Source organism: Poromitra crassiceps (assembly GCF_964638095.1).
Source record: "Poromitra crassiceps genome assembly, chromosome: 1".
NCBI classification, from domain to species: domain Eukaryota; kingdom Metazoa; phylum Chordata; class Actinopteri; order Beryciformes; family Melamphaidae; genus Poromitra; species Poromitra crassiceps.
In genome coordinates, this window is record NC_139623.1 from 49,919,955 (window position 1) to 50,144,344 (window position 224,390).

The 224,390-nt window shown below is 45.3% G+C and overlaps 3 protein-coding genes across 4 annotated transcripts; all 3 read right to left on the bottom strand.

Annotated features, from left to right (window-relative positions):
• Nucleotides 1-3,538: 3,538 nt before the first annotated feature.
• On the bottom strand, nucleotides 3,539-61,587 carry LOC310774082 (hexokinase-2-like). 2 transcript variants are annotated; one of them, XM_083634141.1, is made up of 11 exons: nucleotides 61,454-61,587; nucleotides 55,366-55,477; nucleotides 39,791-39,953; nucleotides 34,752-34,900; nucleotides 34,050-34,169; nucleotides 30,127-30,222; nucleotides 29,820-29,919; nucleotides 26,561-26,744; nucleotides 23,075-23,230; nucleotides 20,460-20,693; nucleotides 3,539-4,244 (listed from the first exon to the last, which is right to left on the bottom strand). In XM_083634141.1, the coding sequence occupies exons 2-11, from the start codon at nucleotides 55,405-55,407 to the stop codon at nucleotides 4,046-4,048; spliced, it is 1,443 nt and encodes a 480-aa protein (XP_083490267.1). In that variant the 5' UTR covers nucleotides 55,408-55,477; nucleotides 61,454-61,587; the 3' UTR covers nucleotides 3,539-4,045. The 2 variants fall into 2 exon arrangements, with proteins under 2 accessions (XP_083490267.1, XP_083490266.1); XM_083634140.1 differs by having other exon boundaries at nucleotides 55,361-55,477.
• A 17,194-nt stretch (nucleotides 61,588-78,781) lies between these two features.
• LOC310776484 (uncharacterized protein) lies at nucleotides 78,782-185,155 on the bottom strand. The gene is made up of 20 exons (XM_083636671.1): nucleotides 185,007-185,155; nucleotides 179,317-179,371; nucleotides 176,746-176,852; nucleotides 151,636-151,757; nucleotides 142,995-143,244; nucleotides 120,693-120,797; nucleotides 118,365-118,420; nucleotides 117,194-117,372; nucleotides 115,455-115,513; nucleotides 96,814-96,928; nucleotides 95,940-96,033; nucleotides 95,732-95,843; nucleotides 91,326-91,445; nucleotides 90,658-90,772; nucleotides 89,072-89,770; nucleotides 87,672-87,765; nucleotides 87,464-87,575; nucleotides 84,454-84,502; nucleotides 81,744-81,783; nucleotides 78,782-81,578 (listed from the first exon to the last, which is right to left on the bottom strand). The coding sequence occupies exons 1-20, from the start codon at nucleotides 185,085-185,087 to the stop codon at nucleotides 81,401-81,403; spliced, it is 2,742 nt and encodes a 913-aa protein (XP_083492797.1). The 5' UTR covers nucleotides 185,088-185,155; the 3' UTR covers nucleotides 78,782-81,400.
• Nucleotides 185,098-213,842, bottom strand: uimc1 (ubiquitin interaction motif containing 1; the record flags this gene model as incomplete). The annotated part of the gene is made up of 8 exons (XM_083647262.1): nucleotides 213,819-213,842; nucleotides 207,973-208,108; nucleotides 197,271-197,352; nucleotides 196,095-196,213; nucleotides 187,493-187,670; nucleotides 186,882-187,042; nucleotides 185,249-185,696; nucleotides 185,098-185,207 (listed from the first exon to the last, which is right to left on the bottom strand). Exons 2-8 carry the CDS (start codon nucleotides 208,084-208,086, stop codon nucleotides 185,098-185,100), a joined length of 1,212 nt encoding a protein of 403 aa, XP_083503388.1. The 5' UTR covers nucleotides 208,087-208,108; nucleotides 213,819-213,842.
• Between the last annotated feature and the right edge of the window lie 10,548 nt (nucleotides 213,843-224,390).

A 224,390-nucleotide genomic window follows, 5' to 3' on the forward strand; every position in this document is an offset into this window, starting at 1 on the left:
GCAATAGAGAATATTAAAATAGATAGAGGGATCGATGTTTGTTGCAATAGCCTACTCATTTCAGGAGCTAGGAAAGCCATAACTAGAAAATGGTCTCTGAGGAGCATGTGGAGGACATCGTGCAGGAAATATGGGCAATGGAAAGGTTGACTTCTATACTAGGTTTGAGGGAAGATGTATTAGTGAAGAGATGGCAGAAGTGGATACTGTACCTAGAGAAACTCAAAGTAGCCTACACTGCCTACACCTTGTGTGTGTATCCAGAGCCAAAGTCAACGTCACTTCCTCCTTCAGCAAGGGATTGACGTCACAGTGCCCCCAAAGACTATGGGATTTCAAGATAATTACTCCCCTACCCCCCCTGTACCCTTTCGGCTCCTCAGAACTCCAAGCCTATTCTTATTGAAGTTTGCTCTTAAAATACTGAACCAAACGTCGTCAAAGTTGGCACATGTCTTAATTATAGTTAGTTTCCCGCTGAATGTGTCACTATCTTACCTGGATAAGCTCGAATGATGATGTTTATATTATCAGTCCGAGTGGGAAGCACTGTCTCCAGCGCAGGCAGGCGGGAGCGGGCGGGAGAGAGTCGGTACTGTAAACCTCATGCACTAGCGCCAAGCTCCGGCGGCGCGCGCAGCAGAAGCTGGGCTCTCTCGGTGTGTCTGTGTTTTGCTGTGCGGATTGGGTTTGACCGTTTGATCAAGCAAGTAGCTCCTGTGCTCTTAAAATACTGAACACCACGTTGTCATATTTGACATATGTCTTCATTGTAGACAGTTTATCGCTGAATGTGTCATTACATTATAAATATCTTACCTGGATAAGCTCTAATTATGTTGTTTATATTATCAGTCCGACTTGGAAGCACTTTCTCTCGGCCAGTCAAACGGCAGAGTCTGCACTCTCATGCACCCGCGGGAGCGCGCACAGCAGACAGACTGTGAATGAATGGGCGGAGGAGGAGGAGGAGAGATCCGACAGGCTACTCAGCTACTGTGCCCGTCTGTGAAAAGCATCCTGTCCAGTCGCACCTTCGCAAAAAGATGCGGGATTCCCTCAATCGCACAAAGAAAAATCGCACACCAGCTATTTCTGTCTGTGTTTGTTTGTTGCTCCGTGAGGTTACAGAGCGCCCCATGCATGGAGGAGCCAGGCTGTTTCGCCAGCCAGGGCGCAGCCTGCAACTGCGCTGAGAGGAAAACTTTTGCACAACTTTTAACAAGAATCACGAAAAGCCCCAAAACGCAAATTAAAAACGGATTTCATTGCGCGGTTTATCTCTAGTTAGACGAGGGAATTACGTGGAGAAATCTCGCATTGTGTTACCCCAAAGCGAGAGGTTTGTCCTATTGTGGGTGTGCTGCTGTTAACGAGCCCATGTCACTTTGCTCTCGTAACGTAATTTGACACCCTGCCATAGAGATACATGCAGAAAAATAATTAAATTTCTAGTTCGCCACTGAATTACCAAATTGATATAACTTTCAACCATTTTCAGATTTTCTGTTTCCATACAGACCAACAGCGTTGGCTAGTTGTTGATATTTATAAAGATATTGCCCCTCTCAAATAAATTATTTTTGAGGCAGTAGGCAAACTGTAATGGCGTCGATTTCCGAAAAAGAATCTCGATTTGAACACAGCCAAAGAGTCCAGTATAGACAAGAGCATATGTCATTTCTTGGTTTTTTCCATAGGTATTTTCAAATCACTGTTCTAATACATATCTAGGGGGTAAGTCCTCCTTTAAGCTATCGTCTGCCTCCACCATACAGTTTTGCGCTGGAATCTAAGTGCAGACACAGGTGTAGGTGTGGCCCAGGCGTGTCCGTGCGCCTCTTAGCCTATCATCTGCCTCCTGCAAGTGTTATTTTGCGCTCTGGCGAAGATCCCATCACCATGTTCCGAGCGAAAACACAGGTTTGGGCGTTGCCTGTGCCAAAATAGGTGTTCCAGCGCAATGTGTTAGAAAAAAGGGCCTTGGGTGCTCTCAATTTTAACGCCACCGAATAGCAGGTCTTAACGCAAAAAACCCCACTAAGCCTGAGCGCTATGGGGCGCACACAGTATTCTCCGCGCAGTGCAGGAAATCCTCACTAGGATACATTACGCACGGCATGGATGTCACTCTCTCTTCAACACCTCGCGCACACACACACTCTTCCCTCCTCAGAATGCCATGTTGATTTTCAACTATAGCCTACATTGCAGAAAAAACACACCTTGATTTAAAAATGAGAATTCGTTTGTCATGGTTTTATTAGGCTACATAATTCCCGACAATACAGGTCTGTGGTGTTAGTAGGTGTATAACAGTAGATTACTTTAGGTAGGAGAAAAGGTGGGAGAAAATAAAAAGCAAACGCTGATCTTTTCCAACCATTAGGCTACGTTTAATAGCGTCCCTCTCGTCATCAAGCAGACAGTGACGGAAGCATGTGTCTTTATGTGCGCCAAGGGGAAAATGGCTATAATTGGTCGGATTCAATGTATATACATTAATAGAAACAAATAAAAAATAGCTGATAAAGAAACTGTGTGCTGGTGGAACGAAATTCAACTTCAAATAGAGCGGCATCACTCAGCGTGGCTCTCAGTACGCTGCGTAATTACGCACATTGATTTTCTATGCATGACAGCCTCACATCTCTCTCTCCCTCTCCCCATCTCTCTCTCTTTCTCTCTCTTAGACCCCCTTCTCACCAAACATGTACTCGCACTCGCCCTGTCAAGCCCTGCCCCGCTGCTGCAGCTTGGTTGGCTGCCTTGCTGTATTTCCATCTTCAATTGGTCTATTTCGGTTTTGGCCCCTCCTCTCATCTTGTCGTTTGTGATGTCCTGATACCAGGTATCCCAGCATGCTTGGCAAGGTGGTGAGCGACAGACAGCAGCGAGGGAACGAGGGGCCATTTCGAAATTGACCAATTGAAGACGGAAATACAGCAAGGCAGCCAACCACGCTGTAGCAGCGGGGCAGGGCTGACTGGGCGATAGCGAGTACATCGCTCACCGCCCATGTTGGTGAGCAGGGGCCATCACTCTGTCGCGCTGCTTGTGCACGCGAGAAGGGAGCTGCTGTGACAGACGCAAAACGGGCGCTAACGCAAAATTACCGCCTTTGTGACGATAGAGCCCTATGTGTTTTCTTCTTCTTTTTGTGTCCTCCCATAAGCTTTTTCATTTGATTTGTTCAATTATTTTTTCTTTCCAGTTGATATTTGTGCCTTGATTTGTAAATGTGTATATTTTTGTTATACCTTGAAAATCCAATAAAGGTTAAAGTCACAGACATAAAAACAAACTCATGACTCCTCATCCGAAGGCTAAACCTCCCATCCCATCATGTCTGCACCGCCTCAAAGCATTACTGTATGTAAACTATAGAAACATGGCTGCACTCAGGTCGTCTGTATATCACACAAACTGAGGGACATTATATAATATATATATATATTATATATATATATATATATATATATATATATATATATATATATACAGTATATATATATATATATATATATATATAGAGAGAGAGAGAGAGAGAGAGAGAGAGAGTTTAGAGTTGAGCACACCTACTCTCTCTTTTTCAGAGCTTTATGTACCACATCCTCTTTATTATTACCTCCACGATGGAGGTTATGCCGTTTGCCTGTCTCTTAGCAGGATTATGGAAAAACCACTGGGCTGATTTTCATGAAACTTGGTGGGAGGGTGTAGCAGGGGCCACGGAAGAACCCATTACATTTAAGAGTGGACCTGATCCAATTTGGGTCAAGGGGGCGGGGCTAGGGAAAAAGGACTGTAGATAGGGATGGAAGGTCGTAGACTCAGTCGGGGTTCCAGGGGTGCATATAGGGAGAGTGGCTAGATGTATGTGTGGTGGTGTGAGGGTGCGTGGTGAGGGAAGGGGGCGGGGCTAGGGATAAGGGGTTCTGATCCGACTCAGAAAATGTGCCTATCATAGCAGACTGGAGTATCGACCTTGGTGGAGGTCTGCGCTCTCTGAGTGCACTTTTTGTTATGTTACTGTTATTATTAATTAATCCTCCTCTTCATGGTCCTCCTCCTCCTCTTCCTCTCCATCGCTCTCCTCGAGCAGGCGGGACTGCAGCGCGAGCCGCTGAGCCACCGCCGTCACCATGGCAGCACCCTTCCCACTGCCATCCTCTGACACCAGGAAGGTGATGTCACACCCCGGGGCGAGCAAGCCCACCGTCGCCTGGAGCTCCTCACTGAAACTACAGAGAGAGAGAAAGAGAGAGAGAGCGGGAGGGAGGGAGAGACAGAGAGGCACAGAGAGAGAAAATATGTAAATATTCATTAAAATAATTAAATTTGATCTGGTTTGTAAGAGAGAGAATACTACTAATTACCTATGTGGCTTTATTCTTTGCAAATGAATGACTGAATGAATGAATGAATGAATGAATGAATGAATGAATGAATGAAATCTTTATTTCGAACATGTGAGAAATAAACAATAAATAACAATAAAAACAATGAAAAACAAAAACAAAAATGCAAATGCTTTGGAAACATAATATCCTTTCTCTGTCCGGCCAATATAGCAAATTTGAATTGTAATTTGAATTGCAAGAAGAAAGTGAGGGGAGAGAAAGAGAGAGAGGGAGAGAGAGGGGAGAGACATAAGCCCCTTCTAAACATGCAGTGAAATCCGGATTATAACCAGCTGCTAGCCGGTCAGCCTGCATGTTTAGAAACAATTAGCCGCCTTATGTGCACTCCCGCGAGTGCGGATCATGACCATCTGAGCCCCTAGTAGAGGATCCGCATTATTGGAAAAACGGCTGTTGTTTAACACCGGCAGCTCATGTTCCGGATCATGTATGTCTGAGTGGGCGGGTGGTTAAATGGCACTTTACAAACCATTAATGTATCAGTGATCATTATTTTCATGAATGGACGTAGCGTTAGTTACGTGGCTGGATTATTTGGAAGAGAGCCAAATTAGGTGAGTAAACAAGTAAAAGTTGAATTGTTTCTTTCTCCCCCATCTGCCATTTTAAAAATGCAACAAGGAGATGATAGTAGGCCTGTGCCGATTCACTTATCTCCCGATTCGATACTATAACGATACTTGGGTGCCGATTCGATATATATTACGATTCTTAAGTATTGCGATTCTACGATTATTGCGATTCGATATTACGATTTATTGCGATTTTTGTTTCTTTTTTTCTTTTCTTTTTTCAGTTTGTTTGCTTTTTTACACTAGGACATTGGAAAAGTTGAATCATACACTTCTAGAGACTGTATATTATATCATGAGTAGGGCTGGGCGATATAGTTAAAAAGTATATTGATATAACATCTTTCATATCAGTCGATATCGATAATTATTGATAATTTTAATTACCCGTTTTTATTAATAAAAAACATGAGAAGAAAAAGGTTGCATTTAGCCACTTTATTTTGAACCACCTTATTTTCAAGGCACACAGGTAGGTCTAATTTGTCACACACACACATACATGCTCTGAGTGCAACTGCAAGCAGTAATTTACAGACATGGTGACGTTTTACTTTGATGACAGCCTAGCATTGCCAGCCTTCTAAAAAAAACGTTTGGTAACGTGTATTTCAGGGTTGTAGGGTTAACGTGAATCAGAGGTGTGGAAAAGGTGTGGAAAAGCCTGGGTTTTGCTTTGACTTGCTTAACTACATATGCTCTCCCAGAGCGGATCGACTCCATTAACGAATTCACAAATAAATTTAACTCAATCCTGCTCGCCTCGCTTGATTCTATCGCACCTCTACGTACTAAAATCCGCCGCCCTAAAAAACCCTCGCCTTGGTATACTGACAATACATGCGCACAAAAACTAATATGCAGAAAACTAGAACGTAAATGGCGCTCATCCAAGCTTGAAGTCTATCGACTAGCTTGGAGTGATAGCCTATTAAAATAGAAACGTATGATCTCCACTGCTAGAGCCTCCTACCTATCAGATCTTATTAACACATTAAGTGCCAGAGACGACCTAACTCGTCTTACATAATCCAGCGCTTAAGTGCCAAGGGCGACCTAACTCGTCTTACATGTTTTTTTGACGGTGGGACATCAATCAACCCCTTTTACATCTTCGAGATAACTATAGGAGCAAGAGCATGTGTGTAATCTATTTTACCGACCACTAAGTGGCGACAGATACAGAGAGAAGCCACAGCCACGGGACCCGTACACCAAAAGCAGCCGCCTCCCGCGGAAATGGCTTGGCGATTTTACAGTCAGAAGCCGGAGACACACACACAGAACGGACAGAGATCCCCTCCCCCCCAGAGCCGCGGAGCAACGCGCGAACACACACACACACACACACACACACACACACACACACACACACACACACACACACACACCGCGGGAGCAAGCCATTCAAGGAAATGGCTTGGCGATTTTACAGTAATCCATTTCAGACTCGTCCCCGCACGCAGGCAAGCAGGCAGGCAGGCACGCAGACAGACAGGCAGGCAGCACAACGCGCTTCTGACACGCCCGCTGCCAGGAGGAAGGAGGAGAAGACACACGGAGGGAGGAGTTTGAATGAGAGGGGTGTTTCCTGTTGTTATGGAGGACATTACTGTTCAAAACTATTGTTTAGAATGTCTGACGGTCTTACTGATGCCAAAAATGAATGGTTAAAGTGACTGTTTCACAAAAAGCCATTTATCTCTGAATAAATTTCCAGACGCTGAAACCATGCTGTACTCAACGGCTAATATCTACATAACTACTAACTCTGCAAACTAACTCTTTTAGACAGAGAAAGCACACATTCTATTAGTTATTTTTAGATGATTGGTGTTCATGAATTCTTAACAGAAAAGAATCCTCGGCTGTTCTAAAATGAGCCAGAATCGTCAAAAACACCCCTGGCACAACTTACCTACAGGAATGAAAACATGGCTGGCATTCAATGTGTTAAGACTAATAAAAATAATAAAAAAAATATATTTGACACAGTCGCAAATCTTACCCTCCCCCAATACAAACTCATTTACAGCTAATGACTTCCTTGACTTCTTTAACCACAAAATGATCTGTATTAGAGATAAAATTAGCAACTCTCTAGTACTCACAAAGGGTGTTAACCCCTCTCCTAGCACTGTTCTTAGAACCTTAGAAGAGAGTACCATACTCTCGCATTTTGAGACTATCTCTCTAGATGCGGTTTCAAAAATAGTACTTTCATCTAAATCTACAACCTGTTTATTCGACCCTCTCCCTGCAAAGTTGATTAAGGAACTTGTTCCAATACTAGGCCCCCCTTACGTAACATTATCAATAGCTCTCTCCTCTGGCATTGTCCCTGCCTCCTTCAAATCTGCTGTAATCAAACCTCTACTTAAAAAGCCAAATCTTGATTCTGAGGTTCTTAACAATTTCAGACCAATCTAAAATCTCCCCTTCCTCTCTAAAGTTCTTGAAAAAGTAGTCTCGACCCAATTAACTGACTACCTCTTGCGTAATAAACTTCTCAATCCCTTTCAATCTGGTTTTAGATCACTCCATAGTACTGAAACTGCTCTTACAAAAGTAACCAATGACCTTCTCCTCGCGTCAGACTAAAATTTTTCCTCTCTTCTCATTCTATTAGACTTAAAGGAGAATTTCGTTTTTTTTAAACCTGGACCCATCTCCTGGCAATAATTATGATTTGGCCACTCACTCAGCGATGTCCGCGGCGTTTCTGGCCGTCCTAGCGTTGTTTTGAGATCAATAGCGTCCAAGTCAGTTGTAAAATGGAGCTGATTTGGGGCCAAGTGTGAGCCTGTCTTTCCTGCATCTAAATAGCTATTTTTATTCCCGTTTTCGCCACATATGGTCGTAATGTGATCCCTCAACATCCACCAGAGTGATATTTCGCCCCAGGCCATTTCCTGGAGTCTCCCAGGGATCAAATTGCCTCAAACGTGATCTCGGGCACCAAGTCTCGTAAAGTCCCGCGATACTTTCCTGCCGACTGGCCAACTAACAGGTAGGACACTTTGCGGTGGTGGTTTTAGCGTAACCTATGTGGGGTTTGGCATAACCTTCGTTATTTCGAATCCCACATAGGTTACGCCAAACCCCACATAGGTTACGCTAAAACCACCACCGCAAAGCGTCCTACCTGTAGTTGGCCAGTCGGCAGGAAAGTATCGCGGGACACACGTCTCCTCCCGGGGGAAGGGGGGGGGGCTATGAGCCCACCGTCGTTGGAGCTCAGCGCTCAACTTCGGGCCGGGACTCAGCAAGGGCCTACCCAAACTGTCACTCACCGGTGCCTTACACCCGGCGGGGACGGCAGCTCGCCAGGGCTTGGCTTCAGGGCCAGCCTTCGGTTTGCAGCTATAGGGACAAGCCCACCGTCCTCGGTGCCCACGGCCCGAGTTCGGTCGGGAGCTCTCCCAGGGTCTCATACCCACCGTCAAGAGGCCCCCAGGACAGGCCCACCAGCACTGGCGCCAGGCGCACATTGTTGGTTGGCAACAAGTCCGCCCGCGGCGGTCGAAAGAGAGCTTTGCCTCCTTGGTCCCCCCAGCCTGCGAAAGCCGCACGGAGGGGGGGTTTCGCCGGTTCAACACGCTCACAGGGCACGTCAGTAGGCGGAGCCCGCGTAAAGAACCGGCAGGGGGGCATAGCCTTTTCTGTCCGGCCCCCCCCCATTTTCTTCCCCAACCAAGATACCGGGCCAGAACCCGGTACCCAACAATTTACTCATGGCCAAGGGGGCGGGCTCCGCCCCCTTTGGCCTCAAGAGACCATCTCTGTCCAGCAGGCTCGATGCCTGGGAACATCTGTGTTCCCCGTCCCCTTGGTTGCGGCGTACCCTCCAGAAGGGATACGCCCTACAATTTGCCAGGCCCCCGCCCAGGTTCGACGGGACCCACGATACGGTCGTGGAAGGGGAGTCCATGGACATACTCCACAAGGAGGTTATTTCGCTCTTCGCCAAAGGGGCGATCTGCTCGGTTCCTGAGGGGGAGGTGCGCTCGGGTTTCTACCACAGGTACTTTGTCGTGCCCAAAAAGGACGGCTCCATGCGTCCAATCCTGGACCTTCGGCGTCTCAACAAGACGCTGAGGAAGCTCCCGTTCCGAATGCTCTCCTTTTCCCACCTGTTCAATGCGTTGAGACAGGGGGACTTCTTTACTTCCGTGGACCTGAAAGATGCATTCTTCCATGTCCACGTGGTCAAGAGGCACAGGAAATACCTGAGGTTCTCCTTCCTAGGGAAGGCTTACGAGTTCTGTGTCTTGCCTTTCGGCATGTCTTTGAGCCCGCGAACCTTCACGGCATGCATGGAGACGGCCTTGGCCCCCCTCCGCGCGAGGGGGATTCGCATCTTCCTCTATCTCGACGACGCTCTTATTGTAGCAGACTCGAGGGCTGGTGCCACGAAACATACCAGGGTGGTGACCAATCACCTACAAACCTTGGGGTTCTTGGTGAACTGGAAAAAGAGCTGCCTCGCCCCAGAGCAGACGGCTACCTTCCTGGGGCTCGAGTTGAACTCCAGGGCCATGCAAGCCCGCCTGTCACTGGAGCGACAGGCTCGCACGGTGCGGACAGCGAGGACATTAAGTCTTTGCTCCTCGGTGTCAGTAAATCAGTGCACAGTCATGTTGGGCCTGATGGCCTCGGCACTCCATGTGCTCCCTCTGGGGAGGCTACACATGCGTCCGTTCCAGATCTGGTTCCTCAGGCTACGCATGGATCCGCCAGGGACCGTCATCGCAGGGTTCCTATGACAGGCCAGGCCCGCCAGGCGTTGGTCATATGGGCAGACCCCCGTTACCTCTCGAGGGGCACTCGATTGGGTCCGGTCCCGCTCAGGTTAGTGATTCGCACCGACGCCTCCCTCTGGGGTTGGGGTGCGGTGTGCGGGCATTTGTCGGCAAATGGCCGGTGGGAGGCTCAGGAGCTTCGCCACATAAATGTGCTGGAGCTGGAGGCGATTCGCCTGGCTCTGCTTCACTTCCAGCGGATCATACATGGACGCCATGTGCTGATTCACTCGGACAACATGGCGGCGATCGCCCACCTGAACAAACAGGGCGGTGTGCGGTCGAGGGCGCTGAACCAGTTAGCGGCGGGGATTAACCTGTGGGCGTATCCCCGTCTCCTGTCAGTGTCGGCGGTCTATCTGCCGGGACGGCTGAATTATGGCGCCGACCTGCTGTCTCGAGGCTACCCCCGTCATACGGAGTGGTGCCTCCACCCTCAGGTGGTGGAACAGATTTGGGCCAGGTTCGGTCGTGCCCGCGTCGATCTCTTCGCATCGCGGCGCGCGACGCACTGCCCATTGTGGTTTTCGATCCAGGAGGACAACCCCCCGTTGGGACACGACGGGTTAGCGAACGTGTGGCCACGGGAGGGGCTCTATGCGTTTCCACCGATCCCCCTGATCCGTCAGGTGTTGGACAGGGTGAAGGAACAGCGCCTCCGGCTCGTTCTAGTGGCTCCGTTCTGGCCCAGGCAGACATGGTTTGCGGACCTGGTCTTCCTGGCGCAGGGTCTGCCTTGGGCGTTGCCGGTGAGGACCGACCTCCTATCCCAGGCGGAGGGGGAGGTGTTCCACCCCTCCCCAGGCAGGTGGAAGCTAGCAGTCTGGCTCCTGAATGGGACCAGTTGCTAGCCCAGGGCTTGCCCGATAATGTGGTACGCACTATTCAGAGTCCTCCCCCTCCCCCGGTCCCGGCAGAGTAGTTCCGGAGCAGCGGATTGAGTGGCCCTGACCGCGTGACCACCTTCGACCCTCCCTATAGGGCTGACCGTGGGTAGCTACTGGGATGTAAGTTGGGGCTTGGCCAGCCCCGGCTGGGTCACCTGGGCGAGGGTGTATGATGTTGCGAGACCCGAAACATCCTATGACCCCAGGGTACATCACTGAGGATACGTCCCAGTTATGCATCCATGCAATGTTTTTTCTTTATTAGTTAGCCTGAACTAGCCAGTGACTCATAGGAATAGACTACGTGACAACCAGGAAAGACTAGTGACTACTGGAGAGTCAGTTGACAGCCGGAACAGGGACGGCATCCGGGTAGCAGTATGGGTTAGCTCCCCAGCCTGCGTCTTCCGTGAGGAAGAAGCCCAACAACCCACGAGAGGCCTTTTAGGAGGGCCATTCAAGCCGCAAGTGGAGACTGCAGTGCCACCAAGTACTGGTACTGCATGGTGTCCACTAAGATACCATCACCTTGGAATGAGATGTTTGGAGCGGGGGAGTCTGGTGCAGCGCACAGGTCGTAGACCTGGTGAGACGAGGGAGGAACCCAGCCAGGTGGCAACCCACAGAGCCCGGTCCCTCTACGTACCAGAGCCCTCCCCCTCCCCCGGTCCCGGCAGAGTAGTTCCGGAGCAGCGGATTGAGTGGCCCTGACCGCGTGACCACCTTCGACCCTCCCTATAGGGCTGACCGTGGGTAGCTACTGGGACGTAAGTTGGGGCTTGGCCAGCCCCGGCTGGGTCACCTGGGCGAGGGTGTATGATGTTGCGAGACCCGAAACATCCTATGACCCCTGGGTACATCACTGAGGATACGTCCCAGTTATGCATCCATGCGATGTTTTTTCTTTATTAGTTAGCCTGGCCTAGCCAGTGACTCATAGGAATAGACTACATGACAACCAGGAAAGACTAGTGACTACTGGAGAGTCAGTTGACAGCCGGAACAGGGACGGCACCCGGGTAGCAGTATGGGTTAGCTCCCCAGCCTGCGTCTTCCATGAGGAAGAAGCCCAACAACCCACAAGAGGCCTTTTAGGAGGGCCATTCAAGCCGCAAGTGGAGACTGCAGTGCCACCAAGTACTGGTACTGCATGGCGTCCACTAAGATACCATCACCTTGGAATGAGATGTTTGGAGCGGGGGAGTCTGGTGCAGCGCACAGGTCGTAGACCTGGTGAGACGAGGGAGGAACCCGGCCGGGTGGCAACCCACAGAGCCCGGTCCCTCTACGTACCAGAGCCCTCCCCCTCCCCCGGTCCCGGCAGAGTAGTTCCGGAGCAGCGGATTGAGTGGCCCTGACCGCGTGACCACCTTCGACCCTCCCTATAGGGCTGACCGTGGGTAGCTACTGGGACGTAAGTTGGGGCTTGGCCAGCCCCGGCTGGGTCACCTGGGCGAGGGTGTATGATGTTGCGAGACCCGAAACATCCTATGACCCCTGGGTACATCACTGAGGATACGTCCCAGTTATGCATCCATGCGATGTTTTTTCTTTATTAGTTAGCCTGGCCTAGCCAGTGACTCATAGGAATAGACTACGTGACAACCAGGAAAGACTAGTGACTACTGGAGAGTCAGTTGACAGCCGGAACAGGGACGGCACCCGGGTAGCAGTATGGGTTAGCTCCCCAGCCTGCGTCTTCCGTGAGGAAGAAGCCCAACAACCCACGAGAGGCCTTTTAGGAGGGCCATTCAAGCCGCAAGTGGAGACTGCAGTGCCACCAAGTACTGGTACTGCATGGCGTCCACTAAGATACCATCACCTTGGAATGAGATGTTTGGAGCGGGGGAGTCTGGTGCAGCGCACAGGTCGTAGACCTGGTGAGACGAGGGAGGAACCCGGCCGGGTGGCAACCCACAGAGCCCGGTCCCTCTACGTACCAGAGCCCTCCCCCTCCCCCGGTCCCAGCAGAGTAGTTCCGGAGCAGCGGATTGAGTGGCCCTGACCACGTGACCACCTTCGACCCTCCCTATAGGGCTGACCGTGGGTAGCTACTGGGACGTAAGTTGGGGCTTGGCCAGCCCCGGCTGGGTCACCTGGGCGAGGGTGTATGATGTTGCGAGACCCGAAACATCCTATGAGCCCAGGGTACATCACTGAGGATACGTCCCAGTTATGCATCCATGCGATGTTTTTTCTTTGTAAGAGTGCCAGGGCTGCTTCGACCCGCACTCAGTACGCGTACAAGTGGCGGGTCTTTTCGTGTTGGTGCACAAGGTGTGAAGGTGTACGTAGCCGCGATCTCGGCTTGCCACATGGGAATTGAAGGGAGCCCCGTTGGGACTTGCCCTTTGGTATCACGCTTCATGAAGGGGGCGCGTAAACTGCGCCCGCCGTCACGGCGCGTTATTCCCAAATGGGACCTGGTTACGGTGCTGGACGGGCTAACGGGTCATCCGTTTGAGCCCTTGGACTCTGCCGATTTAAAGGTTCTGTCCTTGAAGACCGCGCTGCTGCTGGCCTTATCGTCAGGTAAGAGAGTCGGTGACCTGATCGCCCTCTCGGTGCAGCAGGCCTGTATGGTTTTTGGGGATGATGGGCGCAGGGTTACGTTGCGACCTAACCCGGCTTACCAACCCAAGAATATTAATGCCAGCTATAGGTCTATGGTCATAGACTTATCAGCATTCTGTCCCCTGCCGTTCAGTTAGGGTGAGGAGAGACGCTTGCACATGCTGTGCCCCGTAAGGGCGCTCTCGGCCTATGTGGCCAGGACGCGTTCATTACGCGTTACAGACCAGTTGTTGGTCTGCTTTGGGCAAAAAGCCCAGGGCGGGGCCCTTTCCAAGGATCGCTTATCACACTGGATAGTGGAGGCGATCGCGTTGGCTTACTCTGCCGTGGGCAAGGTTCCCCCGGAGGGTATCAGGGCGCATTCTACGCGAGGTGTTGCGGCATCCTCTGCGTTGTTGCGTGGTGTTTCGGTGGAGGACATGTGTGCCGCGGCCTCATGGTCCTCTCATCACACTTTTGTTAGGTACTACAGTCTCGACGTGTCCGGTTCGCAATTCGCGCACGCGGTGCTGTTGGTGGCAAGAAAGTAGTATCGTTGCCACTCTAATATGTCAGACGGTCAGGCATGAACGTTGCCATATGGCCGTGGTTCACCGGTTCCTTTCAGGTCGCCCTGTGGGGTGCTCCCGGCAGCAAGGTCGGTTGAATTAAGGCACTAGTGAGAGCTTGAGTTCGAAACGAAGTAAAACATTAGGGTTGTGCTACAACCCAGGTTTTACGAGTGAGAACGAGAGCTCTCACTACCCAGCCTTGCTGCGTCGATGCGTCACGGGGTGCGTCGGATCTCAGCTGGCTGGAAGAAATGAGTGGCGGACCCTGGGGCTGACAGGACGTGACTTAGTCACGTGGGTGAGGTGGGTGGCCATGTCAGCCCCAGGGGGGCACCACGCCACCTAAAGGTGGGTGGTCAGGTTTTAATGAAAAATAATTTTGGAGCAAAATTACAGTCTTCCATAGTGCTGCTACGCAGCGTTGTAGGCACTAGTGAGAGCTCTCGTTCTCACTCGTAAAACCTGGGTTGTAGCACAACCCTAATGTTTGTCTGCCATGTCCCGTTGCAATAAAAAAAAGAAAGAAAAAAAAGATGCGCGCATGCGCTCTACAGCGGCAGCGTTGTCTTCCTGGAAACCAGGAAGTAATTCGATTCGGATTTGCTACGAAAATGATAAATTATTAGCTGCCAAACTTAGTTCCACCTCTGCGCAGATTCCTCCGTACTGGCCCCCCCCCTTCTAAATGGCCTGCATTTATATAGCGCTTTTATCCAAAGCGCTTTACAATCAGTAGATAGTCTACATTCACCCATTCATACACCGATGGCGGCAGGCTGCCACGCAGGGTGCCTACACACCATCGGGAGCAAGGAGGGTTAAGTGTCTTGCCCAAGGACACAGCGACAGCAGCTGGGAGGGAGCGGGGATCGAACCGCCAACCCTTGCATCATTGGCCGACCCGCTCTACCTCCTGAGCTAAAGCCGCCCCTCTCTCCTCCTCAGGTGTCCTTCATTGGCCTGACGTACACCCCCGCCTCTGCAGCCCTAGATCCAGTCGTCATCGTCCCAGCCACCTGTCGTCACTCTGGGCCATCTTCCCACTACTCCTTCGCCTGCCTGATGCCTTCCCCCCTCCCCGACCTCATCATCACCACCGACCCCTATCCTTCTCTCCTCTCCTCTTGGTCGATGTCACCAATGCGGACTCATGGATCCCTCAGATCACCCTCGTGGAACTCCCAATCTTTTTACCCCTTTTTCACCTAGCTAATTAGCTAGTATTCCCTGAACTTACGAACACTTAAAGACTATATTTTCTATTTATTTTTGGACTCTACCTTTTACATTTTCAACTCTCTTCCCTGATCTTAGGATCATTTAACGAGTACACTTTCGTATTCCTTTTGTTGGACTCCTATTTACATTTTAAATGTTCTGTTCTTTTGTAAATTTTATTTCTATAATCTGAAACTCTGTAAATGGTTTAGCCCGGCATCTTCTCGGCCTGTCCCGGAGGGGGGTCCCCAGATGGGGTCCATAGCTGGGCCCCTACAGTACATCGGCCCTCACAAGGTTCCTCCTCAGCCAACACTGAGGCAATCCATGTGGTGGAAAGGTTTCCTTGCGCGCACTGGGGGTGAGGGGGTGGGGCCGCTGTGTCCCGGCCTGACCTTCTCTCCCACGCCTTATGTGTGTGGGGGCGGGGGCCGGGGTGGGGGGCATCGGTGCTCTCCATCACTGGTCGAGGGTTGCCGGTAGGTTAGAATAGCTTAGGTTAGGCGATAGATTAGCTACAGCCTAACTGTAGGCTGTAGACCTGTTATAGTGTTCAGGCTAAAATCAGACTAGAGCAGAATAGGACAGGCCAGACTAGGCTGTAGATTAGCTAGATTCCCTGTGTTCTAGTTAGTTCCGGTTAATGTCTAGAGTAGTCAGATTGTCTGATTTTCTCCCCACTTTTCGTGCTCTCTCCTCTCTCACACTCTAAAGCATGCCACTCATTCTACTCTAAAGCATGGCATCCCCTCCTTTCCCTGTTCTCTCCACATACTCTCTCTCATACTCCCCCTGCTCTCCCTCCCCACCTCCTCCCCTTCCTGAACTCTCCCCCCCACTGTTCTAAAGCATGGCATCCATTCTATTCTAAAGCATGGCACCCATTCTCTGTCTCTTTCCCCCTTCCCCTGCTCCATCCCCACCTTCCCTGTTCTCTCCTCCCCCACATTTCCCATTCCCTCCCCACCTCCTCCCTTTCCATGCTCTCTCCTCCCCTATATCCCCCCGCTCTCCCCTCCCTCCTCCTGCTCTCTCCTCTTTCCCCCTTCCTCTGTTCCTTCCCCACCTCCTCTCCTCCCCAACATTCCCCATTCCCTCCCCACCTCATCACTTTCCTGCTCTCTCCTCTCTCACATTCCCCCTGCTCTCCCTCCCCTGCACCCTCCCCACCTCTTCCCTTTCCTGTTCTCTCCTCCCCCACTATTCTAAAGCATGGCACCCATTCTACCCCAAAGCATGGCACCCATTCTATCCTCTCCCACTATTCTGCCACTATTCTAAAGCATGGCACCCATTTTACCCTAAAGCATGGCACCCATTCTATCCTATATCTCCATATTTTCTATATTTCTCTATCATATGATTGTTCAATGTGTTATTATTACTACTGTAATTTGCTACTGTTGTGTCAGCTAGCCCTCCTTTCCCTGTTCTCTCCACATACTCTCTCATACTCCCTGTGCTCTCCCTCCCCACCTCCTCCCCTTCCTGAACTCTCCCCCCCCCCACTATTCTAAAGCATGGCATCCATTCTATTTTAAAGCATGGCACCCATTCTCTGTCTCTTTCCCCCTTCCCCTGCTCCTTCCCCACCTCTCCCTCTCTGTTCTCTCCTCCCCCACATTTCCCATTCCCTCCCCACCTCCTCCCTCTCCCTGCTCTCTCCTCCCCCACACCCCCCCACTCCCCCCTCCTGCTCTCTCCTCTTTCCCCCTTCCCCTGCTCCTTCCCCACCTCCTCTACTCCCCAACATTTGCCATTCCCTCCCCACCTCATCACTTTCCTGCTCTCTCCTCTCTCATATTCCCCCTGCTCTCCTTCCCCTGCACCCTCCCCACCTCCTCCCTTTCCTGATCTCTCCTCCCCACTATTCCCCCACTATTCTAAAGCATCACACTCATTCTACCCTAAAGCATGGCACCCATTTTATCCTATATTTCTATATTTTCTATATTTCTCTATCATATGACTGTTCAATGTGCTATTATTACTATTGTAATTTGCTACTGTTGTGTCAGCTAGCCCTCCTCTCCCTGTTCTCTCCACATCCTCTTTCTCATACTCCCCCTGCGCTCCCTCCCCACCTCCTCCCCTTCCTGAACTCTCCCCCACACTATTCTAAAGCATGGCACCCATTATCTTTCTCTTTCCCCTTTCCCCTGCTGCTTCCCCACCTCCTCCCTCTCCCTGCTCTCTCCTCCCCCACATCCCCCCGCTCTCCCTCCCCCTCCTTTCTCCTGCTCTCTCCTCTGCTCTATCCTATATTTCTATATTTTCTATATTTCTCTATCAATTGTTCAATGTGTTATCATTACTACTGTAATTTGCTACTGTTGTGTCAGTTAGAATTAGCATATTTATTATAACCATATTATATATATATATACAGTATAACATATTTTCTGTGAAGCCCTCTGGGACATGACTGGGAATTAGTGAATTAGGGCTATACAAATAAACTTGACTTGACTTGACTTGACTTGACTCTCCTTCAATAAACAGCAGATTTAATCTTGGAGCTGGCTGAAGTGAAAGGAAATTGCCTTTAGCTGTAATAAACGAACACACAATAGTTTATTGTGTAAGCTTGTGGAGCATGTATATATTTATATGGCACACATGAGTCATATTGGATGTGGTGAGTCAGCGAGTGACTCTATGCTGACTGTCTACAGATGTGACGTCTGAACTTTCTCATGGATCTTCTGCACAAATATCTAGGAATGGGCATTGTTTGCTATTTTTCCGATATCAGTGCTAAAACAATATTCTAAAAACTGTACTGGTCCCTAAATGGTGCCTGAACCAATGAAATATGTTTTACACTTATCACATGTTGCATTTAAACCTCTTGGGTTGGGTTTTCTTTCACTAGTGATTGTGAGCGCACATTGTATCTTGTCCCTGACCAAACACAAATACACTAAAATTACTCTCAAATGTCTTTATTGTTGTGCATTTAAAGCCCCAATCAGTAAGATTTTTGACATTTTTTACTGTAATATAACAGCTTTTTAGTCACAGGACATGATAGATTGACTTGTAATAGGGAGACCCTCGTCTTTATTTATCCCACACCGCCCTCCATTGGCCAGCACTGGGACTAAGCAGTTTGTCTGCCACGTCCCGTAGCAAGAAAAAAGAAAAAAGAAAAGCATGCGCGCATGTGCTGTACAGCGGAAGCGCTGTGTTCATGAAAACAAGGAAGTAACTCGATTCGGATTTGCTACGAAAATGATGTTTCACGGAACTATGGATTATTATTTCATCACGTGGTGAGTACCCGATGTCACAACATGTACATAGAGCTTTCTGGCGCTGTGTTTTGTTGACTTTGAACGGTGATATCGTTATCGATACTATTGGACCCAGAGGGCGCAGTTTCTCCAACAGTAAAACTTGGAAAACTTACTGAATGGGACTTTAAATTACTTTACTTCTTAAAATTCACTTTTATAGACTTGCTTTTATGCTTTTTATGTTTTTTATCTTTTTTCCATAGATCATATAAAAATATGGACGTAGCCACCGTGACGTCACCCATTGGTTTGTGTGGACTCTCGTTTTGAAGCCTTGAGTTTGACATTTTAACCGTCGGCATCAGCTAGCGTGAGACCAGGGGTTTCCCACAGAGCTGCAGCGCCACCTGCTGTCGCCATCAGCTTCCCACAGAGCTGCAGCGCCACCTGCTATTGGTCTGCTATTGAGCTGCGTGATCACTGGACAGTAGGGATGGGGATCATACATTTATATTGACATTTTTGAGACTGCTTAACAATCCGAGTCTTTATCGATACCACATATCGATACTTTTCTATTATTTGGTGGAAAGACGACGCAACAATAAATGAACAGAACTGGTAGTGCTTGTATAAAAATTTGTTATACTGCTTTGCACGTTTACTGTAGCCATCCTAGCATGTAACCAATTGACCAAATGAGAAATGAAGTGAACATGGGTGTGAGGCAATTCAATTCATTTAGTTTAATGGTGGTTTGTAGGCAATTCAATTGAATTCAAAAACGTTCGAGACAATCGATTAATGTTTGTGCACCAGTGATTTGAAAAGACATAACTCTCGTCTCTCTCGAGACCAGTGTTGGGGCTAACTCTTTAAAGTAACATATTTCATGTAATATATTACTTTTAGCAGTAACTCAGTTATTACCAATAGGCTTTCAGTAATATTATACCACTTACTTTGTCAAGTAACACCAAATTGAGTTCATTTCTGTTCATGAAAGTACATATTTAAATAAAGATACAATCATTTCCTAATCAAATTGTGTGTTTTTATGCAAATAACCACTGGTTACACTGACTTCAAGACAGTTGAAATTATTTTTCGGGATGGTTCCCGGGGGGGCGATGTCATTCTGCTACTGCTGTTATTTTGGTGAAAGAAAGTCATGCAAAAGTAATGTAATAATAAGTAAGGAGTTACTCTACACAGACAGTAATATTGTAAAGTAACATTACTTTCAAATGAAAGTACGGTAACTAGTAATATGTAGTATATTATATTTTGCAAGTAACTTGCCCAACACTGCTCGAGACATAGCCTAATGTCACATAATAGCCAGGACTCGCTAGTCTCGATAGTAGTATCAATAAGCTTGGATCTTTTTGATCTTCAGGTGTTGAGAAATTTGTAACCGGGTCCGGGTCCTTCCCGGGTCCCGATCCCCATCCCTACTGGACAGGACCTGTCAATCACGCCCCAAAACATAGTCTGCTTTATCGTCTATTTGACTCTAAATGGGACCATAATTTACTAAATGAACATCATGCTGTATTGAAGAAGACTTGAAACTAGCGACTGAGACCATAAACTCATTAGTGTTTACTGAGGTCATAAATCTAGTGAGAAGTAGGGTCATTTTCCCATTGACTTCTATACAATCAGACATCTTTTTGCAGCCAGTGGAGTCGCCCCCTGCTGGCCATTAGAAAGAATGCAGGTTTAAGCCACTTTGGAGTGGGGTGTCTCCATCTATATTAAAGGTCTCTGCTATCACTGCTTATGCTAACTAACTACCCAGTTCTTCTGTTGATTCCAAACAAAGCAGAAATGTAAAAACGCATAATTTCCTGTGCAGCAGAGGATTTATTTTTCCAGGAAAGAGCATCAGACACCGGCAAAACACAGATTTACTGTGGCCTATTTTCTCTTTATTGTGTTTCCTATTTTAACACACACACGCACGCGTGCGCACACGCACACACACACACACACACACACACACACACACACGGGCAACTGCATATGCATGCATGCATCCGGGTGCATTTTGTTCTGTGTGTATGAGAGCGTACAAAGACACATGCGGGCGAGCATGCACACACACACACACACACACACACACACACACACACACACACACACACACACACACAAACAAACCCCACCCTATGTGTCCTTGTTCTTACTTGGGGTGTTTCTTGTAGACCGTCCCGTCAACCCCCACGGTGGTCTTGAGGTGGTCTAGTCCACGGTTCACGCGGATGCGCTTGGCGATGGTGGCCAGGGCGGCGGCGCAGAGCCGGGCGGAGCGCGAGGACACGGTGTCACAAACTAAACGCACCACACGAGCGTCCACCGCATCACCACTCACCCCCAAGGCTGTCAGGATGTCCTGAGCATTCTGCAGACCAGAGACCTCCCTGAGAGAGAGAGAGAGAGTGGATGGGGAGAGATGGCAGGGAGAAAGACAGAGAGGGAGGGAGAGAGACAGAGAGGGAGAGAGAAGGAAAGAGAGACAAGAAAATGGACAAAAAAGATACAGCTTATATACACACATACTGTCTACATGTACTGTATTAAAAACATCAACATGTACCAGAACGCTGAAATGTGATAAAAAATAAGAATAAAAAATACAAAAATTACAAATCTTCCTCTAGTTTTGTACCTAACTCTGTATGATCAAATATGTTTATTGAAAACATTGTTGAAATTAGATTTTGTTTGTCAACACCACCCTCCTGATGTGTTTTCCCCGATAAAAGTAACACATTCTATGACGCCCATGTCTATAATGCATTATAATGCGTTAATCTGTATAATTATCGTGCTTGCTGAAAGCAAGGCACAATCTATAAAGTCTGACATACTTATTATATCTGCCACAAAGGTTTGGCGCGTAAGAACTCCGATATCTTACGCACCACATAGACAGGCCAGACCTCAAAATGAGCGGCTCATTGAGGACATGTATGCTATGACTTTGCTAAGGGTTTTGTCATGCGGTTTGGGCGCTATTCACGATTAAGCGGGTTTCGAAATATCTTGCATTAAATTAGCTGTATCTCAGAAACCATATGCCCGAAAACTACCAAACTTGGTAGGGACGTGCACAGAGGGGCCTTTTACTATCCACGAAAAAATTACACCAATTGACCAGATGGTGGCGCTATAACAGCCCTCTTTACCTTGGTCCATAACTTTTGAACACTAGCGTCCACAATCAAACTTATTTTTCCCTGGATTCCTTGGGTCGAACTTCCGCATCTACTCATATAGGCCACGCCCATTTCCGTCTGACTAGATTTTCCGCCATTTAGAATTTTGTCCAAAACAGTTTTTTTTGCCATTCCTCCTTGAAATGTTGTCCAATCTTCACCAAACCAAAGCACACATCGTGTGTGGACTGCCCTGATTTTGCGGTAAAAAAGAAAACGCACCGTTGCGATATAATCAACTTCCAAACTTCTGAGGGTGGGGCCTATTTCACAAAAATCGCCATAACTCCAGAACACAACATCCGATGCTAACCAACCTTTGTACAGGTGTGGACGGATGTACTCTGAGCTGATAGGAAAAAGATTGTGTCATTTTGCCTATAGGGGGTGCTGTAGCAACATCAAGTACCTATAGCTCACAAGCCATAAGAGTGACTGTTCCCAAATTGGGGCTATATGTTCATAGACTAGTCTTCTACTCTGGCCTAAAAAATTACACCGATTGACCTGATGGTGGCGCTATAACAGCCATCGTTACGTTTTGGTCCATAACTTTAGAACCGTAGCTTCTACAATCAAAATTATTTTTTCACAGGTTTCCTTGGCTCGCCCCACATTTACTCATTGCTCTGATCAACAACAAAAAAAGTCCTATTGACCTAAAGGTGGCGCTATAACAGCCCTCTTCACGTTTTGGTCCATAAACTTTAAACTGTAGCGCCTACAATCGAAATTCTTCCGCCCCTGGATTCCTTGGCTCCTCCTGCTTCTACTCACATAGGCCCGCCCATAACTACTTAGTCCCCCTAGCTGCATGGGCAGGGACCTTGCAAGGCAGGTGGTGCATGGCGAGGACAGCAAGCACAATTAGATTTTCGGTAGGAAATTTAGATCTTCTAGTTATACTTACAAACACTTATAAGTATGCATAATGCTTTAGAACAGGGGTTCCCAAACAGGGGTACGCATACCCCTAGGGGTACATGGAGGTACTACAAGGGGTACTTGAGAGAAAGGGGAAAATGGATAAATACACGAATAAATCATGCAAATAAATGACACATTAAAATAAATCTTCTCAGGAAGCACTAATTGCAACTCTTGCACTTGTTATTTTTTTATGCTATATTCTTCAAAAGGTGGGTTATTATTCATTCATTGCATCATATGCTATAGTTTTCTCTTGCAGTTTTCTAAGCAAAATGTTGTACTCGGGTAAAGGGGGTACTTATATTCAGAAATCAGGGAGAGGGTACTGAAGCCAAAACAAGTTTGAGACCCACTGCTTTAGAAGAAGAGAATTATAATACTGTACGGCGTAAGCTATGATCCTTGAAACATAATGCCTATGAGTGACCAGAAATTGTGAAGTAATTATAAAATGCTTTATAATGTGTTATGATTATTGTTATAACAACAACAAAAAAGAAAAAAGTACTGAATTGGATTCGCACTTGTGTTGGACACTAAAGTCTCCCAGTGAAAATCTCCATCCGCAGTCAAACAGCGGTGTCAGCGCTTCAAAACAACAACAACAACAAAACCAAAGAGGGGACATGCAGGCCAGGCGAGGTCACACTCACTCCTCGATTTTGGAGATGAAGCGCGTCTCAAAGCTGCCTGGGGTCAGCAGAGCGTCCGACGCCTGGCCTTCAAACAGCAGCTTCTCTTCTGTCAGCTTGACCAGGACCAGCCGCACCACCTCACCCAGATACATCCCACTGATCATCTTCTCAAACCTGACGGAGACATGGACCACATAACAGGTGTTAGATGTGTACAGAGACATCTGTGTCTGTGTCTGTATCTGTATCATCGACATATATAAATGGACAGAGGATCTGGTCCCGTTCAGTGAAGCCGCTGCATGTTAGATCGCCGCTCTGGCGGCAGGTGCCAGTATAGGTCACAAGGCCCGCCTCCCCTAGTGGATGGGGAATCCTCAATTTCAATGGATTTCTTATGTTTAAATGGCCCTGTAATCTATGGATTGAGGCAGTAAATGCGGCTATGTCAACCACGCTCCTATCACTTGTAGATCAAAGGCCAGAACTGAAATGCAAGTGTCGGGTCTTACAGTCTATGCCCGCTGGATTACCATAAATAAAAGTGCCACAGCAAGCTGAGAGAGAAGGTGTAGCCTACCCGATCGGGCTGTTGTCACCCATAGATTCAGTTCATCATCAGCTGAACAACTAGGCTATATCTAGTTGCTTGACTGGTTTTGACACATGAGGACAGAGAAATTTGCGCATTCTGGGTTAATTGGCACGGGTCAACACTCTGTTAAAATGCTTTTTATGGTCAAATATATGTACTAGCCTACTCCCCTCTCCCCATGACAACTTCAGTGCATTTTCTAATTTTCTTACATAATGCGTCACTTATTACATTTTCAACCAGAAAAAAGTGCAACCCCCACATTATGTAATAATTTGCGCAATATGTAATAAATGTATTACAAAATGCGTCAAACGTTATTACATATTGCGTTCAGGTGATGTATTACATATTGCGCATATTATTACATAATGCATCATTATTACATATTGACTGAATTTAATTTATATTGACTTGACTGCTGTATTCATCTGTGGTGTTGGATAAATTGTAATCAGGGATCCTTGCTTTATCAGTGTCATGTGTCATATTGTCCTTGTTTCTTGTTTTGTCTTTGGATGTGTACAAAGTACAGCTTGTTTGCAGTATTCATGCCTTAAATTGCCCCTTGCGGGACTAATAAAGTTTTTTGATTTGAATTGAATTGATGCACTGCAGTCTGGAGATGTCCTTGCGGGCAGCAGCAGCATACCAGAAGGTGATGGAGGAGGTGAGGATGGACTCTGTTGTGCCTTCTTGGTGAGAGATTTGGTGTTCGACTCCCATTTCAGGTCCTGGCTGATTGTTGAGCCCAGGAAGCGAAAGGACTCCACAGTGTTGACTGGGGAGTCACCCAGAGTGATGGGGGAAGGTGTGGCTGGGTCCAGAACCATCTCCACTGTCTCTCCACATACCCTGAGGACGGCTGTTTGTGCCGCTACACATGGGTTATGTCCCAGCTCTATTTTACTATGCACCAGCTATGTTTTTAAACATTTCATAATGAAATAGCCATCTAAATAAAGGCTTTTTACTTTTTGCCAAAAGAGTGCCTTGGACCTTTCTTTTTTGAACTTGTGTTATCCTCATCAAAGAGCACCTTCTTCACACCTGTGTTGGACTTCCGAGCTCTCTTGACCTTTTCTCTCTTCATCTCCACTGTCTTTTGGCATTGCGTTCCAAGTTGTTTTGACTGCTCCAGGTCATCAGGTGGTCAATCTCCTGCCTGGGCGCAGGCAGGTGGTGTATGCTGATGTTATTTAATCTCTGGTCCTGGATTTGTTTGAAACAGTGACTGGAAAACTAAAACTAGGAAATGAAAATAAATAAACGGACAGTGCACGATGGTGCACGTTGGTGCACTGGCTGCACGTGCAACCCCTAGTGGCCAGATGATTTTTTTTTTTTACTTTTTTTTTTTAAACCTTTTATTTATACAGGGGGAGTCTCACTGAGAGCAATGCTCTCTTTTTCAGGAGTGCCCTGTTCACATTCACACACACATTCATACCTGGAAGCTGACCAGTACAACACCTGACTGCAGCTTGGGAAAAGTTGCATCTACTGTAGGTGTCATTCAGCATATTGTGATATGTTGTTGGAGAATGTGTTATCCTACTATAGCATTCATTGTCTCCTATACAGTTATCTATTTGTGGAGGTACACCACAATAGATTTTGAGCACCACAAATAGATTTTGACTGCCACATATTAATTTCAAGTAGTTGACTGCAAACACCTGCTTTAGGAGCCCACTAGATGGTGCTCTGAGGCCCACCAGTGGGCCACGGTTCAGTGGTTGGGAAACACTATCATGCAGATAGAATAGGCTATATAAGGAGACAATTATTTTTTCATCACTGTAAAGCCACAGCATAGTGAAGAGGATATTCATGTGATGTGTGTAGTTCTTCATATCTACTAGCCTCTTCATTTTGCTCTCAGAGTGCCCCAGATTAATGCATTTTATTTTAAAATTAAAATTTCTTTATCCAGGGGGGGCACAAGCCCCCCTACCGGAGTAATATTGACTTCTGGGTGGTGCAACCCCTGTTTGGAAGGTCTATAATCGCCTATGTTGAGAAGTGATTAGTGACTTCCTGGACATTTGTATGTCATAAAACCAATAAAAACATCATGGCTGAAACATGGCTTATTATATTATATATTTTTTCGGAATAATAATGAGCAACGAGTTTCCATCGCATAATCTGTGCTTTCCCGAATAATGTATTTGGATTCGGGTTCTATGTAGGAAAAAAACAGGCACCTACATAACGAAAGATGGTCCATCAACACCTCCTACCTAGTGAAGAAGACTCAGGAGATTCTTCTTAAGGAAACTGAGAAAGGCCAAACTCCCCCCTCAGCTCCTAATAAACTTTTATAGGAGCACAATAGAGAGCATACTCTGCTACTGTGCCACAGTGTGGTACTCCAGCGCGTGCAAAAACAAACAAACAAACAAACAAAAAACCCTGAAAAAACAATTTTCTTGACCAACTACTCCCACTAGCTGCTGCTTTAGCTGCTGCTAGCAGGTGTAGTTCGGTCAAAAGAAAATAGTTCCTGCATGAAACTGCTCATAACAAGGTCTGTGGATTATCTTGGGTAACCGGGTCATTTTTTCTGTTAAGAGACATTGCTGTTGAGTTTTTCAAATTATTTTTTTGGTGCCGAGTGCCAACCAGTTCCATTGTAGGCCTATTGGAGAGAAAGCAGCCATCTCTACGGCCGATATCTCCAAAATGCAGACAACTAACACAAAACGATCTAGATGGATAAATAGCACTACAGGTGAGAGGCAAAATATGCATTTTGGATTTTAGACTGAGCGGTCCGTTTACAGGTTACTTAATTAATGCTGCATGTTAATGTTAATGATTTACCTAACACCTGTTGACAAGTGAGTCTTCCAAAACCATGCTGTAGCCTGTATTCCTTTATCGTGTGCTACAGAGAGACGTACGTGTGAACCCCGGGGTTGAGTGAGTTCTTGTCCACCGTCAGGTCAAACTCCGTCTGGATGTCTCTGAGTGAGCCGTCGTCCCCGAAGCCGCCCCACTCCGTGTTGATACACATCCGCCCGTCGTCGCCCTCCACCCGCTTCACATTGCGTATCTCCTCCATGTAGCAGGCGTTTGTTCCCGTACCTGAAAAGCAGATGGACAGAAACTCAAACCCAAATTGCTCCCGATGGCTGCGCCCAGAGCCATATATATAGACGAGTCAAGACATCTTCATTCACTCCAATGGACCAGTTTTTTTACTCTCAAGAGTTCCAGGAAGTAAGGTTCTGGATTAAGCAGCACTGTCGAGTTGCAGCGAAATGGACAGTTTGTGTTGTACTTTGAAAGTTTAAAAAAAAAATCTAATTGTGCATTATCAGCTTTATTTTAGCATTCAAAAGTAGTGCGAGACCCCTTCCTGGCTGTTCATTGGCTAATGAGTCACGCATTTTGGTCCGCTGCTGACGCCACTCTCTCTCTAAATTGCTCTGGCTGCGCCAACACCCGTTTGGTAGCTTGCCTTCATCGTTGTGTGAATGGGTGAATGTACTGATATTGAAAAGCTTTGAGTGGTCCCCAGATCGTAAAACTTGGCCATTTCCACCACTGCTTATGGATGAGCATCATCTGCTGCATGCCATCGAGAACCGTTGGTCGGATCGACTTCAAACTTTGGGAGTGTGCCCTATTGTGCAGTGCAGTGCCCTGTTTTTGTGCAATTCGGCATAGCGCCACCTACTGGCAACATAATTTTTTTTGGTTTATCTCAAGAACCGTTCGTCCAATCGACTTCTGCGCAGATTCGACCAGCGCCTTGCTTGCCCCGTTGCATGATGGTTAGAAAAGTTGGCCGACTTGCTCCGTCTGCCCGACTGCGTGAGCCACGGGACTCTAGTGAGAGCGAGGCGCAGATTTGGAGCAAGGCGCCGCAGTTGCTCCCCACCAACTGCGCCCGACTGCGGATGACGAGAAACGCATCAAGCTGAGCGCCCATTGGTTCAACACAGGTGCATCACAAACCCACAGTGATTGGTGAAGTGTAGAAACTTCAATTTTATATCTATTCCAAGCTGTCACTCTATATTTTACATAAATACCACCTGTAATGCCTACATTAAAATAAAATAAAAGGAATCTGAAGGGCTGCGTCATTTGAGCAGTGAGTGTGGGTGGCGCTAATGCATGTTTTAATTTGTTTACAAACCGCTGTTAAACAAAACTGTAGAAGAAGAAAAGCAGCAGTGAGTGTGCTGTCGGGGGTGTTCGACTTGTTGACGCCTCGCCTGACGGCGCTCGGCTGCTCTCGTCTGCTTTCCAGGCGAGGCGGCAGTCAACTCAAACAAGCCTATTGTCTTGGACCCCAGGAAGACTAGCTGTCGTCTAGGTGTCAGCTAATGGGGATCCTTTTAAATAAACAAATAAACCACAGCAATCACAGTCAAGAACACTTGTGAACATGTGCATCCTGGTGGCTCACCTGGTAGCACACATACCACGGAGGCTCGGTCCTTCTTGCGGCCGACGCGGGTTCGAATCTGACCCGTGGTCCTTTGCCACGTCATCCCCTTTCTCTCCCTACCTTCCCTGTCTGCCTACTGTCCTATCTAATAAAGGCAAAATGCCCCCCCCCCCCCCCAAAAAAAAGAACACTCTGAGTACTATGAGTTTTGTACAATGGTTACCAACGCATCTCTGAACCGCTATACAGTGTACTGACAGAGAAACAAACATTGGTAAACTAACACCTTGGCTACCACCGGAGTTACAGTAAACTATAAAGCTGGGGCGTCCAGGTAGTGTAGCGGTAGATTCCCCGCCTACCAACACAAGGGTTACAGGCTTGCACCCCCGTGTTACCTCCGGCTTGGTCGGGCGTCCATACAGGCACGATTGGCTGTGTCTGTGGGTGGGAAGCCGGATTAGGGGTATGTGTCCTGGTCGCTGCTGCGCTAGCACCTCCTCTGGTCGGTAGGGGCGCCTGTTCGGGGCAGAAGGGAACTGGTGGGAATAGCGTGATCCTCCCACGTGCTATGTCCTGCCGGTGACGCTCCCCGCTGTCAGGTGAAAAGAAGTGGCTGGCAATTGCGCATGTGTCGGAGGGAGCATGGTGCTAGTCTTGGCTCTCCCCAGATCGGCAGAGGGTGGAGCAGCAACCAGGGCAGCAAGGGGGGGAAATTGGCCAAGTACAATTGGGGAGAAAATGGGGGGAAATCAGAGAGAGAGAGAGAGAAAGCAGTTTGGCTGGAACAACTATAGGGTGTAAAATGTCCTACTCAAACAAAGAGAAGCATTGATTTATTTACTTACGTATGAGTAGAAGTACTGCTCCAAAAATCTATTGAAGTCAAAGTAAAAAGTACTAGCTAATTTAATGTCGTCAAAGTTACTGAATTCATTTGTATTTTATTTTTTAGAAAAGAGAACGTCCATATTTTTTATACAGTCTATGGGCTTGCTTACTGTTGTTTCATATCACATTGATAGTCACATTGTTTCATGTTAGTGATCAAATGACTTTTGAACAAAGATCGGTGTCATATTTTCTAATAAAGTGTGATTGTATCGTATTGTATCCTATATTTTGTTTTGTTCTGTATCGTATCGTATCCTCCACTTCATCCCCGATGGTATCATACCGTATCGTATCGTATCGTATCACAACATATCACAGCATGTCACATCGCATTGCATATCATATCATATTGTATACTGTATTGTATCAAATGCTATGCTATCATATAGTATTACCATCGCACTGCATTGAGCTGTGTGTGTGTGTGTGTGTGTGTGTGTGTGTGTGTGGTCAGAAAAAACGGTTCAAGGACCACATTAAAACCCTCCTGAAGAAGTGTGACATCAAACCACCAGCACTAGAGTCCCTGGCTGCTGATCGCCATACCTGGAGCTCAACCTGTCACCAGGGGATCACTCGTCTTCAGGAGAAGTTCACAGAGAGGAGAGTACAGCGGCGTGCACAGCGGCACCAACGTGCCATAGCACCACCGACCACTACTGCTGCCTTCCCCTGCCCCTCCTGTGACAAAATCTGCGGATCACGCATCGGTCTGAGCAGCCACCTGGCTATGCACAGGCGAAAGACATTACAATAACCAACCTCACAAATTCCATTTGGAGCAACGTCATCGTCGACATCGACGGACTGCCATAAGCAAGCAAGTAAGTGTGTGTGTGTGTGTGTGTGTGTTTGTGTTTGTTTACCAATGATCATGCCGATCTCACAGCTCTGGTCCCTGTAGCCACAGCTCATCATCGTCCCCACTGTGTCGTTCACCATGGCAACCGAGCCGATATCATAATCCTGGGATGGAGAGAGAGAGAGAGAGAGAGAGAGAGAGAGAGAAGTGTTCATGGCATGACCTACTAATCATCTTTAGACCAAATAATTTCATACAGTACAAAAACATTTTGAAAATTTGAATAAACATAAATAGCACCGATGTTAAAACTAAGTGGAATATCGCTTTATAAATCTTCTAAATGTCACTTGCTTGACCACTAAACTCACCCCTCTCCTGTGGATGGCCTCTTTGAGTAGCCGCACCACGTCTTCCCCCTCCACTCCTGAGCAGTTGAAGCCTTTGGTCCAGCGAATCAAGATGCTCTGTAGAAGGTGTGTGTGTGTGTGTGTGTGTGTGTGTGTGTGTGTGTGTGTGTGTGTGTGTGTGTGTGTGTGTGTGTGTGTGTGTGTGTGTGTGTGTGTGTGTTTGAGTGTGTGTGGGGGGGGAGCAGAGGAAACCTTCATGTGAAAACGGTGTGATGGTTAGATGGTTCTTCTGTCTGTGTGGTGGTGGCTCTCATCCACCTCAGTGGATTGAGATACGTATCATGAAAATGTGACATCCTGGATTCAAATCGCAAATAGGATTCAAATGGAGAGAGTCTCTCTGTCTCCAGTCTATCTTTACTGTTGAGTAAAGACAATAGTGCCCAAAAACTTTATTACACATTTGGATTTGGGCCACGATTTGGTCCCCATTTGATACCATTTTTGTCTCTTGAACACAAATCTGAAAATATTGTTATTGTAAAGTATGATCTTGTGCAGAACTCCATGACTGTCTGTATTGTAGGTAGAGACATAACAGTGAAAGTAGTCATTCAGTCATTCTGCTACATTCACTAATCGTGTTCACTTCTTGTCAATTAAATAATGGTGAAGTTTAACAATCCATCGATTTGCCGGGGACCGCATGGAACGCCCTCAAGGACCCCTGGCGGTCCCCGGACCCCACATTGAGAACCAGTGACCTGCTGTTTCGTGGATGCTTTCTTAAAGCACCAAACCCTTGACTCAGCAGTGTAAGTGACACGCTCTACCCAGTGAACTATAGATCACAAGATACCCGCTGAATAAGTGTCCAAATGTTCATGGAATTCTGGCAAATACTCCACTTCCGTTATAACATTTTAGTCTGGAATATGGAATAGGCTATCTTTCAATAATCTGTTTGACTAAAAGGCTAAAGGTAATCTCATGTGTAAGAAATGACTGTTCTACTGTTCTACTGTTCTGGGGCCTGGCCGGGGCAAAATGCGGCCCTGTCGCAATTCATAGGATCCATATTTCAAGAAGAATAGGATGATTTGTTAGAGTCGTAGGCTTTCTTAACCCTTGTACCCTGTTATTTACTTAATTATATGCTAGCATCCAAGACTTGGAAGGCAAAGTTGAGAAGGGTGAATTTCCTAGTATTTTTTCTTATTCATTGGTAACTTCTTCCCTCATTGTACCAACATTTCATTCTTACTCAGAATTTTAACCCCTCAAATGCCAGTTTGTTTACATCCTGGCCAATGTTTTTTTTTACAGTGTAAAAAAACACAAATACAGTCAATGATTCCATCCCACAAATGCTCAAAACTCCCCCCCCCCCCCACAGAGTTTGGATATGTCAGATTGGCTGGAACAGTTTTTGCAGTGTTAGATTGAAGAATTCCCCATTGAAAAGCATGTAAAAAAGCCTTTTTACACACAAAACCGCAAAAAGGTGCCTTTCTTGGACTCCCAGGCATTTCACATTAGAAACAAGGCCAGGTCGAAACCTGGCATAGGGCCGGTGTCTTCCACCAAATAAAATAGTCCGTCCCACCTCCACCACCCTGCGTTTTAGGCCATGTCCACACGGAGACGAGTTTAGGTGTATCCGCTAAAGTTTTTTGTCATATAGACGTTTTGTCCAGATGGAACCGCGTTCTGGGACTATACGTTCTGGGAGTATACGCTAATTTTTCAAACCGGGTCCCAGAGTGATTAAATCTGAAGACGCCACCCTTGCATTTCCGTGTTTACAACCCATACGCATCTTTCCTGAAACGATGACGCCATAGCCCAACCTCTCTCCACCAGCAACAATAACAATCATGGCAGTAGCTACTGAGCCTGTTGGGGATCTTGCAGCAAAATATAATGCTCCTCTATTACCACCGTCAGCAACAAGTGGACACGGAGAACAGCGTGTACAACATCCTCAGGGCTCCACACAGCTGACTCTTCCCATCCACCCCTCCCCTCCCTTCATCGGATATTTCCCAGAAGGCTTAGCGGCGGCTACATTTTTACAATAACACAAACAAAATCAGGCTTAACGTGTTAGATAGAAATTATATTTATTTTTAATATAACATGCAATTCTGGAATATTTTAATATTGGACAAAATGAAATGAAATGAAATGTATACCCTGAGTGTAACCGACATACTTTCTTGCCCTATATATAGCCCTCGTAAAAACAACGTGAATAGGGAAGTGAGAGGTTTGAGGAACACACGGTTGCACTGTGATGTCTGTGATATCAGCTCGTGTCCACTCCAACAAGACTTTAGCTTACTTGACGCGACTTTTTCAATAAAAACACATTTATGCCATGAGTTTATATAATGTATATTTATGTTGCATCATTTAGCCTGTGCTGTGATGTGCAGGAGCGGCCAATACGCTGGGATGTGTTTGCAACATGTCTAAAGATCATGGAAGTGGATGATATCAGGAACGTCACTGATAGTTCTATATTGTAGGCTACAGGGAGACCATCAGCCCTGCTGAACAGCTCTGCATTTGCCTGAATAGGTTTAATCATTTTATTCATCGACATGGCAAACCTCCCCGCAAAGCCAAGGGTTGATACACAAGTGAGATACACATTATAGACTGTGCGCCCCTAGAGGTTGTATGCCATTATTGACGAGATTGTCTTATTCTCTGTTATTCTACAGCGGTTTCAGTGGTATTCAGTGGTTTCATGTGGATACACACATTTCTTGAAACGATTCCATGTTTATGGAAAACTTTTCTGAAAAAAAAAAAAAAAGATCGCTTCCGTCTCCGTGTGGACATGGCCTTAAAGGCGACTCAAACGTTAACTCCACCACCCTCCGTTTTAAAGCCGACTCAAACGTTAACTTTATCACAGGAATGCGGGTTTAACGATGTTTGGCGTTCTACATTAATTAAATGAAGACATTACCGTTTGGCAGCTTGCTTTGTTTGTATGATAGATACGTATTGGCCAAGTATATAAACATTTAAGAGCGAAGACTTTCAGGAAGTGACACAGAGCTCTCTCTCTCTCTGTGTCAAAGGCCGGGAATCGCCTCTTTCTTGCTGAGAAGAGCCTGGTGACGCGAGAAAAGTAGTGTGGAGCAGCGTCCTCCGTGTCCGTGCAGTACTACACAAATGAAAAGCTCAGCTGATGTAGATGCAGCCAATTGTGCTCAGGAACTTTTTGCCATTTTTCGCCATAAATGTTCGTAAAGTGGCACTTATTGAAACCTACTACCCTGCTTGTAGGCATCAAAAGTCATCAGAAATTAATTTAGTGATGAAATCAAACTTTAAATTGTGAAAAACTTTCCGGAGCTTATGGCGTCTTCTCTGCTGCGTTCTGCCTCTGCTTATGCCGAAATGCATGCTGAGAGTGTGGAAAGACAGAATGGGTGCGCAAATCTGGGCGACAGAGTCGAATGTAGGGGCCCTGCTGTGCATGCACACCGGCCCAAAAAAAAACATTAATTACCTGGGAGGGGGGGGGGGGGGGGGGGGGAGGGGGGTGCATGCCAAAACATGGAAATAGTCGAAGACAGTAAAAACTATTAATTTGAAGCCTTACCTCTAAGATGGATGCCTAACATCAGGGAATTCACCATTTTTTGAAGAATGGCTGGGAGTCTAAAATCTGCACTCTTTTGATATTCACTGCACTATTTGAGCCAAAAAGTGACATGTTTACCTGATGTTAGGCATCCATCCTGGAGTCAAAGCTCCAAATTTGTAGTTTGTACTGTAAAATTAACTTTTCCCCATTTCCCCACAAGCACAACCTTTTCTGAATTAGTCCATTGCCTGTGTGTGTGTGTGTGTGTGTGTGTGTGTGTGTGTGTGTGTGTGTGTGTGTGTGTGTGTGTGTGTGTGTGTGTGTGTGTGTGTTTGACCTTGTCGATGTCTTTCTGCTCGCAGGGGAAGGAGAAGGTGAAGCCGAGAGGAAGCGTTTTGCCCTTCAGATTCTGAGAGTCCAGGAACTCAGACAGACAGGCTGCTATATGATCAAACAACTGGAGAGGGAGAGAGTGAGAGAGAGACACACACACACACACACACACACACACGCATGCACAGACACACGCACACACACACATGCACGCACGCACGCACGGACGCACGCACGCACACGCACACACACACACACACACACACACACACACACACACACACACACACACACACACACACACACACACAGATAACAGAACATTTTAAATTAGGCACTTTTTTTTTTACTTTTACTTCAGTAAGGTTTCACAATGGAACTTTTACTTTTAGGTAGTGTGCTTAATTACAATATCAGAAAAGTGACAACACTTGAGTAGGATGATTTATTCGTTCCACTCCTATATAATCTGTCTTTTATTACTTGCATTGTCCGTAGCTATTTAAAGCCCTCCCTGAAACCCCCCCCCCCCCCCACACACACACACACCCCCTGCGCATGCACACACACACACACACACACACACACACACACACACACACACACACACACACACACACACACACACACACACACACACACACACACACACACACACACACACACACACACACACACACACACACACACACACACACACACACACCTGCTCCCCTGGGCCCAGCATCATGTCCTGGGGGATGGCACAGATCTGGCTGTCCATCTTCAGCACCCTCTGCTGCTCCTCCAGCACCCGCACGTGCAGCACACGGAAGTTAGTCCCGCCCAGGTCCAGAGCCAGGAAGTCTCCTTTCTCTGAGAGACAGCACAACCACAACGCACACTAACTCAGACAGGAAGTCTCCTTTCTCTGAGAGACAGCACAACTACAACGCACACTAACTCAGACAGGAAGTCTCCTTTCTCTGAGAGACAGCACAACCACAACGCACACTAACTCAGACAGGAAGTCTCCTTTCTCTGAGAGACAGCACAACCACAACGCACACTAACTCAGACAGGAAGTCTCCTTCCACTGAGAGACAGCACAACCACAAAGCACACTAACTCAGACAGGAAGTCTCCTTTCTCTGAGAGACAGCACAACCACAACGCACACTAACTCAGACAGGAAGTCTCCTTTCTCTGAGAGACAGCACAACCACAACGCACACTAACTCAGACAGGAAGTCTCCTTTCTCTGAGAGACAGCACAACCACAACACACACTAACTCAGACAGGAAGTCTCCTTCCACTGAGAGACAGCACAACCACAACGCACACTAACTCAGACAGGAAGTCTCCTTCCACTGAGAGACAGCACAACCACAACGCACACTAAGTCAGACAGGAAGTCTCCTTCCACTGAGAGACAGCACAACCACAACACACACACACACTCAGACTAGAGGCTGACATCTTTTTTGACCGACCCTCCCGCTTCCAAAGTGCATGCGCTAACCATTATGCCAAGAGAGCGGGGCTGGTTAACAGGCCTTTGTACTGGGGAGTGAGTTGAACCAGTAGTAAAAATAGGGGAGGCACGCACATCCAAAGCAGTTATGTGGGTGCTGGATCAAATAGCTACTTACAAGAAAAAAGAATGGATCCACACACCACTGGAGCTCCCGTGTAGTATTTTTATTCTCTTTTTATCATGCGTGACGTTTCGAGCCAGTCGACTCATCTTGAGACGCTTTCTGACACAGCAGAGATGCGCCATCTTTAAATACCCATACATTTGCATAATTACATGACGTGATAGTGCACCAGGTGTAGAGCATTCAGAATCATAGATTATCAATATACAGAAAAATTACAATGCTAAATACACATATCAATATACAGATACAATCTACAGTACCAGTTAAATTCTTCCTGGACCAAAGACAGGAACCCAACCCCAGTACTAAATTCTTCCTGGACCAAAGACAGGAACCCAACCCCAGTACTAAATTCTTCCTGGACCAAAGACAGGAACCCAACCCCAGTACTAAATTCTTCCTGGACCAAAGACAGGAACCCAACCCCAGTACTAAATTCTTCCTGGACCAAAGACAGGAACCCAACCCCAGTACTACAGTTCTATTGGACCTCATTCAGGAAGTTCTCACCTCTAATTATTTTTTATATGACAATGCTTTTTTTCTTCAGATTTCTGGTGTGGCCATGGGCTCAAAATGTCACAGAGTTTCGCCTCGCTGTATGTGGGCTTCTTCGAACAGGAAGTGGTCTTCAACGAACAGATGAACCCCTACATTCAGCACATCTCCCAATGGAAGAGGTACCTGGACGATGTGTTCTTTATATGGACAGGACCGGAGGCTTTACTACAGGAGTTTCACCTCTCCAGTTTACTCTATCCTCTGACTGTTAACATGAATTTCTTGGATGTTTTGGTTGTGAAAGAAAACAACAGTTTAAAGACTGATCTGTACCGTAAGCCTACAGATAGAAACTCTCTCCTCCATGGTGATTCTTACCATCCTACGCCTCGCAAAAAAAGTCTTCCTATTTCACAGTTCAACCGAATCAGAAGGATCTGTAGCTCGGATGATGATTTTAACATCCAGACCAAAGAACCTGGATCCAGAATGCCAGCTCACGCTTCTCCCAGGTGTCACAGACTCAGTGTTTGGCCACTACACGCCCTAAAGACACACACAATAATGTCATCTGTGAAATTGAATACTCCCCTATCTCTAGAGACATCCAGTCGGCCATTATACTGGCATATTATCGACATGGACACAGCTCTCAAGAAATTGAAGAAATTAAAAACCCCCCTCGGGTGGTCTACAAACGCCCCCCTAATCTACGTAACATGTTGGTGAGAGCAGATCTCCCTCCCGCTGCACCATCAAATTTTTTAAGCTCAATCCCAACTGGTAACTACCCGTGTGGCCGTTGTCAACAGTGCCATTTTACACAAAAGGTCAACTTTTTTCACCATCCCCATACAGGGAAGAAATACAGGATTCAAGGTGTTATCTCATGCTCCACCACAAATGTAATTTATATGCTTAAATGCCCATGCGGACTGGCATACATTGGCAAAACCACCAGGGCCCTCAAAATCCGAATTGCAGAGCAAGCCTTTATACTGGGGAGTGAGTTTAACCAACCTACCGTAAATTCCGGACTATAAGCCGCGGCTTTTTTCCCGTTTTTTGGCCCCTGCGGCTTATATAACGGTGCGTCTTATCTATGGATTTTTTCAGAAAAAAAAAAAAAAAAAAAAAAAAATCTCTCTTTTTTAGCACTCTTTCTAACTATAAATCCACTTCTGTTTTAATTTCCTCTCTTGCCCTCTTTTCACCACACCGCGGACACTGTGTGCACTGTAAAAATAAACAACGGTGGTGTTGTGTTATGTTGTTTTGTTGAAATGTTACGGTAATACGGTAAATGGGAGCTTCCTCAAACAGCCATCTCTTTCCCGACAATCCCCTCTGTGCGTGACCACTTACATATGGTAATTACGGTAAGCAAACGGCCACAAGCCCATCAACTCCCTCCCCCGACTACCAGGAGAAAATCACAAACTTCGGCGAATTCACACAAAGGAAGATCAAGGAATATTCCATCGAACCGGAGCAGATCATAAATATGGATGAAGTGCCTTTGACGTTCGACCTGCCACTCACTCGGACTGTTAACAAGAAGCGCCCTGGAGGATTCTTTCACCAAAAAAAAGCTTTGCTCGTTCTCGACAGCATGAGAACGAGCAGTAGATGATCATGAGGTGGTTTTTCAGACGTGTCGATATAGCAGTTTATCGCAAAAGTGTAATGGAAACACATTTTTCGCATTTGCACGTCATGTGACCCATATTATCCCTTGGAAAAGGAGCGGAAAATAAGTTTGGTAAGTAAGGTTCGATAGCCGTGTCAAAACCTCCGCAGCAAGTGGAAAACTTTGAAGCAACGCTACCTAGCAGAAAGACGAGTGTTGTGCAAAAGCGTAGCCGGGCAAATTAGATAATGTTTAATGGCAGAAATCGGTCCATGGTGACAGCAGGCTGCCTGTGTGCGCGCATTTGGCACAGCGGCGAGATGAGAGGATGAAAAGCACACACTGGTGCGGTGGTGCTGTCTGAAGTGAATACAGTGACTGTGAGTAGGCTAATACATTGCACACGTTTCAGGTGCAATTATAGAACCAAATCAGCCTTTTCCCCCCTCCATCTCTAAATCGGACCAGTTGTAGGCTATTAGGCTACCTTTTTTCCTCTGCCTGTCGCGCTGACTGCATTCACGCAGCCAGCAACATTTTGCGACTCATTTTCTTTTGAATTGATAATCAGGCTCGTTTATATGCATTGTAACTTCATGTTGGGATTTCCATTGACCATTGGTTGGATTTGAGCATGCAGGGGACGGGATATGGGGCAGATCCCCGTGCGTAATCACTGTGGCAGCTGCTGCAACGGGGAATCACTCAAACGCAACTTCAATGGAAACGCCTACAAGTCGCAATTGTACATTGTCGAAGTTGTAGAAATATCGCAATTCTTTTGCGAAAAACTGTAATGGAAACACAGCTATAGATGAAGAGGAGTTCGTTGGTTTTGAGTGACAATGAAGGAGAGAGGAGAGTGGTTGACGAAGCCACCCTGAACCTGTTCGTTTCCGACACTGAAGATGAGGACTTTGGTGGTTTCAGTACGCAGGAAGAAGAGAAAGACGAGGATTAGTGACTTGACTTCTCTGGTTACAGGTTTGCTGCACATATAGCCTATTGTTGTGTGATTTTGTCTGGGGATTAGTGACCTGACTTTTGTTTTGTTTTGTTGAAATGTTAATAAATGGGAGCTTCCCCAAACAGCCATCGCTTTCCCGACATTCCTCTCTGTGCACGAACCCTTTCATATGGTAATTAAACATCAAAACACCCGCGGCTTATAGACCGGTGCGGCTTATAGAAGAAAAAAATAGTCAATTTTGGTCCCGCGGCTTATACACCGGTGCGTCTTATAGTCCGGAATTTACGGTACTCACTACCAATCTGCCTCTCTTGGCAGAGCTGGTTAACAGGCCTTTATACCGGGGAGTGAGTTTAACCAACCTACTCACTACCACTCTGCCTCTCTTGGCGGAGCTGGTTAACAGGCCTTTATACTGGGGAGTGAGTTTAAACAACCTACTCACTACCACTCTGCCTCTCTTGGCGGAGCTGGTTAACAGGCCTTTATACTGGGGAGTGAGTTTAACCAACCTACTCACTACCACTCTGCCTCTCTTGGCAGAGCTGGTTAACAGGCCTTTATACTGTTGGAGTGAGTTTAACCAACCTACTCACTACCACTCTGCCTCTCTTGGTGGAGCTGGTTAACAGGCCTTTATACTGGGGAGTGAGTTTAAACAACCTACTCACTACCACTCTGCCTCTCTTGGTGGAGCTGGTTAACAGGCCTTTATACTGGGGAGTGAGTTTAACCAACCTACTCACTACCACTCTGCCTCTCTTGGCGGAGCTGGTTAACAGGCCTTTATACTGGGGAGTGAGTTTAACCAACCTACTCACTACCACTCTGCCTCTCTTGGCAGAGCTAATTAACAAGCCTTTATACTGGGGAGTGAGTTTAAACAACCTACTCACTACCACTCGGTTACATTATCAAACTCTAAAAACTGACTGAAACTTGAGAGATAGCACACACAAACAAACACCGGGAGGCTGCCGACCAAACGGTGAAACGGTACCTGTCCCGTCCGGCGTGGCCCGCACAAAAGTGGGCAGCATCTTGACGGGGGCACGGCGGTGAGTGTGCTTCCCCAAACCTCGGATGAAGTCCTTCTTCAACCTGGAAGAAACACTCTTCAACTGCTCCACTGACAGACGGAACGGCTGCAAGCACTCCTCTACCTGGAGAGAGAGAGATAGGGAGGGGAGAGAGAGGGAGGGAGAAGGAGAAAGAAGAGAGAAAGAGAGAGAGAGAGAGAGAGAGAGAGGGGCCTTTAGATGTGGGTTCTGGTGACTTGGTCTTGACTCTGATGACTTGAAAACGTCTCTAAAGTCTTGACTTGAGATCTTGTGTTTGTGTAAATGACTCAGATTGAAAGTGTTGATTTGTTCCAGCAGACGACTGAATTTAGATTCTGTTTTCTGAATTTGTTTGGAATGATGAAATGTATTGATGTTGAAACTGATTATTGAAATGAAACTGATGATGGTCTTATCAAGTTTTTACCCTATTAAAACCATATTGCATTGAAAAGTCCTGATATTTCATTTTCTTTTAGATATTAAATTGATACTGGACTATTTGTTGTGACTTGACTTGCTGTTCTACATTGAGACTTGGGACTTGACTTGAGACTTGTGCCTCAAGACTGACGGACTCGAGTGAACTTGACTCGGTCACACCTCTGCTGCCCATATGAAGTAAAGTGATCCGTGATCACTGATCAGGATGTTAGAACAGTTGTAACATCAGTTATCCACAAGATGGCAGTGCTGTCAGCATTTCCTACAAACCTCCATGATGTCAAACCTACTGGAAATGGTATCAAAGACTGACTTCTACAGTACTTCTACTTACAGCTGAGAAGCTTCTTAACTAAACATAAAGATTTGAGTCAAATAAAAAATCTCACTGAAATAGACAGATTCTGGATAAAGGTGCAGACAGAGAATATGTTGTGCAAAATTACTTCTAGACTGTATGAGGTGTTTTTATCCATGGACCAAAATAACTATAAAAGAAAGATGGGAGACTAAATTAGAACAGGAAATACCGGTAGATATCTGGAAGAATGTAGGTTCGGAGGCACACCTAGTCACATGCTCAAATTCCTGTTGATAATTCAGGTTCTTTAGAACACCACATATAACAGCTAAGACAAATCCTTCCATATCTAGTAACTGCTGGAGAAACTGTGGGGCACAGGTGGGCAACTATATACACATATTTTGGTCATGCTCAAACAGTGCTCAAACTTGGAAAATTACTGGAATTACATATTTCGATCTGTCAGAGAAATACTGCATATTGACATCCACAAGCCCCAAGACTCGCTCTGTTGGGAATGACACCGGACGGGATAGAAGGAAGGAATTCAAATTATCTTCTTCAAATCTTACTCACAGTAGCAGTGAAATGTATCACTTTGAACTGGTTAAAGCCCAACCCCCCCACTTATAATGTGTGCTTACAAAAATGATGGGACGTGTATGAAATGGAGCAAATAACATAAAATAACTCACTGAGACTTCAAAACCATACATTTGCTAAAAGGTGGAGCCCTGTGATGACGCTGTTAAGGCAATAAGATAAGCTCTTACCTCACTTCGGACAGGGTTTTGTTTGTTTTTGCTTTTTAGTTCTCTTATTTTCTTAATTTTCGCTTTCGTTGTATAAGATGTGCATTATTGTTTAATCCATGTATGTACTATGAATGGGAATGGGTGATTGTGTGTGTGTGTGCGTATGTGTGTGTCCTATGAATGGGAATGGGTGATTGTGTGTGTGTGTGCGTATGTGTGTGTGTACTATGAATGGGAATAGGTGATTGTGTGTGTGTGTGTGCATGTATGAGTGTTTGGATGTAGAACAACGTAGATTGCCATCCAGGGGTGTTTGAATAGAGCGCTTGTGTGTGCATAGGTGAGAGTATATGGATGTAATATATCGTCCATATCCGTATGAAACTAAAGTGGACGATCATTGTTTTCATTACTGTTTAATTTGTTTATTGTTCATGTTACTGTGTTTGAATTGCTGGAATGAAAAAAAGTTAAAAAAAATACAGCATGTAGTACATGTGTTGTTGTCGGGGGAGGGGGGGGGGACCTTGTATCTCTATAACTCTTCAGGCACTAAGAGAATCAACTTTGTTTTTAGCTTGATGCTGATGCATTTTGACATGGTTTTCGCACTAATGCAATGCACTCGAGAGTTGGGTTGGACCACGGTTAATTTCAATGTGAATGGTAGTGGTATTAGTGTCCCTAGGTACAAGCAAGGCTAAAAAGAAGTAGTATACAGCAGAAGAACTGACATCAAGCAAGGCCTCCTGGATTCTGTTTGTTTAAGGCTAAAAAGATGTACTGTTTTGAGCAAGCACTTACAGATTTTAATGTGTGAATATTGTCGCTAAATAGAGTACATTTTAGAATGGGGATTTCAGTTAAAATTGAACTCCAATTTAACTTAAAGGAACAGCACACCCTAAGATCCAAAATAAATAGATTCCCTCTCACCTGTAGTGCTATTCATCCATCGATATCGTTTTGTGTTAGTTGCCTGAGTTTTGGAGATATTGGGCCCTATCGTTGCAATCGGCGTAGAAACTGCGTTTAAGGCCTAGCGCTAGGCCGCCTAGCGCAGTAAGTGGGTGTGGACCAGCGCACTCGCTATCTTGGTATCAGCGCTACACTCAGCCTCAACCATTATAACCACGCCTTTTAAGCGTAAAATTATGCATAGTCCGCTCATTGGAGAATTCCAGTAAAGAGTCACACGCTTGCCTTTTAAGCTCCAATTCCTGGACAAATCCGGTAAAACCAGACAAAGCCAAGTGCTCTGCCCCCCCCCCCTCCCTTCATCCAGTCTGTCTGTCTCCATATATAGGCTATTATTCCATATTATTATGCTTCTCAAACCAATCTAACTGCAGTTTAAATACTGCAAGCATGTAAATACCCTACACTATAGCAAGATCAAAGTGAAAAGAATGTTCTAAATGCATCAGCTAGAAAAATATAGCCTATTAGATTGGTGAAAGTTTGTCCAGAAAGATATCATTTTCTCTCGCCTGCTGCAGGAAGGATGATGCACATAAATATACTCTACATTATGTAAAGTCATTGCATAAATGTGTTTTTATTGTAAAACTAAATGTGAAGTAGGGCAAAGTTATTGGAGCGGACATCACAGTATAGCAGATGACAGTAGAAGCGCGTTCCGCTGTCACTTATCTAAATCACGTTAAATCGACAAGGGGTATATACAATATAGGCCCAGGAGGACATATATGTTTCACATAGGGTGGTGTTTTCATTTCGATGTTTTATTTGGTCCAATATTGAAATGTTCTACAATTGCAGGTTGTGTTACCATTACACATTATTTTGGGAGCATGTAACCATATATTTTGGCTCATTTGGTTGCTATTTAGTAGCGAAATGGAGTACCACAATGCATGCTGGGACATGCCAGGCAGTGAACTTACAACTTATTTTTCCTATGGGAAGTGTGTTGTGTCTGTCTGAGCGAGGGAGTCAGAGAGAGAGAGTCGTATTGTGCCTGTCAGACTGAGGAGAGAGGGAGAGAGTGACACAGAGAAGGGTGACAGAGGGGAGCCAGAGGGGAGCGCTCCACGCAACCAGCGCACTGAATAGGCCTGGTTTTCAAAAGCGCAAAGCGCTAAATTTACGCCAGGTGGGAAGATAACATTAGGCCGATATTTAACGCCGAAATGCCCATTCTCACCCATTCAGGGAGTGCGCCACGCCCATTCGGCCTAAAGCGCATTTGGCAGCGTAAAGCCATATTGATATCTTCCCGAGGCAGGCGCAAGGCACGTTTTTTAGCGCCGAAGGCCTGTGGGAGAATAGGGGCCATCGTCCGCAGATTTTCTGCCTTCTCTCCAATACAATGTAACTGGATGGCACTCGGCTTGTGGTGCTCAAAGTGCCAAAGAAATACATTTTAAAAACTCAACAGCAATGTCTCTTTCCAGAAATCATGACCCCGTTACTCAAGATAATCCACAGACCTTGTTGAGTGATTTCTGGAAAATTCCTGGAAAGAGACAATGCTGTTGAGTTTTTCAAATGTATTTTTTTTGGTGCTCCGAGCACTGCAAGCCGAGTATCGGCCGATATCTCCAAATCTTAGGCAACTATCCCAAAACGATAAAGATGGATAAATAACACTACAGGTGAGAGGAAACATATTTATTTTGGATTTTAGGGTGAGCTGTCAATTTAAATGCATGAAATAAGGTGTGTGGTTAACACAAGCTTATGGGAGTGGACATTTGTGTTCAGCAGGATCATCTTCACAAACGAGAACCACTTTTATTACTTTTGAAGCGTTTTCTGCAAATCGCGTTTAAAAAGAAAAATGCATTTACGCTTCAAAAGTCATAAAAGTGGTCCTCGTTTGTAAAGATTATCCTGCTGAACACAAATGTCCCATTAAGCTTGTTTTAACCACAGACCTTATTCCATGCATTTAACGGAAATCCCCATGCTAAAATCCCATAGCCTTTTCCCCTTACGAACCAGCATGGTGGCAATTTGCTACTTCTGACTCCTTCCTGCGGTACTCTATGGAGACTGTTGATTCTTCTCCTCCTCTTAAACCAGATGAACGCTGAAAAGCTGGTATTTTCCTGCCGTTGTGTGTTAGGATCCTCTGGAGATCACAGCCACAATGAATACACCACACCACCTTTCTCTTCCTCTTCCCTTCAGGCCGGAAGAACACCGTAAACTCTGTCCAACCTCTCCAGTGCAGCAGACACAGGGTCTGTGTAGTGTAGTGTGAGGCTCTGACTACACTTTCAATGGTCCCAAACCAAGGGGAACCTTTCTTTTGTAGCATTTCTGCATTTGGTGTGTTTTGGTTCACTCTCACAAGTGAACCAGGGCATCTAAACAAAAGTCATTAAGTAGCTTCTTTATTGGTAGCGTGAGCAGATCCCAGCAAACCAAATGTGGGACAAAGAATATGTTTGTGTGGAATATGTTACCAATGCTGAGTAAGGCTGCAACTGCAACTACCAATTATTGTCATTCTCCATTAATCTGTTGATTATTTTTAGACTAATATAAAGAATAAATCATGAAAAGAAATGAAAAGTTATAATAAATCTGCCCAGGAGGCACTCTTCACTCCATTTCTTATTTTGTAATGTTATATTCTTCAAAAGGTGGGTTATCATTCATTCATTGCATCATTATGCTGTAGTTTTCTCTTGCAGTTTTCTAAGCAAAATGTTGTAGTCAGGTAAAGGGGGTACTTGGATTTAGAAATCAGGGAAAGGGGTACTGAAGCCAAAGCAGTTTGAGAATCACTGATCTATCGGGGCTCCGCCTACGTTATTTCAGCAGCACGCACATTAAGCGGCCACTATTGGTGGTTTTGTGAATGCATAGTGGCAACTGTGAAGTTTGGAGGAGGGGCTTTAGTGAAGTGAGGTGTGAAATCTACAGTGCACAATGACTTTCTAGACCATGGTTGAAGTCCAGCTTTGTGGCAGCAGTTTGAAGGAAAGCCCTTTCCTGTTTGGGCATTACGATGACCCTGAACCACAAGTCACAAGAGACGCTGGGCGGCACATTTTGTTCTAACTCACAAACAGAACAAAGCATTTGTTTGGAGCACACAGACTTGTATTTAAAGTCGAGCTGAACCCAAAAATGACTTTTATTTTCTTTTAGTTCAAATACCTGGGTATGCAGTGCACCTATTTAACTCATTGAGTGCCAGCCACTTTTGAAAGACGGATGCTCCCAGTGCCAGCCCTTTCAGAGCGTTTTCAGTGATTTCTCGAGGCCCACAGAATATTGTGTGATATTACTATGTAAACACCGAACACGCCCAAAGAACGATGAGACTCTATTGTATCATCAGCAAAAAAAAGTTTATTGATATCATTTTCCGTTCTTTAGTTATCAGCCAGAGAAGATAGGTTGTTTTCAGCAAAAACAGACGTTTCAAACTAGAAGCTGAGATAATCAGCCTTTTGTGAAATGAAGCATTTCAAGCACATCACTGACTCTGAAGCTAATATTTTCTGATGTAGTGACACCTCAAAAATAATTTCCTCAAATAAAACAGCGAAAACAAAGGAATTTTGTTTGGCAAAATAATATTTTTTAGCTGCAACCAGCAGCGCTGGCCCCTGCGTGCGCAGACCCTACACCGGCGATCCTCAAAGTCCGGACTCCGGTCCGCATCCGGACCGAGACGGCCTCCTATCCGGACCGAGCCCTATAACCTACAAATCATTGATAACTTATATTTTCACGGAGCATTTCTATTTTAACCGTCACATGCTTTTATAGTATTTACGGTACTACTGGTTTATCTGCCAGGAAGCTCACAGACCAATGCATGCGCTGTAAATCATCACACGTGATGCTACTCGGCCAATCAAATAAGCGAATCGTTTCTCTCTTTTGCTTCGAGTGGTGCTGCGAGACACACGGACGGAGGGGAGGCGACGCGAGGCGAGAGATACTGAGATAGTAATTTCACATGGTGTGCTCAAAAGAAACCACTCTTACACGTCCATTCATTGTTCTTATGGGCAGATCAAAACCAGTATGTCTCGTGTGAAGTGCGGTGCGATCCTGACCGGTCTATGGAAGCGCCACACACAAGCAAACATGCATACACACACCAGGGCACACTCACTGCCCAACGCAACAGCATGCGAGGTTGATCGACAGACAGACAGACAGACAGACAGACAGACAGATAGATAGATAGGGAGCTCACTTCTCTCAAGAGAAAAGGTTGTTTGTTGGCTGAGAGTGTTAAATGTGAAATGGAGTGAAGAAAAGGGGAAACTTATTTATCTTTAATTAAAGCACTTCATTTTAAGATGCACATTTTTCCAAAGCACTCTTGTTTGTTATTTTTAAATGCATTATTTTACTTGAAATGAGAAAATATACTTTATTTATTATAGTAGGCTAGTTATGTATAATTAATCCAGTTAAATATGAAAACTGTAAATAACCATTGTTGATGTTTATTTTGATTTAACAGTCAGTTGTTGACTACATACAGACATTGTACCATTAGGCTACTTCAATCATTGAGTTCAATGGCACTGAATCATAGCACAAGCTACGTTAGAATGTTCCGGACCTTTGCTTGAGGACATTTTCTCTAACTGGACCTCTTTGAATTTTAATTGAGTGCCCCTGCCCTACACTTTCTTGCTGGTCTTGATTTACTGCTGGTGGGCATCAGATATTCTAGCTTCCCAATCTGTCCATCAAGCCTGCTGTCTGGGTCTGTCTGGGTCGGTGTTGTATGCTGCCCTGCGTGCCCATTGTGCTCATTGGCACTCTACGTTACACTATTTGAATTGACGACTATAGTCGTCATTGGCACTCAATGAGATAATAATGTATGCAAAACAAATCACAACAATCTAATTTCTTTAGTTTTTCACACTTTTTCACATTTTTCAAGATTTTATTGATAACAGTAATGTACAGTTTGCTGACGTCACCTAGTACTATCAAATTTCTACCCCATTTCAACCAATCATATCACGACGTGCAGCTGTCAATTAAATCTTCATTTCAGGATAATCTTCTCTTCCAAATGAAGTAGAGAATGGCGCCTAGTGCGTGTCATCTGGCAGAATTCCTATGCCATAAACTAACTACTAACTTGGCCAATTGTTAGAAACATGAACAAAAAGCAAAAACTATAATCTCTAAGAATGCAAAGAAATGTAACTGGCTCGTTAAAACGCGCATTCCAGGGATATCGTATTTACAGCAGCGATAATGGCGCGCGCATCCAAGAGCTTGGTTGTCAGGGGTCGCACCTCAGAGATTCCAGGCCGGCGGGCTGCACTCTCCGCTCGGCAACACGAAGGCAGCTGGCTGCCTGCGGCTCACTGAGCTCCACTCAGCCACTAACCTCGCGTCACCAAGCTCTTCCCGAGGGGAGTGCCACAACACACTGAATCCCACTCGATTTGGAGGCGGAACACGCCAGGATTGGCCAAAGCCTGATCCAGTCCCCAGAATTATCAAATAAAATCATCGACATGATACTATGACCCGCCTCTCAACCTGTCATCTTAGACAAACTATGTTTTCAGTCTGAAACGGACTCATATGCACGTGACGAACGGGTTCGGTTCGACTTTAAGGCTGCTATCATCCCAATATATTGAATACCAACATTCGGGATCGGTGCATATTTCCTGCTCATCTCCGCAGCTCAAGGCATTTTTCATTTGGTTTATGAACACTATAAACTCTCTCTCCTCTGTTTTGTGGGATGCATTATGAGATGAGATGAGATGAGATAAACTTTATTGTCCCAGGAGGGAAATTTGTCTTGGGCAAAAAGTGCTTGTACCAACATCGGTGTAACAGACACAGTTTCCAGAGGCATGTCTTATTTCCATTGGCATGTCTGCTCATGCCTCGTCTCTCGTTCTCTCTCTCTCTCTCTCTTGCATTAAACTCATTCTTTCACTCTCTTTTTCAATCAAATTCTTGTTACACCGCCCTCTTTTGTTTTTCTCATTCTCATTGTCTGTCTTTCTTTCATTATTGTGCTTGCTGATAGGCAAGCACAATCTTGGAATCTCTCATACTTCTTTATTATTGTGCTTGCTGATAGGCAAGCACAATCTTAGAATCTCTCATACTTCTCCTTATTATTTATTTATTTATATTTTCTTGTTCCCAAAGGTTTGCTTCGCCATTTCTCCTACCGTTTTCACCCTACATAGACATGTAAGACGTCAAAACGTGCGGAAAAGCGTTTTCCCCCCGCTATTTCTCCTTCAAATTTTGCCCGATCTTCACCAAACCACATCACACAGCGTGTGTGGACTGTCCTGCACAAAACTTATCACACGTTTTTTTTTAAATGTCGCACCGTTGCGATATAATCGACTTCCGAAGTTGTGTGGGTGGGGCCTATTTCACAAAACCGCCATAACTCCGGACCACATTGTTCGATGGGAACCAAACTTGGTCCAGGTGTGCACGTATGTACTCTGAGCTGATATTTTTTTTTTTTACCATTTCGCCTATAGGGGGCACTATAGCAACATTAGGGACCTGTATCTCACAAACCGTAAGAGCAAACTGTTCCCAAATTGGGTACATAGGTTCACTCTTCTACTCTGGCCTAAAACATTACACCGATTGACCTCATTGTGGTGCTATAGCTGCCCTCTTTACCTTTTGGTTCGTAAGTTTGGAACCGCAGCTTCTACGATCAAAATTCTTTCTGCCCTATCAACCAGTTAATACACCCTTGTAACCGCCTAAACACGTCCTAGCTACACATTGCCGATTGGGGCTGTATTTATACTGGATGGGAGGGCGGGGTCTAAGGCAGGGGCTTTGCAAGGGGGGCGGAGCGTCGCGCCACAGCAAGCACAATTCAATTTGCAATTCAAATTTAGCCCGTTCTAGTTCTTTTTCCATCTCCTTCCCTCCCCCCTCTCTCCTGGGTCTCTCTCGTCCCTGCATGCTGGTTCCTGCCTCTTCATTGTGTGTCATGGCCGACTTCATTCCTGCATTATGACTGTGATGCATTGCATCACCGTGTGTGTATCAAGTGACATGTTGTGCAATTTACATTATTCTGCAGAGGAGTCGTAAAGGGATATTTCACATTATTTTAAAGTGGACTAAAGGCTTATATCACCTATTTTACACTATTTTATGATGGATTATTATAAACGGTTTAGTCTATGTCTCACATTTTACATTATTCTACAGTGGACTATTAACAGTTTATGTCACACATTTTACAAATTGGCAGCTATTTTATAGTGGTTCAACAACACTTACATTATCTGCCTTGCGCTGTTGCACTTTAATTGAAAACATAGAATTTATTATTATTATTATTATTATTATTATTATTATTATTATTATTATTATTATTATTATTATTATTATGTGATATACATGGCTATTTCTCCTTTTCTTTGACTGGAAAGTAGTTCTAATATATTTTGATCACATACAGGTTTGGGAAGTAACTGATTACATCTAATGTGGTTACTGTAATCAGGATACAAAAATGTAATGTTTTGACTCTGAGGAAGACACTTGTGTTGAAATGTTAGTCTGTTTGCACCTATATAATTGCTTAACTTTGACCGTGTGCTCCAGATTGCTTCATTCATACAAGGTAACTGTAATCCCTTACAGTTACAGAAAAAAGTATGTAATCAAGATTACAGTTACCTTTAGTGAAACATTTGGATTACTAGCAGGATTACAATTTAAAATAAATGTATTGTATATTCAATTTATTGTATAATGTATATTTATCCAAGTGGCTGTGCGCTGTAAATATTGATTCTTCTTATTTTCTACTTTATGTTTGATAGTGCAAATAAATAAGACCTAAAAAACCTAAAACCCTGGAGAGAGAAAAACACACTTGAAAAAACACACAGCTCTTAACACATTGACTGCCAGCCGTTTTTTTCTTGCTGTAGATAGCTTCTGCCAGGGTTTTTTTTGAGGATTCTAGGCTCATTTTACAAGAGCCGAGGTTTCTCTTCTGTTACGACTTCGTGAACACCAATCATCTAAAAAGAACTAATAGAATGTGTGCTTTCTCTGTCTAAAAGAGTTAGTTTGTAGAGTTAGTAGTTATGTAAGCATTAGCAGTTGAATACAGCATGGTTTCAGCATCAGAAAAAATATTTAGAGATAAACGGCTTTTTGTGAAATTCGATAGAACAGTCACTTTAACCATTCATTTTTGGCATCAGTAAGACCTAAACAATAGTTTTGAACAGTAATTTCCTCCATAACAGCAGCAAACTTCCCTCTGCTCAACTCCTCCCTCCTGTGGGCGTTCTTTTTGGCTGCAGCGCCATGTCACAAGCACTTTCCTACCTTTGCAAATGCACTTTCTCATACTCTCGACCTCTCAAATAAATTTCTGAATAGAAATTAAATTACTCTAAATTATAGCGAAAAAGAAACAAAAAAGAATGGGTTGAAAATCCCATTCTAAAAGCCTTTTAGAATGGGATTTGTTTCCAATTTGGTGTCGGACTAGGGGGCAGTCCCCGCTTGTCACCAGTTTGCTTTGCTGCTGCTGTGCGGGTGTGAGCCTGTCTGTGCGGCCGCTCTTTGAGGAAGTCTGGTTAGACTCGCTCGCTTCTTGGAGTTTTGGTTGAGGGCTTTGATGAAGCTTTTGCGATTCTGGTCATATTTATGCTGCGTGTTTCAAAGTGTGTCCCACCCGCAATCCACTATGCAAATCTGCAATCCCGCACCGCCAGCAATCAGCGCGAAATGAAAGCGCCTTCGCCAATCCACCTTCATGAGAATGGCTTCAGTCACACTGCTTTTTGCTTGCCTTCCTCTAGTCAGGAAAGCACTGTCACCACTTAGTGGGTCGGTGGAATGGGTTGTACACGTTGTACACGTCCAATACCTATATAAGAGATGTAAAAGGGTTCGATGCACATCCCACCGTCAAAAACTACTACGACTACACTCGTCGCTGGCAATCAAGGTGTTAAAAAGGACCAGTGCACCCAAAAAATAAATGACTAGAAACCAGATCATATCAGTGCACTGTATCTGAAGATGGAAACATTGTTAGTTATTATTAATGAGAAACAGACACCACTAGATAGTTTGGCTGAACGCCTGCTGTAACCAACACATAAGGTCTGAAATGAGGAATACAGAGCTGTTTTTTGGAAAAAATGTCCTCCTGGCGAGCATGCCCCCGGACTCCAGTAGTGCAGGAAATTTGTTCAAAAGTAATCAAAAATTAACGGAAAGTAATCCGTTACATTGCTTTTATATTGTGATACTTAGATTATGTTACTGATTATAATGTTTAACAGGTAATTAGTAATTGTATCGGATTACATTTTTAAAGTAACCCTGATCACATAACAACAGTTTTCTCTTGGATTATGCTAATTAAAAAGCCTGTCTTGTCTTTGAGAGGATTATTAATTTTGAGTGATTATTGTTGGTACAGGGAAGCTAACTGTTAGCTCTTGGAAAACAGAGCAAAGCACAGAGACGTCATGAGATTCAGACACACCTGTTCTGTCTGTGTGACTTAAACTCTGAACGGCTGACGTGTCGCATTAAGGTAGTTGGCTTTGTACCACCTGACCTCCAGGTAAACTTAAAGCCTCCAGCTAAACACTTGTTACTTCAGCCTAAAGCCGACCTTACAGACACTGGAAACATAGCATCTGCAGATTTGGACTGACTGACTGACTGACTGGATGAATGAGACTAAATGAAACATGGTGTAGAAAATAACACAGGTTTCCACTTTGAAAATACATGCAATGTGTAGGCCCCTACTACGCCAAAGTCAAATTTTGCGTTCTCTGAGACTGGTGCATCTTATGCATGATATGAACACGCTCCCGCATAACCGGTAACCCAGTGGTTCCCAACCTTGGGGTCCCAAGTGGGCTTGCCTGAAAAGTTACACACCACACTCAATGTAAAACTCCTGAAGAGGATTAGGGCCATGTGAAAAATGTATTTGCGTTCTGAGTGTGTCAGGATTCTGAGAATACAGTCAGAATTCTGAAAATAAAGTTCAAATTCTGAGTTTAATGTCAGAATTCTGAGAAAAAAGTCAGAATTCTGAGTTTAATGTCAGTATTCTGAGATTAACAGTAACTACTGTACTTTACTGTGTCTGGAGGGCCTGTGTAATAATAATAAATAATAATAATTCATGAGACTTATAAAGCGCTTTTCAAGTACCCAAAGACGCTGACAATACGAGTCGACAAAAAGCAGATAAGAGAAACAGGAGAAATGCGGGAGAGGGAACAGTTAGAGAATAAAAGGGAGGTAGGCAGGGAGACATAGAAGGAGGGGGGAGGTGCCGGGTAGAAGAGGGGGGGAGAGGAGAGAAGGAGCAGGGAGGGGCGGGAGGGGTGATTATGGGTAGGGGAGGTTGTATGCCTGGGAGAACAGGTAGGTTTTTAGGTGGGATTTGAAGATGGTGACTGAGTGAAGGTGAGTCTCGGACGGGCAGGGGTAGAGAGTTCCAGAGACGGGGGGTTGCTCTGGAGAAGGCTCGATTGCCGAAGCTGCGAAGTTTGGATGGAGGAACGGTGAGTGGATGAGGAGCGGAGTGTTCGGGAGGGTCGATGGAGGACCGACAGGTATTGGGGCGCCAGTTTATGGAGAGCTTTGAAGGTGAGGAGGGTGAGTTTGAAGTCGATGTGTTGTTTGATGGGGAGCCAGTGGAGAGAGTGGAGGACGGGTGTGATGTGGTCCCATGACCGGGTTCTTGTGAGTAGACGGGCGGCTGAGTTCTGAACCATCTGGAGTCTATGGAGGGAGCGGGAGCTGATGCCGGTGAGGAGGGAGTTGCAGTAGTCTAGCCGGGAGGAGATGAAGGCGTGGATGAGGGCTTCAGCAGGAGGGGGGGAGAGGCAGTGTCTGATTTTGGTGATGTTGCGAAGATGGAAAAACGAGGTCTTGACAATGGTGCTGACGTGGGGATCGAATGTGAGGGTGGGGTCGAGGGTGAAACCGAGATTGCGGGCCAGGGGGAGGGGGTGATAGTTGTGTTACCAATGTTGACTGAGAGGGTCCGGTTTTGCTGAGTGTTGATTTGGTGAGAAGAAGTTCTGTTTTATTGCTGTTGAGTTGGAGAAAGTGTAGCTTACTGAGCATGTCTGGAGGGCCTGTTTACCTTACTGAGGGTGTCTGGAGGACCTGTGTAGCTTACTGAGGGTGTCTGAAGGACCTGTGTACCTTACTGAGTGTGTCTGGAGGACCTGTGTAGCTTACTGAGGGTGTCTGAAGGACCTGTGTACCTTACTGAGTGTGTCTGGAGGACCTGTGTACCTTACTGAGCATGTCTGGAGGGCCTGTGTAGCTTACTGAGCATGTCTGGAGGGCCTGTGTACCTTACTGAGTGTGTTTGGAGGACCTGTGTATCTTACTGAGTGTGTCTGGAGGGCCTGTTTACCTTACTGAGTGTGTCTGGAGGGCCTGTGTAGCTTACTGAGGGTGTCTGGAGGGCCTGTGTACCTTACTGAGTGTGTCTGGGGGCCTGTGTAGCTTACTGAGGGTGTCTGGAGGGCCTGTGTATCTTACTGAGTGTGTCTGGAGGGCCTGTGTAGCTTACTGAGGGTGTCTGGAGGGCCTGTTTACCTTACTGAGTGTGTCTGGAGGGCCGGTTTGCCTTACTGAGGGTGTCTGGAGGGCCTGTGTAGCTTACTGAGTGTGTCTGGAGGGCCTGTGTAGCTTACTGAGGGTGTCTGGAGGGCCTGTTTACCTTACTGAGGGTGTCTGGAGGGCCTGTGTACCTTACTGAGCATGTCTGGAGGACCTGTGTACCTTACTGAGCATGTCTGGAGGACCTGTGTATCTTACTGAGGGTGTCTGGAGGGCCTGTGTACCTTACTGAGCATGTCTGGAGGGCCTGTGTACCTTACTCAGAGCCGTATAATAGAAGAGTTCCGACATCTCCATTCACTCCAATGGACCAGTTTTTTTCCAGGAAGTAGAAAGTGGAACTCTTCAGTAAAAAAAGCAGCACTGTCGAGTTGCATCAAAATAGACAGTGTTGTACTTTGAAAGGGTTTTTCATCCCTTGAAATTAATCAAATTGTACATTATCGGCTTTATTTTAGCATACAAAAGTAGCGCGAGACCCATTCCTGACTGTTCATTGGCTAATGATTCTTGCATTTTGGTCCTCCGCTGACGCCACTCTCTTACTAGAGGACACTAACCTTACTGAGCATGTCTGGAGGACCTGTGTATCTTACTGAGGGTGTCTGGAGGGCCTGTGTACCTTACTGAGCATGTCTGGAGGACCTGTGTATCTTACTGAGCATGTCTGGAGGACCTGTGTAGCTTACTGAGCATGTCTGGAGGACCTGTGTACCTTACTGAGTGTGTCTGGAGGACCTGTGTACCTTACTGAGCATGTCTGGAGGGCCTGTGTACCTTACTGAGCATGTCTGGAGGACCTGTGTACCTTACTGAGGGTGTCTGGAGGACCTGTGTACCTTACTGAGCATGTCTGGAGGGCCTGTGTACCTTACTGAGCATGTCTGGAGGACCTGTGTACCTTACTGAGTGTGTCTGGAGGACCTGTGTACCTTACTGAGCAGGTCTGGAGGACCTGTGTACCTTACTGAGCATGTCTGGAGGACCTGTGTATCTTACTGAGCATGTCTGGAGGGCCTGTGTAGCTTACTGAGCATGTCTGGAGGACCTGTGTACCTTACTGAGTGTGTCTGGAGGACCTGTGTACCTTACTGAGCAGGTCTGGAGGACCTGTGTACCTTACTGAGCATGTCTGGAGGACCTGTGTATCTTACTGAGCATGTCTGGAGGGCCTGTGTACCTTACTGAGTGTGTCTGGAGGACCTGTGTAGCTTACTGAGCATGTCTGGAGGACCTGTGTACCTTACTGAGCATGTCTGGAGGACCTGTGTATCTTACTGAGCATGTCTGGAGGACCTGTGTATCTTACTGAGTGTGTCTGGAGGACCTGTGTAGCTTACTGAGCGTGTCTGGAGGACCTGTGTATCTTACTGAGGGTGTCTGAAGGGCCTGTGTACCTTACTGAGCGTGTCTGGAGGGACAATGTCCTGGTCCTCCACAGCATCTCCGCTCAGTCTAGCAAGCTTGGCTCTTGGAGGGCTATTTTCAGCCTGGGCCTCATCCATGCTGCTCATCTGGGAATTGAAAAGGTAAGTTATTGGGTTGTGATTGACTTCTATCAGCCACATGGAGGGAAAGTAAACATTGTTAATTTCCATATCGACATTGTAATGATACAAAGCTGGTTAAAAATCATTCAAATAAATGATCCTTTAAAGCAGGGGTTCCCAAACTTTTCCGACCAAGTAGCCTACCACTAGGCTATGTACAAAACCAAATTTCCCAGAGACCACTTCCACTGCGTATACCAAACCCCCCTCTCCTGCATGAAACAGAATTAGCTGATTGAACCATGCAATGGCTTTAGAAAGGCTAAATGACAACATACTGGTTCAACACGGACACACACACACGGACACACACACACACACACACACACACACACGGACACACACACGCCCCTGCCAACATTAGGCTGTGAAAACGAGGACCCATTTGAAAAAAAAATTTCACTCGTTTAGCCACCAACAAGCTAGCATGACATGGTGCCACTCGATGCCTTAGGTCAGTGGTACTCAACCTTGCCCCCAACTCAGGAGCCACACTGACAAAAACAAACGCTTTGAAAGAGCCACAATCCAAAAAAGTCCCTTTCCTCCCATTATTTTATTAGATTTTTATTTATTTATGTATTTATTTATGTATTTATGTATTTATTTATTTATTTATTTATTTATGTATTTATTTTAAGTAGGACTTAAGGAGCCGCATGTGGCTCTCGAGCCTCGGGTTGAGTATCACTGCCTTATACAGCCTCTGAAAGTTTTTTTTTTATATTTCCCGAATATCGTGATATTTCTGAAAATCGGCCCAAGCCGGCTACTCCTCAGGGTTAATGTGTCTGTAAAGACTCTTGTCTGTTAAAAAAAAATCTGCAGACCACTGCCACAGTTTGGGAACTAATGCTTTAAAGAACAGAGCAGGTCAGAAGACAGACTGGTCACTGGTGATGTCATTTTTTGGGGGCCAAATACATGGACTCTGGATCCTACCTTTTAATATAATGTCCATGTGGTTCCTCCAATATATTTCTCTATTTGTTAAGATGGACTCTGGTGGGTTTTGAAACTGTTGCAATCTGCACTTATTGGTGAAAGTATAATGTCAGCACACTCTGGACCTTCTTGAACTGGGCCAGATTAACGAGAATATCGCATCGGGGCGGGTGAGTGCCTGGGGGCACCACCCAATTTGCCTTGTTGGAGGGGGGGGCCCAGACATTCACACTTGTCTTTATAGGCATACTCTGGGGGGAATGCATACGTGGCCAAAATTAACTTTTCACAACTGTGTTCACCGCAGTCAGGCTTTTCTTAATCCTCCCTGCCTGTTATCTGCAAGGGTGAGAAATATTTTTCACAACTTCAAAGTTTGAAGAAGGAACTGACTTAACCACAGTTTTATTCACGTTTCGACGCATATCGTCATAAACTGTTCCCTAAGGAATGATCAGACTGCAATTCTCCCCCGGGCTCTTTTCACCGGTAGTTACAGGCATCTTGATGCTCTACTACTAATGACCGAATGAATGAAATAATGAAAAAAATAAAAAAGACTGGGCAATTGCCCCCTCAGGTTCAATGGGCATGACGCCTCTGCTGGGCCGCTCACCTGACTGCTTGCTGATTGTGAAGTCATTGCCTTATTTGGTTGTCTGTGGTGCTAAAGTGACATTATGCAGGCAGGGGTGTAGTGGAGGGTAAACCCACCGCTTTGAAATGAGGAAGAGAGTTTAATCACCTATTTTCAGATCAACTGTATCAATCAGGGAAAACAAGGTGGGTAAATGACTCACCTTGGATAGTTTACCCACCTCTGTATTTACCACTACACCCCCGCAGATTATATGTCTATATAATGATGTATTTACTAGTTTGTATTAGGGTTATGATTATGTTAGTCATGTTAGTAATGATTTGTATGGTGGAAACTACTATTAGCATGACGTCATGTTTTTGATATGAGTTGCATTCAGATATAATACTGTATAGCTCTGTGTGTAAAGCCTAAAATGGCATTCGTATGCTCAAGTCAATCTATGGTATGAAATAATGTGTTTGTTCCCTTACATTTGTCTGAAGTATGTGAGTTGTATTGTTTAAGTTAATGTAGATTTATAGCCTGGTTAAAACCATCCTGATAATCATCTCACATTCTGTTTCGTTGAGTTCACGTGAGGATGTTTCCGGCTTGTAAATTGGTGGCCTTTATTTGCATAGTAAATTTGACAGTTTTGCATGTCAAGTGGACAGATGGGGGAACTGCACGTGGCGTCACCCTCGGGCACCACATCCGGGCGGGCCTGTGAATACACATGCTCTGTTTGGGCCACGCCCGGTCAGCCTCGCATTACATTCACACACCTGACTGGGACTGAAACAGATGGAACGCAACATGTTTGACTCTGGGTTATTGGCAGTGGGCAAGACCACCCCCTTCCCTCTGATGATGCGGAAGTGAATTGAAAAGCTGTAGTTACTCGAATGGCCACTAGGCGTCGGGAGCAGTAGGCATTCCCCCCCATGTTAAAATGCCTGACTTTGTAACAGGATTAAACATCTTTCCAGTCAGGGGGAAAACACGGTTTTGGTCTATATAGCTAATTTCACCTTTTCATAACTGTAGGGGGGTATTTTTTTATATAACTCGCCCATTTGGAGTAAAATACATGATAGAAAAGGGGGTGATTGACAGATCGCCTATCCAGTGATCACGCAGAAATGAAGTGTAACAGGTTTATTATAATCTCTGAATGGAAGACGCATTTCAAACAACTGAAGTAAAACACCACATCTTTAGAAATAGTCGTGAGAAGGTGATGTCCCAACATGTCAGGGCATTCACAACACTGGCCAGAATGGGGTTTTAATGATCCAGCTCTAAGGAGGATCAGTAGTTCTAAAGTTTTTCCCAAAGCAACCAAACCCAAACCAGAGGCTAGGTAGAGTTAAACACACCACAGCAGCAATCAGGTCAACCAAACACAAAGCAGAGGCTAGATAGAGTTAAACGCACCACAGCAACAGTCAGGTAAACCAAACACAAAGCAGAGGCTAGATAGAGTTAAACACACCACAGCAACAGTCAGGTCAACCAAACACAAAACAGAGGCTAGATAGAGTTAAACACACCACAGCAACAGTCAGGCCAACCAAACACAAAACAGAGGCTAGAGTTATAAACACACCACAGCAACAGTCAGGTCAACCAAACACAAAGCAGAGGCTAGATAGAGTTAAACACACCACAGCAACAGTCAGGTAAACCAAACACAAAACAGAGGCTAGAGTTAAACACACCACAGCAACAGTCAGGTAAACCAAACACAAAGCAGAGGCTAGATAGAGTTAAACACACCACAGCAACAGTCAGGTAAACCAAACACAAAGCAGAGGCTAGATAGAGTTAAACGCACCACAGCAACAGTCAGGTAAACCAAACACAAAGCAGAGGCTAGATAGAGTTAAACACACCACAGCAACAGTCAGGTCAACCAAACACAAAACAGAGGCTAGATAGAGTTAAACACACCACAGCAACAGTCAGGTCAACCAAACACAAAACAGAGGCTAGAGTTAAACACACCACAGCAACAGTCAGGTAAACCAAACACAAAGCAGAGGCTAGATAGAGTTAAACACACCACAGCAACAGTCAGGTCAACCAAACACAAAACAGAGGCTAGAGTTAAACACACCACAGCAACAGTCAGGTCAACCAAACACAAAGCAGAGGCTAGATAGAGTTAAACACACCACAGCAACAGTCAGGTAAACCAAACACAAAACAGAGGCTAGAGTTAAACACACCACAGCAACAGTCAGGTAAACCAAACACAAAACAGAGGCTAGAGTTAAACACACCACAGCAACAGTCAGGTAAACCAAACACAAAGCAGAGGCTAGATAGAGTTAAACACACCACAGCAACAGTCAGGTAAACCAAACACAAAGCAGAGGCTAGATAGAGTTAAACGCACCACAGCAACAGTCAGGTAAACCAAACACAAAGCAGAGGCTAGATAGAGTTAAACACACCACAGCAACAGTCAGGTCAACCAAACACAAAACAGAGGCTAGATAGAGTTAAACACACCACAGCAACAGTCAGGTCAACCAAACACAAAACAGAGGCTAGAGTTAAACACACCACAGCAACAGTCAGGTAAACCAAACACAAAGCAGAGGCTAGATAGAGTTAAACACACCACAGCAACAGTCAGGTCAACCAAACACAAAACAGAGGCTAGAGTTAAACACACCACAGCAACAGTCAGGTCAACCAAACACAAAGCAGAGGCTAGATAGAGTTAAACACACCACAGCAACAGTCAGGTAAACCAAACACAAAACAGAGGCTAGAGTTAAACACACCACAGCAACAGTCAGGTAAACCAAACACAAAACAGAGGCTAGATAGAGTTAAACACACCACAGCAACAGTCAGGTAAACCAAACACAAAACAGAGGCTAGAGTTAAACACACCACAGCAACAGTCACGTAAACCAAACACAAAGCAGAGGCTAGATAGAGTTAAACACACCACAGCAACAGTCAGGTCATCTGATCTGACAGAAGAGAGGAGGCATTTCAAACACCAACGAGTTCACAGACTTTCTGTCTCTCAAAAGAATCATAATGGGCCTACAGATGAATCATAATGGGCCTACAGATGAATCATAATGGGCCTACAGATGAATCATAATGGGCCTACAGATTAATTATAATGGACCTACAGATGAATCATAATGGGCCTACAGATTAATTATAATGGGCCTACAGATGAATCATAATGGGCCTACAGATTAATTATAATGGGCCTACAGATTAATTATAATGGGCCTACAGATGAATCATAATGGGCCTACAGATTAATTATAATGGATCTACAGATTAATTATAATGGGCCTACAGATGAATCATAATGGGCCTACAGATTAATTATATTGGGCCTACAGATTAATCATAATGGGCCTACAGATTAATTATAATGGGCCTACAGATTAATTATAATGGGCCTACAGATTAATTATAATGGGTTTACAGATGAATCATAATGGGCCTACAGATTAATCATAATGGGCCTACAGATGAATCATAATGGGCCTATAGATGAATCATAATGGGCCTACACAGGGCCGCCGCACCCTATACGCAGAGTACGCAGACTGCGTAGGGCATCATGTACTCTTAAGGGCCTGCAAAAAAAAATAAAAAAAAAAAAAAAAATTGGTGCCCGCAGTCAGGCCACTCGCTGAACAGCAGGCCAGGCGCCGCCTACTGGTTTACTAGTGGTTTTATTACTTTATTCAGGGTTAAAGTGGGTGCATCTCATTGTAAAATTGGACTCGGCCCAAATTGGGCTTCAAACGGCCCAAATCTGGCTTCAACCGGCCCAAATCTGGCTTCAACTGGCCCAAATCTGGCTTCAAACGACCCCAAATCGGGCTTCAAACAGCCCAAATCTGGCTTCAAACGGGCCAAATTGGGCTTCAAACGGCCCAAATTTTTCGCCGCCATCCTTCGCCGGCGCCGGCACGCGCGTCCATGGTCTAAATGCAGGCAGTGGTTCTCAAGTGGGGTCGGGGGACCACCAGGGGTCCTTGAGGGAGTTTCAGGAGTCCCCATCAAAGTGATAAATACAAGAAGTAAACATAAGAAGATACATATATTAACATACACAATCATATCTAACAATAGCAATATTCTCAGATTTGAGTCCAAGAGATCAAATCCGAGCATGTAGCCTATGGGGGGTTCTAAATTGACTTTTAATCCTTCAGGGAGTGAAAAGGTTTGGGAGGAGCCCCCGCCCCTATCTGCCTGTAGCCTACAGTGCCATGAACAAACTTCTAAATGATATATTACTCTCAAACAGCGCTATATATTTATATATAGCGAGATCTTGAATTATCTTGAATGATCTTGAGATCTTGAATCTTGAATCTATAGTCGGCAGGAGGACAGAGTTTAAAAAACCAACAACTCACCTTGTTGCTGCTCTGCTTGCGTCCTGCGCTGCGACAGTGGAGTGATCAGCTTCCTTAATGAAAGGACAGTGCTGCTGACTGAAACACCCACTTGTGGAGGAGGGAGGTGTGATGATGTGGTGCAGTGTGTTTGCTCTCGGTCCCGGCAACAGGATGCATTTCGCGGTGACCCAACCCGTCATATTTAACCATATTTAACAACACACACAAAACAACACTCACACGCATGGAAAGCTGACACACACACAGCAAACAGACAGCGTGTTGTGACGTGTGTGTGTGTGAGAGAGCATAGGTTTAGTTGAAAAGGAGCCAGGGCGCGTGCTCTAGCTGCTCAGGTTTGCGGCAGGCAGCACGTGTCTGAGCGCAACGACCGAGAGAAGAGCTGCGCGCGTCACTTGCCACCCAGAAATGCGGAACTCCGCGGCAGTTAATATAGTAGGCTATGAGTTGTGCCAAACAAAGTTAATATCTCAAAAACTATACGCACATATATTTTGACATTCTGAGTGAGAGCAGTAGCTGAAGAGTTTGATGTAGGCTATAATATGTCGTGTTAAAGTTGTGTGAACTGTTGCAGTTTTTAAAATGTAAACAGAGTTAGATGGCTAGAGTCAGACACACAAGCCTCACGCCACTTGGGCTCCATCCATAGGGTTCCATTGCCGTTGCCACCCAGTGACGCGGTTTGTTTACCAAAATGCTGCTCGGCTGATCCCCTCGTATTGATCACGACTCGAGGGGAAATTGAGTCATGCTACAGTTGCTCACACTCCGATAGAGAAGAATATAAACATAGAAACGGTAACACTTTACAATAGGCCTACTGTAACACAAAAATTGGGTAGTTACTAAGGAACGAGTCAGGAACGAACCATTTGATTAGTTCATAAATAGTTAATAGGTAGTTCCTTAATGGTAGTTACTTAAGAACTGACCATTAGTTACCATGTTAACGAACCAGTAAGTAATGATTACTTCCTTAAAAAAATATGTTTTTTCTTTTTTTCTTTCGCTAGTTCATGAGTAGTTAATGGGTAGTTCCTTAATGACCCTTAATGGTAGTTCCTTAAAGATCCTTAATGGTAGTTACTTAAGAACTGACCATTATACCATGTTAATGAACGAGTAGCCTAAGTAATGATTACTTCCTTAATTTTTTCCCGCTAGTTCATGAGTAGTTAATGGGTAGTTAGCCTACTTAAGAACAGACTATTAGTTACCATAGTTGTTACTAGGGAATTAATCATTAGTTCATGATTACTTTACCATTAGTTACCATGTCTGTGCCCCCTCAAGTAAAGCAGGCTATCATACTTAGTTGTTACTAGGGAGTTCATCATTACTTCATGATTACTTTACCATTAGTTACCATGTTTGTGCCCCCTCAAGTAAAGCAGGCCATCATACTTAGTTGTTACTAGGAATTAATCATTAGTTCATGATTAGTTACCATGTTTGTGCCCCCTCAAGTAAAGCAGGCTATCATACTTAGTTGTTACTAGGGAGTTCATCATTACTTCATGATTACTTTACCATTAGTTACCATGTTTGTGAATTGTGCCCCCTCAAGTAAAGCAGGCCATCATACTTAGTTGTTACTAGGGAGTTCATCATTACTTCATGATTACTTTACCATTAGTTACCATGTTTGTGCCCCCTCAAGTAAAGCAGGCCATCATACTTAGTTGTTACTAGGGAATTAATCATTAGTTCATGATTAGTTACCATGTTTGTGCCCCCTCAAGTAAAGCAGGGCTTCATACTTAGTTGTTACTAGGGAATGCATCATTACTTCATGATTATCTTACCATTAGTTACCATCACCCTACCCTATAACAAATAAATACAAGCGTTGTTCCAGGTGAGGTTTGAACCCTTGGCCCCAAGAACGCAAGATTATTAGTCTCTACCAAATGAGCTATCTATTTGTTATAGGGTAGGGTGATTGTAACTAATGGTAAGATAATCATGAAGTAATGATGCATTTCCTAGTAACAACTAAGTATGTAGCCCTGCTTTACTTGAGGGGGCACAAACATGGTAACTAATGGTAAAGTAATCATGAACTAATGATTAATTCCCTAGTAACAACTATGGTAACTAATAGTCTGTTCTTAAGTAACTACCCAATAACTACTCATGAACTAGCAGAAAAAAATTAAGGAAGTAATCATTACTTACTGGTTTGTTAACATGCTAACTAATGGTCAGTTCTTAAGTAACTACCATTAATGATCTTTAAGGAACTACCATTAAGGGTCATTAAGGAACTACCCATTAACTACTCATGAACTAGCGAAATAAAAAATAAAAAATAAATGTTTTTTTAAGGAAGTAATCATTACTTACTGGTTCGTTAACATGGTAGCTAATGGTCAGTTACTAAGTAACTACCATTAAGGAACTACCTATTAACTATTCAGGAACTAATCATTAACTATTCATGAACTAATGGTTAGTTCCTGACTAGTTCCTCAATAACTACCCATTTTTTGTGTTACAGTATTGTAAAGTGTTACCATAGAAACATTAGGCTATACGAAGCATAGCAATATAGACCATAAAAAAACAATAGCTTATACACGAAAATTGACACAAATATGTACCTTCTCCCATAGGCGCCGATTTATGTTTCTGCCAGTGGGTGCCCGCCGTGAAAAAAAATTGGCCAATTGAAGCCAGATTAGAAGAATATTAACATTAAGATTAGACTGTTGTGATGTAATTATTCACTCGCCTTTTCTCACTCATCTCCATCTCCATGTCACCTCTCCCTGCCCTGAGTTAGGCCCTCTGATTACACAATTATGTTGTGCCCAGACAGACCAAACCAGTTTAGCCTTTAGTTTAGACAGGTTATCCAACTTGTTCCCACTCTGATATATCTAATAATAGCCTATATATCGTCATCCTGTCCTCTTTTCCCCTTCCTCTTTGAGCACTGCAATCTGGGCTTGCTAAACCCTGACGTCATCTGCTATTAATTGATGCGTTTACTTTTGCTAGGACATCCAAGCAAGTTCTGACAGAGAGCAATGCCATTGGAGCATTGGAGAAACACATTTGCATATTTCCCTCAGCATGCCTTGTTCCTTACAAACTTTTGACATGGAAGTAACCAAATTAAATAAGTGGTGGGTGGAAATAATCATTAGCCTATTCTTAGTTAAGCATGCAGTTTTGGAACATTCAATAAAGACAAATAAAGACACCCTAAGAAGTGATACGGTATGAGAGTGGTATATATACCCATCACATCAATATCTGTTTCAGTGTAGAATGGTTAGTTCCTTGTGCTGCTCTCCCCTATAGGAGCACCGGGATTTGTCCTTCTCAATGTATATTGCCATTAGGGACAGACACGTGGCTGCCTATAGTGCCTGTTCTAGTGACTGTTCGGCAGTTTTCCAGGCCGACGGGCTGCCCTCTCCGCTCCGGCAGCTGGCTGCCTGCAGCTCGCTGAGCTCCACTCAGCCACTAAACCTCGTGTCACCAGGCTCTTCCCGAGGAGAGCGCCACAACACGCTGAATCCCACTCGATTTGGGGGTGGAACACGCCAGGATTGGCAAAAGCCCAATCCAGTCCCCAGAATTGTCAAATCAAATCATCGACATGCTACTATGACCCGCCTCTCAACCTGTCATCTCAGACAAGTTATGTTTTCAGTCTGAAACGGACTCCGACCCACGCGCCACTACGGGTTCAGTTCGACTTTAAAGTTAGTCGAGAGCTTGGAGCATAACTGAGATCCATCATATCAAATAAACAAAATGAGATTTGTTTAAGCAGAAAAAAAATGAAACGTGGAATAATTTTGAACAAAAATCCAAAGCCTTATACAGTGGTGTGCACAGACTCTGAAAGGGGCACGGGGGCGTGATTCTCTCTGAGAGCGGAACCTCTGCACCCAAAGATGACTTTCTTCTTCTTTCTTCACACTATCAGAACGTGAGACAATATTGCGTCACACTTTTCGAAACTCTTTTGTGCATTTTGTCCACACATTTCCAGCCTTTTCGGACCAGTGTATCTACATGCACACACTGATCCCAAAATGGCATGTGGGATAGAAACACCAGATCCTAAGAGTAGCTTTGTTTAGGAAGAGAGAGGTTCAGCGAAATAGTCAAAGGGGCATGGTCAGAAATCAAAATGTTATGGTATTTTGTATTGATAACATGAGAAATTAACTGGGAGTCTATTAAAAAATAATCTATTCTAGGATTTATGGGCATGTGAGTAAAATTAATCTCACGATGAATCTTAAATCTCCAATTTGAATTAGCAAAGGACCGTCTCACTTATCTTGGCCTCACCGTACCCAGAGATCCTAAATTAATTTTTAAGTTGAACTTTGGTGACTTCGTTTCAAGACTTAAACAATGTATAGAAAACTTGAAAATTCTCCCTGTGTCTGATTGGCCGCATAAATTCCGTTAAGATGGTTTCACTCCCAGGTTCCTCTATTTGTGTCAAAATCTTCCCATTTCCCTCACTTCCACGTTTTTCAAAGAGCTGGACTCTATAATTCTATCTTACATCTGGAATGATAAGAATCATAGAATCTCAAAAACCTATTTGCAAAAACCCAGGCTTGAAGGCGGACTGGCCTTACCAGTATTCAGGCACTACTACTGGGCTGCCAATGCTAGAGCCTTAATGTTTTGGTGACAGGGGACTCCTGACAGCTTCATTCCTGGGACCCCCCCTTTGGCTAAAGATGGAAGCCAGCTCTATTACAGACTCCTCCCTGTCATCAATGTTATTCTCTAAGCTAGAAACGCCAGGGGCTCTCAAGAATTTAAGCGTCCTCTCATGGACTCCCAGTGCGAGATTTTAGGTACAGTGTCCAAACTGTCCATTTGAAACAGACTTTTTTGTACATTTTAGTAGACTGGTAGCACCATGTTGTAATCTTTTTTGTTTGTTTGTTTTATGTCTCTCTTTAAAAAAAAAAATCTTTCTTCTTCTCCTTTTCCTTCTTTCCGTTTGAATCTGTTTGTTTACATGTTTTGTCTTGTTTTTTTTGTTTGTTTTTAACCATTTAAAATCAAACCTCTATAACTGACTGGATGTGGGACTAAGTTTACGGGGTGGGAGAAAAACTCCTTTGGTAGCAAAGCCTTCCACTCTGCTGCTGCATCTGCTTGGAATGGGCTCAACAAATCACTTCAGCTGGACCAGTTTGTTGACCTGGCTGCCTTTGGCAGTATGTTGAAGTCATTTGCCAATTGTCCTGACTCCCCTGCCCCGTCTCCTAACCCTGCACTACCTGTATGTTTTGTCTGCCCTGTCTGTTAAGTCTAAGACTTGCTGTGTGACTTTTTTGTGCTAAAAACCCTCCCTTGACCCCACTGCCATCCAGAACTACTGTCCTGTCTCTCTTCTCTCATTCATTTCCAAAACCCTTGAACGCGCTGCTTCCTAACAACTTTCTCTCTATCTCTCCCAGAATGACCTACTGGATCCTCTACAATCTGGCTTCAAGGCTTCTCACTCTACTGAGACAGCTCTCCTTTCAGTCACTGAGGCCCTACACACTGCTAAGGCCTCATCCCTCTCCTCTGTCCTTGTCCTCCTTGACTTGTCTACAGCTTTTGATACAGTGAATCACCAGATTCTTCTCTCTACTCTCTCTGATCTAGGCATCTCAGGATCTGCAATCTCCTGGTTTGCCTCCTATCTCTCTAACCGGTCATACCAGGTTCTATGGCAGGGGTGGGCAATTATTTTTCATGGGGGGCCACATGAGAAACCCAGATTGTTGCCGGGGGCCGAACAAATATTGTCATGCCGTAACCCATGGATGGGTAACTTTGATGAAAGAGAGGGCCACAAAAAATGTCCTCGCTACCAGGTTTTGCTGAGGGCCGAACGGCGCGCGTGAAAAATTTGGTGCATTTGAAGCCACGTTTAGAGGAATAACTCATTTTAAATTAACAGTTGTGATGTCATTATTCAGTCTTAACCACCAATATTTCATCCTTTTCTCACTCACTCCTATGTCACCACCTGCTCTCAGGGCTTGAAATTAACTTTTTTGACCACCTGCCAATATGGCTGCTAGATTTTAAAGTTACCAGCCAATTAGAATTTCCACTAGCCAAAATGTTTTTCTTGAAATAAATCAGAATATGAGTGGGTTAATTTAAGCATAAGTATCAGTAAGTGGCCCGGGATGATCAAAGCCTGTGTTGAGGGTCACACGAACAAAAATGCAGTCTTGAAGCTAAATAAATCCAAAACCAATGAGTTAATTATTTAAATTTCTAATTCAATGTAGCCTTTTAGTCATAAAGATTATTGAAAGATATTCCATATTCCAGACTGAAATGCTATAACAGAAGTGGAGTATTGGCCAGAATGACATGAACATTTGGACACTTATTCAGCGGGTATCTTGCATGTTGCGTTCAGGTGCACTGTGTAAAAAAAAAAAAAAAAAAAAAAAAATGCAATTCCATCACGGGCCACACAGGTGGCGCCCGCGGGCCGCATCCGGCCCGGGGGCCGTAGTTTGCCCATGTATGTTCTATGGCAAGGATCCCTATCCAGATCCTGTACTCTTAGCACAGGTGTGCCCCAGGGCTCAGTCCTGGGCCCCTTGCTATTCCTTCACTATGTCAGATCTCTTGGCCATGTGTGATCTCATCTCATGGCTTCTCTTATCACTGCTATGCTGACGACACTCAGCTCTACCTCTCTTTCCCCCCCTCAGACACCCAAATCGAGGCACGTATCGCTGCATGCCTCAAAGACATTGGTGCTTGGATGTCTGCCCACCATCTCAAGCTGAATCTTGGTAAGACAGAACTACTCTTCCTCCCCGGGAAAGACTGTCCCCTTTCCATCTCTATCGGCAACACTACTGTGTTTCCCTCTCAAACAGCTAAGAACCTTGGAGTGATCCTTGACTATCAGCTGTCCAACTCAGCCTACATCGCAGCAACTGCCCGCTCCTGTAGGTTCTCCCTGTACAACATCCGCAAAATCCGTCCGTTTCTCACAAGGGAAGCAACACAACTCCTGGTCCAGGCACTTGTCATCTCTCGCTTGGACTACTGCAATGTTCTTCTGGCTGGGCTTCCTGCTGCAGCCATCCGACCGCTTCAGCTCAACCAGAACGCTGCAGCCCGTTTGGTGTTCAACCAACCAAAATTCTCTCATGTCACTCCCCTCTTCCGTGACCTTCACTGGCTTCCCATCTCGGCTCGCATCAAATTCAAGACACTGGTACTGGCCTACAGGGCATTCCACATGTCAGCCCCTTCCTACCTGCAGTCCATGGTCAAGTTCCAAACTTCTCATCGCTCCCTCCGCTCCTCCACCGCTACGTGGGCTCAAAAGTCGCTCGTCCCGATCGCGACTCTTCTCGTCCCTGGCCCCTCAATGGTGGAATGAGCTCCCCCCTTCGGTCAGAACGGCCAAATCACTGCCAATCTTTCGGCGGAGACTAAAAACTCACCTTTTCAGGCTACACCTGGGCCCTTCTTGAATCTATAAAAAAAAAAAAACTACTAATGCTATATGTTAGTTATTCCTTCTCAAACTACTTCCTACATGGTGCTAGTCTATCAAAGTATCTTAGCTGTCATTGATTGTGTTGCATAGTGGTTTTCTGTACTGTTGACAAATTGTGATATTGTAAGTCGCTTTGGACAAAAGCGTCTGCTAAATGACGTAATGTAATGTAATGTAATATATAAAAAAAAAAGAAACACCAGATCCTGTGCATTTGTAAATAACTAGGCATCTCGTGCGCTACGCGCGCTCGATTTCTAGGCTTGCCCGCTGCGCAGCTTGCATTCGCAGCTCAGGTGCTGCATGGTCTTGCCCGCAGCTCGGCTGCTGTGTGGCCTTGCCTGCAATATTGGCGCGCGCACAATGTCTCCCTCAGTCTCTCCCCCTCTTCTCTCCCTCTCCCTCAGTCTCTGTCCCCCTCTCTCCTTCAGTCTCTCTTGTGAGCCTCAGACTGATGACATCACTAATGACATCATCACTGATAACATCATCAGTGATGTCATCAGTGTGTGTATGTCTCTTGTGTGTTTCTGTGTGCGCCTGTCTGTCTCTTGTGTGTGTGTGTGTGTGCGCGCACGTGTGTGTATCTCTTGTGTGTGTGTATGTGTGCATAACTGATGATGTCACAATGCCTCTGACCACTGATGATGTCACAATTTATGGCATCACTGATCAGTGGGACAGAGACAGAGAGCCCCAGCTCCCATTTATATACTGATGAGACTGATCACATTCTAAATAGAAAGTGCCTATTAGTCAGGGATCCACAGGCCCAAAAGCTCAAGAAAATGGGTTGAACCTGACATGGCATGCTATACTTTTTTTTGGTGTTTTATCTATTCATTTGGACATTAAGGTCCACTGAATGAGAGGTCTGCTCTGCCGGAAACCTCGCGAAAAAAAGTTGTGGCCATTTTTGGATATGAAGCCTTTATTTTTTGACCGAAAAATGTGAAAGAGTTTTTTTTCCTCAAAGTCCTCAGTGGGTTGCGTAGGCTGTCAATAAATTCATCCCAGGTACACAGAACATGTGTGTTGACAACACCAAGTTAAGAAATACACTTACAAAACCTTTCCAAATGATTTATAGCCATTTTCTATTACAAAAAAGCACTCGTTTTCTGAATTTTCTCCATTATTTTCATCTTTACTTTGTTAATAAGCAATTATATCCTGAAATATGACATCAGCCAATGTGTCATTCTTTTCAGCAGATATTATAGTCATTCCACACTAAAGATGATTAAAATCAACCCAAAATCAATGGATCTGTGGTGATTTTATTACCTTTATGCTCGAAATTCCTCGAGACATGTTTTTAGTTTTAACAAAACCCTGTACCCCAAAGACAATACTTGTAACACAAGAAATTCAAAACAACAAAATGATTTTAATCACAAAATGTACACTGCATGACAAGCCAAGAAAACAATTATTGTTATACAGCTTTGGATAGATTGTGACCAGTATCTAGAAAACATTAAATTAAACATTAGCTGAACAAAATTATTGAAGACAACACATTAACAAAAGAAAGAAAAAAGACTGGCAACAAGGTCTATAATATAACAAAATTAACTTTGCAATGAACAAAATAACTCAATCACTGTCACTGTCTTCAAGTGTGAGAAATAACTCAATCACTGTCACTGTCTTCAAGTGTGAGTTCAATCGTTGAACATTTGTTGGGGTCCCCAGTGCAGAGACATGCGATGACACACTTGACATTGGCTCTCACACAAGAGCATCCTTGGGCACACATGCTTTTCTTGCAGTGACAGTATTTGGTGTGTTTGAATTCTGCAGGTTTTGCCTCCTTCAGCATCATGGTTGCCATCAGCTTACCACTGACAAGCTCTCTGCCGAAGTCAATGGCAACAGGGTAGGTTGGTTGAGACGTGTGCTCACTTGCATACAGCCAACTGATGCAGGGCTCGGCGAAGGTGTAACTGGAACGAAGGCATCTTCGGTAGGTGGAAGGCAACGCATGTCTCCTTTGATATTGCCTAAGAGATGGGCTCGCAGTGCATCCAAATTACCACTGAAGTCACTCCTCTCATACAGTGACCATGTACCGCCTAGCCGCTGTCACAACATCTTCTTTAACATCCAGGCTTTCCTCAGGGTTACCGTATCTGCACAGGGCCAGAAGGTCTTCCAGGTGATCAACGTCAGTTTTGTAGCCGTGCTTTTTTCCTCTTCTGTAGAGATAGCTCACTGTGTCACATCCAGTCAGTAGGTGCTGAGGAGCATGGAGGAAAGATCTGCAGCTTGAACATCATTGTTCACTGCCAGGGCGTTTGCGATTGCATGAGCAGGTAGATATCCATCTTCTTTACCCACAGCTCCTGCAGGCCATCCATGTGTGCAATGTAGTATATGCACATCATGATCACGTCTGTGTCAGTAGCCACCACTACAGCCCGTTTGTGGTGCAGATGTTGTAATGAGTATGCAATGTGGGCAAACATCCTGGTATCTGCCTCCTCATGCTTCTCACAGGATAGTTCTGGAAGCTCAACCTGACAATCTGCTTTTAACAGAACAGTGCGACCAGGATCACGGAGAATTACATGGATGGCCTGCAGGAGCTGTGGGTAAAGAAGATGCAATCGCAGACGCCCTGGCAGTGAACTATGATGTTCAAGCTGCAGATCTTTCCTCCATGCTCCTCAGCACCTACATACTGACTGGATTCAAGATTCAAGATTCAAGATTTTTATTGTCACTCCGTAGTACAAGTATCACGTGTGAAATTCTTGTGCTGTAGGCTCCGTTACAACATAGTGCAGTATAACAGTGCAAAAACAGGGCATATAGATGCAAGCAATAACAGTAAACTTTTCCTTTTCTTTTCTAGCGTAGACACCTTAAAACATAAATAAACATTCTGTTTGCACAGGTGCAAATAACATAGGCATAATTATCATATGTAATGGTAGCAGCTGCTACATGATTGTTTATTTGTGTGTGTTAAGGAGTCTCGTGGCCTGCGGGAAGAAACTGTCCCTCAGGCGATTTGTTCGTGCTTTTGGGACCCTGTATCTCCTCCCTGAGGGTAACAGGGAGAACAGGCTGTTGTGGGGGTGGTATGTGTCCTTGATGATCTTCAGGGACCTCCTGAGGCACCGCTGATTGTACAGCTCCTGCAGTTCTGGTAGCTCACATCCTGTTACGTGCTGGGCCGCGCGCCTCACTCTTCTCAGTGCCCTGCGGTCCATGGTGGTACAGTTCCCGTACCAGGTGGTGAAGCAGCCAGTCAGCAGGCTTTCAATGATGCCTCTGTAGAAGTCCCTGAGGATTTTGGCCTTAGCCCAAATTTCTTCAGGCGTCTGAGTCTGTGTAGTCGCTGTTGGGCCTTTTTGACAACAGTGAAGATGGGGATAATATAGTGGACAGTGAAGCTGTCCACCTTTTCCACCACTGTGCCATTGATGGTGATTGGGGGGTGTGCGCCCCCCCCCCCCCCCCTCCTGTAGTCTACAATGATCTCCTTGGTCTTGGATACATTTAGAGAGAGGTGGTTGTCCTGGCACCATTGTTCCCTCCACCTCCTTTCTGTAGGCCGTCTCGTCGCTCCTGGAGATCAGCCCCACGACTGCTGTGTCGTCTGCAAACTTCACGATGGTGTTCGAGGTTTGAGTCGCCACGCAGTCGTGGGTGTAGAGGTCGTACCAGAAGGGGCTGGAGACGCATCCCTGGGGCACTCCTATGCTGATGGTCAGTGGGGAGGAGGTGAGGTTGCCCACTCTCACCACCTGGCGGCGGTCTGTCAGAAAGTCCAGGATCCAGTCACACATTGCTGTGTTTAGTCCCAGGACCTTGAGCTTGTGCTGTGACACAGTGAGCTATCTCTACAGCTAGCTCTACAGAAGAGGAAAAAAGCACGCCTACAAAACTGCCGTTGATCACCTGGAAGACCTTCTGCCCCTGTGCAGATACGGTAACCCTGGGGAAAGCCTGGATGTTAAAGAAGATGTTGTGACAGCGGCTAGGCGGTACATGGTGTCACTGTATGAGAGGAGTGACTTCAGTGGTAATTTGGATGCACTGCGAGCCCATCTCTTTGGCAATATCAAAGGAGACATGCGTTGCCTTCCACCTACCGAAGATGCCTTCATTCCAGTTACACCTTCGCCGAGCCCTGCATCAGTTGGCTGTATGCAAGCGAGCACACGTCTCAACCAACCTACCCTGTTGCCATTGACTTTGGCAGAGAGCTTGTCAGTGGTAAGCTGATGGCAACCGTGATGCTGAAGGAGGCAAAACCTGCAGAATTCAAACACACCAAATACTGTCACTGCAAGAAAAGCATGTGTGCCCGAGGATGCTCTTGTGTGAGAGCCAATGTCAAGTGTGTCATCGCATGTCTCTGCACTGGGGACCCCAACAAATGTTCAACGATTGAACTCACACTTGAAGACAGTGACAGATTGAGTTATTTCTCACACTTGAAGACAGTGACAGTGATTGAGTTATTTTGTTCATTGCAAAGTTAATTTTGTTATATTATAGACCTTGTTGCCAGTCTTTTTTCTTTCTTTTTTTAATGTGTTGTGTTCAATAATTTTGTTCAGCTAATGTTTAATTTAATGTTTTCTAGATACTGGTCACAATCTATCCAAATTAAGCTGTATAATAATTGTTTTGTTGGCTTGTCATCCAGTGTACATTTTGTGATTAAAATCATTTTGTTGTTTTCTATTGTCTTTGGGGTACAGGGTTTTGTTAAAACTAAAAACATGTCTCAAGGAATTTCGAGCATAAAGGTAATGAAATCACCACAGATCCATTGATTTTGGGTTGATTTTAATAATCTTTAGTGTGGAACGACTATAATATCTGCTGAACAGAATGACACATTGGCTGATGTCATATTTCAGGATATAATTGTTTACTAACAAAGTAAAGATGAAAATAATGGAGAAAATTAAAAAAACGAGTGCTTTTTTGTAATAGAAAATGGCTATAAATCATTTGGAAAGGTTTTGTAAGTGTATTTCTTAACTTGGTGTTGTCAACACACATGTTCTGTGTACCTGGGATGAATTTATTGACAGCCTACGCAACCCACAGAGGACTTTGAGGAAAAAAACCTCTTTCACATTTTTCGGTCAAAAAATAAAGGCTTCATATCCAAAAATGGCCACAACTTTTTTTCGCAAGGTTTCCGGCAGAGCAGACCTCTCATTCAGTGGACCTTAATGTCCAAATGAATAGATAAAACACAAACAAAAAGTATAGCATGCCATGTCAGGTCCTCTAAAATTTTGGGTGACTGGATCCCTGACTACTATGTGCTACGTGTCTCCCTCAGCTGCTGATCATCTGTTATGACCCTGGGTCATTTGTACTGTATAGTTTGTCATGTGTTAACATCATCCCTTTCCTCCTCAGTGTGTTGCAGTCTGCTCGAGTGTGTGATTGAGGAATGCGGTGCAGGTGGTGTTCACCCTGATTGGCCTGGTCAGGTGATGGGGCTGCTGATGGCTGATGGAGATCATCAGTGATGACATAAATCCCAATGATGTTATAAATCCCACTGTGACATCAGTGATGTCATAAATCCCACTGTGACATCATCAGTGATCAGTGATGTCACAAAAAAGAAGTCGGAGTCTGCCTTCAGATCCCCGTCTTCAGCCATGGACAGCTGAATGTTGCCAGCTCCAGGACATGTGATCCAGCATCCCTGAAGTATGCCATCACGGAGGAGCCAGGGCGAGCCCGCCAGGGGGCGAGCTGCGTATGTGAGCTGCAGGGCGGGCAAATTCTGAGTGCGGCAGGCAGGAAAACAATTACTAGAAGGTGGCTAAAACCAGACATACCAACAGTGGATGATTGGATTGACATAATTTATGAAATATATAAAATGGAGAGAATCACTTTTTCAATTAGACTGCAACAGGACAAGTTCCTGAAAAGATGGGAAAGCTGGATAATGTACATCATAACTATTAGACCATCATTTGTGTAAACTGTAATAGTGTTTCCCCCCCCCCCCCCGCTTTTCTTCCCCCCCGTACGAAAAGGGGTTTGAGTAGTATGAAGGCACACTTCATTACTCGGGTTCGAGTACTATTCAAATGGTTTATTGCTGTATGTTACTCACACAGGCTATTGTATTGTGGATTAATGGTCCGTAACAGCTTATATATATGTTACAATAAGGCAACATCATTACCTGATATTACATCTGTATGATTGTGTATGATGAGTGACTGATACAATGAGTACATTTCTGATATGTATGGACCTGAATATTTTACAATAAAAAGATAATTTCAAAAAAGAAAAAAAAGAGAAGCTGGAATCAGAGAATTAGGAATTTTTTCCTTAAAGAAATGGCTCAAAATTATTAATAGATCATCAAAATACGCAATTAATGTAATATTTGGCAATAATCGATGAATTGACTAATTGTTGCAGCTCTTTATCAGTTTTTATAAAATGTATTTTTATGTATTTTCAAAATACGTATTTGTATTTCAAATAAATTTTTCAGACCAGTATTTTGTATTTGTATTGTGATACTTTTTATGAGCAAGTATTTGTAATTTGTGTCAAAATACTTTTTGATGTATTTTCGCCCATCTCTCCCTACGGGGAGATTTTCTATCCTATTCATCGCTGACGCCCTCCTCTCATCATCTCAGGAGGAGCGTCATAATATCATGGAGTCATACGCCATTTTTTTTTAAATCATTAAAGCTTATCAAACTTTCTACTGGTCTCTCATTTATTGAAGTGACTTCTAGAGCTGCTGGTCACTCAGCTAAACATGATTGCTAGCATAACCGTTGATAGAGAATGGAATTTCACCATTCCTCATCCGCATTATAATGATTCAAACAGCTTATAGTCATCACCCCTCCTCTCTGCCTTTCCTCTTCCTTTACAGTATAAAGCTTATGTCAAATTGTGACATCGCGGCTGAATATTTGACTCTGTATAACGTATCAGAATGTGTACATTGAGATTCAGCCCTCTGACAATACATATTGCAGAGAATGTTATGGTAAATAAATACACTTTCATTAAGACATCTTCCTGGACTCCTGGCTTCAAATTCATTTTGGTTTAGGCTATCAGCTGTTATATATACATTTAGCGGATGTAGAATGGTTAAGGAATTCCATTCTCTATCAACCGTGAAGCACATCAGATTAGCAGTCATCTTGACAAGTCTGATGACGAAATACTCGTGTTTTTGAAACAGACAGATGAATATCCACTGGTGCAAGTGGAGGTTGTGTCACACTCTTACAAAATAACTGATGGCTGGTCGATTGCAAGTCTCACCGGAAAGGGAAACGTCAGTGTTGAAGCCTCGGGGAGCCGTTTGTTTAAGAGGCATTAAAGGTTTTCTTTCAGACAGTTCCACATACAGTATCTATCTACATATATCTATATACATATCTACTGTATATATATATACATATCTATCGTATCGATATACATATAGACTGGGCTAAACTAGACTGGGCTAAACTCACAGATGAGGATGTCCTGTTTTATTATGGGAGAACTGATGCTCTTTTAAATAATGTGTCTCTACCACATGATGCAATTCTGTGCACTGATATTAACTGTTGTGATTTAATTCACAGAAAAGCCCTCTGTGCTATGTATGACGGCATAGTTAAAACCCTGTGTGAGGCCAGCAGCCCTTATGTTACACACTCTAACAGGAAATCCAGTGGAAAGCCAGGCTGGAACAAACATGTTCTTGCGCATTACATTTCAGCTAAGGAGGCTTTCAGCGATTGGGTTCTGGCAGGCAGACCTAGACATGGGTCAGTACTTGACCGTAAGAAGCTCTCACATGCTAGGTACAAATCTGCTATTCGATTTATCACTCGGCATGAGCAAACTATGAGAGCTGACTCATTGGCTGGGAAACTCCTTGGCTGCAATGTAACTGGCTTGTGGAAAGAGGTGAAAGCACTGAACCGAGGCAGTACGCTGCTGCCATGTACAATTGAGGGTGTAGCTGGAGCTGATAACATAGCTGAGATATGGAGGCATCACTACTCTGCACTTTTTAATTGTGTCAAAAGTGACCCTTTTGATATAGGCAGCATCCCCAATAGTGAGGCTGTTGGAGTCACTGCGAGTGAGGTGCATCAGGCAATATCTCAGCTGGCTGAAGCCAGTGGCCTTGATCATATCACTGCGGAGCATCTAAAACATGCCAGCCCCAGGGTTGCGGTCCTGCTTGCCATCTGTTTTACAAGCCTGATGTCACATGGGCTGCTGCCTGACTCCATGCTGTCCGTCACACTGGTGCCGGTCATCAAGGACAAGGCAGGTAAGGTGGGAAGCATGGACAACTATAGGCCCATTGCACTTGCTAGTATAATTTCTAAGGTTTTAGAGAGAATTTTATTAGATCGTTTAAGCTCTTTTCTTATCACTACTGACAATCAGTTTGGCTTTAAAGCTAAGCATGGTACTGACCTTTGTATCTATGCATTGAAAGAAGTGATTGGTATGTATAAAGGTAAGAATTCATCAGTTTTAGTTGGACTTATTGATGCGTCAAAAGCATTTGATAGAGTCAACCATCAGAAACTGTTTTCAAAGTTGAAAGAGAGGGGCGTGCCTGGTAATATTATTAGAATTTTGTCTTACTGGTATACTAACCAGAGCATGCAGATTCGATGGGGCGATAAAGTCTCTGCACCTTTTAAGGTTGGGAATGGGGTCCGACAGGGGGGGATTCTCTCCCCGGCCCTCTTCAATCTCTACATGAATGACCTCTCTGTACAGCTCAGCAACTGTAGAACGGGATGTGTGCTTGGTAACACTCTGATAAATCATTTTATGTATGCAGATGATTTGGCCATCCTGTCTCCTAGCAGTGCTGGGTTTCAACAGCTGCTGAATATATGTTCTGATTATGGTGTAAAATGTGATGTGAAATATAATGCTAAAAAGAGTGTCATCATGATCTGTAGAACAAGAGAGGACAAGGACCTTTCTTTTCCTTCTTTCTATCTGTCAGGTCAGGTTCTGACAGTGTGTGATAAAACAAAGTATTTGGGTCACATCATTACTGACCAACTGAGTGATGATGATGACCTATACAGGCAGAGGCGTATGCTGTATGCTCAAGCCAACATGTTGAGGAAGAAGTTCTACTTTTGTTCTAATGATGTCAAGATAAACTTGTTCAGAGCTTACTGCACTCCTCTGTATACTGCCCCCTTGTGGGTAAAATATAAGCAGACAAGCATTAAAAAACTGCAGGTTGCTTATAATGATTGTATGAGAGTTCTACTTAGAAAACCCAGATGGTCGAGTGCCAGTCAATTGTTTTGTGAAGTAGGAGTGTGCACTTTTCATGCTCTTCTGAGAAATCTGACGTTTAAGTTTATTTGTCGTTTGAATGTATCTCATAATTTGATTATCATGCTGCTGACTCAACCCAGTTTCAGTAGTGTGAAATACCAATCGTACATTTGGAAACACTGGTATAGTGCCTTACTGTAGTGTTCTGATTGTTTTATTTTTTGTGTTTTAAATGTAGTGTTTTGTTTTTTTCTTGCTTGTGTGTCTTCTTATTGGACCTATGTGTCTGTCAATAAAGAGTTGATGATATACAAGAAATCACTGAGGTTTTGTAGTTCTCCCGGCACAGTCTTATTTTCTCAAGGACAAAACCAGCTACGACTGAAATCCATTTGTCCCCATTGTTGCGGCAACATAATACACTCTCTCTACAATGTAATCATACACTGGAATGTTTAATGTACAAATAAAGTTATACAATGCAGATCTCCCCCAAAGTTCCGCCCCCTCCAACAATGACAACATTTCAGTGCATGTTTTTACTTCTGTTTTGTGACATCGTGTCAAAACACTATCACTTAAATCTAAAGTGCCTCTACAATTTTTTTTTTTTTATCTCTACCAACAGTTGGGTAACAGTTTGGAAATACATGCTCAGCGCGATTCCAACGCGCACAGAGCGTTTTTTTGTTTTGTTTCATTTGAAAGAGGAGCGCTCCTAGCACGTCCTCCTTACCAGACTCTATTCATTCTCTATGGCATAGAGAAACACACATTGATTCTCTATGGCATAGAGAATGAATTGCAGAAAGGCGCTGGCTTCTCAAATACACGTGTCCTGTCAACACAGCCCCTTACAGTGTTTTTTCCATAAGGTTTGCTTGGTCAGAGTGTCATAAAACAAAAGTAAATGTTAGCTGTGTAGAGAACAAGATATGGCAAAATCAGTTTAGAAAATAATTTTGTTTCAATTCCCATTAACATTTAACCTGACGCTGCCAGATGGATGTAAGTTCGTTCACAGCATTGCTAACAAATGTTAGCATTTTGCAGGTGCCAAAAAGAAACCACAGCATAAAAAAAAAGAATCTTTTAGAACGTATTAATTGGGGGCTTCATTTGTCTCCAACATTGACATTTTTGCATTAGGCTTTTCCTCTCATCCAGAGCGACTGACAGCGAGTTCAGGACAGGCTTCTAAAAATATTTTCTACCACCGTCACCAGCTATTATTTTCATTTTTTACTATCCTCTCACAGGAATGCCGTCAGGGCACTGCGGCTCTCTTCCCCCCTCCTGAGCTGTCAGGGCTGCGGCTCTCACTCCCCCCGCCTCCTGACTGCTGGTTGCCCGTAATGATGTTGATATGGGAGTTGAAGCTTATTTGACTGTTTCACTCCCTGTTAAGACGCTCCGGATGAGATCATCATGCTGCATGCTGAAAAAAAATAAAAAAGCTTTCCCTTTAAACGCAAAAACTGACCTCAGGTCGGCATTTAAAACTTTGAGACACTTGACAAGACAAGTGACCTAATGACAGCTGCCTAGAGTGACATCTGCTGGTAAAAGATGGTTTAACACTTTACTGAGGGCATGCAGCACAGCTCCAACAGATTCTACTGTTTGAGTGATCAGAAGCTCTTCTGGTTTATTGCATGTGATGTCTTCCCATAAGCAAAATTAGAAATCATTATGGTTGAGGTGTAACACCGAGCTACATGAACTCAAAGGTCAGACTCTGTTTGCCAATACTGCAGCAGAAGCCGTCTGTCAGATCTACATTCAACCAAACCAACAGCAACTGAAGGTAATCTTATTTCTGCACGTGAAGAGGTAGTCCAAAACAACAACAAAAAAGACATAAAAACAGCAAAGAAAAATACAATTGGGGCACCCGAAGTCTATCAGTGACACCTAATAAGTCTCTGGGACAGACGGACAATATTTTGGGGTTTCTGGTGTAGAGGGGACATCAGTGCAAAAACCTCCACTTCCGTTATATTTTACAGTCTGACGATGTCCCATATGCAGGTATCTGCTCATAGAGGTGACCCGAAATGTCATCTGGACCTAAAACACCTACAAAAAGTATCGATTGATCAACTCCAACTCCATTCTCGCCTCAATCGGATTGCAATCTGGGAACCCAGAGTCTATTTTCATTTGAAAAATAGACTGGGACAGCCCTACCGTTTTTCCCAGCTTCCTGTACAGAGCGCCTCTCCTGCCACCGTCACTTCCTTTTCCGCGTCCGTTTCTAATAACGTTAACGTAAAAACACTGCATAGAAGACGTCAACTCATCTCACAACAACAGTGGAAAATGACTGGAGGTGTAGTTGTTGTGACTAGTAGTATCGCCAAAGTCACGGCGCAAATTGCTGTTCAGACTGTAAACAGTGGAGCATGGACACGGAAAAGGAAGTGACGTGCTCCACTTTGCAATTTGTGCCGCGACTTTGGCGATTCTACGAGTCACAACAACTACACTGCCAGTCATTTCCCACTGTTGTTGTGAGACGAGCTGACGTCTTCTATGCATGCGTGTTTTTGCGTTAACGTTATTAGAAACGGAAGTGACGGTGGCAGGAGAGACGCTCTGTACAGGAAGCTGGGAAAAACGGTAGGGCTGTCCCAGAGTCTATTTTTCGAGTAAAAATAGACTGGGTTCCCAGATTGATCGGATTGTAAACAATGACGGTTGAATGATGAAGGAAGCGCAAGTCTTGGCGCAGAGGTCCGCTCTACAGTGGAAACCCTAAAACATCAGAGTTTTAAGAGTTGTCAGACTGATAGAATAACGCTGCAGATTGAGAAAAATACAACTTAGTGGTAGAGAAAAAGGAGTTTTGACGCTGTTGAGCTTGGATCACAAGGTTTCTTCTGCATTCTGAGTGGTTTGGACACAAAGCAAAACTAGCTGAACCTTTTCAGTTTTCATTGCTTTACTTGCACGAATATTTTCAAAAAAATACATCTGCAACGTGTAGAATAACAAAGATCTGTGTGTAAAGCTACAGTATATGAACAAGTTGTTTCTGACCAAAACGTTAGGTGGAAGTTAATATTTCCAAAGTCATAAGTTAAGGCTTCCGTTTCCAGTATGATCAGTAAATACTGTAACAGTCTTCACTGCCTCCTCATCCTGCGTCTTTGGCTGGGCTTCTTGCCTCGGTGCTGGTTCTTAAAGTCCACCAGGCAGTCTGTGGCTTCAGAGATGGGAGTGAAGGCTCTGATAGGTGAGTCGCTGATCTTGAACTCTTCTGACTCCTCCTCTTCCTCCTGGTCCCGCAGGTCGATCACGTCTCTGAAAACAAACGGCGTGATCAATCCACAGAGCGCTCCTCGTCTCAGACGTAGCTAGAAACTCTCCCTTCTGTCTGACATTAGCTTTCCGCATGCATTCGCCTAATTTTGGCCCTTCATAGGAAAGAATACGGACACTTCTACTGTTAACCATCTTGTGTCTTACCCCAGTCTGCTGCTGAAGGCGGAGCCAGACGGGCCGGCCTCTGGAAACACACACACACACACACACACACACACACACACACAGACAGGAGGGGGAGTGTGTGACTCAGTAACTCAACTCAGGTTCAATCCATGTTGATTTTTGAAAGCCGCCCGGTAATATACAGCATCTTACATTTGATAGATCTGGTAAATGCAGGAATGCTGAATTTAGATTCAATACATTTTAACACATTGAGTGCCAGCCATTTTTTCAATGCTGTAGGTAAGTTGTGCCAGGTTTTTTTTTGAGGATTCTGGCTCATTTTACAAGAGCCGAGGATTCTTTTCTGTTAAGACTTCGTGAACACCAATCATCTAAAAAGAACTAATAGAATGTGTGCTTTCTCTGTCTAAAAGAGTTAGTTTGTAGAGTTAGTAGTTATGTAGATATTAGCTGTTGAGTACAGCATGGTTTCAGAGATTTTCAGATAGTTTTGAGATAAATGGATTTTTAGAACCACCTCACGTGCCTGTGATTATGGGTGCCCTTGGGCAAGTCTGTATACTGTTTTGTGTGTGTGTGTGTGTGTCTGTGTGTGTGTGTGTGTGTGTGTGTGTGTGTGTGTGTGTGTCTATAAACTCCTCCCTCCGTAGGTGTGGCTTTGCAGTGTTTTGTCACAGGCGAGTTTCTGTTGCCTCACAGATCCCAAAAAAATAGAAGGGAATCGCAGGAGCGGGGAAGAGGAGAGGAGAGGAGAGGCGAGGGGGGGGGGGTTAGACACGGGAGATAAATTCCTTCGCGATCCCCTTCTTCCAATCTTGAGGCAGCCTACTCCGCTCTGCTGCTGCTCCTCTGGGCTGCTGCTGCTGGCGGCTCTCGGGCGAGTCTGGAAACGGGCTCGTTCGTTTCTTGAGGTGTCGGCTGAGAGCTTTGAAGAAGCTTTTGCGATTCTGGTCTTATTTATGCGCAAAGGTACTCGAGTGTGTGTGTGTGTGTGTGAAATCGAAAGAGTTTTCGCCCAGCTATTTCCTTGAAAATTAGAATGGCTTTCTCCCGCGGACTGGCTTTCTCTCTGTCTGGAGAGAACTGTCGCCACTTAGTGGTCGGTAAAATAGATTATACACATTCTCTTCCTCCAATATTGATATAGAAGACGTAAAAGGGGTTGATTGATGTCCCACCGTCAAAAAAAATAAATGTTTATGTAAGACGAGATATCTCGTCTTTGGCACTCAACGGTTGGATTATGTAAGACGAGATATCTCGTCCATGGCACTCAACGTGTTAAGACCTTTTTTAACACATTGAGTGCCACAGCGCTTCAGTAAAATTGTCTGGAGCCTGTGCCAGATTCACTTCCATTCAGTTGAAAACAGCTATAGAATTTTTTCTATTAGGGCTATATGGACAGGGCTGGACTCTAATGAAACATTGGACACTCCTGCTTCTTTCAAAGAAGAAATTTTGTTTCTAGACAGTTCCATTATGAAATGACAGCCTCTGAAAGAAGAGCACTTTCAAGGGTTTTCTGCTGTCTTTTTTTACTTTTCAAGATAAAGTCACTTTTATGAATACTTTTTGCACTCTAATTTCAAGCACATTCACTGACTCTAGCTAATATTTTCTGATGTAGTGACATGGTGTAGTTCTGTGCAGCCTGCGTGCCCCACCCCCCTCTCCCCCCCTCTCCACCCCTGAGCTGCAAACTCCTCCCCACACGCACACAGTCTATTTTCGCAGCCTCCGTTTTTGCCCCGGGCGGATCCCAGCGCGACAAGGAAATGGCAAACGGGACTGCAGGAAAAGGTTTGGCCATTCGGCTTCGGGTGCTGCCTTTCTGGCAGGTAATCGTGTGGAGAAACTATATGCAGACAGATAGACAGAGGCAGAAGAGCTCAGTTGTGGGCGCGGATCGCAGCCAACTGTCAGCTGCAGACAGAGCAATCTATATGGCTCTGGCTGCAGCATGCATCGGTGTCTCTTTGATCACGGCTTTCTCCGCTTTCTCCTGCACAAAGTAAAGGATCTGAGGTGGGTGGCGCAGCTCCCGTGTAGATTTTTAAGGTGGCGCCGTGTGATCCCTTGAAGGGATTCATGCTCACTGGCTGGGTACGACCTTAAACAGCAGAATTATGGAATAATATGAATTATGATTTTAGGACGTCCACAGACGTCCTTGGCACTTCTCGTTACTTTTTTTTAGGACGTCCACAGACGTCCTTGGCACTCAATGTGTTAAGACCTTTTCAACGCCACTTTCGTGATAATTGCTAGGGGTGTAAGTCACAAGTTTAACCACGATATTCTTTGGACGATGGTGCGATAACTGCTGATATCACATTCTGGCATGATACAATTTTGATTGATTTCAGGAGTCTGTGATCGATATGAGATGATATATGCAAATTTAACACAATCAGCTACAAAATCTAATACCTCATCAAATGGCGATTAAGACTTTTTAAAACCTTTTAAGGGCGTTAATTTTCCCTAAATTGTTTGATCAACTTTTAATACTTTTCAAGACACCGCGGATACCCTGTAGATACATAGAGATTGAAACAGAAACCTTGGTGATAGGAATCCAAAGATAAAAAATACTGCAGTAAATAAAAACTTAGTTTAGCTGCACAGTGATAAAATAAAGAAGCATAAAAAAATAAAAATAAAATAATAAGACAAAAAAGGAGCTCATAAGAAAATCAAACACAAACAAATCAAGACTCACCTGAATCCCCGTGCTCCGTTTGCTCCAGTGCCGACAGTAGGTTTCCCTTCTGGAAGGTTAGATATAGAAAATAGCATGCATATATATATATATTTATAAAACGGCTCTCTCAAATCAAGCAATCTGATTGGTTCCAAGCCATGGTATAAATACCGTATACCACTCTCATAACCCATGGCCATGGGTTATGAGACGCAACTCTCTTACTAAAAGGCTTTGGTTACCTCAAATGACAATGTAGAAAAAACAAAAATGGCGGAGAAAGCTGTCAGATCCTTGTGAATCGATCTTCGCTTATAACTTTACTAATACTTCGCAGAAAATTATGTTTTGTACAAGAATAGACGCGGGCTAATGTCTTCTTTGCAAAAAAAAGGCTGTTAACCCCGCATTTCTAAATAAGACGTAACGTTAGTTGGTGTCGGGCTTTGCAGAAAGCTCTCAGCTTCTCAGCAAGCGCCAGGATTGGCCAATGTCAACTTCAGTCTCCAGAACGATCCAATCAAATCACCCGCACGTCTATCTTCTTGCTAGAGGTCCCGCCTTACAGTAGTGTTTCAACTGACTCTATCAGAATGCCATGCCAGTCGGACTTATAGTATTATTATTATTATTATTATATTATCATACTTGGAAACCGTTTTATAAAAGCAATATAGCACTCGAGCTGCGTGTGTTGTGGCATATATCCCGCTGCTCAGCAGTTATCCCACTCGGCCTGCGGCCTCGTGGGATAACAGCTGATCAGCGGGATATATTTGCCACAACACACTGGCTCTCATGCTATATTGCTTAAAAAAAAATATATATATATATATATATATATATATATATATATATAGCATAGCATGTGTGTGTGTATATATTTAGCATATATATACAGCATATATATAGCGCATATATATATATATCAGGGCTTAAAATTCACTTTGCAAACAGGGGGGGTGAAATTCCCCCTTTATGTTATTCAGATAGGGGGGATTTATAGACTTTGGGGGGTATTTTTTCATATAACGACAAATATCTGCTTCTAAGCGATAATAATTTCACATTTTTGTAATTAAAAGGAAGTTCTTAACCTGTAGTTTATGCACACCCGAGTCTAAATTACTATGACTTTTTTCATTGTGTTTTATCTGCAGACTACGCAGTCCTAGGCTTTCGGTTCTATCAAAGCCTTTATATTTTTGTATTGAGTCATACTACACTTTAATAAAACACGTATTATATATTATTAAGTGTTCTTTGTTTTGTGTTCACAATAGTGATGTCAGTTAGATTTGGTTACATCTGCCTTTCTTACTGTCATGTTACTGGCAAAGCTGTTTGAATTTTGCATTGGGGAGAGTTCTATTGAAGTGAATGGGAAGTCTGTCCCACTATAAACGATTATCTGTGTCATTCCACTTTATTGAAAATGTTTCCACCTGTTTAAAGAAAAGACATTATGTGATGTTGACTGATGTTTTTATGTATTACATAAAATATTACACACGTTTTCTTTAATCAGGTGGAAGCATTTTTCAATCAAAAGTGAAAGGACACAGATATTGGACCCTATCTTCGTACAGGCGATATCCCCTATTTATGCTTGCGCACCTGTTTGCGCGTGCCTTAACGTAGGCAAGATAACAGTCCGCCTTGCGTATTTGTCCAGGTGTTATGCCGAGTTTTGCACCCCCGACCCGGCAGCAAAAAAAAGCATCCCCACCTCACGGGAGCATAATTGTAATGATTTATACAGAAACATAACTGTTTAAAAATGATATAATTGTTTGGGTAGATGTGACCTCCCTGTTTTTAAGTTAAAACAGACCCAAAATCTCATGAGGATGCAATACTCGTGGGGGAGCATAATTGATCACAACAACGGGCACAAGCGCAGATGAGAGGCGTGCCAAATTTTATGCGCGGCGCAAACAGGATTTGGGCGGTGTTAACCACCAGAATTATTCACAGGTGTGGTCTGGCAATGCCTGGGCGTTACTTAAATCAGATTCCCGTCTTGCAGTCTGCTGCATAATCTGCTGGTTACCCAATTTTAGCAGCCGAATTTTATGTCCTGGGGTGGCACATCCGTGCGTAATGACGTTTCTGCGCTGCGCGGAGATTATGGTGCGCTCGAGCGCAGCGAGGTATTTAGCGCGTAAGAGGTCCTTTTCAAAGCTCTTAGCGCAAAGTAATTGTGCGCTGCTGACGATAGGATAATGCCATCTATCCCCACATTTTAGCGCTGAAACGCCTGCTTTGGCATGTGGCACGCCTATGCCCAGTACAATTATAACAGGCGTGCGCTTGTGCCCGCCCCCAATTTGCATTGCGCAAAAATTCCCGCTTTTGGGAAGATAGGGCCCAGAATGGTTTATAGAGGGACTGACTTACCCTGCAATTTAACATTAGCTCCGGTTAGCCACCGGTTAGCCGGCTGTTTATGGAGCCACCGACCAACACAAAACCTGGACGTTTCATTTCGGGTAAAACATGAGTTTTTTTTTTAACGGCAGCTCTGGGAGTATGACATTCTTTGAATGCGGGGATATTTGGTGCTTGCCGAGTGGGGAGGCTACCGGCTACGCCTGAGGCAACGTTCTGGTTCAGCAAAACAGTCCGTCGCCAAATGTGTCCGACCAGTCATCCGTATTCACCAACATTGGTTCCGCACCATCGGCTTAACATAATAGACATCGGCGACTTCTCCCGCATTATAAATTACAAATCTGTGGGAATTGACAAAAATATGTGCGATTCTCGCAATCCCGCGCTGAATTTTAAGCCCTGTATATATATATATATATTAGGGGTGGGAATCTCTAGGCACCTCACGATTCGATTCAATTTTGATTAGATTATAAAACGATTATCGATGCATCTTTTTTAGCATTGAGTTCTATATCAACAACTAACACAATGTTTCACATAAAATTGATCAGAAATTGCCCACAAATTGAACAGTGGGCATGGAGTAAAACAGCAGTGATGCACATTATTATGGGTGTATTGGGAGGCGTACCAGTGCGGTGCTGGAGGCCTGGCGTTGGAGGCATTCCTCTGTGTGTCTGCAGTATTCACTCACAGGAACAGGTATCTGGCAGACGTAACATTTCTCTCGTTTCTGATTGGCCCTGCGGCAGACGAGACCGATTGAAATGAGTCTGGCAAAAAATACACAGCGATCTTTAGGGAGCTGGGTGTCATCAGTGACGGTCAAACCTACTTACTTGCCAAGGTTTGAGGGACCAGTGGGTTCTTCAGCAGTTAGTACTTCTTCCTTTCTGGTTCTCTTCCTCAGAGGCCTGTGCAGTGTTATATATTCTGTGATATGGGAGGGAGGGAAATCACACCGAGGTGTTGAAGTAAGTGGTGCAGGTCAATGACAACGGTCTCTGTCTAAAATGGCAAACTGTCGTCGCGTTCTGGGCTTTGCTTCTGCGTTTATACACAATGTTTGTGAGAACTATTTGCGTGCAGACTGGAGTCGCAAAATGTCATCACCAACTCCAAGCAGCGTCAAGTCAGCCAGAATAAAACGGAAACTTCTGGTTTGAACCTTCACAGTAATGGCAGTTAAATAAAATAATAGCCTTATTGATGCATGTTGCAATGTTTTTTGTGTGATCCGACATACACAGAACACAGACAAAGCAGAGGAATATCTGCTGCCTTCGAAAAGTCAATTTGAACCCGTAGTGAGTCGACTGTTCTGTTTTTAATTTACCCAGTAATAAATTAGAGCTTTTATTATGAAAGTAAAAGTGCCTAGCTTCCGGTATTCTGTATATTTCTAGTGGGATTGATGAAGCTTCATAAGACTAAACTTAAAAATGAATTATCCACATCATAGAGTGACACAGAAGTCGGTGATAAACTGCTGCAGATTGGTTGCATTACAGAATAAAAACCCAGTAAAGCCCTGTTTTCACAGCCCCTGAGAGAGGAAATCGATGTATCTGACCGTGAGTTAGGGTTGGCACGATGGACGATGGCATCGACCATCGTGATTGGCCGACCCCCCATCGACCTCTGAGCCGTCTACATCGGATCATCGTGATTAATTATCTGTTCGAAATAAATTTGTGACGTTTTAATAATAAAAAAGACCAAGTCCACTCACCGTGACGCGTGGGGGACGCGCCGTCGGCATTAAACGAGCGCCCCCAGTTCAGACTCAGAGAAGCCTCCCCTCCCCCTCCTCTTTAGTGCTTCTCTGCACTGGGAGCGCTTGTTTAATGTCTGCTTGTTTAATGGGCGTCCCCCGCGCATGAGAAGTCAATTCTTTTGTTGCGAAAACTTTTAAGACAAAGAAGAAACTTCACGTTCTTTCCTGTTTTCAACCCAAAGTGAGTACAAGTCTTCAACTGTGAATTTAAAGGCCGGCTTTACCGTGGGGAATATGAATATATATTAATTCTTAAAAAATCTTAAATTTCGAATCCGTTGAAATTTTTGAAATTGCTTGTTCACAGCCAGAGAAAAAAATAAATGAAAAAAAAAAAAAAAAAAAAATTGGGCCAGGTGACGCGTTTCGCGTCGAAACGCGTCACCTGGCCCATTTTTATTTATTTTTTTTGGCCCCAAAAATCCAGTATGACTCGGGCTCTAGTGTAGGATAAGAAAATACCTGGAAAGCCATCGTCCTCGGGCCTCGGGTCCTCCACCACCTCCACATCTCCGTTGCAGTAGGCTGCGTGCATCTCGATCTCCGCCAGGGGGAAGGAGCCCTGACAGATGGGACAGTCCACACGGGGTTTGGGGCTCTGAGGTGGAAAGTCCACGCTGAGTTTGGGGCTCGGAGGTGGAAAGTCCACGGTGAGTCTGGGGCTCTGAGGTGGAAAGTCCACGCTGAGTTTGGGGCTCTGAGGTGGAAAGTCCACGGTGAGTCTGGAGCTCTGAGGTGCAAAGTGCACGCTGGGTTTGGGGCTCTGGGGTGTACAGTCCACGCGGGGTTTGGGGCTCTGAGGTGGACAGTCCACGGCAAGTTTGGGGCTCTGAGGTGGACCGTCCACGTTGAGTTTGGGGCTCTGAGGTGGAAAGTCCACGCTGAGTTTGGGGCTCTGAGGTGGAAAGTCCACGTTCAGTTTGGGACTCTGGGGTGTGACAACTGCTTCTAGTCCCGGAGCCCTGTGCACCTGCACCACCGCTCGGTGCAGGCGTGCCTTTATCTGCTCCACCTTTGGATTCCTCTGTATCTCCTCCACCTCTGAATCCTTCTCCTCCTCCAACTCTGTACCCCTCTGCTCCTCCTCCATCATCAGGTCTTGCCCTCTGTTAGTGTTGCTATCTGGGATGTTCCTCTCCATCTCCCAGGTGTCCGCTGGGCCTGCAGACAGTGACAAACCATCACTTTGATGTTTTGTTTCCTAGCTGAATACTGGGAAAGTGTAGCCTGGTCAAAAACAACAACATCCTGATCAAGTGACCTCACATTCTGTTTTGCGTCTGGACTTCCAGCTGCACGCATTGATTTCAGTGGGCTGGAGTACTTGCTTTGACAGACAACTCCTTCAACCAATCAGCGTTGGATCCAGTCAAATCCAAATCCAATCCGAAGAACGGAAAAAAAAAAAAAATCTGCTGAGAAACTCCGCTGTTGCATACTCTTGTTCTTGTTTAATTGTTCTTATTGAGTCTATTTCTGTAAGAACTGCACTTATGTCTGTGTTTACTCTACCAACGTTAACGTTACCGCTCGGTGCTTCGGGAGACGCCATTACCGTTTTGCCAGCAGAGGCCCAATTTGACCCGGTTACATCATCAACTACAACGCAGTCCTTGATTGGCCCGGTTACATTGTCATTTTTAGGAAATCGATGTGGGCGGCTGGAAGTCCACACTGACAGGTAGGCAGAATGTGAGCTTGTGTGGATCAGGATGGTTTTTATACTAGGCTAGTGAAAGTGATACTGTGATACAAACGTGGACATTTCTTTTTCTGCAAGTTACTTTTCAGCACCTGGGGGGCTATGTTTAAGTCTTGCTTGGTTTTCAATTGAACCAAAGAGTTACTCTGAGACACAACCTGATTTGTAAGGAGAAACATTTAAAAAATGTGCTTTAGGAAGCTGTTTAAACACACATTTGATTCTATTTTCAGCATCATTTTACTGCGACACCAGGTAAAAGCGTAAAGGTGAAAAATTGGCAAAATTCAGTAGTCAATATTGCGATTTAGATTTTGCGTTATTATTTCTAAGTATGCAGCCGTACCGTCCACCTCCATCCCCTCCTCGTGCTGCTGCACCTTCTCATGCTGCTTATGGTCTGGAGGCCTGTCTGGGAGGAGGCTCTGGCTCTCAAGCAGGGTCAGGCTGTTCACTTCAGGCTGTGGATGAACATAAGGTGAGGTCACATTTTACGAAATCATTTGATTTGAATAAGAGGTCCTTTTCAAAGCTCTTAGCGCAAAGTAATTGTGCGCTGCTGACGATAGGATAATGCCATCTATCCCCACATTTTAGCGCTGAAACGCCTGCTTTGGCATGTGGCATGCCTATGTCCAGTACAATTATAACAGGCGTGCGCTTGTGCCCACCCCTAATTTGCATTGTGCAAACACTAAATTCCCGCTTTTGTGAAAATAGGGCCCAGAATGGTTTATAGAGGGACTGACTTACCCTGCAATTTAACATTAGCTCCGGTTAGCCACCGGTTAGCCGGCTGTTTATGGAGCCACCGACCAACACAAAACCTGGACGTTTCATTTCGGGTAAAACATGAGTTTTTTTTTTAACGCCAGCTCTGGGAGTATGACATTGCCTCAGGCTACGCCTGAGGCAACGTTCTGGTTCAGCAAAACAGTCCGTCGCTAAATGTGTCCGACCAGTCATCCGTATTCACCAACGTTGGTTCCGCAACATAATAGTTGGGAGGCGTACCAGTGCGGTGCTGGAGGCCTGGCGTTGGAGGCATTCCTCTGTGTGTCTGCAGTATTCACTCACAGGAACAGGTATCTGGCAGACGTAACATTTCTCTCGTTTCTGATTTTCTATCACTTTCTTTACGATGAGAAAGAGAAGAGGAAATGGCTGGGTTACAATTCGGAGAAAGTACCTAGAAAAACAAAGTTTGGCGCTAAGTCTAAACAGATTATCTATAAAAAGTTATGTTAAATTCAAAAATTATTTATAAAAAGATATCTAAAAAGATTCACGGGATCCGCCATCGTTGTTTTGAATGAGGCGAATGAGGAGCGGTGGTGCTTGGCCCCGGAGGTGACGTGGGGTGAACGTCTGTCGTCAGTCTTAACAACCGAATTGCGTTTTGCCACATGGAGACGTGAAGGGGAGCATTATCACAGAATTCCACTCTGGACCCACATTACAGTTTTTTGCGTTTTCAGGGCCGAATAACGCCGTGGTCATGGAAACAGAAGGCCCAAACGCAAGAAAAGTTAGCTATTTCAGCGTTGTCATGTAAACTTGGCCTTAGGAGCTGTGCAGGTTGGCCCCTTCTCCACCGCCCGCCCTCTCCATATGCATAGGATACCACTCCTGATTGGTCTATCCTCTCATGCTACAAACGAACATTGTGCTACAAACGGACACACACGTCGCGTATAGAAGTGGCTGCACCGCATAAAAAACACCACAGACAAGCAGAAACAGATCAAGCGGATGTATATATATATATATATATATACAGTATATATATATATATATATATATATATAGATGTGTATACCATAAATATATATATACATACATACATACATACATATATATATATATATATATATTACATTACATTACGTCATTTGGCAGACGCTTTTTTTTTTTTTTTTTTTTTTTAACTCATTGAGTGCCAATGACGACAATCGTCGTCAATTCAAATAGTAATGTTGAGTGCCAATGACGACGATTGTCGTCAATTGCGTTTTTTGACGGTGGGACGTGGATCAAAGCCTGATCCATCTCCTGTGAAAGTATGGTGGATGTTGAATGTGTAAAAGCTATTTTACGGACACATTAGGTGGCGACAGTGCTCTCCAGATTAGAGAAAGGCGAGGAAAAAACAGAGAAGAAGTCATGGGGAAACGGAAATCGCATCGGTATGCATGAAGCATAACGTTAGCTGTGCCAGTGAACAGCAGCCAATCTGCTGCCACAATTGAGCCCCTCCGTCTCCGCTGCGATAGCCCATCCGCATGATTAGTTGTGGAGTTGTTATTATTCTCAACTGGAAGCGATGGGAGCCGGTGACAAATTCACGCGGAACGCTGTAAAAAAGCTGGATGTAGCGCACTTTTCAGTGCAGAGCAAACGCAGCAGAGAGCCACCAGAGACACTCCCACGGAGGTGGGGTTTGCAGTTGAGCGGGGTGGGGCACGCAGGGCAGCATACAACACCGACCCAGACAGACCCAGACAGCAGGACAGGATTGGCAAACACAAGCTAGAATATCTGATGCCCACCAGCAGTAAATCAAGACCAGCAAGAAGCTGCAACCAGCAGCGCACACAGGGGCCAGCGCTGCTGGTTGCAGCTAAAAAATATTATTTTGCCAAACAAAATTCATTTGTTTTCACTGTTTTATTGAAGGAAATTATTTTTGAGGTGTCACTACATCAGAAAATATTAGCTTCAGAGTCAGTCATGTGCTTGAAATGCTTCATTTCACAAAAGGCTGATTATCTCAGCTTCTAATTTGAAACGTCTGTTTTTGGTGAAATCAACCTATCTTCTCCGGCTCATAACTAAAGAACGGAAAATGATATCAATAAACTTTTTTTTGCTGATGATAGAAGAGAGTCTCATCGTTCTTTGGGCGTGTTCGGTGTTTACATAGTAATATCACACAATATTCTGTGGGCCTCGAGAAATCACTGAAAACGCTCTGAAACTCTGGCACTGGGAGCATCCGTTTTCCAAAAGTGGCTGGCACTCAATGAGTTAATAGAAAGAGAGAGAAAGAAGTTCGATCAAGAAGGGCCCAGATGGAGCCTGAAAAGATGAGTCTTTAGTCTTTTCCGAAAGATCGGCAGTGATTCAGCAGTCCTGACCGAAGGTGGCAGCTCGTTCCACCATTGGGGTGCCAGGGATGAGAAGAGTCGAGATCGGGATGAGCGACTTTTGAGCGCCCGTAGCGAAGGAGGGGCGAGGCGCCCTGCACTGGTGGAGGAGCGAAGGGAGCGGTGAGAGGTTTGGAACCTGACCATAGATTGCAGGTACAGGGGAGCTGACTGGTGTACTGCCCTGTAGGCCAGTACCAGTGTCTTGAATTTGATGCGAGCTGAGATGGGAAGCCAGTGGAGGTCCCGGAAGAGGGGAGTGACATGAGAGAATTTGGGTTGGTTGAATACCAGACGGGCTGCAGCGTTCTGAATGAGCTGAAGCGGTCGGATGTCGGTGGCAGGTAGGCCAGCCAGGAGCACGTTGCAGTAGTCCAGGCGAGGGATGATAAGTGACTGGACCAGGAGTTGAGTCGCTTCTCTTGTGAGGAAGGGACGGATTTTGCGGATGTTGTAGAGGGAGAACCTACAGGAGCGTGATGTCGCAGCTATGTTGGCTGAGCAAGACAGCTGGTTGTCGAGGATCACCCCAAGGTTCTTAGCTGTTTGGGAGGGAAGTACAGTGGTGTTGTCGATGGAGATGGAGAGATCTGCGAGAGGACAGTCTTTCCCTGGGAGGAAGAGTAGCTCTGTCTTACCAAGGTTGAGCTTGAGGTGGTGGGCAGACATCCAGTCGCCAATGTCCTTGAGACATGCAGAGATGCGAGCCTCGATTTGAGTGTCGGAGGGGGGGAAGGAAAGGAAACGTTGGGTGTCATCAGCATAGCAGTGATAAGAGAAGCCATGAGAAGAGATCACATAGGCAAGAGATCTGATATAGAGAAGGAAAAGTAAGGGGCCCAGGACTGAGCCCTGGGGGACACCAGTGGTAAGAGGGCAGGATCTGGAGACGGACCCTCTCCATAAGACCTGGTATGAGCGGTTCGAGAGATAGGAAGCAAACCAGGAGAGTGCAGAACCTGAAATGCCGAGGTCAGACAGAGTGGAAAGAAGGATTTGGTGATTGACTGTATCGAAGGCAGCAGACAGGTCAAGGAGGACAAGGACAGAGGAGAGGGATGAGGCCTTAGCAGTGTGAAGGGCCTCTGTGACAGCAAGAAAAGCTGTCTCAGTGGAGTGAGAAGCCTTGAAACCGGACTGCAGAGGGTCCAAGAGGTCATTCTGGGAGAGAGAGAGAGAAAGTTGTTTGGGGTTTTGGAAAGGAATGAGAGAAGAGAGACAGGTCTGTAGTTCTGAATAGCAGTAGGGTCAAGGGAGGGTTTCTTAAGCAGAGGCTTGACTCTTGCAGTCTTTAGAGCAGGCGGAACAAGACCAGAGGACAGAGAGGAGTTTATGAAGGTAGTGAGGAAGGGAGATATGTCAGGTGAGATGGTTTGGAGGAGAGAGGAAGGGATGGGATCGAGGGGGCAGTAAGTGGCTCGGTTCGAGCTGATGAGTTTAAGCACCTCATCGGGAGAGAGGGGGGAGAAGGAAGGAAATCCAGGGACCAAGGGCCGAGGAGCAGAATTGGAGTCGGGAGTGTTAGTGAGGGTGGCTGGAGGATGGAAGGAGGAGCTGATGTCATCCACCTTTTTAGTAAAGAAGGTTACAAAATCATCAGCAGAGAGGGAGGAGGGGGGGGAGGGTTGAGGAGCGTCGAGAAGGTGGAGAACAGTTTACTGGGGTTGGATGCAGAGGACAGGATTTCAGAGATGAAGAAGGAGGTTTTTGCTTTGGAGACAGCAGAGGTGAAGTTGGAGTATGACATTCTTTGAATGCGGGGATATTTGGTGCTTGCCGAGTGGGGAGGCTACCGGCTACGCCTGAGGCAACGTTCAGGTTCAGCAAAACAGTCCGTCGCCAAATGTGTCCGACCAGTCATCCGTATTCACCAACATTGGTTCCGCACCATCGGCTTAACATAATAGACATCGGCGACTTCTCCCGCATTATAAATTACAAATCTGTGGGAATTGACAAAAATATGTGCGATTCTCGCAATCCCGCGCTGAATTTTAAGCCCTGTATATATATATATATATATATATATATATTAGGGGTGGGAATCTCTAGGCACCTCACGATTCGATTCAATTATAAAACGATTATCGATGCATCTTTTTTTTTCATTATAATATATATATACTGTATATGATAAAATAGCATTGATTTCTATATCAACAACTAACACAATGTTTCACATAAAATTGATCAGAAATTGCCCACAAATTGAACAGTGGGCATGGAGTAAAACAGCAGTGATGCACATTATTATGGGTGTATTGGGAGGCGTACCAGTGCGGTGCTGGAGGCCTGGCGTTGGAGGCATTCCTCTGTGTGTCTGCAGTATTCACTCACAGGAACAGGTATCTGGCAGACGTAACATTTCTCTCGTTTCTGATTGGCCCTGCGGCAGACGAGACCGATTGAAATGAGTCTGGCAAAAAATACACAGCGATCTTTAGGGAGCTGGGTGTCATCAGTGACGGTCAAACCTACTTACTTGCCAAGGTTTGAGGGACCAGTGGGTTCTTCAGCAGTTAGTACTTCTTCCTTTCTGGTTCTCTTCCTCAGAGGCCTGTGCAGTGTTATATATTCTGTGATATGGGAGGGAGGGAAATCACACCGAGGTGTTGAAGTAAGTGGTGCAGGTCAATGACAACGGTCTCTGTCTAAAATGGCAAACTGTCGTCGCGTTCTGGGCTTTGCTTCTGCGTTTATACACAATGTTTGTGAGAACTATTTGCGTGCAGACTGGAGTCGCAAAATGTCATCACCAACTCCAAGCAGCGTCAAGTCAGCCAGAATAAAACGGAAACTTCTGGTTTGAACCTTCACAGTAATGGCAGTTAAATAAAATAATAGCCTTATTGATGCATGTTGCAATGTTTTTTGTGTGATCCGACATACACAGAACACAGACAAAGCAGAGGAATATCTGCTGCCTTTGAAAAGTCAATTTGAACCCGTAGTGAGTCGACTGTTCTGTTTTTTATTTACCCACTAATAAATTAGAGCTTTTATTATGAAAGTAAAAGTGCCTAGCTTCAGGTATTCTGTATATTTCTAGTGGGATTGATGAAGCTTCATAAGACTAAACTTAAAAATGAATTATCCACATCATAGAGTGACACAGAAGTCGGTGATAAACTGCCAACATTAACGTTACCGCTCGGTGCTTCGGGAGACGCCATTACCGTTTTGCCAGCAGAGGCCCAATTTGACCCGGTTACATCATCAACTACAACGCAGATTCCATTTTCAGCATCATTTTACTGTGACACCAGGTAAAAGCGTAAAGGTGAAAAATTGCTAAATTCATTAGTCAATATTGCGATTTAGATTTTGCGTTATTATTTCTAAGTATGCAGCCGTACCGTCCACCTTCATCTCCTCCTCGTGCTGCTGCTCCTTCTCATGCTGCTCATGGTCTGGAGGCCTGTCTGGGAGGAGGCTCTGGCTCTCAAGCAGCGTCAGGCTGTTCACTTCAGGCTGTGGATGAACATAAGGTGAGGACACATTTGACGAAATCATTTGACTAAAACATGATAGTAGATAGATAGTAGGTCTTTTTCATTGTGTTTTTTGACCCAAGGTCCCCTCAGGTACAAAAATCAAATCTTAAAATGCATGTGAGAAAAAAGAGCAAGGTGGAGCTAAGCAGGAAAAACAGGCTAGCAAGATACACATTTGTCTCCTGCTTCTAGATTCCCTTCTGAACTATGGATTTTTTCTACGGCCCTTTTCGCTGTCGCACTCGAGCCCCTTGCCTTAAAAATACGCGCTCATTCAAGTATTGAAGGCCTGAAGGTCGGAGGTATCGAGACACGCATTAGTCTATACGCTGACGATGTAATATTATATCTACATGACTCAGAGAAATCGATTCCCCCTCTTCCAGAACTACTCGCCTCCTTTCGGTAAGCTGTCCGGATATACAATCAACTGGACAAAGAGTGACTTTATGCCTCTCTCTTTATGTCTCTATAGAGCAGTGGTCCCCAACCACCAGGCCGCGGACCGGTACCGGGCCGCAACGCATTTGGTACCGGGCCGCGAGCCGGTCAAATTTTTTTTTTTTTTATAAACATAGGCTATAATATTATAGGCTGTGTGTGGTAGTTGAAACAGTTTCAAGTTGACGTTTATTTATGTTTGTAGTTAAAACAAAAACATAAATACTGTATAGGCTACATACAGTACAACACAAAAGGCTGTTATTTACCCTTTGTCGCCACCTGGTGAGTAAATATATATGTAACTAAAACCATTAAAATTGACAACCGGTCCGTGACTTCTTTTTTCATGTATGTACCGGTCCTTGGCACAAAAAAGGTTTGGAACGCTTGCTATAGAGTAACTCTTAAGCCAGATGCAGAACTTGCCATTTTTGGCTGCTCGGAATCCTCCCTACTTCTCCCCATGGCTGTGCAGCAGTCCCTGACACAGGGGATGATTGTCGCTAAAAGACTTATTTTGAAAGACTGGAAATCCCCCTCTCCACCCTCTTTTCAGCTGTGGCTGACAGACATGGTCTCTGTAGCGTGTATGGAAAGACTCAGGTCTCTGAGGACTAACTCAATCAGGAAGTTCTCAATTATGTGGGACCCATTTCTGGACTACCTTGGTGAGGTCAGAAATTAGTAACTTGCACGTCCTCTCATGGACTCCCGGTGCAAGATTTTAGGTACAGCGTCCCTTGGAAACAGACTTTTTTGTACATTTTAGTAGACTGGTAGCACCATGTTGTAATGTTTTTTTGTTTGTTTGATTGTTTGCTTTTTGACGCTCTTTTTTCGTTTGAATCTGTTTGTTTACTTGTTTTGTCTCGCTTTTTGTTTGTTTTTAATCATTTAAAATCAAACCTGTATAACTGACTGGATGTGGGACTAAGTTTACGGGGTGGGAGAAAACATTTCTTTTCAGATCAAGCATTCACACTGCCAATGTCGCCGTTACACCATATTTGTACATGCATTATTTGAAGACTATTTGTTATGGGTTCTGTCCCATCTGTTCGCTGTTGTTGTTTTGTTCTGTTTTTTTGCTCGGGTGTGTACACCCAATTATTAACGGCACTGAACTAATGTCTGAAAATGAAACAATAAAAAACTATATACGGTATATATGAACTACGCATTTTTAGATTATCAACTGAAGAAGAAAATCAAAACATCTCACTTTGTGTTTTTTGTGTTTCTGTTTGCCGTGTCAACTTCTAACTAGAACGACCGCACCCCGTTCGCTCTCTCAGCACGTCGAGCTTCGAAGACGAGGACCTCGAGGTGCAGTACCAATTCGAGGTTGGGACATCCAGCGCCGACGAGGAGATGCACAACGAAACATCCCAGCCCGGGTACGGGACGCAGCAGGCTTCCCAGCCGCCAGCCCCGTGCGCTCATCAGACGGGGGGCAGACGGCAGCAGGCAGCAGGCTCCGGCGGCACCGAGTGCATCTCGGACGGCGCAAGCAGGGCCCGCGCGAGGACGGCAATAACTTGCAGTCTCACGAGGGGCGAAGTGGGGAGTGCTCCGGGGCCGGAGCTGGCCGCAGCCATGCAATCCTCATTTTCAAGCCTCATCCATCCGCAGCCCTGTTCTGTTCGGGCCATCAAGCCATTCAGTCCAAAAGCGTCCGCTGTTCTGATCCTGCTAATCAAGCCATCGTAAGCGCAGGTCCTGCTCGATCATCGTTCTCAGCACGTCCACGTTCGAGGCAGGCGCAGTTCCACGACGTGGTCGGGGATTTCGGCTCCCACGATTAAATGCTATTCCAGCCGGGACGGCTTGCAGCATCGTCAGCCCCGAGCGCAGGGAATGCTCGTGGAGCGCGTCCCGTCCCGGACAGCAGTCGAGCGCAGTACGGTAACGTAATCACCTCTTAACTCATTGAGTGCCAGCCACTTTTGGAGAACGGACGCTCCCAGTGCCAGAGTTTCAGAGCGTTTTCAGTGATTTCTCGAGGCCCACAGAATATTGTGTGATATTACTATGTAAACACCGAACACGCACAAAGAACGATGAGACTCTCTTCTATCATCTGCAAAAAAAAGTTTATTGATACCATTTTCCGTTCTTTAGTTATGAGCCGGAGAAGATAGGCTGTTTTGAGCAAGAAGACAGGTTTCAAATTATAAGTTGAGATATTCAGCCTTTTGTGAAATGAAGCATTTCAAGCACATTCACTGACTCTAGCTAATATTTTCTGATGTAGTGACGTGGTGTAGTTGTGTGGTGCCTGCGTGCCCCACCCCCCTCTCCCCCCCTCAGCTGCAAACTCCTCCCCACACTAACACACAGCCAACACGCACCCAGTCTATTTTCGGAGCGCTCCGTTTTTGAGCGCCGGGCAGCTCCCAGCGCGACACGGAAATGCCAAACCGGACTGCAGGGAAAGGTTTGGCCCTTCGGCGTCGGGTGCTGCCTTTCTGGCGGGTAATCGTGTGGAGAAACTATATGCAGACAGACAGACAGAGGCAGAGGAGCTCAGTTGTGGGCGCGGATTGACTGATGTTCGCAGCCAACGTCAGCTGCAGACAGAGCAATCTATATGGCTCTGGCTGCAGCATGCATCGGTTTCTCTTTGATCACGGCTTTTTCCTGCTGTTTCCCGGACCTTTCTGTAATCTGGAGAGCACTGTCGCCACCTAATGAGTCCGTAAAATAGGTTATACACCTTCAATAGCTCCCATATTTGTACAGGAGATGCCTGAGGCTTTGATCCACGTCCCACCGTCAAAAAACGCAATTGACGAACATACTCGTCCTTGGCACTCTACGTTACTAAACGAAATGACGAACATACTCGTCCATGGCACTCAATGAGTTAAATACATAACAGTGTCATATAATTTTAGCAACCAAATCTTAATTTTAAATCATTTCGGCGTGCTTCAAAAACAATCATCTAACCATTCCCTGCGGTCCGCACGTCGGGCGCAAAGGAAACGAGCTGGGCATAAGTAGCAATGCATTTATCATAGTGAATGAATGATCACTTGACAATCTTCGTGAACTGGTCGTTATATCCTCGCCTATAGCTAAAGAAAGACGGCGGAGCTACATTAAATGTCTCTTCATCCAATAACGGAAATTAAATAACCTGGTGCATTCGAGAGCAAAATGAAGAGGCTCAATCTATGAAGAACTACACACATCTCTAATGTGTTAAATAATTAGGCCTAAACAATTAATATTAAATGTATTCACACATCGTGCTCGAATTGCATTCATTGCGACAATTTACAATAGTTAATAGCCAGCCAGAATCATTGCAAATGGATGTTCAAAGCATCAGTTAGCAATAGCATTCAGTTAATCAATGCCTAATGACAGCCAGATTCCGTGTTAAACTTAAAAAACAAACAAAAACAAAACGTTTCCCTTTCTCCGAGTCGATGCTCCAGTCATCCAGTCAAATTAACAGAAGCCGTGCTGCTCATTGAATATACTCCTCATTAAATGGCAAACCAAGTGAGGTCACAGTAGCCCACGATTTGGATATTTAACCGTGCGGCGGGGCGATGCCCATCATCGGTATACGGCTCCACATATAGGCCTACTCTCATTCCACGGTAACAATGCTGCAAGTTAAAAATATCCGTTCAGCGACTATTTGTGTCCAGGCTTCTCCAGGCATCGCCGGGCCGTCAACACCGTGCGTCACCGCATCCTTGCATCATTCATAATAATAATGCTTCTTGGTATCATGCCGCTTGCGGATTGTCAGCCATATCAATCAGGCTGAGAGACCTCCTGCGTCCCTCTATCTCCGTATCAATCACGTGTCAAGGCCATAGCTTCAGCACCGGGTTGCCTCGGAAAAGACATTAATCGCATACCGGCATTAATCCCATTCATTTAGCGAATCGAGCATCTAGCGTCCATAATGCTAGGTATGCCGGAAGGGGCGTTAGTTCATGCATGCCTACAACTGCTAATATTTGAACGTGCTATCCTGCTGGCCAAGATTTCCAGAGTTCAAGTGTTAAATAGCCTAAGCGTCATTGATTCATTCCGTCGCGTAGCAGGACCGGTCACAAGTGGCACTTTAGAAGGCCTACATGGGATCATCCCCACAAATTATTGGCCCGTAATATCCAGCTCAGGGCAGACCTAGTCACATGGTGCATTCGCATTTAGCTCTGCCCACTCATTCAGTTCTGGTCCTTGCAACACAATACGGCTGAGGGGGCTAGAAATTAAATTCATTGTCTCTGACTAAGCTGAATGCTTAGTCTCGCTGTCGACGAAACTGGAAATCAAATCCATTGCCACTGTCTAGGCCGAAATCAAGTCATGTCTCTGATTAAGCTGAATGCAGAGTCATGGCCGGTGACGAAGCCGGAACCAAATCCATCGTCTTCAAACGGACGTTCCAAAAACGCAGCCGCCTTAAGCAGCATGGCAAAGGCAAACCCGCGCAGTAGCACCCTTTCATCGCATTTCATTGGTGGCGGTTTCCCCGAAATTATAGCGCCAGCAGTAAGCCGCCGTAAGTCGCTCGTTGTGCAGGGGCGAGTCTAAAGTCATAGCGCAGCAGTAGCAATGCTCCAAAGTAAGTCGGTGGAACAAGTGTGGTCTCCCCGAAATTATAGTGCCAGCAGTAAGCCGCCGCAAGTCGCTCGTTGCGCAGGGGCTAGTCTAAAGTCACAGTCCAGCAATAGCAATGGTCCGGAGTAAGTCGGTGGAGCGCGGAACAAGTGTTCCCTTCCAGTGCTCTCCCCGAAGTTATAGCGCAAGGGGGTGCTAAACGTTAGGGTTGTGCTACAACCCAGGTTTTACGAGTGAGAACGAGAGCTCTCACTAGTGCCTTAAACGCTGCAACGCAGCCCTATGGAAGACTGTTATTTTGCTCCAAAATTACTTTTCATTAAAACCTGACCACCCACCCGTAGGTGGCGTGGTACCCCCTGGGACTGACACGGATCCACGTGACTACGTCACGTCCTGCCAGCCCAGGGATAATCACTCTAATTTCTTCCAGCCCGCTGAGATCCGACGCACCCCGCGACGCATCGACACAGCAAGGCTGGGTAGTGAGAGCTCTCGTTCTCACTCGTAAAACCTGGGTTGTAGCACAACCGTAACGTTTTACTTCGTTTCGAACTCAAGCTCTCACTAGTGCCTCCATTCAACCGACCTTGCTGCCGGGAGCACCCCACAGGGCGACCCGAAAGGCACCGGTGAACCACGGCCATATGGCAACGTTTATGCCTAACCGAATGACATATTAGAGTGGCAACGATACTACTTTCTTGCCACCGACAGCACCGCGTGCGCGAACTGCGAACCGGACACGTCGAGACCGTAGTACCTGACAAAAGTGTGATGAGAGGACCATGAGGCCACGGCACACATGTCCTCCACCGACACACCACGCAACAACGCAGAGGATGTCGCAACACCTCGCGTAGAATGCGCCTTGATACCCTCTGGGGGAACCTTGCCCACGGCAGAGTATGCCAACGCGATCGCCTCCACTATCCAGTGTGATAAGCGATCCTTGGAAAGGGGTCCGCCCTGGGCCCTTTTGCCCAAAGCAAACCAACAGCTGATCTGTAATGCGTAAAGAACGCGTCCTGGCCACATAGGCCGAGAGCGCCCTTACGGGGCACAGCATGAGCAAACGTCTCTCCTCACCCGTCTCTAACTGAACGGCGGGGGACAGAATGCTGATAAGTCTATGACCATAGACCTTGTAGGAGCCATATAGGCATTTAATGGCTAAAGCCATGTAAGACCATAAGTAAGTAGGTCTTTGCATATTCATGGTCTTGGGTTTGTGGGCACACTGCATTGGCACTGGGGTGGTGGGAGTGTCACTGTGGGTGTGTGTTCTGAATCTACAAGTAATTGCACTCACCTGGTACACGGGAGTTTTGTTTGGTAACTGGGGTAGGGTGAGTCACGGGAGGATACTTTCTGTTGACCGCTTCGCTTATGGATTATACGTCTGAGTTTACTGCCTATTAATCCTCTCTCTCTATTTTTGCAAGGCGATTGGAAGCAGCTGTCTATTGGATTCAGTTGTGCAGCTTTTGATATAAATAAAGAGTGTTAAAACGGAGCCTTGGAAGTGGACGTGAATCATTTGTGCGCGTCACAGACTTTCTCCTGTGCTTAGCCTGCCGTGGCTTAATGACTCTTTTTGTGATCACCATTAGCCGCAATAGACCTAAAGCTGACATTAATAATCTTAGGTTGGTAAGCCGGGTTAGGTCGCAACGTAACCCTGCGCCCATCATTCCCAAAACCACACAGGCCTGCTGCACCGAGAGGGCAATCAGGTCACCAACTCTCTTTCCTGACGACAAGGCCAGCAGCAGCGCGGTCTTTAAAGACAGAACCCTTAAATCGGCGGAGTCCAAGGGCTCAAACGGATGACCCGTTAGCCCGTCCAGCACCGTAACCAGGTCCGATTTGGGGAAAAAACGCACCGCGACGGCGGTGCAGTTTACGCGCCCCCTTCATGAAGCGCAAGACCAAAGGGTACGCCCCCACGGGGCTCCCTTCAATTCCCATATGGCAAGCAGAATCGCGGCTACGTACACCTTAAACGACTGCGGGGACTGACCCGCGTCAAGCAGGCTCTGAAGGAACAGAGAACTGGTCGCACACTGCAGTTCACTGGATCCACGCCCTTACTTGCTGCATAGTGCATCCCACATTATCAGGCAAGCCCTGGGCTAGCAACTGGTCCGGTCCAGGAGCCAGACCGCTAGCTTCCACCTGCCTGGGGAGGGGTGGAACACCTCCCCCTCCGCCTGGGATAGGCGATCGGCCCGTACCGGCAACGCCCATGGCGGATCTTGCGCCAGGCAGACCAGGTCCGCAAACCATGTCTGCCTGGGCCAAAACAGACTAAAACGAGCCGGAGGCGCTGTTCCCTCACCCTGTCCAACACCTGACGGATCAGGGGGGTCGGGGGAAACGCATAGCGCCCCTCCCTCGGCCACGCGTGCGCTTTTAGCGCGTCATGACCTAACGGGGGCTGTCCTCCTGGATCGAGAACCACAGTGGGCAGTGTGTCGCGCGTCGCGATGCGAGAGATCGACGCAGGCGCGACCAAACCTGGCCCAACCTGTTCCATCACCCGAGGGTGGAGGCACCACTCCGTATAACGGGGATTGCCTCGAGACAGCAGGCCGGTCGTAACTCCGCCGTCCCGGCAGATAGACCGCTGACACTGAAAGGAGACGGGGATACACCCACAGGTGAATCCCCGCTATGGTTCAGCACCCCCGACCGCACACCGCCCCTGTTTGTTCAGGTGGGCGATCGCTGCCCTATTGTCCGAGCGAATCAGCACATGGTGCCCATGTGTGAGCCGCTGGAAGTGTTACCTCCGCAGGCCGGGGGGACTGCGGAGGCAACGTTCTCTTTCGAGTCTGGTCGCACGCGGACTTGTCCGGCAGTGCGGTCCCCAAGAGAGCTCCCAACCAACAATGGGCCCACGGCGCCATTGATGGTGGGCTTGTCCTGAAGCAGAGCCCGGCGAAACGCCTTCAGCTCTAGCACGTTTATGTGGCGAAGCTCCTGAGCCTCCCACCGGCCGTTCGCCGAAAAATGCCCGCAAATCGCACCCCCTCTCCAGAGGGAGGCGTCTGTGCGAATCACCATCCTGAGCGGGACAGGGCCCCCCCCGAGTACCCCCCTGCGATGACGGTCCCCGGCCGAGTCCAGGCGAAGCCTGAGAACCATATTTGGACCACGAGAGCATGTGTAGCCTCCCTAGCGGGAGCACATGCAGTGCTGAGGCCTTCAGGCCCAACATCACCGTGCACTGATGCACTGACACCGAGGGCACAGACCTAACGTCCTTGGCTTGCTGTCCGAACAGTGCGAGCCTGTCGCTCTGGCGAAAGGCTCACAGGAAGTCTAGCTCGAGCCCCAGGAAGGCCGCCGCCTGCGCTGGGACGAGGCAACTCTTCTGCCAGTTCACCAAAAACCCTAAGGTTTGCCGGTGATCGGTCACCACCTTGGTATGTTCCGTGGCACGGACCCTCGAGTCGGCCGCTAAGAGAACGTCGTCGAGATATAGGAAGACGCGGATCCCCCTCGCGCGGAGGGGAGCCAAGGCTGTCTCCACGCACACCGTGAGGGTTCGCGGGCTCAAAGACATGCCGAATGGCAAGACACAGAACTCGTAAGCCTTCCCCAGGAAGGAGACCCTCAGGTATTTCCTGTGTCTCCTGACCATGTGGACATGGAGGAACGCACCTTCCAGATCCCCGGAAGTAAGAAATCCCCCTGTCTCAACTCGTTGAACAGGCGGGGAAGAGAGCATTCGGAACGGGACTTCCTCGGCGTCTTGTTGAGACGCCGAAGGTCCAATTCTGGACGCATGGAGCCGTCCTTGTTGGGCACGATAAAGTACCTGTGGTAGAAAACCCAAGCGCACATCTGCCTTGGGAACCGAGCGAATCGCCCCTTTGGCGAGGAACGAATAACCTCCTTGTGGAGTATGTCCATGGCCTCCCCCTCCACGGCCAGATCGGGGGTCCCGTCGAACGTGGGTGTGGGCCTGGCAAACTGTAGAGCGTATCCCCTCTGGAGGGTGCGCCGTAATGGGGACGGGGAACATAGATGCTCCCAGGCATCGAGCCTGTTGGACAAGATGGTCTCTTGTGGCCAAAGGAGCGGAACCCGTCGTGAGCATATTGCTGGGCACCGGGACCTTTTGATCCGGTGCCCTGATGGGGGGGCGGGACGTGAGGCTACGCCCCCCCGCCGCATGGACAGTTCCGTAGAAGCTGTGCATGCTGGGGGAGAACTTCTTACGCAAGCTCCGCCTACTGACGCGCTGTTGTATCGAAGTAACCCCCCCCCCCCCCCCTGCCGTGCGCCTTTCGCAGGCTGGGGGGACTGCGGCGGTAACATTCTTTCTCGAGACGCACGTGGACTTGTCCGACAGTGCGGCCCCCAGGCGAGCTCCCGACCAGCAATGAGCCGTTGGTGCCATTGATGGTGGGCTGTCCTAGGAGCCTCTAGCCGAGGCCAGGCCGTAGCCATGGACCAAGGCGAGCCTTGATGCTGGGTATGAGACCCTGGGCGAGCTCCCGACCGAACTCGGGCCTTGGGCACCGAGGACGGTGGGTCTAAAGCTACAAGCCGCAGGCTGGAACTAAGCCCAGCCTTGGTGAGCCAACCGGTGGGCTTGACCCGGGCGCTGCCAACCGAGGCCAGGCCGTGGCCATGGACCAAGGTGCGCTGTGCCCCCAGCCAGGCTCCCTGCACTTGCAGGGGGCGCCCCAACAAGGGAGTGCGACCCATGGAGAGCTCCCAACCACCCCGGGCCTTGGGCACCAAGGGCGGTGGGCTTGTCCTTAGAGCTACAAGCCAAAGGCTGGCACTGAGCCCAGACCTTGGCGAGCTGTAAGCCCTGCTGGACGCGTAGCGCCAGCAAGGAGCAGTATGTCTATTGTAGCAGAGGTAGCTCGCGCCCAATGTACTTAGCACACAGATACTAACTGCACGGGTGCACGCCAGCTATCTGCAAAATACTATCGTTCTGTGCTAAACAGTACTAAATATTGCTATCTGCACCTATGCAAGGCAAGCTAGCTTTCACACTTCTTTGAGAGCGGACCTCAAGAGCTTAGCTGCGGACAAGACCGAGGGTTCAAGGCGCCTGTGCAGCGTGCTCGTGCCCAAGGCAGAACACGCACTTAACCTGCCGATTCATACTCGGCCAAAGTAGTTTTACACACGGCCCATCCCCTCCCTGACCTTCCCTGCTCAGTAGCAAGAGGAACCAGGAAGCTAACCACTAATAGCAAGCTCCTGCAGGGCGCACCCTATTATCGGGAGTACTGCTTAAGCAAGCTAGCAGGCTAGCAAGAAGCACAGGCTAGACAGTAAGCAACCCGGAGGCTAGCGAACGTGCGCGTGCAATGGTAACGTAAGCGGCAATAGCCCATCCCGAAGGGGGGGCACCAATACCCACAACCTGTTAACCCGAGAGAACAGACGTGGAAGCCACTAGCTAAGCTAGCATAAGCACTGAGAGACAAGCGTGCGTACAAGCCGGTGCAGCGAGTCTCTACCCTGAGTAACACGGGGAAGCAAGCGTGACCGCAAGCAAAGGCCAGCGGCCCGCGAAGCTAGTCAATCTCAGAAGAAACTCCTCAGAGGGAGTTACAATCTAGTAGATGCTATTTGCACGAGGCAAGCAACACTTAGCAGACAAGCAAGCTGGCTAAGATGGCGTAAGTACTGAGAGAAGTGGCCCACACAACGTGCGGGGCGAGCTCACCTAGCTAGCGAATCGCCCAGCTAAAATCTCAGAGTGCCCCCTTCGGGGCCAACGCCAGTAAAAGCTACACTACATTTATGTAGGTCCCAGCAACGCCTGAGCGGCGTGCTCCTGCCCTTAGGCATGCACACATCAAATTAATTGTGCCGGTCGTAACCGGCCAGCGTAGCCTCACAGCTAATACAGCACCTAGCTGTTCCCCCCTCTCTCTGCTAACAGGAATAACGGGGTTAATGTGCAAGCTAAGCCTGCAACGGTAAGAGCTGGAGTGCTACACCTCACTAGATACTGGCTGCACGGGAGCAAGCTAGCTATCTAGCTAACTGAAGAGCATGGCTTCTAGCTACTACTCTCGCTTAAGGCGCGCCCTACACAGAGGTAGCTGGCGCGAAGTACTTAGCACACAGACACTAACTGCACGTGTGCACGTTAGCTATCTGCCACAATAACCGGGTGCGTTACCCTGTCTGGGGACGCAGCCAGATAGCTGGAGTGCTACAAGGTAGTCCAAGCTAGCTGCACTGAGCAAACTAGCTAACTATCTAACGCGCGCGCTCTAAAGCCGGCGTTCCTAAAGTACCTAGCAAACAGAAGCAACCGCACGGATGCAAGCTAGCTATCTGTGACAACTGTGCTATTTAGCCTGTTGTTCTAGTGCTAACGGTACAAGCTATTCTGCACGTATGCAACCTAGCTAGAGTTATGAGTGCAGACCTGAGTCAGCGCTCAAGCCTAACAACGTTACCCCAGCCGGGGAAAACGTTCACATGAGCTGCACGGCGGCAGCTAAACAACAGTTAACTAAGGAAGATACTCTTAGCTTTTAGATGACTTGTTCCGACGCCGCAGGGTGAAGGGTACAGGGTCGGGTCCCCGAAGCCTGCTTTATCCCGTCCACGCGACCCTCTTGAGGTGGGCAAATCAGACGGAACGAGCCTAGTATCTAAAGCTATGTAAGAGAACTAACTCATAGTTAACCGTGGAGCTTTTAGAAACACGTCTTCTCAGCGGCTGGAAGAAAGCGGAAGTGATTATCCCTGGGCTGGCAGGACGTGACGTAGTCACGTGGATCCGTGTCAGTCCCAGGGGGTACCACGCCACCTACGGGTGGGTGGTCAGGTTTTAATGAAAAGTAATTTTGGAGCAAAATAACAGTCTTCCATAGGGCTGCGTTGCAGCGTTTAAGGCACTAGTGAGAGCTTGAGTTCGAAACGAAGTAAAACTTTATTCCAGACTCAGGTCCATATAAAATACGTACACAAACACAGACAGTACAATAAGAAAGAATTAAAATAAAATAAAACCACACAACAAATAGGTTTAAAACACACACAAGCAGCTATTGCAGTGCTTCCAGAAGTGCAACATAAATTTTGCGTCACTTCGTGCAGGCACCCGCTAGGGCCATAATAACGCCATTCTCCGACTGGCTAAGTCGACGCATAAAACTGTAAATAAACTGTCTCAGAACAGCACGGAAAGCGAGCACATTACTGCTCACAAACATGGCTAGCACTTGTCCATCTCGGATGCCTGAGTAAAATCCTAAATGCACCATTATATTATATACTATCCTGAGCAAAATCCTAAATGCATCGTTATATTATATATAGCGCCAGGGGGTGCTAAAGATATAGCGCCAGCAATAGTTATGCTCCGAAGTAAGTCAGGTGCAACAGTAGTAAGGCTGCGCAATAAGCCGGTCGAACATGCGTTCCTCTTCCAGAGTCACGCAGCAGTAGTAATGCTCAGAATTAAGCCAGGTGCAGCAGTAGTAATGCTCCGCAGTAAGCCGGTCGAACAAGCGTTCCCCTTCCAGTGCCGCATGCGCGTAAGTCACTGGAGCCTGTCTAGGTCGTAGCGAGTCCAAAAATGTTAATACAGCGCGCCGCAGTAAACCGGCTCCATCCAGCGCCCGCTGTATCGCTGAGGCCAAGCCGGTCAGCGTTTTCGTAAGTCGCTGTAGAGACTGAGCGCGCCGACGTCAGCTGCTTGGCGAACAAGTGCTTGTTCTATCCAGCGCCGCCGTATCGCTGAGGCCAAGCCGGTCGGTGGTTTTCGTAAGTCGCTAAAAGCCCGGAGTTGTCTCATAAAATCTTAAGTCACTGAAGTAATTAGGGGCGAAAAAAGTGCCAGCGGTAGTAATGATTCCAATAGGCCAATGCCGGGTTCTTAGGGGTTTTTTGCTAAGTCACCGCGCCGAAGCTCGCCGGATTGGCCGATCACCCAGCGCCTGCTGTAGCGCTGCGGCCACGCCCGGGGGGCGTCGTAAGTCGCTGTGGCGGTGCCGCTGGTCCTCGTCAGCCTACGCGGCCTACATCCGACCAGAGCAGGCCGCCATATTGTCTGCCCAAAGATCTCTCCTTCCCTAGGCGTCATATGTCAAGCACATGGTATCCATTCCTGCATTCCTCGCAATAGCTTGTTACTTCGCATTTCATTGGTGGTGGACTCCCCGAATCGGTGTCGATCTGCCGTAGTCAAAATGATTAAGCGTTCTAGGTGCCGAGCAGCCTGCAAGTGTTCGGTGTTGAACAGCCCACAACAAATCACTAATTCTGACCACAGTAGACTACTCGAAGTGTTCTAGGTGTCGAGCAGCCTGCGAGTGTTCTAGGTGTCGAGCAGCCTGTAGTCACATCACTAATTCAGACCCCAGCAGACTACTCAAAGTGTTCTAGGTGTCGAGCAGCCTGTGAATGTTCTAGGTGTCAAGCAGCCTGCGAGTGTTCTAGGTGTCGAACAGCCTGTAGTCTCCCCACTAATTCAGACCCCCACTCGAAGTGTTCTAGGTGTCGAGCAGCCTGCAAGTGTTCCAGGTGTCGAGCAGCCTGTAGTCAGGGGGGGGGGCTCAATAGTCACATCACTAATTCAGACCCCAGCAGACTACTCGAAGTGTTCTAGGTGTCGAGCAGCCTGTGAATGTTCTAGGTGTCGAGCAGCCTGCGAGTGTTCTAGGTGTCGAGCAGCCTGTAGTCTCCCCACTAATTCAGACCCCCACTCGAAGTGTTGTAGGTGTCGATTAGCCTGCAAGTGTTCCAGGTGTCGAGCAGCCTGTAGTCAGGGGGGGGGCTCAATAGTCACATCACTAATTCAGACCCCAGCAGACTACTCGAAGTGTTCTAGGTGTCGAGCAGCCTGTGAATGTTCTAGGTGTCGAGCAGCCTGCGAGTGTTCTAGGTGTCGAGCAGCCTGTAGTCTCCCCACTAATTCAGACCCCCACTCGAAGTGTTCTAGGTGTCGAGCAGCCTGCAAGTGTTCCAGGTGTCGAGCAGCCTGTAGTCAGGGGGGGGGGGGGCTCAATTCAAATCTCAATGCTGAGTCAGCATCACTAATTCAGACCTCAGTAGACTACTCGAAGTGTTCTAGGTGTCGAGCAGCCTGCAAGTGTTCTAGGTGTCGAGCAGCCTGTAGTCTCCCCACTAATTCAGATCCCCACTCGAAGTGTTCTAGGTGTCGAGCAGCCTGCAAGTGTTCTAGGTGTCGAGCAGCCTGTAGTCTCCCCACTAATTCAGACCCCCACTCGAAGTGTTCTAGGTGTCGAGCCCAGCGCCCAGCGCCCGCTGTATCGCTGAGGCAAGCAGACCGGTTGGCCTTTTTAGGTTTCTCTCTTTTGGGGGGTTCTCTATTCTAGCCCGAGCAGATGCCCTCCCGCCTCAAGAAGAGAGGCATCTTGCCACGGAGTCACTACGCCAAAGAATCAGTCGCCATGCTGCCACGCCATCAGAATTAGTGCCATACCGTTTCAGGCCATGAATCTTATCACCATGCCACACTTTAATAAAGCTTGCTGATTAACCTTACCCTCTGGTCTCTCATGATTGAAATGATGGTCTCGACCTAGTTTCAAGATGAAGACCAGACACGCCGCCTCGCGCCACACGTAATCTAGTGACATAGCGACCTCATCATCACATGTAATCCTAGCGTAACGACAAGTGCAGTAATCCCAGCATGACGTTCGCGTGACGCACTTGCCTAGGTGACGCCGTTAATGTCGTCAGTGCAGTAATCCCAGCGTGACGTTCGCGTGACGCACTTGCCTAGGTGACGGCGTTAATGTCGTCAGTGCCGAGGCTATGACGCGGCAGTACTTATAGCCACACTTGCCGCACCATCGTCCTCCTTCCCTGATCTCTGGCCGCTACACCTGAGCGATCTCATCCCTTCTCTGGAAGCCGCGTTTCACCCCACCCACCTCCCCAGTCCACCACCAATGTATTGACTCCTGAAGAATCCCCTACGGGGGGGGGGGGGGTTCTCTATTCTAGCCCGAGCAGATGCCCTCCCGCCTCAAGAAGAGAGGCATCTTGCCACGGAGTCACTACGCCAAAGAATCAGTCGCCATGCTGCCACGCCATCAGAATTAGTGCCATACCGTTTCAGGCCATGAATATTATCGCCATGCCATACTTTAATAAAGCTTGCTGATTAACCTTACCCTCTGGTCTCTCATGATTGAAATACTGATGCCTCACATCGCATCAGCAAATGAGAGCATGGGTGAGGAGATTGGCGATTTCTTATAGTTTTGTTAAAAACACTGTGTGCTGAGCGTTCGTCCTGTGTCATGTCCGTTCCGGCCGGTGAATAAACCAATAATGTCAACCTTATGCTGTAAATCAAACAGTGGGGGAGGAGCGCTGACTTGGAGAAGCCCTGCTTGGTCTGCCGCGGCTCAGACAGCCCGGTGGCGCACTGGTAGTACTGTCGTCTCACAGCTAGAAGGTCCTTTGGTTCTAGTGCTGCACGATTTGGGGAAAATGTGCGATTAGCGATTACTGTGGACAATATTGCGATTTGTGATTGTGATTGCGATATAATAAACAAATGGTATCTAGGCATGTGCCGGTATGATAACCTTGGATAAAAATACCACGGTTTCATGGTATTGCAGACTAAAATAGCTACATGAAATAAATATTAAACATCTTATGAAGAGAATACAGCATATATATTTTTTATAATAAAATCTTTACGAATTATATAGCCATGTACCCTTCACAACATCCTGTGATATCAGTCTATGTTTGAGACATTTGCCTGTCTCAAAAATATAAATACCGGTATAAACTGCAGCACTGTGTTACAGCACATAGGCTGTGTAAGATGGCTCAGACTGCAAAGTTAGTTACATGTCTGCCCAGTAAATACAATGAGTAATACACGCCCAGTTTATTTCTTTTGTAGCGACAGATTACAGTCAGATGGCCTTAATACCACACTCACGTCACGTGATTCTTCTTTTTGAGAGAGAGCGAGAGAGAGAGTGCTACGTGCAGACTTTGCAGACTTTACGTGCTGAAGGGTGCTTCTGCAGCGGCGAGTGTTTTCTCTGCTCTCACAGCCCGATTAATGTCACTATATTCTTCATGGCAGTGGGTGCTGTACATTTAAATGTGCACTAGTTCTGCATAATCACTCGCAGCTCTCTCCTTCTTTTACCGACTTTCTCACTAATCACACGGCTGTTTACATTCTTTCTGATCGGCTAGTTACTTAGCTAAGCTAAGTTAGCTTAGCTGTTAGCAGTGGGTGCTGTCTCTCCCTCGGTAAGATGTTTAGGTTTATCGTTATAACATTACTGTATATTTGCGGAGATGGGAGAAGTCTCCTGCTAGTGTTGATGTCCAGTGTGATGGCAGAGAAACGTGTGTTTGTTTATTTGCTGCGTCGCGTGTAACGTTAGACGAGATGCACGCACACACACACACATTTTATATATATATAATTGCACCCTTTTGCGGTTATGTAATCGCACGTGCTGACATCGCGATTTCGATTGGATTCATCGTGCAGCACTATTTGGTTCGATTCCCACCTGGGACATTGCGGGCACCACTGAGGGTGTCCCCCCCTCCCCCATGTCCTTAGTGCCTACGGCCCAGGTGGGCTATCTTCAGTGTGCAGTTTGCATGTTCTCCCCGTGCTCCTACATACAACATTGGTATGGACCCCCACTAAAAACATGCAGAAGATCGTCACCTGACCAGCAACGACTACGACAGAAGAAGAAGAAGAACTGGACAGACAAACCGGTCTTTATTTGTCACACGAACACACCAACACACAGCATGCGGCCAGCCAAACACACATCCCTGCTGACGGTGGCCGGTGAAACATAAGCCCCTTCTAAACATGCAGTAAAATCCGGATTATAACCAGCTGCTAGCCGGTCGGCCTGCATGTTTAGAAACAATTAGCCGCCTTATGTGCACTCCCACGAGTGCGGATCATGACCATCTAAGCCCCTAGTACAGGATCCGCATTATTGGAAAAACGGCTGTTGTTTAACACCAGCAGCTCATCCGGATCATGTCTGTCTGAGTGGGCGGGTGGTTAAATGGCACTTTACAAACCATTAATGTCCCAGTGATCATTATTTTCATGAATGGACGTAGCGTTAGTTACGTGGCTGGATTATTTGGAAGCGAGCCAAATTAGGTGAGTAAACATGTAAAAGTTGAATTGTTTCTTTCTCCCCCATCTGCCAGTTTAAAAATGCAACAACGAGATGATATCCTACTACTTTTAGCCTACTGCATACGCTAAAGTACCCGCTAATGTTCACGTAGCCTATTGATTAATTAATCGCTTATATCAACGAATTAAACGAGCAAACTCACGGTTTCCTCAAGTGCTGCAAACGGCTTGAATGGTTTATTTTCCTCCCGACCTGTCTGTCTTGTAGGCTATGTAAAAATGCAAGAGTTGCATCAGACTATATCGAGACATATAGCCTAACTTTTGAGGGAGAAATAAATTAAAAACCAGTCAGATATGACTTGAATGCCACTTGTAAAATCATCCACAGTGTAATGTTAGTGCGACGGTGCGACCACTATTTTGACTGGCGGCTTTTGGGTGATGTAACAAAGGCAAGCGCTCACTTTTTCTGGCACATTGCCACCCCACGTTATCGCCTGAATGCATCTTCCGTTAAAACTGCATGTTTTTTAATCGAGTTTGGTTCCGGATTCGCTAAAGCTGTTTCCACATCACATTTCTTTTTATGATACACCCTACCGCTCTACTCGCTATCGGCAGAGAGAATACGGACCATTTCCAGCTGTTTCTAAACATTTACTCCTCATGTCTAGAAAGGTAAAACCGGAAAATATCCTGCTCTGGCTAGCCGGACATGATCCAGACTTCATGTTTAGAAGAGGCTAGAGTCTCTGCATTTATCCCATCCAGGCTTGTCCTTCCTCCAGGGGGCAGCCAGGAGCAGCGCCCAGGGACCAACTTCAAATGTTGTTGTCACTGGTCAGGTGATGATCTTCTGCATGTTTTTAGGGGGGAAGGTCATATCGATGTTGTATGGAGGAACCCCAGGGGAGCACGGGGAGAACATGCAAACTCCACACAGAAGAGATAGCCCACCTGGGCATGGGCACTGACGACATGGGGGGGGGGGGGGGGGGGACACAGCCCCAGCACCCACAGCATCCCAGGTGGGAATCGAACCCAGGACCTTCTAGCTGTGAGGCGACAGTGCTACCACCACTGCCCCCAACGTGAAGTTGGTCCCCGGGCAGCGGCGGGCACTGTACCGAAAAGCTGCCCACTGCTCCTGGCTGCCCCCCGGAGGAAGGACATGGCATGTCTGGGTCAAAATGAGCAGACTGTATTTCACTGGCCACCATCGGCGTGTGTGTGTGTGTGTGGCCCTGCATGCATGTGTTGTAAAAGGTGTCGTGTGACAAATAAAGACAGGTTTGTGTGTACGATTCTTCTCCAAAGACAGGACACACACACACACCTCCGCTCCAGCGTTGGCGTCCACTACCAGCTTGTCGTCATCCTGGCTAAGTTGGGTCTCTGTTGTTACAAAGAGGAGACACAGTTATAAGTTATAAGTTATAATTAGTTTTGTTGTCCCTGACAACACCTACGGCCGTGAGCAGTAATTGCAGGTGAGATCCAAACAGTGTGATTTGAAGGTTTCCTCTTTTTCTTCTTCTTAATACATTCAAGTTGGCCAGTGGGGGGCGGTAATGCAACACTTGGATGCCAAATGCCACACAACTCAAAAGAAGAAGAAGTTGGTCAGCAGTGCGTTATTATGTATCCCACTGGACATCGCTATGGCACGTGGGCGGCTGGGCGCAGAGTGTGTGTGTGTGGGAGATTTGAGCTGTCAAAAGGGAACAAAAGGCTTACGTCTGGCCAATCCCGGCGCTTGACTGCTGCGTAGGCGGTCGCAGGGTGTGTTCTGCCAAAATCTCCAGTGGGATCCATAATAACGCTAGTCTCGCAGTAGTCAACTGTAGATGATGCTTGCTGACATGCGATGTTGGATCTGACCACGTGCGAGTATAATAATGCAGAAACAACAGCAACTTGTTCCTACTCGCCTACCCTCTCTGGCCGACCAAATACTGCTGGGTGATGGGAAACACGTTAAGAACTGTGGGCTGGTTCTGATAGGGTTTGTCGCCACAGACACAAGTTCATAAATGTTGCAATGCAGAGAGATGCAAGGGCTTTCATCAATAAGTTTAAGTTTAAGTTTAAGTTTAAGTTTAAGTTTAAGTTAAGTTAAGTTAGTTAAGTTATCCTTTATTTATCCCCTTGGGGAAATTCAGCCTCTGCATTTGACCCATCCTCTACTAGGAACCTTCCTAGAACTAGGAGCAGTGGGCAGCCACTGTGCAGCGCCCGGGGACCAACTCCAGTTATTTTGCCAGTACCTTGGTCAGGGGCACCGACAGGAGTATTAACCCTAACATACATGTCTTTCTTGATGGTGGGAGGAAACCGGAGCACCCGGAGAAAACCCACACGGACACGGGGAGAACATGCAAACTCCACACAGAAAGGACCTGGGACGGACCGGGGTTCGAACCCGGGACCTTCTTGCTGTGAGGCAACAGTGTTAACCACTGAGCCACCGTGCCGTCCTCAATGGGCCATAGGCTCAATCACCATTGTGTTAACTCAGTTGGCGATATACAGTATAGTGACTTTACAGATATACAGTAGTGACTTTACAGATATTTATTTACATGAAAATCTTCCAGATTATAGCCCATCATCTAATTCGTTTTTCTTGGACAATTCCCTGTTACGCTGTCCCGGTCGTTGCTCCACCCCCTCTGCCGAGTTGTAGATTAGCACATGCTTCCTCTAACACGTGTACAGTCGCCAGCCGCTTCTTTTCACCTGACAGCGAGGAGTTTCACCAGCAGGACGTAGCAAGTGGGAGGATCACACTATTCCCCCGATTTACCCTCCCCCCCCCCACGAACAGGCGCCCCGACCAACCAGGCACTAGTGCAGCGACCAGGACACGTACCCTTAATCCGGCTTCCCACCCGCAGACACGGCCAATTGTGCCTGTATGGACGTCCGACCAAGCCGGAGGTAACACGGGGGCTCGAACGTGTTGGTAGGCAGGGAATCTATCACTGCACTAATCGGACGCACAGTAATATAACAGTGTATACCTAAATATAATTTAATACTATCCATTGAAAGATAATGGAACAGCTTTGATACCTGGACAAACTTCACAATCGCCTATATCCACATCATCTTCTTCTCCTGCCTCCTTTTCTTCTTTGTTGCTCTTCTGTGTTTCCTGCTCTTCCTCACCTTCCTTCCTGTCCTCCTCTGCCTCCGGTGGAGGGGTGCACAGTATCTCCTCAAATATTTTCTTCTTCGATCTGAGGCCACGCCTGCACATGAGTCAACAGTCCTCATCAGTTCACATGAACTGCTGATCCAGAATCACAACCAGTTTAATTCCCAAATTCAATACATGTAGAGAACAGGAATGTGACTTGCTGACATGGGTGCACAGACCGAATGACACATATGTACACGGCGGCGTGTACATATGTGTCCATATCAAGGCAAATATTTAAATAAAAATAGAATAATTCCCTAATCAAATTGTGTGTTTTTATGCAAATAACCACTATAATGACAATAACAAAGGAAAAGGATAACATTTAGAATTTTGGACAGTTTACACTGACTTCAAGATGGTTTAAAATTATTTTTCGGGGTGGTTCCATGGCGGCGATGTCATTCTGCTACTGCAGTTATTTTGGTGAAAGTAATGCAAAAGTAGTGTAATAAGTAACGAGCTACTCTACACAGACAGTAATATTGTAAAGTAACATTACTTTCAAATGAAAGCAAATAGTAATATGCTTCTGAGGCCACGCCTGCACATGAGTCAACAGTCCTCATCAGTTCACATGAACTGCTGATCCAGAATCACAACCAGTTTAATTCCCAAATTCAATACATGTAGAGAACAGGAATGTGACTTGCTGACATGGGTGCACAGACCTAATGACACATATGTACACCATATAGCTGTAAGGAATGAATCATTGCCTATTTAACTTTGTTCCGACAGTGTAATAAGTAACGAGCTACTCTACACAGACAGTAATATTGTAAAGTAACATTACTTTCAAATGAAAGCAAATAGTAATATGATCTGAGGCCACGCCTGCACATGAGTCAACAGTCCTCATCAGTTCACATGAACTGCTGATCCAGAATCACAACCAGTTTAATTCCCAAATTCAATACATGTAGAGAACAGGAATGTGACTTGCTGACATGGGTGCACAGACCTAATGACACATATGTACACCATATAGCTGTAAGGAATGAATCATTGCCTATTTAAATTTGTTCCGACAGGTTTTACCTTCGAGGAATATGCAGATGAGGTGACTCAGCAGAGGATTCAGGTGAGGGGGGTCTCTGTGGACAATTGAAGCATATTTGTTAAAACACATCCAATTTCTAGGGATGCACCGATTACAAAATTCTGTGCCGATGTTTAAAATTACAACCTGGATAGATATTTTTTGATTACCCCTTTTCTGACAGGGAAACAAAGAAATCTTCATTATAAACAAATAACTGAACTGTGTTTAAGTCTTTTACCTACCTACTAAATAGAAATAATTTGTCAGTACATATAGGTGTGCGAGTATATATATATATATATATATACATACATACACACACGCATATAATTAATATACAGTACATACATATGTGTGTGCGAGTATGGTAGCCAGGAAGGAAATTATGTCACCCAACTGATAAATATTGGCCACTGTAATGGGTGAACACCACCTTTTTTGCCGATTGTAGTCATCAAGGCCAATGTCAGCCGATGCCGATATATTGGTGCATCCCTAACAAATTAAATTCAAATTCGTGTTCATAAACTGTATTATTCCTAAAACAGCAGGTGCAATAACTTATTTTTTCTTCTTCTTATTTTTTCAATCCACTGGGCTTATCTCTCGGTTTAGTGGGTTTTAATGGTGGTTTAGAAACAACAGGCCACACAGTGATTCCACCTGGCATCTGTGGCATCTTAGTGCTGCTAGATCAAACAGAAGAATCCAGGAGACACCAGGTCCAAGTCCTTCTGATAATCACACTTCTCTTTCAGTGAGATGTTTGGATGAAAATGCACCAGCAGTACTTATTATCAATGAAAAGCGTATGCAAAACACATTAGTTAAGAGCTTGTCGTCATCGTCCTATTTTTCTTTCAAAATGAAATTTGAGTGAATGATGATGTGGAGATGAGCAGCTCGCACTCAAAGTTTACATAGGCAAATTGACACTTTGGCATGTGCAATCTGTCTTGATAAATATCATATGGAGATTAAAATGTTTCCTGTAGAGTGGCCAGTGTCGCTTGAACATTTTTCATGCATTGAAGCTTTTTTCATGCATTAGTTCGGTTCTAAATTTTAGAACCGAACCAATGCATGAAAAAAGTTCATTGTCATCACTAATGTTGCTCTTTAAAAGGTATCAAGTATTTACTTAAATAGTAAAGTAGTAAGTATCCTATATATGTCAGGTGCAAGTTTGGATCAGTATTGGATCCTTCAGAGTCAAAATCCATTTCCACTTCTTTCCTTCTCAGATTTCCCCTCCTTTTCTCCCCAATTGTACTAGGCCAATTCCATGCCAGGTTGTCCCTCTGATTCTGCCCCCCCCCCCCCCCATCTGCAGATCTGGGGAGACTAGCATATGTTTCCTCTGATACATGTGCAGTCACCAGCCTCTTCTTTTCACCTGACAGCGAGGAGTTTCACCGGCAGGACGTAACGCGTGGGAGGATCACACTATTCACAAGTGGCGGACTCTACTTTTTATTTGTGATTGCTGTTTCTTAGTCCTGCACCTGCGGTGTTGAGTGGATGTGCGCGCTCTACTTTTGATCAGGATCACACTATTCCCCCCAGTTCCCCTCCTCCCGAACAGGTGCCCCAACCAACCAGGGGAGGCGCTAGTGGTGCGACACATACCCTTATTCCGGCTTCCCACCTACAGACGTGGCCAATTGTGACTGTGCTGGAGCTAACCAGTGTTGGGGGTAACTGATTATAAAAGTAACATATTACATGTAATATATTACTTTTAGCAGGAACTCAGTAATATAACTTATTACCAATAGGATTTCATTCATCAGTAACCAGTTACATTGTCAAGTAACACAAAATTATTTTTTTTTTTTTAATCAAGGCAAATATTTAAATAAAAATAGAATAATTCCCTAATCAAATTGTGTGTTTTTATGCAAATAACCACTATAATGACAATAACAAAGGAAAAGGATAACATTTAGAATTTTGGACAGTTTACACTGACTTCAAGATGGTTTAAAATTATTTTTCGGGGTGGTTCCATGGCGGCGATGTCATTCTGCTACTGCAGTTATTTTGGTGAAAGTCATGCAAAAGTAGTGTAATAAGTAACAAGCTACTCTACACAGACAGTAATATTGTAAAGTAACATTACTTTCAAATGAAAGCAAATAGTAATATGTACCGGTAGTATATTACATTTTGAAAGTAACTTGGCCAACACTGGAGGTAACATGGGGGCTGGAACCTGCAACCCTCGTGTTGGTAGGCAGGGAATCTACCGCTGCACTACCTGGACGCCCACATTTCTTAGGGCTTGAAGATCTATGTGAAAAGCATCTACGTACAGTAAGTACCTCTGGCTGTGGCAGGATGGCTTCCCCCCACTCTACCTTCCTCAGCAGGCCTCTCTGAGCCTGCTTCAGACTCTTCTCATACACATCCATCTGGGCCACGATCACCTGTCAGCAAGGACCCAAAAGGAAGGGGGGGAGGGAGAGAGAGAGAGAGAGAAGGGAGGGAGGGACGGAGGAAGGAAGCCCAGGTGGACGGACAGATGGAGACACACAACTGAGAAATGAGACAGCAGATCTCTGGCATTTTTATTGTGCTTGCAGATAGGCAAGCACAATCTTAGAATCTCTCATACTTAATTTTATTTATTATTGTGCTTGCAGATAGGCAAGCACAATCTTAGAATCTCTCATACTTCTTTATCTTTATTATTCTGTTTTCTTCTGGTCAAAAGTTTGGTTCGCCATTTCTCCTACAGTTTTCACACTACACAGACATGGGAGACATCAAAACGTGCGGCTCATTGAGGAATCGTGTGCATTTGGATTGCTAAGGGTTTCGTTGGCCGGGTTTCGCGATATTGGCGTTAACGTACGATTTTTTTTCCCATTCACTTGAATGGGGTTTCGAAATCGTTGGCATTAAATTAGCTCTAGCTCAGACACCGTATGACCTGCCATTACCAAACTTTGCAGGTAGGTTTACGGAGTCACCTTTTACTCTGTGCGGGAAAATTACACTATTTGACCAGATGGTGGCGCTATAACAGCCACCCTTACGTTTTGGTCCATAACTTTTGAACCGTAAGGGCTACATTCAAAATTCTTTTTTCCCTAGATTCCTTGGGCCATTCCGCATCTGCTGATATAGGCCCCGCCCATTTCCGTATAACTAGATTTTCCGCCATTTTGAATTTTGTCGAAAAGCGTTTTTTCGCTATTTCTCCTTCAAATTTTGCCCGATCTTCACCAAACCACATCACAGAGCGTGTGTGGACTGTCCCGCACAAAACTTATTTTGCGTTTTTTTTTAATTCCGCACCGTTGCGATATAATTGACTTCCAAAGTTCTGTGGGTGGGGCCTATTTCACAAAGATCGTCCGATGCTAACCAAACTTGGTACAGGTGTGGACGGATGTACTCTGAGCCTATACGACAAATATTGTGTCATTTCGCCTCTAGGGGGCGCTATAGCAGCATTCCTTACGTTTTGGTCCATAACTTTTGAACCGTAAGGGCTACATTCAAAATTATTTTTTCCCTGGATTCCTTGGGCCATTCCGCATCTGCTGATATAGGCCCCGCCCATTTCCGTCTAACTAGATTTTCCGCCATTTTGAATTTTGTCGAAAAGCGTTTTTTCGCTATTTCTCCTTCAAATTTTGCCCGATCTTGCGATATTGGCGTTAACGTACGATTTTTTTCCCCATTCACTTGAATGGGGTTTCGAAATCGTTGGCATTAAATTAGCTCTAGCTCAGACACCGTATGACCTGCTATTACCAAACTTTGTAGGTAGGTTTACAGAGTCACATTTTACTCTGTGCGGGAAAATTCCACTATTTGACCAGATGGTGGCGCTATAACAGCCGTCCTTACGTTTTGGTCCATAACTTTTGAACCCTAAGGGCTACATTCAAAATTATTTTTTACCTGGATTCCTTGGGTCATTCCGCATCTGCTGATATAGGCCCCGCCCATTTCCGTCTAACTAGATTTTCCGCCATTTTGAATTTTGTCGAAAAGCGTTTTTTCGCTATTTCTCCTTCAAATTTTGCCCGATCTTCACCAAACCACATCACAGAGCGTGTGTGGAGTGTCCCGCACAAAACTTATTTTGCGTATTTTTGAAATTCCGCACCGTTGCAATATAATCGACTTCCAAAGTTCTGTGGGTGGGGCCTATTTCACAAAGATCGTCCGATGCGAACCAAACTTGGTCCAGGTGTGGAAGGATGTACTCTGAGCCTATAGGAGAAATATTTTGTCATTTCGCCTCTAGGGGGCGCTATAGCAGCATTCAGAACCTGTCCCTTCTAAATAGTTTTATTTTGAAGGGCGGCAGGAAGTGCTGATTCATTGGAATTATGGCCAGCCTTCCTTCTTGTATTGACACTTGACACTTCTGAGCTGATTTCACAAAAGAAAGTGTAATTTGGCCTGTAGGGGGCGGGGGTGGGTGGGGCCTACTTCACAAAAACTGCCATAACTCTGGACCACATTGTCCGATCCGAACCAAACTTGGTCCAGGTATGCACATATGTACTCTGAGCTGATAAATTAAAATGGTGTCATTTCGCCTATAGGGGGCGCTATAGCAGCATTCAGTAGCTGTATCTCACAAACTGTAAGAGCGACTGTTCCCAAATTGGGTACATAGGTTCATAGAGTACTCTTCTAATCTGGCCTAAAATTTTTTACCAATTGACCTCACGGTGGCGCTATAGCTGCCCTCTTTACGTTTTGGTTTGTAAGTTTGGAACCATACCTTCTACGATCAAAATTCTTTCTGCCCTGGTTTCCTTGGCTCCTCCCACTTGTACTCACAAAGGCCCACCCATTTCCCGCCCACAACTACTTAGTACACCCTAGCAACGATCTACGAATGCCCTATACCGATGAGCCGAAAACACCATAGCATCCAGTTAATACACCCTTGCAACGGCCTAAACACGTCCTAGCTACACATTGCCGATTGGGGCTGTATTGATACTTGATGGGAGGCCGGGGTCTAAGGCAGGGGCGGTGCAAGGGGGGCGGAGCGTCACGGGGGAGCAAGCACAATCAAATTTGCTTCAGCAAATTTAGCCCGTTCTAGTTTATTATTGTGCTTGCAGATAGGCAAGCACAATCTTAGAATCTCTCATACTTCTTTATCTTTATTCTTTATTCTGTTTTCTTCTGGTCAAAAGTTGTGTTCGCCATTTCTCCTACAGTTTTCACACTACACAGACATGAGAGACATCAAAATGTGCGGCTCATTGAGGAATCGTGTGCATTTGGATTGCTAAGGGTTTCGTTCGCCGGTTTTCGCGATATTCGCGTTAACGTACGATTTTTTTTCCCATTCACTTGAATGGGGTTTCGAAATCGTTGGCATTAAATTAGCTCTAGCTCAGACACCTTATGATCTGCTATTACCAAACTTTGTAGGTAGGTTTACAGAGTCACCTTTTACTCTGTGCGGGAAAATTTTAGTATTTGACCAGATGGTGGCGCTATAACAGCCGTCCTTACGTTTTGGTCCATAACTTTTGAACCGTAAGGGCTACATTCAAAATTCTTTTTTCCCTGGATTCCTTGGGTCATTCCGCATCTGCTGATATAGGCCCCGCCCATTTCCGTCTAACTAGATTTTCCGCCATTTTGAATTTTGTCGAAAAGCGTTTTTTCGCTATTTCTCCTTCAAATTTCGCCCGATCTTCACCAAACCACATCACAGAGCGTGTGTGGACTGTCCCGCACAAAACTTATTTTGCGTTTTTTTTAAATTCCCCACCGTTGCGATATAATCGACCTCAAAATTTCTGTGGGTGGGGCCTATTTCACAAAGATCGTCCGATGCGAACCAAACTTGGTCCAGGTGTGGAAGGATGTACTCTGAGCCTATAGGAGAAATATTTTGTCATTTCGCCTTTAGGGGGCGCTATAGCAGCATTCAGAACCTGTCCCTTCTAAATTGTTTTATTTTGAAGGGCGGCAGGAAGTGCTGATTCATTGGAATTATGGCCAGCCTTCCTTCTTGTATGACACTTGACACTTCTGAGCTGATTTCACAAAAGAAAGTGTCATTTGGCCTGTAGGGGGCGGGGGTGGGTGGGGCCTACTTCACAAAAACCGCCATAACTCTGGACCACGTTGTCCGATCCGAACCAAACTTGGTCCAGGTATGCACATATGTACTCTGAGCTGATAAAAATAAAATGGTGTCATTTCGCCTATAGGGGGCGCTATAGCAGCATTCAGTAGCTGGATCTCACAAACTGTAAGAGCGACTGTTCCCAAATTGGGTACATAGGTTCATAGAGTACTCTTCTAATCTGGCCTAAAAAATGATACCAATTGACCTCACGGTGGCGCTATAGCTGCCCTCTTTACGTTTTGGTTTGTAAGTTTGGAACCATAGCTTCTACGATCAAAATTCTTTCTGCCCTGGTTTCCTTGGCTCCTCCCGCTTGTACTCACAAAGGCCCGCCCATTTCCCGCCCACAACTACTTAGTACACCCTAGCAACGATCTACGAATGCCCTATACCGATGAGCCGAAAACACCATAGCATCCAGTTAATACACCCATGCAACGGCCTAAACACGTCCTAGCTACACATTGCCGATTGGGGCTGTATTGATAGTGGATGGGAGGGCGGGGTCTAAGGCAGGGGCGGTGCAAGGGGGGCGGAGCGTCACGGGGGAGCAAGCACAATCAAATTTGCTTCAGCAAATTTAGCCCGTTCTAGTTATTGTGCTTGCAGATAGGCAAGCACAATCTTAGAATCTCTCATACTTAATTTTATTATTTTTTTTCTTCTATCCAAAAGTTTGCTTCACCATTTCTCCTACAGTTTTCACACTACACAGACATGGGAGACATCAAAACGTGCGGCTCATTGAGGAATCGTGTGCATTTGGATTGCTAAGGGTTTCGTTTGCCGGTTTTCGCGATATTGGCGTTAACGTACGATTTTTTTCCCCATTCACTTGAATGGGGTTTCAAAATCGTTGGCATTAAATTAGCTCTAGCTCAGACACCGTATGACCTGCTATTACCAAACTTTGTAGCTAGGTTTACAGAGTCACCTTTTACTCTGTGCGGGAAAATTACACTAGTTGACCAGATGGTGGCGCTATAACAGCCATCCTTACGTTTTGGTCCATAACTTTTGAACCGTAAGGGCTACATTCAAAATTCTTTTTTCCCTGGATTCCTTGGGTCATTCCGCATCTGCTGATATAGGCCCCGCCCATTTCCGTCTAACTAGATTTTCCGCCATTTTGAATTTTGTCGAAAAGCGTTTTTTCGCTATTTCTCCTTCAAATTTTGCCCGATCTTCACCAAACCACATCACAGAGCGTGTGTGGACTGTCCCGCACAAAACTTATTTTGCGTATTTTTTAAATTCCGCACCGTTGCGATATAATCGACTTCCAAAGTTCTGTGGGTGGGGCCTATTTCACAAAGATCGTCCGATGTGAACCAAACTTGGTCCAGGTGTGGAAGGATGTACTCTGAGCCTATAGGAGAAATATTTTGTCATTTCGCCTCTAGGGGGCGCTATAGCAGCATTCAGAACCTGTCCCTTCTAAATTGTTTTATTTTGAAGGGCGGCAGGAAGTGCTGATTCATTGGAATTATGGCCAGCCTTCCTTCTTGTATGACACTTGACACTTCTGAGCTGATTTCAGAAAAGAAAGTGTAATTTGGCGTGTAGGGGGCGCTATTGTTTGCCTATGGGGGGCGCTACAGTAACGTATCTCCGCAACCGTAACTCGTAGAGACTCACGGATGGCGGCGTTGGACTCGGGGTGGAAAATTAGCTGAACGAGGCCCGGAATCAGGATCGCACCTTCCGTTTCCGAGATAAAAGCAATTATTATTGTGCTTGCAGATAGGCAAGCACAATCTTAGAATCTCTCATACTTAATTTTATTATTTTTTTTCTTCTATCCAAAAGTTTGCTTCACCATTTCTCCTACAGTTTTCACACTACACAGACATGGGAGACATCAAAACGTGCGGCTCATTGAGGAATCGTGTGCATTTGGATTGCTAAGGGTTTCGTTTGCCGGTTTTCGCGATATTGGCGTTAACGTACGATTTTTTTCCCCATTCACTTGAATGGGGTTTCAAAATCGTTGGCATTAAATTAGCTCTAGCTCAGACACCGTATGACCTGCTATTACCAAACTTTGTAGCTAGGTTTACAGAGTCACCTTTTACTCTGTGCGGGAAAATTACACTAGTTGACCAGATGGTGGCGCTATAACAGCCATCCTTACGTTTTGGTCCATAACTTTTGAACCGTAAGGGCTACATTCAAAATTCTTTTTTCCCTGGATTCCTTGGGTCATTCCGCATCTGCTGATATAGGCCCCGCCCATTTCCGTCTAACTAGATTTTCCGCCATTTTGAATTTTGTCGAAAAGCGTTTTTTCGCTATTTCTCCTTCAAATTTTGCCCGATCTTCACCAAACCACATCACAGAGCGTGTGTGGACTGTCCCGCACAAAACTTATTTTGCGTATTTTTTAAATTCCGCACCGTTGCGATATAATCGACTTCCAAAGTTCTGTGGGTGGGGCCTATTTCACAAAGATCGTCCGATGTGAACCAAACTTGGTCCAGGTGTGGAAGGATGTACTCTGAGCCTATAGGAGAAATATTTTGTCATTTCGCCTCTAGGGGGCGCTATAGCAGCATTCAGAACCTGTCCCTTCTAAATTGTTTTATTTTGAAGGGCGGCAGGAAGTGCTGATTCATTGGAATTATGGCCAGCCTTCCTTCTTGTATGACACTTGACACTTCTGAGCTGATTTCAGAAAAGAAAGTGTAATTTGGCGTGTAGGGGGCGCTATTGTTTGCCTATGGGGGGCGCTACAGTAACGTATCTCCGCAACCGTAACTCGTAGAGACTCACGGATGGCGGCGTTGGACTCGGGGTGGAAAATTAGCTGAACGAGGCCCGGAATCAGGATCGCACCTTCCGTTTCCGAGATAAAAGCAATTATTATTGTGCTTGCAGATAGGCAAGCACAATCTTAGAATCTCTCATACTTAATTTTATTATTTTTTTTCTTCTATCCAAAAGTTTGCTTCACCATTTCTCCTACAGTTTTCACACTACACAGACATGGGAGACATCAAAACGTGCGGCTCATTGAGGAATCGTGTGCATTTGGATTGCTAAGGGTTTCGTTTGCCGGTTTTCGCGATATTGGCGTTAACGTACGATTTTTTTCCCCATTCACTTGAATGGGGTTTCAAAATCGTTGGCATTAAATTAGCTCTAGCTCAGACACCGTATGACCTGCTATTACCAAACTTTGTAGCTAGGTTTACAGAGTCACCTTTTACTCTGTGCGGGAAAATTACACTAGTTGACCAGATGGTGGCGCTATAACAGCCATCCTTACGTTTTGGTCCATAACTTTTGAACCGTAAGGGCTACATTCAAAATTCTTTTTTCCCTGGATTCCTTGGGTCATTCCGCATCTGCTGATATAGGCCCCGCCCATTTCCGTCTAACTAGATTTTCCGCCATTTTGAATTTTGTCGAAAAGCGTTTTTTCGCTATTTCTCCTTCAAATTTTGCCCGATCTTCACCAAACCACATCACAGAGCGTGTGTGGACTGTCCCGCACAAAACTTATTTTGCGTATTTTTTAAATTCCGCACCGTTGCGATATAATCGACTTCCAAAGTTCTGTGGGTGGGGCCTATTTCACAAAGATCGTCCGATGTGAACCAAACTTGGTCCAGGTGTGGAAGGATGTACTCTGAGCCTATAGGAGAAATATTTTGTCATTTCGCCTCTAGGGGGCGCTATAGCAGCATTCAGAACCTGTCCCTTCTAAATTGTTTTATTTTGAAGGGCGGCAGGAAGTGCTGATTCATTGGAATTATGGCCAGCCTTCCTTCTTGTATGACACTTGACACTTCTGAGCTGATTTCAGAAAAGAAAGTGTAATTTGGCGTGTAGGGGGCGCTATTGTTTGCCTATGGGGGGCGCTACAGTAACGTATCTCCGCAACCGTAACTCGTAGAGACTCACGGATGGCGGCGTTGGACTCGGGGTGGAAAATTAGCTGAACGAGGCCCGGAATCAGGATCGCACCTTCCGTTTCCGAGATAAAAGCAATTATTATTGTGCTTGCAGATAGGCAAGCACAATCTTAGAATCTCTCATACTTAATTTTATTATTTTTTTTCTTCTATCCAAAAGTTTGCTTCACCATTTCTCCTACAGTTTTCACACTACACAGACATGGGAGACATCAAAACGTGCGGCTCATTGAGGAATCGTGTGCATTTGGATTGCTAAGGGTTTCGTTTGCCGGTTTTCGCGATATTGGCGTTAACGTACGATTTTTTTCCCCATTCACTTGAATGGGGTTTCAAAATCGTTGGCATTAAATTAGCTCTAGCTCAGACACCGTATGACCTGCTATTACCAAACTTTGTAGCTAGGTTTACAGAGTCACCTTTTACTCTGTGCGGGAAAATTACACTAGTTGACCAGATGGTGGCGCTATAACAGCCATCCTTACGTTTTGGTCCATAACTTTTGAACCGTAAGGGCTACATTCAAAATTCTTTTTTCCCTGGATTCCTTGGGTCATTCCGCATCTGCTGATATAGGCCCCGCCCATTTCCGTCTAACTAGATTTTCCGCCATTTTGAATTTTGTCGAAAAGCGTTTTTTCGCTATTTCTCCTTCAAATTTTGCCCGATCTTCACCAAACCACATCACAGAGCGTGTGTGGACTGTCCCGCACAAAACTTATTTTGCGTATTTTTTAAATTCCGCACCGTTGCGATATAATCGACTTCCAAAGTTCTGTGGGTGGGGCCTATTTCACAAAGATCGTCCGATGTGAACCAAACTTGGTCCAGGTGTGGAAGGATGTACTCTGAGCCTATAGGAGAAATATTTTGTCATTTCGCCTCTAGGGGGCGCTATAGCAGCATTCAGAACCTGTCCCTTCTAAATTGTTTTATTTTGAAGGGCGGCAGGAAGTGCTGATTCATTGGAATTATGGCCAGCCTTCCTTCTTGTATGACACTTGACACTTCTGAGCTGATTTCAGAAAAGAAAGTGTAATTTGGCGTGTAGGGGGCGCTATTGTTTGCCTATGGGGGGCGCTACAGTAAAGTATCTCCGCAACCGTAACTCGTAGAGACTCACGGATGGCGGCGTTGGACTCGGGGTGGAAAATTAGCTGAACGAGGCCCGGAATCAGGATCGCACCTTCCGTTTCCGAGATAAAAGCAATTATTATTGTGCTTGCAGATAGGCAAGCACAATCTTAGAATCTCTCATACTTAATTTTATTATTTTTTTTCTTCTATCCAAAAGTTTGCTTCACCATTTCTCCTACAGTTTTCACACTACACAGACATGGGAGACATCAAAACGTGCGGCTCATTGAGGAATCGTGTGCATTTGGATTGCTAAGGGTTTCGTTTGCCGGTTTTCGCGATATTGGCGTTAACGTACGATTTTTTTCCCCATTCACTTGAATGGGGTTTCAAAATCGTTGGCATTAAATTAGCTCTAGCTCAGACACCGTATGACCTGCTATTACCAAACTTTGTAGCTAGGTTTACAGAGTCACCTTTTACTCTGTGCGGGAAAATTACACTAGTTGACCAGATGGTGGCGCTATAACAGCCATCCTTACGTTTTGGTCCATAACTTTTGAACCGTAAGGGCTACATTCAAAATTCTTTTTTCCCTGGATTCCTTGGGTCATTCCGCATCTGCTGATATAGGCCCCGCCCATTTCCGTCTAACTAGATTTTCCGCCATTTTGAATTTTGTCGAAAAGCGTTTTTTCGCTATTTCTCCTTCAAATTTTGCCCGATCTTCACCAAACCACATCACAGAGCGTGTGTGGACTGTCCCGCACAAAACTTATTTTGCGTATTTTTTAAATTCCGCACCGTTGCGATATAATCGACTTCCAAAGTTCTGTGGGTGGGGCCTATTTCACAAAGATCGTCCGATGTGAACCAAACTTGGTCCAGGTGTGGAAGGATGTACTCTGAGCCTATAGGAGAAATATTTTGTCATTTCGCCTCTAGGGGGCGCTATAGCAGCATTCAGAACCTGTCCCTTCTAAATTGTTTTATTTTGAAGGGCGGCAGGAAGTGCTGATTCATTGGAATTATGGCCAGCCTTCCTTCTTGTATGACACTTGACACTTCTGAGCTGATTTCAGAAAAGAAAGTGTAATTTGGCGTGTAGGGGGCGCTATTGTTTGCCTATGGGGGGCGCTACAGTAACGTATCTCCGCAACCGTAACTCGTAGAGACTCACGGATGGCGGCGTTGGACTCGGGGTGGAAAATTAGCTGAACGAGGCCCGGAATCAGGATCGCACCTTCCGTTTCCGAGATAAAAGCAATTATTATTGTGCTTGCAGATAGGCAAGCACAATCTTAGAATCTCTCATACTTAATTTTATTATTTTTTTTCTTCTATCCAAAAGTTTGCTTCACCATTTCTCCTACAGTTTTCACACTACACAGACATGGGAGACATCAAAACGTGCGGCTCATTGAGGAATCGTGTGCATTTGGATTGCTAAGGGTTTCGTTTGCCGGTTTTCGCGATATTGGCGTTAACGTACGATTTTTTTCCCCATTCACTTGAATGGGGTTTCAAAATCGTTGGCATTAAATTAGCTCTAGCTCAGACACCGTATGACCTGCTATTACCAAACTTTGTAGCTAGGTTTACAGAGTCACCTTTTACTCTGTGCGGGAAAATTACACTAGTTGACCAGATGGTGGCGCTATAACAGCCATCCTTACGTTTTGGTCCATAACTTTTGAACCGTAAGGGCTACATTCAAAATTCTTTTTTCCCTGGATTCCTTGGGTCATTCCGCATCTGCTGATATAGGCCCCGCCCATTTCCGTCTAACTAGATTTTCCGCCATTTTGAATTTTGTCGAAAAGCGTTTTTTCGCTATTTCTCCTTCAAATTTTGCCCGATCTTCACCAAACCACATCACAGAGCGTGTGTGGACTGTCCCGCACAAAACTTATTTTGCGTATTTTTTAAATTCCGCACCGTTGCGATATAATCGACTTCCAAAGTTCTGTGGGTGGGGCCTATTTCACAAAGATCGTCCGATGTGAACCAAACTTGGTCCAGGTGTGGAAGGATGTACTCTGAGCCTATAGGAGAAATATTTTGTCATTTCGCCTCTAGGGGGCGCTATAGCAGCATTCAGAACCTGTCCCTTCTAAATTGTTTTATTTTGAAGGGCGGCAGGAAGTGCTGATTCATTGGAATTATGGCCAGCCTTCCTTCTTGTATGACACTTGACACTTCTGAGCTGATTTCAGAAAAGAAAGTGTAATTTGGCGTGTAGGGGGCGCTATTGTTTGCCTATGGGGGGCGCTACAGTAACGTATCTCCGCAACCGTAACTCGTAGAGACTCACGGATGGCGGCGTTGGACTCGGGGTGGAAAATTAGCTGAACGAGGCCCGGAATCAGGATCGCACCTTCCGTTTCCGAGATAAAAGCAATTATTATTGTGCTTGCAGATAGGCAAGCACAATCTTAGAATCTCTCATACTTAATTTTATTATTTTTTTTCTTCTATCCAAAAGTTTGCTTCACCATTTCTCCTACAGTTTTCACACTACACAGACATGGGAGACATCAAAACGTGCGGCTCATTGAGGAATCGTGTGCATTTGGATTGCTAAGGGTTTCGTTTGCCGGTTTTCGCGATATTGGCGTTAACGTACGATTTTTTTCCCCATTCACTTGAATGGGGTTTCAAAATCGTTGGCATTAAATTAGCTCTAGCTCAGACACCGTATGACCTGCTATTACCAAACTTTGTAGCTAGGTTTACAGAGTCACCTTTTACTCTGTGCGGGAAAATTACACTAGTTGACCAGATGGTGGCGCTATAACAGCCATCCTTACGTTTTGGTCCATAACTTTTGAACCGTAAGGGCTACATTCAAAATTCTTTTTTCCCTGGATTCCTTGGGTCATTCCGCATCTGCTGATATAGGCCCCGCCCATTTCCGTCTAACTAGATTTTCCGCCATTTTGAATTTTGTCGAAAAGCGTTTTTTCGCTATTTCTCCTTCAAATTTTGCCCGATCTTCACCAAACCACATCACAGAGCGTGTGTGGACTGTCCCGCACAAAACTTATTTTGCGTATTTTTTAAATTCCGCACCGTTGCGATATAATCGACTTCCAAAGTTCTGTGGGTGGGGCCTATTTCACAAAGATCGTCCGATGTGAACCAAACTTGGTCCAGGTGTGGAAGGATGTACTCTGAGCCTATAGGAGAAATATTTTGTCATTTCGCCTCTAGGGGGCGCTATAGCAGCATTCAGAACCTGTCCCTTCTAAATTGTTTTATTTTGAAGGGCGGCAGGAAGTGCTGATTCATTGGAATTATGGCCAGCCTTCCTTCTTGTATGACACTTGACACTTCTGAGCTGATTTCAGAAAAGAAAGTGTAATTTGGCGTGTAGGGGGCGCTATTGTTTGCCTATGGGGGGCGCTACAGTAACGTATCTCCGCAACCGTAACTCGTAGAGACTCACGGATGGCGGCGTTGGACTCGGGGTGGAAAATTAGCTGAACGAGGCCCGGAATCAGGATCGCACCTTCCGTTTCCGAGATAAAAGCAATTATTATTGTGCTTGCAGATAGGCAAGCACAATCTTAGAATCTCTCATACTTAATTTTATTATTTTTTTTCTTCTATCCAAAAGTTTGCTTCACCATTTCTCCTACAGTTTTCACACTACACAGACATGGGAGACATCAAAACGTGCGGCTCATTGAGGAATCGTGTGCATTTGGATTGCTAAGGGTTTCGTTTGCCGGTTTTCGCGATATTGGCGTTAACGTACGATTTTTTTCCCCATTCACTTGAATGGGGTTTCAAAATCGTTGGCATTAAATTAGCTCTAGCTCAGACACCGTATGACCTGCTATTACCAAACTTTGTAGCTAGGTTTACAGAGTCACCTTTTACTCTGTGCGGGAAAATTACACTAGTTGACCAGATGGTGGCGCTATAACAGCCATCCTTACGTTTTGGTCCATAACTTTTGAACCGTAAGGGCTACATTCAAAATTCTTTTTTCCCTGGATTCCTTGGGTCATTCCGCATCTGCTGATATAGGCCCCGCCCATTTCCGTCTAACTAGATTTTCCGCCATTTTGAATTTTGTCGAAAAGCGTTTTTTCGCTATTTCTCCTTCAAATTTTGCCCGATCTTCACCAAACCACATCACAGAGCGTGTGTGGACTGTCCCGCACAAAACTTATTTTGCGTATTTTTTAAATTCCGCACCGTTGCGATATAATCGACTTCCAAAGTTCTGTGGGTGGGGCCTATTTCACAAAGATCGTCCGATGTGAACCAAACTTGGTCCAGGTGTGGAAGGATGTACTCTGAGCCTATAGGAGAAATATTTTGTCATTTCGCCTCTAGGGGGCGCTATAGCAGCATTCAGAACCTGTCCCTTCTAAATTGTTTTATTTTGAAGGGCGGCAGGAAGTGCTGATTCATTGGAATTATGGCCAGCCTTCCTTCTTGTATGACACTTGACACTTCTGAGCTGATTTCAGAAAAGAAAGTGTAATTTGGCGTGTAGGGGGCGCTATTGTTTGCCTATGGGGGGCGCTACAGTAACGTATCTCCGCAACCGTAACTCGTAGAGACTCACGGATGGCGGCGTTGGACTCGGGGTGCAAAATTAGCTGAACGAGGCCCGGAATCAGGATCGCACCTTCCGTTTCCGAGATAAAAGCAATTATTATTGTGCTTGCAGATAGGCAAGCACAATCTTAGAATCTCTCATACTTAATTTTATTATTGTGCTTGCAGATAGGCAAGCACAATCTTAGAATCTCTCATACTTAATTTTATTTATTTATTTATTATTCTGTTTTCTTCTGGTCAAAAGTTTGCTTTGCCATTTCTCCTACAGTTTTCACACTACACAGACATGGGAGACATCAAAACGTGCGGCTCATTGAGGAATCGTGTGCATTTGGATTGCTAAGGGTTTCGTTCGCCGGTTTTCGCGATATTGGCGTTAACGTACGATTTTTTTCCCCATTCACTTGAATGGGGTTTCGAAATCGTTGGCATTAAATTAGCTCTAGCTCAGACACCGTATGACCTGCTATTACCAAACTTTGTAGGTAGGTTTACAGAGTCACCTTTTACTCTGTGCGGGAAAATTTTAGTATTTGACCAGATGGTGGCGCTATAACAGCCGTCCTTACGTTTTGGTCCATAACTTTTGAACCGTAAGGGCTACATTCAAAATTCTTTTTTCCCTGGATTCCTTGGGTCATTCCGCATCTGCTGATATAGGCCCCGCCCATTTCCGTCTAACTAGATTTCCCGCCATTTTGAATTTTGTCGAAAAGCGTTTTTTCGCTATTTCTCCTTCAAATTTTGCCCGATCTTCACCAAACCACATCACAGAGCGTGTGTGGACTGTCCCGCACAAAACTTATTTTGCGTTTTTTTTAAATTCCGCACCGTTGCGATATAATTGACCTCCAAAGTTCTGTGGGTGGGGCCTATTTCACAAAGATCGTCCGATGCTAACCAAACTTGGTACAGGTGTGGACGGATGTACTCTGAGCCTATACGACAAATATTGTGTCATTTCGCCTCTAGGGGGCGCTATAGCAGCATTCCTTACGTTTTGGTCCATAACTTTTGAACCGTAAGGGCTACATTCAAAATTCTTTTTTCCCTGGATTCCTTGGGTCATTCCGCATCTGCTGATATAGGCCCCGCCTATTTCCGTCTAACTAGATTTCCCGCCATTTTGAATTTTGTCGAAAAGCGTTTTTTCGCTATTTCTCCTTCAAATTTTGCCCGATCTTCACCAAACCACATCACAGAGCGTGTGTGGACTGTCCCGCACAAAACTTATTTTGCGTTTTTTTTAAATTCCGCACCGTTGCGATATAATTGACCTCCAAAGTTCTGTGGGTGGGGCCTATTTCACAAAGATCGTCCGATGCTAACCAAACTTGGTACAGGTGTGGACGGATGTACTCTGAGCCTATACGACAAATATTGTCTCATTTCGCCTCTAGGGGGCGCTATAGCAGCATTCCTTACGTTTTGGTCCATAACTTTTGAACCGTAAGGGCTACATTCAAAATTCTTTTTTCCCTGGATTCCTTGGGTCATTCCGCATCTGCTGATATAGGCCCCGCCTATTTCCGTCTAACTAGATATTCCGCCATTTTGAATTTTGTCGAAAAGCGTTTTTTCGCTATTTCTCCTTCAAATTTTGCCCGATCTTCACCAAACCACATCACACAGCGTGTGTGGAATGTCCCGCACAAAACTTATTTTGCGTTTTTTTTTTAATTCTACACCGTTGCGATATAATCGACCTCCAAAGTTCTGTGGGTGGGGCCTATTTCACAAAGATCGTCCGATGCTAACCAAACTTGGTACAGGTGTGGACGGATGTACTCTGAGCCTATAGGACAAATATTGTGTCATTTCGCCTCTAGGGGGCGCTATAGCAGCCTTCAGTACCTGTAACACCATAGCATCCAGTTAATACACCCTTGCAACGGCCTAAACACGTACTAGCTACACATTGCCGATTGGGGCTGTATTGATGCTGGATGGAAGGGCGGGGTCTAAGGCAGGGGCGGTGCAAGGGGGGCGGAGCTTCACGCGGGAGCAAGCACAATCAAATTTGCTTCAGCAAATTTAGCCCGTTCTAGTATTTATTTACTATCTCTATATTTCTTCTATCCAAAAGTTTGCTTCACCATTTCTCCTACAGTTTTCACACTACACAGACATGGGAGACATCAAAACGTGCGGCTCATTGAGGAATCGTGTGCATTTGGATTGCTAAGGGTTTCGTTCGCCGGTTTTCGCGATATTGGCGTTAACGTATGATTTTTTTTTCCATTCACTTGAATGGGGTTTCGAAATCGTTGGCATTAAATTAGCTCTAGCTCAGACACCGTATGACCTGCCATTACCAAACTTTGCAGGTAGGTTTACGGAGTCACTTTTTACTCTGTGCGGGAAAATTACACTATTTGACCAGATGGTGGCGCTATAACAGCCACCCTTACGTTTTGGTCCATAACTTTTGAACCGTAAGGGCTACATTCAAAATTCTTTTTTCCCTAGATTCCTTGGGCCATTCCGCATCTGATGATATAGGTCCCGCCCATTTCCGTCTAACTAGATTTTCCGCCATTTTGAATTTTGTTGAAAAGCGTTTTTTCGCTATTTCTCCTTCAAATTTTGCCCGATCTTCACCAAACCACATCACAGAGCGTGTGTGGACTGTCCCGCACAAAACTTATTTTGCGTTTTTTTGAAATTCCGCACCGTTGCGATATAATCGACCTCCAAAGTTCTGTGGGTGGGGCCTATTTCACAAAGATCGTCCGATGCTAACCAAACTTGGTACAGGTGTGGACGGATGTACTCTGAGCCTATAGGACAAATATTGTGTCATTTCGCCTCTAGGCACTTGAATGGGGTTTCGAAATCTTTGGCATTAAATTAGCTCTAGCTCAGACACCGTATGATCTGCTATTACCAAACTTTGTAGGTAGGTTTACAGAGTCACCTTTTACTCTGTGCGGGAAAATTTTAGTATTTGACCAGATGGTGGCGCTATAACAGCCATCCTTACGTTTTGGTCCATAACTTTTGAACCGTAAGGGCTACATTCAAAATTCTTTTTTCCCTGGATTCCTTGGGTCATTCCGCATCTGCTGATATAGGCCCCGCCCATTTCCGTCTAACTAGATTTTCCGCCATTTTGAATTTTGTCGAAAAGCGTTTTTTCGCTATTTCTCCTTCAAATTTCGCCCGATCTTCACCAAACCACATCACAGAGCGTGTGTGGACTGTCCCGCACAAAACTTATTTTGCGTTTTTTTGAAATTCCGTACCGTTGCGATATAATCGACCTCAAAAGTTCTGTGGGTGGGGCCTATTTCACAAAGATCGTCTGATGCTAACCAAACTTGGTACAGGTGTGGACGGATGTACTCTGAGCCTATAGGAGAAATATTTTGTCATTTCGCCTCTAGGGGGCGCTATAGCAGCATTCAGAACCTGTCCCTTCTAAATAGTTTTATTTTGAAGGGCGGCAGGAAGTGCTGATTCATTGGAATTATGGCCAGCCTTCCTTCTTGTATGACACTTGACACTTCTGAGCTGATTTCAGAAAAGAAAGTGTCATTTGGCCTGTAGGGGAGCGGGGGTGGGTGGGGCCTACTTCACAAAAACCGCCATAACTCCCGACCACATTGTCCGATCCGAACCAAACTTGGTCCAGGTATGCACATATGTACTCTGAGCTGATAAAAATAAAATTGTGTCATTTCGCCTATAGGGGGCGCTATAGCAGCATTCAGTAGCTGTATCTCACAAACTGTAAGAGTGACTGTTCCCAAATTGGGTACATAGGTTCATAGAGTACTCTTCTAATCTGGCCTAAAAAATTATACCATTTGACCTCACGGTGGCGCTATAGCTGCCCTCTTTATGTTTTGGTTTGTAAGTTTGGAACCATAGCTTCTACGATCAAAATTCTTTCTGCCCTGGTTTCCTTGGCTCCTCCCGCTTGTACTCACAAAGGCCCGCCCATTTCCCGCCCACAACTACTTAGTACACCCTAGCAACGATCTACGAATGCCCTATACCGATGAGCCGAAAACACCATAGCATCCAGTTAATACACCCTTGCAACGGCCTAAACACGTCCTAGCTACACATTGCCGATTGGGGCTGTATTGATACTGGATGGGAGGCCGGGGTCTAAGGCAGGGGCGGTGCAAGGGGGGCGGAGTGTCACGGGGGAGCAAGCACAATCAAATTTGCTTCAGCAAATTTAGCCCGTTCTAGTTTATTTATTATTCTGTTTTCTTCTGGTCAAAAGTTTGCTTCGCCATTTCTCCTACAGTTTTCACACTACACAGACATGGGAGACATCAAAACGTGCGGCTCATTGAGGAATCGTGTGCATTTGGATTGCTAAGGGTTTCGTTCGCCGGTTTTCGCGATATTGGCGTTAACGTACGATTTTTTTCCCCATTCACTTGAATGGGGTTTCGAAATCGTTGGCATTAAATTAGCTCTAGCTCAGACACCGTATAACCTGCTATTACCAAACTTTGTAGGTAGGTTTACAGAGTCACCTTTTACTCTGTGCGGGAAAATTTTAGTATTTGACCAGATGGTGGCGCTATAACAGCCGTCCTTACGTTTTGGTCCATAACTTTTGAACCGTAAGGGCTACATTCAAAATTCTTTTTTCCCTGGATTCCTTGGGTCATTCCGCATCTGCTGATATAGGCCCCGCCCATTTCCGTCTAACTAGATTTCCCGCCATTTTGAATTTTGTCGAAAAGCGTTTTTTCGCTATTTCTCCTTCAAATTTTGCCCGATCTTCACCAAACCACATCACAGAGCGTGTGTGGACTGTCCCGCACAAAACTTATTTTGAGTTTTTTTTAAATTCCGCACCGTTGCGATATAATTGACCTCCAAAGTTCTGTGGGTGGGGCCTATTTCACAAAGATCGTCCGATGCTAACCAAACTTGGTACAGGTGTGGACGGATGTACTCTGAGCCTATACGACAAATATTGTGTCATTTCGCCTCTAGGGGGCGCTATAGCAGCATTCCTTACGTTTTGGTCCATAACTTTTGAACCGTAAGGGCTACATTCAAAATTCTTTTTTCCCTGGATTCCTTGGGTCATTCCGCATCTGCTGATATAGGCCCCGCCTATTTCCGTCTAACTAGATATTCCGCCATTTTGAATTTTGTCGAAAAGCGTTTTTTCGCTATTTCTCCTTCAAATTTTGCCCGATCTTCACCAAACCACATCACACAGCGTGTGTGGAATGTCCCGCACAAAACTTATTTTGCGTTTTTTTTTAATTCCACACCGTTGCGATATAATCGACCTCCAAAGTTCTGTGGGTGGGGCCTATTTCACAAAGATCGTCCGATGCTAACCAAACTTGGTACAGGTGTGGACGGATGTACTCTGAGCCTATAGGACAAATATTGTGTCATTTCGCCTCTAGGGGGCGCTATAGCAGCCTTCAGTACCTGTAACACCATAGCATCCAGTTAATACACCCTTGCAACGGCCTAAACACGTACTAGCTACACATTGCCGATTGGGGCTGTATTGATGCTGGATGGGAGGGCGGGGTCTAAGGCAGGGGCGGTGCAAGGGGGGCGGAGCGTCACGCGGGAGCAAGCACAATCAAATTTGCTTCAGCAAATTTAGCCCGTTCTAGTTATTGTTGTTATTTTATTGACTTATTTATTAGTGTGTTTGCCGAAGGAAGGAGAGGAAGAGAGACCGAGCCGCTTTCACACCGCCCTTGAAAGCGGTAAATGTTACGGAATATGTAATCCGCATCAGCGGTGACATGGAATGGTGCGAATGGTCAGCTCATTTATAAAAAAAATTACAGGGAAACCACCTCACACAGCAAGAAAGGTATAAGTTAAAAAGAAAAGTAGCCTATACAATCATGACTGCAACAGGGACGCCAGGAGGAATGCTCCATGACGACACTATGAGTAAGTAGGTTAGGCTATTTATGCTAAAAAAAGAAAGCACACGCCAGGACGGGAATGTGGCGGTGCTGCTTGGTTCTGTGTGAAAACAATTTCTGTGGCAAGGCTGCCGACGTTGCGGGCCTTCTGAATGGCAATATTGCGCGATCTCTGTTGTGTGAAAGTGGCTAGAGATAAAGAGATAGAGAGGTGTGAAGGGGCGAAATTAGGAGAAAGAAGAGGTTTAAAGTAAAATATGTATATATTGTTTTGAAGTATGTATGTATATATCCTGCATTATATATTTATAGTATGTATATACTATATCTATTTGTTTCACCTACCTGGGTGTGTTTTTCTTTGTGTGTTTTTGAAATAAGTATGTTATTGTCAGTGACTACTGCTGTAACGCAAGAATTTAACTATCTATCCATCTATTGGGATGAAAGAGGGATGGAGAGGGACAGGAAGGGACAAGAAGCACACACACATTCAGAATGTAGCTAATCTAGTTAGTTACTACTTAACTGTGTACCACACTGACACTTTGTAACTCTGAAACTAATCTAGTTACTACTTAACTGTGTACCACACTGACACTTTGTAACTCTGAAACTAATCTAGTTACTACTTTACTGTGTACCGCACTGACACTTTGTAACTCTGAAACTAATCTAGTTACTACTTTACTGTGTACCGCACTGACACTTTGTAACTCTGAAACTAATCTAGTTACTACTTTACTGTGTACCGCACTGACACTTTGTAACTCTGAAACTAATCTAGTTACTACTTTACTGTGTGTACCACCCTGACACTTTGTAACGCTGAAACTAATCTAGTTACTACTTTACTGTGTACCACACTGACACTTTGTAACTCTGAAACTAATCTAGTTACTACTTTACTGTGTGTACCACACTGACACTTTGTAACTCTGAAACTAATCTAGTTACTACTTTACTGTGTACCACACTGACACTTTGTAACTCTGAAACTAATCTAGTTACTACTTTACTGTGTGTACCACACTGACACTTTGTAACTCTGAAACTAATCTAGTTACTACTTTACTGTGTACCACACTGACACTTTGTAACTCTGAAACTAATCTAGTTACTACTTAACTGTGTGTACCACACTGACACTTTGTAACTCTGAAACTAATCTAGTTACTACTTCACTGTGTGTACCACACTGACACTTTGTAACTTTGAAACTAATCTAGTTACTACTTTACTGTGTGTACCACACTGACACTTTGTAACTCTGAAACTAATCTAGTTACTACTTTACTGTGTACCGCACTGACACTTTGTAACTCTGAAACTAATCTAGTTACTACTTTACTGCGTACCGCACTGACACTTTGTAACTCTGAAACTAATCTAGTTACTACTTTACTGCGTACCGCACTGACACTTTGTAACTCTGAAACTAATCTAGTTACTACTTTACTGTGTACCGCACTGACACTTTGTAACTCTGAAACTAATCTAGTTACTACTTTACTGCGTACCACACTGACACTTTGTAACTCTGAAACTAATCTAGTTACGACTTTACTGCGTACCGCACTGACACTTTGTAACTCTGAAACTAATCTAGTTACTACTTTACTGCGTACCGCACTGACACTTTGTAACTCTGAAACTAATCTAGTTACTACTTTACTGTGTACCGCACTGACACTTTGTAACTCTGAAACTAATCTAGTTACTACTTAACTGTGTACCACACTGACACTTTGTAACTCTGAAACTAATCTAGTTACTACTTTACTGTGTGTACCACACTGACACTTTGTAACTCTGAAACTAATCTAGTTACTACTTTACCACACTGACACTTTGTAACTCTGAAACAAATATAGTTACTACTTAACTGTGTACCACCCTGACACTTTGTAACTCTGAAACTAATCTAGTTACTACTTTACTGTGTACCGCACTGACACTTTGTAACTCTGAAACTAATCTAGTTACTACTTTACTGTGTACGACACTGACACTTTGTAACTCTGAAACAAATCTAGTTACTACTTTACTGTGTACCGCACTGACACTTTGTAACTCTGAAACTAATCTAGTTACTACTTTACTGTGTACCGCACTGACACTTTGTAACTCAGAAACTAATCTAGTTACTACTTTACTGTGTACCGCACTGACACTTTGTAACTCTGAAACTAATCTAGTTACTACTTTACTGTGTGTACCACCCTGACACTTTGTAACGCTGAAACTAATCTAGTTACTACTTTACTGTGTACCACACTGACACTTTGTAACTCTGAAACTAATCTAGTTACTACTTTACTGTGTACCGCACTGACACTTTGTAACTCTGAAACTAATCTAGTTACTACTTTACTGTGTACCGCACTGACACTTTGTAACTCTGAAACTAATCTAGTTACTACTTTACTGTGTACCGCACTGACACTTTGTAACTCTGAAACTAATCTAGTTACTACTTTACTGTGTGTACCACACCGACACTTTGTAACGCTGAAACTAATCTAGTTACTACTTTACTGTGTGTCCCACACTGACACTTTGTAACTCTGAAACTAATCTAGTTACTACTTAACTGTGTACCACACTGACACTTTGTAACTCTGAAACTAATCTAGTTACTACTTTACTGTGTACCACACTGACACTTTGTAACGCTGAAACTAATATAGTTACTACTTTACTGCGTACCACACTGACACTTTGTAACTCTGAAACTAATCTAGTTACTACTTTACTGTGTACCACACTGACACTTTGTAACTCTGAAACTAATCTAGTTACTACTTAACTTTGTGTACCACACACTTTGTAACTCTGAAACTAATATACCGGTAGTTACTACTTTACTGTGTACCACACTGACACTTTGTAACTCTGAAACTAATATAGTTACTACTTTACTGTGTGTACCACACTGACACTTTGTAACTCTGAAACTAATCTGGTTACTACTTTACTGTGTACCACACTGACACTTTGTAACTGACTCTAAAAGTATTGTATTCTCATTTATTCAAACAAAACAATCCTCACATTTGTGTAGACGTCTGGGTCCAGGCCCCGCGGGCAGAAGGGAACCCCCCAGTAGTAGTGCACGGTTGACCCTCCTGGAGGCGCTGTGGTGCTGCTCTCTGGTCTCTGCTGCTGTTGGCAGCTGGAGCTAGAGGAGGTGGAAGGAGGTTCAAGCCAGACAGGTTTGCTCAAGCCGTGCCTCTCCTGGGAGAACGTGGCAGAACTCTGGGCTTCCTCGGCACCGACTGGACCACGTCTCCCGGGCTTTGGGCTGGGAACACAAGGAGACGCTAGTGCTTTTAGGGGGAGCAGGGTGTTGTAGTGAGTCAGACAGCCAACCGGACCAGAAGGCCCTAGACTCTAGGGCCTAGAGTCATCAGTAACAGCAATCTATCAAACTTTAAGTGTTGTCCAACAACAAGTTCAGCACTCAACACTTGATAATACTTTAACAAAGGACCTGTTCATCTAAAAAGTTACCCAAATTATTCTGTCAGCATTGTGGAAATTTGAAAGTCAGATTTTGAATTCCAATCTACTTCCCGTTACCTCTCACCCAGGTTTTGATGAATGCTGTGCTTGGTTGACAGTATACATAGTTAGTCCCATGGACTGTCAAACAACAGCCAGCCAGCTACTTGTCCAAAATAGGGATGGTCCGATCTGATACTCAGTATCGGTATCGGAGCCGATCCGGCCAAAATCACTGGATCGGATATGGGAGGGAAAAAAGAGGTACAATCCGATCCATTAGCCTAAACTATCACTAAATGCTTAACTAAACTTTGAGCTACGCGCCGTCACGGTGAAGAGAGATGTGTTGAGCAGTGCCAGCAACAGTGAGTGAGTCCTGCACTGTGCTCTCATTTCAGCTGCGTCGACTTATTTTAAGATCAAGGAAGAAAAAAGCGAACGAGACGAGTGCAGGGAGTTCCCCAAGCCCCGGTAGCCGGCGAGTTCTCCGCCTACTGGCCTTTGGCCTACCGGTTACTTTATACACTGTAAAATATATATATATATAATTTTCTTTTACAGTGCACCTGAACGCAACATACAAGATACCCACTGAATAAGTGTCCAAATGTTCATGTCATTCTGGCCAATACTCCACTTCTGTTATAACATTTCAGTCTGGAATATGGAATATCTTTCAATAATCTTTATGACTAAAAGGCTAAAAGTAATCTCATGTGTAAGAAATTACTGTTGTACATTGAAGTAAAAAAATTCAATAATTAACTTGTTGGTTTTGGATTTATTTAGCTTCAAGAGTGCATTTTTGTTCGTGTGACCCTCAACACAGGCTTTGAGAATCCCGGGCCACTAACTGATACTTATGCTTAAATTAACCGACTCATATTCTGGTTTATTTCAAGAAAAAAAAAATTTGGCTAGTGGAAATTCTAATTGTCTGGTAACTTCTAGCAGCCATAGGTGGTTAAAAAAGCTAATTTCAAGCCCTGCAGGGAGAGCAAGTGGTGACATAGGAGTGAGTGAGAAAAGGATCAAATATTGCTGTTTAAGACTGAATAATGACATCACAACTGTTAATTTAAAATGATTTATTCCTCTAAACCTGACTTCAAATGCCCAAGTCGTTGGGCCGTTCGGCCCCCAACCCTCAACAAAATCTGGCCCTCTGGTGGCGAGGAATTTTTTTTGTGGTCCTCTCTATCATCAAAGTTCCTGGGTTACGGCATGACAATATTTGTTCGGCCCCCGGCAACAATCTGGGTTTCTCATGTGGCCCCCCATGAAAAATAATTGCCCACCCCTGATCTAGCCTCTTAAATTGGTTCTCAAAGTGAACCAGATTCATGCATTTTAGTTTAAAATGTACACATTTTTCTTACAGGGGGCATGGCCCCCCGAACCCCCCCAAGAGGGTCCGAGCAAGGTTTACCCACCACAATCTCACCAAATCCTGTGGGAAACATACAGTTATTAGTATTTTCTTTGTTCTTAAAAATATACATTGCCTGTTTGTGTTTTGCCATATGGATATTGTTTTATTTATAATTAAATTGAGCATTGGGCCTTTATAAGAATGTTTATTTGTATTATTTCTAGGGATGCACGATAATTATCGGACCGATAAAATATCGGCCGATATGGCCATTTTGCGTTATTATTTATTATTCCGATAATGGCCTTTTTCCGATAAATTAACAGCGGATAATCAGGCTTTGTTTTTGCCTCGGACCGGAGCTATTGTTGTCGCACGCTCGTGACATCACAGCTGCGACGGCCAAACATGGCTGCTCCCATGCAGTATGTTGCAGTTTTTCACAGTTTAGATGATCACAGCTATTGTAATTTGCAATCCATATCCCGCATGGGTTCCGAGAGGAGGGCAAATGTCTATTACGTTAAACCAAAGCTGGCGATGATGCAGCGGATTTGTTTGTTGTTTTACGTTAGCTTAGCGAGTGTTAGCGTTAGCTCGTAACGCGGCCTACATTTCAGGCTCGCCCGCTTGGCAGACACACTGACACTGCTTGTGATCAAACAGCCCCGCAAAAGCACTTCATACTCATAGAGCTGGTGTAAACATATAGAAACTAATGGAAACCCCTTTATCCGAAATGAAACATCCAGGGATTGTGTATTTAACTACAAAAAACAACACGCTAACGTTAAGCTAACCGCGCTAGCCGGGAGTCCCACTATAACAAAGGGACTTTGGAGTTGAGCTAGCTGCTGGACAGAGCCATCTAACAGAGCCAATAATAAGGAAAACAAAGGTGCAGTCGTGCACATTAGGCTACATAAAAAGCATCAGTCAACATAACATGACAATAAGAGTCTAAATTACTATGCCTTTTGTCATTGTGTTTTATCTGCAGACTAAGCAGTAGGGCTGTGGCGATTCACTTATCTCCCGATTCGATACTATCACGATTCTTGGGTGCCGATTCGATTTATATTGCGATTCTTAAGTATTGCGATTCTACGATTATTGCGATTCGATATTACGATTTATTGCGATTTTTGTTTATTTTTTTATTTTATTTTTTCAGTTTGTTTGCTTTTTTACACTAGATTAGAACATGGTAAAAGTTGAATCATACACTAGAGACTGTATATTATATATCATGAGTAGGGCTGGGCAATATAGTTAAAAACAGGGGCGGACTGGGATCATAATTCAGGCCGGGCATTAGATACCAAGCAGGCCAGGCCGATATGGGCCAACGCGCGTGAAATTTGGGCCGTTTGAAGCCAGATTTGGGCCGTTTGAAGTCCAATTTTACAATGAGATGCACCCACTTTAACCCTGAAGTGTAATTATTACTTCAGACTAACTAATAAAGTAATAAAACCACTAGTAAACCAGTAGGCGGCGCCTGGCCTGCTGTTCAGTGAGTGGCCTGACTGCAAGCACCCAATTTTTTTTTTTTTTTTTTTTTTTTTTTTAAATTTGCGATTATCGATTCTGGAATAAAAGATCGATCCAAAAAATCGTGACATAAAAAATCGCGATACTTAGGTGAATCGATTTTTTCCCCCACCCCTACTAAGCAGTCATTGGCTTCCCGTTCTATAAAAGCCTTTATTTTTGTATTGACTATAATTGAGTGATACACTTTATTAAAACAATCATATTATATCAGAGGTTTTCTTTGTTTTGTGTTGTGTTCACAGTGATGTCAGTTAGATTTGATTAGGCCAGAGCTATGCTCACTACATCTGCCTTTTTTTTTTAACCCCAGGTGTGCATAAAATACAGGTAAATTCTTTTTTATATATATATTTTTTTATTATAATAATTATCGGTTATTGTATCGGTTATCGGTCCGGAGAAGCAGATATCTATCAGTTATATCGGTTGAAAAAATCCATATCGTGCATCCCTAATTATTTCAATTGTCACACTCATGGATACATATTTGAGGTTTGCTTATTAATTGGGAAAAGGACCACTGGAACAAACGGCACGAACATGATCCAACTACTTTTTCAATCTGTGTTGAAGCTTTTCTGATTTCGGAGTTGAAATCATTACACCTTCTCTGATTGAGTTTCCCCACCCAGACTGCCCCAGCCAGTCTGGGGACTCAAACCAGTAGCCTTCTAGTCATAAGCCCTCCTATCTGGCCTCTAGGCTCTGCTGCTTTTAATGTAGGTAGGTCATTTCTATATTTCTGTGTCATGCCATTTCTGGCCCATCCCACATGGGATTACAAGACACCATTTTACACAAGACCATACATCATCCTGTTATACAAAATAACATGTGAGCAAAAATAAATTGTATATGTGTGTGTGTGTTTCCTGTATATAACTTTTTTAATAACTGTGATAGCTCTCTGCGATAGGCGGTATTGCAACATAAAAAGGACGCAAACTGCCATAAAACACCACAGAAGAGAAGGTGTGACATCATCAATGATGACATTTTTAGGGGTGGGGGAAAAAATCGATTCACCTAAGTATCGCGATTTTTAATGTCACGATTTTTTTAATCGATCTTTTATTCCAGAATCGATAATCGCAAAAAAAAAAAAAAAAAAAAAAAAGATTTTGGGTGCCCGCAGTCAGGCCACTCACTGAACAGCAGGCCAGGCGCCGCCTACTGGTTTACTAGTGGTTTTATTACTTTATTAGTTAGTCTGAAGTAATAATTACACTTCAGGGTTAAAGTGGGTGCATCTCATTGTAAAATTGGACTTCAAACGGCCCAAATCTGGCTTCAAACGGCCCAAATTGGGCTTCAAACGGCCCAAATTGGGTTTCAAACGGCCCAAATTTCACGCGCGTCGGCCCATATCGGCCTGGCCTGCTTGGTATCTAATGCCCGGCCTGAATTATGATCCCAGTCCGCCCCTGTTTTTAACTATATCGCCCAGCCCTACTCATGATATAATATACAGTCTCTAGTGTATGATTCAACTTTTCCCATGTTCTAATCTAGTGTAAAAAAGCAAACAAACTGAAAAAATAAAAGAAAAAAATAAACAAAAATCGCAATAAATCGTAATATCGAATCGCAATAATCGTAGAATCGCAATACTTAAAGGTCCCATTCCGTGCAAAAGCTGTTTTTACTTGTAAATGCATATATACTGCTGTCAGCCCTCCCTGTAATGAGTGGTCACACGTTCAGAACTGCCACAGTTGGATTTGTCCCTATCCAGCGTCCCCCTGCAGTCTCCTCCAAGCCACACCCCCAAACGCGTCGTTTGCCCAGAGAGGAATCTGGAGAGAATTACGACGTCACTAGCTTCCTCCTGCATACTGCGCGGGTCCCTCTCACACAAGCTACCTGCACCATTTAGTCTATAGCCACAAAATTAACACTTCTAGCTGGAGCGACGCCAACTGTACGTGATCCAGCAACTGCAGAGGTGCATTCGGTAAGTCTAGGCATTTTGAGATGTCCTCTTTAGCGTAGTACCGTTTAGTTAACGATAACTCGCAACCTAGCGTGCTGGTCCACAGACGCTAATCTGATTGGCCGCTGGGAGCCTGGGGCGGGCTCTCCCTCAGCGGCCAATGGGAACTGTTAGTTCTGAATATATTATAGAAACAGGCCGTTCTTGGGAAGCGACCAGATGAGGAAGTGAGAACTCCGTCACAACAAACGGGTTTGCTATATTTTCGACAGATTAATCCAGAATCATGTTTTATGGACCAGAGACACACGTTTTTAAGAGGTTACAGCTGCACGAATTGGGACCTTTAAGAATCGCAATATAAATCGAATCGGCACCCAAGAATCGTGATAGTATCGAATCGGGAGATAAGTGAATCGCCACAGCCCTAATTATAACCTTCAACAGTGACATCATCAGTAACATTATCAATGATGACATTGTCATCAATAGACCCATTTCACGGGGGCCATTTTGTGTTGAAAAGGCAGGGTAAACAGGTGCAAGCAAAACACTAGGGGTGTCACGATATTTCGTCGCACGATATATCGCGATATCGAAACGTCACGATATGCGTATCGTCAGAAAAATCGTATTTTTATTTTTATTTTTTTTTGCTCCTGAATAATAATAGAACAAATTTAGCAGAATCAACACGCATGAGTGAGGGGGTAGACTACTACTGGCATGGCAAAACAGCTCAAGGGGTACATAAGATTACCGTAAATTCCGGACTATAAGCCGCACCTTTTTCCCCGTTTTTTGGCCTTTTTTGGCCCCTGCGGCTTATATAACGGTGCGGCTTATCTATGGATTTAAAAAAAAAAAAAAAAAAAAAAAAAAAATCTCTCTTTTTTAGCACTCTTTCTAACTATAAATCCACTTCTGTTTTAATTTCCTCTCTTGCCCTCTTTTCACCACACTTTATGACACTGTATGACACTGTGTGCACTGTAAAAAACAACACAGGTGGTGTTGTGTTATGTTGTTTTGTTGAAATGTTAATAAATGGGAGCTTCCTCAAACAGCCATCTCTTTCCCGACAATAAAAAAAAAAAAAAAAAAATACCATTAAAACACCCGCAGCTTATAGTCCGGTGCGGCTTATATAAGAAAAAAATAGTCAACTTTGCAGGTGCGGCTTATACACCGGTGCGGCTTATAGTCCGGAATTTACGGTACATAAGTTTAGGGACCATTGAGCATGAGTTATTTAAGAAATAGATTGTATACTTTATTTTTCTTTCACCATGCAACAAACATTTAGTTTGTGACAGTGTGACACATTCTATTGCAAGAGAAGCATTATCTTCCATGTTGTTTTATAGTTATTATAATAACAATTTCCAAAAACAGCATTTGTTTTGTATTTTGTGTATTTCAAATGAAAGACTATTTTTCCAGTATTTTCCCAGGGCTCCCTTGAAAAGAGGTTTCGATTTCAACGGGACTCACGTGGTTAAATAAATGATAAATAAATACATAAAAATGATTTACCGTAAATTCCGGACTATAAGGCGCACCGGTCTATAAGGCGCACCTTCAAAGGTGACTATTTTTTTCTTCTATAAGCCGCACCGGTCTATAAGCCGCGGGTGTTTTGATGTTTAATTACCATATGTAAGGCTTCGTGCACAGAGGGGATTGTCGGGAAAGAGATGGCTGTTTGGGGAAGCTCCCATTTATTAACATTTCAACAAAACAAAAGTCAGGTCACTAATCCCCAGACAAAATCACACATTGTGGTATTTTTTGTTTTTTTTACAGTGCACACAGTGTCCGCGGTGTGGTGAAAAGAGGGCAAGAGAGGAAATTAAAACAGAAGTGGATTTATAGTTAGAAAGAGTGCTAAAGAAGAGAGAATTCCGTTTTTTATTTTTTTATTTTAGTTACTCACAGTACTATTGACCAGTCCAACTCAAAAGATATTCGGCAGTTTCACTTTGAGCTCTTGTTCCGCCGCTGTCCAGCAATGGTTATGACGAGTCTCGCTGGGTACAGTACGCCAAAGCGATATCCATTGACTCGATGATGCTGTTGTATGTTGCGCGTTTCTGTTGCACCAACGCGGAGAGGTCCTGCCGGACGAAAAAGCGCGTACCCTCCCAGGTGAGGGGCTTCTTCCCCGCAGCCTGGAGGATGAGTTGACGGTCGGGCCAGCGGAGTAGGCAGATGAAGATGGCCCTCGGTGGCAGGCCGGGGTCTGGACGTGGCCGAGGCGCCCGGTGTGCCCTGTCCACCTCTGGTGGTTTCTCGCCTTCCTTCAGGTCCAGGATGTAACACAGGATTTTGCCACGAAAGCGTCCATGTCACCAATCTCAGCTCCCTCTTTTACATTGATCAGGCGAATGTTATTTCTTTTACTCCTGCTGATTAAGTCATCAACCTGCGTGTGCAGCGTTTCGATGTTTTTGCATTTTATCCACTTTCGGACTCACTGTGTTGTTTTTGTCCTCCAGTGCGCTGATGCGCTTTTTTTAGAAACTCTGTTCACGGTTGCATTATTTTCTTTAGTGAGTGAGTGGATGGACTTCTGCACGTTTTCAAACTTGTTTTCAAGCTGCTCAAACCTCTGAGCGATGTCGGACTTAATCGATAGTGTTTCACGGAGTAAAAGTTTAGCCCAAGCCGTGAATCTCCAGCCTCCAGCAGGTGAGTCATTTCCTCATTCATGGCGGTGATTGCTTCTTTCTTTCTTTCGTCTTTTTCTTTCTGCTTACCTGTGTTGTGTTATGTTATGTTATGTTATGTTGTTAAAAGAGGGCAAGAGAGGAAATTAAAACAGAAGTGGATTTATAGTTAGAAAGAGTGCTAAAAAAGAGAGATTTTTTTTTTTTTGGGGAAAAAATCCATAGATAAGACGCACCGTTATTTAAGCCGCAGGGGCCAAAAAAGCCCAAAAAACGGGAAAAAAGCCGCGGCTTATAGTCCGGAATTTACGGTACTTTTGTTAAAAAGAATATTGTTAAAATATCGTATCGTATCGTTATCGTGAACCCAATATCGTGTATCGTATCGTGAAATTAGTGTATCGTGACACCCCTACAAAACACTAATGAGGGTTTCCAACTTCCATGATTGGAAGTTGGAAACCCTCATTAGTGTTCTGCTTACACCTGTGTAAACAAATTTTACAAACTTGGTTTCTCCTGATAGAGCCCCCCCCCGCGTTTCATAGGAATATAGATTTACTCTGAGCACAGCAGAAACTGCTTTAAATTCAAGTAGATAAAATAATCGATAAAATACATAAAATCTCTGATATATCTCTATATTGGTTGTCCTACCTGCAGCTGGGGCCGGGCATTCCTGGAGACGCTGCAGCCAGGTGGTCTGGAGAGGCAGTGTGGTTGTCGGGCTGAGGAGGAGCGCTCTCCTCTGGGAAGATGGGGCTGGGGGAGCCTACCGACTGCAAGAGAGGGAGGGAGGGTGAAGGCAGCATGAATCATGATACTGAAAGAAAGAAAAAGGAAAAAAAAGTGTGTATATATATATACATTATATATATAATATATATATATATATATATAGTCCATGGGCCAGACCAGATATCGGTACCATCCGGGTGGGCAAAACCTTACCTATACTAAATTGTTTATAGGGTCAATATAAGTATGTATGTACATGTACCCTCTACACACATTGCAGATGTCAACCTCCCCCGATACCAACTTCTCTGCACCAGACGTGGGGAGGTCGAGTCCAGCCAGCTTCCACCATGTGAGGATTGGCTATTAATGCATTCCATTCATGCAAACAATCAGACTGCAATCTGTAGACCAGGGGCACTCAATTAAAAGTCATAGAGGTCCAGTTAGAGAAAATGTCCTCAAGCAAAGGTCCGGAACATTGTAACGTAGCTTGCGTTATGATTCAGTGCCATTGAACTTAGGCTACTTCAATGATTGCAGTAGCCTAATGGTACAATGTCTGTATGTAGACAACGACTGACTGTTAAATCAAAATAAACATCAACAATGTTTATTTAGTTTTCATATTTAACTGGATTAATTATAAATAACTAGCCTATTATAATAATAAATACATGTTCTTTTCTCATTTCAAGTGAAAATAATGGCTGCATTTAAAAATAACATACAACAGAGTGCTTTGAAAAAATGTGCATCTTAAAAGTGCTTTAATTTTAGAAAAAAAATCCCCTTTTCTTCCCTTTCCTCCACCTTTTCTATTGAGAGAAGTGAGCACCCTATCTGTCTGTCTATCTATCTATCTATCTATCTATCTATCTATCTATCTATCTGTCTATCTATCTATCTATCTATCTATCTATCTATCTATCTATCTATCTATCTATCTATCTGTCTATCCATCTGTCTGTCTGTCTGTCTGTCTCAGTGTCTGTCTGTCTGTCTGTCTGTCTGTCTGTCTGTTTGTCTGTCTGTCTGTCTGTCTGTCTATCGATCGTTCGCAATGCAAACGTCACATGCCGTTGGGCAGTGAATGTGTGAGTGTGCCCTCAGTCTGGACTTGAGTGTGTTTGCTCGTGTGGCGCTTTCATAGACAGGTTAGGATCGCATCGCACTTCACATGAGACAGACTGCCTGGTTTTGAGCTGCCCGTGAGAACAATGAATGAACATGAGTCTGCCTGCTCCGGATTAAAACTAAATCTTTGTTTTTGCGGTCTACTTGTTTCTTTTGAGCACGCCATGTGAAATGACTTCTATCTCTCGCATTTCTCCGAGTCTCTCGCCTCTACTCCGTCCGTCGGTGTGTCACTGACACTCTTGCCTGCAGCACTGGAACAGGCAGAATCGAATCGGATATTTGATTGGCTGAGAAGCATCACATGTGATGATTTAGAGCGCATACATTGGTCTGTGAGCTTCCTGGCAGATAAACCAGTACCGTAAAGGCTAGAAAACCATGTGCCGGTTAAAATAGAAACGCTCCGTGAAATGTAACAATTCTCAATGATTTGTAGGTTATAGGGCTCGGTCCGGATAGGACGGCGTCTGGGTCCGAATGCGGACCGGAGTCCGGACTTTGAGGATCGCTGCTGTAGACGGTCACTTCAAAACCAGCCATCTGTACCAAGCCCCAATGACCATGGGTGGACCACAGACGATGAGGGGCAGCTTGAAATCCAGTAGATGCACAGTTCCTCCGGAACAGGATGCCGTTTTGCAGTTGCTCTCCTGCAAATGTGTGAGGTTGTGCACACCACCAGAGTGCACAGGTCTCAATAATGGTCTGAAGTGCACAAACCTGTGCAAACTACAAACATGTGCCAACCAGCAGACTCAGATGTGAATGACGATAATGGTGTTGCCCAGGGCCGGCCCTAGTCATATTGGTGCCCCAGGCAAGATTTGATTTGGCGCCCCCCCCCCCCCACTTTCGTGAACCACCATCATTGATTATTATTATTATCATCATATAAAGATTTTGGTCGTTTGAAGCCAGATTCATATAGGAATATGTTAATTTTAAATTAACATTAGGATTAGACGGTTGTGATGTCAGTGTTCAGTCTTAACAATCATATATTTGCTCCTTTTCTCACTCGCTCCTATGTCACCACCTGCTCTCCCTGCAGGGTTTGAGATTAAACTTTTTTTTATCACCAGCCAATATGGCTGCTAGATTTTAAAGTTACGAGCCAATTAATTTCCACTAGCCAAAATGTTTTTCTTGAAATAAACCAGAATATGAGTGCCACTGGGTTAATATAAGCATATGTATCAGTACAAATAAGTTATAGCATAATTAATCTATCAATTACAGTATTTCACTGATCAATTGTGTGATTTCAAATTGTGTGAAAATAAAGAGATTTTTATTTATATGTAAATTGATAGCAGGGGAGCACTTGACTTGTATGTCACTTTATTTTTTATAAATAATTATGAGGGGGTGCCCCTTTTTCACACTTATGCACCTGGCCCCTAAAATGTCTGTGCACATCTCTGGATCGCAGGCAGGCTCTACTTGCACGTTTGAACGCCCTCCATCTGCTCTGCTATTTCACTCGCGTCTTTTTCTTCTCCCTCCCTCCCCCTCTCTCTCTCTCCCTCTGTCAATAGTCACAGCTCACAGATGTATCTGTAGGTTCGCACAATAAAAATTGTCTGGGTGTTTTGTCAATGAAAGTCCACCTTATATGAATCAGCAGTCATCAGGAAATGTTTAAACAAGGCTCCAGACGACTGAAAGTGATCAGCATTAAACGCTAGTCTAGCAGATGTCAAACAGAAACAAAACTAAAAAAGAGGAAAACTAAAGCAGCCTAGCCTATACAGCCTTTTAAAAATGTAAGTTCCTTGTTCACTTTTGACGGGGAGAAGAAGGCAGGTGAAGTGATTGTGAAACTCAGACACTCACCACCCAACGTAGGCTACTCACCTGCTGCAGCTGTACTGACGCTGCGCCTGGATGCTGTCTGTGACAAACGGCTTGTCCAACATCATATGTCGCGTTCTGCACCATCGCCTAATTGCTAATAATAGACATCGGTTCGCGCAAACAGATGCGGGATTCCCGCAATCCTGCAGCCAATTTCAGGCACTGATTGTGCAGAAAAGGAGGGGGCGCCTACCAGCGATTTGTTTGTTTGTTTGTTGTTGTTTTGTGAGGGGCTACAGCGCCCTAGCCGAACTGGCGCCCCAGGCAGGATACTGTTTCGCCTGTAGGGTGAGCCGGCCCGCCCTCGTGGGTGGCATGGTGTCTCAGGACACCATGCCACCAGGTAGGTAGTTTGTCCTAATATTGTCCTGAAAGACTGGAAACATTTTGAATGTAGCTGTTCATATAATGTAACACAAATAAAACTATTTTTGACAGAAACGTGACAATTTACTCTGTTTTGACTGAGAAATGTGCCAATTTAGTAGATAAGTATAGTATATACTAATGACTAGGGGTGTCACGGTACATGTATTCATCCCGTGAGTTTACGGTACGGGCAGTACCGTGAAACGACACGACGAATACGTCAAATCCAGAAGCACCTAAACGCTGTTTGAACGGCATTGAATTTAATTGAATTAAACGCCACAGAAGAAGACACACCAAAACAACACAAGGGCCATAGAAATCTGCGTTCACAGAATGGGACGTTTTGTGGCGATAAGCTGTTTTGCAAATTCTGTCAACATCAAGCCAACGAGGTAAGCTTGCCAATGTAACGTTACGTAGCCGCGACAAAGTCCTTTATAGTTGCGCGTTGCGGCTAAACGTTACATAACACTGACAAAGCTGTTAACTTGTAAACAAGCAACTTACATTGCGTGGGATGAGTGAGCACCCCCACCCCCTCCCATCCCCACCTAACCACCAACCCCACCCACCTCCCCCCCCCCACAGACCCAGACCACCCTCTCACCATCACTGAGGAGGAGGTGCGCCGGTCGTTCCTGCGTATCAACCCTCACAAGGCGGCCGGCCCGGACGGCATCCCCGGGTGGGTCCTCAAGGCTTGCGCCCACCAGCTGGCAGGCGTATTCACAGACATTTTCAACCAGTCTCTCTCCCTCCGACGAGTTCCCTCCTGCTTCAAAGCAGCGACAATCATCCCCATTCCCAAGCAGCAGAAAGTGACCAGCCTCAACGACTGGCACCCAATAGCCCTCACACCAATACTGGCAATAAGTGCTTTGAAAAGCTGGTCATATCAAAGATCCGCCCCACACTCCCCCCGGACCACGACCCGCTACAATTCGCATACCGCCCCAACAGGAGCACAGCGGATGCAGTAGCACACGTGCTCCACACCGCCCTGTCCCACCTGGAGGGGAAGGACACCTACGTAAGAATGCTGTTCGTGGACTACAGCTCAGCATTCAACACCATAGTACCCTCCAGGCTGGTATGCAAGCTCAAGGACCTGGGACTTAACACAGCAATGTGCGACTGGATCCTGGATTTCCTGACAGACCGCCGTCAGGTGGTGAGGGTGGGCAACCTCACCTCCTCCCCACTGACCATCAGCATAGGAGCGCCCCAGGGGTGCGTCTCCAGCCCCTTCTGGTACGACCTCTACACCCACGACTGCATGGCGACTCAAACCTCTAACACCATCGTGAAGTTTGCAGACGACACAGCAGTCGTGGGGCTGATCTCGGGGAGCGACGAGACGGCCTACAGAGAGGAGGTGGGGGCCCTGGAACAATGGTGCCAGGACAACCACCTCTCTCTGAACGTCTCCAAGACCAAGGAGATCATTGTAGACTACAGGAGGGGGGGGGGGGGCGCACACCCCCCAATCACCATCAACGGCACAATGGTGGAAAGGGTGGACAGCTTCAAGTACCTGGGAGTCAATATCCACCAGGACCTGACTTGGGCCGGCCACACCGCCACTGTCGTCAAAAAGGCCCAACAGCGAATACACGGACTCAAGCGCCTGAAGAAATTTGGGCTAAGGAAAGAAATTCTCAGGGACTTCTACAGAGGCACCATTGAAAGCCTGCTGACTGGCGGCTTCACCACCTGGTACGGGAACTGTACCACCATGGACCGCAGGGCGCTACGGAGAGTGAGACGCGCGGCACAGCACGTAACAGAATGTGAGTTGCCAGATCTGCATGAACTGTATAAACAGCGGTGCCTCAGGAGGTCCCTGAAGATCATCAAAGACACAAACCATCCCCACAACAGCCTGTTCTCCCTGCTACCCTCAGGGAGAAGATACAGGGTTCCGAAAGCACGCACAAATCGCTTGAGGAACAGTTTCTTCCCGCAGGCCACGAGACTCCTTAACATACACAAATAGTGTAGTAGCCGCACTGTACCGTACTGTAGCTGCTACCATTACGTATGTCTAACGTTTAATTGTATGTTTAATAAGGAATATGCTATTTGCACCTGTATGTCAAATACGCCGAATTTAAAATGCTGAGTTTAATTGTATGTTTAATAAGGAATATGTTATTTGCACCTGTATGTCAAATACGCAGAATTTAAAATGTTTAAGCACGTCTAAAGTATGCACCCGACATGTGCACCTATGTGCAGTGAATATGCCACTGTCTCTGACTTGTCTTATCACTATACTGCCTTATTGCTTGTGTGTCTCTTGTTGTTTTTGCACCCATATGCCCTGTTATATTTGTGTTATATTTGTACTATTTGCACTATGTTGTAAACGGAGTCCACAGCACAAGAATTTCACACGTGATACTTGTACCATGGAGTGACAATAAAAATCTTGAATCTTGATGCGGTCAAGCAGACTCAGCCAGACATCTGCGGATGCAGACAAGCAAGGAAGAGGGGATGACTCCTTGTCATGTTCCAATAATCCATTAGATGACCGAACGTAATCATATTATGCTAAACAAAACTCACATCCAATAACGTTAAGGCGGTGACAGGGTTCTTTCCCGTACTTACTGGGAAAGTGAAACCCACCCCGTTGTCTGTCAGACAGTGGGGGTATCTTTCAACAGAGTTTAGAAGTTTTTCTTCTTCTGCCGTTTTATTCTTCTTCTACTGAACATGTAGGTATTTTGACGTTGACTAAAGAAATACTGCCGCCTAGTGGCCGCTTTTAGATAGGATTCCAAATTAGTGCTTACATCAAACGCAAATGCTACATAAAACAAATACAACAGGGGGAGGGGTTGGTGGGAGTATTAGGCTACTCCACACATGCGCTCTGTTTACAAACTTGTGTACAATAAAGATTTAAAGTGGGGGGAAATGCCTTTGCCCTGTCAAACAGCTGGAATACAGACATCTGAGAGGGAGGCGCACCCCACACTTTGAAAATCACTGCTCTAGAGTAAAACCTTTTTGTGTGGATTGCCTAGATCTTATTAAATAGTGGACATTTATTCATTCCCACATATTAGACACTATTTCTGATGGTAAAAATAGCGTAAAAAGCAGAATTCAGACATATTCAAAGGGAAAAAAACAGAATTTGGGATTTGTTGCTTTTTTTCCCCGTTTTCGTACCGTGCCGTATTCGTACCGAACCGTGACCCCAAAACTGAGGTACGTACCGAACCGTGACTTTTGTGTACCGTGACACCCCTACTAATGACTTATGTAAAATGTATGACTGTATTGTGGGAGCTTTGCGTGAGGCAAGTACTCCACTCCTCACCCACCCTAGTAAGGCATGTAACATCAAGCCAGGGTGGAATAAATATGTACGGTAGCTGCCCATCATGCAGAAGCCAAGGAGGCTTACAGGTCCTGGGTTCTAGCCGGCAGGCCGAGACAGGGGCAGGAGCTGGAGTTTAAAAAGCTCACCAATGCCAGGTATAAGTATGCAGTTCGCTATATAGGTAAGCATGAGCAGACCATGAGAGCTGACTCTATGGCTGAAAAGCTGCTGGGTAACGATGTCACAGGCTTCTGGAAGGAGGTTAAGGCTCTGAACAGCGCCGGGGCATTGTTACCCTGCACCATAGAGGGAGTCTCTGGTGCTGCCAATATAGCTGAACTGTGGAGGCAACATTACTCTGTCCTCTTCAACTGTGTTAAAAGTAGTCCTTATAATGTGGGCACCATTGTGAATGACGATGTAGTGTCTGTTACAGCTAAAGAAGTTTACCAGGCGATCTTACAGCTAGCCGATAACAAAGCATGTGGATTAAATCATATTTCTGCTGAACATCTTAAGTTAGCTAGCCCCAAGGCTGCAGCTCTTCTTGCCATGTGTTTTAATGGCTTTATGAGCCATGGTTTTCTGCCGGCATCTATGTTGTCAGTCACTCTGGTGCCTGTTATCAAGGATAAGACTGGCAAAGGCGAGAGCCTAGATAATTACAGGCCTATTGCCCTAGCCAGTGTGATTTACAAAGTATTTGAAATGGTTTTATTAGATCGTTTAAATTTGTTTATATCCAGCACTGATAATCAATTTGGCTTTAAGGCCAAGCATAGCACTGATTTGTGTATCTATGGATTGAAGGAGGTTGTCGAAGCCTATAAAAGGCAGAACTCCTCTGTTTTAGTTGGTTTTATAGATGCATTGAAGGCTTTTGATCGAGTCAATCATCATAAGCTCTTTCTAAAATTAAGTCAAAGAGGTGTGCCTGGCAGCATAATACGCATACTGGTATGCCAACCAGAGTATGCTGGTAAAATGGGGCAATAGTGTCTCTACCCCTTTTTGTGTTGGTAATGGGGTACGGCAGGGGGGGCTACTCTCCCCTGTTCTCTTTAATTTATATATGGATGATCTCTCTGTCCAGCTAAGAGGCTGCAGAACAGGATGTATGATCGGTAACGCCTTGATTAACCACCTTATGTATGCGGATGACCTGGCGATCTTCTCCCCCAGCAGCGCTGGGTTTCAACATCTGCTGAATATCTGTTCTGATTACGGGGTCCAATTTGATGTTAAATACAATGCTAAGAAGAGTGTTATGATCTGTAGAACGAAAGAGGACCGGGATCTTGCTTTTCCTGTCTTTCTTTTGTCTGAGCATGCTCTATGTGTCTGTGACAAAACTAAGGGGTTGTCCTACAACCCAGGTTTTATGAGTGAAGCGAGGCTCCCACCTATTGCCATCTCTGCGTGGTACACGCTATCGAATGCTCTTACCTTTTATTACTTTAAAAGTGTCCTTTCCAACCATTCATTAGACCGTTGACAGGATGCAGACTGGACCCTTGGAAAATCCGGGGCGATCCTGACGGTCTCATGGTCTCCGATCCAATGGCTGGAGTAGAGGCGGGCACAAGCCCTCACGCCTGGAATTAGACCGGGAAAACCCCACTCACCCGGCATTCGGCCACAACCAGACAGACTGGCAGCAAGGCACCTGAGGTGGGAGCCTCGCTTCACTCATAAAACCTGGGTTGTAGGACAACCCCTTAGTTTTATTTCGTTGAAGCTCGGCTCCCACCTATTGCCACCTTACAACCGACCTTGCTGCAAAGGAGCACCTAAGTGCCCGACCTTGCGACTCTCGATCGAAAAATGGGCCGTCACGGCATAGCGCATGGGAACCCGATAAGGATTGGGGAGCAGTCAGCGAGGCAACTAGTCCGCGGAGGCAGACAGAACCGCATGAGCGAACGTCGCGCCTCCCACATCCAGACTATAAAACCTCACAAAGGTATGGTGAGTCGACCATGACGCGGCTGCGCACATATCTTCTACCGTCACACCGCGCAACAGCGCCCAGGAAGAAGCCACGCCCCGAGTAGAGTGGGCCTTAATTCCTTCCGGTGGAACCTTCCCAGCGGCAGAATAGGCCAAGTTAATGGCCTCCACTATCCAGTGCGATAGACGCTGTTTGGAAAACGGCTTGCCCAAAGCCTTAGCCCCATGGCACACCAGAAGCTGGTTAGACGTACGCAAAGTACGCGTCTTGGCCACATAGGCACGGAGCGCCTGCACGGGGCAGAGCGACCGAAGTCTCCTCTCTTCCGCCGAAGAAGAGGCGGAAGGCTCAAACGCGACCAGGTCTATTAGTAGGGTCATCTGGGGCACTTCCGTGACCGTGGAGAGCGAAGGTCCGTTTCTCAATGGATTTGTCATCTAGGAGGGTTAATAAACAAATTTAGCCGGGGTGTATTTTTAAAAAAGGCGGGGGAAATTTTTGAGAGACCAAAATCCAAAATGGCTGTCATGGAAATGAACTTTTTAATGGTTTGACCTACAATGATGCACAATACATGGTTTCAGAGCTTATTTTGGTCAAGGAATACATATTTGGTGTTTATATAATGATTTGACCTATTTTTGACCTTCAAATCCAAGATGGCTGGCAATTTTGAGCTCTAAAAGGCAGTTTTTTCAAAATCGTCATAGAGCCTTCATATTAGGCTTGAATGACAGGTCTTCTCATGATGAGTTGAGTTATGGACACAGGGGATAGGTGGGTAGCTTCCACCATACTCCATCCATCTGTGTAAGTCGGAGACATTATTGGCCCCAGATCCTGTTTCCACAAGGTTGTCTGACTGTGCTTTGTCTGACCTCTCACCCTAGACCTGTCCGGTTTGGTAAAACCTGCTAGGAGTTTCCTCCTACTGGCATAGCTCTCAGGGTTCACTGAGGTACTCAAGCTCCCTTACCACGACAAGGTGAACAGTCAAAAGGGAGGTGTTTTTTTTATTTTTTATGTTTTTTTAATGTTTTTTTAATGTTTTTTTCCCTCAGTAATACTAAAAGATAATAAATGTGTCAAATGAAAATAAAGGGATAGGGAAACAAAAAACATGACTGGTACAGTACATTAGCATAACTATGGTGCTTCAACAAATAGCACTCCAAAATAATAATTGATCAACTAGTATCCTAATGGCCTTAAGGGCAGATTTGGAGGCAACGGCATCTCCATCTGGCTGACACAGCAACTGAACCATGTAATGTCAAACTGAAAATTGTTAGAATAAAACACACTAATGTTCACATCACAATATTATAAAAAAATAAATAAGGGTGGAGAGAAAAGGCTGGTAGAAAACACAAAATACAGAATAGGGATGGATATAAAGTAAGCTAAGCAGACGATTTATCGTAACAACTTGTTGTTGTTGATGGATGATGGGAACCTGAGACAGAATCAGTATTCTTCATCAGAATCTGTTGATTCTCCATACTGACTCCATTCATCATCACTGTTACTCTCTTCTGAGCAGTCATGAGATGTGAGGTGTTGGGGCAATGGGGGAAGGGTATGACGCACTGGCCGGCATTTCCCATTCACTAGTTCCCAGCCGTGACCAATGGGGGAAGGATGTTCTTGAAGGTTGTAATGGAGCTGGCAATATGTAATGTAGTTTGTCCTTTCCACATGAAGATCCAAGGAGTCCTCATCAGGTGGGAGGCGAATTGTACACTTCTTCTTCAATTTGTGCCACTTGGAAGCTCTGGCCTGGCCACACGTAATATCGGCTCTCTCAGCGTAAACAATTGAGAGGACAAATGCTTTCATATCCGCTCTCACTTCATCTTTCAACTCCAGACTCTCACCCACTCGTCCCAGGAGCTCTCTTGCCTCAGGAACAACCATCACCTTCTCCAACACCTTCTTCTTTCCATGCCCATAGAAGCCTGAGGTGTGGTCACTGCCAGTGATCACATGGAGAGGTATGATGATGTCTGCAACCTCTTCAGAGAGCATTGCACGGCAGTTGATTATTGCATTCTTGCGCTTGATCAGCAGATCACCTCTGATTTGTTGCAAGACATAAGCTGCTTGGACAAACACATCTGTGTCTCCGCAGTCTAGAACAACAGGTCCAGTGTAGTTGGTGGTCCTCACCTTTGCATAGGCGGAGAGCAGCATTGTATCTGCCTCTGGATGTTTGAAGACATAGTCTCCATTAGCCACGCCAGTGCTGAGGTTGGATGACACTTCTCCCTCACAGTATATGATATCACCCTGCACTTGACCAACTTGTGTTTTCAGCTGTTCTTTCACAAGTTTTTGCAGTCTGACCTTGTTTCCTGAGTTGACCATGAATTCACTAAATTCAGCAGCACCTGGGAACCTGTCTTCGGGTTTCGGGAAAACATTTGGGATGTGTGGATGTTTTGCTGCCCGACGATCATGCTCATCATCCTTGATGCTGAAGGGAAGGTCATACTTGTCGTTGATGAGAATGATGAGGTAAGCATTGTCATGGCGTGAGAAGATGATTGCGCAGATTTTATGCAGGTAGTCAATCCAGCGATACACTGAACCATCCCGCTTCCTAGCCTCGCGGTCCTCAGGTGTGGGGGTGGCAAGCCGCCATATCAGACCCATGTCTACAAGGCTCACATGGTTCTGCGGTTCCTCAGGAACTGGTTCTAGGGTGAAAAGCTCTAACAACTTGCTCTTCACTGTCTTGCGCATTGACCCATCCACATTGAAGAGTGAAAGGCACTCCTCTGTCACTCTTCTCTCAAGGGCTGATTCAAGTTGTATCATACCAGATCCCTCTGCTAGGTCCACCAGGGCCGCTAGTCCTGATCTCTCCATATGGGCCACCTGCATATGAGCACCAGAAGGTGCACAGATCTTTTCACTTGCAAAATTACGTCTCTTATTTCTGTGGATGGTTGCAGTAAGAGGCTTGACCTTGGTGAACACCCGCTCTTGCAGAAAAGTCTCAACCTGAGCTTGGCCATCTGGAATTGCAGTCTTAAGGTCATGCAGTAACTCTGGTGAGGCGACCAGGCCAGACTGTAGTGACCTCAGTGTAGGTGAGGAGATGTCAAATGGGTCAGCTTCAAAATCCCTCATGCATGCCTGCAGGTCCTGAACTGCTTGCTCATCCTTCTTCATCCTCGCTGGCTGGCATTCAACATGCTTCCTGTGACGACGCTGGCACTGGAGGCCACGCTTCACAGTAGACTTCACCCTTGCAACGTTGTTTGCATTCCTTGTTGTTGAGAACAGTTGTTTCTCATTCTGTAGAAGCTGAGTCCATCCTTGCTTTAGCTTTGAGTTCAGATTCATAGTTGTTTCTATCCAAAGATCGAGGGGCTGGCAGGAGTAGGGCAGCCCTGTCATCGACTGGGTAAAGTGATCGTTGAAGAACTCCATTTGCTCATCTGACAGTGAAGACAGCATTGCCCAGTAGTCTGGCAACCACCTCCCATAGTCATGGTTGTCGTAAGCCATCAGTCCTGGCAGCATGTTGTAGGTTGACGATAGGTACTCAGAGCCATTTCTTGCATGACATGCATCAAGACATTGTACAAGTGGGTCAGACATCTCCAAGAATGAGACCCAAAAGTCCCCCATATCTGTGCCAGGCTTCTCATAAACTCTGTTGATCAGCTCCTTCATGTCGCCATCATTCTCAAGATCACAGTAAGCTGTCCGTAGAGCCTCTTGAGTTTCAGTCAGTGCATTCCGCAGAATGTTGAGGTTCTCCTTGATGTCTTCCGATAGTTCTTTGTGCTCAAGAATCTTTGACAGTTGATTCTGGATAAGAACCTCTCTCCAGAGCAGGATGCACCGCACGCCCCGTCTGTAGTGCTTTCCTCGTAGTGCTTGGTCTACCGACCCCTCCACTACTACCCCTGCTGTAACCAGAGTGTCTGCCATTCCAGAGCCTTTGAATCTCTTGTAGATGGCATAGATGTAGGACATCAGCTGGTGGAAAGCTCCGAGGATTGGGATGATGTCCTTGAACATTTCTGGATTCTCCGCCTTGAGCTGAGTGATCGTCTTGTAGGTGGGCAGGTCACCAACAAGAAAGGAGAATGGAATATTCTTCAGCCGCATGGCCTCCACATGTTTCACCATGATGTCATTCACCACTGACTTGCTTGGAGGTTCATTGTATGTTGTGTGGTAGTAAGGCTTGCTCTTGTTGGGTGGTGGATGACAGCAGGACTGGGCACCACTGTATCCTGGAACTCGCTGCTCTTCAGATGGTGGTCTGGTACCATGATTGTCTACACGAGACAGTGCATGTATCACAGAGCGAGCACGCTGCAGAGCTGACCCATCCACTGGTGGATCTACCCTGGGACGAGCAGGTGGCTCACTCTTGCTACCAGGGGGGCATCTGTACTGGCAAACCTTTGTCAGTTCTGCACACTTCTGCTTTAGCTGTGCAGAGATTTCCTTCTTCTTGGTGAGCTTTTCAGCAGTCTCTTTGCCTGGTTTCTTTTCATAGCTGTCTGGCTGCACGTACATGACATTTGTTCGATGGGCTCCTGTAGAGTCACCTGTCATAGTGTCAATCTTGAAGTCGTCATTGTCGATGATCACGATAGCTGGCTTGCTGTCTGCGATCTCCTGTGGGCAGGTTGCTGATGCCTCCACATCCACCAGAGCCCAGTGGTCATAGAGGAGCAGTGTATCTGCATAGCTGATGCAGACACCACTCTTGTGCAGAGTGTCTACCAGATCTTTACTCCTTGTCATGCCATGGACATTTACGCCCAGGTTGATAGCAGTGGTAGTGCGATGTCCAGTGATGTGGTACTGTATCATCGATGCCAGACTGAGTGTGGCTGGGCTGAGGTCAGCAGTGTTTCTCTCTGGCTGTTTTAGCCAAGTCAAAAGCTTCAACAGCAACTCACACAACTGTTCGCCTTCCTCAAGATGATCAATGCGAGGTGGCCAGGGAACAGTAGGAGTATCTTTGATTTTCTTTGATAGCCGTGGTGCCACGTTCTGGAGGAGCTGCTCATCGCTGATGCCAAGAGATGACACTGCAGCCTCTATGTAGTCACCACCACCCTCAACATCATAGACCCACTCGCTCTTGTTAAGTTCACTCCTCTCTTTGAAGCCAATTTTATCTTGATACTCATTAATGAGCAGACTTTTGACGTAAGACGATTTGACATCACCCACTGGATAGCCATAGTCACTGACGATGCGTCTGTAGTCTGCTAAAAGAGACTGCAGTGAACGGATCTCGCGCTCAGCAAAAATGACAGTATCAACGTGTCTAAAGAACAAATTCTTTGCCTCTGAGAGAGACACACTCTGGAGATGCATAGCATCATCTGTCTTGAAGACTGTGTGGTGGATATGCTTCATCCAACAGGCATAGTGGTACATTATATCATTTGCGTAAGGATCTGACAGTGCTGTCGTTGACTCAATTAGTCGTGTGAGACGATCCCTGAGCTCCTCATCTTCTATAAGGATTGTGTGGCGCTTGAAGGAGCGCCATGCTGATGGTGTGTTGATTCTCAACAGCTTGCCTTGCTTCCTGTTCGGGTGCCTCATGTCCGTACCTTGCATACACCACACACATTTTGTTTTGTCATGGAGAGGCCCACCCACTGACGAACGAAGGCGCCTTGGTGATGGTCCCTCTGCCTCTTCATCACATAAAGCACTCTGAGCAGGCATTTCAGATCTTGACTGAGCATTTTTACTTTTGTTGTCTTTGCGTCGCCTGGCTTGCTTAAGCATAACTGAAGATGAAATCGAAATATAACATGACGAATGCATGTACCGATTGGTTGGCCCATCTTCCCAGGAGGTGGTGGTGTAAACATCATCAAATTTATCAAGTCCTGACCAGTCTTGGGCTTTTAATTGTAAGCTGTCCCATTTGCCTTGATTTATTGTATCGGTGGGCTTGCAAGGCTTGCCACATTTTAGGACACATTCATAGGACATTGTGTGCTTTGTCTTTCATTGGGAGGGAAAGCAACACGCTATTATATTACTGTTATATTATATTGCTGTTATACGCTGTTTATTTTCAAAAGCAAATGCATATGTCAGTTGACAGAAGTGTGGAGACAGATAACATTAACTTTAGCTAAAAATAATAACGTTACCTAACGTTAGCTAACACCAAATATCAATGATGACTTCTGCAAATAAAATTTTGTTTTGCTTTTGTTTTATATGTTATTGATGGTAGAACTATCTTTAGACTAGTGAATAACATTGATATCCTCAAACAAAGTGTCTTAAAGTGTGTAATGTTAACGTAGAAAAAGCGAGCTCGCGCAAGTGCTGACACTGACTGCTTCACAGACTGACTGAGCTAATCTGAAAATGCTTGACTGAAAAAGGGCTGTTGCCTACCAACAAGGTCAAGATTAAAAGTCCATACTCTTAACAAAAACTAAAACTTCACTGAAAAGGGACATTGCGCAACAGGGATTAGGGCTAGACAGTCAGCTGAGTTCAAAAACAAGTTTCCTTTACTGTGTGCTGATGAAATTTAGTAGCCTAGGATTCAGTTTTAATTTCGAAGTGAATTTCATTGTTTGTTTTGAGTTGACCTTTAAATTCAGCTCAAGCAACTAACCTTGCTAGCTTTGCATACAGAATACTATTTTATGTTAGGCTATAGTGCAAAATTGTTTTTGGTTTATTATGAAAATGTGATGGGATGAACTGGACACCATATTCTCAGTAGCCTACCCTATTTAATGGGAAACCGCAAATCAGCAACTGTTGTTTACACACAAACATTGACTTTATTGACCTCAGAGATTACTTCTGTGTACTTATACTGTATATTATTCAACTCATCATGAGAAGACCTGTCATTCAAGCCTAATATGAAGGTTCTATGACGATTTTGAAAAAAAAAATGCATTTTAGAGCTCAAAATTGGCAGCCATCTTGGATTTGAAGGTCAAAAATAGGTCAAATCATTATATAAACACCAAATATGTATTCCTTGACCAAAATAGGCTCTGAAACCATGTATTGTGCATCATTGTAGGTCAAACCATTAAAAAGTTCATTTCCATGACAGCCATTTTGGATTTTGGTCTCTCAAAAATTTTCCCCGCCTTTTTTAAAAATACACCCCGGCTAAATTTGTTTATTAACCCTCCTAGATGACAAATCCATTGAGAAACGGACCTTCGCTCTCCACGGTCACGGAAGTGCCCCAGATGACCCTACTATATGGTCATGGACCTGAAGCCAGCCCCAATACACTTAGGCTGATAAGCAGGGTTCGGGCGGAGCGTGGCCCTGCGCCCATCGTTAGAGAACACCATGCACGATTATTGCACTGACAGGGCAATCAAGTCTCCCACTCTCTTGCCGGAAGACAAAGCGAGAAGCAATGCCGTCTTCAGCGAGAGGTGTTTCAGGTCGGCAGCGTCGAGTGGTTCAAACGGAGGCCTCGAGAGGCCATCCAAGACCGTGACCAAGTCCCACTTGGGAAAGCTGTTCCTCGTCTGGGGGCGAAGCTTGTGCACACCCGTCATGAAACGAGAGACCAAAGACAGGCCTCCCACTGTCTTGCCCTCGATGTCCATGTGGCAGGCCGAGATGGCGGCCACATATACCTTAAGGGACTGCGGCGATTGGCCAGCTTCGTACAGACCCTGGAGGAAGCAGAGAATGGGCCGAACGTCGCAGGTCACCGGGTCCAGGTTCCTTTCTGCGCACCAGCGCGAGAAGGACCGCCACTTGTAGGTGTACTGAGTGCGAGTCGAGGTGGCTCTAGCACTCTGTATGGTCTGCACCACATTCGCAGGCAGGCCCTGGGCTAGCAACCATTCCCGTTCAGGGACCAAGCGGCCAGCTTCCACTTGTGTGGGGATGGGTGGAGTATCTCTCCGCCGCCTGCGACAGCAGGTCCTTCCGACGCGGCAGCAGCCACGGAGGACCTCTCGTCAGAGTGATCAGATCCGCAAACCAGACCTGCGACGGCCAGTGCGGGGCTACCAGAATGAGCTGTAGCCCTTGCTGTCTCACCCTGGCCAGCACCTGGGGAATCAGTGCGATTGGGGGGAACGCATAGAGGGCCGCCCTCCGCCAGACGTGCGCCAGCGCGTCGTGGCCCAACGGTGGATCGTCCGCGAGGATGGAAAACCACTGGGGGCAATGGTGTGCGAGCCGCGAGGCGAAGAGATCGACGCTGGCTCGCCTGAACTTGGCCCAGATCTGCTCCACCACCTGTGGGTGGAAAACCCATTCTGAGTTGCGCGGGTTGCCCCGCGATAGCAGGTCCGCGCCCAGGTTGAGGTGGCCCCAAATGTGTGCCGCCGACAGGGACAGCAGGTGGAGACGGGCCCACTCGTGGATGACCGTAGCCAGCTGGTTCAGAGCCAGCGACCGGACACCGCCCTGGCGGGTAATGTATGCCACTGTTGCGGTGTTGTCCGACCGTATCAGTACATGGTGGCCCATGATCTGATGTTGGAAGTGCCAAAGAGCGAGGCGAACTGCCTCCAGCTCTAGTACGTTTATGTGGCGAAGCTGTTGGGCTTGCCATCGCCCGTTTGCAGCCTGGCCATCGAAGACCGCGCCCCAGCCCCAAAGGGAGGCGTCGGTCCGAATCACTCGCCTGAGTGGGACCGGACCCAGTCTGGCGCCCTCTGAGAGCCAACAGTGGTCCGTCCACACTTCCAAGGCTTGGCGAGCGCGGTCCGACAGCGTAAGGACGCGGGACCGCGGAACCACCTGTGGAAGGGGCGCATGTGCAGCAGCCCCAGAGGAATTGCCGCGGTCGCTGCGGCCATAAGGCCCAGTAGCACGGAGCACTGGTGAACGGAGATCGTGCGTGCGCGACGCCGAGTCTCCGCTGTCCTCCGAAGGTTGTCCAGCCTCTCCGGAGAGAGGCGGGCGCGCATTGAAAGGGAGTCTAGCTCCAGACCCAGGAAGGTTGTGACCTGTTGAGGCACAAGGGCGCTCTTGCGCCAGTGTATAAGGAACCCCAAGGCCTGGAGGTGGGAAGTCAGCACCTCGGTGTGTGCGGACACCATCTCGCTCGAGCTCGCCGCTATCAGGGCGTCGTCGAGGTAGACGTAAACACGGATGCCCATCTCTCGGAGGGGAGCCAGCGCTGTGTTGACGCAGACTGTGAAAGTCCTGGGACTTAGAGACAGGCCGAAGGGGAGTATGCAGTACTCGTAGGAGACTCCCTGAAAGGAGAACCGGAGGTACCTCCTGTGCCTTTCCACGATGGAAACGTGGAAGAAGGCGTCCTTTAGGTCGACTGACGTGAAGAAGTCCCCGGGTCTGATCGCTCTGAACAGTGTGGGGAGCGTCAACATGCGGAAGGGAAGCTTCCTGAGCAGGGGGTTTAGCCGCCTGAGGTCGAGGATGGGCCGTAGGGACCCGTCCTTCTTGGGCACCAGGAAGTACCTGTGGTAGAACCCGGAGTGCCTGTCCTTGTCCGGCACGGGCCGTATCGCGCCCTTTGCCAGAAGCGAGGAGACTTCCTCGCCGAGGACAGCCATGGAGTCCGCATCCGCCAGTTCTGAGACAGGGATGCCCGTGAAAGCAGGCGGGGGGGCCGCGAACTGCAGCGCGTAGCCCTTCTCCAGCGTTCGCAGCACCCACGGTGTGGGTCTGCACAGCCTCTTCCACAGGGGGAGGCTGTTTGCCAGGGCAGGTCTGGTGCCCTGAGTCAGGGTTACCCTTGGCACATGATCCTGAGGCGCCACGGCACACGGCCCCAGCAGGACGGCCCCAGGGGGGGTGCGTCCCGGAGGCCGTGGCAGCATGGCGTCCAGCCCCGGCAGGACCAGCCCATAGGAGCTGCGTCCCGGAGGCCGCGGCGAGTCGTCGCCCGTGGTGTGCGGCCCCAGCAGGACCAGCCCGGGGGAGCTGCATCCCGGAGGCCGCAGGAGGTCGCTGCCCCGCTGGTGCGACGACAGCTGTGGGGGGGGGAATAGCAGGGGGGCCTGCAGATGGTGAGGTGCCTTCCGAGCACCTCGCAGCTTTCGCCGGCAAGGGACACGTACTGAGCAAGGCTCTCTTCGGCGCTCGACAACACTGCGGGACGCCAGGTCCTGGCAGCGTGGAGGCTGCCCCTCCCCCCCCCGGGGGACCGCTAGGTACGCGCCGGGCCTCGGGGCCCGGTCGCGGTGGCCGACTTGTCAGGGTTACGGCGGGAGCCCCTGCTGCGGCGGGCAGGGCTTCCTCGACCCGCGCCAGTCCAGGCTGGCTGGGGAGGTGTTGGCCCCGCGTTCCTTGGGGCATTCGAGCTGTTCCTGTCTGCGTTGGCTGGGGGACCGGACCACCCCTGGGGGTGCCTGTCCCGTGGACGGCGTGCAGGGCTGCCGCGGGTCATCGTCGAACGACCTCGGGCAGGAGGTGGCCTCGCTGTGTGATGGGTCACCCCGGTCTTGCGCGGCAGGACTCTGCCGACCGCCTCCGTGTCCTCACGCCGCCTCTGGGCCCTGCTGGCGAGGTCCGCCATTGAACCGAAGAGCCCGGTAGGGCAAACGGGCGCGTTGAGGAGGTCCGTCCTCTCATGGCCACGCAGGCTGGTGAGCTGCAGCCAGAGGTGACGCAAGGCGGCCACCGAAGATCCCATGACCCTCCCTGAGTCCTCCGACACACACTCCAGCATCTTGAAGACGTAGTCGGAGACCCGGCGTAGCTCAGTGAACATTTCAGGCTCGGGGGCTGCTTGGACCTGGTCTACCAGGAAGCAATGATACTTCAGCAGGAAGGCCATGGTGTTGGCCATGGAGGCCGCCTGGCCTGCCGCCAGATAGGACTTTTCCAGGAGCGAAGCAGTCTCCCTGCAGGCTGGGGAGGGGAGCAAGGGCTTCCCTTCCTTCTTCTGGCCTGGAAGCAGATGGTCCGCCACCGCCTTCTCCAGTGGGGGGGGATGTTCATAGCCTGATTGGGCCCCTTCCACGACGCTAGACCACCACTTAAAGCGTCGGATGGGGGCCTCAGAGGAGTAGGGTTTGGTCCAGGATCGCTGAACCCTACGCTGCACGTCGGGGCAGAAGGGCAGGCTGCCCCGTAGCGGCGTCTCAACGGCGCGGAAGTGGGAGGCGGTGAACATGTCCTTCTCGACGGTAGGGGGCGTAGGCCAGTCCCAGTCGAGGGCGGATACAGCCCTGGCCACGACCTCCCTGAACTCCTTCTGGTAGATCTCAGAGGAGATGTCGTCAGGAGGGGGGAGCCCCCTGGGGTGAGCCCTTTCTGGGTTACCCGGGCCGGCAAGCAGGGAGGCCTCATCATCCCATTTTGGGTGGATCTCGAGGAAGTCATCCCAGGGTCCCCCGCCTCCAGCCATCTTGGCGGAAAGGCGAGCCCATTCCGAGACACGGGAGTCAGCCGCACCTTCACCCGACCTGGGGGAGGGGGGCAGGGAACAGCGGGAACCATGTGGGGAACCCAGGTGGGGACTGCGCTGGGAACCCGTCTTGTGCTGTGAACCCGCTGGGAAACTGTGCCGGGTATACTGCTCGCACTGCCGTGATCCCGACGGGAAGTCACGCTGGGAACCTACCTGGTAGCTGTGCTGTGAACCCGACCGAGAACCGCGTTGGGAAATCCACGCGTCATGCCGCGGGTGCTTCGGCGGGGAGCACTGTTGGGAACCTACCTTTTTTCTTTGGTAGCTGTGCTGCGAACCCGACCGGGAACCCCGCGCATCTTGCCATGGGCGCTTCAGCGGGCAGCGCTGCTGGGAACCCTCCTTGTGGCCATGCTGTGAACCCCAACGAGAAGCACGTGGGGAGCTCCCCTGGGAGCACTGCTGGGAACCCTCCTTGTGGCCGTGCTGTGAACCCAAACGAGAAGCACGTGGGGAGCTCGCCTGGGAGCTGTGCTGGGAGCCCTCCCGAGAGCTGGCCAAGTCAACCTGCTGCTGTCCGAGAGGCAGCGGGGTGCCGGAGGTAGCAGGCCCAGAGGTAGTCTGACTCTGGCTGGGCTCAGCTGCAGCAGCAACGCTGCCAGCGTGGCCTCTGAAGAAGTCTGCCCTGTATTTTTGAGTGCTACGAGGCATCTCAGTACAGGCGAGGCAAAACTCCGGATCTCCGAGGCAGCTATCTGCGTGGGCCTGTCCCAGGCATTCAACACACAGCGTGTGCGAGTCCTTGGCTGATAGCCACGCGCCACACTTGGGGTCCGCACAGCGCTTCGCCTTGTTAACACTAGCCATTCTGGAGAACACGCGGTTCCACCTAGCGAGTAGTGACAGGCGACTAACGTTAACGTTAATTTTATCCTCTTCTTTTTCGCCTTGTGGGTAACACTGAAGCAAGCGAGTTAACACAATCCACTGAACGTGGCAGACCGAGCGCGCGTAGGCGGCAGGCTATTTTAGCGGGTCTTAACTCTAGCAAGCTAGAGCAATGGTGCCGACTAATACCTGTAACCAACACAAGAACAAGACTAAGCTACGAAACACGTGACGCTAGTAGCGGAGAGTTATCTCTACGTGAGGTTAGCTTAGACAGAGCAATTCAATTAGCAAGCATACAACGACACTCGGACCGGCTTGTTCAAGCCGCCGACACGTGAAAAAAAGCACTTAGCTTTGTCGCTTCCAACTTTCACCACCCAGGCGAAGGTAACCTTCCAGACCGGAAAATCAACGACCGAGGTTCCCGTCCGCTACGCCGATGTACGGGGAGCAGTTGAAGTGAAAGTGGTCGGGCAAGCTAACGCTAATCTGGAGCAATAATTCACACGTCTGTCCGTGGCCGAATGCAGGTAAGAGTGGGGTTTTCCCGGTCCAATTCCAGGCGTGAGGGCTTGTGCCCGCCTCTACTCCAGCCATTGGATCGGAGACCATGAGACCGTCAGGATCGCCCCGGATTTTCCAAGGGTCCAGTCTGCATCCTGTCAACGGTCTAATGAATGGTTGGAAAGGACACTTTTAAAGTAATAAAAGGTAAGAGCATTCGATAGCGTGTACCATGCAGAGATGGCAATAGGTGGGAGCCGAGCTTCAACGAAATAAAACCAAATATCTGGGCCACTTCATCACTGACCATATGGGTGATGATGATGATATGTATAGACAGCGGCGTGTGTTATACATTCAGGCTAACATGTTGGTCAGGAAATTCCACTCCTGTTCTGATGATGTGAAGATCACACTATTTAGGGCTTACTGTACCCCTATCTATACTGCCCCCTTGTGGGCAAAGTTTAAGAAGGCAAGCATGCATAAACTTCAGGTTGCCTATAATGACTGCATGCGCATCTTGCTGAAAAAGCCCAGGTGGAGCAGTGCTAGTGACCTGTTCTGTAAGGCGGGGGTGGCCACTTTCCAGGCGCTCCTGAGAAATCTGAGGTACAGGTTCATCTGTAGATTGAACGTGTCTCAGAATGTTATTATTAAGTTGCTCACTGATCCTGGGCTAAGCACTGTGAGATACCAGTCACATATGTGGAAACTCTGGTATGACTCTCTTTTATAATGTACTTTTGTTCTTTTATTGTGCTCTTACGTGCTTTTTGTAATTGTGTATGTGACATCTATGGACCAAGCGTCTGCCAATAAAGGTTTGATTGATTGATTGATTATATCTAGTATAGTATTAGGGCTGTGCCGATTCACTTATCTCCCGATTCGATACTATCACGATACTTGGGTGCCGATTCGATATACAGTATATTGCGATTCTTAAGTATTGTGATTCTACGATTATTGCGATTCGATATTACGATTTATTGAGATTTTTGTTTCTTTTTTTATTTTTTCAGTTTGTTGCACGCTTTAATTAAATTAGTAAATAAAAACTGACAATTGCAAATCGAAAAATCGCCCCCAAAAATCAACCGTCGGTGGATTCAGTCAATCATCGGTCGGCGATATTAATCCAATCACCCAAGCCTATCTCACTATCGGTACTAAATATCGCTTCATTGACATTTTGACCCATGAAAAGCCAGAGCTTTTTTTTTTAACTCATTGAGTGCCAAGGACGAGTATGTTCGTCAATTCAGATACTAACGTAGAGTGCCAAGGACGAGTATGTTCGTCAATTGCGTTTTTTGACGGTGGGACGTGGATCAAAGCCTCAGGCATCTCCTGTACAAATATTGTAGCTATTGAAGGTGTATAACCTATTTTACGGACTCATTAGGTGGCGACAGTGCTCTCCAGATTAGAGAAAGGTCCGGAAAACAGCAGGAAAAAGCCCCGTGATGAAAGAGAAACCGCTCATGCTGCAGCCAGAGCCATATAGATTGCTCTGTCTGGAGCTGACGTTGGCTGCTAACAGCAGTCAATCCACGCCCACAACTGAGCCCCTCTGCCTCTGTCTGTCTGTCTGCATAGTTTCTCCACACGATTAGCCGCCAGAAAGGCAGCACCCGACGCCGAAGGGCCAAACCTTTCCCTGCAGTCCGGTTTGGCATTTCCGTGTCGCGCTGGGAGCCGGCGCACAAAAACGGAGCGCTCCGAAAATAGACTGGGTGTTAGTGTGGGGAGGAGTTTGCAGCTGAGGGGGGGAGAGGGGGGTGGGGCACGCAGGGCACCACACAACTACACCACGTCACTACATCAGAAAATATTAGCTTCAGACTCAGTGAATGTGCTTGAAATGCTTCATTTCACAAAAGGCGGAATAACTCAGCTTCTAATTTGAAACGTGTCTTTTTGCTCAAAACAACCTATATTCTCCGGCTCATAACTAAAGAACGGAAAATGGTATCAATAAACTTTTTTTTGCAGATGATAGAAGAGAGTCTCATCGTTCTTTGTGCGTGTTCGGTGTTTACATAGTAATATCACATAATATTCTGTGGGCCTCGAGAAATCACTGAAAACGCTCTGAAACTCTGGCACTGGGGGCGTCCGTTCTCCAAAAGTGGCTGGCACTCAATGAGTTAATAGCGTACATTTTCTTCTGATTTTCCCCCTATCGCGCTTTGCCTCCCCTCAAGTTGTCTCGCGCCCCCCAGGCTAGGCACGGGTCACACTTTGAAAACCACTTGTTCAGAGCATAGAGCTCCACAATGACCACTCACTTTTATCAAACCCCTGGTTCAAGAAGAGAAAAAATAAAAAGCGGGGAAATTTATTAATTTATTTTCTATCTATTGGTTGGCTTGGTTCCTGACTTAAAGGAACACTCTGCCCATTTTCAACCAGCTTTGTATCATTAGAACATCAGTAGTATATCAGAAAACTGTAAACGGTTTTGAAGTATGTCATTTAATTTGACAGTTATTGAGTGTTAAAGTGTGGACCAGTGACATCACTGGTCCACACTAACTCAAATTAATAACTCATTAACTCAAATCAACTCTCAATAACTGTCAAACTAGATGAATGATGAATAGTTTGACAGTTATTGAGAGTTGATTTGAGTTAATGAGTTATTAATTTGAGTTAGTGTGGACCAGTGATGTCACTGGTCCACACTTTAACACTCAATAACTGTCAAATTAAATGACAGACTTCAAAACCGTTTACAGTTTTCTGATATACTACTGATGTTCTAATGATACAAAGCTGGTTGAAAATGGGCGGAGTGTTCCTTTAATACTCTTTATATAAGGATTTGTATAAATGTCTATCCACCTTATTCCTAGCGGCCATGATGCCTTATGTGAATTATGGGCACCTCTTCCGCTGTAATCCTCCCAGCCCCCTCCCTCCGTTACGTTGCTGACACGGACACAACATAGCCCGTCTGTAAACAATGTTTCAAAGCTGCAGGTGAAGGCAGAAAATCACGTCCAGCTTGGCCGATAAATATCCAGAGTTGTTCAAAGAGCAACAGGTTAGCGGATGTGATAGATAACATTATTGCATTGAGTGTTATTTCTTTGTGACAAGCAACTTTTTTTTCAGCGTCGGAGTTTGACGAGGAAATGTGCTGAGTACGAGCGCCGCAGACCCTCTGCGGACAAGTAACGTTAACAACCAGCTGCAACAATCAGTCATGTTCTAGACCGGACCTTCTTGCACCCATAATAATTTTACAGCGGGGCATTCAAAAATAAGGTGATAGAGAAAATGAATGAGGAATTCTCTTCCGGGAATCAGGGCCGCGAAAAAGTGGGCCCCATTACCTATATACATAAAAGTACGGCTTTAACAACAATCAGCTTTATTATCAAATGATTATTTGGTTGCCAGGGTGTGTTGTCTTACCACCATTCAAGGTTTTAGCTATATATAAATACATCTCGCTGCAAATGAATGGATGAGGAACGCAGCTCTCAACAGGTGAAATAATAAAACTTCCTTTACATACGAGGTCGAGGATCATGGATCATTCAATTCACAGCTATGTGGAGATTTGTAGTTCGCAGTTCGCACACAACTTTGATATTTTTTCATTATTTCGACAGACTTGACTTTTAATCTTACCGTTTCTTCTTCATCGCTGTCCGACCAGCGTAAGGTGATCTCACTGATCAGCTGTGTCCTGGCTGACCTCTGGTCTTTGGGCATTTTACTCGTCTCTTCTTGGTGGCCTAAAGGCAGGAAACACACCGTCAGCAAAGAAGGTGTCCAATTACCAACACTGATCGGATGCAACCTGCCATCCCTTCAGGACCTGCACATCGCCAGGATGCTGAAATCATGGCCAACCCCTCCCACAAACTCTTTGAAATGCTCCCCCTCGGCAAGAGACTGAGGTCTGTGAAGACTAAAACATCTCGCCACAAGAACAGCTTCTTCCCAACTGCCATCTGCCTCATCAACAAGACCCGAAAGCCCCCTCTACTAAGGACTCCCCAGCCCAGACCAGAACTGCGCCGCGTCATCAAGCGTCCAGCACGAAGGCCACCGCCCCTTTTACGGGGAAACCCACAATAGGTAAAGACTGTACAAGAAGTCGAAAGCACTTCAAACAAATGATTTAAAACAGTTTAATTTGATATAGATATGCCGAAGAGTTGTTGTGTTGTTAGTTTCACTAACAATTAAAAAAACAACATGGATCCGCAATGTTAATAGAATAGGGGTGACACCGTCAATGTGTACAATGCATGTAACCTGGTGGAAACTCGTCCATACAGCGTTCATATAAGGCAAGTACTATTGTCGATGTATCTTGCGCATACGATGGCCGTCATGTCAGTGTATTTGGGTAATTTATAAACTAAATGAATTCCGTTATTTTTCTATAGATTCTTTTTGTGCTGCTATTTTACATTGAAGTCAACGGCGAGTGGCTTGTGTTTTCCCCTAAAAAGGGGTGCGGCCTTCACGTTTGACCTTATTCACCCCACGCCCACTTTTTCTCTCTTCCGAGTTAGACACAATTGTATTTGTTCAGCGCTAGTTGGCGGCCAATTTCAAAACAAAAAGTCACTATGAATGAAGTTTGGCAACATTCAGAAGCTATACACTGCGGGCAACTTCAGTTACATGTTCATAGCGTTATTGCTGCGAGGAGCCGAAGGCTGTACCCGGTCGGCATTTAATGTTAGTTACAAAAGCACGGCGACAGTGTTTTCTCACTTCCAGTAGTAGCTGGGTTGACAGATACTAGCTAGTCCCACTGTCATACAGCCAGCGCTCTCAGTCCTCGCTGCTCATTAAATATTTCCAAATAGGCGTTATTCTGATAAACTGGTCACACATTTTGAATGTTACGTCCTCATCCGAAAAAATATTACAACTTTAAAACAGTTTTTTTTTGCTTGACAACAGCTTTTTGGCAAGTCTAAAAATGATTACGGTAGACTTCCAGGTCTAAAACGGGAAAGACGATTACAAAATGATGTTATGCGGAAGCATCCTTATACGGACAAATAATAAGGTGAATAGATAGGTAAAGTGGAACGTCACTTCCTGCTTCAGCACTGTATCAGAGATTTTCATCCGCAAATTTATTTTCCCATAGACATTTCGTAAAATGCTTATAAAAGTATGGTTCATACTGGTTCAGATATATTTAGAAACAGGAGAGATCGCATAACATTTAACTGGGACCAAAACGTAAAAAAATGGTCTATGGTGTCTCCCGACTCTAAATATAGCTGAACCGTTTGGTTTGACCAAGTAAAACTATTTTTATAAGCATTTTACGAAATGTCTATGGGAAAATAAATTGCAGAAGAAAATCTCTGGTACAGTGCTGAAGCAGGAAGTGACGTTCACTTTGCCTCTCTATACTCCCACAGCCGAATCCCCCCAACTACTGACATGAGTCCCCCCCAATCATACGTCACTTTACACTGTAAAGTTTACACTTTATTTTTAGTATCAGTAGCTGGACTACACTCGTTACATTAAAGTATTATAGCTGCTTCTCCTGCCAGAACCTTTTACTCTTATTATATTACTCTTGTTATTAACTACACCGTGCACCGCTTGGACTGTAAATTCCTATTTAATGCCTAGCTAACACTCCTATTCGTGTATATGTTGTATATATGATTGATTGATTGATTTTCTTTATTTAAGTGTCATGCTTCGAATGAAGCCCAGCCCACATGGGCTTACAGTGCACTTTCACTGTTCATCATTTAAACAAACAATGATCAAACATAAAACCAACAGAAACACCGAAAATACATACAGCAAAGTTGTACAGCATGAAAACCACCACCTGAACCTACTTAAAGAGCTGTGCTTGCCTTCTATTCCAGGCCCTAGAAATAAAGTTAGCAGTCTTAAATACCTCAGTCTTAAACAACCACTCCAACTTCTGGCCATCATCTGCCCAGAAGAGCTCAGGTCTTTGCTTTTGCATTTCGTCAAATAAGGAAATCCTCAAATCATATATATTGGACTGCACTTGCAAATTTGTAATTTTGTCTTTTAGAGATCTTCTTTTATCTTCTGAATATTGTTATGACCGCTACGCTGCATACTTACAAATTCCTCATGTAATCTTTACATATTGTGGCAATAAAAGTGATTCTGAATGACTGTATGTAGAAACATAAAATTCAACATAAAATTTGACAAAGAAAATCATTATACCCGAGTTGGTGATCTTGTCAAACTCGTCATCTTGATCGTGATCAATCCCATTTCCCTGCAAATCAAAAGGAATCAGAACAGGGGGTTGAGTGGGGAAATAATAAAGCGGTGAGTGAACACACAAAACACATACAGGAAAATATTAATTCACAATGTACAAACAGCAATACATTAATTCGCGAAAAACAAACAGAAAAACATGAAACAGAAAAACAAGAAATCACGAAACATAGACAGAAAAACAGTTCACAAAACAAAAACAACAACACTGATAATAACAAATCAATAAACAAGGGAGTCCCCCCATTTCCGACCCCCACCGCAAAACCAATTCACAAATCTAAACCAAGTCTTTCCCAGAGCATCCCTCCAGCAGCATGAATGTAGAGAGCTGATAAAACAGTAGCTGCTATTCATTTGTATGGACATGGATCATATGTGGGGGGGGGGGAATTAAACATTTTGACTGATTGTTGACATGTTGTGTTTTTAGAACAAGAGTGCAGCACGATAAAATAATTTAAAGTGATGGATCAGCTTGGCACACTGAATCTTTGGTTTGGCATGATGATCCAAGACAATCCAAACTAATGGCTCATTTCCACCACATGGTAATAGTATAATAAGTAGAATACGGCTCGTCTCGACCCGATACAGTGTCTACTTCCATCGCAAGTTTACTCGCCTCCAGCCACAACTGGTCGTCATAGCGACCGCATATCTGCAATCCGCCCTCCATTTGTAACGTTAAAATTAAATCCCTACACAGAACTTTTAAACTGGTTATGACATGCTGGTGCCTCTATGACCTACATGAGCAAATGAGACTATCAGCGAGGAGATTAAGTCAAGTCAAGTTAGATATTTCTTTATATTTCTTTACATGCCTGTGCTGTGTGCCGCTCAGTACAGCGGGGGGACGGGGAGTAGGCAACAGGGAGGAGAGCAGCCGGGCTCAGTGAAGCCCTGCCCGGCCAGTCGCCACAAAGAAGTGCCGCGGCTCGGCTGCTGGGCCTCGCAGGAGACTTGCGTCTTTTATTTCTTTCAAAAACAACTGAAAACGGCCAACGAGAGGCTGAAGCATAGATAGGATATGGCTGAAGGCAGCAAAAGACTGCTGGAAATAACAGGAGCGTTTGGGAAATAATGTTTTACACACAAGAGAAACTGGTATCCAGAGACACAGTAAACATGATTCTTCCTGATTAAATCAGTTGTCTGCAGTGTTTTCACGTCACCATGTGGCACCGGCTCCACAGCCCTGCAACCTCGACAGAGGTGGTACCAGAAAAAGTATGACTCAACCCGGGTTATCCCGGTTTTTGATTGGTTCAAAGCTACAAAAATGCGAGTCTAGCCGGGTGGAGCCACGCCAATACCAGCGGTGGAAATGGGGCATTTAGAGCTCATTGCTCTCCAGACTGGATCACTGTAGGCCAACACATACTGAAAGAAAAGACATGTTTTTCCCCCCAAATGATAGCTTCTTGCTTAGCAATATCACCTATTAAGAAGAAGGCAGGGGCTCGTCTGTGTGCTCATACGTATTAGAAGAAGGCGGGGCTTGCTCGTCTGTGTGCTCATACGTATTAGAAGAAGGCGGGGCTTGCTCGTCTGTGTGCTCATACGTATTAGAAGAAGGCGGGGCTTGCTCGTCTGTGTGCGCATACGTATTAGAAGAAGGCGGGGCTTGCTCGTCTGTGTGCGCATACGTATTAGGGGTCGAGCGATATGGGTTTTTCAATGGCCGATGCCGATATTTAGAGAGCAGGGCGGCCGATGGCCGATACAGTATATATTATATAATGCCAATATCACGTTATTTTTTGCATCTGAGTCTGCAGGGCACTTGTACTTTTTTTTTTATCAACATTGACTACAGGTAATCAAAACCTAAACTTAGTCAAATAAAAAAAGTGAATGAAAAATAAATTGTTTTAGTGCACTCAAACATTTAGCAGCAGATAACAGAATCTCCTTTTTTCTGCGAGAACGAAAATGTGTAAATACTTGTATAAATAATAAATAATGTTATTATAGTGCACACAGTAGAAGCATCTCTTTGTTTTTAGTCCCAGTGCCAGTTAACACATTCACTGCCAGCCATTTTTCAATACTGTAGTTAGCTTCTGCCAGAGGGTTTTTTTGAGGATTCTGGCTCATTTTACAAGAGCCGAGGATTCTTTTCTGTTTGGACTTTGTGAACACAAAGTTCACAAAAGTACTAATAGAATGTGTGCTTTCTCTGTCTAAAAGAGTTAGTTTGTAGAGTTAGTAGTTATGTAGATATTAGCCGTTGAGTACAGCATGGTTTCAGAGATTTTCAGAGAGTTTTGAGATAAATGGATTTTTAGAACCACCTCACGTGCCTGTGATTATGGGTGCCCTTGGGCAAGTCTGTATACTGTATTGTGTTTGTGTGTGTGTGTGTGTGTGTGTGTGTGTGTGTGTGTGTGTGTCTCCAAACTCCTCCCTCCTTAGGTGTGTCTCTGGTGGCTTTGCAGTGTTTTGTCACAGGCGAGTTTCTGTTGCCTCACAGATCCCAAAAAAAGAGAAGGGAATCGCAGGAGCGGGGAAGAGGAGAGGAGAGGCGAGGGGGGGGGGGTTAGACACGGGAGAGAAATTCCTTTGCGATCCCCTTCTTCCAATCTTGAGGCGTAGCCTACTCCGCTCTGCTGCTGCTGCTGCTGCTGCTGCTCGTCTGTGCTGCTGCTGCTGGCGGCTCTCGGGCGAGTCTGGATTACTGTAAAACGGGCGGTTGAGAGCTTTGATGAAGCTTTTGCGATTCTGGTCTTATTTATGCTCAAAGGTACTCGAGTGTGTGTGTGTGTGCGCGCGTGTGTGTGTGTGTGTGTGTGTGTGTGTGTGTGTGAAATCGAAAGCGTTTTCGCCAAGCCATTTCCTTGAGAATGGCTTGCTCCCGCGGCTGTTTTTGGTTGGCTTTCTCTCTGTCGGGAAAGCACTGTCGCCACTTAGTTGGTCGGTAAAATAGATTATACACATTCAATACTTCCAATATTTTTATAGGAGACGTGGGGGGCATTGATCCACGTAGCACCCGTCAAAAAAAATTTTTTTTTTTTTGACGTCTCAACTCGTCATTGGCAGTGAACCGCTGGATTGTGTTTGACGAGTCAACTCGCCATTGGCAGTGAACGTGTTAAGGGCAGACATATTATAGATATTTTTTGATCGGCCAGGCATCAGCCGATGCCGATATCTCAAAATGGCTGCATAATGTCAATAATCTGCCCGGCCGATTATTCGGGCTACCTACAGGGGACCCCAAACTTTTTTAGCTTGACCCTATTTCTGACCCTATTTTGACGTCACAAAAATCTAGGGACCTGAGACATTTCAAATTCTGGTAGACCATCGATAATATCATCAGTGACATCGTCAGTGATGTCACATATGCTTCTTTTCCCCCGCAGAATTCTGACTTTAATCTGAGAATTCTGACTTTACTCTCAGGGTGTATTCACACCTGTAGGTCGTTTGCTTTGTTCCGATTCAGGTACTTAATTGATACAATTGTTGCATTTGTGGCTTGGTTCGTTTGTGTTCACACAGCCACAAATCAAACGGTCCAAATAGTAGCCTATTGCCAAGCCTCCTGGATTGGCAAGGAGATATTCCGGTAGGCTAATAGCCTCTCGGGATGGAAAAAATAATTCCCAGAGATTTTCCTATATGATTATAAAGATGCGTTTTGTTAGACCTACATTGTAGGCTATGTCGGGCGTGCCCGTGCGAGGAGAGAGAGAGAGAGAGAGAGAGAGAGAGACAGAGACAGACAGAGAAAGAAAGAGGGAGGGATCGGGAAAGAGAGAGGGGGAGAAAGTTAATTATTTATTTATTTATGTAGGCTATGTAGCCTATGTAAGCCTATGTATTTATTTAGCCTATTTAGGCTATCGGGAATTTGGAGATAGAAGATCAAAGACCCTCGCAACTTCGATCTGCTACTACTATCATGGAGACTTCAGAGGATTGGCCTACACATAGGCTATATGAACACCTGTCCTGTCAGGAATAAAATATTAATAAATAACTTAATAATAGCCTACGGACATTTCGAGGAAGACATGCAATCAGTCTAATTGTCTGATTGAACCAGACAATCTTATCACAAAGAAGGCTGGCTCTGATTACCACGACTTGTTTTCATTCATTGAATGGAGACCAGAGGTAAGTTGATTGAGTTCAAACTACTGATGTGATGAGCCAAAAATCCCCCAAAGTTTATCCATGCAAGTCACAAGTCGCCAAAACAGGATCTGAATGAAGATGTTGTTTTTAAACGATAAAAATGCTCGTTCTTCAGGCCATTACGCACAGCGCAGCTGACTACGGCAGCTGGTTTATCCAGAAATGCGCACTGTTTCCTGCAGTTGTGGCGGATCGAGGTCGGATCACGTTCTCACCACAAACGAACCGCACCAGAGTTTGTTTAAAGCGGACCGAGACCTTTCTTGGCGATCTCGGTCCGCTTGTTTTGTCCCGCATCCGAGTGCGATTGCTGTGTTCACACTCCCCCAAACGAACCGCACCAAGGGGGAAAACGCTCTCTGTTTCGGAACAACTGCTCAAAACGAGATAGGTGTGAATACACCCTCAGAATCCTTATTTAATTTATAACCGAAAAGATTTTGATCTAAAAAAAAGTCACTCACAATGTTGATTGAGGCTATGTCCATTTGGATGAAGCCTTTGCAGTATAATATAGTGACATTATGTGACATTACACTGTTTGGATCTCACCTGCAATTACCACCCACCACCATAGGTGTCACCCAAGAGAACAAAACTGAAATCTTAGAGATTATCACTTTGAACTCAAAACTCGAAACAAAAACAAAAATCGCAAGTGACCCTAATCATCTTCTGTAATATTAAATTGTGTGTGGTGTAAAAAATAATAATAAAAAAATCAGGCGAGCCTATTTGAATTCCAGGCAATCCCACTTAGGGTAACGACCCTGCTCTAATACGTACAAAGATACTGAACCTCTGGCTGACACTGTGCCCCACCCAATCACAAAGGACTATATGAAAATATGGACGTAGCCATCGTGACATCACCCATGGTTTGTGGACTCCTGTTTTAAAGACTCGAGTTTGGCATTTTGACCGCCATCAAGCATTGTTTGGCTGACCGTGGCTCGTAAAACTCGCATTCCAGGAATATATCGTTATTTACCGCGGCTCGTCGGGCAGCCAGCACTCTGCTTCGGCTTGGAAATGGGCCGCTTGCAGCCAGCTGCCCGGTCCTCCGCTCTGAGGCTTGCACAGTGAGCCAGCCAGCGAGCACAGGGCTGTATTGACATTATAATGTGTTTTTACATAGACTGTTACTGAAACATAATCGGTAGGTTTCAGATTAGTGCGGTAAAATACATTATTTTGCGGTGCGGAGTGCTGACTGCTCTTTCGTGTTGCTCCCGAGGCACAGATCACCGCGCTTTTATGGATCCCACTCGATTTGGGGGCAGAACACGCCCTCCGCAGCATTCAAGCGCCAGGACTGACCAACGTCAACTCCAGTCCCTAATCCCCTATGGCCACTTTCCAACGGTCAAATCAAACTCTTACGCACGCTATGTCCCGCCTCTCTACCCTGTTTCAGTCGGAATACATCACCATATCATATACCATGGGAAACCAATTTCAGCTCCACTTCAACTTACCTTTCTGAGGCACTGAGGGTGATTCTTGCCACAGCGATTAGACTGCCTGTCCTCAGTGTTCCGCGGTCTAAGACCAATCATTTGTGACTGGCTAGTCCTGCCAAATACTGGGCTTGTAGACGAGCCATGACTCTGCTCTGTCTCTCCATCTTCGAATGTTGGGCTTTTGGAAACGCCGGGGCTTCCGGGGATTGCTGGGCTCTTGGGCCGACAAGACGGCGACTCCTCAGAAGAGATGGAACTCTCCGGAGAGCGGAAGGCGAACCCTGCGTTTTCGCAGGTCGGCAGCACCTCCTGGTCGGGTTTGGGTTTGCAGGCTAACGGAGGCCTCTGATTCTGGCTCGTCCTGCCAAATACTGGGCTTTTGGAAGCTTCTGGACTCTGTCGCTCTGTCTCTTCATCTTCTCCTTGGTCAGTCTCAGAGAATAACACGGGACTTTTAAGGAATGTCATGCTCTTGGACAAAGCGAGGTCCTTGGAGCAGGCGGGGATTTTAGGAAACGTGGGGCTCTTAGGTTGCCTACGCAGGGACTTCTGAGTGGAGGTCAAGCTCTCCTGAGAGCACAAGATGAATCCTGAGGTTCGGCAGGTGGCCAGCAGGTCCTGGCTCAGTTTGGAGATGTGGACCTTGGGCTTGCAGGCCAATGGGGGAGACAGCTGGCTATCTTCGATCTGGGTGCAGTCAGAGTCCTGCCATTCATTGTCGGGAGTGAATACATACATACTGTACAAACATACATCAACATGTCTGTCTTTGCTTATATCTGTAGTGCTTATGTGGTGCTGCTGCTGTCCTGCCACTTGTCTTTGCCTATATGTCTGTAGTGCTGCTGTAACTGTTGTCCTGTTGCTTACTGTATGTCTGTCTTCGCCTATGTCAATAGTGCTCCTGTTGCTGAACTGTAATTTACTGATTTATTACTGCCGATGTCTGTGTCCAGCTTATGTCAGTATGTGTTTTATCTTTACTATGATTGATATGCCTTACTGCCTTAGTGCATATCTATTGTTTTTAAACTGGTTTCTTGATTTTAGGGTGCAAACTTCACACCTGGCCAGGGACTGCAGATGGAAACTAACTAGCCTCCTGGCTAATTCTGGAACACTTATGGTGTTTTTAACATGCAATGGAGGTGTGTGCATGCGCACACATGCGCCTCAGACAAATGAGGAAGTAACTTTGGTTTCAGAGGCGCTCTCATTGTCTAGTCTTTGTTAGTTCTCGCTATGGACTTACTTTGAAAATGACCTTTCCCCCTAACTTTGGATTATTATTTCATCACGTGGTGCATACACAAGTCACAACATGTACATGAGTGTTTCTGGAGATGTGTATTTTGGGCTGTCCCATAGACTGCTATTGTAATGCTAAGTGGAATAGCAGTCTGTGAGGGGTGAAACGGACTTTCTAATGCACGCACAGAGGAGAGAAAGACATCTAAATGCTAGTTATACTATCGGGAATATGGCAAATAGGCGAATCTCCCAAAATGTTGGCGTATCCCTTTAAGTCTTTCTTATTACACTGATGATAAGGAAACTGAATAGCAGTTTTTTGATGATGGGATCATTGTAATTTTTTTAATTCATGAAAAAGGAAAAGGAAAAATACATTTACAACACAGGACAACTGATAAGACTAAAAATTTGAAATGGCACTTCAGCTAAGTTGCAATGGATTTTGCATCAGTTATTAACTCGCGTTTTGTTATGACACATACTGTAGCCTACCTGTCAATCTTAAACTGTCTGATGAATAATATGATTCTCAACTTTTTTTTTTACTTTGTAGACTTTAAGACTTTGTGAATTATGTGTTTTTAGGTTATTATCCAGTAAAATGTCAATTAAAAGAAAAAGATATCTTGAACTGACCTGCTGGGAGTCCAAAGGCACTGACGGTGAGCTGGCGGGTGAAGCCTGAGTGTAGATTTCCTGGGTCTGGGACAAGTCCGGCATCTCCGGCAGAGGACTTCCTTCTTTCCTTTTCCGCTTTTTTCTCTTGTCATTATTTTCATTATCGTCTCCCTTCGGGTCTAGGAGCATCGTAACAGAGCGAGCTTACAGACAGATGCATGGGGTCTAGGAGCATCGTAACAGAGCGAGCTTACAGACAGATGCATGGGGTCTAGGAGCATCGTAACAGAGCGAGCTTACAGACAGATTCATGGGGTCTAGGAGCATCGTAACAGAGCGAGCTTACAGACAGATTCACTGGACGTCAGCTTGGCATATCTAGTCTTCTAGTTTCATATGACACCAGAAACTTCACTCTCGCTTTAAAACTAAGCCTGCTAGAGCCATTTGATTTGTATCACTATGAAATCAGGAGATCAATGGGAGAAATGAGCAAGCTAGAGCACAGTGGGAGAAAAAGTTAAAAATAGGAAGACTCTAGCGAAAATCAGGAGTGTTGGCAGGTAACTACCCCCCTCCCCTCCTATCTGGATACATGGCCATTGACACTCCTCTCTACATTTACTGACCTTGGCTCAGTGTCGCCTCCTGGGTGCAGCTGGCCATCGTGGTGCCTTGCTCCCGGGCAGGCGGCCCCTTTCCGTTGGGGTAGAGGAGTTTCCGTCGGGAGAGGAGTGAGCAGGAGGGCTCAGCGTCAGGGAGCAGGCTTTGACTCTGCGAGGACGGGCAAGGCTGCGTCTGGCTCATCTACACAGAGAGGAAATAAGGGACTACTGGACCGACGTGTCAACTGGTCCACTAGTTAATCATCTACACACAGAGAGGAAATAAGGGGCTACTGGACCGACATGTCAACTGGTCCACCACGAGCCAAGAAACTGCCATAAAAAAGATGGTACTCGGAAACGGATGGAAATCTGACAGGCGGATGTGTTATCAGTCAAGACAACAAACCACTGATGGTGGCCACTAGGGGCGCAGAGGAAGATGGCTGCTTAGTTAGCGAGCTCCGGCACCGTCATCACCTTTTTCGTTTGTAACCTCATTACTGGTGATAATTGCGGCATAGTTTTTGACCCACTAACTTGTTAACTTGCTTGTGCTACGCCTGATCAGTCAAAACTCATGGACAGTAAGGCTTCTTCGACACAGCAGCCGCCAAAGACCAGAGTCATGTCTAGCCGGACCACTCAAAATGGCGACGCGGCTAGCAGTGCTAGCAACACAGCTTCTGAGGGAGAACCACCATCAGCTGACACAATCCTTGTGCTCCTTCGACAACTGTCTGAGAACCAAGAGACACATTTCTCTGAGTTGCGGCGGGACCTAGCGGATACACGGAGGGGTATTTCGGCTGTTGAAGAGAAGTTAGCGGACGTCCTGACCAGAGTATCCAGTATCCAGCCCGTCTGGACATGCTGGAAGAGGCTGGCAGGCAACACCGAGAGCAGCCCCCGGCGTCTGCCTCAGAGGTGGAGAAGTTAACTTCCAAACTGACTGAATACGAGGATAGAGACAGACGAGTTAATCTGCATATCTACGGCTTTCCAGAACACTGTGAGAATAAAGACGCCCTCGCTTTCCTGAAAGAAGAGCTCCCCGAGATCCTCCACATTGATTTCCCCGAGGGCCTGGACTTGGAGTGAGCACACCGGTCTCTTGCGCCAATCAAGCAAGGAGCTCCGCCAAGACCATTTGTTGTGCAGTTTCTACGTTTCCAGCAGAAAGAGCGCATGAGGAGTAGGGCTGGGTATTGGTTCAAATTTTAAGAATGGATTCGATTCCGATTCACAAGGTTCCGAATCGATTAATCCCGAATCGATTCGATCCGATTCCGATTCGATTAATTTCAATATCGATTTGGTTAGCGATACTAAAATATGTTTTTTGAGCTGTAACCTGAATTACATGATTGTCCAGTTATGTAACACAGGGGTTCCCAACCTTTTTTGCGCGACCGGTTGTCAATTTTAATGGTTTTAGTTACACATATATTTACTCACCAGGTGGTGACAAAGGGTAAATAACAGCCTTTTCATCTGTCAATAAAGACACTTTCACAATTATGCACAGTGATTTGATTTCAGCCTATATAATTTCTAAAAGTAGCTATTAACACATTGAGTGCCAGCGACGCCATATGGCGTCATTAGAAATTTACCGTAGGCTGCCAGCGACGCCAAATGGCGTCAGTAACTCCAAATTGTTTTTTTGACGGGGGGGGGGTGTCGATCTAAGCTTCTTACATCGCCTCTTACAATATTGTAGCTATTGGAGGTCTATAACCTATTTTACAAACCCATTAGGTGGCGACAGCACTCTCCTGATAAGAGAAAGTGGAGCCAAACACACAGAAGAAGTCGCTGGGGAAAAAGGAAATCGCATCGCATCCGTCCGTATGCATCGACATGCATGAAGCCAAACGCCAGCTGTGCCCGCAGCAGCTGCATCCGCTGTCACAACTGAGCACCTCCGTGTCCGCTGCGACAGCACATTCGCATAATCAGCCTTATTATTCTCAACTCGAAGCATGGGAGCCCGTGACAAACACACGCGGAACCAAAAAGCTGGATGTCGCACAGCAAACTCAGCAGAGAGCCAACAGACACACCCAGGAGGAGGCGTGTGCAGTTGAGGGGGGGGGGGGGGGGGCACGCAGAGCACGCAGAGCAGCATACACTTCACCCAGACAGACCCAGACATCAGAAAATTAGCTTCAGAGTCAGTGATGTGCTTGAAATGTTTAATTTCACAAAAGGCTCATTATCTCAGCTCGTAGAAAAAAAGGGCTGTTTTTGGTTCAATCAAGCTATCTTCTCCGGCTCATAACTAAAGAACGGAAAATGGGATCAATAAACTTTTTTTTGCAGGTGATAGAAGAGAGTCTCATCGTTATTTGTGCGTGTTCAGTGTTTACATAGTAATTATTAAAGAAATTATATGACTGTTTTAAAATGCATTGCGGCCTATGTGGCACAGCAAGCAACCTTTTGCCCAAGGGCCGTGGCACTCAAAGTGTTAATGATCAAACATTTCCATTTATGTAGCCTACAGTATTTATGTTTTTGTTTCAACTACAGTAGAGAGAAGCGTCTGCACATCCACTATGCAAACCAGGTGCTAGACTAACAAGGCTATACGTTGAAAAGGAAAAAAGTCTGCACTCTGGAGCATACTTAAGACTTAGGAATTTTATTGATAACGTTTCGGTTCAACAACCTTCATCAGAATTTGTTTCAACTACAAACATAAATAAACGTCAACTTGATACTATGTTTCAACTACCACACACAGCCTATAATATTATAGCCTATGTTCATAAAAAAAAAAAAAAAACTATCTCTGGACATATGAATCCATATCAAAGGATTAAAATAAAAATCGATAAAAAATCGGAGAATTAACCCAGCCCTAATGAGGAGTGCAGCCAGGGAGATCGGTGATGTTCGGTAGCAGGGGAACAAGATCAGCCTTTACCTAGATTTCTCAAAGGCTACTCAGGATCGGCATCACGCTTTCCTGGAATGCAAGCGGCTACTCGCTACTGCATGCAGCTAAGATCCAGTTTGGCCTCGGATATCCAGCCGTGCTGTCCTCCAGAACAACAAAACAACAGAAAACAGATTTTCTGAACCAAATTAAGAGCTGGTGTGGGTCTTCTTTCCCAATCAATTGCAACTTTTCATTAAAAGTTAATCTGCAATGAGAAGAGTTTGCCGGTGTAGCAGCCATGATTCCCTGCCTAGTTGCCGTAAAACAACGCAGACTGTCGCGCAGCTAGTTGCTGCTGTGAGTCTTGTCACATGATGGTCTTGCCAACGCAGCAGGAGGAATCTGTCATACAGCCACCAATGAGCCTCCCCATCCATTTAGAGCAGGGGTGCCCAATACGTCGATCGCGATCGACCGGTCGATCGCGAAGGTAGTGTGGTCGATCGCATGGCATTGAGGGGGGATTTTTTTTTTTTTTTTTTTACTGTTTTTCCACTGTTTCCACTGTTTTTCCACTGTTCCACTGTTTTCCACTGTATACTCAGTGTATATATATATAAATAAATATGTTTGGTAGATCACTTTGACTTGGTCATTTTAAAAGTAGCTCCCAAGCTGAAAAAGTGTGGGCACCCCTGATTTAGAGGGATGATCTGATTGGTCAATTTTACTGTTACTCGAAAAATATCCTCGCGGTGAATTCATTACATCAGCCATCTGCGAATTTACAGTGGGCACGCCAAACAGAGAGCTGCACTGAGCTGCTATTCTTCCCAACAACACAGATGTGCAAAATTCTGATAGGGTAACACAAAGGGCTTCATTCAGTTAACCATTCACAGTCCAAAACAAACTGGAAAGGCAGTTTTAAGGGCTTATTTCCAGAGAAACATGTTTGTTTAGATGATGATTGGCAATTTATGAATTAATACAATAAAATTAGAACAGATGACTTTTTAAATTTTATTTTTTAGAATATGTAGAGGGCCCTGACGGTTCCCCACTGAATGAGTATGTTGATAGTGCAGGCAGGGGAAGGCACACTCTGGTTTCAGATGCAAGAAAGTGTAATTTAATGCTATTTCACAACAGTTTCGGCCATAGCCTTTGTCAAGTCTCATACAAACACAGTGCAAGACAGCCATTATAAAGACAGGTGGGCTGATTGAATGAACACCTGTCCTACGAAAGCACGCCTGAGTGTGATTACAATGACATCATAGGATCAGTCATGCAGTAATAGGCTACATTTAGACAGATTAATCAAAACATTGATGTCACAGGTAGGCTGTATACCATAATATATCATGAATCTATGTGAATAAATAGATTTATATAAATAGTAATCACAGCCTAATGCGTTTCAAAGTGGGGTCCCCAGCAAAAAGGGGGGATAATCTATTTTCACTATAATTCCATGCCATCCATAAGTAACACAATCTAAGCTAGTGTAGAAGTGAGTAACTAGGCTAATAATAACCATAACAGCACAAATTATTGACAAAAATCTCGAAATAAATATACAGTATTTACTGAGAAATGAAATAATGAGAAACGGAACATTTATTGATGGTTAAAACTGAATAATGACATCACAACAGTCTAATCTGTTGTGACTGGTTAACTGAGTCATGTCTACACCTCAATGTAAGCAAAACTGTATGTATGTTTTTTTCCAAGTCTGCAAACAGAGATCCAGACCCAGATGTCTTGGTAGCAGGGAGCAGTCTTGCAGTCGTGCAAGAATTTAAATACCTAGGCATAATAATAGACTCCCAACTAACATTTAAAAAACAAGTTAAAAAAGTTGCCAACCGAATCAAATTCCAAATATATCAGGAACAATCTGACTACTGAGGCCTCAAAATTGTATGCCAATGCTATGATTTTTTCACATATTAATTACTGTCTCACTAGTTGGACACAGACAGGTAAAACTACCGTAAATTTCGGACTATAAGCCGCGGCTTTTTCCCCGTTTTTTGGCCCTGCGGCTTATATAACGATGCGGCTTATCTATGGATTTTATCAGCTAACGGCCGCTCGGGGACCTCCAAAATCTATGGATGTTGGTATGAGGCAGAACGAGAGCAAGACAGACATTACGAGAGCGAGACCCTGATTGGATGATCTTGCAAAAAATGTGCCTCGCGACCTGATTGGAGCACTGTGCCACTACGCTCTCTCAGCCACTACGGTAAAACACCCTCCCTCCTCCCTCGCTCCAGGGGGAAAATGGCAGCGATTGAGCCTGAAAGACAGTCTGAATGAAATTGAATGTAACATTCCCAATTCTATGTATTACATTCTAAAAAACTAACGGCAACATTTTGGAAGGCTAAGCCACACAACTAGCTCGTTGTAATCTAACATCATGCTTCAAAAGATGGAGAACTGGCTGTGTTACGACGATGGCGGCGATTGAGCCTGAAAGCCATGTCTGAGACAGTAGCGAGACAGGAACAACAACAACAGCAGCAGCAGCAAAGGATCATGCACAAACCCGAGACGAAAGGGACTGTCCGTCAGGGCGCGGACGACTGTGTCAGCAACTCCCTCCCGACTACCAGGAGAAAATTACAAACTTCGGCGAATTCACACAAAGAAAGATCAAGGAATATTCCATCGGACCGGAGCAGATCATAAATATGGATGAAGTGCCTTTGACGTTCGACCTGCCTCTCACTAGGACTGTTAACAAGAAAGGTGAATCGTCCATCACGTTGAGAACCACAGGTCACGAGAGAACGAATTTCACTTGTGTTCTTGGCTGCACAGCATCTGGAGTAAAGCTCCCGCCGATGGTGATTTTTAAGCATCTCACAATGTGTGATTTTGTCTGGGGATTAGTGACCTGACTTTTGTTTTGTTTTGTTGAAATGTTAATAAATGGGAGCTTCCCCAAACAGCCATCTCTTTCCCGACAATCCCCTCTGTGCACGAACCCTTACATATGGTAATTAAACATCAAAACACCCGCGGCTTATAGTCCGGTGCGGCTTATATATGTAACAAACAGGCAATTTTGCTGCTGCGGCTTATACTCAGGTGCGCCTTATAGTGCAGAAATTACGGTACTTTAAAATCAGTAGAAACACTCTATAAGTGAGCCCTGAAAACACTGGACAAAACATCTAACTCATATCACCACTGTAAAATCTTAACTAAATATGACTTTTTAAATTGGGAAAACATGATCAAATTTGCAGATATTTTACTTGTGTATAAAAAAATTCATGGTCTGGCCCCCCCTCCGCTCAAGGAATTCATTTCACAAATCCAAAATTCATCTACCAGAGCCTCTACCAGAGGAGACTGTAAAATTCCACATAGGAGAAGTAGCTTTGGGCAGTCAGCCTTCTCCTACAGAGCAGCACATACCTGGAACACTATACCCGTAGAACTGAGAAACATCACATCTCTCCAACCCAATCCATCCTTCTCCAACTCCATAAAACATTGGCTATTGAACAATCAAACATGCATCCATACTCCAGGATAGTATTTTTCGTTGTTTGTCATTGTTTGTCTGCTTTGTACGGCATGTGCTTTTGTCTGTGCTTTTGTCCGTGCTTTACAGTAAACCAGGGGCTGCATAATTGTGCTTATATGCTTTTGTCTGTTTTTATGTGCTTATGTGCTGTTGCTCTGGCATGTATTGTATAGAATATGCTAATGTCATCTTGCATCTTCTTTTTATATGTGCTCATGCATGTTCTTTTTATATGCTATTAATCTGCTTGTGCTTTTATATGCTTTTGTCTACTTATGTCTTCTGTACTATTGCATGTGTTTGTTAATGTTTCACATATAACATCAACCTGCCAGGGACTGCAGATGAAAATTACCCTGTATGGCTAAATCTGGCACATTTACATGATGGACTCACGTGCTCATGTTAATTAATGTGCATTGTCCCTTTTCTTAAATAAATAAACAAACAAACAAACAAATAATCCTAATGCTAAATAAAAATGAGATATTCCTCTAAATCTGTCTTCAAACTGCAAAAGGAAAAAAGAAAACACAAAATTATTTTTCCTCCCTTGCTTTCTAGCTCACCAGCCGCCACTGAGATATTTAAGCAATATAGCATGAGAGCCAGTGTGTTGTGGCAAATATATCCCGCTGATCAGCTGTTATCCCACGAGGCCGCAGGCCGAGTGGGATAACTGCTGAGCAGCGGGATATACTGTATGCCACAACACACGCTGCTCGAGTGCTATATTGCTTTTATAAAACGGTTTCCAAGTATGATAATATAATAATAATAGTAATACTATAAGTCCGACTGCCATGGCATTCTGGTAGAGTCAGTTGAAACACTACTGTAAGGCGGGACCGCAAGAACGTGCGGGTGATTTGATTGGATCGTTCTGGAGACTGAAGTTGACATTGGCCAATCCTGGCGCTTGCTGAGAAGCTGAGAGCTTTCTGGAAAGCCTGACACGCAGCTCGAGCGCAGCGCTGCATCCTCAGCGCTTGCTGAGAAGCTGAGAGCTTTCTGGAAAGCCCGACACCAACTAACGTTACGGGGTTAAATGCGGGGTTAACAGCCTTTTTTTGCAAAGAAGACATTAGCCCGCGTCTATTCTTGTACAAAACATAATTTTCTGGGAAGTATTAGTAAAGCTATAAGCGAAGATCGATTCACAAGGATCTGACAGCTGTCTCCACCATTTGTTTTTTCAGTTTGTTTGTTTTTCTGTGTTCTGAAAAATGTAAATAGCAAAATAAAAAATAAAAATGAACCCCTGGGGGTCACGGATCCCAGAACAACTGCACTAGGCTATGTACGTAAGCAATTACTGTATGGGCTCAATAAGAGCACAAAGTCACGCTGATTCCAATGGTGCAAACTGTGCTGAAATCTGCTGCTCGGTTGCAGAGGTAGATGTGTTTGAACGCATTAGCAAGTTTAACAAGCTAATCGGCTAATCCAATCTGTTGCGTGTCGCTTTGACGATGACGCTGCGGCAGCTTTAGGTCGCCGCTTTCTCTTTCCATTCACTCTCGACCTCCGAAAAGCGCTCTCTCTCTTTCTCTTGCTCGCTTGTAGATCCACACATGTCACTGATAGGGCTTTCACACCAGCAGGGCTCCGTGCCGGTTCCGGTTCCCGAACCCAAATTTGAACCGGCCGGCGCGTTCAGACCGAAAAAATTATTGGTTCGGAACCTGAAAAGTTGGTTCTCAGCGGAACCAAAAAAAAAAAGTGTTTTCCTTGCATCGTCAGTGGGCGTGTCTTATTCTAGGCTGTGAAGACGAACAGGAAGGAGAAGAAGGCAGCGACAACATGGAGAAAAATAATTTGCAGTGGTCTGCTGAGGAAACCAAATGTTTAGTGGCGATTTGGGCATCTACCGAATTTCAAGAAAAGCTAGAAAACAGTACAAGAAAGTTGTATGCCGAACTTGCGGAAGAGATGGCCAAGGCTGGCTTCACCCAAACGCCAGACAAAATAATGAATCAACTAAAAAAACTGAAGAATGACTACCGAATAACTTCCCACATTGGTTCCACTTAAACTGGTGTGAACGCGTGCTGGTTCGCCAGAAAGTACCAAGGTTCTGAGACTCCAGATCGGAGCCAGAGCCAGAACCAGAACCGTGTCTGTCTGAAAGCGGTATTATAGAAGCACCGCTTAAAATAATCTAACCAAATGTTCTCCCTACTCACACTTTCCTCTATGGCTTTCATCATGGCCGCCTCCTCCTTCTGCCGTATGTCTGCATCGTTGCTGGCTTCCTGTTCGCTCAGATGCAGAGCCAAGGCCATCATCTCCTCCTCTGTCATCTCTGAAAACAACAGAGGGTCACCACTGGACACAACTAGGGATGGGCATCGAATTTCGAATTTTCGAATAATCGTTGTTATTATCAAGGTCGACTTTTATTATTGAAATTCGAAATTCGTTTTTTGAAAAAAAAAAAAAAAAAAAAAAAAAAAAAAATTGTGAGTGAAATGTTGCATTGTCTCCCCTGATTCTAAGAATAGTCGAATCGCTTGGTTTGAGCAAGTAAAACAATTTTTATAAGCAACCTCTCCCTCTTCATGGGATTTCATCCGCCATACATTTTTCCATAAACCTTGCTTAAAATGCTTATAAAAATTGTTTTACTTGCTCAAACCAAGCGATTCGACTATACTTAGAATCAGGGGAGACAATGCAACATTTCACTCACATTAAAAAAAAAAAAAAAAAAAAAAAATTACATTTTATTTTTATTTTCGAATTTCGATTAAAAGTCGACTTTGGCCAGCGAATTTCGAATAGTGTTTTTGCTAGAAATGCCCATCCCTAGACACAACATATTTAAATTTAAGTCTCAGTGGCTGACACACATGCTGCAATTTCATCTGTAGCTGCCTAATGTCCTTCATAATCATCAATTCACGTATTAATTAGCAAATCTTTTTATGTTAACTTATATAGGTGGGATTAATAAAAACACTATCTTGAGGAATTTCACTGGCAGGACGTAGCACGTGGGAGGATCACACTATTCCCCCAGTTCCCCTCCCCTCGAACAGGCTCCCTGACCGCCCAGAGGCACAGTGCAGCGACCAGGACGCATACCCTTAATCCGTCTTCCTACCTGCAGACATGGACAATTATGGATGCCCAACCAAGCCAGGTAACACGGAGGCTCGAACCTGCAACCCTCTTTGTTGGTAAGCAGGGAATCTACCACTGCACTGCCCGGACGTGAGGTGAAAAGGCACAATTTCCTTCTACTTATTCCCTAGTTTAAACACTGGCCTAACAGATATGTTCAATCTACAGTTGAAGAGATGAAATGCCAATATTTCTTAATTTTATTTTGATGACATTCAGGCTGAGGGGCTGTGTACCTTTTGGTGGTGGCTTCCTGGCCCTCACTGTCCTGCGTGTGTCTCTGGATGATTGAGATGGCTGTGAGCAGACCACTTCTTCCTGAAACAACAGAGGACAGTGTGAGTGTTGACGCCGGCCAGTTTGTCCCCTCACCTGGGATTATAGTGGGGCAGATTAAATGCACTTTTTTTTTTAAACTCTTTATTTTATCAATTTTCAAAAAAGACAAAAACAGACAGGTATACACAAATATAAACAAAAACAATAATACAAATACAAATACAAAAGGAGGCAGCGAACAGGAGGTCTTTTTTGAGAGAGGTATTCCAGGTGCAGATCTTCATACGTTAGTAACTTTGTTATTTCAAGAATGGCAGAGAGAGAGGAGAGAATGCTGGATGGAAGCGAGGTGACACAGAGAGAGATACAATTAAATAATAAAAAAATAAAATAAAGAACCCTAGCCAATCTCAGATTCCTGCAGGTAGCAGTCCCACTTTATCCAGAGGTTTTCACCCTTGTCTTTCTGGAGGCGGAGAGTGAATGTCATCTTTTCCATAAGATGTATATGGTTGACGATTCCTATGAAGAGTCCAGCAGTAGGAGGGCTTCTCTGGAGCCAACACCTGGTGATAGCTTTTTTACATGCAACCAATAATATTTTCAGGAGATAGGTGTCACTTTTACATAAACCATCAGGCATGATTCCAAAGTACAGTGTGAAAAAGGACATCTCAAAAACAAAACCCATTATTTTTGAAATCAGAACTCTCATGTCTTCCCAAAAGGGTTGGATATTTGGGCAGAGCCAAAATATATGAGCATGGCCCGCCTGAGTTGACCCACACTCCCGCCAGCAATGAAGCTGAGATCCAGTGAATTTAGATTTTTGTTTTGGTGTTATAAAAAAACGAATCAGGCTCTTCCAGCCAAAGTCTCTCCAGGTCAGTGAGTTAGTGACAGAGCAATGAGCCTCCCAAGCCTGAAGCCACACCTCCTCTGATACTTCCACACCCAAATCCTTTTCCCAGCGCTGTCTTACATAATCTGTTGAGTTTTTATTCATTGATGTAATGGCGCTATACAGTTTTCCAACAATTCTTCTTGTGTCATCCCCATTATAAGCTTCTATAAAAGTGTGGATCAATCTTGAGAGAATTACAGGTTCGGGCCCTCTAACCTCCTTCAGAAAATAATGACGAATCTGTAAGTATCTATAAAAGTCCTGTTTGTTAAGTTCGAAAGATCGGCTTAGGTTCTCAAAGCTATCCATTTCCCCATTTGACATAATTCTACAAAGGGCTGTAATGCCACATTTAGACCACTGTCTGTATCCATGATCGTTTACCGCCGGTAGGAAGTGTGGGTTGTAAGCTGGCCAGGCCAGCACTCTTATCTCTCTCTGGAGCTGGAATCGCCTGACCACCTCCATCCATATCTTAATGGAAAAATCAACACATTGGTTATTTAATCCAGATGTTTCCTTCATCCTGTCAGGACAACCCAGGATTGATTGAATTGGTATCTCTGATAGGGAGAATTCAAGGCTTTTCCACTTTGCTTCATATTTTTGGTTGCACCATAATACTAGTGGTCTGACCTGAGCAGACAGGTAATAATCTCTTAAGCACGGTAGGGCCATGCCCCCCCCCTCTTTCGGCAACTGTAATGTTGAATATTTTATTCTGGGTCTCTTTTTGTCCCATATAAATCTGGAAATATGTTTATCCCATTCCCTGAATTGACAGAGGGGGACCTCAACTGGCAGGGCTGTAAATAAATATAATAGTTTGGGGAGAATAGTCATCTTGACTGATCGTATTCTGCTGCCTATATCGAGGGGAAGCACGGCCCACCTGTTCATATCATCAAATATTTTTTTGTTGATCCGATCATAATTTATAGCATACAGGGAAGACATATCTTTTGGTAAATAGACACCCAGGTATTGGACATGTGGTAGATGCCAGCTAAAATTATACCTATTCACCAGTTCCTGATCAGGGGTATAGTTAAATATCAAGGCTTGTGTCTTATTAACGTTAAGTGTGTAACCAGAGTAGCTCCCGTATCTTTTTAAAATCTCCATCAACAACGGCACTCCTGAACTTGGATTTTTTATCGTCACCAATACGTCGTCCGCATATAGACAGATCTTGTGTTCCACCCCCTTTATTATTATACCCTCCAAACCCTCCTCCTGTCTGATGGTTTGAGCCAACGCTTCAATAAAGAAATTGAAGAGGGCGGGGCTAGCGGGGCAGCCCTGCCGACAAGATCTCTGCAGGACTATACGATTTGACAAGCTGCCATTAATTTTTATCCTAGCCGTGGGGGCCGAATACAAAGTCCTTATACTTTTAATGAAACCCTCGCAGAACCCAAATCTGGCCAAAACTTGATATAAGAATTCCCAGCCTACGGAATCAAAGGCCTTCTCAGCATCTAAGCTGAGAAGGATTGCACTACTTTTCTCTCTGTTGATATGGTCAATAATATGAATGGCTCTTCGGATGTTGTCATGGGTTTGTCTATGTCTTATAAACCCGGTTTGATCCTCATCTATCAGGAATGGCATCACCCTTTCTATTCTCCTAGTCAAAATGGAAGCGTACAGTTTATAGTCTGTATTCAGGGCACTGATGGGTCTATATGATTTACAGTCTGATTTGTCTTTGCCCTCCTTCGGTATCACAGAAATAAAGGCCTCATTCCACGAAGGGGGGAGGACCCCTTCCGTCATGACATGATTAAAACAAGACGTGAGCAGCGGAAGCATTGTTTCCCTCATAGATTTGTAAAAATCCGGTGGATATCCATCCAATCCGGGCGATTTGCCCGATTTGAGTGATGAAATTGCTTTATTTATTTCCTCACATGTGATTTCAGAGGTGAGTCTATCATTATCTTCCTTTCCCAATGAGGGAAGGTCTAATGAGTTTAAGAATTCTTCTATTGTATCTTCACTCGCCTTCTCAGGTTGGGTGTATAATGTTTTATAATATATTTCAAATGCTTTTTGGATGCTTTCCAATTTGGTGGTTCATTTTTTTGTGACGGGGTCTCGAATTTTAAAAATTGTGCTTTCAGCTTGTTGTTTACGAAGTCTCCAGGCTAATAATTTTGTCGCTTTTGGGCCGGCCTCATAATATCTCTGTTTCATATATCGCATTTTCTTCTCGACCTCTTCACTGTGTATTTTATCTATTTCTTTTTTAATATTTTTCATTTGTAGAAGGGCAGAGGAATCTCTGGTAGTACTATGAAGCCGTTCCAAATCTTTAAGTTTAGTTTCCAAATCAAGCAGTTTTCCATCTTTTAGCTTTTTTAGATAGGATGAATAAGCTATAATTTTCCCCCTGAGAAAGGCTTTAGCCGTGTCCCACAATATCACAGAGTTGACCTCTCCATTATCGTTGTGTTGAAGGAATTCCTTCATATCATGTGTCATTTTGGCTTTAAATGCCTCACTGTTCAGCATACCCGTGTTCAATCTCCACACAGTTTCCTTTGGGGCACTGTCCAAGTGTAATTCTAGATATAGACCTGAATGGTCGGAGAGGTCCCTCTGGCCTATTCTACAGTCCCTAATTCTATGCAGGTCATTGCTATACATAAGAGCGTAGTCAATTCTTGAGTGAATGTCATGACGGGCAGAGTAGAACGTATAGTCCAATTCAGTTCTGTTCAATTTGCGCCATAAATCAACCAGACCCAAGTTTTGCAGCATTCTGTTCACTTTAGTTTCCAAAGGATTTATTTTCCTTGTTTTACTGGTTGTATCTAGTCTAGGGTTCAATAAAATATTCCAGTCACCTGCACAGACAAGGGTACCATATGTTTCAGATGCCATTAAATCAAATATCTTCTTAAAGAAGGCTATAGTGCTTCCTGGGGGGGCGTATACGTTTAATAGAGTGATTTCTTTATGTTCAAGTTTGCCTTTGATTAAGACAAATCCGCCCTCCTTGTCTTTTATTTCGGTAATTAATTCAAAACTAATTGAATTTGGTATGAGTATTGCGACTCCCCTTTTCTTTCCTGACTTGTGTGAGGAGTAGAAGGTGTTACGAAAACCCATTTTTTTTAGTTTTTCATGCTCGGGATCTGATAGATGAGTTTCTTGCCAGAAAGCTATACTAATCTTTTCTCTTTTCAATTTAGAAACCATTTTACTCCTCTTGATAGGATTATTTAAGCCATTCACATTTAACTCATTGAGTGCCAGCCACTTTTGGAGAACGGACGCTCCCAGTGCCAGAGTTTTCAGAGCGTTTTCAGTGATTTCTCGAGGCCCACAGAATATTGTGTGATATTACTATGTAAACACCGAACACGCAAAAAGAACAAGGAGACTCTATTGTATCATCAGCAAAAAAAAGTTTATTGATACCATTTTCCGTTCTTTAGTTATGAGCCGGAGAAGATAGGTTGTTTTCAGCGTTTTCAGGCATTTCAAATTATAAGCTGAGATATTCAGCCTTTTGTGAAATGCAGCATTTCAAGCACATTCACTGACTCTAGATACGGTAATATTTTCTGATGTAGTGATGTGGTGTAGTTGTGTCCTGCCCTGCGTGCCCCACCCCCCCTCCCCCCCCTCAGCTGAAAACTCCTCCCCACACTAGTAACACACAGCCTCGCACCAAGCGTCTAGGAAGCCTGGGAAGCGCCGCCTCCCAGGCAGCGCAACATGGAGAAGCCACACGCGGACTGCAGTGAAAGGTTTGGCTTTTCAGTGTCGCGCTGCTGCTTTTCTAGCGGCTAATCATGTGGAGAAACTATGCTGACAGACAGACAGAGGCAGAAGGACTCAGTTGTGTGCGCGGATTGACTGTGTTCGCACGCACCGTCAGTTGCAGCCAGAACAATCTACATGGCTCTGGACTGCAGCATGAGCGGGTTCTCTTTCATCAAGGCTATTTCAGGCTGTGTATTCCTGACATTTCTGTAATCTGGAGAGCACTGTCGCCACCTAAGGGTTCTGTAAAATAGGTTATAGACCTCCAATAGCTACTATAGTTGTACAGGAGCTGCGGAAGGCTTTGATCGACGTCCCACCGTCAAAAAACGCATTGGACGTCGAAGGACGTCCGTGGCACTCTACGTCACTATTTAATTGGACGTCGAAGGACGTCCATGGCACTCAATGAGTTAAGGATAGAGTATTATAATACTGGAAATGCATTTCTCTCTTTTTGGTTATCTTTCTGTACCATTAGAAACCGCTGCTCAGACCTCAGAAACAAAAATACATGAACAAACACAAATAAGCCTCCGTAACTGTAGAACAAAACAAACCGGACTTCCAAATGAGAGGAATCAGCTTCTCCTCTCGCAGTGAGGGGGATTAGCCACTGAGTGGGGCCCCTCGTCAGCAGACTGAAAAAGTAAACAGAAAACAGGCGGACCCATGCACGCCTTGTGACAGTGTGGCACATAGCCTAATTTTGCCTCGACCGTATCGGCCATCAGATACAATAATAAAAAAGTCACATGGAGGTCTTTTTTATCGTTACATTGTCTTTTCCCAGTGTTCACTCATTCATCTATCAGGGATATCCTGAGATGACCTCAGTCTTAATGGATCAACTTAAACGAAGCGGAAAAAAATATTAATACCAACGGTATATATTCCCATGGCTCAACTTACAGGCAGGGCTTTCTCTTAGTGCTATAAGGAGTAAATGGTTCACCAGCATCACCCGGTCTTCTCTGTCTCGCTCCCACCGGCTCGTTCACCATCTCTCTGGAATGGGCGAAGCCTCTCTCGTATGGCCTCACGGTAATCAGCTCTATCCCCACTTCGGCGCGGTCTCACATTCTCCCAGGGAAGGAGCCTGGAGAGGGTCTCCTCCGTGATGTCCCCCGTCCTTCTGGTTGTCCGGATTGGTCCCACCGGGAGGCCCCGCCGGGCCAAATCCTCCGCCGCCTCCGAGGCGCTATTGTAGGTAACGATGCCTGAGACCAGGTGTACTCTCATTTTGGCAAGCGGGGTTTGGAAGCGGATCTTCTTCTCTTTGAGGACTTTCTTAATCGGAATATATTCCTTTCTCTTTCGTTGCACCTCCTCCGCGTAGTCATGGTCGAAGTAAACCCTCTTGTTTTGTACGTGGATTTGTTTCTGCCAAGCAGCATGCAGGATTTTCTCTTTGGTCGTGAATTGCAGAAATCGAACCACGATTGAACGCGGGGACACGCCAGCCGGCGGTTTAGAGGCAAGAGCTCTATGAGCCCGTTCAATTCCGAGTTCATTTCCCTGTTGTAAGCCCAGAGATTCCCCTAGTTCTGTTTTAATTAGATCCTCTATGAACCGAGGCACGGAGGTGCCCTCTGCTTCCTCTTGAATCCCGTATATGCGGATATTGTTGCGCCTGGAGCGGCCCTCCAGGTCTGACACTTTATCCCGCAATGCTCGCTGGTTGTCGAGTAACTGGATTAATGTGTCTTTTACGCCGATATCCCACTTCTCTGACCCTGCCATGTTTTTCTCCACGTCTCCCAGGCGCCGGGTAGTTTCCTCAATTTGGCCGGTGGCGACTTGAATCTTCTGATTGATTTCCGCAGTCAGGCCGTCAAGTTGGACTTTCAAGCCCTGTTGAAAGCTGGCTCGAAATTCAGATAGTTCTTTTTTCATCTCCGACTTCAGATCGTCCATCTCTTTAGTCATTACTTCTTTCATCACTTTGCGAATAGAGTCGAGTGTGGTTGTCATGCTTTCTCCGTCCTCGTGAACGCCTTCTTTCCCTGTGTTAGCGGTAACCATGCTGGCGTCCCCGTCCTCGTGAACGCCGTCTTCCCCTGTGCTAGCGGTAGCCATGCTAGCGTCAGTGTCGCTGGCTTCTTTTCCGAGTTGTTTTTTCCCCTTCTTACTTTTTTTTTCTTTATCTTTTCTTGACCTCGTTGTCATATGTTTTCCCCCCTGCATTCTCCCATCGAACTAGGTGTGAATTATTGGGCTAGAGCACTTGAATTCGGGGGATTTTATCAGGCCGATATCAGAGCACTATTTTACGCTGCCATGCTGTAGCGTGTGCCACCGGAAGTCCACGATTAAATGCACTTTTAATGTAAAATCGTTCACTTCCGGAAAGAAGCACCAAAATTGGCTAAGGTAAGTATTTGGTAAGTAATTGGGTAAATATTTGGAAATATTGTTATTATTGCTACTACTTACTGGGAATACACATTCCACTCTCAGGCTGCACTGTGTGCTATCCTCTACATCTCTCAAGCCACAGACAGGAGCAGCTGCGTGCAAGCTCTCTCCCCCTCTCTTTCTCACTTTCTCTCTCGGTCTCTCTCTCTCCCGCTCTCCGTCGGTGTCTCTCTCTGGTCTGATCGCCCTCCCTCTCTTTCTCACTGCCTGTCTGTCTGTCTCGCTCGCTTTCTCTGCCTCTCTCTGTCTGTCCCCCCCCCCCCCCGTTCTCCGTCTGTCTCTCACTCTCTCTGCCACAGTGAGAGACAAGACAGATGGGGAGAGCTGACGCGCTCTCCTCTCTCTCTCACCCAAAATGCAGGACATCTTTCTCAATTTGAAGCTGAACTTGCCATTATACCCATTTTATTTATAAAGTGCATGCGTTAATCGCGCGTTAAAAAATTTGTGGCGTTAAAAGGAATTTGCGTTAACGCGTTATTATCGCGTTAACTTTGACAGCCCTACAAAAAATGTATTCGAAATGACATACAATGCATTGAAGACATCTGTAACCCAATCATCTGACCATTCAAGGATTCACAGTTATGTTATAGAAAATGCACATTTAGAGGTTTTGGGTAACAGAGCATAATCTTCACATCTGCATCTGCAGCTAAACAGTTCTGTTCTAACAAGACCAAAGCTGTAGCATTTGGACCTTCCACGGCATTCAAATCTGCATCCACACTTGGTCAGTTGTTGGCAACTCTCTGCAATAGGGAGATCAGTCGACAAGATCTGCCACATATTACCTTTCCTGATCCACCCCCAGTCAGAAGGACTTTGTGCTTCTAGTTGACAATCAAAGTAATAATTGAGCCCATATGCATCCAGCCTGGTAGGCAGCACGGCACGCTTTACATGCTGGAGTAGAGCAGCTTGAGTAGGAGGGATGCTTCATATGGCCTCTGCTTCTGAGCAAACATGTCCAGCCTTGCATCATCAACAGCATCAGCTGTGCTGGACCTGTCATACATGACCTACATTTTCCAAGATTTTCACGTTGGCATCACTGTTGGTACATACTGACAGAGTTTGTTGAAAACATCGGAAACCTCGTTATAAATGTCCCAGGTTTGCCATAAACTGGCAGTCCTTTAAGTCAGTTTTGGTGGAGCACAAACTAAGTCCTTCGTCACTTGTGTTAGTGGTAGGGAGTGGACTTGGTTCAGGCGATGTGTTCCCAGCGCTTGGCGGGATCCGGATCACGTCGGCCAGACTGCACCTCATGCTGCAGCAGGTGAGAAGCCACGCCACGGGTCAGAACGCCAGCGCCTGGAGCCGCAGGTGGAAGCAGTCCAGGTAGTTGTGGGCGGCGCTGATGTAGAGAGGAGACTCCGTGAGGTGATCCATGTCAACAGAACCTGATGAGTTCCTGCAGTATGTCCAGCCTTCCCATCCTGGCAGCACAGTAGACCAGGGTGTATGAGGCTTGCATGCTTTCGTTGGGGTCGACCGCGGCTTCCGGTGACCAGGGCCCAGTAGAGAGGGAGGCATGCGGACTGACCAATCAGCTAGGTCAGGGATACTCAACTTGCTTTGGCCGGGGGCCACTTTTGTAAAATGATAGGAGGCCCGGGGCCAGTTAATAAACAAACATTAATATTATTTGTTTCTGTAGCAGATTGTAGTAGATTGTGTTTGGGGTGTCAGCTGGAGTTTAGTCTGATAATTTTGTGCACACGGGATAGTTTGTTAGGTTGTTAGTTAAAGGATGGCTTTACCAGTAATCAACCCACTTTGTATCATTAATAATATCTGTAATATAAGCACATGCGCAGTGTTTACCTTCTCTCTGTGTTTTCCTCATGGAGATCCGTTCAGACTCGTTACGCGTCACAACTCGTTACGCGTCACAATGGCGCTACGGAAGTTGTGCTGGAGAGGCAGAATCTGCTCCGAGGGCGGCTGTTATCGTTTATTTTCATTTTAAAAATAAACTATGCCTATGACAACCCTTAGGTGTGGTATAATCAGCATATACCACGGCCTGTCGTGATCTGTTGCAGCAGCCCTAGCGTCAGCCTCCACTTGGAGCCTTGGCGGCAGCAGCTAGAGGTCTATACTCCCCTCCAGGGCTGTGTTCTCTCTGCTTTCCTCTATCTTGTTTACACAAATGACTGTGTCTCCCACTCCGACTCTGTCCATTTCTTTAAATACGCTGACGACACAACAGTAGTGGGTCTAATCAAGAACGACGATGAATCAGCCTACAGAGCTGAAGTACACAGGCTTGTCGACTGGTGTAAAGAAAACGACCTGCTCCTAAGAAGTGATTGTAGATTTCCGGCACGGTGAAGCAGTTCACCCTCCTCTGCTCATCAATGGCCAGCAGGTGGAGCGAGTGAACAGTTTTAAATTCCTTGGTACAACCATTTGTGAAAACTTAAAATGGGAGGCCAACACCGACCACATTATTAGCAAGGCCCACCAGAGGCTCCACTCACTGTGACAGCTCAGGAAGTTTGGAGTGTCCAAGGAGGGGAAGCTCAGCTTTTATAGAGCCACTGTTGAGAGTGTCCTCACTTTCTCAGTGTCTGTGTGGCACGGCAACACAAGCGAACACGACAAGGCTCGGCTAGAGAGAATAGTACTGTACGCACGGCGTCAAAGATCATCGGCTGCGACCTTCCTTCTGTGGCCTCCCTATACGCCACACGCATCAAGCGAAAGGGGGAGAAGGTGATGCAAATCCCCTCGCACCCCGCTTACTCCCTCTTCAAGCCCCTCCCCTCTGGTAGGAGGCTCCAGAGCATAAAGTGTAGGACATCTCGCTTCAAAAACAGTACATATCCTGAGGCTGTCCGACACCTCAACTCTAGCCCAAGAGCACATGCACTTTGTGCTAGAAGGATCAACACCAGCTAGGCTTTTTTGCACTTTATCACTAAAAGCACTTTAAAAAATAGCTTAGCACTTTCTTTTAAATACTTTTTAAGCACTTTTTATCAAGCATTTTTTAGCTCCCTGTGGCACTGTGGCACTCTGCTTTTTTAACAGGTTCCATGAATTGTTTTTTTAAATGTCGTAATTATCCTTTTTATTACTTCCTTGTTTTTGTATGTATGGAACTCTCTGCATCTATGTCTCCTGTGATTCTATGTGAGCACTTCTGCACCAAGACAATTTCCAATCAACCATGTGTTGAAATGGCAAATAAAGTTCTATTCTATTCTATACTCGAACGTCAGCTTGACGAGGGGGAGCAGGGGAGTCCCCAGCAAAATTAGTAAATAGTGTTATTTCACTAGGATTTCAATGACTAGAAGTTCTAAGTTAGTCCAAGGAGAGAGTGTAGTGCATATACTTAATAGCTTTCATTCTCTCCTGTTATCTCCCCATCTACATTAGAATATACTTGCGCTGTTCGCGTCAGCTGCGTCGAGTCACAGTTTCGAGGAGCTGCACACCAGCCGCAGCACACCCCTCGGCGCATTCGTCGAGGGCTTTGACGCACAAGTATGTAAAGGCTTTAAAAGCTGTGCGGCTCACAGACAACTCTCAGCATATTTCTTCACCTGGTTGTCTCCGTCCTCTCCGGCGTCTTCGTCCTCCTGCATCTCCTCTCCGCTCTGTCCGTCCCCGGGCGGGACGCCAGGAGCATCCTTCATCATGGGCTTTCTGGGAGTCATGCTGCGGACTGATGGACTTGACCTGACAGAGACAGGAAACACATGCAAGGACAAGTTCTTCACGACATTTCAAAAGCCTTTAATCCAGTGCTTTTCAAGATTCTTAGATTCTGAGGTTAGGGCGTGTGTCGACATAGCTTCTGTCAGCGTCTTCCTGGTGTGGAAAGACCTGCCTGGAGTGTTTGTTTTTGTCAGGAGAAATGGATGATAACGCCTGCTGCTAGCTTACCAGCCACACTAACCACCTGGTTAACGTAATGATAGCACACGGCACCTTGGTGCGCTTTGGAGAAGTAACATTTTTATGCCGGTGAATAGTGATATTTCTCCACGCACCGTTCAGCTGCAATCGGCGGGGTCAAACGAAACGAACTTGGGAGCAAATAAAAATGAAAAATAAAAACATAGGGCCTATTCCAAAGTGGTAAGTAGGCTTAATTTAATTATGTACAAGAAGTGCAACGCTTCAGTCCTCGATTAATTCAACAGGAGCCATTAATGTTTTTTTCATATGGGGATGCTATATGAATGGCGACTCCAGGGATGCAAACTCATGGAGAGTGAAAAAGGTGACAGATACCAGGGCAGATACAAAACCACTCAAAATCATTCAGTTAAGTGCCCAATTTTGGGATCAAAAAGGTGACTGTCACCTAAAGGTGACTAGTTTGCATATCTGGACTCGCTGTTCCCAGAGAGCTGATTGGTCAGAAGGTGGGTCTGATCTTATCCTCTGAACTTGCAGCATGAGATGCCATGGAGATCTATCTCGAAGTGAACTAGCGTCGTAGCACGGTCGGCACCCCAGATTTAAACCTGAAGTTCCCTAGCCCTTTTCAGAACGCTGGTATATTCAGATCATACGACATGAATCCAGCATCCTTTCCCAGAAAAGCAGCCGGGGTTCACAATTAACTCTCAAGTCACAAAGAGTTCCTCCAAGATGGACTTTAAAAGTGTTGCACCGAAATTTCAAACTCTTGCGCGCTAGGGTATTGAAAGTCAGCGAGCCTGATAAACAAACATTTGTGATTATTTTCTAAAAAAGTGTGTGGAGCGGGGTCGATTCTTTCTAAACAGCAGTTCAAGCCTGCGTCCGACGCAGTCGACGCCGGCGCCATCTTGAAGGGTTGTTTAGAAAGAATCTACCCCAGTCGACACGTTTATGATAAAAAAAATTTAAATGTTTATCAGCCTCGCTGACTTTCAATACCCTACAGTAGGGGTGTCACGATATTTCGTCGCACGATATATCGCGATATCAAAACGTCACGATATGTATCGTCAGAAAAAAATTACGATACAACAATTATTTTATTTTTTTGCTCTTGAATAATAATAGAACAAATTTAGCAGAATCAACACGCATGAGTGAGGGGGTAGACTACTACTGGCATGGCAAAACAGCTCAAGGGGTACATAAGATTACATAAGTTTAGGGACCATTGAGCATGAGTTATTTAAGAAATAGATTGTATACTTTATTTTTCTTTCACCATGCAACAAACATTTAGTTTGTGACAGTGTGACACATTCTATTGCAAGAGAAGCATTATCTTCCATGTTGTTTTATAGTTATTATAATAACAATTTCCAAAAACAGCATTTGTTTTGTATTTTGTGCATTTCAAATGAAAGACTATTTTTCCAGTATTTTCCCAGGGCTCCCTTGAAAAGAGGTTTCGATTTCAACGGGACTCACATGGTTAAATAAATTATAAATAAATACATAAAAATTATTTACTTTTGTTAAAAAGAATATTGTTAAAATATCGTATCGTTATCGTGAACCCAATATCGTGTATCGTATCGTATCGTGAAATTAGTGTATCATGACACCCCTACCCTACAGTCTTGCAAGACTGCAAGACTGTCCGGTGACTGGGTGAGTTTGAAATGTTGGTGGAGCACTTGTAAAGTCCATCTTGGATGACTTCTTTGTGGCTTGAGAGTACATTGTGAACCCCGGCTGGTTTTCTGGGAAAGGACTAGAAGTTACCTAGCTAAACCACTAATCTTGCTTCGTGGTACAGGCAGAGGTACAGGGAGAACGTTCTTGCTAGTCGCTCTTGGAAGAATGAACTCGCTAGGTCACAAGCACACATAACGCTGTTGGCAGTTTGATATGATGCGTTCTTGAGGGTATTGCGCAATACCAGCGTAGAGGCCACTTGCAGTACTACAGTACACAAATAAAAAGCTCAGTTGATGTAGATGTAGGGCTGTGCAATAAAATCGATACGGCAATATATCACGATATTTTGCCTGACGATATTGTATCGATATTTGGACGCCAAGTATCGTTTTTTTTTTTTTTTTTTTTTGCAGGCCATGCCATGCCAGGCCACCGGGCATCTGCATCTGGTGATTGATTCCACCCCTAATCGATACTGTATCAATATTTCCCATATCGATGTTTTTGCACAGCAGTGTGGTCAGTGACACAATAAGAATACTTTTTATATCAGTGCGTTCAGTAACACACTCAACACTCAGTAGTTTTGACTAAATTTGTCCACTAAGTTATCAGTATAAAGTGATGTACATATTATTACACTACCTGGGTGGTACACAGTGTGTTGTATCTTCAGCTCTATTATTTAATTTTGAGTAAATTGTCTAGAGTATTGCAATATATCGCAATATGTATTGTATCGCAATGTATCGTGATACAATCGTATCGCGACCCATGTATCGTGATACGTATCGTAAGGTCCTTGCCAATACCCAGCCCTATGTAGATGCAACCAATTGTGCTCTGGACGTTTTTTGTTGCTCCATTTTTTGCAATAAATGTTGGTAAAGTGGCAATGAGTCGCGTCGCAAGGGCTGTGCGCAGTGTGCGACCGCACAGGGCCTCGCGCCTGGCCTGCATGGATTGTATTACGCGCGGACTCCAGCTCCGAGATCTGTTCCACCACAACGGAGCGCATCTCTCTCGCTCTCTGTCTCTGTCTCTGTCTCTCTCTCTCACACACACACACACACACACAGACACACACACACACACACAGACACACACAGACACACACAGACACACACACACACACACACACACACACACACACACACACACACACACACACACACACACACACACACACACACACACACACACACACACACACACACACACACACACACACACACACACACAGCGCTTTGCAGGAGAGACAGGGAGATACAATCTGCGGAGGTCTGCCTCACGGTGCCTCGCTCGACCATGTCTCATCTTTAGTTTTTGTCTGTGCGCTCTGCAGCTGTGACTGAGAGCATGTGCATGATGCTGTAGTAGGGCTGCACAATTAATCATATTTTCATCGTCATCTCAATATGAACATGCGCAATAAACACATCGCAAAGACTGCCTGAAACGCAATGAATAACAAAAGTGGTTTTATTTACATGCATCATGCATTCCCACTCAGCATCTGATCATTTTGTCTTGTGTTGTAAATCCAGCGTACACCTTTCCCTTGCAACAGTGCGCTCCGCCCCTCTGCCAAAGCCCAAACACGCTGTGTGTAGTTTCAGCTAGAGACAGTGTGTATTTCATTTCTTTATTCAATGGGCATAGGCTATGTTTGGGGTCTATGTTAGCATTATTAAAGCAGAAAGACATAGGAAATGTATAGCTAATATGCATACTTTAATATTTGTTTATTTATCGCAAGTCGTATCGTCATCGCTATATTGAACAATGTTATCGCACATCGCAGATTTTCCTCATATCGTGCAGGCCTATGCTGTAGCCTATTATTTTTTTGACCGTGAGCATGACGCACTGATAAAAACATTGGAAGTAGCCTATTTGGAACATTGAAAGCGCACGGCGCACCGCATGTCAGCCTGAACGTGAAAGAGAGGGGGAAATATGATGGTGAGATCTTTCTCCACATGTAGCCTAGATCAAGATAAAGCTATGAGTTTATTTGCTGTGATACAATCCATTATTTCAGCTCCTACAAAGTACAAACATGTGAAGTTGTCTTTGGTGCGCTGTGCGCACCTGACGATGTGTTCACTGTCCACTGGCGTGTGGTATAGGATTATATGTGCTATGTGTGTGCACGTGATTCATGCGTGTGCATGTTAATGAGCAGGGCCTCGCACGTGAGGTTCGCACAAGGCCTCGCACCCCTCTTGTGACGGGCCTGGTGGCAATTATTGAAACCTACTACCCTGCTTGTAGGCATCAAATGTCATCTGAAATTAATTTAGTGATGAAATAAAAAAATTAAACTGTAAAAAAAAAACTTCCTGGAGCTGGAAATAATACTAAAATAAATAAAAAGTTAGATTTAAATAATTAAACGAATCGTCCATATATATGCTAGAGAAGATTTCCAGATCTGCATAAGCTTTGAGACGTTGCATGTTTTCTTTTCATTAGTTGGCACTTAGATGATTGTCCACAAGCTCCTTTTCAAAAACAGAGAAAAGGGGGTTCATTTTCCTCCTCCGCATGGATGAAAATGTTTGCTAAGAGTATCAGGTTGTTCAAAACCAAGTCACTTTTACTGTCCTCCAGGTTTATCCTAGCCCCATAACATGACGCTGCTACTGTACTCCGATAATATTTTCGTACAGCAGTCATCGTCACAGAGTGTTCGAATCCTCAATAGGTGGAAAACGCTGTTAAAAAAGCTCTCCTACACCTATCCGACCTCCGATTGCAGATCCGAAGATATGATAGTCCGCCTAGTGAAGCCAGTAATTTAGCCGGCGCTGTTAAAATGATACTGCTGTGCTGCGTGAAACAACCGTTTAGAAGCAGTCTTTGCACAGCCTGCGCTGAATTTACAGCAGGGTGTGTTTGATCTCACTATCATGGTGCACCGCTTGCACGCGGCGACTTGCACTGCTGCAGTGCTGTATGAGAATATTATCGGAGTACAGTAGCAGCGTCACGTTATGGGGCTAGGTTTATCCCAAACACAATGTTTTCTCTTGTGAGAGGAGCAAGTCGACTGGATTTTGGTCGACACAACAGCCAATCCAATCATGTAAATCTTCCCAAAAGCACATACAGTATTATATATACAATTGACAAACAGGTGATTTGTAGCTTCAATCTCAGTGTCACAAAAGCAGCCAGCAAGTATTATGATCGACACCAAATCTCAATCTTAGCAGTTCCTTGGATGGACATCCTCGGTAAAGTGGATATGTCGAGAACACATCGGGGAATTTTAAGAGTTCTTGGCGAAATGTGAACTTTGCATTGGAAGAGTAGCCTACTTGGGCTGCGACTGATGCTTCACAAGGACACACAAGAACCCTTATTGAGAAAGGGCCTGACTTTGCCTTCTGAGGAGTGACGAGCTGCAGCTGACACTCTTTCTGTCATTGATGTGACTATCAGATATATGTCACTCACGTAAGAAAGCATCTAGTGAAAAGATTAGGTCAGAAGCGGAACACGAAGATTAACTGAAAGACTACAGAGACAGGCAATATTAGCTAAATCTTCGCATGCCATAACGTACTTTCTTTCAAGTTTTGCAAGTTAAATCGGATGGGTAACGCATTGACAGATATAGGGTAACGTTACGGAAAGAGGATACCGATGAGCCAATATCCAAGTTTCATTTGTTTGATTATAGAAAACATAGAAGTGTATAACGGTTTTCTGTTGTCTAGCAGGTTAATGAAGCGTATTAAAAGCCATAAAGCAGGCTTGTTTGTTTTAGAAAGTACCAAACAACATTGTTCAGTTTGCAAACACTCACTGCAGTTTCCCTCCTCACTTTCGCGGCGCCATGTTTGTTTCCGTCCCCGCAGATCACGTGCTGTATACTGCCTTCAAAGACTGTTGGTAATAACGTCTTTCAGCTTGATAGACAATTAGCGCACTTGTCCTAATATGTCTTTTTTGTATTCTATTTGGGATACATAATTATTGGCTTATGTTTTTCTTTCAATCTTCACATTTTACTTACAATTTTATTTAAACATTAAATGCTGTTGCTTAAATGCATCCACCAAAAAACTAATTTTGTTACAGGGTCAGTTTAGCAGCACTTGAACGCAGCATGAAACACATGCATCAGTTCGGGCAGCACTCAGTAATAATCGGTAATTAACGCAGATGAATGTTATATCTGGCCTTCAGAATCAGATTGTAATCATATTCATGCTGAATCAGCCGTAAAAGCTCACCCGCTTCTGGAAAAGACCAAACATTCCGCAGCAGTCAAGCGCCGGTGTCATGCCGAGTTTTGCACCCCCGCCGAGAACTGCATCCCCACCTTCCGGGAGCATATTGTAATGATTTATGCGGAAACTTAACTGTTTAAAAATTCTATAATTGTCCCTAGACGTGATCTCCAAGCCAGGGGGTCTGTCCTGGCTCATGGAGACCGACTTCGATGCATGAGATCCGCGTGGAGGTGACTTCCATGCTTGGGGCTCTCTTCTGGCTCATGGAAGCCGACGTTGGTGCTTAAAATCCGGGTACAGATGACCTCGAGACCTGGGGATCTCTCCTGGCTTTATGGAGGGGGGTGCAAATCTCGGCGGTTTGTAGGCTACCTGCCGAGATTTGCATCCCTGTTTTTAAGTTAAAACAGCCCCAAAATTTGGTGGGGGTGCATTTCTCGGCGGGGGTGCAAAACTCGGCATGACATTGGCCAGGTCAGGAGCAAGTCTTTTGTCTTCTTTTGACAGCTGGAATCTCCCACACCACAAACACTGCACGGCAAGCAGCCCAGCGATTTCATGAACCAACTGAATTGCTCTTGAGAGCGGACATTGAAATGAATTATGGTCACATACACATACCTTCCTTAGTGTATTAACGCTAATGAAAACGTAATAGGCCTACAAGCTTTTAACACATTTCATACACCACAAACACTGCGCCCAGCCCAGCGATTTTATTAACCAAATTGCTCTTGATAGCGGACATTGAAAATAAATTACTGTAATATATTGTAGCGATCCAGGTGATCCAGGTAATTACGTGTGATGTGGTCGTGTGCAGCTAGGAACTGATAGCGGAGAGTGAGGGCTGGACAAAGCAAGAGAAAGGAACAAAGCTAGCTACGTGCGTGGTGGATGACGCGCGGGCATGCTTGCTACGGCTAAGCCCAGGGGAAAGAGGTGACTATGGAGCACTGGTGGGGGCCCTACAGAGGAGATTCGGCCAGTGTGAGCTGCCGAGTATACAACGCGCCGAACTGTGTAAGTAGGTGCTCTTATGCTCGAGCAAAGCTCCGTGGGGGTGGGGCCCCGCGAGTCTCCGTGAGTCACCGTGCAGACCTCGCGCTGGGGCAGATGCCATTATACTCAGAAAGTGATCAGCATGTATTGTGTGCATTGTACAATGGTGAAAACAGCCCGTGAAAAGTCGCAATGAAACGCTGTGCAGTACTGAGTGCGCTTTCACCGCACATCAGCACATGAAGGACTCACCAAACTTGTTTTTACTGAAAGCCGTTTTTACTACTCAGCCCTGATAGCCTACTACTCTGTGCTGCTTTTAATCTCTCTCAATAATGCTCTCAACACAACACATTTACTTGGTGAAATGACATAAAACGAACAGTTGCAAATCTAAGTTTATAGTCTACCACATGGGTCAAGAAATGTGGCGAAAACACAGCTCAGTGTTCAGGGCTCAATGGTTTAAATGCGGCCATGTTTGGAGAGAAGCTCGCGCTGTTAGAAAAAAGTCAGGCACAACGCGAGCGGCCGCTGGAGCTAGCGAATAACCACGCCCAACAAATTTACGTAATTTGACGCGCCCGCCCCTCGCTCCACCCCCGCGCCCTTCACGGCAGGGTGAGCATAATTCAGCCTCACGCCAGGCACCGACAGCCTGGCGAGTCACTGCGTGTTTTGGCTAATGACATTGAGACTCTATCAAGGCAGGGGCGTATCTACGGGTGGGCCTGGGTAGGCACAGGCCCACCCACTTCTTGCCCTGGCCCACCCCAGATTTTTGAGAGGTAATTTTTTTTTTTTTTTTTTTTTTTTTTTTTATAAACATAGGCTATAATATTATAGGCTGTGTATGGTAGTTGAAACATAGTTTCAAGTTTACGTTTATGTATGTTTGTAGTTGAAACAAAAACATAAATACTGTATAGGCTACATCAGTGATGGGCAAGCTACTTGGAAAATGTATTAAGCTAAGCTATCAGTTACTCTCGATTAAATATAGCTAAACTACATTGAAGCTATCCCCAGAGAAATGTAGCAAGCTAAGCTACGAGCAACATGGCAAAAGCAGCTTGCTACATCAAAGCTAGCCTACTTTTTTTTCTCACATTGAATCAACTTCATGTCAAAGAACAACTTTCCACCAAACAAATAGGCACTTGTCCGTCATAATGGAACTGGAAGTGCTTTATTGTCTACACAGGCACACTTGACATGCAATGTCTCCTCCTGTTTAATCCAAACCGCAGCAGAAATCTCCACTGCGTGCTTTGCTCATGGATTTTCTCTGGCAAGTAGCTTGTAGCTTTTGCAGGAAGCTACAAGCTACTTGGGTCTATAAATAGCTTAGCTACTGAAAAAGCTACTTGGTTCAAAAGTAGTGAAGCTACCACCAAGCTACTGAGAAATGTAGTTAAGCTATGTAGCTTCGCTACTTGTAGCAAGCTACTGCCCAACACTGGGCTACATACAGTACAACACAAAAGGCTGTTATTTACCCTTTGTCGCCACCTGGTGAGTAAATATATATAACTAAAACCATTAGAATTGACAACCAGTCCGTGACTTTTTTTCCCATGTATCTACCAGTCCTTGGCACAAAAAAGGTTGGGAACCCCTGCTCTAGAGGAAAGATTTCTACCTTCTGAAAAGGCAATACCAGCCAAAATAAACATTGTGTTACATTGCTTTGAAACATGTGGTCTCCCTTTTTTGTCAAGTCCATTGAGCCTGAGCAGTGGCAATGTACTTAGTCTGGTGATTATGGATCTTTCCAGGAGGCTGAGCAGTTTGGAAAATAGCCTTATGGTTACACCTGCTCAGTCTGTTAATTTAAAATTACCGTAGATATTCCTCTAAATCTGGCTTCCAACCCCTCAAATTTTTTGCCGCCCTTCGGGTGGCGCCAGAGTTCGCCCCCTCAGATTGTTGGCTTGCATGACACCCCTGGTCTAATGCATGACAACTTCATGACATCTAGGAATTTTGTTCTCTCTGTGGATAAATAAACCAGAGGGCGTCTTGTTCAAACTTGAAGCAGCCTCAGTGTTGTTATTTTTTAAACTCACAGCAGTATATGGATCAGTGGTTATAATTTCTGTATAAAGTAACAGTATACACACAAGTATAAGCATTCATGTAGCCTATGCAACATTTGGCACCTATATGTAACCTTTTAAGGTTGAGATAATTGTATTATCATTATATGGTCCAAATATTTCAGTAAAGCACTCGAAACACTTGAAATATTCTTGCTTGGGTGGTATCATTCTTTAAGTTATCCTTTATTTATCCCCTTGGGGAAATTCATCCTCTGCATTTGACCCATCCTCTACTAGGAACCTTCATAGAACTAGGAGCAGTGGGCAGCCACTGTGCAGCGCCCGGGGACCAACTCCAGTTCTTTTGCCAGTACCTTGGTCAGGGCCACTGACAGGAGTATTAACCCTAACATACATGTCTTTCTTGATGGTGGGAGGAAACCGGAGCACCCGGAGAAAACCCACACGGACACGGGGAGAACATGCAAACTCCACACAGAAAGGACCTGGGACGGACCGGGGTTCGAACCCAGGACCTTCTTGCTGTGAGGCAACAGTGTTAACCACTGAGCCACCGTGCCGTCCGTTCTACTTGAAATGATGGTCAAATGCATTATTTTTAGTAAAATAACACGTCAAATTTTTCGGGCGGCCGGCCCAATTTGATCCAGGCCCACCTATAATTCAATTTCTGCATACGCCCCTGTATCAAGGAGGGCATATACGGACATGTTGCCAGAAACGCAGAGTGAACTTGCCAGGGATCAGTTTGTTCGAGCTTTGACCCCGTGTTGGCTGCGCAAGCAGACCCAGCTGGCACGCCCAAGGACGCTGCAGGAGGCGCTGGAGCTGGCCTCCCTCGTGGGAGGGAGCCCATCGACATCGACGGGGAGGTGGGGCTCCGCCTTCCCCCGAAGTAGATGACATCGCCGGAGCTGTCAGCATGCAGAACGGGCCGCGCACGATGAACGGCTGCCATGTTCCAGTCTACCTGCAGGGGAGGTACTGTGTCGCCCTGGTGGACACGGGGTGTACGGCAACGCTGGTGAACTACAACATGATGCCAGAGGGAGCGCTTCTGGAGCAGCCAGCGGACCAGCTGCTGAGGACAGTATCCGGTGAGTTGATGCCGATGAGGGGAAGGGGGTCCGTGATGATAACTGTGGGGGGACAGACAGTGAACTTTCCGGTATGGGTAGTAGAGATGGCGGGGCCCTGTATCTTGGGGGAGGACTACTTGACGCTAAACCAATGCACAGTAGACCTGGGAAAGAGGACACTCATGTTCGCAGGGGGGCCAGTAGTCCAGATGGGCCACCCTCCCACCGCTCCAGGGGAGCAACCAAACGTCAACGGCACCACTGTGTACCGCGTCACGGTTGAGCACGGGCCCCACGCGGAGCCACAAAAGAGACTGTGTTGGACATGTGGGAAACCGGGGCACTTAGCGAGAGGGTGTCGCAGCGGTCCCGGGGAACAGACCAGGTGCGCGGGACAACGACATGGACAGCAGGGAGCCTGCTGGGCATGCGGCGCGATTGGACACCTGGCCAGAGAGTGTCGAGGGGCTGTCGGGGACCGGAGGACAGCGGGAGAGGAGAGACGTGCAGGCGGCGGGCAGGTGAGACTCTGCTGGACTTGCCGTTCGCCGGAGCACTTAGCCAGAGACTGCACTGAGAGTGTGGAGGCCGGAGGTGAGACACAGGCAGGGGAGAGTGTGAGCAGCCGGGGAGAAGAGAACGTTGTTACGGACAGGAGAACGGTGCTGCAGGGGAACAGCCAGAGGGAAGAGAGAGACAGCATCTGCAATGCTGTTGCAGTCGGGGGAGCAACACTCGTGTCTCCGGGTGAGCCTGGGGGGTTACCGCCGGGGGAACCGGGCCAGCCTAGCCGCTACACTCCCCCCCCACGGTTGCTGACGCGGAGATCGGTCCGGTGCTTGCGTGGGTGGTGGCCGGACGCCGGCCCCCCGTGGAGGAGACTCACATGTTTTCCGGTGCCACGAAAGGACTGTGGAACATGTTTTCCGACCTGCGGCTGGATGAAGATGGGCTGTTAGAGAGAACAGGGCATGGGGTAAAAGGGAGGCAGACGGTTGTGCCCAGATACTTGCGGGGGTTGGTTGTGCGGTGGGGGCACAGGGGCCGTACGGGGCATGATGAGCCTGAGAAGATGCTCCGAAATGTTCGTGCACTTTTCTACTGGGCCGGACGTGAGGAGGACGTGTGGAGATACTGTAGTGCATGTGATGGCTGTGGGGCACCGAGGGGGGACCGTGCTGAGTTACACTGCAGAGGACTAACCCCACTGGGGGTTGAGCGGGACTAGTGTGCTTCAGGTGGGACAGAAGCTGAAAAAGGGGGGATGGAAATGGTGGTGGTTGAATGGGGGAAAAGAAAGGAAATAATGAAAAACTAGACATTATGGAGTGCCTAATAGTTGGTGGGCCAAGACCGTTTTTCGTGTTGTTGATATATCCCCATCGAAACGTTACACAATATTTTATGTATGATGTCAAATAATTCTATGAAGTCTAAAACTGTTTGTTGGCAGCTCTGGTTTGATCGAGGTTTTTTGATAAATGTATATTTTAATCGTCACTCTACTCAGGCAAATCGCGGGGTAGCTGTAGTTTATGAACCATTCAGAGCGTAGTATTTAATGCCTCAACCAATCCGCAAGACGCACGCGCACGGCTAAGGACCCCGATCTGATCTAGGATCTGCTTGGCCGAAATGAAAACAACGCTCGCCTACGGATCGATGTGTGATTTCCAGGTAAGAATAAACGCACAATGTTGAGCATTTAACATGAGATGTTATTCACAGGTATATGCCACACTATATATTATCTCAGAAACTAGCGTAATTGTGTTTGGTAAGATAAAGACATTTGATAAATGAATGAATTTTCCTTGTAGGCTGTAGCTAGAACAGTATGTTGCTATAGCTAGCGAGGTGGAGGTAACGTTAACGTTAGCCAGATTAGGCTACGGTAGCATTATCGATCTAATTAGCAAAGGTTAGCAACGTTGGCCACACATGTAACATACAGTAACTACTACGTGTTCTATTATTAGAGATTCCAAGAAGAGAGAACATTGCCTCTGGCGATGACTAACTGTGACGGTGGGATGGGGAACAGGACAGAACAGAACAGGACAACTGCACAAGCTGCTATCACGGACCCAAACCTGCAGACTGCAGCAGATACCCGCAGATTTGGAGAGATGTTCTGCAACCACTCTACTCTTGTGTCTCCATGCTATATAAATTATATGCTTTTCAGTAGCAAGTTGGACAAAATTTGTAGAAACTTCACTGGAATGGGTGAATTTTAATACCAAAGAAAGCCAGATAGCCGAAAGAGCTGTGGAAAAGTATTGTCTATTTGAGAGCCACATTCCAGCTGTGCCAGATCATGTTGGTTACCATCGAGAATGCTACAGTATGCAAACAAAAGAAATATTGAAAGGGCCCGCAAAAGAAAAAAAAAGACAGTGCAAGGTTTGTAACACAACACCGAATAATTACCATCCTGCGGACCTCCCGTGAACGAGAGATCCTTTATACCTTCCAGCATAGAGAGGTCCAGTAACGAGTCCGGAAATCATCGATGCTAACGCCCCTGGTTCTAAACAGTTTTCGCCTATGGGAGTTTTGAATGGGTTTTTGGCGCGATGCTTCTAATAATCTCTCTGGGCAACGCTGGCTTAATCAAACGCGAACCAGTGTTTAGTAACATCATCTTCACACATGAAGACCACTTTTATGAGTTTTGAAGCTTTTACATGCCGTTAAACGGGCGGCTAGCTAGCAAACGGCTAAATGAGACTACACTTTTGAGTCGATGTGGATATATACGTCAATAACGTCACCACTTCAAACGACGAACACGGAAATTCTCTTTCCCTCACCTGGTTCAGCCCCGTTCAGCCCGAGGTAATCAGTGCACACATCCAACAACAGTCCAGGTTAGTGCTGACGTGACGTGAAGCCTATGCGACAGTGTGTAGTTCTGGATTAGCTTAGCACAAGCTTTTTACTTCTAGGGCTCGCATTTACGCTACAAAACTCATGAAAGTGGTCCTCATGTGTGAAGATTATCCCGCTGAACCTTGGTTCGCGTTTGATTAAACTTGCGTTGCCCACAGACATTATTTGAAGCATCACGCCAAAAACCCATTCAAAAATCCCATAGACAGAAACAGTGTAGAACCAGGAAGTTCGGGACTTCCGCATTCAGCCTACAAAAATACGTCATCCCTGGACCTCTCTATTGGTCTGCTAAATAAGCTCTGAATAATTATATTGTAATGCTCTAGTAATCTTTCACTGGGGGGTGGGGTTGGTGTGAAGCACTATGTGATAATTTGTCGTAATTGTTTGTATTGTAAACTGAATGTATTGTATCTTGTCTGACTGAATGTGCTGTCTTCTTGTCTGACTGCTACAGACACAAGGCAATTTTCCAAAAGGACAAATAAACTACCAGTTAAGACAGTTTTTGTTTTCTTGTGTTCAGACATATAGGTTTATTAATGTTTTACCTTGACAGTTTCGGCGATAGCTCTCGCCTTCCTCAGAAGCAGTCTACTGACAGCTGAGTATGACGTGTCAACCAGTCGTTTTTACACAAGACGCTGTCTAATTGTTACGAAGACATGATGAACGTCATTGAACTAAACTACCAGTTGTCAGTGTTGGAGAAGCCACTTGGAAGGCATAGCTTTTCAAGCTACCAATAGGGATGCAAATAGTCACCTTTAGGTGACACTCACCTTTTTTATTACAAAATAGGGCTGGCTGAGTAGCCTACTTTTGTATCTGCCCTGGTATCTGTCAACTTTTTCACTCTCCATGATGAGTCTGCATCCCTGTTTAATCAATCGCTAACACTGGAAGAGGTTTAACAATACTACAGCAAAGTGACCTTAGGGAGAAATGTAGTTTTGGTTAGCTAAAGCTGCTTAGAAAAGGTTGTTCAATTTACTTTTGAGAACACACGAAAATTATAACATAATGAAAATGTAATACAAACAAGTCACAAGCAAAAACAAATCCACTCAATTGAGTTTATTGCAAAAAGTGCCCACTTCACAGGTCATACATAAACAAAACAAAATACCCAATATTCTTGGGAAAGTGCAATGAATGTCAGCTTTGGTTTTGTACGCAATGTCCATCAGTGAGACTGGTCTTTGAGAAAGTAAAGTCCAGCAGGTTGGGGGTATTGCAGAAAGCAGGATTACTCAGCAGTGTTGGGGGGTAACACATTACAAAGTAACACATTACCGTAATCACATTACATTTATCTGCAAAGAGTAGTAAGTTACAAAGTACCTGTAACTTCTGAAACTTCAGAAAATGATATGACCTTTGTAGTCTCACTTTTAAGGAACTAGATTTGTAGGAGATGTCAATTTCTTCTGTTTCAAAGACACATTTCTTGAACATGGCATTTCACTTTGATAGCTTGACCACCTTCCGTTTCCTCAATAATTTATCCTCCACCACTGTTGTACAGAAATGATTGTATTGTAGTTCTTTGGTATTGACTGGATGACACTCCCCCCAGCCCCGGTCAGCATCTTGGAGCTTGTCTACTGCAGCTGTAAAAAAACACAATGTGTGAAAGGGAGATGTACATGCAGATTGAACGAGCTACCATGTACACACATGTGCCTTTGTTTGGACTGTGAGAACATTCCAAACTAGGCATACAGTTGTTTACACACAAATAACAATTTATTATTGTGATTTATTCACACGTTAATATTTGTCTCTCAAACATATTATTTTTTATGCTGCAATGGTTGGATGAGAACCTGTTTAACCGCAAAATCACGTTCGGTTTGGATTTTCCTAATGCTTATTCACGTCACTGTTGGTGTGTGGCCTTAAGTGTAGCGTAGGCGGATTTTTGTTTTTGTTTTACCAACTAAAAAAAGAGCCGTCTAAGAATGGAAATCACATTTTGAAAGGAGAGTACATGATCAAATCAACAATAAATTAAATTACATTCAGTATTAAAGTTCAGTTAAATTGCTTTTTGGTTTGTTGTTTGAGGATAAAACATTTTAGTATGAAATGTTGACATGATTAACGTTATTAGGTCATCTGCAGTTGCTGTTAATCTGTAATAAATGTCAACTCTTCCACTTGAATCTGTCTAGTCTGGTTAATTAGAAGATGCACATGGCCTACTCTAACACAGTCCTGGGTTATCTAAACATGTCCACTACGAGTCTACTAACGTTACAACCAAAGAGTGTAAAGTTAGGTTTGAACGTTATACAATCGTTTAGAATTAATTAATGGTAACTAGCGTTAGTAGCCTGGTATCCAGCTATGCAAATAGCTTTCCTACTTCTTATCTCTGTATATTGATCTGATGGCTACGCTGCATACATACACTAAGAAGACAAATTCCTCATATGTAACTTGCATACTGTGGCAATAAAAGTGATTCTGATTCTGACATTCGATTCATACACCAGGCTAGCTAACAAACGTTAGCTCTGTGGTAACAAAACACAGCCAACCCTGCGGCCCATGTCACACCCCGGCCCACAGTTTACTACACAGCGGTAGGTATATTTACCGTCGTTCTGTCTCCGGCTCTGCCTACTCCTCGCCGGCCTGGCTCTCGCTCCCCCCTGCTATGTTGAGGTGTCTCTCTCGGCTGACTGCTCGGCTAGCCTCCGAGCTAGTTAGCCTGCGCCGACTGTGGATAATGAGAGGCTAACGTTAGCTCCGACCCGGATGGTAAGGTAAGGTGTGTTTTCCTGCCCGTCTCCGTGGCCGGTTGCCAATACTGACTGGATCAAATAAGTAACAAAGTACTGAGTACCTACTATTAAAAAGAAAATATTAATGTGAAATGAATTGATATGAAATCAAACGGCTTACCTCAGCTTTACCTCCTTGCTTCCCAGCCACTGTGTATCAACTGTTGTTTTACTTCCTGTTGACGAATGTCATTGGGTGATTCAAGTCAGGTGACGCTAGGACGAGCATTTGATTGGTTTTTGCGATAGCACTGACTAGCGTTTCCCTGATCTAGTAAAATGACGTTTTCTTTCAACTGCGTTCGATT

What these genes read in the sequence shown, in the direction of transcription:
- LOC310776484 (XM_083636671.1), bottom strand. Translation starts at nt 185,087, where the DNA reads ATGATTGGTCTTAGACCGCGGAACACTGAGGACAGGCAGTCTAATCGC. An exon ending in CGAGGACGATGGCTTTCCAG is followed by an intron (nt 87,766 to 89,071) that starts GTATTTTCTTAT and finishes CCCATATCACAG; the next exon opens with AATATATAACACTGCACAGG. An exon ending in AGGCCTCCAGCACCGCACTG is followed by an intron (nt 84,503 to 87,463) that starts GTACGCCTCCCA and finishes CTAACCTTCCAG; the next exon opens with AAGGGAAACCTACTGTCGGC.
- LOC310774082 (XM_083634140.1), bottom strand. Translation starts at nt 55,477, where the DNA reads ATGAGCAGCATGGATGAGGCCCAGGCTGAAAATAGCCCTCCAAGAGCC. An exon ending in GGCCACGCCGGACGGGACAG is followed by an intron (nt 34,901 to 39,790) that starts GTACCGTTTCAC and finishes GCTGTCTCTCAG; the next exon opens with AGAAAGGAGACTTCCTGGCT. An exon ending in AGGCCATCCACAGGAGAGGG is followed by an intron (nt 29,920 to 30,126) that starts GTGAGTTTAGTG and finishes TCTCCATCCCAG; the next exon opens with GATTATGATATCGGCTCGGT.